Below are 288,358 nucleotides of genomic sequence, written 5' to 3'. Positions count from 1 at the left end.
AAATATTCTCAATTGAGACCTATCACATCACTCAACTTTAAGATAACTGTTAAAACTTTAAGGTATTGCTTCCTTTTGGCAAACTGTGACTGAACAGACATGCCTATTTAATTTTTTCACAAAAGTTTACTAAGATAAAAAAAATTGATCTTAAAATAATTCAGGCAGGTATTAGGACAAAGGAAAGGGAAATAATGTTAATAAAACTCCCAAAGAAAAACTGAAAACTGTTTTAAGAAACTCAGAAAACTGAATTTTATGTCAGCTCAGAATTGCCAAAATCTCAGGAACTTAGAAGCATCTTGATGACTTTGGAAATAAAAGTTCACTATATATTGGTACAAAGAACATTTAAAAATCTTACACTACCAGATATCCTTCCTTCCTCCATAAGACATGTGAAACAGCTAAGTGAACCAGTAGAAGTTCAACGGTATATTCTCTCGTGAGAGTAACAATAAGAACTGATTGACATGGGGCACCTGGAACAGCTGAGGCCAGGAGAGGGTCATAGTTCTAAACACAGGAACGTTACCTAAAAATGTATATGATAAATGTTGCATCCTCCAGCCCTCTTCCCCAATAGATAACCAAAAATGGGTATCTGACATCTGTAGGGATTCCAAAGAGACTGAGATGAAAAACCCACAACAATCAAGCCATCCCTTCCATTTGAACCTTGCAAAGCCCACCATTGGACTTTTCATGAACAGATCTTGGGGACCTATCATAAAATATGAACAAACAGCAAGAATGATCAGATACCTGAGGGAATTTGCTTTTATCAAGGAGAAGGATCAAAACCTACCAGTAGAAAAAAGAAAAGATTTGAAAAGAAATCATTCAGAGAAATAAAATCTTAATAATCACAAAATTACTATTATGGTCCTTTAAACTATAGCATTATAGTATCTTTAGTAAGAAAAGGGAAGATATTGTGTCTGTGAAGTGAAAACAGGAAGTTGTTTTTACAAATATTATAAAAAAAAGCAGGGAAATTGGGAGTGGAAATATATCTCACTGGCAGAGAGCCTAGCATGTACAAGGCCCTCAGTTATATTCCTAGCATTTCAAACAATGGAGGAAAAAAAATAAAAAGAAAAGGGAAATTTCAGTGGGAATGCAAAACAATATGGCCTATTTGGGAGACAGTGTTGAAGTTTCTTAAAAAACTAAACACTCCCTTACAACATCATCTTGTAATCACACTCCTTGATATGTTCTCAAAGAAGCTAAAAATGTATGTCCAGGTCTGCTATAAACCTGCACATGCATGTTTATTGCAGCTTTATTCATAATTGCCCAAACATGGAAAAAACCAAGATGTCCTTCAGTAGGTGAATGGATAAAATCAAAACACTCTTTGGTATAACCAGACAATCAGGATAAATGCATATTACTAAGTAAAAGTAGCCAATCTGAAATGGTTATATTCTGCATGACTCCATTTATATAACATTTTGGAAAAGGCAAAATTATAGAGAGAAAATGTGAAAAATTGCCTAAGATTAGTAAGGAGCAAATGATGAATAAGTACAACACAGAGGTGTTTTAAGGCAGTGAAAATATTCTGAATATTACTATACATGCCAATATACATTGGCCCAAACCCTTAGAATGCACACCACCAAATGTGCATGCTAATGTAAACTATGGACTTTCCATGACTGTAACAAGTATCCTGCTCTGGTCAATGTGGATAATGGGATTATGCATGTGTAGGGTAGGGTCACAGGGGAAATTTCTGTACCTTATTCTCTATTCTGACATTAACCTAAAACTTCTCTTTAAAAACAAAGCCTTGAAAAAAAGTCAAGAAAGAGTTCTTGTGAGTTAAAATTAAGATATGTGTAAAATTCAGTAAACATGTTGGATGATCAAAGTAAGGAAATTCAGTGAACATCACAGACAATAAGATTAGGAAATTTTCCAAATATAAAAAAATAAAGTCAAATACATGGTAAGAAAAATAAAGGGTCCATTTAGGAGATCTAATACTTGAAAACAATTTCAGAAAGAGCAAAAATATTGAGAGTAGAAAAATCATTATTTTAAGTTTTTAAGGAAGTGTCTCAAAATTGAAGGACACAAATTTCAAATTCAAAAGATGGATAAAGCACTCAGCACAGTATATTTTTTTAAAAACATCAGATCAAGCCTAAGATTGTAAAATATCACAGTTCTGGGAACAACTATATCTGAAGCTTTCAGAGAAAAAAATTCAGGTACAAAAGATGAAGAATAAAAATGTCTTCGTATTTCACGGTAGCAAAACTGAAAGCTGCCAACAATAAAGAAAAACTTTTAAAGTTCTGAAAAAAAATGTATTCTAACCTTAAACCTAGAAAAATTATGTGTTACATATGAGGGTTGAAAAAAAAAATCGTGCTTCCCTTCTACATTTTCTCAGGAAGCTACCTGAAGGAGCTGTAACAAAATAAGAGGGTAACTCAACAAAGAGGTCCAAGCATCCAGGACACAGGGGATCCCAACCAGGAAAGAGCCATAGGACATCCTGGAGAAAGTACTGAGGGTACAAGATGGCTGCTGGGAGGCCCACTGAACACCAAAGCAGGCCTGAAGTCTCTCGAGGAACTTTCTTTAAGAATGTGAAACAGATGTGTTTTAGTGAGATTTAGACATTTGTGGGACAGTGGGGCCAAGTGCTGACAATTTTCACAGGAAACCAAGTAAGCAAATGAAAACAAGGCAATTGACTTTGGGGATAACAATACATGCAAAAAATGAAAAAGAATGAATAAGTAAATCTATGCTAGGCTATTGCATTTACATAAGGCAATAATGTAAATAATAAATCTTGATTTGAACATAATTGTATGGAGCAGATTGGAGATAAGGAAATGGGGTGTGTGAGAGTGTGAGGGTGTGCGTGTGCACATGAGTACTGACAAACAGGAGACAGTTAAAATCTCTTCCCATACATAAGGTCAAACACAGAGAAGTTGAGAAGTGGCAATATAAGCATACTATATACAGAGGTAACAAAAATAAAAACCAAAAGAAACACTTAATATGTCAAATCCTCTGTGGAATAGGATATTGGGGAAGTGTTCACAGTATTTTTTTAATAATAAACTTTGTACACGTATTTTAAACTATTTAGGTGCATAATATCGATGCAATAAAACTAAAAAAGAAATGGAGACTTCTAATATCTAGCAATTCATCTTAGAAAATGTGCCTATTCAAGGTCATGTGACTCTGGAAGAAAAGGTGAGGCTGTTTTTTCAGGGTGCTGTGCACCTGGAGCCTAGGTAAGTGCCCCGAAGGTTTTTCTTTATTTTCACATCATGTCAAACTCTTAACTCCTGGAAGGAAACAGGAATTGGTTGTTGCAACAGACTGATTCCTCACCCCATAATGATAATCACCATTCTTCCAAGCTCCTGCATTTCTTTAGAGACATCATCTCATTCACTCTTATCATAATTTATTAAGGGATATTTTAAGCTGCATAATCATATATCACATGGAATAGTGGAGAGTGTTCTCAACTAGAGATCAGCACAGCATTGCCTTCTAAAATGGCTTACATCATTGGTTAGAATGGGTTATGCTCTTATAATAAACTATCCCAATATCAGTGACTTTAGCACATAAACATTTATTTTCTCTTAAATTCTATGCTAAGGAAGCAGAGAAACTGAAGAATCATCAAAGATTTTGCACTACTTTAGTACAAAATTGCCTTATTTGCAAAATTGGATAATTAATATGCTCTCTACTTTGCAAAAACCTTCAGTCCTTTTTCATCAACCTCTTTTCCCTCTGTACACTCTGGGACATCTCAGAAATGATGATTTTGATGGTGTTGATTAACACATTGCCAATGCATATAGTAACCCCTATAACAATTTATTTAACTATTACTGTATGTCAGATCCTGTCATGTACCTTTCATGTATTTAATCATGAGAACAATATGTTGAGCTAAACACTGGTAAGAAGTAAAGAAATGAAATCTCTGATCCTTTTCTCAAAACCTGCTATAAATAAGTCCTCCTCATTTCAGAAAATGACTACTCTAATTTTCTAGTTATTCAACTCAAAACCCTATTTTCTTTTTCACATATCTCACAGCTAATCCAACAGAAAACTCCATCGCCTCTACATCAAGACACACAAGTTATCCAGCTACTATGATGACCTCATTTGCTACCCCCCAAACTGAACTACCCTCATCTTTTACCTGGGTGGCTTCCACAGTCAGACTAGTCCACCAATGTCTGCCCTCACTACTATACAGGCCATTCTCCACACAGCAATCAATGTTATAATGGAAAAAACCAACATCACATCTGACCTCATCTCTGCTCGAAAGCTCTAGGTTGATGATGACCTTTAGGGCCCTAATTTATTTGGCCTTAAGTGGTTCTGCTTCTCCTTCTTACCTCTTGGGCCTCACTTCCTGCTCCTTTCTCTCCAGGCTTCTTGGGGCAGCTGAAGTACATAGTCTTTCTCACACATACAGACTTTTCCTTTATTGAATGTGCTTTATCCAGATATTTGGCAGTCGATTTCTGTTGCAGACTGAGTGTTTGTGTTCCCCAAAATTTATATGTTAAAGCCTTTGCCCAAGATAGAACTAATATAGTGTGGGATTAGTGCTCTTGTAAAAGGTGAAAGATGTCTGTGCCCTTGGCCCCCTGCCACATCCATATTGAGGAAAGACCTTGTGAACACACAGCAAGCCATGAAGAGTGCCCTTACTAAGAGCTATCTTGCCTAGCACCATGATCTTGGACCCCAAATTCCAGAATGAGAAGAAATAAATATCTGTTATTTAAGCCACCTTATTTTGTTATAGTAGCCTGAGTTGACAAAAAATTGTTTAACCCCTCTAGTATTTGCGTACATATCATCTTTTCAATAAGGCCCATTCTTACTTCTCCATTTAATATTGCATTCTGACTTATATCAATACCCAGAGCTTCTCTTTCCTTTCTTCTCACTCTTACACTTAGCACATAGCACCTTCTTTGGGTAGAGACAGTACTTATGCTCTCATACTCAAATGCAAGCTCCAGATGGCACAAATATGTTTGTTCACTATGATTTATGAAACTCCTAGAACAGAGCCTAGCACTTAATAAGTGCTCAGTCATAGCACCAGTATCTTGGTTCCTCTTTTTAGGGATGCTGGGGATTGAACCTGGGGTCATATGCAAACTCAACACATGCTCTACCACTACTGAGTTATATATCAGCCTTATATCTTGGTTCTTAATACTGTTCTCCAGCAGAAGGAACCAGGGCTCCTCAGAAAGTATGTAATTACAAGTCTAGGACAGCAAAAATACAAGACATACTTTAAAGACCTTGTAGTTCCAGAAAATAAGGAAGTGCTCAAAACACTATGGCAGCACATTTAAGGATAGAGGAGTCAACTTGAAAGAGCTCCCAATGACCAAAGGTGAGAGAATATGATGACAAAAGTGAATAATTATACATGTTGTAGGATCACACCAGTCATGCAAGTCATATATGTACATGAGGTAATAATGTCTGTTTTACTCTACTAACCTTCCTAACCTCACACCCCTTCCTCTCCCTTCACTTCCCTCTACCTAATATAAAGTAACTCTGTTCTTACCTAGTGCCCTCCCCTTATTGTGAATTAGCATCTGCATATCAGAGAAAAAATTCCACCTTTGGTTTTCTGGGATTGGATTATTTCACTTAGTATGATATTCTCCAACTCCATTCATTTACCAGCAAATGCCATAATTTCAACTAATTAGAACAAATTTAAAAAATTAAAAAGGGAAAAAAAGAAAGTTAATAATAATAGTAGGCCTATACACATACACACATACACATTTCAGTTAATACTGATAAGTGTAAATGATTGAATAAGAAAATAGAGATAGCTTTTCCTTACAGGAGAATTCCAGTTAGTATATATGGAAGGAGTGAAAAAAATACAAAATTACCACTAAGCAAACACAACAGTGGGATTATTATAGGTGAGATGCACTAATACATGTCAAAACCAGTGGAATAAAGAAACTAGATATTTGCATAGTGTCACTATCTCTCCGAAAGTATTGATTAATTATAAAGGGGAAAACAGTTACACTATAGTGGAGAAACTCATCAAATACTACATCAACCCAGTGAACAAGATGTAGTAAGACATGATGTATTCCTTGATATGATATACTAAAAAGTTCACAGCACTTTTGTCATTGCCATGAAAAATCAAAATAAAAAGCAAAAGAAAAACAGAAAAGAAAAACAGGGTGACATTAATCTAACCAAAAGAAAGCATCAGATAAGCCCAAATTGTGACCATTTATGAAAGACAAGGAAAGACGGAAGAACTGTCTTAGAAAAGACCAGTAAGATATGATAACCAAATGCAATGTGAGACCCTAGATCAGAAAAGGATATTATGCAAAAACTGGTAAAATACTACTGGTGCAATTTTCTAGTTTGATGAATTTACCATGATCATGTGTGATGTCATTTGGGGAAGATAAGTGAAGAGTAAACAGGAACTTTATATACTGTCATCCTAACTCTCTGTAAGTTTAAAATTATTTCAAATTAAAAGGTTTCAAAAGGAAATGCAAAGTACTTGTTAAGTGAATTAATTTTATCTACAAAGTTTAACTGAATTTAACTGAATTTCTGATCTGCCAATTTTAAAATAAATCCATGAAACAGATGTGAAAACTTTTAATCTTTTATTTTTAAAAATGGAGGAGAATCAACCTGGGGCAAATCTCTTAGCACTGTCAGTCCAAAACAGTCAGTAATTGACAGTTGATCAAAATAATTTTATATAGTAGACAGCATTTCTGATTGATTAGACTGAGATAAATAGATACTTTGACACTAATTAGATAAATAAATTGAATGAATTTTTGGTAAAATGTATGTATGGGTAAAGAAAGAACATACATTATGAATAGGAGAACCTTTTGAAAATAATACCATCACCTCACTAGAAGAGTTTTTCCCTGAAAATTTGATGACTCTGGAAATATCTGTGTTGGATTTTTAATGTTGTAAAAGTCACACAAGGTTTTCACTTATGAAGTGGGAAGTTGGTCTAGGTCTGATTAAAAAGAGGAGAGAGAGAGCGCACTCCTCTTGCAAAGTTTCAGTGATTTAAATTTGAGGAATGGAAGAGTTCTTTCTACCTACACGTCCCATTGACAGAAAAAGTTGTCCTTGGGGGAAGGCATGAAGTATATTCATTTGGTCTTGACAAACTTCAACTGTTTTCAAATACCTCAGGTCACCAGTAACACATCTGCTAAATTTTCACTTCTTTTGGGGGACAGTGTTGAACATACCATTGAGTTAAAAATGTTTCTTTTTTAACCTTAAAATATTAAAACCTTCAAAATTCCCAATTCTATCTGACTTTTTCTCAGAATGTTTGATAATTTAAATTTCTATAAAACTTCAGCCCTCTTATCATTATAAGTAGGCCTTCTGTTTAATACCTACTTTTGTTAGATTTACAACCTAGTACACATAAATTCAAAAACATATGGAGAAATTTGCTCTGAGAGATCAAGTGATAATTCTAAGATGTCCCAGAAAGAATTCTCCATGGGCACACACTGTCAATCTGGATTCTCAAGTTCTTCTGTATTCTTTATTCATAGTGCTTAATTTAAAAATGACTTTCCTCATTCAATTGACTACACTTGATAAAGAAGAAAAATCATTTTGGAATTTTACCTTTTGTGCCATATAATTTTGAAACAGGTAATTTTAACCTGTATAACAATCTTTCACAATAGAAAACTAAATGTAACCTGTTACTTTTCTTTCACTATACAAATACAGATGTTTTCACTGTGACATAATGGCCACATGATATTAATAATTATAAGACATATTAGTCTACTTCTTATGTACCCCAAGTTAGGTATTCTGTGTCCATCATCATATTTATCTTCATAACATTGTTCAGATAAAGAAACAGGTTATAAATTTTCAGTGCCCTACTCGTGATAGCACAGTGCCTGTGTTGCAAACTCAGATCCAAACTGATTCTATAGTCAGAGTTGTTATAAACACTTTAACATTGCCCAAACTGTCACACAAATATAGACTTAAAAACAGAGAATGAAAATGGAAAACAATGGGATAATTATACAACACACACACACACACACACACACACACACACTGTTATGGTTTGGATGTCAGGTATCCCCCAAAAGCTCACTTGTGAGACAATGCAGAAAGGTTGTAAGTGTATTAACCCAATCAGTGAATTAATCCCTGATGGGATTAATTGAAGTGATAGGGTGTGGCTGGAGGAGGTGGGAATTGGGGCTGGCCTTTGAGGGTATATATTTGTATCTGGAGAGTGGAGACTCTCTATTTCCAGATGATACAAGCTGCTTCCTTCTGCCACCTTCTTCCACCATGATGTTCTGCCTCACCTTGAGCCCAAAGGAAGGAAGCCAGCCTACTATGGACTAAGGCCTCTGAAACCGTGAGCCCTCAAACTTTTCCTCCGCTATAGTTGTACCAGTCAGGTCATTTAGTCATAGCAGTGAAAAGGCTGACTAAAACATGTACATACATACATAGAGATTATATGTACATATATACATGTATATGTATGTATTCTCTAAACTCAATATGGACATGCATATTTCTCATGTTTTTCTGGTTTATTTTTACCTAGTGACAGATGATAGGTAAATATGAGCTCAAATCATTAATTAGAAAAACAATGCCAAACTATACATATTTATATCAGAAATTCTGACTTGACACAGGTTCTGTCCTAACAGGCAATATAGAATAGTCACTGTGATTCTCAATGAAGAGATGTATATTTCTTTGATTTTACTGATTAAATGTGCCAAGATTTCCAACAAGCAGAAAAAGCATGAAAGAAAAGTGATACCATATGTAAGTTGTTTCAGGAATCTTAGCCAACCAATGGAGAAACTAACAAAAACAGAATGGGTAAGTCTGAGAAGAGTGAGCAGGGAGGGCACCTCTTAGTACCATGTATACTAATACCATGTACAACTAATAACTGTATTCCACATTACACAGCATTTGTAACCCCTTATTTCATTACGCCCCACATGAAATTTGTGAAATTTGCATGCTTTAGTAGTAAGTGAGATTATATAGCTAGTGAGTAGAGAAACTGAGTAGGGACTAATTCCTGATTACTTTTCCTAATGCCAGACAGCCTCACTGACACCATTCATTACTAAATCTAAATGAAAAAGTAAAGAAACAAATCTTCTAACTTTTCCTTCTGCTACATCTCTCTGACTCTAAGCCAGAGAAGATTCTCTGCTTTTAAGGGCTCATATGATAAGATGGGTCCATCCAGATAGTGCAGAATTGTCTCCATTATCTTAAGATTCCCTATTGCCTTTGTGGTGTAGCATAACATATTCCCAGGGGACAGGTTTTATGTCATGGATAGCTTGGAGAGCTCATTCTTTTAATCACATCATCATTCTTTTACTTTCTTATTATTCTGTAACGTTTGTGGCACTGTTTTGAGTAATTAATTATGAAAAAATTCCTAGGATAATTAAAACTAAAAAATATTTCAAGATAGAGGAAAAAATCAAATCACTGAGATCCCTTAACATATCTCAGATTTATTAATGGCCCAATGGTCCTTTATGTTAATTACAAAATAGAATCTATTTTACTTTATTAAAAATACACATTGTTCTTTGGGAGGAAAATCTCTAAAAAATAATAAGAGTTTGGTAAAGTATAAGTCTCATAAATATTTTGAGCTTCTTAAAAGACAAAAAGTAGGTCAAATGGAAACTTATGATTTTATGATCTTAATGATTTTTAGTGTTTCCATCTTTGGTTAAAATAATCATCTCTTTGAAAGTGACATCATTCTTGTTAAAACATGTCCACACACTTTGTGAAGTGATGAAATAATTGATTCTCTCCATTCAATTTACCTATCCATTCACGTTATTTTATAGTTTTATAGTTAGAATGAACAAGACTATGCAATTTATTGAATGCATAAGTATTGCCATAGAGTAAAGCACTTAACTTTATAAAATATGGTATAATAGCAGTAATAATTGCTCACATTTACTGAGTTCTTTCATGGCTTTAACAATTTATGAGGCACATGACACGCATCTTATCACTTGAAGCTTTCACATCAAGTTCAAGGTAGGTAGTAATGGTATGCCTATTTTTATGAGAAATGTTAAATTCAGTGAGGTCAGGTATCTTGGATGGGCCATAAACTTAACCTATGCCTAACTCTTTTTACTCTTAAGATTGACCCTGTAGCATATAATGTCAAGGTGTTATGGTTTACATATGAGGTGTCCCCCAAAACCTCATGTGTGAGGCAATGTGAGAAAGTTTAGAGGTCAATGAGATTCTGAAAACCTTTTAACTAATCAGTGCATTAATCCACTTGAAATGGATTCACTGGGTGGTAACTGTAGGCAGGTAGGGTGTGACTGGAGAAGGTAGGTCACTGAGGGTGTTCCTTTGGGGTATACGTTTTGTCCCTGATGAGCAGATCTCTCTCTGTCTCTTGGTTGCCACGTTCTGAACTGCTTTCCTCCTCCACCACCTTCTATCTTCTACCCTATTTTGGGCATAGATCAACAGAGTTGGCCATCAGTGGCCTGAGACCTCTGAAATCATCAGTGCCAAATAAACTTTTCCTCCTCTAAAATTGTTCTCATCAGTTCTTTCGGTTATAGCAGTGGAAAAAACTGACTAAAGCAGAAGGATGGGGCACAGTCTACCCTAGTTTTCATATTTCTGCCTCTATTACAAGGAAGAAGGAACTTCTTCTACCCAAGTTATCTCCATAATGGGAGAGGGAGAAAACAATCCCAGCTTTTCTCACCCTTTACAAGAACATCACATGCAAAGGGAGAAGTTAATTTGTTCGGTTGGAACTTCCAATCACTGGGTCAAGTGCCATGTATGATGAGTCATGCCAAGTCCATCATCATGTGTTGAAGTTCAATGCTCAAGGTAGGCAGTATTGGTATAAGTATTATTATTATTATTATTATTATTATTATTATTATTATTTTGAGAAATGTGAAATTCAGTGAGGTCAGGTGTCTTGGATGGACCATAAACTTAATGTTTGCCTGACTCTTTTCCCTGGTAACATTGACTTCAGAGTACAATGTCAAGGTGCTATGTCCTCTTGCCCTGCCTTCCATTGTTGAAATGAATGCTTGACGATGCTAGAAGCAGATGTTGGGGGAAACAAGTCAGTTATTTCTCTCTCTTTCCACATTGTAGCCAGGCACAGGCTTGGGCATAGAGCATAGGATCTAGGCTAGCTTAATGTTAAGCAAGAGAGAAACCCTTTCTTCCTTGCTAGGTACCTGCTACTCCTTCTTTAATACTTGTGGTTGTATTTCAGATTAGTCTTTCCTTAGATCACAGTGATTATGATCTTACAAGGGAAGTGCTTAAAGTGGTGGGCACAAAACAATTAGAGAAGGAAGCAAGAGATCTACATATAAATCATAGCTGGATATTCAACTTTCACCAGAGAATATCAAATTACAATATCAGGCCTTTGCCAAATTTTTAACAAGATTAGTTCCAGGTTCCCATCTGCTTCTTTCATTTTCTATACATCAAGTTCTTCAGCAAAGAAGCAAGTGAAATGAGAGGTAAGTCATGCACTTGAACAAATTTTTCTCTTTGAAGACATACAATGCCCTACTACATTGGTTTCCATTGTACACACATCAACCCCTGTTATATAAAAAGGTAGCATTCATTTTCATATGAAATTAGAGGCAAATACTAACCCAGTCCAAGACTCATTAAAATTTCTAAGAATTTTGTCCATACCTGATCTTGCATGTTCCCATCCTGTTTATGCTAGTGCTTCCTAATACGTACCATATCTAATGGATGTTGATAGGTGTCATTCATGTGAAAGAAATGTTTACTGTCAAATAAACCTGAACTGTGAAGTAATGAGAAATAGAGTGGATGGATATGCCAATTCTCTCCTCCCTGCTCAGATTTTCATCTTTGAAAATTAATCTTTTCCCCAATCCTTAGAAACCCCAGGTGTCCCCTACCTCCCAGGATAGACAGTTGACCTATGCTGGGCTTATACTTTCTCTGGAATATTTGGAATTAGGACAGTGAGAGGCTGAGTCAGGTAAACTCAAATGTGAATTGAAACCAAAGGCAGCATATCCTAGGACAGAGTAGTTGCTTTTCCAAACTCATGTGAAGGAGGGATGAGCAGAGTTAAAAGGAAAAGTTCTCTATGCAGAGAAACAGGAAAATAGCAGATTTACATGGAGGAAAAGACACCTCCACTAGAGGTGGAGGAAATAGCTTCAGTTTTTTACATTTCAGTGCTAATCTCATGTGGCAAATTTGGACTTTATGTACTATTCCTGGTCTTCTGTGATATTGCCTTTTTTTATCTTCTCAATTCCTTTTTATTTTTATCAACTTAAGTGACAGCCAAAGCGTTGTGCCAAACATAGAGAATCCAAGAAACCTGCTTGCTACAGAGTTTCTCAGTGCCTTTATATGATAATGTGCTTGGCTTATCTCCAGTGGTGGGGGCACAGGATTGTAGACTTCTGTGATCTAATTTTGCCAGACATGGGACTCAATGTGAGAAAAACCAACCTAATTAGTTAATTCATCTTCCGTCTATGTATGTGTGCTTCTACATTGTGCTTCATGAATTACTGCAAGCATTGGCATTGGGATTCCAATTTCGTCTTCTACTAGACTAAAATGTCCCTGATCACAAGCTCTCCTAGCTTAACAATATCCCTGTGACTATTCAGAAACACAAGTAAACTTACTAAAATATTGAAAAAAATAAGACTGACAACATAATGCCACAATTTTCGAGAATCTTACACTCGGACTAGAGAGGTCAATGAAAAAAAGATAAAGTGCACCAGTTTTGCTAAGTTGCTGTCTGAAAGGTCAGTTGAAAGTATTTATAACCTCTTAGGCTGGGCTCAGTGGTACATACCTGTAATCACAGTGGCTGGGGAGGCTGAGGCAGGAGGATTGAAAGTTCAAGGCCAGCCTTAGCAACTTAGCAAGGCCCTTAAGTAACTTAGTGAGACCCTAGCTCAAAATAAAAATAAATAAATAAATAATTTTTTTAAAAAAGACCAGAAATATGGCTCAGTGGTTAAGCGCCTCTGGGTCCAAACCCCAGTACCAAAAAGTATTCTCTTGGATATCCTACTCAAAACTCAAAAACTCAACTCATAAACTCATAAAACTAAGAAATATAATTCCTCATAAATCTAAAAATGTAAAAAATACTAATAGTCCATTTAAGCACTAAATTTCGCCAGAGAAGTATACTCATCCTTCTACCTTTAGTATTCAAGGGTGGGAAGAGGTAAAGGGGCATTATATCTTAGAAAACATAATCTTCACAAATTAAATTTCTGTGGGTAAGGTGAAGCCAGCAAGCATGCCAAAAGCAGTATATTGTATAACTTCTATTCAAATATCTAAGAGCCACACAATGAAAGAGCTGTAGTAAAAGAAAGTTTGCTAAAACTGGGAATCAGGCTAGATATTGCCTAATTTGTCTGACTCCTGGTAAATTTAAAGGGGACTTGACCAGTATAGAAGTAGATAAAAATACACTTAAGATAATCCAAAAATTCCAGTTAGCAAACACTGAGATTAGGGTTTAACAGGAAGAACCAAGGAAAGAGGCCAAGAAACTCAAAGAGAGGACATTTATATTACTGCTTTTTTTTTTAATTTCTTGCCCTTCTTTTTGACCCTTTCCTTGAGTTTCCTTCACTATCTATATTATTCATCTGTTCTTTTAGTGTCTGTTTTTTTATTAGAAACTTTACTATATTAATTGATGTTATTTGCAATCTCTGCCTAATTTTAACATTTGTGTTATATCTGAGTCTAGTTCTGATATTACTTTGACTCTTCAGACTTTTTTTTGTCTCAAATTTTAGTATGCCTTGTGATTTTTTTCTGCTTTTTAGGCACCTGGATATGTCATATCAGGTACTAGAAAGTGAGGTAAATTGGCTCTTGGTGTGAGTACTTATGTTAACCTGGTGAGGAGTTGGTCTGCCCTGATGTTTGGAGCTTTAGGTCACATTTTCCCAAGGGTCTCTGTTTCTGTCTCTCCTCCTGACTTTGAACTTCCCTAAGAACTTCTCAGAAAGAGTCTGTTTTCTGGAATTTTTAAAGCTATAATCACCAATATTATACCAGAGATGTCTGGTGTGGTGGTAAGGTATAGGGATTGTGGAGGGAGAGCATCTATAAGCTTACCATGAAATTGCAGTCTATTCAATCTGCATCTCTGGGCTGCATTTCCCTAGTCCTATATTTCCCTCCCCTCCCTTACTTCCTTTCCTGGCTGTGATACTCCTCATCTATATCCTTGACGTCACTCCACTCTTCCCTGCCCCGACCCCATAGGTGAAATAGGAAGCTGGAGTGAGAGGAATCCCTTCCCTCAACTGAGGCAAGGCTTGTGATATCATGTGCCCTGGAGAGCAGGTGGAGGTATCTGCTACGGAAAAAGATTCGAGCATATGCCCCAATGGCTATTCTTCCAGATCCCCTGCCAGAATCATGAGGGGATTTTTCTCAGATCTCCACATGAGAACCTGGAAGGATTTCTACGATGGTTCCCCTAACACTGTAACCTCAAGAGATTTCTCAGTTTTCTACTACTTTAAACCTAGCCTTCATGAATTAATTAAAACCACCATTTAAGTGTCCATACCAGTTTATCACTCCAGCAGCTTCTGCTGAAGGTAAGCAAATCATGGCTATGAATCTCTGTATTCACCTGTCTCTCTGGATTTTGGAATTGTGCTCTGATCTGTGACCTCAGTTTTCTGATATGTCTAGGAAATGTTACTCACTTTCAGTTTGTTGGGTTTTTTTTTTTTTTTTTTTTTTTTTCTTCTTCTTGCAAGGAGGTGAATGGCAACTTCTGAGCATTTTACATGAAACCAAAAATCCTGTATGCTCTACTTTCAGAATATCTGCCTGGGAATAAAAGATTAGGGCTCTATTCCTACTTATACCAACATAAGATTCTGAACAATTAAAGGTATAAGAATAGATAAAGAAGAACTCAAACTCACTATTTGCTGATGACATGATTTTGTATTTAGAAGATCCAAAAAATTCCACCCAAAACCTTCTAGAACTAATAAATGAATTCAGTAATGTAGCAGGATATAAAATCAATACCCATAAATCAAATGCATTCCTATACATTGGTAATGAATCCACCAAAAGAAAAATAAAGAAAACTACCCCATTCACAGCAGCCTTAAAAAAATAAAATTCTTGGGAATCAATCTAACCAAAGAGGTGAAAGACCTCTACAGTGAAAACTACAGCACACTAAAGAAAGAAATTGAAGAAGACCTTAGAAGATGGAAAGACCTGCCATGCTCCTGGATAGGCAGAATTAATATCATCAAAATGGCCATATTGCCAAAAGCATTATACAAATTTAATGCAATTCCTATTAAAATCCCAAATGACATTCTTCATAGAACTAGAAAAAGCAATTGTGAAATTCATTTGGAAAAATAAGAAACCCAGAATAGCCAAAGCAATCCTTAGCAAGAAAAGTGAAGCAGGAGGCATCACAATACCAGACCTCAAACTATACTACAAAACTATGTAATAAAACCATCATGATATTGGCACCAAAACAGACACGTGGATCAATGGTACAGAATAGAAGACACAGAGACAAACCCACATACAGTTATTTCATACTAGACAAAGGTGGCAAAAACATTCACTGGAGAAAAGATAGCCTCTTCAACAAATGGTGCTGGAAAAAAATGGAAAGTCACATATAACAAAATGAAATTAAACCTTTATCTCTCACCCTGCATGAAACTCAACTCCCAGAGGATCAAAGACTCACACACCAGAACAGAGACTCTGTGCCTAACAAAAGAAAAAGTAGGCCCAAATCTTCATTATATTGGCCTAGGAGCTGATTTCCTTAACAAGACCCCTAAAGCACAAGAAGTTAGATTAAGAATCAATAAATGGAATGGATTCAAATGAAAAAGTTTTTCCTCAGCAAAAGAAACAATCAATAATGTGAAAAGAGAACCTACAGAATGGGAGGAAATCTTTATCACACGTACCTCAGATAAAGCACTAATCTCCAGGATATATAAAGAACTCAAAAAACTTAACACCAAAAGGAACTGAGCAGACACTTCACAGAAGATATACCATTGATCAAAATATAGGAAAAAATGTTAAACTTCTCTAGAATTAGAGAAATGCAAACTAAAACGACTTTCAGATTTCATCTCACTGCTCCAAGTCCTTGATCAGACATTGTTCTTTTTTCCATATTGCAGTCTCACCAGCCACGTATGAGTATACATTTTTTCCCACATCCTCGCTAGCATTTATTATTACTTGTATTCTCTATTATTGTCATAGAATGGTTAATTCAAAAAAGGCACACTCATACATTGCTGGTGGGAATGCAAATTGTGCAACCATGATGGAAAGCAGTATGGAGAGTCCTCAGATAACTTGGAATGAAACCACCATTTGACCCAGTTATCCCACTCCTCAGTTTATACCCAAAGGACTTAAAATCAGCATACTACAGTGACACAGCCATATTAATGTTTATAGCAGCTCAATTCACAATAGTTCAACTATGGAGCCAACGGAGGTGTCCTTCAATAGATAAAAGGATAAAGAAAATGTGCTGTATATGCAATGGAATATTACTAGCTTTAAAGAATAATGAAATTATGGCGTTTGCTGGTAAATGAATGGATTTGGAGAATATCATGCTAAGTGGAATAAGCCAAACCCAAAAAACCAAAGGCCAAATGTTTTCTCTGATATGCAGATGATAATTTACAATAAGGGAGAGGAATAGGAAGAACAGAATTACTTTATACGAGGTAGAGGGGAGTGAATGGAGGGGAATGGGTGTGGGGGTAGGAAGGTTAATAGAGTGAAACAGACATTATTACCTCATGTACATATATGACTGCATGACAGATGTTATCCTACTATATGTATAATCAGAAATTACACTTCATTTATGAATGATCTATTAAAATGTATAAATGCATTCTACTGTCATGTACAACAAATTAGAAAGAATTTTAAAAATTTAAAATAAAACATCGAATTACACCATAAAAAAAAGATTCTGGACAAATAAAATTGAATAGATTTTCTTTGGCAGGACAAAGCTCATGAAGCAGAAATATGAAGGCAAGTGAATCTAACCATGCTTACTAATCAATGCATGTAAAGATCACATTTTAAAAAGTGGGTGATTATTTACATTAGAGAAGGTTAAAATCATTATCTGACTAAAACGAAGATTTCTTTTCAAATGGACATTCTTATATTGTATTAAGGAGATATAATCCTACCAGAAAACATTAACATTTTGTTTGTTAAATTGTAGATGGAATACAAAGGAAGATGAATTACTACTTGAAGCACTTCAAGCAAGTGGAAGAGCAGGATATAGGATGACCAAATCCTAAGGAGTCATAGAAATGAAACATTTCATAATTAATAATAAAACTGGGACTATGTTCCACAAGAAGATTGGAAAGTGTTCCTTTATGAATTTTAATTGAATCTCAATTTTTGCAATTATTGCTTTGTTAGTATTTATTCTTTTTTCTAGTGTTGGGGAGATGAGAACTGTGAGTGGACATTTAGTAAACTGTTTTGATGTACCTCACATTGGATTTTCTCAAGAATGAAAACAAAGAATGGAAATTATCAGGAACACAAGGAACAGGGGCTGGGGTTGGAGCTCAGTGGTAGAGCACTTGCCTAGCATGTGTGAAGACCGGGGTTCAATCCTCAGCACCACATACAAATAAATAAATTTAAATACAGATATTATGTCCAACTACAACTTTAAAAAAAAGTTGTTCTTAAAAAGAAAAGTAGCAATAAATGTTGGCAAGGATGTGGGGAAAAGGGTACACTCATCATATATTGCTGGTGGGATTGCAAATTGGTGCAGTCACTCTGGAAAGCAGTATGGAGATTCCTCAGAAAACTTGGAATGGAACAACCATTTGACCCAGTTATCACACTCCTTGATCTATTCCCAAAGGACTTAAAATCAGCATACTACAGTGATGCAGCCACATCAGTGTTTATAGCAGCTCAGTTCACAATAGCTAAGTTGTGAAACCAACCAAGGTGCCCTTCAGCAGATGAATGGATAAAAAAAATGTGCTATATATGCACAATGGAATATTACTCAGTCATAAGGAAGAATGAAATTATGGCATTTGCCAGTAAATGGATGGAACTGGAGACTATTATGCTAAGTGAAATAAGCCAATCACCCAAACCAACGGCTAAATACTCTCTCTGATATGTGTATGCTAACACACAATAAGTTGCAGGGGAGAAAAGAAGTTCATTGTATTGGACAGGGGGAGTAAGAGGAAGGAGGGATGGGAGTGAAAAAGACAGTGGAATGAATCGGACATGGCTTTCCTATGTTCATATATGAATGCACTACCAGTAAAACTCCACATTGTGTATAATCACACAAGTTGGTTTCTGATTGGAATAAGTTATACTCCATGTCTGTATAATTTATCAAAATACACTGTACTGTCATGTATATCTAAAAATTTTAAATTAAATTTAAAAATAAAAAAATAATTAAAACACCCACAATTCAATTTCTCTGGAAAACTATTTGATTTGAAATCCAGGGAGTTTGATAATATTTTAACTTCAAGTTATTTTGTGAAAAACTTACCTAACTGGACATGGTGCTTGTAGTTACTTGGAAAAAGTAACTCAGAATATATGAAGCACTTAGGACCAGGTAGATAAGAACGAAAATGTTAGTTTTGTTAAAACCACTTTCTAAATGATGCATCATTACAATTTGTGCTCTTAATTGTTTGCATAAATTAATGAAACACAGGACCTTGCACATGCTAGGAAAGTACTCTATCACAGATCTACATCCTCAGCCCCCATATTTTCATATTATTACAAGTTTTTTATTCAGAAAGGGAAATCACTGAGCTTTATTACAAACAATCACTATGAAAGAAAAGGGACATGGGTTGGACTTGGGTAATCTTATTTTCCTTCCTTTTATAAAATTCGAATTTCTAAATTATCCTAAAGAATTTTTTTAAATGGGTGGGGAGCTAAATAAAGTCATCTTTGAATGCAACATAATTAAAGCACTTCTAATTCAATAAAATTAAAATACTGAATGATGAAAACCAAGGATTCCTTCTTGCGACCTTTCATGATATTTAGGCATCTGGCTTTTTAGATCAAGCAATCAACATGCTAATTAAAATTACATTTTTTGCGAATGTCAAAACTGTCATCTGCATTTTCAATGTTATAATTGTGTAAGATTAAAAGAAAAAGAGAGATTGCACATCAATGAGTTCAGCAATATAAAATTAACTCAGGACTATTGGGTAAAGAAAAAGGCCCTGCAGTCGAGGGTGTGTGGGTAAACTCAAGTGTGGTTCTAATTTGCAGATACAGAATTTGGCCTATGGGACCCAAAGCACATGGGTAATCAACACAACATGAGTGACTTAACCAGACTCAAGGGCACTACTGTAGAACCAGTGCTCCTCAAAGATTCACCCAATAGCTTTAAGCCCATTTCTAGAGGGTCCCACTCAGTAGATACAGAGGGAACACTCGAGTTTGCATCAACAGGCCCCAGATCATGTTTGTTGGAGGTAATGTTCCACAGTGTTTCTACAAGTCTTGTAGCAAACTTCCTCCTCCTGGGCTATTATTTTTTATTGACGTTTTGTGGCAAATAGGCCTGGAAGTTAGACAGTGCCTCCCTCCAGAATAGAGGGCATATTTGGTTCTTGCTGAAAATTATAAAGATGAAATATGTTTCCTTGTTCTTTAGGACAGGTGTCCTTAGCTCAGAATTGCTCAGATGTGACACAGACCCACTGGCCATGCTGCATCTCCCTGGACTGCCCTCAATTACCCCTCTATACGTAGGAAACTATGCATAGACCCTTTACTATGAACTTCATTTTAAAATCATGCTGCTTGGAGGTGAAGGTGTTATAACCATGAGCTGAACAATGTTATGAATATCCAGATTATATTTAGTCCTTTAACTGTAAAGACTAATTTTCAGAGGTATCCATTTAGATAATAAACATCAGATAACAGAGTCATTTCTGTATCATCTTAGCAATACATAATAATGCAAACCAGGATTCTTCTTTGTCTCGTGGAGACTGCCTTAGGACTCTCTCTGAGCTCCCATAATCTCTAACTTTCTAATTACACAGGAACAAATTAGTAATCAGGACATTCATCACCTTTTACCCATCAACAACATGTAACTCAATCCAGACCCACAGTCTCTCAACTGTGCAACTTAGTATGTGACTTGGGCACAGTGGCTGCCAGTTTCCCATATGTCACATGGAGCTAATAATGGTACTCTTCTATAATGCTTATAAGGATTTTTGAAAAGAGTAAAATAATAAGAAAGCATCCTGCACAGCATCCAGCTCATAGAAGAATCTCCAAATGGTCATTTTCAAAATTGCTGTTTGACCTCTTTGCAACTAAATCAGAAACTACACCTGAAGTTGAATAGTGACTCATCAGTACATTGGAAAAGGAGAATAAAGCAGAAGTCAATGGGATGCAGTTTTCATCTGCTCTGGGATCTGATTTGTTGCTTGTAAAACAATGGCAAAGCAAAGGAAGCCAAAAACACTCTTGATATTTGCTTTTTTGGATCTTCTCACACTGGTGTGATTATCAGGAAAGAAATGAGTCTCCTTGGGCCAGCTTCTACATCAGCCACTTTGTAAAGATATCCCTCTGATCTTCTGAAACTGGGAGACTGAGAAAAACTTCCTGGGCTGTTCATCTTTTATTCTCTCACGGTAAAGTTTTCCCATGGAGACATTAAGCTCCATATTACCTTGAACAGAAATCTTTATTTAGTGCATGTTGTTCTCCAAGTGATGGTACATTTATCCCATCTCTTTCCTAGAGGGTTGGTGGTCAAAGAACTGGGGGAGCATCTTGCCGGCTCCTTTATATGGACCGATATCCACACCAAATGAGGTCAGCATCTGTGTGAGAAGCTGCTGTCTGGCTGCTTATGCCCCTCCACTGCCACTCTAAGCAGTAATTTTCCGATTGGCCTCCCACGATTCATCCTCATTACTCCAATCAGTCTGGGTACAGAGGAATCTTTCAGAAATGTCCTCCATTTCAATAATTACCTATGACCCAGTAAACTCATTTTGTGCACCCCCATAAATGAAATCAGCCTTGTCTGCTTATGCCTCATGAAACCAACCGAGTGCTGGGCTAAGTCCATGATTGGTATAGATGGACTGGAAATCACTGTTGGGACTCTGTGATTTTCCAAGAGCAGCAATACTGTTGAAAGTTAACTTATGGAAAATGTAAAAAAATAGTATATATTTTTTGTACTGGGAAGTGAACTCAGCAGCACTTAACCACTAAACCACATCACCAGTCCTTTTTTATATTTTATTTTGATACAGGGTCTAAGTTGCTGAGCTCCTTGCTAAGTTGCTGAGGCTAGCAACTGAAATCCTGATCCTCCTGCCTCAGTCTCCTGAGCTGCCTGGATTACAGGCCCTATGATTACACCACTATGCCTGATGAACATGCAAAAATTTTAAATCATATTTCTGAGAAAAATTCCTATTTAGAAATATTTATATAGTAGACACATCAGAGGCAAGAGAGGGGGACAGCATACCTCCCATCTGGAAGGCTCCTGTGGTAGTATCTCTACCTGATGCACCTCCAGGACCAGGAGACTGGGCATGGAAACCAACCCAGGCCTTTCAGAGCATGGTGTGGATTGCACTCAAACCCTACCCCAGACAATTAAGCACTAGGAAGGGGTCACAACAGAGCAGTTGGGGCACCCTTGTTCAGCCAATAAGGCGAGTCCTATGTGATTCAGGGGACCCAGAGAATCTTCTGTTTTATATTGTTAAGAAACTCCTCTTTGGTCTGGGCATGGTGGTGCAAGAGAGTTGGGAGGCTGAGATAGGGAAGATCTCAAGTTCAAGGCTAGCCTCAACAATTTGGCAAGACCTGTCCCAAATAAAAAGGAACAGGGATGAAGCTCAATGGTAAATCTCCCCTGGGTTCAATTCGCAGTACAAAAAAAAAAAAAAAAAAAAAAAAAGAAGAAGAAGACGAATCCCCTTATTTGTTTGTTATTCTCCTTTCCCTGCATTCTTCATTTATTTTCATGTGTGCATACCAAAATCTGGAAGGCTTCAACTTCCTACTTATCTTAGTTTTGTAGAACTTGTGGCATCTTGGTGGTTCACCATCCAACCTTCAATACAATAGGAAGGGTTGCTGCAAAAATATTGCCCAGGTATGAGTGTTTTGTCTCCTCAAAATTCACCTGCTCCAACCTTGCCCCCCGACCCAAGGTGTTGGTGTTAGGAGGTGAGGGTTTGAGGAGGTGATTAGATCATGAGGGTGGATCCCTCATAAATGGGAGTGGAGGTGCTCTAGTAACAGAGGTTCAAGGAAGTCCCCTCACCCCTTTCACCCAGACATCTTTGAGGTAGGTAGCTATCAATGAACTAAATGGAATCAGACACTAAATAAAAAGCCACCTGTTAATGGGATTCTGGTATAGCAACCCAAACAGACTAAGGCAAGCATCATAACAATAAGGTTACTGCTTACCAAGGCTGCAGTATTGCCATTTACAGAGGCCACATAGGAGCCTCCAGAAGAGGTCACCTCTGAGATAGTATCTGTTGGTTTTACTCCTCTACTGACTGGCCCATCTTTGAAGATGAATGCCAACTAGAGCTGATGCTCTTCACAGATGGCCACGAATTCTGCTTACTTGCCACCTTTATAGTAGCTGCCTGAAGTATTGTTGAAAGACTGTAGTGAGGCACGTTGTGGGTGGGCAATGACCCCTCACAGCCTTCCATTCTCCAAGGAGCTGCCCCTTTCCAAACAAGAGTCACATCTTCCATGACCCAGACCAGGGACTAATGAGGGTGCAGGAGCTAGCTCCTTCTCCAGAGGGGTCCTGTGCATGACTCCCAGTGGGTTGTGGCAGAAGCAGTTCTGAACTGAGATCTGTTACCGGCCTTCACCTGAGTACATCCCCAATAAATTATTGGAGGCTGAGTTCCTGCTCAGGCCCTTTCTCTGGAGCTGTCAGCACAAAAACAAGGCAAAGATTATCTTTAAAGTCTCCTATCATCATCATCATCATCATCATCATCATCATCATCATCATCTGGATATGCTATGAGATTTTGTTTCATTTTAATTTGGGGCTATTCTTTAATTCATGTCTATTAAATCTGAATTTTATACAAGTAGAAAACAGGCCTTGTTTTTCAGCAGAACTGTGGTTGTTTCAAAATTGTATTCCTGATTTTTAATATCACTGACAAACAGAGGCTAATACACATTCTTGTTAACACAGAGCTGTTGTATTCTTTATGCTTGAAGAAAATCATCTAATCTAGATAATCATTTGTAAGATGAATTAAAATAGAATCCTTGCTTCTTATAATCACACAACAAAAAATTTGAAACATTTCAAGGAAGGAAAAAAACTCTGCCTCTTACTACTTGTTGTCAGAAAAATCAGGTGTCATGGTTTTGACCTTTATATTCTAGTTTCATTTCTGTCAATGTTAATATTTGTTCTGAGGAGGTGCATTAGGTAATTATCCCTTATCCAATCCCCAAAGCAGGGAGAATAGCCTGACACCTGTCAGTCACAAAGTAATGAGGTTGCAGAGCCATCCATGGATCCGGGACACAGCAATATGTGCACATCTTCCACCCACTTCTGTGTTTGTGGAAGTAAATGGAGAAAAGACATAGAAGGGTAAGGAAAAGAGGGACAATATCCTCATGCAACCTAGGACGGCATGTGATGCACAGACTCCACACAGTGCCATCTGCCTTGTCACCTTCTCTACTCTCCAGGGGGGCTTTTCTCTAGCCTTTTGTTCAAAGCCACTTTAGAAAAATGACTTGCTTTTACAAAAAGAAATCCTCGATGGAAAGTTCAGATGAAGAAAAAGGATTTCAAGCAGGCCGTGTACGGGTTCAGGGAAAATGACCTCACAATTTTCTTACTACTACTCAATGGTGCTCCAACCCCCAGCATCATATCTGGATAATGTCTCTGTGCCTCACTAACTATTTACCTCTCTACACAAACTTATTCTCTAATCATTTTCACCAAACACAAAAAAGTTAAAGCAAATATTCCATTTATTAATCATGGGAAATGCGAAAAAAATACCTAAGGTACTTAATATGATGATCCGAGGACACCTAGGAAACAGTTTTTATTAGTGACTTATTTATAGATCATACAAAATCAGAATGGAATCACTGGTTCAAGTAGAAGGAAGTCATTTTGTTACAAGCAGGAAATTGAATTAAGAAAAAACAGCTAATTTTTTTTCAACCTGGCAGTGGAATTAGCAGATACTTGAAAACAACCATAAATAAAAACAATTACGTTGTCTAATGAGATAAAGTATGTAAATATCTAATACTGGAATCCCTTATTATCCTTTTCTGGGGTTGCTCAGATGACAACTAAAGTAGTAATGCATCTGCTTTGCTCCTGGAATAAATATTGTACTGCACAGCAATTCTAACAAAGGCTCATGGGGTGCAACAAGAATGCAGTTGACCTGCTGGCAGTATCAAATACCCGGAATAGTAAATTATACAGATACAATTACATTGTTTCAATTTGTTTGACATCAAAGTATGAAAGCCGAAACCCCTGATATTCTCAGGATTCGCAAACTGTTACATTAACATGGGCCTTCCCCTGCTTCTGTGATCTATCCTGTGGGACAAGGAAGACCACACTACTCTGAAACCTCACATAGGAATAAAGGGCTGATCTTTTCTCTAGAGGGCACACTGCAGCGCCTCGCGATGTCCGTCCTTCTCTCAGTTTTCCAAAAGTGCATGGTCTGATTTGCCTCAAGGCCAACCTCAAGGACCATTTCCTCCTCCATTATTCCTTTGATTGAGCGGGGCTGATGTAGGCATTTTCTCCTGTTCTCCACTGACTCTTTCCATAAGAGATGTTTCTTTCTATGCAGTCATTGTTTCATGTCTGACTCCCCCTGGGAGATTTTTGAATTCCTGAAATCAGAAAATATATATTTTCACTCCATGTGCCCAGTGGCACGTCTGTTCTATGAGGCACCAGATATTCATTGGAGGAATAAGTAACCAACCTCAAGCAGAACAAAGATTTCTTGGCAAGGTCCTCCTGGATGTCTTCCACAGAGTAGGAATGGTGTTATTTTGACTCTTCATGCTTCTGCTGGACTAGAGTAAACAAAGATCTTGTTCATTCCAATAAATTACTTAATTAAGAAGAGTTGTTGAAATGTCAATAAATATTCAAAAGAGAGGCTTTCTGGAGATCATTTGAAATTCAAATTATCTGGCTGTGATAAATGAGAGCTGATGGTAGACAGATTATTACTCGTTCATCTGAATGTGCTTATTAGTCCCATGGCAGTACTTAGTCCCAAGAAAGGAAAGGACAGATAGTAAAGCTCGTAAGAGGCTCACCCAGCCAACATGCAAGACAGGAAGGAAATCTGAGTTCTATTTTTTGTTGCTGTTGTTTGTTTGTTTGTTTTTTGTACTGGGGATTGAACCCAGGGGAACTTTGTCACTGAACTACATCCATAGCCATTTTACTTTTTATGTTTGAGATAGTGTCTAAGTTGCTTAGGGTCTCCATAAGTTGTTGAGGCTGGCCTTATACTTAAAACTCTTAGTCTCCTGAGTTCTTCATATTACAGGTATGAGCTACTGCTCCTCACCTGGCTTCTATACTTCTAACCCAGACTTCCAGTAACCAATGGAAGATGTGTATGACCTCAGGACTGGGACAAAAAGATATGATATAAAAACATCTTGTGTTGGGTAGTGCCAACACTCTAGGACCCATGCCAGATGAAAGCCATGTCAGATATGCATCATCAACTGTTGTCCTCAAACAAATTGTAAACCAAATATCAGTTTGGGAACAATTAATGGAAAAATAATATCTATGGTCTGCATGATAATTTTCTACTCTCACATGACTTATATTCTACTAATAATACTGGTTTTCATTTACATTTTATTTTTTGGTGCTGGAGATTGAAAGGAAAGCTTTGCATATGTTAAACATTCACTCCCAGTGAGCTGTGCCCTGCCCCATCTACTAATGATCTTGATGCATTTCCAAAAAGGAGGAAGGAGGAAGGGTGGGGTGGGGAATACCTAGTACCAAATATATTTCAGGCACTTGAGTGATTTCTACTCCATCTGAGGAGGGGATTATCATCTGTACTGGAGTCAACAGAAGCTCTAAAAGGCTTATCAACTTACCCAATAGATGTGATATTAAACCCAGGACCCTCTGGGTTCATTGAAGTTTCTTAAATATAGTTCCAGTAACAGCTTTCTTTTTGATCTTTTTTTTTTTGGTGGTGGGGGGTTCTTTTTTTTTTTCAACTGGTGGGTCAAACCCGGGTCTTTGCGAATGTGAGGCAGACACTTTGCCACTGAGCTACATCCCAGCCCTCCAGTGACATCTTTCTAAAGCTAAAGAAACATTAGGGATCTTTGGTTCTTGTTTTTACATACATACATTACTTGTCTTCTTTTCCCATATACTTGCAAATAAGTTGTACCCATAGATGAGTTCCTTCAGATTCCAAGAACATTATTATAAATCACCATTTATAATGTATGATTATTTAAATTATGATATTTATATTTAAATTTATAAGAGTGAGGATACAAATTTATTCTTCTATTAGTTTAGTATGAACTTAAAATCAATGAAAAAATGAAATTGCCACATTAAATTTCAAAATGTCTTCTGGCTATTAAATGGTTCCTCATGGATTGTTCCCATTGGTGTAGACCAGCAGTTCAAGATAAATAACTCTGACTGCCAAAGTTTTGTGACACATCACCCATTGTGTTAATATGCAAAATCAGGCAAAAATTAGGATATATGCTAACTGCACTCATATCTGATGCTTTTAGCTTTTGTGGTCTAATAATAAAATCTATTTTATTCCCAAATTGTATTGCTCATGACAACTTTCTTTAGTATACATTTTTATTTCATGATAGCAGAGACAAGATCTAAAATGAAGTAGATATTTCTGGAACTTATAATGGATCTGAATAAGCTTATCTTTGCTTGGTTTTTTAATGTTCACCCTCCAGCACCTTAATTGCCTTTGTTTTGTGGAGAAGTCAAACCTAATTATTTTCCTATTATCTCAGTGCTGCCTGAAACAGGGTGCTTTCTTGAAGCTTAAGGTTGGGTCTTTGTAGTTTATAAAATTTTTATTTTCAATAATTGATTTTAATAAATACATGCCAGAATCCTTGATACAGAATTTTTAACTATAATTTCTGTTTTTTTTTTTTTTTTTTTTTTTTTTTTTTTTTTTTTTTTTTTATTGTAAACAAATGGGATACATGTTGTTTCTCTGTTTGTACATGGCGTAAAGGCATACCATTTGTGTAATCATAAATTTACATAGAGCAATGTTGTTTGATTCATTCTGTTATTTTTTTCCCTTCCCCCCACCCCTCCCACCCCTCTTTACCCTCTATACAGTAGTTCCTTCCTCCATACTTGCCCCCCTCCCTAACCCTAACTCTAACCCTTCCCTCCCCCCCATTATGTGTCAACCTCCACTTATTAGCGATATCATTCGTCCTTTGGCTTTTTGAGATTGGCTTATCTCACTTAGCATGATATTCTCCAATTTCATCCATTTGCCTGCAAATGTCATAATTTTATCATTCTTTATGGCTGGGTAATATTCCATAGTATATATATACCACAGTTTCTTTATCCACTCATCAATTGAAGGGCATCTAGGTTGGTTCCACAGTCTGGCTATTGTGAATTGAGCAGCTATGAACATTGATGTGGCTGTATTTCTGTAGTATGCAGATTTTAAGTCCTTTGGGTATAGGCCAAGGAGTGGGATAGCTGGGTCAAATGGTGGTTCCATTCCAAGTTTTCTAAGGAATCTCCACACTGCTTTCCATAGCGGCTGCACTAATTTGCAGCCCCACCAGCAGTGTATGAGTGTACCTTTCTCCCCACATCCTCGCCAACACCTGTTGTTGCTCGTATTCTTGATAATCGCCATTCTAATTGGGGTGAGATGGAACCTTAGGGTGGTTTTGATTTGCATTTCTCTTATTACTAGAGATGTTGAACATTTTTCCATATGTTTGTTGATTGCTTGTAGATCTTCTTCTGTGAAGTGTCTATTCATTTCCTTAGCCCATTTGTTGACTGGACTGTTTGAATTCTTGGAGTAGAGTTTTTTGAGTTCTTTATAGATTCTGGAGATTAGTGCTCTATCTGAAGTATGATTGGCAAAGATATTCTCCCACTCTGTAGGCTCTTTCTTCGCGTTGCTGATAGTTTCCTTTGCTGAGAGAAAGCTTTTTAGTTTGAATCTATCCCAGTGGTTGATTCTAGTTTTTATTTCTTGTGCTATGGGAGTCCTGTTAAGGAAGTCTGGTCCTAGACCAACAAGATGAAGATTTGGACCTACTTTTTCTTCTATAATCTGCAGGGTCTCTGGTCTGATTCCGAGGTCCTTAATCCATTTTGAGTTTAGTTTCGTGCATGGTGAGAGATATGGGTTTAGTTTCATTCTGTTGCATATGGATTTCCAATTCTCCCAGCACCATTTGTTGAAGAGGCTATCTTTTCTCCATTGCATATTTTTGGCCCCTTTGTCTAGTATGAGAAAATTGTATTTATTTGGGTTTGTGTCCGTGTCCTCTATTCTGTACCATTGATCTACCTTTCTATTTTGGTACCAATACCATGCCGTTTTTGTTACTATTGCTTTGTAGTAGAGTTGAAGATCTGGTATTGCAATACCCCCTGTTTCACTCTTCCTGCTAAGGATTGCTTTAGCTATTCTGGGTTTCTTATTCTTCCAGATGAATTTCATAATTGCCTGCTCTATTTCTGTAAGGTACGTCATTGGGATTTTAATTGGAATTGCATTGAATTTGTATAGCACTTTAGGTAGTATGGCCATTTTGACAATATTAATTCTTCCTATCCAAGAACATGGAAGATCTTTCCATCTTCTAAGGTGTTCTTTAATTTCTTTCTTTAGTGTTGTATAGTTCTCATTGTAGAGGTCTTTCACCTCTTTTGTGAGATTGATTCCCAAGTATTTTATTTTTTTCGAGGCTATTGTGAATGGGGTAGTTTTCCTAATTTCTCTTTCTGAAGATTCATCACTTATGTATAAAAATGCGTTGGATTTATGGGCATTGATCTTGTAACCTGCTACTTTACTGAAATCACTTATGAGTTCTAAGAGTTTTCTGGTGGAATTTCCAGGTTCCTCTAAATATATAATCATGTCATCAGCGAACAGGGATAGTTTGAGTTCTTCTTTTCCAATTCGTATCCCTTTAATTTCTTTGGTTTGTCTAATTGCTCTGGCCAGAGTCTCAAGAACGATGTTGAATAGAAGTGGTGAGAGAGGGCATCCCTGCCTTGTTCCAGTTTTTAGGGGGAATGCTTTCAGTTTTTCACCATTTAGAATGATATTAGCCATGGGCTTAGCATAAATGGCCTTTACAATATTAAGGAATGTTCCCACTATCCCTATTTTTTCTAGTGTTTTGAGCATGAAGGGGTGCTGTATTTTATCAAATGCTTTTTCTGCGTCTATTGAAATAATCATGTGATTCTTGACTTTAAGTCTATTAATATGGTGAATTACGTTTATTGATTTCCTGATGTTGAACCAACCTTGCATCCCTGGGATGAAACCCACTTGATCATGGTGCACTATCTTTTTAATATGTTTTTGTATGCGATTTGCTAAAATTTTGTTGAGAATTTTTGCGTCGATGTTCATTAAGGATATTGGTCTGAAATTTTCTTTCCTTGATGAGTCTCTGTCTGGTTTAGGTATCAGTGTGATATTGGCTTCATAGAATGAGTTTGGGAGGGTTCCCTCCTCTTCTATTTTATGGAATACTTTGAGAAGTATTGGAATGAGCTCTTCCTTAAAGGTTTTGTAGAACTCGGCTGAGAACCCATCTGGTCCCGGACTTTTCTTTGTTGGTAGGCTTTTGATGACTTCTTCTATTTCAGTACTTGAAATTGGTCTATTTAAATTGTTTATGTCCTCCTCATTCAGTTTAGGCAATTCATATGTCTCTAGAAACCTGTTGATGTCTTCGAAATTTTCTATTTTGTTGGAGTATAGATTTTCAAAATAGCTTCTAATTATGTTTTGTATTTCCATCCTGTCTGTAGTGATATTTCCTTGTTCATTCCGAATTTTAGTGATTTGGGTTTTCTCTCGTCTTCTCTTTGTTAGTGTGGCTAAAGGTTTATCAATTTTGTTTATTTTTTCGAAGAACCAACTATTTATTTTGTCAATTTTTTGTATTGTTTCTTTTGTTTCAATTTCATTGATTTCAGCTCTGAGTTTAACAATTTCCTGTCTTCTACTACTTTTGGTGCTGTTCTGTTCTTCTTTTTCTAAGGCTTTGAGCTGCAGTGTTAGGTTGTTTATTTGTTGAGTTTTACTTCTTTTATTAAATGCGCTCCATGAAATAAATTTCCCTCTAAGTACTGCTTTCATAGTGTCCCAGAGGTTTTGATATGATGTTTCTTTGTTCTCATTTACCTCTAAGAATTTTTTAATTTCCTTCCTAATATCTTCTGTTATCCATTCATCATATAATAGCATATTGTTTAATCTCCAGATGTTGGAATAGTTTCTGTGTTTTACTCTTTCATTTATTTCTAACTTCAATCCATTATGATCTGATAGAATACATGCTAGTGTCTCTATCTTCTTGTATTTGCTAACATTAGCTTTGTGGCATAATATATGGTCTATTTTAGAGAAGGATCCATGTGCTGCTGAGAAGAAAGTGTATTCACTCTTGGTTGGATGGAATATTCTATAAATGTCCGTTAAGTCTAAATTATTGATTGTGTTGTTGAGATCTATGGTTTCTTTGCTCAATTTTTGTCTGGAAGATCTGTCCAGTGGTGAGAGCGGCGTGTTAAAATCACCTAGTATTATTGTGTTGTGGTCTATTTGGTTTCTGAAATTGAGAAGGATTTGTTTGACATACATAGATGAGCCACTGTTTGGGGCATAGATGTTTATGATTGTTATATCTTGCTGATTTATGCTTCCCTTAAGCAGTATGAAATGACCTTCTTTATCCCTTCTGACTAACTTTGGCTTGAAGTCCACATTATCGGAAATGAGGATGGATACTCCAGCTTTTTTGCTGAGTCCATGTGCATGGTATGTTTTTCCCCATCCTTTCACCTTTAATCTATGGGTATCTTTTTCTATGAGGTGAGTCTCTTGCAGGCAACATATTGTTGGATCTTTCTTTTTAATCCAGTCTGCCAGTCTATGTCTTTTGATTGATGAATTCAGGCCATTAACGTTCAGGGTTATTATAGAGAAATGATTTGGTCTCCCGGTCATTTGGTTCATTTTTAAAATTTTGTTTATTTATTTGTTTGACACAACTTGTTTCCTCCTTTATTTGACAATTCCTTTAGGATAGTTCCTCCCTTTGCTGATTTGCTTCTTTGTTTTTCATCTCTTCCTCATGGAATATTTTGTTGAGAATGTTCTGTAATGCTGGCTTTCTTTTTGTAAATTCTTTTAGCTTTTGTTTATCATGGAAGGATTTTATTTCATCGTCAAATTTGAAGGTAAGTTTTGCTGGGTATAAGATTCTTGGTTGGCATCCATTTTCTTTCAGGGCTTGAAAAATGTTGTTCCAGGACCTTCTAGCTTTTAGGGTCTGGATTGAAAAATCTGCTGATATGCGTATTGGTTTCCCCCTGAATGTAATTTGGTTCTTTTCTCTCACAGCCTTTAAAATTCTGTCTTTATTTTGTATGTTAGGTATTTTCATTATAATGTGCCTTGGTGTGGGTCTGTTGTAATTTTGTGTATTTGGAGTTCTGTAAGCCTCTTGAACTTGATTTTCCATTTCATTCTTCAGATTTGGGAAATTTTCTGATATTATTTCATTGAATAGGTTGTTCATTCCTTTGGCTTGTTTCTCTAGGCCTTCCTCAATCCCAATAATTCTTAAATTTGGCCTTTTCATGATATCCCATAGTTCTTGTAGATTCTGCTCATGATTTCTTACCATCTTCTCTGTTTGTTCAGCTTTGTTTTCAAGGTTAAATATTTTGTCTTCAATGTCTGAGGTTCTGTCTTCCAGGTGTTCTATCCTATTGGATATGCTTTCTATGGAGTTCTTAATTTGGTTTATTGTTTCCTTCATGTCAAGGATTTCTGTTTGGTTTTTTTTCAATATCTCTAACTCTTTATTGAAATGATCTTTTGCTTCCTGTATTTGCTCTTTTAACTGTCGATTGGTGCGATCAATCAATGCTTGCATTTGCTCTTTCATCTCATCATTCAATGCTTGCATTTGCTCTTTCATCTCCTCGTTTGCTTCTCTGATCATTTTAATTATGTACATTCTGAACTCCTTTTCTGTCATTTCTTCTGCCATGCTGTCATTGGGTTTTATTGATGTAACATCTAGATTTGTTTGCAGCATTTTCTTTCCTTGTTTTCTCATGTTGTTCAGATATCAGTGGACCGCTGAGATATTGCAGATTTCCTCTGTTGATTTACAATGACCCTGAAGATTTCTATATATATATCCCCTCTTAGCCTTCAGTAGGCTGAAGTCTTGGAGGAGGTTGATAATGCGGTGCTCCACAAGGAAGCTGCCTCTCTAGGAGTGGTGGCCTTCAGGTGGGGTATATTCCCTGCTAGTGGGCAGAGGTGCCTCCACTTGTTGACCTATGGTCATCCAAAGGGGACCTAGGCTGTGAGCTGAGGCAAGGCCTGTTTGGGCCTGAGCCTCTGGTTTTACCGTCCTTGTGGGAAACCTCACCCAGCAGGGAAGACTCACCCGGTGGGGAGGTCTCGCTGGTCAGTTTCCTCCTAGAGGTTCCCCTCAATTTACAGCTACTGCCTGGGCTGGGCTGCCTTCCTCTGCAAAGTTTCCAGGGGCCCGGCCCTACCTCCTGGGCCTGGGAGCCTCACCCTTCGCAGATGAATCTCCTTAGGCTGCCCCTCCTCAGAGAATTTGCCCATAGGCCTGGAACCTTCGCTCCGCCCTAAGCCTGTCTCTGTGCGGCTCTTCCACCCAGAAGCCTCCTAGATCCTGGGACCCTGTTCTGCACCTAATCGCCTGGCTGCGTGGCCCCTCCTCTGAGCAGCCACCTGTGGCCCCGAACAATCGCTCTGAGTCCCAGAGACCCGCCACAGGCCTCTTCCTCCAGACAGCCGCCCAGTATGCCGGTGCGGTCACTAGGAGTCCAAGAAACTCACTTCGTGCCTCCTCCTCCCACCAACCACCCGTAGCCCGGGGCAATCAATCACTCCGAGTCGAAGTGACCCTGCCCGTTCCTCCTCCTTCTCCAGATAACCCCCCGGGTGTTCAGGAGCAGTCCCTCTGAGTGGCTCTGAATCCACGTGACCCGCTGCACGGGTCCTCTGGGCAACCGCCCGGAGCTCTGGTGTGGTCCCTCAAGACCAAGCGTCCCACCACGCTTCTCCTCCAGGCAGCCCCCCTGTGTTCAGGAGCTGTCACTTTAAGACCAAATAACTCACCACTCGCCTTCTCCTCTGAGCAGCCGCCTGGAGCGCTAATGCAGTCACTGCGAGTCCAAAGGACCCGCCGCGCTCCTTCTCCTCCTTCTCCTACTCCTCCGGGCAGGCCCCGGGGTTCAGAAGTGGTCAGGGTCCAAACAGCTCGCCACGCAGCCCCTTCTCTGGCAACCGCCTGTAGTTCCCGTATAGTCACCCGAATCCAAGCGGCTGCTCCTCTTCCTCCTTGTCCTCAGGGCAGGCCCCGGGGTTCAGAAGCGTCGTTCTGATTCCAAACAGCTCGCCGCGCGGCTTCTCCTCTGGCAACCGCCTGCAGCTCTGGCGCAGTCTCTCGGAATCCAAGTGGCCACGCTCCTCTCCTCCTCCTCAGGGCAGGCCCCGGTGTCCTGAGTCCACACAGTTCTCCCCGCCACTCCTCCCCCGGGCAGCCGCCGGAGCCCCAGTGGCTGCTCCGAGTCCCAGCGCTGTGCCGAGCTGCCTCCTCTATGGCGCTCCAGCAGGGGGAGGGGCGTCTCGCCGGCAGTTCTACTTCACAAAGTTTCCTGCGTTCCGGGACCCCCGTCCCATCCGGGATGCCCCCCCAGGGGGTGAGAGTCACCCGGCTACTTTGAGTTGGTCCCAAGCGTCTCAATATCTCCTCTCTTGAATCCTGAGTTCTGGAGCAACACGTAATGCAGCCACCCTCTAGGCCGCCATCTTGAAAACCCTGTATTTTTAATTTAATATTTTTCTCTCTCTTCTACTTCGCCTTCAGTAAGAAAGTCATTTTTGATTTTCATAGAAATTGCATTCTTTATGGCCACCCTAATCAGTTACTTTGTTAATGTGGCAGAAACTGCTGATGTCCACTCAGAACTGAAATTCCTTTGATAACAAAATTCCTGGAATAAAGATTACATGTACCATCTTTACTTTCACATAAATATGACCATGTGATTAAATTACAGCTAGTGATCGTATATGTAATTCTGGAATGTGTCATCAAAAGAGGAGTAACTTTATCGATTTTCCTCTTCTTCCATGTTGATTAAAAGTCAGATTTATGACGGGCACCCCAATCCATTTGGACTATGAGGTAATCTTGAGAACAGTAAAATGAAGGAAGACTAGGTCCCTGAAACTTTAGACTGCCCTATTTGCTCTCACCAGACTACCTCCTAGAGTATTTGAATATGAAAAAAAAAAGGTCTAATCAAAATCACTGTTATTTTAATTTTTTTACTCCAATCTATTTTAAATAGCTTATTGAGATATAAAGTAATATGGCATACAATTCACCTATTTAGAGTGTACAATTCCATTTTTTTTTAATTACATTCAAAGTCACATGGTACCATAACCACAATCATCAGTAAGGGGCTTTGATCTACTTTTTCTGTAGAGAGTTCCCAGTTCTAGATTTTCATATGCATGAAATCATATAGTATGTGGTCTTTTCTCATGACTTTCACTCACCATAGTGTTCTCAGGGTTTGTGCACATTGAAGCTTGCATCAGTAATTCATTCTTTTTTTATGGTCAAATAATATCTAATTGTATTTTATTCATCCATTCATACCTTGATGGACATATGGGTTATTTCTACCTTTGGGCTGATATGATGACTAATACTGCTATAAATATTCATGTATGAGTTTCTGCGTGGCAAGTTTTTATTTCTCTTGGGCATAAACCTATGGGTAGGATTGCTGTATCATATGTTAATTACCTGTTCAGTCACTTGAGAAACTGCCAGACTATTGTGCAAAGGGGCTGCATCATCTTATATTCCCACTAGTAATGTAGGGAGGTTTTAATTTCTCCACATCTTCATCAGTGTTTACCTTTTTGCTTCTAGTCATTCTAGGGAGTCTGAAGTGGTATGCCCAGTGATTTTAGTTTGTATTTCCCTGACAATTAATTATATTGAACATCTTTTCAAGTGTTCATTTATTATTTTTATTTCTTCCTTGGAAAAATGTCTACTCAGATCCTTTGCTCATTTTTAAATAGGGTGATTTATATTTTTAATTATTGAGTTGTAAGAGTTCTTTACATATTCTAGATAGTAGTCTTTTAGATAAATGATTTACAATGTCTTATCCCATTCTTTGGTTTGTCTATTATTTCCTTGATGGTGTTCCTAGGGTTATAGAAAGTTTTAATTTTTTTTATTTAATTATTATTTTTATTTTTTACAGACTGCATTTTGATTCATTGTACACAAATGGGGAACATCATTTCATTTCTATGCTTGTACGTGATGTAGATTCATACCATTCATGTAATCATACATGTACATAGGGTAATGATGTCTGTATATTATTTAGCCATAAAGAAGAATAATGTGGCATTTGTAAATAAGTGGATGAAATTGGAGAATATCATGCTAAGTGAAATAAACCAATTCCAAAAAGCAAAGGTGGAATGTTTTGCCTGATAAGTGTAGGATGATATATGATGGGGGTGGAGGGGTGGGGGGTGAGAGAAAAATGGAGGAACTTTAGATTATGTAGAAGTTTTAATTTTGATAAGGTTCAATTTATATATTTTCATTGTAATTTGGCTTTTGGCTTCGTATCTAAAAATTTCTTGCCAATTACAAGGTTAAGAAAATGTGTTCCTATGAAGTTTTACAATTTTATTTTCTGCATTTAGAATTTTGATCCATTGTAGGCCCAAATCTTCATCATGTTGGTTTAGGATTAGACTTCCTTAACAAGACTCCCAAAGCACAAGAAATCAAAGCAAGACTCAATAAATAGGATGAATACAAACTAAAAAGGTTTTCTCAGCAAAGGATACAATCAATAATGTGAAAAGAGAGCCTACGGAATGGGAAAAAATCTTTTCCATATGCGCTTCAGACAGAGCACTAATCTCCACAATTTACAAAGAACTTAAAAAACTTTACACCAAAAATGCAAAAACCCAATCAATAAATGGGCCAAGGAACTGGACAGACACTTTACAGAAGAAGACATACAGATGATTAATAAATATATGAAAAAGTGTTCAAAATCTCTAGGAATTAGAGAAATGCAAATTAAAACAACTCTAAGATTTCATCTTACTCCAGTAAGATTATCAAGAACACAAACATTTTGAGTAAATTTTGACATATGGTGTGAAAGGTCCATCTCCCTTTTTTAAATTTGACTATTCAACTGTCTTCATACCATTTATTAAAAACACTGGGAAGGAAGGAGGATGGGAAAAGGAAAGACAGAGAAATGAATCTGATATAACTTTCCTTTGTACCTATATGAATATACCACAGAGAATCTCACCATCATGTACATACACAGAAATTAATTTTTAGAAATATGGGTAAATGTTTGTTTATCTTAAGAAATTTACCCATTTTTATCCAAATTATCTAACTTTTTGATGTGCAATCATTGATGGCTTTTCTTTATAATCCTATTTACTTCTATAAGGACAGTATAGCATTTTCCATTTCACTTCTGATTTTAGGAATTTCACTAATCTCTCCTTTTCCTTGGTAAATTTACTTAAAGTTCTGTCAATTTTGTTGCTCTTTTTCAAAGAATTAGTTTTTAGTTACATTGAATTTTTGCATTCGTTTAATTCTTACTATTAGAAAAAATTCGGCTTTGTTTAAATTATTTAGGATGCCTAGAGACATATTCCAAGTAATGCCTTGTGATAACTTAGAGAGACATATTCAGTCTATGCTTGTGAAATATCCCCACAAATGATGTATTTTTTTAAATGTGGGTATTGGAAGCTGCACATCGTTCATCAAAGACTCAAGGCTTTGAAGCTTCCCTTTAGTTTATGTTATTTAATATTTGGAGAAATAATACTATTTTCTATGAATGTAATATATATAAAACTTGTAGGTAATAAATCATTCCAAAAATAGTTTTCTTTCTTTCCATGAGAGTTGTATTCTTCTGAAAGAGCGTCCAGCAGTAATTAATGTTCATTTAGGTCAGAAAGACAATTTTAATTCTGAAGCAGTAATACTAAATAACTTTTTACTTGATTTATTTAAAATATAGAATTTGAATTTCTATTTTTAAGTCATACTGCTGAACTTTTTTTGGCTGCTCAAAAATAAAAAAACAAAAAGGAATAAATTTGCTATAAGTGAGGTAGTAGCCAGAAAGATCTTAGTAAATCAAGGCAGTGCACTGGAAAATGTTATTGTCTTCAGTTCATAATAGTGAAGATAAAAATAATTATTTGAGGAAAAAAGCTTTTGGGGACCTAACACTGGAATGTGATTCTAATTAAAAAGCTAGGCGATTAACTATTTGCTTCTGATTCCAGGTTCGTGTAAAGCAGCAATATATAAAGGTTTGACTGCAGAGGCCATAAAGTAAATAGTTTAGGTTTTAAAGGCGATCTCTGTCACAAGTGCTCAATTTTGCCATAATAGCATGAAAGCAGCTAGAGACAATATGCAAATAAGTACAACTTTTTTCCAATAAAACTTCATTGTTAAAAACTGACAGTGTTTCAAAGGTTGACTCACTGGCTGTAGTTTTACAAACTCTCTTTTGGAGGAACATTAACCAAGGTCAATATACAAATAACACTCTGATTTTATCTCAGGTGTTATCTTTCCAACTTTTCTAAAACTATAGCAATAATAATCCCAAATAAATTATATTAAAAAAAAAATGAAGAGTTCTCTGCTTTATCTTGAACTATATTTTTAAAGCTGCTAAATCAATTTGACAGACTCAGCAAAAGTGTTTCATGATACCCTATTAATGTAAGATTATGAAAAAGAATTAAACATCATAATAAAGTTAACCATAAATGCCCAACTGACATCAGCCAAACTCTTCAAGAAGAAAAATGGATAGTAGCCTACTGATGACTAACATGACTACAAGAAAACACTCCCACTGCACAAAACAGAGCATTGTGGTCAAGAAGGGGAAGCTCTCAGTCCAAGTATGAACATAAAGGATGTTATCAGAATAAGGCACCCAGAGAATGGTCGAGGTTACCATCAGCTCCACCAACTCTCCACACTCGCCACCATTCTCCCTTCTCCCCTCCAACACCAGGCACCGTGTACTTGATCACCAGGATAAAAAAAAGCAAGCAAATAAATAAGCAGAAACAACTGTCCATCTTTAATAAAGAAATTGAAAAGCAATTACTTATGAAGAGCTAGCCTTCTAGGACTAAGTAGCCTAGAAAGTAATGACTTATTCTTTCTTACATTGGGGTTACCATATGTAAGTCAGCTTTGTATTTACTCACCCTGGGGTTTTCTGCTAAAACCCCAGAAACATATCATGATCTCTTATTTAGTAAATATTTTTAGGAAAAACCCATCTGTAAAAGAATCACGTGAGGTATATGCTAACAACAACAAAAGAATGTAGGAAACTACATCGAATCTAAGCAAATCTCCTGGTTTAAAATATGAATAAGAAAGATCATCATTCTTAGAAAGAGTACCACCCATCTGAAATTTAAAAAAGAAACAGTAAAAAATTTCCCCCAAATTAAAATTAAATGTAAATAATTTGTGGAACTCAGAAAACCTTTACTACCAAGATCCAAGATGGCGGACTAGAGGGTGACTGCATCTCCCGTTGCTCCAGAACTCAGGATTCAAGAAGGGGAGGTATTGAGAGACTCGACCAACATACAGCCAGCGGGGTGAGTCTCTCTCACCGGGTGAAGCTCAGCCTTGGGTGGCAGGCCCAAACAGTGGGCAGCTTCTCGGAGCAGGGCAGCGAGAGTCTTCCCCAAGCAGCCCTGCTCCCTCCCACGGCAGGCCCGGTCCACAGCCAGGATCTCAGACCAGGCCCGCCCAATGAGAGCTTTTCCACACAGAGCCAACTGCAAGACCCGGCCCCAGCAGCAGGCCCAGGTCTGCAGGAGGCTTCTGGGACCAGGGCAGGACAGCTAGAGGCATTCCCAAACAGCCCAGCTCCCTCTGGTGGCAGCAGGCCCTGTCTACAGCCAGCTTCTTGGAGCAGGACCGCCCAGTGAGAGGATTTCCACACAGAACCAGCCCCCAGCCCTGGACCCAGTAGCAGGCTAAGGGCAGCTTTCTTCGGAAGCACTGCATTATCAACTTACTCCAAGACTTCAGGCTACTGAAGGCTGGGAGGTGATATACTGGAAATCTGCAGGGACACTATAAGCAAATAGAGGAAATCTGCAATATCTCAGAGTCCCACTGATATCTGACCAATATGAGAAAACAAGGAAACAAAATGTCCCAAACATATAGTATATAGATACTATATCAATAAAACCCAATGACAGCACAGCAGAAGAAATGTCAGAAAGGGAGTTCAGAATGTACATAATTAAAACAATCAGGGAAGCAAATGAGGAGATGAAAGAGCAAATGCAGGCATTGAAGGAGGAGATGAAAGAGCAAATGCAGGCATTAAATGATCACATCAATCAACAGTTAAAAGAGCAAATACGGGAAGCAGAAGATCATTTCAATAAAGAGTTAGAGATACTGAAAAAAAAAAAATCCTTGAAATGAAGGAAACAATAAACCAAGTTAAAAACGCCATAGAAAGCATAAACAATAGGATAGAACACCTAGAAGACAAAACCTCAGAAATTGAAGACAAAATATTTAATCTTGAAAACAAAATTGACCAAACAGAGAAGATGGTAAGAAATCATGAACAGAATCTACAAGAATTATGGGATATCATGAAAAGGCCAAATTTAAAAATTATTGGGATTGAGGAAGGCTTAGAGAAACAAACGAAAGGAATGAACAATCTATTCAATGAAATAATATCAGAAAATTTCCCAAATCTGAAGAATGAAATGGAAAACCAAGTACAAGAGGCTTAGAGGACTCCAAATATACAAAATTACAACAGACCCACACCAAGGCACATTATTATGAAAATACCTAACATTCAAAATAAAGACAGAATTTTAAAGGCCGCGAGAGAAAAGAATCAGATTACATTCAGGAGAAAACCAATAAGAATATCAGCAGATTTTTCAGTCCAGACCCTAAAAGCTAGAAGAGCCTGGAACAACATTTACCAAGCCCTGAAAGAAAATGGATGCCAACCAAGAATTTTATACCCAGCAAAACTTACTTTCAGATTTGACAATGAGATAAAATCCTTCCATGATAAACAAAAGCTAAAGGAATTTACTAAAATAAAGCCGGCATTACAGAACATTCTCAGCAAAATATTCCATGAGGAAGAGATGAAAAACAACAATGTAAATCAGCAACGGGAGGAACTAGCCTAAAGGAATAGCCAAATAAAGGAGAAACCAAATCATGTCAAAAAACAAAAGTGAGTCCAATGAATAGGAATACAAATCATATCACAATAATAACGGTGAATGTTAATGGTCTGAACTCATCAATCAAAAGGCATAGACTGGCAGATTGGATTAAAAAGAAAAATCCAACAATATGCTGCCTGCAAGAGACCCATCTCATAGAAAGAGATACCCATAGACTGAAGGTGAAAGGATGGGAAAAAACATACCATGCACACGGACACAGCAAAAAAGCTGGAGAATCCATCCTCATTTCAGATAATGTGGACTTTAAGCCAAAACTAGTCAGAAGGGATAAAGAAGGACATTACATACTGCTTAAGGGAAGCATAAATCAGCAAGACATAACAATCATAAATATCTATGCCCCAAACATTGGCTCATCCATGTACGTCAAGCAAATCCTTCTCAATTCCAGAAATCAAATAGACCACAACACAATAATACTAGGCAATTTTAACACACCTCTCTCACCACTGGACAGATCTTCCAAACAAAAATTGAATAAAGATACCATAGATCTCAATAACACAATCAACCATTTAGACTTAACAGACATGTATAGAATATACCATCCAATAAAGTGTGAATACATTTTCTTCTCAGCAGCACATGGATCCTTCTCTAAAATAGTCCATATTTTATGCCACAAAGCTACTGTTAGCAAATACAACAAGACGGAGGTACTCCCCTGTATTCTATCAGATCATAATGGATTGAAATTAGAAATAAATGACAGAATATAAAATAGAAACTTCTCCAACACCTGGAGATTAAATAATACAGTATTATTTGATGAACGGATAACAGAAGACATCAGGAGGGAAGTAAAAAAATTCTTAGAAGTAAACGAGAACAAAGACACATCATATCAAAATCTCTGGGACACTATGAAAGCAATACTTAGAGGAAAATTTTTTTCATGGAGCGCATTCAACAAAAGAAGAAAATATCAACAAATAAACAACTTAACACTACAGCTCAAAGCCCTAGAAAAAGAAGAGCAGAGATACACCAAAAGTAGAAGAAGACAGGAAATGGTTAAAATCAGAGCCGAAATCAATGAAATTGAAACAAAAGAAACAACCAAAAAAATTAACAAAATAAAGAGTTGGTTCTTTGAAAATATAAACAAAATTGATAAACCCTTAGCCACACTAACAAAGAGAGAGAAAACTCAAATTTCTAAAATTCGGAATGAACAAGGAAATATCACTACAGACACGAGTAAAATACAAAACATAATTAGAAGCTATTTTGAAAATCTATATTCCAATAAAACAGAAAACCTCGAAGACATCAACAAGTTTCTGGAGACATATGAATTACCTAAACTGAACGAGGAGGACATACACAACTTAAATAAATCAATTTCAAGCAATGAAATAGAAGAGGTCATCAAAAGCCTACCAACAAAGAAAAGTCCAGGACCAGATGGGTTCTCAGCCAAGTTCTACAAAACCATTAAAGAAGAGCTCATTTCAATACTCCTCAAAGTATTCCACGAAATAGAAGAGGACGGAACCCTCCCAAACTCATTCTATGAAGCCAATATCACCCTGATACCTAAACCAGACAGAGACACATTGAGGAAAGAAAATTTCAGACCAATACCCTTAATGAACATCGACACAAAACTTCTTAACAAAAATATAGCAAATCGCATACAAAAATATATTAAAAGGATAGTGCATGACAATCAAGTGGGTTTTATCCCAGGGATGCAAGGTTGGTTCAACATCCGGAAATCCTTCACCATATCAACAGACTTAAAGTTAAGAATCACATGATTATTTCGATAGATGCAGAAAAAGCATTTGATAAAATACAGCATCCCTTCATGTTCAAAACACTAGAAAAAATAGGGATAGAGGGAACATTCCTTAACATTTTAAAGGCCATCTACGCTAAGCTCATGGCCAATATCATTCTAAATGTTGAAAAGCTGAAAGCCTTCCCCATAAAAACTGGAACAAGGCAGGGATGCCCTCTTTCACCACTTCTATTCAACATCGACCTTGAAACTCTAGCCAGAGTAATTAGACAGACCAAAGAAATTAAAGGGATATGAATAGGAAAAGAAGAACTCAAACTATCCCTATTTCCGGATGACAAGATTATATACTTAGAGGAACCCAGAAATTCCACCAGAAAACTTTTAGAACTCATAAGTGAATTCAATAAAATAGCAGGTTACAATATCAATGCTCATAAATCCAATGCATTTTTATACATAAGTGATGAATCTTCACAAAGAGAAGTTAGGAAAACTAGCCCATTCACAATAGCATCAAAAAAATAAATACTTGGGAATCAATCTCACAAAAGAGGTGAAAGACCTCTACAATGAGAACTACAGAACATTAAAGAAAGAAATTAAAGAAAACCTTAGAAGATGGAAAGATCTCCCATGTTTTTGGATAGGCAGAATTAATATTGTCAAAATGGCCATACTACCAAAAGTGCTATACAGATTCAATGCAATTCCAATTAAAATCCCAATGATGTACCTTACAGAAATAGAGCAATTCATCTGGAAGCATAAGAAATCCAGAATAGCTAAAGCAATCCTTAGCAGAAAGAGCGGAGCAGTGGGTATCGCAATTCCAGAACTTCAACTTTACTACAAAACAATAGTATCAAAAATGGCATGGTATTGGTACCAAAATAGACAGGTAGATCAATGGTACAGAATAGTGGACACGGACACAAACCCAAATAAATACAAATTTTCTCATACTAGATAAAGGGGCCAAAAATATGCAATGGAGAAAAGATAGCCTCTTCAACAAATGGTGCTTGGAAAACTGGAAATCCATATGCAATAGAATGAAATTAAACCCCTATCTCTCGCCCTGCACAAAACTCAAATCATAATGGACCAAGGACCTTGGAATCAGACCAGGGACCCTGCGTCTTATAGAAGAAAAAGTAGGTCCAAATCTTCAACATGTTGGCTTAGGATCAGACTTCCTTAACAGGACTCCCATAGCACAAGAAATAAAAGCAAGAATCAACAACTTGGATAGATTCAAACTAAAAAGCTTTTTCTCAGCAAAGGAAACTATCAGCAATGTGAAGAGATATCCTACAGAGTGGGAGAAAATTTTTGCCTCTCATACTTCAGATAGAGCACTAATCTCCAGAATATATAAAGAGCTCAAAAAACTCTACACCAAGAATACAAATAATCCAATCAACAAATGGGCTAAGGAAATGAATAGACACTTCACAGAAGAAGATCTACAAGAAATCAACAGATATATGAAAAAATGTTCAACATCTCTAGTAATAAGAGAAATGCAAATCAAAACTACACTAAGATTCCATCTCACCCCAATTAGATTGGCGATTATCAAGAACGGAAGCAACAATAGTTGTTGGCGAGGATGTGGGGAATAAGGTACACTCATACATTGCTGGTGGGGTTGCAAATTAGTGCAGCCACTCTGGAAAGCAGTATGGAGATTCCTCAGAAAGCTTGGAATGAACCCACCATTTGACCCAGCTATCCCACTCCTTAGCCTATACCCAAAGGACTTAAAATCAGCATTCTACAGAGATACAGCCACATCAATGTTCCTAACTGCTCAATTCACAATAGCCAGATTGTGGAACCAACCTAGATGCCCTTCAGTTGATGAATGGATAAAGAAACTGTGGCATATATATACAATGGAATATTACTCCACCATGAAGAATGATAAAATTATGGCATTTGCAGGCAAATGGATGAAATTGGAGGATATCATGCTAAGTGAGATAAGTCAATCTCAAAAAACTAAAGGACAAATGATCTTGCTGATAAGCAGATGAGCACATATAATGGGGGGTAGGAGGGGTTAGGGTTAGGGTTAGGGATAGGGATAAGGAGGGTGGTAAGAATGGAGGAAGGAAGGACTGTATAGAGGGAAAAGACCGGTGGGAGGGGTGGGAGGGGTGGGGGGAGGGAAAAAATAACAGAATGAATCAAACAACATTGCCCTATGTAAATTTATGATTTTTTATTAAAAAAAAATTCACAATAGCCATATTGTTGAACCAACCTAGATGTCCTTCATTGATGAATGGATAAAGAAACTGTGGTGTATATATATATATATATACTGTGGTGTATATATATATATATATATATATATATATATATATATATAAAATGGAATATTACTGTGCCATAAAGAATGATAAAATTATGGCATTTGCAGGAAATGGATGAAATTGGAGAATATCATGCTAAGTGAGATAAGCCAATCTCAAAAAACCAAAGGACAAATGATTTCACTGAAAATGAGATGATGACACATAATGGGGGGTGGGAGGGGGGCAGGAATTGAGGAAGGAAGGACCACTGAAAATGAGATGATGACACATAATGGGGGGTGGGAGGGGGCAGGAATTGAGGAAGGAAGGACTGTATAGAGGGAAAAGAGGGGTGGGAGGGGTGGGGGAAGGGAAAAAAATAACAGAATGAATCAAACAACATTACCCTATGTAAATTTATGATTACACAAATGGTATGCCTTTACTCCGTGTTCAAACAGAGAAAGAACATATATCCCATTTGTTTGCAATAATAAAAAAACTTTTACTATTCTTTCAGTAATTTAAGAAAATGTAGAATATGCAATTCAAGTACAGAATGATGTAACAAAGGTATAATAAGAAAAAATAATGAAAATTGGTAGACACAAACCTAATATCCACATATTGACTTTAAATGTAAATGATCTATGTATCCAAATTAAAAGACATAGATTGTTATATTGGATCTTAAAAAGCAATTTACATACCTACAAGTTTAAATTGTATGTGCCTCTAAAATAAAGACACACATAGGTTAAAAGTAAATAGAAAAATAAATATTGTGCTAACACTAAAAGAGGAGCAGGAGTTGGCAAGTCATTGTAACATTCAGAGCAAAGAAACATTTCAAAATTCAGAACAAAGAAAATTATTAGCAAAGATCCAAAGACTGTTTCATAATATTAAACAAGTGATTGATTAAGATGTTGTAATAATCTTAAATGTTTATGCACCTAATAATAGAGTTTCACATTACATGAAGCAAATGCTAATAGAAACACATGCCAAATCCACATTTCTAGGCAGCTGTCTTAATATGACAAAGACAAGTTGACAGAAAATCAGTAAGGATATAGAAGATTTGAAAAATACATCTCCTAACATGACCTAATTGACATTTATAGAACGTGCTATTCAACAACAGAATACACATTCTTCTCAAGTGTTCATGAAACATTGACCAAGACAGAACATATTCTGGGTCATAAAATAAATCTTGATAGATTTGAAAGGTTCAAAGTCATATTAACATATGACCTTAGACCACTGTGGAATTATAGTTAAGAAATAGATCCATAAGTGCATAAGTAGTTGTCTAATATATAAAGCAAATTCTTAATAACTCAGATTAAAAAAGGATACTGAAAAGTAAATTGGACAATATTTTGAGGTAAACAAAAATTAAAATATAGTACACAAGAAGTATGAGATGCTACTCAGGTGGTATTTAGGAGAAATTTCGTAACTCCAAATATCTATATTCAAAGGAAAGAGAAGTTTCATCTCTGTCCTTGACTTCTTCTTTAAGGAACTAGGGGTTGGGGGATGCAAATAAGTGCAAAGATAAAAGAAAGAAATAATAGAGATTAAAGAGGAAGCTAATGGAATAGAAAAGTAAAAATTAATAGAAAATTAATAAAACCACAAGTCATTTTTTAGAAAAATCAAAAAAGTGATGAATCTCTATCCAGACTGATCAGAATAGAAAAATCATAGATCCTAACATCAGAAATGGGAGATGTAGAGTGGAGATATTCGACACGCAAGCGGCTTCTGGGACTAGGGCTGGGAAGCCAGAGACCTCTCCAGGCAGCATTGTCCCCCTCCAGCTGCAGGCTTTTTCCACAGGGCGATCCAAGATGGCGGACTAGAGGGTGACTGCATCTCCAGTCGCCCCAGAACTCAGGATTCAAGAAGGGGAGGCACTGAGAGACTCGGACTAAGATAGAACCACGGGGTGAGTCTCCCCGACCCAGCGAAGCTCAGCTGGGTGGCAGGCCCGGATTCGAGTGGCTTAGTAGAGTGGGACAGGGCAGATAACGTCTCCCCCAGGCAGCTCGGTGCAGTCTGGCAGTGGGCTCCGCCCACAGGGACAGATTCTCCAGCCTCTCGGAACAGGCCCCCCAGTGAGAGCCCTTCTGCACAGAAGAAGCGCGGCCAGCTCTGGCCCGCCCCAGCCAGCTCCAGCCCGCCCCACTGCCAGCTACAGCCCGCCCACAGGTTGCTTCAGTGACCAGCACAGGGCGCCAGGGACTTCCCCAAGCAGCCCAGCCCCCCTCCAGCTGGAAGCGCCTCTCTAGGCTAGTTTCTCGGGGCAAATCACCCAGTGAGAGCCTGTCTACACAGAGCCAGCCACAAGTCCCCAAGCCAGTGGAGACCTCCGACCTACAACCAGCCTCTGGAACCAGGGCTGTGCAACAAGAGACCTCTCCAGGTCTCTCTCCCTGGAACCGGTAGCGGACTAGGGGCAGCATTCTTCGGAAGCACTGCATTATCAAATTAATCCAAGACTTCTGGCTACTGAAGGCTGGTAGGTGATACACTGGAAATCTACAGGGTCACTATAAGCCAATAGAGGAAATCTACAATATCACAGAGTCCCACTGACATCTGACCAATATGAGAAAACAAGGGAAGAAAATGTCCGAAACAAACCTAGATACTATATCAATAAAACCCAATGACAGCACAGCAGAAGAAATGTCAGAAAGGGAGTTCAGAATGAACATAATTAAAACAATCAGGGAAGCAAACGAGGAGATGAAAGAACAAGGGCAGGCATTAAATGAACACACTAATCAACAGTTAAAAGAGCAAATAACAGAAGCAAAAGAACATTTCAATAAAGAGTTAGAGATACTGAAAAAAAACCAAACGGAAATCCTTGAAATGAAGGAAACAATAAACCAAGTTAAAAACGCCATAGAAAGCATAAACAATAGGATAGATCACCTGGAAGACAGAACTTCAGATATTGAAGACAAAATATTTAATCTTGAAAACAAGGTTGACCAAACAGAGAAGATGGTAAGAAATCATGAACAGAATCTACAAGAATTATGGGATATCATGAAGAGGCCAAATTTAAGAATAATTGGGATTAAGGAAGGCTTAGAGAAATAAACCAAAGGAATGAACAACCTATTCAATGAAATAATATCAGAAAATTTCCCAAATCTCAAGAATGAAATGGAAAACCAAGTACAAGAGGCTTATAGGACTCCAAATATGCAAAATTACAACAGACCTACACCAAGGCACATTATTATGAAAATACCTAACATTCAAAATAAAGACAGAATTTTAAAGGCCGCGAGAGAAAAGAATCAGATTACATTCAGGAGAAAACCAATAAGAATATCAGCAGATTTTTCAGTCCAGACCCTAAAAGCTAGAAGAGCCTGGAACAACATTTACCAAGCCCTGAAAGAAAATGGATGCCAACCAAGAATTTTATACCCAGCAAAACTTACTTTCAGATTTGACAATGAGATAAAATCCTTCCATGATAAACAAAAGCTAAAGGAATTTACTAAAATAAAGCCGGCATTACAGAACATTCTCAGCAAAATATTCCATGAGGAAGAGATGAAAAACAACAATGTAAATCAGCAACGGGAGGAACTAGCCTAAAGGAATAGCCAAATAAAGGAGAAACCAAATCATGTCAAAAAACAAAAGTGAGTCCAATGAATAGGAATACAAATCATATCACAATAATAACGGTGAATGTTAATGGTCTGAACTCATCAATCAAAAGGCATAGACTGGCAGATTGGATTAAAAAGAAAAATCCAACAATATGCTGCCTGCAAGAGACCCATCTCATAGAAAGAGATACCCATAGACTGAAGGTGAAAGGATGGGAAAAAACATACCATGCACACGGACACAGCAAAAAAGCTGGAGAATCCATCCTCATTTCAGATAATGTGGACTTTAAGCCAAAACTAGTCAGAAGGGATAAAGAAGGACATTACATACTGCTTAAGGGAAGCATAAATCAGCAAGACATAACAATCATAAATATCTATGCCCCAAACATTGGCTCATCCATGTACGTCAAACAAATCCTTCTCAAATCCAGAAATCAAATAGACCACAACACAATAATACTAGGCGATTTTAACACACCTCTCTCACCGCTGGATAGATCGTCCAAACAAAAATTGAATAAAGAAACCATAGATCTCAATAACACAATCAACAATTTAGACTTAACCGACTTATATAGAATATACCATCCAACAAAGAACGAATACACTTTCTTCTCAGCAGCACATGGATCCTTCTCTAAAATAGACCATGTTTTATGCCACAAAGCTACTGTTAGCAAATACAAGAAGATAGAGATACTACCTTGTACTCTATCAGATCATAATGGACTGAAATTAGAAATAAATGACAGAATAAAAAACAGAAACTTCTCCAATACTTGGAGATTAAATAATACACTATTATACGATGAATGGATAACAGAAGACATCAGGAGGGAAATTAAAAAATTCTTAGAAGTAAATGAGAACAAAGACACATCATATCAAAATCTCTGGGACACTATGAAAGCAGTACTGAGAGGAAGATTTATTTCATGGGGCGCATTCAACAAAAGAAGTAGAAATCAACAAATAAACGACTTAACACTACAGCTCAAAGCCCTAGAAAAAGAAGAGCAGATCAACACCAAAAGTAGTCGAAGACAGGAAATAGTTAAAATCAGAGCTGAAATCAATGAAATTGAAACAAAAGAAACAATCGGAAAAATTAACAAAATAAATAGTTGGTTCTTTGAAAAAATAAATAAAATTGATAAACCCTTAGCCATGCTAACAAAGAGAAAAAGGGAGAAAACTCAAATTACTAAAATTCGGAATGAACAATTAAATATCACAACAGATACGAGTGAAATACAAAACATAATTAGAAGCTATTTTGAAAATCTATACTCCAACAAAACAGAAAACCTCGAAGACATCAACAAGTTTCTAGAGACATATGAATTGCCTAAACTGAACAAGGAAGATACACACAACTTAAATAAATCAATTTCAAGCAATGAAATAGAAGAGGTCATCAAAAGCCTACCAACAAAGAAAAGTCCGGGACCAGATAGGTTCTCAGCCGAGTTCTACAAAACCTTTAAAGAAGAGCTCATTCCAATACTTCTCAAAGTATTCCATAAAATAGAAGACAGGGAACCCTCCCAAACTCATTCTATGAAGCCAATATCACCCTGATACCTAAACGAGACAGAGATACATCGAGGAAAGAAAATTTCAGACCAATATCCTTAATGAACATCGACACAAAAATTCTCAACAAAATTTTAGCAAATCACATACAAAAATATATTAAAAAGATAGTGCATCACGATCAAGTGGGTTTTATCCCAGGGATGCAAGGTTGGTTCAACATCCGGAAATCAATAAATGTCATTCACCATATCAACAGACTAAAAGTTAAGAATCACATGATTATTTCAATAGATGCAGAAAAAGCATTCGAAAAAATACAGCATCCCTTCATGCTCAAAACACTAGAAAAAATTGGGGTAGTGGGATCATTCCTTAACATTGTGAAGGCCATCTATGCTAAGCCCATGGCCAATATCATTCTAAATGGTGAAAAACTGAAAGCATTCCCCCTAAAAACTGGAACAAGGCAGGGATGCCCTCTTTCACCACTTCTATTCAACATTGTTCTTGAGACTCTAGCCAGAGCAATTAGACAAACCAAAGAAATTAAAGGGATACGAATTGGAAAAGAGGAACTCAAACTATCCCTGTTCGCTGATGACATGATTATATATTTAGAGGAACCTGGAAATTCCACCAGAAAACTCTTAGAACTCATAAATGAATTCAGTAAAGTGGCAGGTTACAAGATCAATGTTCATAAATCCAATGCATTTTTATACATAAGTGATGAATCTTCAGAAAGAGAAATTAGGAAAACTACCCCATTCACAATAGCATCAAAAAAAATAAAATACTTGGGAATCAATCTCACAAAAGAGGTGAAAGACCTCTACAATGAGAACTACAGAACACTAAAGAAAGAAATTAAAGAAAACCTTAGAAGATGGAAAGGTCTCCCATGTTCATGGATAGGAAGAATTAATATTGTCAAAATGGCCATACTACCAAAAGTGCTACATAGATTCATTGCAATTCCAATTAAAATCCCAATGACGTACCTTACAGAAATAGAGCAAGCAATTATGAAATTCATCTGGAAGAATAAGAAACCCAGAAGAGCTAAAGCTATCCTCAGTAGAAAGCGCGAAGCATGTGGTATCGCAATACCAGATCTTCAACTCTATTACAAAGCAATAGTAACAAAAACGGCATGGTATTGGTACCAAAATAGACAGGTAGATCAATGGTACAGAATAGAGGACACGGACACAAACCCAAATAAATACAATTTTCTCATACTAGACAAAGGGGCTAAATATATGCAATGGAGAAAAGATAGCCTCTTCAACAAATGGTGCTGGGAAAACTGGAAAACCATATGCAACAGAATGAAATTAAACCCTTATCTCTCACCCTGCACAAAACTCAACTCACAATGGATCAAGGAACTCGGAATCAGACCAGAGACCCTGCATCTTATAGAAGAAATAGTAGGCCCAAACCTTCAACTTGTTGGCTTAGGATCAGACTTCCTTAACAGGACTCCCGTAGCCCAAGAAATAAAAGCAAGAATCAACAACTGGGATAGATTCAAACTAAAAAGCTTTCTCTCAGCAAAGGAAACAATCAGTACTGTGAAGAGAGAGCCTACAGAGTGGGAGAATATCTTTGCCAATCATACTTCAGATAGAGCGCTAATATCCCGAATCTATAAAGAACTCAAAAAACTCTACACCAAGAATACAAATAATCCAATCAACAAATGGGCTAAGGAAATGAATAGACACTTCACAGAAGAAGATGTACAAGCAATCAACAGATATATGAAAAAATGTTCAACATCTCTAGTAATAAGAGAAATGCAAATCAAAACTACCCTAAGATTTCATCTCACCCCAATTAGAATGGCGATTATCAAGAACATAAGCAACAATAGGTGTTGGCAAGGATGTGGGGAAAAAGGTACACTCATACATTGCTGGTGGGGTTGCAAATTAGTGCAGCCACTCTGGAAAGCAGTATGGAGATTCCTCAGAAAGCTTGGAATGGACCCACCATTTGACCCAGCTATCCCACTCCTTAGCCTATACCCAAAGGACTTAAAATCAGCATACTACAGAGATACAGCCCCATCAATGTTCATAGCTGCTCAATTCACTATAGCCAGATTGTGGAACCAACCCAGATGCCCTTCAGTTGATGAATGGATAAAGAAACTGTAGCATATATATACAATGGAATATTACTCCGCCATGAGGAATGACAAAATTATGGCATTCGCAGGCAAATGGATGAAATTTTAGGGTATCATGCTAAGTGAGATAAGCCAATCTCAAAAAACTAAAGGACAAATGATCTCGCTGATAAGCGGATGAGGACATACGGGGGTGGGGGGTAGGAGGGGTTAGTGTTAGGGTTAGGGTTAGGTTTAGGGTTAGGGATAAGGAGGGTGGTAAGAATGAGGAAGAAAGGAATGTATAGAGGGAAAAGAGGGGTGGGAGGGGAGGGGGGAAGGGGAAAAAATAACAAAATGAATCAAACAACTTTGCCCTATGTAAATTTATGATTTTTAATTAAAATTAAAAATTAAAAAAAAAAGAAATGGGAGATGTAATATCATTAGACAGTCCACATATATTAAAATGATAATCAAGGGATTTTTTTTTGAAATTCACACCAAAATACTCAGCAACGTATTAAACAGAAAGATTCCCTGAGAATTGCAGACTATCAGATCTCACTCCAGAGGAAGTAGGTCACTTAACTAGTGCTGTAGTTAGGAAAGAACTTTAGTCATAGTTCAAAAACTTCCCCCACTACACACACACACACACACACACACACACACACATATATACACAATTCAAGAGATGAGATGGCTTTTACCTACCACATATTAAGGAAAACAAATTGAACAGGAAAGAATAATTTCAACAGATTTTCTGAGGTCACTATCAGCCTATTGCTGGAGCCAGAAAAAAAATTATAAGAAAAGAAATTACAGACATATATGAATTATGGGCATAGATGATTACTTCTTTAATTTTAGGAAGTCCAATCCAAAGATATGGAAAAAGGATAATATATCATAAACAAGTAGGGTATAACCTAATAATGTAAGAATGGCTAAATATTCCAAATTCAATCAATATAATTCATCATATGTAAAAATAACCATACCATCATCCTACTGAGAGAAGTAAGCATTTGACAAAATCTAATATCCATTCTTGATGAAAAATTTAACACACTAAGAATAGAAGGGAACTTTATCAATCTGATAAAAGACATCTACGAAAAACCTATTTCAACATAATGATGAAAAACTCAGCACTTCTCTGTGGAGATCAAGAACTAGGCAAGCACGACTTATCATTTCTATTCAACATTATACTAGAGGCTCCTGCTTGTGCAATAGCAGAAGAAATAAAAATAAAAGGCATCCAGATTACAGCAAGAAGTAAAATTCTCTTGGTTTAGAGACACTATAGAGAAACTGATGGAATCTATTTTTAAAAGCCACTAGTACAAATCATTGAGTTTAGTGTTAGGATAAAAAAGTCAACAAAGAAAAACCAATTGCATTTCTCCATACTAGCAGCAATTGGAAATTTAATTTAAAAAAGTAACATTTATGTTATCATCCAAAATTATAAAATGATGGGATAAAAATGGTGGAATGAGCCAGACATCATTACCCTATGTACATGTATGATTACATGAATGGTATGAATCTACACTGTGTACAACCATAGAAATGAAATTATGTACCCCATTTGTGTACAATGGATCAAAATGCAGTTTGTAAAAAATTAAAAACTAAATAAAAATAATAATAATTTTAAAAATCTGACAAAATATGTGCAAGGCCTCTACATTTAAACCAAAAGTCTATTGCTTGGAAAAATTTTGAAAGACTTAAAACAGCTTTTTTTCAAACAATTTCCTACCCCAAGGGATATTTGGCAATGTTTGGGAACACTTTTAGTTGCCGCAAGCCAGAGCGAGTGTGGGAGAAAAGCAGGTTATGCTACTGGGATCAAGTGAGTAGAGGGCAAGCATGCCACTAAACATTCTGCATCCAAAAAGCTCCCCAAAACCAAGAATTTAGTGTCCAAAGTATCAATGTGCCAAGGATGGGAAACCCTGGCATGATAGAGACACATATTTCTCATGAGTCAGAAGACTCATCATGGGTAGAATGTCTGTTCTTCACATATTGATCTAAAACATACACTGTAGCCCCAATCGGGTTCCCAAATACTTTCATTTATTTTATATTTATGTTAAACAGCCAATTCTAAAATTGATATGAAAAGGGAAAAGTTGTAAAATAGCCAAAGTAACTCTGGAAAAAAAAAAAGAAGTTAGATAAACTAACACTGCATGATTTTGTCTCATTATATAAAACTACAGTGCTCAAGTTGTGTGGTATTGACCTCAACACAGACAAGTGGAACAGAAGAGATAGTATAGATATAGACAATTTGTTTTCAGCAAGTATGTGAATGCAATTCAATGGCGATAGTTTTTCTTTCAACAAATGGTGGCAGAGCAAACGGATATTCTTACAAAGAAAATGAATTTCAAGTATACCCCACACAATACCCAATTATTAACTCAATATGAATCATGGGTCTAAGTAATATCTAAAGTATAAAACTTCTAGAAGAAAACAAAGGGGAAAATCTTTTTAACATTTTTAGGCAAATGTTTTTTAGATACAATAGCAAATGTGTGTCCCACAAAAGAAAAAACTAGACAAATTGAACTATGTTAAATTTAAAAACTTAATGCTCTCTGGAAAATTGCCAATAAAATAAAAAGACAAGCCATGGACTAGGAAAAGAGTCACAGTGTGTATTTATGATATATATTTACAATGCATAGTTATGATACAGATTTGTATCCAAGATATGTAAAGAACTCTAAAAATACAATAAAAAGCAAACCAATTTAAAAAATTGATGAAAGATTTAAACAAGCCCTTTATTAATGAAGACAAACAAATGACAAATAAACACAAGGAAAGATGCTCAACATCAGTAGTTAATAAGAAAGTGCTCATTTAAAAACAAAAGGAAATAACACTTAGAATGGACAAAATTATAAAGACAGACCATACCAAATGTTGGAGAGTATGTGGAAGAACTGAAATTTTTGTACACAAATGGTGAAATGTACAATGATGAAATCACTTTAGGAAACCAATTGGTTGTTTCATAAACATTGAGACATACACCATCATAGTATCTACTCTTAGGTAAGAAACACTACCCAAGAAAAATTAAATATATGTTCATGTAAAGACTTTTACATGGATGTTCATAGTAGCGATAGGTGTAAGAGTAAAAAAGCAGAAACAATCCAAATATTTACCAACAGATGAGTGGATCAACAAATAGTGGCACATCCACACAAAAGATCAGTACTAAGCATTTTCTATTGATCTGCACAATAAAATGAACAGATTTCAAAATATTTATGCTGTGACAAGAGAAAAAATTATATAGTGTTTGATTCCATTTATATAAGATTTTAGAGAAATTAATCTAGTGTACTACTTGTTACAGGCACAGTATTCTCTGTTTTGGACAGGAATGAAGTGGGGTGTAGATATTAGAAAGGAGCACAAGTAAACGTTTTGAGTTTAGATGAATATGTTCACAATTTTTATTGTGATAATAATTTTACATGACAAATTTTATTCAATTATATGCTTTAAATATGTGAAATTTTTATGTAATTTATAACTCAAAATGAAAATTTGGTGAGTGAAATAGAATGGTTAAAAGACAAATTTCCCAGAACCCACAGCTAAAAGAAAAACAAAATAAAACAAATCCTAGAATAGAACTGAAAGACCACCTGCTATGAATTGATAGATTGAGATATTTTGTCTCCACCAAAACTTACATTGAGGCCTAGCTCCTCAATGTGGCAGTGTTGAAGTGTAGGGCCAATACTGAAAGTGTTTGAGTCATGGGGTGAAAGTCTCGTGAAGGGATTAATGCTTTTCTCCATGGACTGGATTATCTATTATCTATTTTGACCCCCTTTCCTCTCTTTCATGTGTGTCTACTTTTCCTTCCATTCTGTCATGAGTTGAAGTATCATGTAGCCCTCACAAGATGCTACTACTTCTGTTTTCCAGCCTCCAGAACAGTGATGCAAAATAAACTTCTTTTCTTTATCACCTACTCAGCCTTGGGTATTCTGTTACAGCAATAGAAAACAGATTAAGACAAGGATTAAACTATTAAGTACAAAATCTGACTAGGAGCTCATGAAAAAAGATAAAAATTTCTTAAAAATAATAGAAAAATGTTTAGAGCTAAGAGATAGTTCTTTAGATTGAGGTTCACTCAAGATCCAACACTATAAAGAAAAGATTCACTTTATGAAACACCAGAAATATATCATCAGATATCCCTTTAGCCATGAACAGTGGTGGGGGAATAGGGAAGTGAGGAGCTGGGGTGACTCAACTATGTGTAACAAAGATAGTCTGACATTAAATTTATTATCAGTATCACTGCGTGCTGAAATACAATGATACAATGATTTCAAATTTCAAGGGAAATTACCGTCACCCACAAGTCAATAACTAGCTAACTCTCAGTTAAACCTATAGGACAAAAGAAAGAATTTAGATAGGCATAAAACCTCACAAACCTTCCTTCACATACAACCTTATTGGAATATTAACTGACAATGAACTGAGGTGATGTAAGAGATAAAATAAGAAAAGGGAAAGACATCGGCTAGTTGAAAAAAAATCATGGAAGTAGTCCAGAAGTCCAATGGAAGGGAAGTGAGTCAACACCAAGAAGAATATCTTTGTGAAGGAAATTAGAAAAGATTCCCAAAAATAAATTTAATGACTGAAGTGGTATACAATATTATGTACATAGTTAAGAAAAAATATCATTCTTTTCTCACTTAAAAAAAAGAATGGAAATTAGAAACACCAGAATGTGTATTGGTGGGTGATTGAGAGGAATTAAACCTAGGAAATTCTTGATACAAACATAAGTGCTATGTGGCTTGGATAGGATGTAGGATGTACGAAAAAGTAATTCATGTGACTTGGACCTTAGGAATAGTCTTCAAATAGCTCAAGATTGAGATATTGGACTTCTAAAACTGGAAAAGGAAACAAAGCAAATTGTCTACCCCTGCTTTGAATAATTTTAATATAATTTTGATGACAAAAGTTGTGAATTGGTTTTCAACTTTTAGAATTAACCTCTACATAAACTCCTCCAGGCTGCAGTATGGTTAGATTGTGAAATGTAAACACCATCAGCATCATCCATGCAGTAATAGCTGACTGGACAACCTTGTCTCACAGGCCATCAACTGATCCCACCTTCTGACCAGAGAAACTACATTATCTGGGAGTTTTCTCCATTTTTCTAATGATTATCTTTACATATTTAAACAAAATACTAAACTTGGAACTGTACTTGCAAAGCATAGCTCAAATGCTGGAAGCATCACTATACCTGATTTCTAAATATACTACAGTTAAAAACCAGCATGGCATTTGCATAAAAAAAGACCCATAGACCAGTGGAATAGAACAGAGGACTCAGAAATAAACCCAAACATCTATAGCCATTTGATGTTCAACTAAGGGGCCAAAACATATGTTGGAGACAAAATAGCCCTTCAACAAAAGATGTTGAGAAAACTGAATAATGGCATGAAGAAGATTAAAACTAGATTGCTACCTCTCATCCTGTATAAAAATCAACTTAAAATGGATCAAACACCTTAATTTAAGACCTGAAACTTTGAAACTTCTGCTAGAGTAAAACAGGAGAAATTTTGCAAGATATTGGCACAAGCAGTGATTTCTCAAATAAGACTCCATTAGTTTGGGAAATAAAAGCAATGTGTGATAAATGGGATTACATCAAATTAAAAAGTTCTGCAGAGCAAAGGAAACAATCAACAGAATGAAGAGACAACCTACAGAATGTGAGAAAATCTTTGCCAGCTATTCATCTGATGGAGAATTAAAATCCAGAATATATAAAGAACTCAAAAAAGTTAAAAGAACAAATAATTCAATTAATAAGTGGGTAAATGATCTGAACAAACACTTCTAAAAAAGAAGTACAAGTGGCCATCAAATATATGAAAAATTGCTCAATGCCTTTAGCCATCAGGGAAATGCAAATCAAAACTTTATTGAGATTCCATCTCACCCCAGTCAGAATAGCTATTATAAAAAAATTTAAAAACCCAAATACAGGAGACAATTTGGAGGCAAAGAAACCTTTATACATCACTGGTATGAATATAATTTAGCACAGTCACTATGCAAAACAATACAGAGATTCCTGGAAAATCTAAAAATATGTCTGCCATTGAATTCATTCTATATCATACCTGGGCATATAAATGAAGGAAATGAATTCATCATAAAAAGACCCCTGCATGCCCATGTTTATGCTGCAGCACTATTCACAATAACCAAGATATGGAATAAGTCTAGGCACCCTGTCACAGATGAACGGATTAAAAATATATGGTATTTATACACTATAGAATTTTATCCAGATATAAAGAAGAATGAGATCAAGTCATTTGCAAGAAAATGGATGGAACTGGAGAGCATCATGTTAAGGGAAAATAGTCAGACCCAGAAACATAAGTGTTACGTGTTTTCTCTCATACATAAAAATTAAACAATAATAATAATGATAAAAAGACTGGAAAGTGGAAGACAGGATATTAAGGCAAAAGAAAGGAACTGAGGGGAGAGAGGGGAAAGAAAGAGGGCAAGATAAGTTACTATGGAGAGTGGATACAATCAAAACACAAGAGATACCTGTACGGAAATGCCATAGTGAAACCCATTAATTTGTACAGCTAATATGTGAATAATTATAATTAAAATAAAACAATAAAGTACATTTAAAAAATGTGGGTTGTTCATTAGTTTTCAACTTTCAATCTGTAAACATACTATTAAATGCAGACACATAGTTATATGATTACAGGCAGAGTATAAATATTTTCAAACTGGACATTGGAAAAATATAGCTGTAGCTATAATGGAAAAGGAGAAAGAGAAATACAGGAAAGGATGGGGTGTTAGTTTTTGTATATAAAAATAGAATGACATGTTGATTGCAGCACTTTTCACAATAACCACCATATAGAATCAACCTAGATGCCCATCAGTGTCTGAATGAACAAAGAAAATGTGGCATATTATTAAGCCATAAAAAGAATGAATTTTGTGGCAAAATGGATGGAACTGGAGGACATTCTATGCAGTGAGATATACCAGACATGGAAAAACCAAGACCTTATGTTCTCCCTCATATGTGGAACTTAAAAATGGTGGTCTCAAAGTAGAAGAGAGTAGAGTATTGATTATTAGAAGCTAGGATGGGTAGCGGGGAATGGGTATAGACGGAGACTGGATAGCAGTTACCAAAATATAGTTAGATTAAAGGAGTAAATTCTGATGTTCTATAGCATAGTAGGGTGACTATGAAAAACTGAAAGAGAGAAGTTCAAAGGCTCCAAACATGAAGAAATAATAAGGGAATTAAAATGCTAGCTGCCCTTATTTTGTTGGTACAGATTTCATACATGTACTGAAATAGCACACTCTATCTCACAGATATGTGCTATTACTATGTTGTAAATTAAAAAGAAAAATAAATAAAAATGGATAGTCAAGAGAAAGTATGTAAGCCTAGAAAAAATAAGAAATGGAGATTTAAGTTGTAAAGACATTGTCTTATCATCAGCTGGCTATCAGGGTCACTACCTAACTCCCTTTTTGTTTTAAGACACACACACTGACACTCACCATGTTGTGGTCTCCCATTTCAGTGAATTTATAATTATTATTATTATTATTCCCCAAGATTGAATGCAGGGTCTTGTGCATGCACTGGACCCACTACTGAGCCACACTCCAACCTCTCAGTTCATAGCATTTTACCTAATTGTATCCTCTACATTTTTTCCCTGTTGATTCTAACTGGAACCTGTTCATCTCAGAAGCAACGGAAATGGGGCATGTGTCCCTCTAACACTTGCGGTTCCTCAATCCATCACTGCTGCTGGTTTAGTCCTTCATGAGGCTAAATGGTTCTATCTCAAGAATACATCATATGTTTCAGAGAGTCAATCTTTTCTGAAGAACATATTCCCATTCCAAGGAGAATTGACAGTCTCTACCCATTAGAAGCAAGTAAAAAGGAAGTTAGAGCAAGAATTGTAAAACAGCCAAAGGTGAATGTGGGCCGTGTCAGCCATGGGCCAGGGAAGTGAGCAATCTGGATGGCAGTTCTCTAGGTAAAACTGGACCTTACATTCAGGAAGGCCTCCTCCAGAGGGCAAAAGAAGGATGCTTTTTAGAAGTTTGATGAAATTCAGTCAGAATTTGAAAATCCTTTCTTCTGCAGTTATTGGTCACTTAAACTCGTCATCTGGGATGGACGAGTTTTAGCCCAGTGAAGTGGGTGAAAAGTTTCTCTGTGGTTATGTTCTAGTGGTAGACAAAGGAATAGTCTGAGATATGTTCAAGTCAGGGTCCCAAAGTAGATCATGAATGCAAAAGGCTTGTTCACACAATTGAAAACAAAAACAAGTACTTGAAGTACATAAATTTGAAGGTAAACCTGGTATTAAACTCCAATTGACTGAGTGCATGTTGTAAGACTTTAAACCTCTTTGGGGAGATTTCTCCTTGAAATGTTTGAAGATGAGTCAACAATTTGGGAGCCTTCTTAACAGAAGTTTGTCTAGTCTGAGGTGTCCAAAAATCTGAATTAATACCTTTCTTTCTTTTTCTTTCTTTCTTTCTTTTTTTTTTTATTGTAAACAAATGCATTCATTCATCCAAAACATTGCTTTTTGCTTTCTTACTGGAAAATAACTGAAGGAAATGGTCTTACAATAGTAAAAAACTAAAGATAACAATCAATACCACCTTGGCCAGAGGTTATTGATAGACTTGTTCCCTGACCTTTAATTTAAAAATATTTTTCTCAAAACATTCACTTGAAGAAAGGGACAGGTTAGATATTTCTGTGTCTGTGTCTATCTGTTTATTTGTCCTTTGAAGTTCAAAATGAAACACAACCTTCTTTTTTTTTTTTTTTTTTTGAGTTGTAGTTCAATTGGTCTCTCATGCAGTCAATTTTAGTCTCATTTCCTTTTACTTTCAGCATAACCCCATCGTGTATGCACAACTGAGGATGACCAGGATTAAATAGTCATACCACTTCAACAGGAGATAGCCAAGGAAGAAAAGAAAAATCAGTCTTCACATTTAAGTCAGTTAGTCCTTTTTTAATAAATTTGAATTCATTCATCAACAAGTTTCATATTGTATCTATCACTCAATTTTGCTGTTTTTTTCATGTCAAATAATACCAAAAATTACATCAATGTGCTTAAGCAAAAACCGGTTTTAAATTTATCTTTACAATGAAATGAAATCAACATGGGAATTGATCATGACAGCAATCGTCTATTCCTACTAGAATAATCCTGTACTTACCTTGAACACACTCACTGACTTCTGAAGTAGAAAAATGAGACACGAATGACAAAACGTGTTCATGGGGCTGTCCCCAGGGAGAGACGTGGTACCTGAGCCACTCTCTGGGAGGCCGCTGTTTTACCCAGGTGTTGGGAATTTAGTACTTCAGGAAAACATGGCACCTTTCAATGCAGTAGAAGAGGTAATCAATCCAAGGCACACTAGCTAGTGTCCTGGGAAAATTTATTCCACCTGGGCAGCTCTTTGCCCCAAATTCAATGTTACTCACGTGGAAGGCTCACACTAAGATGAAAGCCAGCCTAGATTCAAGAGTAACAAAGTATTTCACCAATTTTTAAATTTGGCTTTCATAAAATGGCCAGAAGTAGGAATTGGTTTCAGGTGGAGAGTTAAATTAAGAATGATGGAATGGTTTATACTTTCAAGTCACGAGACTTAAAGTTGGAAACATCTCTTTTTGGAACATACCCTGATGGGACAAACAACAATGGATTACTACTAGATGCGAAACATGAACACCTACCACTGCTATGTGCCTGTCCCCTTAAAGTCTGTGCCAAACTTGTTTGGCATCCCCTCGAGATGATCTCCTTGGTGGAAATGTCAGTTCCATGTTTGGACAGGAGAGAAGTGCCTTTGATAGGAGTGACAGAGATGTCAAAGTTCCAGTGCTGGCATTAGAAACACACGATACTGCAGATGGACATGTCCCTTTAAAACCTGATGGGAATATTATCATGACATACTTTCTAGTTCATTTGAGATTCAGGGGGAAATGAGTGTGTCATGGTATAGACAGTGAAACCCCTCGACAGTCCTGGGGTTGGTGAACAGGAATGACACTTGTTCTGAAGATGACTCAAGTCTGATCAGTCTTTCTCTGTAGGGATTTATGTAGGAGGGCTCTTGAATTGTCTCTAGTACATCTGAATATGGGAAATAGGGAACTGTCACCATAAAATTCCTCTGTACATTTCGAGCCCCCTGTGAAGCATTTTGGAGACAGGACTACTGAGAAAATTAACAGTTTATTCCTTTCAGTTGTGGAGAAAGAAATCTCATTTGTTCCCAAATTAAACTTTTCTCTCCTTACTCAAGAGGTCTGGGTGTGGGGTAACAGCCACCTCACTTTAATGTCAGAGGTCCGGGTTCAGAACTCCTTAACACTGTCACTCGCTGGCTCCAATACCTACTGTGGAGTAATGAGAGGTCATTTTTAACAGAACAGAGAATCAGATTCAACTCTTTTCTGTTAACACAAACAGAGTTCTCTTCTCAATATTTCTCACAACTTTTAAATATGGAGAAGCTATAAAATAATTTCATTAGAAGAAAAGTAATTTCCTTCTGAAATGGAGTAAAGCAAACACATACCCAAGTGTCTTAAAAAGTTGGATTTTTTTGTTTTTGTTTTTCTTACAGAATATATGTATGTATGTGTGTGTATGCGTGTGTAGTTACAAACACTATTTATAGTATAGCTATTATGTTAACTTCATCGCAGTGTCTACAAAGTTGTGGATCCCAGTCTTGGTGCCAAATGCATATAAAAAGCTCAAAAGCTATTATGACTATACCATGCAAATTTAAATCCAGAAAACCTCAGGAAGTAGACTGCTGCTCTTCTGAGCCCCATGGGGTCTCTGCCTTTGATATTTGGGTACCTCAACTATGCATCAAAAAAAGTTTGAATATCTTTTCTCCCAGAAAGAATCAATGTCACAGTTCTGAATAGTATAAATTATACACTTAAATCAACCATCAACTGTTTTTGTCCAGGTTCCTTTGCAACTTGGGGTCCCTTTTCCTCATGTATAGCTCACACCTTTAATTACTGGATACAGAAAAAGATACCTGAAGTATTGAAAGGGATAAGGTCTTTGCAAATTTTTTTCTTTAACATGTTAATAATGATAAGGCCACTTACAAGGTTTTCCCCCATCTGTTGAACTTTTAGGATTCCCCCATTGTAACCCATGAAAAAAATTGCCAGAGAGAAGCCAAAGATCAAGAAATCACTGGCTTATCTCCAAACAAAAATAAAACCAGAGAGCAGCAGTTGGGAGAAGACGCTGAAGAAAGGAATGAAGGGGGGGAAGCAGGTATAAAAATTGGTAATTGCCTCTAGCATGAGATTTTGTGGATCATGTTTTCTCTGATGGTGGGTTTGGAACTGTCACGGACTCCCACAAAATAAAGATTGCTATGGCCACCAAAGATAAATCAAGTCATGGTCAGCTCATGGTGACAGTTCACACCACACCCATCCTCAGGGAGGGTGGTGCCTCTACCTATTTGGAAAAAGCTGGCACCAGCCATTTGAGCTCTGGACCAGACTCTGGTCATTCACTTTGGACAGAACAGAGAGGGTGAGGAGTATGTGGCATTTTGGGATAAAGTATTAATTTAGCAGTTCTTTCCTGCATGTTTTGCTTTTTGTTTTGTCCTCCAAATGCTGTACTTCACTGTGACACCTGTTTGCACAACTGTAGTCATTTCAGTTTGTGGATGCCTGTGATAGAAATATTGTTTACAAAAAATATATCATCTTTTTTTTCTTTAGAAAGATCTCATCTAAATAGTAAGTTAAGGTTGCGTCTATGAAACCGGTGCACCTTGTCTTGTTTCTACGAGCTTTAAAAAGTCCAAATACTGATGAGGCTGTGGATCAGAAGGAACCAAAAGTGACTGTGTTTGTTGTCAGGTTGCCCTCTTTTGCCTCAGAGAACGGTCATGGGTTATTGGGTGATGCGTATGTATACTGGTAGTGTTCCTGCAGAATCCTAGTCAGTCTAGGAGTAGTTGGATGTGCTTATGAGGACATGTCAGATACAGAAATAAAGGCATGAAGATGTTTCTTAGTTTCTGAAAGCGAACAGTAGAAGTGTTTTAGCTTCAGTCTTAATTTCTAGTTAACAGAAAGAAGTTACATCACATAATGAAAAATATGACATTGCATGCTGCCATGATAGCAAGCATAAGAAACAAAACCTTGGTAAATATACATATGTATGCATATTATGCAAATATATTTTATATTAACATACAATGTTATAAGAATGATTGATAATGTAACTGCAAGGGGGAAAATCATCCTAGATGGTTTTACCTTAGAGTAACAAAGAACCTGAGACGTCTATGCTTTCTGTTAGATATCAGGCCTAGAAATCCGTAGGAGATGTAGAGCACATTTTCGGTGATAGAATGTCATTGCCAAAACGTGCCACCGTGTTCCCACATGACAGTTAAGCTGGATCCACTCCGAGTGAACAACAACAACAATGAAAAACCCACACATGCTGGATATCAGAGTACTTACAATGAGATGCACTTACTTCCAATGGGTTTCAAAAGATGGATGTTCAGACATCAACATGGGACTTATCTACGTTTAAGACAACAGGTAAGCGCGCTGCCAGCGACTCACCTCATCCACTAAACCATGACAGAGAAAGTACACCCACTGAAAACAAACCCCATCACTAGAAAAGCCAACAGGCTTCACTCAGTAAACTGAGAGAGAGGATATGAAGTGTGTGACTCGTTTTAAACTAGAGATACCACTGTATGAGTTTCTGAAGATTAACTAAGGATTTCTTTCTGATTTTTAAACTAAAACATCTAACTTATGATAATAAAAGACACACTCTGGGATGATATTGTGTTTCACGCCCTCATTCTCAAGGCAAAATATTTAGATGATACTTGTCCATTTCAATTAAAAAAGGAAAAAACTATGACTTTCTTTAATATGCATCCTGTGTTAAATTGTCCATAGCTGCAAAATGTATATATGTATGTGTATTTGTTTGATATACACGTGGGTGCTCACACCTGTGTGTATAAACATATACACATACATCCTCATATACACGTGTATTTTATATATATGCTGAGAAAGTTCACATATATATACAATTGCGTATGTATATATGTGTGTGTCTGCATGTGTGTGTTTGTGTGTGTACAGGTATAAAAACTTGACAGGCAGGGTAATATCTCACTCAGTGTTAAAGGAAGTCTTTGAAAAATCAAGTACAGTCACTCAGTTAACATAGTACAGCCAGTAAACTAAGTTGAAAAGAGAAAAAGTGAATGGAAACACGATCCTGGACCATCTGTCTATGGCATTCACATCGGTTAGATCAGGGATCTTAATTTTAAGCTGCGAAGACCTCCTCCGTAGGTGGGTCTTCTTGTGCGGGATGCTTCTGTCTCCCATGTACCGCCCATGCCCTTCCCGGGCCATGCTCTGTTTCCTGAACTGGACTCCTGAGTTGTCAAAGGTCATTGGTGAATTCCTGGTATCACTGCCCGGAACCTCATTCATTTCATTGTGAACCTCCAGAGTTGATAACAGAATGTTTCCGTGAGCATCCACCTAATTGGAAGAAAATGCACACAGTGAGGCAGTTGACATGCCCACATATCTAATTTCCATATGCAAACCCAGGAGAGAATGTCACCTAATCATGTTGTATATCCAAGAAAAATTGTATATCTGTCAAAATCAGGAAAATGTCATTTTGGAGATTTAAATGCAGCATATATATTTTATTTCCTTAGCTTAAAAATTTCTCATAGCCAGGCCCCAGAGTGCATGCCTGCAATCCCAGTGGCTTGGGAGGCTGAGGTAGAAGCATCACGACTTCAAAACCAGCCTCAGCAACTTACCAAGGCCCTAAGCAAATTAGGGAGACCCTATCTCAAAATAAAACATAAAAAGAGCTGGGGATGTTGCTTAGTGGTTAAGCACTCCTGGTTCAAACCCTGGTAACAACAATAAGGAAGGAAGGAAGGAAGGAAGGAAGGAAGGAAGGAAGGAAGGAAGGAAGGAAGGAAGGAAGGAAGGAAGGAAGGAAGGAAGGAAGGAAAGAAGGAAGGAAGGATGGATGAAAAGGAAAGAAAAATGTTCACAAAGAAGATTAGAGAAAGTAAGGGGAGAGGATGTTTTCAAATTGCAATGCACATTATAGATATGAGTGCTACTGAAGAGAAAATTAAAGCACTAATGCTTTTCAAGATCAATACCTGACAGATGTTATAACCATTCATACTTAAGCATACACTGGGTAGAAACTAAAATGCCCCACAATCCCCCCCAACTTCAGTTCAGTGAGCATTCTTATGACTCAATAGTCCTTCTGAAGTTGTGGTCAGAAGGTCAACTGTAGCCTAATGTTACATCACGATGTCATCAACTTTACTTCACCTCATCATGCAGGCACTGTGTCATCTCACATCACCACTAGAAGAAGGAGGGTGCGTACAGGACAATAAGATATATTGAGACCACATTCAACTTACTTTGAGTATATCATTTTGTTTTACTGTTACTTTTTGTGAGTCTCTTACTGCACCTGATCTATATATTATGCTTCATCATAGTTATATATGTATTGTAAACACATAGTATGTACAGACTTTGGTGCTATCCATGGTTTCAAGCATTCACTAGGGCTCTTGATCCTCCATGTATAAAAGTGACTATTGTATACCCATCTATTCTTCTTTGGAAATCAACTTTCCCCCTTTTCTTCTTTAGGGTAGTGGGAATAGAACCCTGGGCCTGTGGATGCTAAGCATGCCCTTCACTTTAACAGGGAGCTATACTCCCTGCCTGCTTGTCCCTCTTCTGATAATATCAAATTGCCAAATTACTCTGGAAAAGCAAGCAAATCGTACTGTGATCAAAGGGCTCTCCTAGTGACTTTGGTGGAATAGATAGGGTAGTCTCCTTGCCTGAACCTGGTCCTGGCAGGAAGCCTCTTGTTATAGGGTATATTTAAAGCAGATTAAAGTCTCTTTCTACCGTGGAGCCAAACTTTAAAATGACATTTTATTCTGCGCTAAATATAGTTGCATACTTCTCATGACAATGCCAATGGTCTGTCTGTTCACTGGTCTGCCATGGAATTTGCAGTGAAACATCCCAAAGCTGGGGTCTTTGGTGGAGTCCTTGCTGAGATGAGACTGCAGCTTCTTTATCTGAACTGTGCTACACCATGACCTTTCAGTCTTTGCCACTGTTCCTTGGGCACTCACTCCAGCATGCTCTGTCCATTCTCACATGCCTTCCATTCCTTTACCTAGAGGGCCATCTTCCTTGCCCTTTCTTTGTCTGTGGAATGCCTACCCTTTCTTCTAGTACTGGAATAAACATCTATGGCTTCTTCCATACATTCCTAGTTATTTTGTGGAGGAATAATTTATTACTACATTTATTTGAGTCTTCCCACCTTCTATTAGCCCTTAATCTCAATAAAGGCATTGGCCTGAATGAGCAGGTGTTGAAGTGAGTAGAGAGGATTCATGCATTACTCCTGTACTGGGGAGAGATAGGGGTCTGTGTGAAGCTTGGAGCAGGGCTAGGACCCCATGTGGGATGACTCCAGAAACTATGGTGGCTGGGGCTCAGGAAGTGCTGAAAACACCTGGGGGCCACTCAGGTTTTGGCACAAGGGCACCAAAGAAGACGCTGAGTGAATTACAATGTGTTTGAGAATATCATTAAAGGTCACTTAAATATGCTTAGGAAAGGTGAGGTGTGGGCATCAGGACAATGTGGCCCTCAGCAAGGTCACACTTAACTCATCAGAAACTGTGAATAGGTTACAAAAGAACTTTTCAGGTGCAGTTAAGGGTACAGACCTTAAGGTAGTGAAATTATTCTGGTGACCTGAACCTGCTTTGGATACAAGAGGGAAGACACTGAAAAGGGACATGGACATACGAGATGGCCTTTGTACAAGCACAGGTGAATCAAATAAAAGATTCTGTAGGAGAGAACCTGTTTCCCTAGTCTTTATTTCCCTCCAGCATCTTCCATCTTGCTCTGTGCCACAAAGAAGTGAATTGGATGGTGAGGGAATGAATTTGTTGACTCACACTGAGCTTCTTGTCTTGGATAAGGGGTTGGAACGGAAAGTCAATCAGTTATCTGGATTCTGTTTAATTCAGTTTACTCCTTTACTTCAGTTTAATGCAATGAATATGGGTGACATTCCACAAAATATCTGATTTTGGTTACTGTTTAATGAAAATGAATAAGTTGAGCTCATTTACTAAACAAACTCAATTTGATTTTATTTAAGTCTCCAACATTTTAAACACATCTCCTTAAATGATAAGCTGATATGCTTAAAACTAGTATGTATCTGAGGTTGAATCAGACGATAACTCCAAATAGAAGATGAATATTTAATTTTAAGGTACAAACATTGAACTTAATTCTTTTCAATAATAACAATATTATTCATTGGAATCTCAGAAAACGTAAATTGTTTTCTTCAAGGGAGAGACAGAAAAAAAAAAAAAACAGAAAACATTATTTAGATCTAGAAAACTGTTTTCTTTTTCCTATTTTATGTTTCAAAGAACAAAACTATGAGATGAAAGCTCCAGGGTTCACTTCAGGAGGTCACTTCACTGGACACATGCACATGAAAATCCTGGGCTTTTCCAGAATAATTCATGCAAAACATGCACACTGCACACTGCTACATGTCATCACCACGGACTAGGTTTAGGACCACAAAGATGAATATGAGAAGGTTCTCACCCTTAAGGAGTCAAGCAGGTGAGAACTTTGAACAATAAACAAATACATTTTTTTAAAAGACTGCATCTCGCCCTTTACATACATTTTTATAAATGCCACCTTCATCTCAGAAATACCATATGAAAACCTTCTTTGAACAAAATCTAAGGTATCCAAATTAACAATTTTGTGCAACAAAATACCAAGGAAGGAAATATCTTTTCTTAAAGGTATGATGTACTTTCATGATCCTCATGATTCAGTTTCACCTGGCTTTAAAAACATGACATTTAGCCTGGCACAGTAGCAAATACTTGTAATCCCAGTGCCTGGGGAGGCCAAGACAGGAGGATTGTAAGTTCAAAATCAGCTTCAGCAATTTAGCAAGGCCCTAGGCAACTTAGTGAGACTCTGTCTTTAAAAAGTAAAAATAAAAAGGGCTGGGAATGTGGCTCAGAGATGAAGCACCCCAATGTTCAATTCCCAGTATAAAAAAAAAAGTAACTTAAAAAAGTAACTTAAAAAACCCAAAATCATGACATTTATGAGTTTTCCTATCTCTTCGCACTAGGAAAGTGAAAACAAAAACAAAAACAAAAAAAAACCAAAACAAAACACCACCAGTCAGGTGGAACCAGGTGTCACTCATTCATGGATGCATGTTACATGAGCATTTGCCACATGGGAATTACACCGCTCTATGACCTTGACAGGTACAAATCTTAATATCCAGGAATTAGATGTTTCCAAATCTGGAAGGCTTGGTGGGCACAAAGGGATATAAGTGATTTGCATTTCACAGGCACGGAGAATGTGTCTTGGAAGTTGGGAGAACAGGAACAAAGTCAGTGTTTGGATTGGGAAGTGACAGGCAGGATTCAGATAAGTGGTAGGGGGAAAAATCAAGGAAAATGCCATGAAGGAGAATATCTGCCTTAGGTCTTGAAGGAGAGGAAGACAAAAAGAAAGATGTTCTGGGTAGAGAGAATGGGACAACAGCTGGCAAAGAGATAATAATGTACACGATGATCTCAGACACTATAAAGGGAGAGCAGAGAACACATAAAAATGAGGCCAGTTGAATATTGGGTTGAGTTTTCAAGATTCAATGATAAATCTGTGTGGACCAATGTCCCAGGACCTTATGCCTGTGGGGTGTAATTGGGAAATAACCTCATGGAGGCAGAAATCTGTCTTTGCCTTTGAACTCTAGTGAAGGAAGCCTAGCCTGAGGGAAGCCACACCCACTTCCCTATGAATATCACTAATTATTGCAAAACTAAAATGCTCTTGGATGCTTTGAACATTTATGACTACTTTGTAGCTGTCTCATATGCCGTAACTGTCTCATATGCTATAACACTCAAGAACCATTGCAATTTTATATTATTCTTATTTCAGAGTAGGTGGATATTTGGAAACAATAGTGCAGGAAATCCTTTTTCTAGTGTGCAAAAAAATGTAAATGTATACTAAACTCACAAGATCTTAGTGAAAAACAGTTTGGCTCCTTATACTTTTACACTCACATGATTTCATTAAAAAGTGAACCAATGTATAGAAAATCCACACCAAAATTATCTGCAAAATTGTTTTTCTAAAAGGATTAAAGGGTTATCAAAATGTGTTAAATATTAGAAAATAATCATTTTAAACAAACATTTCCAAAGGAGATGCTAATCATTTTCTATCATCTAGAATGTAAGTCTTAAAATAGAAATAAGTGACTGTGGTGAATTATGAGTCTGTAATTCCCTGTATAGAATGACAAATGACTTGCAATTTAAAACATTTCATGAATAGTTGTTACTTTCAAGGGTCCATCTCATATCTATTATAATTAGAATCATTGATTTCAATGAAGTTTTTCTTCCTGCTCCATGACCTTGACAGGTACAAATCTTAAACAACTAATATCTTATCCAGAATATCCAGAATACACAGAGGGGTCTTTGACATTTTCCTGAAACATGTCACTAGACTGCCATATAATGGCTCTCTCAGTCTCTACTTACCTTCCAGTTTCAGTGAAGACTCTAGTTTTAGAAGAATAAGACAGGATTTGACATGTAAAGAATGAGATCTTGCTGTTTAGTAGGAATGGTACTGAGTCTGTGGCTCTGATTCCTTGACAGGAATTTTGACTTTCTGCCATCTCATGAAATTTAAACACCAATTGGACAACTTGCAAAATACCACAAGGCTTGTAACTATAATGTGTGCATCGTAACCAAAGACTAATTTTTGGATACAGAAACAACTCGGGAAAAAATACACAGAAAGAACAAATCAATTAAAGTTGGGGCTTATGTTAGACCACTGGACTGAGGAGGAATTACATGAATATGCAAACATTTCAAACATTTATGAATCAATTATTGAGTTAAAATGTGACATAACCATTAGGTATAAGAAAAATTTACTCATGGTCTCTCAGGAGGGTCAATTAATTTACAGTTCTAGAGGCAGTTACTGGTGGTACAGTTTCCTTATTGGAGCCTTCAGTGCCCTAAGGCCACTTCCTCCCCCTGACATGCCTCAGTGGTCTCAGGAAAGACAGAGATAAGCCAAGTCCCTGCTGTAGAGCTAGTAGCTGTCAGGGGAAAGCTGCAGGCTAGAGTTGGCCACACTGATAAAAACCCCAAGTGTCAGAGCAAAAATTAATGACTCGATATTTGCAAAAGACTGTTGAAGTTATTTTCCTGTATATATAGTGATATTTTTGTTTTGTATAAAGTCTCTGATACTTATCTCACTTTTCTTGAATTCATCCTATGACTTGATATAAATTTTTGGGTGATTAATTTCTACTTTAAAAATTACCACAAATTTTTAGGTGAGTCAGGGATAATTTTTAATCCTTATTGTTAAGAGCACTAAATATGCATCTGAAATTAGGATACATACATTTTCACATTGACTTCACATCTTAGGAACTGATTAACAATTACCAATTTTGAAAAATATGAACATGTAAAGGGTTTATCAAAACCTCTGAGAAAATAAGAGAAACAAAATTTTTGAAAAAAAAAACAACAAAAATGGATTCATGAGTCAATCAAAAATTTCCTTTGGGTTGGGGTTGTGGCTCAGTGGCACAGTGCTTGCCTAGCATGTGTGAGGCACTGGGTTCGATTCTCAGCACCACATAGAAACAAAATAAAGGTCCATTGACAATTAAAAAATATATTTAAAAAATTTCCTTTGCATCTGATTTATAATATATTCTGTCTACATTCTGCTAATTTTCTCAGTGGATGTTAGAGGTTATTTTTTTTTTCTTTTTGTTTAAAACTTTGTGTTTCACACTTAAAAAGGTATTTCTGCAGCACAACAATTGGACCATTCTAAACAATTTCAGTTTGGAAGAAAGGAAACAAATTCGTAATTTGTTTAAATAAAGAGGGAATTTGGATAAACAGCATTGTATTTGTATGTGTGTGTATGTGTGCCTCTGTCATGGAAACAATAATGATGTGATGAATTCTAGTTTCCTTGGAAACAGCACGGCCAAAGCAAATTGTGTATTCATAGTAGGATGCAGACCTCTTTAGAAACATAGCAGTATGGCACTGAGTATATTTTCCAGTAAGAAATTCAAGATAATTTTGCCTGTAGAAAGCCTAGTTTTATTCACAGATCCTGGGTTTTTCGGACCAACTCTATTTATGTTTTGCTGAAAGGAAAGGAGCCATTTACATTCATTTAACATGCCTCCATTCATTCATGAACATTTGGGGACTATTCTAGGCCACTGCAGGCACAGGCAATACTCCAAGAAAGCTGCTCACTCCCCTGTGAGGGGCGGACCCATCATGGCATGGGAAAGTGCAGGGAAATCTCCACAGTCTTGAGACATAGAAGGTTTAACAAGGGGAATTTTAAAAACCAAAAGAAATCAAGGAACAAGGCCAATCTGTATAAACAGGTTGAAATATATTTTTGAGGATTTGAGGGGATGAAAGAGGTGCAATGATCAATTAGAAAGATTATCTAGAATCTACAATGTGGTTTCACTAAGATATTAATTACAATTATAATAAACTTTGGCTTTTATTGAAAATAAATGGAAGAGACTTCTAATGACAAAAGTCACTTTGTGATCAGAAGGATGAGCTGGGCAGAGGAGGTGTGCCAGACCTGTGCTCTGACGCTCTGTTAGAGTGTGTAGCCCAGGGCTTCCCAAGGCAGTGCGTCCTCCTCCACCTCCTTGGCTACTGCTCTTGAAGTACAACCAGTTCTAACATTTTGCAGAACACACCCAGCTCCTCCCCAAAGCCACCTGGACTCTGCCCCCCCGACTCATTTTGCACTTTGAATTTTCTCCAGGCAACTGTGGCCAGAGGAAGGGTGACAAGCGAGATGTGTGCCTACTCCACTGCCCAAAATCATAGAAGGCTAGAGTACAAATTGGTAATTGTACAACTAAAAGAATACTGCATCATTCTGGAAAGATGCTTCCCTAAGTTTGGGCCCCATGCCTCAGAGTTTCATTCATTCCAGGACCCACCCATTCTGTCCTTTTTATAGGAAATTGGGAAGATGCTAGCTTCTCCAGCATCTGTACTAACACTGGTTTGATGTGAACTCCGTGCCTTGCACAAAAATGTATTTCAGATTATGATTGACAGGCCCACACAACTATCACTCAGAGATCATGCACATAAATTCAGTAACTGATGTGCTGCAGGGGTGGGGGTAGATGTCCAGAAGGTAGAGGGCCTACCCGGTTGCTATCCATCTTTGAACGGTCATTCTTTGCCTTGGCAGTCTTTTCTGCAAGCTTCTTCTGCCTCTGAGGACCTCTTCCAAAGAAAATGTAGTTGACAAAGGCGTACTCCAGAAGGGCCAGGAACACAAAGACAAAGCAGCCCATCAGGTACATGTCAATGGCTTTGACGTAGGGAATTTTGGGCAAAGTTTCCCGAAGGTGTGTGTTGATGGTTGTCATTGTCAGCACAGTTGTGATCCCTAGGAAATAAACAGAGTTGTGAGTGGGTGTGGTTTTGCTGCACTGGTCTTCCCTTTTAACTTCCGTTTTATAGTTTCTCAAATAGCTGAAAGCACTTGGAGAACATGACTGAATGCTACTGGGCAACTGGAACCAATAGAGCTTGCAGTTGTGTCACATGGGCAGCATGTCACACTTCCTAACAGCAGGGTGACATCTCTACTCTTGGCAAATGAGACCGTGTGGGGGTATCACCTCCAACACACCTTACCAAAAAAGAGAATTGGTGTTTGAGAGTGAAAAGATAGATATGTAAGGCAGCTGTGAAGAACATACTCCTTATGAATGTTCAAAGAAATGAAAATCATCCAGAATTTAACATAAAGCAGTAAATGTCTGGATAAGAAAGCTCTAGGAAGAAGAATAGGAGGTGGTCAATGGCTGGAAGAATGAGGAAAGGAATTATTATTATTTTCTTTGTCATTAAGGAGGAGGTCCAGTTCTCAGCTCAAAGATAAGGAAGCAGTCAGGCAAAGTTCCTGAGGACCAAGCATCTCATAGTTATTAATTTCCCTCTTTAACCAAGAGTTTGCACTACACATAACCTGCTCAGAAAATGCTTGCTTAAATCAAGGGGTATTGGTGTTATTCCTATTACAGAATCTTGTCATACTTTGTGACAACTGATCAACTCCTTTAATATTTTTTTTTCTCATTTTGCTGAATTCCTTGTATAGTATTGTGTGAATGATCTCATTGTTTCCCTAATGGAACTTGGTTTAGTTTTTAAACCTAAGAGCCATATTTTGCTATTCTCCCTCACATGGCAATAGATTTTTTTATCCCCTCTAACTTAAAAATTAACTGTTGTAACTGAGGTGAGAGGCAGTGCAAGCCCAATAGGTCAGCGCTCAGGTCACTCTACACACAGCCCACTTCCCAGTGGAGGGTTCAGATTTGTTGTTTCTTCATCTTAGTTTGAAGCCCTGTGGATTCCTATCCCATCTTCAGAGGCTTGTATTCTCAGCCTCTGTGTCCCATGTGAGGACCTTGAGACTGCAGAGCTCGGTTCGCCTGTAAAGAGCTGAAGAGCAGGGAAGACAGCCAAATCCTTATCGCCAACATTCTCTCTCTCCACTGAGCTCTGAACTGCTACTAAACAGCAGAGAAGAGAACTGAAGAATGGGGAAGCTATTTTTGTGTGTAACTGCAAGCCACGATTGCTTATGGAATGTATGGAAATCTAAGATGTTAGAATATTTTAAGAGTTTCCTTTAACATCACATTCATGTGCACCTGGGGACTTTTTAAAATTTGAATATGGCAATGGGATAATTACAGTTTACAAATAAATGAAAAAAACACCATGCAAATGCTACAAAATTAAGCGTTCTTGACATTATTCAAAATTTTTGTAATGTTGCTGCTACTACTGTTTTTTCCCCCTTCCAAATGGATTTGGGAAGCCTGAATGCTTTGCTTTAATTGGTACTCTGCCTCTCCAGCTGACAATTTTGAATGGGAATGTGTACACAGGCCTCAGTGGATGTCACTAGGGAATGGGCTGAAAACCTATGTGAGGACAAGTCAGCACATCTCACAGGCTCTCAGCCAGGTCAGTGAGACCCTGAGGAACATGGGTTGGGGCCCAGCCCTAGGCTTGTCAGCACAGTCTAAAAGTATCTTAATAATGAGATTCTGTACTGAATGGTTGCTATAGTTTGGGTATGGCTTGATTGTACACACATACCCCCAAAGTTTCATGTGTTGAAAGCTTGGTCCCCAGCATGGCACTGTTGAGAAATGGTGGACCCTTTAAGGGGTGGGGCCTTATGGGAGTTTGTTAGGTGGTTGGGGCACTGACTTCAGAAGGGGTTAAGTAGTTCTCAAGTTGGTTCTTGAGAGAGTGGGTCATTATAAAAGGGCAGAACTGACCTCTCCCTGCTCTCCAGCTTCCCATCTGTCCATGTGATCTTTTCCTCTCATGTACCACCACCATGATGCCATCGACCATGTGAGGTTGTCAAGGTAACCTTCATCAGGGCCGAGCAGGTGATGCCATGCTCTAAACATTTACTAAATACTGAACCAAATAAATATCTTTTCTTTATATATTACCCAGCCTCACATATTTTGGTATAGCAATGGAAGACTAATATAGTGCTCCTGACTTTCCACTTTGGGCTCATGTGAATGCTTAGTTTGCATTTACAAATTTCTTCTGTGTTTTACCTATCTAAGATACTGTGGAGAGTAAAATATTATAGTGGTTCACAGCTTGGAGAGCACAGTGACATGGCTCAAACCCCAAGTCCAACTAACTCCAATTCAATTATCAGTTGTTTTTGGGAAGTCTAAAGACAATGTCTAAAAAGTATTGGCTATGTCCTAATAAATGGTAATGGGCATAATACCAACAACATTTCAGAAAAACAATTCTTTGGTGGCTTTTAGGTTTCCTAACCTTAATTTGAACTACTTTCTAAGCAGACATATCTGTCTGGAGCACTGGCTGGGTAGTGGTGACTTTCATGTTCTTTGTACATTCATCAGGCTATTATGATTTTTCTCCCCTAATTGTTAGCCTCAATTTATTTCTCATTTACATTGTGCTAATGAAATACTGTATTTCAAAAAAACTTCATTTACAAAGATAACTATGAATAAAAGTAGCATTTATGAGCATCATATAATCAAAACACTTTATTTCTTTTTCTTCTGATCCAAATAATGTGGCCTAAATTATACTACTATACATTTCCACTCTTTAAACACTGATACTGTTATTTGCCAATTACTGGTCTTCAGAGTTTTGAGGGAGACCCTTTAATGACAATGTTCCACAGTGTGGTGGTTGCTAACACTATCAGTTCAATGTCTCTAGGGATCAGACCCTGGACAACAGAAGCATAAAGTCCTGAAGTGTATAGAGCAGCTGAGCACAGCTGGAAACATTAGAACAGACCTCCAGTCTGCCCCTCACCCCCACCTATCAGTCCTATGTCCTGCAGTGCCTGGAGTCCAAGGGAAGACATTCCATAGAGATCTTTGCTAAGCACCCCTGCCTGTGCAGACGCTGCACTGTCATGATCTCATTTGGAAATGAGACGTATTTACCATAGTGCAGCCTCTGGGATGAGTGCAAACAGCACTCCAAGTATTTCAATGAGTATGATACAAGACAAGATGATCAGGGAGGAGATGGGAGAATGGAAATTTCTCCAACCCTAACCCTCCTAACCAGAGCCATATCCTCTTAAAAAAAAAAAAAAAAATTTTTTTTAGTTGTCAATGGATCTTTTCTTTTATTTACTTGTATGTGGCGCTGAGTATGGAACCCAGGGCCTCACATGCCAAGCAAGCACTCTACCACTGAGCCACAACTCTAGCCCGGATGGCCATATCCTCTTATGGAGGGATACCTCAATAACAATAATAATGCTTGATTAGCTTTAGTTTTCCTTCAAAAAAATCCACAGTGTTTGTGATGCAGTAGACCAAATAACTTTTCCATGCTGTGTCTATTGGCACGTTAGGAATTATGGTAGTACCCCTCATCCACAAAGGATATACTCTGAGACCCACCCGCAGTGGAAGCATGAAGTCATGGATAGTGCTGACCTCTATGTTTTTCCTGTATATATACACTGATGGCAGTGTGTATATAGTTTATAAATTAGGCACACTAAGAGATTACCAATAATAGTTAATAATAAAAGAGAACCATTATAGCAATATGTTATAATAAAAGTTATTTAAAATATGAATTGTTATTTCTGGAATTTTTAATTTAATATTCTCAGATCATAGTTGATGTGGCTAACTCAAACTGCAGAAAGGGAAACAAAGATAAGGGGGGGACAAGGGCACATGCAGTGGTTAAGCCCTAGATTTAGAATAACTGGACTGACATCTCTCTTCTGACTCTTGGTAATTTTATGACTTCATACCAGAGGTTTAGTTTCTCCGTACTTCATATTCCTGTTCTGTAAAATGGGAGCAATTATACTGCCTCTGTTACAATGTATGTTCTGTAGAATAGGTGACTATACTAACAGCCTTAGCAGAGAATGCAACACAGATGCATTTGGTAAGTTTCTGTCTTCTCTTTGCTGCTGTTGTTTTGATGATGATGATGATGATGTTGTTGTTGTTATTCCATGTTCATGACCTTATGACATAATTTTCCTTAGCCAGTTGAGTTAACTAATACCTGCAAATAGATTTAAGACAGGTCTTATGCTGGTGGGAGGGACAGAGGGGATAAGTGTGCTGTCCAAGGCTGAGAGCAGGACCCTGGATCTGCTGGGCTCTTACCTGGACAGATTCTGCAGCCCTGAGACCATGGCTGTTGTTGTGACCTCTGGGCCTCAGGTCAATGACTCATAAATACCTACTCACTGTTGCATTTTAGCCTGCCTCCTTGATCTCTAGCTTGGAATAACCTGATAGTACTCTAGGGGAGAAACCTTAGAAACTCTATCCAGAACATTTCTTCACCCCCACAAAGCCACAGGCACATGACTTAGGCCTAAAATAATAATGCTATGTCAAGAAAAAGTAGAATTTATTGTCATAATGAGGTTGGGTTTATTACAATCCATTTTCCATAGATTACCTGTTTTATATGTTTCATATTGTCTAAGATGATATTTTATAAGTTAGAAGGTACAGAATTTGTAGTAGCTGGGAACTTAGAGATTGACACTTTCAGTACACCTCACCCAGATGATGCCAGATAATTATGGCTCTTTGGTGCTCATATTTCTCTAATGTCTGTAGTTAATGACAAATTCCCTGCAGAGATTCACACTGAAGCTAGGGAAGTTTCAGCGCCAGCTCTCCACTTGCTAAGGCCTCTTGCTCCCCTCTGGGGAGGGTCCCAGCAATCTTGCATTTTTATGTTTTGTATTGTTTTTCTTAAAAGGACCAACCTAAGATTGTATAAACAAAAAGTTCCACAAAATTTGGATCTGCTCCTAGTAATTCATTGTATCTCTGACTTTTACAAATGAGAAAAAATGAAAATAGTTTAATAGAGTACTCTAGAAATATTAAAATGAAAAACAAGTAATACCTACGTAAGACTGAGGCTACAGGGCAATCTCTTCAGGCTGTAGAGAAATACCTGAGAGTTTTTAAAGAGAATTTTGCTTGCCATATTCATTAGAAATACATGACAATTCATAAAAGGTTCTTCTTAGTTTTTTGATACTTTATTGTTAAACTACTTTTTTTTTTTTTTTTTTTAATTCCTAAACACCTTCAGGAAAAGCTACCTGAGTTTTCTCTTAAACTATACTTATATGCTATTTCCTGGGGACAAAGTCTAATTTTCAAGACAACTGTGCAAGTCACATAGCTGTGGGTCTAGGACAGTCATACACACACATACAGTCACACACACACACACACACACACACACACACACACATGCACACATATTCTCTTAGAAAAAAATGATAATCAGTGTAAGGTCCTGGGGAATGTTGACAAACAGGAAAATGAATGCAAGATGGAAAAATATGAACCCTGAATTTTTATGCTTTTCTGTTAACTTCTTTACCAGCAAGAATGTTGATAATTCTTTCCCATCAATTTTCAAAAGTACTGCTGTTAATTTCACTTTCAGGAATTAAATTCAACCCCACCCAAAGGATGAACAGACAGAAGACTGTTCATCAGTTCTATACTTACCTAAAATGTATTCAAATATTTATTTTGTTCAAGACATTTCATAATAATTAGCTGAATAGAGAATGCTTCTGAAAATGTAAGCCTTCCCTTAAAAATATATATTAAAAATAATATTGGAACCTATAAGATATATTGTACATCAGCTAATCATTCAGTTTCCAAAAACCAAGGATCAGAAAAGGTCACTAAGATTTTTGGGAACCACTCAGAATCTAATTGCCTATTCTAATGTTCATTAAATTGTGTAATTCCAATTATATGCTGTAGTATTTGACTATTTTTCTGACTTAAAAAAGAATACACAATTAATCAAGTCTGCTTTCTGGGCCATGGAATAATTTTGAGCAGGATATGTTAATCCTAGCTTTAAAAATTAGTGTCAAAAATAGTTGTATTATGCAAATATTCTGCAAGCATATTTTCCCTTTCACGGGCATGAAAATTCACATTTGAGCCTTATAATTAAATTAACACATCAAGGGAATCGTGCATGAAATTAGTGTTTCAAGATAAAAAAGTAACTATATGGGCAAGACTGGTGTCAGGATGTCAAAAAGTCATTGCTGCACTATAGCCTTTAAACCCCCTTGATATAGTAATGACATGGTCACTTCGCAGTTTAGATACTGGGTAAAAGCAGCACATACCGAGGGCAACTCTAGCTGCAGATGCATCGTAGTTGATCCAGAAAGACACCCAGGAGAGGATCGTGATCAGTATAGAGGGCATGTAAGTCTGAAGAATGAAGTATCCAATGTTTCTCTTCAGCCGAAAACTCAGTGAGAGTCGAGGATAGGCACCTGTAGTAAACAGACAAGGATACCACACTGAACAGATACGGGTTTTCTTTGACTCCAACGGATCAGCAGCATGCATCAAGAAAGCCCAAGGACTGAGTGTCAATCCACACCCCTGGGGTTTGATTCTGTCTGCCTAAAGGTATTTATGGAAGTGAGAGGGGAGTGTATTTCAGTCTATTTTTAAAGATAATATTAAGGATATTCTTCTAAGGCTAAATGCTCAGCTGGGAACTGACCCTGGGAAAACTTTGGGGAAGTTTTTAACTTAGAATACAGAATAGTGCCAAATATCTTATGTTTTCATGGATGACTATCCCCTTCTCATCTATTGTTGACAAGGGAGATAAAACTTAAGGCTTAATGGGCAAAACAACTTTTATCAGTCATCCAGAGGACTCTGAGCATAGGTACTAGAAGCACTGACCCTAGTCCTACTGAGGTAGTTCAAGGACACTCTGAGGACTGGAGGAGCAGAGTTCAGTTCCATAGAAAGCAACAGGGTACACTGAGATGCTCTGCTCTGACTGCAGAAAAGGCACTAAAGAGATCCTCAGAGAAATACTTGTCCATTTTCTTTTTCTTTTCTCTTTCTTTTGGGGGGTTCTGGGAATTAAAGTCAGGGCCTTGTACACACTGGGCAAGCACTCTACCACTGAACTACATCCCCAGCCTCTGTCCATTTTCTTATTTGCAGAATCCAGCAATATACCTCAGATGTTTACATTCCATAGGCACATCTTGGAATCCTACCACTACCACCATTATGGAGTGAGAACAATGACCACTGGGATGCCAATTTAATGTTATATTTGTCTCTTATCTCCTGGATTCTAACAAAACTGCCATGAGTTTCCATGAAAACTCAGTGGGTTTCTCCAATTATCAACTTCCTTAACCCCCCTATCTCCTTCACTGATGAATGGTCCACTCTTCCTGAGAGTGCCCCTATTCTAAGCTTCAGGAGACCTTGCCTTTTTATTCCTTCTTCTGTACAACTGACAGGTTCCTATTCTCCTCCTGTCCCCAATGCATGCATTTTCCAGATGTTATTTCATGTCCCTGTCTGTGATTGTCCCTGCGTTCTTTTCATTAGCAGTCTGATTCACTTATATAACTATTATCTTTATGTAGAAGATGAATGGTTTTATACCCTGGCTTCCTATTTTTTTTTTTTTAATCAACCACACTTTCAGCAAGAATTACTTAAAAGAGAAAAGAAATCACCTAATAAACTCAAAACAAAGTTTAATGATTGGAGGAATTTCTTTCAGTCTTTGTGTGTGTGTGTGTGTGTGTGTGTGTAGTTTCTTCTGCAAGGCTCTGATCAAATGCATATATCACATTGTCATCATCACATAAATATTTTCATGGTTGTCACAAACTGTGTGTAAACACAATTTCAAATTTTCCATCAAATATATGCAGATGAAATCTATAGTTTATAAATATCAATCCCTCAATGCTAACGATTTAGGTGATTTCCATTTTTACAAAACTATAAATACCTTTAAGCAGAGCTCTTTTGATACATTTAGACTTCTTTTCTTAGGATGAATATGCCAAAAGATGACTTGCTAAGCACTGCAGTGTTCAAGGCTCTCACACATTCTAAAGAATTTCTTTGTAAAGAATCATTATGTACACAGTCACTATCAGCACTTTATAAAAGCCCCTATCTTGCCTTATAAACATGACAACAATGTACATCTCTTAAATTTTGCTAATTCTCATGAGAAACAAATGTGTCCCTTCAATTAATTTCTTTAAATATTTTGCTTGTCCTCTGTATTTAGTCTTTCACATACTAATCGTTGTTTGTATCATCTGCAAGTATTTTCCCAGTTGTTCATTTTAAATCTTGTAACAGCTTTGAGTGGAGGCTGTATAGATTGCTTAAATTTTTGCATGTCACTGCATCTATCCATCTCACTATTTTCCTTATGATTTTTAAAACTTGTTTTAAGGTTTACATTAATTTACAATTAATTAATTAATTAATTTACAACAGGGATCTAGCCACAAACCTGTTTTGAGGGTTGGCAGTTATGAGTTTGACATGAGGTAAAAGTATAGAATTATTTTATGTTCCATAAATGACTGATTTTTCAAACACCATTAATGGAATAAAGCTTCCCTCTGCATGGATTTAGTACAGCTCTATTGTTCTATTGTTCTACAGTTCTATTGTTCACATGTTCTATCCCATGTGAACATGGAACATTGGCATGATGTTCTATTTGAGGACTCTTGCCAACTCTAGGCCCCTGACTCTGCCCTGCCCACACGTTTCAGAAGCACAGCATTGACACTCACTGTCTTCCCAGACTCTTGCCTCTACTGATTCAAACCCATTGTTCTTAAAATAATGTCTTCTCTTACCCATATTTCAAGGCCTTCGTCAAATGCTACACCTTCCAAGATCCCTTTCCTCTTCCTCCCTCCAAATGTCAATGATTACTTTGTTGAATTATTTTCTTTCTTATTAAAAGTATAATTATTAGTATAAATGATGGTAAAAATCTTCCTTAGTAAGCTGTATAGTTCTGAGGGCTGAATTTGTGAAAAAATGTATTTTTTTTCACATACTGCAATGCTGAGGTAAATGCCTAAGCCATGATGGGTTATGAACTAATATACCCATATACTTAAAGAATGAAAACAGAAGTAGTTTATTTATGTGACTCTTTAGTTGAGTTAATACATTCAAAATATTCAGTATATTTATTGCATCTTAGTGCTACACAGATTTCCTGTTACATTCCATTGGCCAGAGCAAGTCTTATTGTCGATCCTTATATTATCAGTGATGTTTAATGCTCTCCCAGGGAAAAGCAACAAATGTTTATGAATGAAACTGACTGTATTTCTCAACTTTCCATTTTCCAAGTCATGTTTCTTAGCACTTTTCAAAGTACATATTCAGTGACACTGTTCCAATTAAAGCCAAACTTGACACCCATGAAGTACCACTGACTCTCTATTGGGAAACTTGCCCCTGGAACATGGGAGATAAAGGCAGACATAGCCAAACATGTGTAAGTGGTTAAAGACCTTTAAGAAGAGAACATTCATGCGAATTCAAAAACATGTGACTCTGGAAATTTGCCAACATACTCATGGCACAGAACTTAGAATTAAGAAAATGTGCCACTTTCTTCTGTGATTGGCAGACACATTCCATTGGTTAAAAGTAAAATGCCACTTCAAATTGGTTAAATTTTTAGGCATTGATCATGTGCCCATAGATCTTATTCTGAGGTGGGAAGAGTTAGTAGAGTGAGTATAGCAAGCAACATGGAGGAATGAGAGAGTAATCAGTGCTCTCAACTAGCTCATATACCACCCCGGTAAAGCTGAATATATATGTGCTATATGGGGAATACAATTATATTCTAGGGCACGTGAATGAATGGGTAGGAAAGGTTTCACCTTTATGGACTGAGATGCTCATGGTGGAATAGGATTTCTTCAGGCAAAGAAGAAGAAGAATGTCCAATGTTAAGGACTCAGAAAAGCCATGAGAGAGAGAGAGAGAGGGAGAGAGAGAGAGAGAACTCAGAATGTGAATAAAGACCAGAAGTGTCAGAGAAATAGATTCTTCTATGCAAAGGCTTTTCATTACTTGCTAAGCATCTTAAAGAGTACATAGAAGTCTTTTTGTAGTTCTGTTAAAGAACATCCTAGTGCTGGCAAGATGCAATACCCTGACATATGCTATATCTATAAGGAAAAAACTCCCAAAAAACTATAGTTAGTGTCTAATATTTTAAATCTGAGAAGTGATGAGTCAGCTATACATAGACATAACCTTCAAGACAGAAACTCTAAAATTACTGTAGACTGCACAGAAATCCTAATGCCTGTGTGGCAATGCAGATGTAGCCAGAACCCCAGTAGATGCTGAGCCAACAGGCAGAGGCACAGACCCTGAACACAAGAGTATCGTTCCAAGTCAGGACTTCCTTGGCAAAACTATCTAGTGAGGATGCTGATCTCAACCTTTTCTCCCCAGATGCATTGAAAGTTATGCCAAAAACCAGGCTCTGGATCTCTAATTCAGCCTAAATTTATATCACTCTCTAGGCATTAATATTTTTGAAGACTTATTAAAAATGTGCACAATGAGCATCATGCCAGCTTTGCAGAGTGATAAGAGTCACTCCAGTGTATCCTTAAAGTAACAAGCTGACATTTTAGCAATTGCTGCAGAGCTGACCTATGCACACACAACCCTTTCCCATCAAGGCAGCAGCTGTGGGGCTCTCTCCCATTGCCTAGGAAGCTCTCAGTGACACTCTTGGGGTTCTTTATCATGCTGTTGTATTCATTAATAATGTACTCTATACCTTATAATGCAGCCTAAAATTAATAAATAGTGCTAATGATTTTCTCACTGCCATTACTAGATACTTCATTATATGTTGAAAAAAAATCTGTGAAGGAAAAGAAACATATAAAATAGATGAGAGAGAGAGAGAGAGAGAGAGAGAGAGAGAGAGAGAGAGAGAGAGAGAGCGCTCTGCACACAGAATTAGAGCTAAAACACATCTCAAGCAGGCAAGGTATCTCCTTTTGATCTTCCACAGTAAAGACCAGAATGATGAACTACGTGACATTGCAACAAAGAAAAGAGTGTTTGAACAATCCAGCCTCATGCTCTATTTGGGATATTCCTGTTTGGACCATCCTCTTACACCCTGTGTTTCCTTGTATATAAAATGCTGAGCCAAAGGGCAGAGGCACAGCCCCTGACCACAAGTCTTACCAAGTCAGGGCTTCCTCTTAGTCCCTTTGTTTACTTGTGTGTAAATTCAGGGCAAGAATTCAAAGAGTGACAAAATAGCCTCAAAAAAATACTTGGGAATCAATCTAACAAAAGAGGTGAAAGACCTCTACAGTGAGAACTACAGAACACTAAAGAAAGAAATTAAAGAAAACCTTAGAGGTTGGAAAGATCTCCCATGTTCTTGTACAGGCAGAATTAATATTGTCAAAATGGCCATACTACCAAAAGTGCTATACAGATTCAATGCAATTCCAATTAAAATCCCAATGATGTACCTTACAGAAATAGAGCAAGCAATCATGAAATTCATCAGGAAGAATAAGAGACCCAGAATAGCTAAAGCAATCTTTAGCAGGAAAAGTGAAGCAGGGGGTATCACAATACCAGAACTTCAACTCTATTACAAAGCAATGGTAACAAAAACAGCATGGTATTGGCACCAAACTAGACAGGTAGGTCAATGGTACAGAATAGAGAACACAGACACAAAACCAAATAAATACAATTTTCTCATCCTAGACAAAGGTGCCAAAAATATGCAATGGAGAAAAGATAGCTTCTTCAACAAATGGTGCTGGGAAAACTGGAAATCCATATGCAGCAAAATGAAACTAAACCCCTATCTTTCACCCTACACAAAACTCAAATCAAAATGGATCAAGGACCTTGGAATCAGACCGGAGACCCGGCACCTTATAGAAGAAAAAGTACGTACAAATCTTCATCATGTCAGTCATGGTCCTAAACCAGACTTCCTCAACACGACTCCCAAAGCACAAGAAATAAAAGCAGGAATCAAAAATTGGGATGAACTCAAACTAAAAAGCTTTTTTTCAGCAAAGGAAACTACCAGCAATGTGAAGAGAGAGCGTACAGAGTGGGAGAAAAATCTTTGCCACTCATACTTCAGATAGAGCACTAATCTCTAGAATCTATAAAGACCTCAAAAAACTTTACACCAAGAATACAAATAACCCAATCAACAAATGGGCTAAGGAAATGAGCAGACACTTCACAGAAGAAGTTCTACAAGTAATCAACAGATATATGAAAAATGTTCAACATCTCTAGTAATAAGAGAAATGCAAATCAAAACTACCCTAAGATTTCATCTCACCCCAATTAGAATGGCTATTATCAAGAATACAAGCAGCAATAGGTGTTGACGAGGATGTGAGGAAAAAGGTACTCTCATACATTGCTGGTGGGGTTGCAAATTAGTGCGGCCACTCTGGAAAGCAATGTGGAGATTCCTTAGAAAATGTGGAATGGAACCACCATTTGACCCAGCTATCTCACTCCTTGGCCTATACCCAGAGGACTTAAAATCAGCATACTACAGAGATACAGCCACATCAATGTTCATAGCTGCTCAATTCACAATAGCTAGATTGTGGAACCAATGTAGATGCTCTTCAATTGATGAATGGATGAAGAAACTGTGGTATATATACATAATGGAATATTACTCAGTCAAAAGAAGAATAAAATTATGGCATTTGCAGGAAAATGGGTGAAGTTGGAGAATATCATGCTAAGTGAGATAAGTCAATTCCAAAAAACCAAAGGACGAATGATCTTTCTGATAAGCGGATGATGATACATAACGGGGTGGGAGAGGAGCAAGAATGGAGGAAGGATGGATTGTATAGAGGAAAATGAGGGGTGGGAGAGGTGGGGGGAAGGAAAAATAACAGAATGAGACAAACATCATTACCCTATGTACATGTATGATTACACAAATGGTGCAACTCTATTTCATGTACAACCAGAGAAACAACAGTTGTACCCCATTTGTGTATAATGAATCGAAATAAATAATTTTTTAAAAAGACTTCAAAGAGTGATAAAAGAAAGAAATAGATAAGTTACAATTTATCAAAATTAAATACTATTATGTTGCAAAGGATACCATTAAGAAAGAAAAACAACTCACAGAAAGAAAATATTTGCAAATATTTACAAATCATATATCTGATGAAAAACCTGCATGTAGAATACATAAAAAATGCTTACAATAAAAAGAAATTAAAAAATGGAAAAAGGCTTTGAATGGATACTTCTCCAAAGAAGATAGACAGATGACCAATAAGCACATGAAAAGAAGCCCAATATTATTATTCATTAGGGAAATGCAAATTAAAACCACAATAATATGTACCCCATGATACCCTTTAGGATAGCTACAATGAAAAAGACAGATAAGTGTTGGTGCCTATGTGAAGAAATGAGATCTCTCAGATGCTGCTGTTGGGAATATAAAAGGGCGCCATGCCATCAGATAAGTTCCCCCAAAAGTTGGAGTGTCATAATATCCAGCAATTGCATGACAAAGCACAAGTTCATTTCCTGAGAGAAATTCCTGCCAGTTTAAAAAAAAATGGAAACAACCCAAACGTTCACCAACTGATAAACAAAAATGTGGTGTATTCATACAAAACATTTATATTTGTATTTGTATTGGATAAACAAAATGTGTATTCATAGAATGGACTATTATTCAGCCATAGAAAAGAATGAAGGGCTAGTATTTACCACGCCATGGATGGACTTTGAAAAAATCATGCTAAGCAAAAGAAGCCAGTCACAAAGGACTAAGTAATAGGATTCCATTGATACAAAATATGTAGAACAGGCCAGCCCACAGAAACAAAGTAGATTAATGGTTCTCTACCACGGAGAAGGAAGGTTGAGGGACATGCCTGCTGAAGGGTACATGATTTCCTTCAGGGTGATAAAAATATTCTAAGATTGATTGTGGTCATGGTTGCAAAGCTGTAAATACACTAAATAGTATTCAACTGTATAATTTTAAATGGGTAAATTATTTAGTATGTAAATTATATCTCATTAAATCTTTTACAAAGAAAAATGCCTACTACATATATACTACTGGCAATCATTAGACATAATTCATATCAAATACAAAATATATTATCTAGTCAAAAAATGAAAACATGCTTAAAAATGCACCTTTCTTCTTTCTTTCCTTTTTCTCCTTCTTTGGTACCTTCTGTACTCAGAATTCTATAATCAGTGTATTCTCATCATGGAACATATTTTTAAAACATGCAGGTCTTAAAGGTAACTCCAAATTTTAAGGTAGATAAGAATTATTTTTGTGAAGATATAGGGCAATAAATTTTCTTTCAACTCTGTCCTCTGTAGTGAGACCTGTGTCGGGAACTCTTACAGTGATTTCACAGCAACAAATTGAGATAGTTAAGCTCTTTTATAGGCAGCATGATCTAGGTCTGCCATTTTGAATAAAGGGATTAGAGCAGTATCTGGCTAAGAGGTATGGGTGAAGGGTCTCTAAGAATCGTCCAACAAAACAAAATAGGGAAAAATAGGAGAAAAGAATGGATTTTACCCAAGGGCATGGCAGTGCATGCCTGTAATCCTACCAGCTCTAGAGGCTGTGGCAGGAGGATAGCAAGTTCAAGGCCAGCCTCAGCAAAAGCGAGGCACTAAGCCCTCAGTGAGACCCTATCTTTAAATAAAATACAAAAAATGGCTGGGGATGTGGCTCAGTGGTGGAGTGCCCCTGAGTTCAATCCCTGGTTCCCACACTTTCCCTCAAAAAAGAATGGATTTCTCTCTAGAATTTGAGGTTAAAATAAATTATAAATAAGATGCAAATGGTTGTTGTTTTACCATTTAATATCTTATTCATGCCTATAATGTCTTTCTTTATAGGACCAGTGGGCAACAATTTATCACAATACTTTAGTATTCATGAATGGTCTATTAAAGAGAAATTTAAGTTCATGAATTAATGGTGGGATAGATGAACTCTAAAAAATGCATAATTTTCCATATTCACTAGTAAATAAGCAAAAATGGCATTTGAAAGTTGATTTTCAAATACTAGAAAATTCATATCTCTTAACTGAAATGTTTCATCATCAGTCATGTTGGACTCTTTTCTTGGCCTTTCTTCTAATCTTGGCCAAAAGTATTTTGAAACAAAATATATTATTATCCAAATGTACAACAGAAAAAAAAAAAGAAAGAGAAATAGAAATAGTACATAATTAAATAAACATATTAAATGATCAGGTCTCTGTATCTCTTGTAAAAGCCTCAATCTTTTTTTTTTTTATTGTAAACAAATGGGATACATGTTGTTTCTCTGTTTGTACATGGCGTAAAGGCATACCATTTGTGTAATCATAAATTTACATAGAGCAATGTTGTTTGATTCATTCTGTTATTTTTTCCCTTCCCCCCACCCCTCCCACCCCTCTTTACCCTCTATACAGTAGTTCCTTCCTCCATACTTGCCCCCCTCCCTAACCCTAACTCTAACCCTTCCCTCCCCCCCATTATGTGTCATCCTCCACTTATCAGCGATATCATTCGTCCTTTGGCTTTTTGAGATCGGCCTATCTCACTTAGCATGATATTCTCCAATTTCATCCATTTGCCTGCAATCTTTTGACTCAAAGAAAGATAAAAAGTTAGGAGTCAACTTTGGATTTGGCACAAACTGTACATCACAGACTTTGCTGGTCTGTAGGTCGCACATTCAGAGTCAGTACAAAACCCACATTCCAATCTGGTGTTCCACATGTCCACAGTGATATTTAACAGTTTCATCAATTGTTATATATTTGTTTATATTTGTTGAAATAAATTTAATTCAGTACTTCTTTTAATTTGATCCCTTTACCTGTCTTCTATTCCAGTGCTTTGCACACATTTTCACAGCTGGTTACCATTACAACCAAAGACTCAGATCTCCTGATAATGAATTTTAAAGTACTTTCCTTAAAAGCACACTGTTCTGGAAAAAAGCTTCCTCTTTGTAACATTGTCAGAAAAATACAGAATTAAATGATTCATATTTCCTGAAATGTGAATATAAGAAATGCTTCCTAAATTTTCTTCTTCTTTTTTTTTTTACTTTCATTTGTTAATAACCCAACTAAATAAGAATTAGCTATTGAAATAACTATAAACTTCTGGAAAAATAAAGATGGTGAAAAATCAAAGCATACTGTTTAGGTGTTGTGAAATGGATAACTCACATACAGCCAGTCCTCCATGTCTTTGGGGGTCTTGTTCCTGAACCCTCGCAGAAATGAAAATCCGTGTATGCTCAAGTCCTTTACACAACATGGTGTAGTGCTTACACAGAACCTACACACATCTTTGAGTATACTTTAGATATTCTCTTGATTATTCCTGATGTCCAATGCTGTATTGTTAAGGGAATAATGACAAAAAAATGTATTTACATGTCCAGTACAATGCTGTTTTTCCTGAATACTTTTGATCCTTGGTTGGTTAAATTCACAGATATGGAACCCACAAATATGAAGATCTGACTGTGCTGGAAATGACTGGGAAATGTGGGCAAATTTAAAAATACATCTCCTTGAAGTCATGGGGCAGAAAACAAACCAGTAAAAAAATCTGTACCAAAATCTGGGAGAGAAAGGAAACTGAGAGGGGATACCAGAAGCATTAGAAGAGGAAGATGAGAAGCTCAGCAGAATATTTGATAGACTCCAGCAAAACTGGAGGCAGAGGTCATGAAGAAGGGGAGCCACATTAAACCCCTCATACTTTGGATTAGTTACACTTGTACACAGAGTTCTGCTCAAAATGTAAAGATAAAGCAAAAGAACTCAGATACATACAAAGGCTGAATTTGAATTATTTTGAGTCCCAGAAAGGGGTGAAGAAGCTTATGCTGGATACCTCTCTCAGAAAGATGTCAGCAAGAAATTCCCAGGGTGAAGGATGAGAAAATAAAATGCAAAATACAGAAAGGAAGACATATAGATGATAGAGTAGATTTAACGTGTGTGTAATTGGAATTAAAGAAGAAGAGGAGAGAATGAAGCAAATGCAGTATTTGAAATAATGTTGACTAAAGGTGACCCCAAACTGCTGAGAAACCTCCAGTCAAAGATTCAAGATCCATAAACCCTAAGAAGAATAATTATAGGGAAAACTGTGATTTGGACATTATAATAATGCCAATGAAAACCAAAGAGGAAAAAAATATGAAGACATCTAGAAAGGGAATAAAAATAGATTATTTTCAAAGTAGCACCAATTAGACCTACAAGTATTTTCTCAATGGAAATGATGGACTCGAGGAACAAAGAAACAATATCTTCAAATGGGGAAACAAACAAACAGAACATGCCAACATAAATTTCTATCATCAACAAGCAAATCCTACATGAGAAAATTATAGTAGGTCAAACCTATACAGGACTAAAAAAGAAAAAACAAACAAACAAAATAAACAACAAACAAACTAAGAAATTTGAGAAACTTGTTACCAATAGATTCATATTAATAAAAGTAGTCTTGAAATGTCCTTCCTTAGAAGGAACACATTCAGAGTGAATTGGAGAAAAAGGAAAGAATAAATAACAAAGAATCACACGATTATGTCTAAATGAACATTTACTACATTTAACAATAATATTGTGTGGGCTCTGAAATGTACTTAAATTATAATAGAGAATGACAACAGCAAATGGAATTAGAATGAGGAAATATGGATGGAAAGTACACTCTGGTCCTTACATTGTTTGGGACGGGTAAAAGTTTCATGCTGAAGAAATTATTAGAAGTAAAAAGTACATTTGAAAGACCATTCAATACAAAATCACTGTTTTCTTATAAATATGTAAAACTAAGAAATTATGTTTAAGATATTTCACCACATATAGCAAATATCTGGGACAATTTCACAAGAATGTGTAAGATTTCTGAACAGACAACTATAAGATGGTGTTGAGACAAATTAAAGACCTAAATAAATGGAGAAAGAAAATATGAACAAATTGGAGGAATTATAATGATGTCACTTTTCACTAAATTAACCTAATATGATGCCAAATCATTTTTACATAAAAATTAATGACCCGATTATGAAATGTTTAGGGAAATGAAAAAGACTGAGAATAAAGAAGCCTCAAATAAACATAATAAATAAAAAGAGAAGGAAGGATCTGCTCTACTTAAAGAAGATAATGCAGTGAGCACCATAACGTACAAAGATGATAAACTAGCAGCTCAGAACAGAAAGTTCAAATGCATACGTACACATAAAATTATGAAAAAGGTGTTGCCTACAGAGCAATGATGTTTGAGGAAAAAAAATGAAAACTGACCCATACTACACAATATTCACAAAAAAATAAATTTCAGAGGGATAATAGTTCCAAATGTAAGGTTACACTCCATTTATGTATGATTTAACAAAATGTATAAATGCAGTCTACTGTCATGTACAGCAAACTAGAACAAATAAAAAAATTTTGAAGTATATTTTGGTAACATACATAACCTATAATAAAGTTCCATATGTAATGTATAGATAATTCCAATAAGTTATTAAGAAAATGACAGACAGTTCACAAAGAGGCTTGCACAGGCAATTCACAAAAAAGTATCTCCAAACAGGCTGTCAGGAAAAGTACTCAATCTTATTAGTAATTACAGAAGTAGAAGTTAAAACCACAAGATAGCACCCAACCCCCCACAGATGACCCCCACATCAAGCGTTAGCAAGGAAGAGAGGTAAAGGGAACTCTCATGAATTACTGCTCTGAGTGTCACTTGGTACAGTCACTTTGGAAAATGGTTTGGCATATAGGATTAAATTTGAAGAGTCACAATTTCACTTTTAGGTATATATTTAACATTTATATATGTATATGTTTACAAGAAGATAGGTATAAGAATATTCATCTTACCATGATTCATTCATGTGCATAAGTAGCAGAATGGATAAACTGTGACTTATTTAAATAGCAGTAGAACCAGGAAAATAAACAAACCACAGAGACACAGATGGGTTCCAAAAACTAAGACTGAGTTAAAGAAGGCAGTCACAACATAATCCAAACTGTTAAATAAGGCTCAGAACCAGGAAGCTTAGCTAGAGGGTAATAAGATTGTGGATGCTTTTGGAAAGGAGTCGGGAGAAAATTGGGAGGAACTGTAGTGGGGACTCCTTGAAAACCAAGGTGTTCTACTTCTTGCCTTGATAGTAGTTACATTATTATTAACTTCCTGATCATTCACTAGCTGTACATTTGTATTTTTAACATTTTTCCATATGTGCACATACAGAAAAGTTATAAAGATATAAAGTTATAAATACCTCCTTTTACAAGTCTGTGTATAAAATATTAAAGCATGAGAAAAATTTTAATCCATCCTAGGATTGTCTTGCTTAATTAGAGACTATTAGAAGGTTCATCAAGTAAGGTTTTAGATTTGACAATTTACTTAAGATTCTTACTTTTTAAAATAAATTGGAATCAGTTTGCTTTAGAGACATCACTTTTTTTTTGCACATTCCAAATACTTTAGTAATGTGTACATTTATGTTTAATTAAACAGAAATCACACAAAAGAATAAAAAATTTTCCTCTATTGAAATTACTGTTTGAAACATTGGTTTAAATTCCATTCATGATAAAATAGTAATATAATATTTGCTTTATTAAATATTTTTCTGAGAGAAATGTTCAGATCATAATTTTAACTAATTATATTTAAAAGTTAAAATCAGTAAGCAAGATTCTTACAATATTCCCAAAGTTCATTTAAAAAATCAATACTTCTTTAGGTTTTAATAAAAAGAATTTCAAAGATGTAGGTTAATCTAAATTTGCACTTACTTTAAAAATGTTTTCTCTATTTCCTGAAAACTTACCCACAAATCCCTAAGAGCTTACAGAAGTGGATCACATTACATTGACATCTACTGACTAGAGTTGTTATGGTTTAGATATAAGGTGCCTCCACTCTGCGCCTCAAAACTCCTGCTAGACAATGCAGGAATGTGAAAAGATTAGATTATGAGAGCTGTAACCTGTCAGTGAATTAATCCATTTGATGCATTAACAATTTACTGAGCAGTAACTGTAGGCAGGTGGAGTGTGACTGGAGGAAGATCACCGGGGTTGTGCCCTTGGGATTATATTTTGTCTTTGGCTCTTTCTGCTTTCTCTGCTTCCCAGTTGAGCAGTTTTCCTCTGTTTCTGGTCTGCCATGATGTTCTGTCTCATCTCAGGCTCAGTGCAATGGAGCCAGCTGACCATGGATTGAACTTGTAAAACCATAAGCCAAAATAAACTTGTCTGCCTCTAAGTTTTTCTTGTCAGGAATTTGTTCACAGTGATGAAGAGGTAACTAACACAATGATGAATATATTCTTTATTTAAATGATTAAAGCAAAATGAAATATCATGTAGTCTCAAGGATAGGTACTGGTCAGCTATAGAAAAGAAAGAATCTATTCTTTCCTTGTTTTTCTTTTTCCTATGAATCCCTTTCAATCCATCCTTGTTTTATCTTGGAAACTCTAACCCACATATAGGTTTGGATCAATCCTATAGGATGTAGGTACCAAAGAATCATCTAACTACTCACTGTATAAGCACTTCCATTAAAAAATATAGTTCTGGGTCAAGAATGAATATTGGTAAGAATCCAGGATTTCCCAAACAACCCAGTAGATTTAAATAGTGAATGATATAAAATGGGCCTAATTAAAAATAATCCATTACCTTTTTTCTAATTCTGATTTAACTTGCAAGGAGAACCTGTGTTTGGTGTGGCTATTTTGTGGGACTTCTGAGCACATGGTTATGAACAAATATATTTACTCAAATAATATTTATTGAATATCTGATATATGTTAAGTATGAGAATATAGGTAACAAAGAAATGATACCCTATAAGTTTCAAAGCTTCATACAGCAAAAAGATAACTGGCAGAGAAGCTCTTTTATTATTTACAGTTATTTATTTATCAGGCCAGGGATGGAACCCAGAGCTTCACATGTACCAGGAAGCACTCTACCACTGCGCTACATCGCCAGGTCCTCATTTTCTCATACTTCAAAAAATTTAAGATGATTTAAGATGATGTATTTGCAAACATTAATGTCCCAGGGGGTAAGCAAAGGGGTTGGCATTTGAACCATTCACTGATGAATGGACTGGGTTTGAATAGGAAAAAAAGAGAGAGAAAATATATCAAATGGGGGCTGGGACAGAAAGAAAAATTTGGGGACAGAATGCAGGAGTGAATGATTGGAGGAGAGAAGAAGAATTAAATGCAGCAACTACAATAAAGGTTTTATGAACTAAACTGAAGAGGAGATAATGCAGTTAAACAGGGACCCATACTGCAGGCAAAGGGCAGTAGTCAAAGGTTTGCAGCTGGGTAACGGTTTAAGACATGTGGTAGTGTGGTTCCTAATAGCTGCAGGATGGAGGATGGGTCAGAGGCAGAAGGTTTCTTGTCCCAGTGACTCTTTGGTGTTGGATTAAGAAATTCCAGGACCCTGAGTTAGCATTTGGGGGCCTCCAATCCCAATGTGTCAGGTTTTAGAAATCTGCACGATAGCACAGCTCATCCAGATTATGTGACTCATTAACACAGACTGCAAAGGAGGGAGGGATCTGGGTACTGTACAGGGAACCACAGACAGTGTTTGCCATCTCAGCATTAATTTTTTTTACACTTTTTCCTAAAATATTTACATATTTACTTTTTTTGTAAAAACTCTTCTAATGTGAGTATGTAGAAGTGTGCAAAATTATCACTGAAAGCATAGAGAGACTAGTTTTTGAACTCTTTGTAAAAAAAAAAAAACGTAGCAGGGGTTCCTATGCATCAGGAACCTTGAAAAATAATGTCTTCTAGCTTTGTTATGTAAATGTGGTCAAATCATCATCACTTCCATTTTCCCTTCCTTTCTTTTTTCTTTCTCACACAAGCTAGGCAAGTACTATCACACTGCCCTATATCCTCAGCCTCTCATTTTCTTATACTTTAAGCTAATGCATTTTTCAACTACCAGCCTCTTAAGGATATTAGGAAACAAGCATTTAAAATAAGGTGCTATAAAATTATAATATACCATGCCATTATTTTGGTTAGAAATTAGGAGTAATGCAGTCTTGTTTCATTTTCTTTGGAATTCTAAATGAGTGGAAACACTTTTTCCAAACTTACTTAATGAATCATGGTAGGACCAGAATAATTTCCTTTTATATTAATTAACTCAACTAGTTCATTCACATCTTTGAAACACAATTATAGACTGCAGCTCCCTCTTCCTGAGTAAAGGTGTACTTAATTTCCACTCAGGGTAGCTTTATGCAACTTTTTCTTTCATGTATAATATTTGAATATGTTAAATGTTTGTGTTCATAATGTCATTTAATTATATATTATCTCTTTTGCAGAAATTGTTTGATTGAATACATACCTAGTAATAATGGTTAGATTTCTACTCTTGATTCAGTGGCTATTCATTTCATTTACCAAGCTATTTATTGAGTGAACTAGGTAACAGGATAAATATTAAGGATACAAATGTGAACTCCAAACAGTTTCTGATTTTTTTTTTCCCCAGAGATGGAGATGCAGCTTCATCGTGGAAAAGCTGAGTTGGCAGAAGTTTGAAACAACAGAACAGTTGAGCACAACTACTTAAGACAGAGGGGCTGGGGCTTCCTATACACATCCTACCGTCCTTCCTCAGCCTCAGATGGGCCTTCAACAACTCTTGGGTCTGCCATTGGTCACCAAACATTGTAATATCCCATCACGTAATCTAGGCACTATCTCCTAATCTCTTAGGCTCCCTCCCCAGTTAGAGAGCCTTTGGAGGGATTGGTAGGTACAGTGCAGGAGGCTTCAGCAGGTGGTGAGGGGCACCTGGACATTGATTCAGGTGGGGGCAATTTTCTTCTAGGAGATTGCCCTGATAGAGTCCCCACCAGTTATCTTTCTGGTGGCTGTTTCCAGCTGCACCGCAGGTACCAGGGGTCACCTGAAACTAGGGAGGAGGGGTGCTTGAGGTATAGCAGACACATAGCCAAGAGATGCACTGAAGACAAGGTCCCAGGGTTCCACCTGGGGAATGTGGTAACTGAGGAGACCATGACCTCTGGCTTTCTGGATGACTTGGGTCAACCTCCCGTGCTTCTTCCCACAGACACCTGTATGTGAAGCACTGAAGATGATACCTGCATGGGTGCAGAGGAACTGCTTCAAGAGCTTTACATTCCTAAAACCCACATGCAACTCATGATCCCAGCAGAGGGAGCAAGGATCCCCAGCATCTTTATTCTTAATGAAGACCCTTCTTTTGAGTCCACTGTGGGGGTACATGCCCCTGCTTGCAGCAGGGACAGGGTGAGAATCCCAGGGTTTCTGGTATTCTTCTGAGTCCAGGAATTTCCAGAGCTCCTTCTGATAAGGGGAAATGGAAACCTGGGGGCAATGAACCTTTTTCAGAGGGCAGGAACAGGGGGCTTTGGTGCAGAGTCTGGAGGGGAACTTGAACTCTAAAGGTGGCGAGATTGGGAAGGTGGCCAGATTGGGAAGCTGCCTCACTAGCTGTGTGTCCAGTAAGGCTGGTGTCATCTTGACCCCATTTTTATCTCCCACAAGCAATCAGATGTCAGTCACTTGATGTCCATTAATCCCAGAGAATAATGTCATAATTTCCTAATATGCAAAGCTCTAATAAACTCCTAGGGTCATCTGTTCTCAGACTCCTCATAATGTGTCTCATTTACGGTCCTGCACATTTAAAATGATACTAGTTCTTAGTGCTTAGTATGGGCAAGACACTGTTCTAGACTCTGTATTTATACTAACTCACATAACCCTCTCAAAAATCCTATCCAATAGACACTACTGATATCCCTGTTTACAGACAAATGGCATAAACCAGCTGTGGATCACACTGCTAATAGGTTCCAGATTTAGAACTTATACTCTGGCAGTCTGGCCTCATGGTCTAAGTTTTTAAAGTCTACGTATTGTCTCTTGAACATATTTTGGCAAGTTATCCCACTGTGACTTACTTCCTGCCAACTAGCTATTTACGTAAGAGAGGACAAGAAGCCATCTTCTGAACCCAGGAAGGGCCAGAGAGAAACACCATGGGACATGACACTCTTGTTCCCCTCTTTGTTCCTAAGGCCTGAACCCTAGTTCATGCCAGTTGCTGAGTGAATATTCATGGCTCACCTATATGTGTGTTCTCTGCCTTATAGCCTGTGACCCCATGTTACCCAAAAGGTAGATCAGAGGTGCTGCTCACAGTAAATCAGCAAGTGGCCCCTACTAAGTCCTCAAAGGAATAACACATGGGTGAAGTGCATGAGGCATCAAATCTTCCTTAAATAACTCTGAGAAGAAGCATCCCCTGAAATTTTGCAAGCCCATTGCCTCCCTTGCCTCTCTCAGCCTTGCCAACCTCTGCCAACCATCATGTGGAATTTGGGTGTAGTAGCTGTATATTTACACCACGAGGAAAACAGAAAGGGATGGAATCAGGTAAAATCTTCACTGTCCACCCTTCCTGGTCCCAATAAACTTCCAGAGCTTTTGTTTTCTCCTAATTTTTTATGACAGTTCTTTCCCAGGCTAGCAAATCCTTCAATTCCATATGCTGATCTAAATCTCATTAATTCAGAGCAATCATGGAAAGAAAAATTAACTCACATAACACTTAATTTTAAAATAGTTTAAGACGACAAGGCTTATGCCATTTCTTCATGTATGGGAAAATTAGAATAATTTTAAAGCATTAGCTTTTAGAAGATTAGGTTTCAAAAATGATTGATACAGAACTCTGTGCTACATATGGCAAACATAGGACTTCAGAACATGTTGGTTACATTCTGATCACCTCCTGGGTCTACAGATAGTTTAAAAATTCTCCCTCATATGTAGTGTATATTTTCTCTAGACATGTTTAGGATATGTGCTACATATGCTTAAACAGAAGGCAGAGGCCAAGCCTACAAAAGAGAGGCTCCAAGTAGTAGCTCGTGGATTCAAGAAGGCCATTCTAAGGGACTGCAGTGTCCTGTGGAAGCAGGTATTCTGATAAGGCTGCATGAAAATGCAGTAAGTGATCATCAGTGGTAGCACCCTCGTGGCCACAACTACAATTTCCTAGACAAAAGCATGGTCAGGATTATTCCTCTTTCATAATACTAACCCTCTGTTCTGAGCAGAACTTTTGCTCATAATTCTGGGAGCACAGAACAGCTTAAATTCCAGTTTTAGAAAGAAATAATTTTGTTCAATATTTCAATAGAGCTATTTCTTTGCTGTGAACACAGTTCCTTAATGCTAAGCCTGAGTTTCCTACTGGTTCTCACCATCCACCTGAGGTGAGCAACTCAGTGTGACCCCTACAGAGGCTGCAGGGATATTTGCAAGAGCTTTTTTGACAGAGGATAAAGCAACACTTGATGAGAAACAGACATGACTGATGTCTTAAAAATCCAAGCTTTTCTCTCCACTTAGCATGTCTATTGGCTCTAAGAGGCAGGGATGTGGATGATGACCTTGACCACTGTTTGCTAACTCAATGTCTATTGCTATAATGTCCAGCATTAAACAAGTTGAGAGCAAGAAGGAAGTAAACCATAACCAAGACAGGTTCCTCCTGGAGAGATGTACCCTTGCAGTCACAGGCATAGTGAACTGTGCACAGAGGTTAATGGGGCTGGTGCTGCACTGTGGAGATACAGAGCAACACCTAACCCAAACTGGAGAACTCTTGGAGCTGGAAAAAATCAAAAAGACTTACTCCCAAAAGGGGCATCAAGATGAGATGAATCAGACCTGGGTAGGCAGAGGGGCAGTAAGTGGCTATGGGTTAGGAACATTCAAATTACAGGCAATGGGCCATAGACCACCTGGTTTCATAAGTACCATCACAGAGCCAGGGCTAATTTCTACCCACTCATTATTGTTCAATACATGGACAGCTCTGTCTTTACTTAGTATTTTCAGCCCAGAGTTTGTGGACCTGGAAATACCTTATAGTTTGCAAGGCACTTTCATCTATTATCTCAATTACCATGCACAGCATTCAGTAAGAATATAAATCCACCAAAGAAGTACTGCCCATTGTAAAAGATACATGGTTATAATTTAATAAAACATTAGCAAGAATAGACAGAAGAGCAAAAGGTAATGTCTCCATCTTTGGATAGTTGAAATAAAAACAACAATGAATTCCCAAGTTAGGACAACCTTAACCAGATAATATCAGGCTAAGAAGATCATGTATAAAGAGGCAAGGCTAACTGTACCTGGCTCTAGTTCCTAGACCATCAAGGCTAATGGCTACCCTGGGTCAGAAAAAGGTGGCTAATTTCTAGGAGGAGAGTTAGCCATCTCTCTGGTCTTTCTTTTTACCCTTCCATCAATGCTCTTATCTACCTAAGCATGAGCACTTCTCATCAAACCTTGGCTGGTTACATTCACCCTCACTTTAACTGTTCAACAGTAAGCCCCAGAGAATATCTCACTCATAGTTGATCCTTTCTACCCATCAAAGCTTATCAATTCTCTTTAGATATCCATCAAAGGAGTTGTGACGGTAAATTGCTGATGATAGTGCTATTAGTCAGCAGTCACATGTTTCATAAGAAGACTAACACAGCAACTCAGTCAGTGTCCAGAAGAGACTGTGAGTAGACACAGGGCTCACCTGTGGCGAAGACAACATTCCTGGAGACCAGACGATGCTCCACAATGGAGAACTGTGGAAGCTCAATCCTTTCCACTCCAGTGACAGCCTTGTCCCCGCCGCGCCAGTAAAATTCAATGTCATCCGTGGTGTAGCCATCTACCAGGAGAGAAATGAAAGGACACGGTGCATATGAGATATCATTTTGTATGAGTGCACAGCTAAAGAAGCTTGAATACAATGGAAGTAATGGCCTTGCCATATTTGAATATTTGTTTTAATGTGCTTGTCTCTAAGAAGTGTCACTAAAGAACTAACTTTCAACTAATCTTGTGTTACCCCTGCTATTTGATTTGTACCAGGTTGTTTGAGGACTCTAAACAATGTTGTGTTGGCAAAGTCTAACTTTAGAACCGGTGTGGGCATCATATGGAAGTGAATTTAAAACCCTTCTTAACAGCAGCAGATAAGATGGTAGTAAAAGATGAGAACTCAAGTCTGAAGAATCCTGGAGAGACACTTCCTCTCCAATACTACTAGAAGGTTGAAAGGCGATGGCAAATTTGACTAATCTGTGGTGGATTAGATGAATTCTCAAAGCAAAAGCAGTGTTCTCTGTGGCATGTTTGGATAATTTTGTGGTCTCTTTCTGACCATGATATTTGCCAATCTTAGAAATGCCATTTGTTGGGATCTACACAGGTGTTCTCATCAGAAAGAGTACTGATCATTTGCTGTTCTTAGCCCAGAGCTTACATTCATTTGGTAATTAATCAATGCTTTTGAGAATGAGTAAATAAATAAATGAAGTCCAAATGTTATTTTTTAACACTTAGTTGTCTCATAGAAGATTAGGTCAGCTCATTAAAATAAGTTCAATTAAAATACAAATCTGAAGAAAACTATTTCTATATAACAGATTTTTGGATTTGAACATATACCAAAGAAGATAAACATTCGATATTTGCTATTAAATGAAAGGACCAAGGCCATGAGATGACCATGTCCATAGCTAATGCCATCTCCCTTGCATATGCTGTCCTTGCTCTGCAAATTCCTTTCCTCTGGAATCATTCTCACCTGGAAGCCTTGACAATTTTTAATAAAACACACAGTTCACCACATCACTCCTATGGTTAAATCCCTTGAACATTTCCCAGTGCAATTGGCAAAACAAGTCTAAGTTCCTTATGAGGCCCTCATGAGTCTGTGAGACTGACTCCTGGGATCCTCTCCCTTCTTCACCCAGCCTCACAGACTTTCTTTTGCTGCTGTACCCAGGGCTTCAGTGCCTGCTGCAGGAACCTACTCCCAGACCTTCACATGACTCATTCTTCCCATGTTTGCATCTTAACTTCAAGCCTTCTTGTAGAAGCCCTTCCTGAGATTCTACTTCCCCAGCAAACTCACAACCACTCACAACCTTTTTTTTAAAAGCATCTGCCATGTTTTGTTTTGTATCTAATCATTTCTGTCTTTTCTGGAACATAAGTTCCAAGAAGACAGGCATTTTGACTATCTTCTTTATATATCCCCATGCTTACAATAATGACTGCATAGGGACTGTAGATATAGCTCAGTGGGAGGCACATGGTTAATTAGCATGCACGAGCTCCTGGGTTCAATCCCCAGTACCTAAATAAATAAATAAATAAAACAAAAATTTTAAAAAACAGTTCTTGTGAAGAGTTAGGTACTCTAAGGATTCACTGAATAAATTCATGGGTCAATGAATTTGCCTTGATGTTAGGAAAAAAAGGCACAACTATGTTTTTTTCCTTCCATTCCCAACACAGAGACATGCATAGTGAGTCACCAGAAAATCGGAAGAATCCCCTCTTCCACTCAAGTGCTTTAACCATGAATTCTCTGCAAGGGAGCGTCCTCACACACTGAGGGAATCATTTTATAGCAGATCTTCCTGCTTACTGTTCCCCACAGCCACACATTGTACTGTGAAGCCAACTCTCAGAAGTCACTCACTGTGTGTTCAGGCAATTGGAATAGAAACTGCTTCCTAACTTGGACCCCAAATTTGCTTTCCTGAAACTTCCACTGTCTTATTGGAGTCATGCCCTCTGGCCACAGAGAATTCATTTAACTTCCTAGACTCATTCTTCAACTGTTGGGAAATCATCATCCTTCCCCTGAGCCTGCTGTTCTCTATGGTAAATGTCCCCAGATAATTCAATTATGCATCACTTGACATGATTTTATGTCTTTCATCTTCTCTGAAAGCACAGCTCTCAAAAACCATGACAATGATGGAGTGTGGAAGTAAGGGGACTCAGTGTGGCTGGCCCTACCCAGAACCTGGACATTAACCTCCCCTACACAATTTCTCCATCCGTTTGTGCAGGGACATTTCCTTTGCATCACAATTGCATCAAGCGACACACAAAGTCAAAGTCACTTAATCACCAAAATTCAGTATGAGCATTGACAAGCCTCAATCCAATTGAGACTAAAAATAAACCAGTCTGTGATAGGCCAAGATCAAAGCCAAAACATCCTGATATGCCAGGAGGTATGGTTCAGGTAGCAGGGGGGACATCTGCTTGTTAGATGTTACAGATGCGGCACTCATCCCTGACATAGAAGTACTCAACACTGAATTACCAATAAAGCATCTGAATACTCCTCAAATTGAAGAAAATTGCCAAGATGCAGAAATGCCTGCTTGTAAAGCTCAGATCCTGATGGGAAATGAGTTTTACTCTGACTGCCCAGGGTTGCAGCAGTATAGCCACTCATGCATGATGAAACATATTTTAAGAAAATTGCATCTCAGTGTTTGCTCTCTTCTCTCTGAATGGACCGAGATGAGGAACATTTGTTTTTTTTTTTTTTTTTTTTTTTTTTTTTTTAATATATATATTTCAGCACAGCAAACAGACTCTCCTAATCAGATTAGAATGAAGAACTCTTTTTATACTAAGCACCCCCACCCCCATCTTCCTCCCTCTCTGTCTCTTTCTGTTTCTATCTTGCTGTATTTCTTTGGCCTTTTCCTCTCTAATTCTCATCTCTCTCTCTCTCTCTCTCTCTCTCTCTCTCTCTCTCTCTCTCTCTCTCTCTCTCTCTCTGTTATGACTGTGAAATTTGCAGAATGGAGAGTTAAATCTCTAATTTTTAAGATAGTTAAAAATTATGCCCAGAACATTATCAATGCCTTGGAAAAGATACTAAACAATGACAAAAAGATGTAAAACACAAACTGGAAGAAAAAGAGACACAGATACAGATACACACAGCTTTCTATTTCCAAAGTGCAGTTCTGCTCATCCAGTGGGTATCTTCTGAGATCCATCATGCACGCTGCTGTTGTGGTGATTCTGAAATACACAGAGCAAGGAGAGATATTAAAGATGGCCTGAGTAATGTAACAGGAAAACTGCTTCTAGATGACCATGAGTTACTCCCATTTATGACCCCCTTCCCCAGAGTACACCTGACTAAACACCTTTCACTATATACAAATGTGAATCAAAACAAACTCTTGAATATACTATAGATAAGTTTATCAAGAAAAACAAAAACTACCATTTTATTTTCTTTTAATATTTTAAATTAACAAATAAAAATTCATTAATAGTTGTATTAACACATTATGTTTTAAAATATGTATACATTGTGAAATGTTTAAATTGAGGTATTTATATACTTATTTTTTTGTGTGGTGAGGATACTCAAAATCTATTCTCAGCAATGTTCACATATACATTATTAGCTATAGACATGATATTGTAATAAAAACCTAAAATCCTACTGAAATTAGTCATTGAATCTTTCTGACTTTTGATAATCAATGGTTTTCAAGGAAGTTCTTACCTTTAATTTTTGTTTTGTCTCCTTGTCTATCAGTTCTCTAACCCCTTCAATACTGAGAGAACTTATGTGAGGGACAAACTGATTAAGATTTAATTCTTTGATTTTCCACATGGAGTATTAAAGTAGTTACATGTCCATAGATGATACTTTGGAACTTTGAACAAAGCTGCTTTTTCTTGTTTCATTATAGTTGTGTGTTGGAAGGGATTATAATATCTAGTAGACTTTCTCACCATGTTATCATCTACCTTGTCATTTATTTGCTTTCTCTGTTATTGATTATGAATCAAAATTCAGTGGGTTAACTTTCCTGAGGACTGTTAAAGCCAAAGAAAGAATTTACACCACGGCCCCAAGATTGTGAATCCTCCACTGGGCAATGGTTAAACCAACCACACAATGGGAAACAATACAGCTAGAAATAAGTACATTCTCTGTTTTATAATGCTATATTTCTTCAGAACCTCAATACTTCCTCACCACTGATTGAACTGAGTGAGACCTGAACCAAAGATAGCTAACCAATGGCCTCAGCTGAAAGGCAGAACAGAGCTAAAGGAATCTCTTTCATGGAAATAAATTAACCTGCAAAGGTAAGAGTGGAAGTGAACCTAAAAGCCAGGATTTAGAGGCTTATGAGCAAAGTATGCAAAAGCATAATAGTAGTACAGAAATTACACAGTACATAGTTGAGGAGACAGCAGTAGCCATAACCCAGTACTCCACATCTTCAGGAAGAAGCATTTTTAAAGTTTATGCAGCAATTGAGCAACTAGCAGTTCTGGTTGTGCCCAATCAGTAGGAGGTCATAAGAAGGAAGAAGTACTAATGCCTTTTCCTGAGACATCAAGAGTCATCTTGGATCCCCAGATGCCCTCCAGGTTCTACCTTTCTTGAACCCCAGTATTCACCTTTCTCTGGCCAGCTATCATTGTGAATTTTCACAACAAAACTGAAAATACCTAGGGCAACATGAGCAAGCTTTGGTTCTATCTACACACCCTAACCTAAACACCTGTCAAACAACAAGCATGTGCCAGTTCTGAAGGACTTTATCATTTAACCTAAAGGCAGGTCCTAAGGGCATAATGGAGAAATGTATGCTCTTCTACTAGCATCTGATTTAGCAGCAGGTTTAGGAAGGTTTTACTTTTCAATTGCTAAGAGGAGCAATGAGGAAGAACACCAACATACTTGACAAGCAGCTCAATGTAAACTTTTTTCTGTACAAATAGAATGTATGTGCCATATGGAAATATAACATATAACCTATACCAATGGGAAAATTGAGGGTTTTTTTCCCCCTCCAAATGTCATGACACTTCAATTGACTTAGAACAAAGAAGTGCACTGCATTCTATAATGCAAAAAAAAAAAAAAAACCACATAGCTCTTTGGTATATTTTTCTACAGCATCTGATTTCCCAGTCAACTGATATTCCAGCCTAGCACGTTTAAATTCTGGCATGTTTTATGGCAGCCTGACAACCAGCTTCTACACAAGATGTCTACAAAGGTAAAATCTGAACAAAATTCTGCTAAAGTTGTAAATTTTTATAAAGAGAAAATGACCTTACCTACAATGTTCAAAATTTTCTACATGTTTTGGGACTTTTCATTTGAACAGTAAATAATTGAGATTACTATTTCTTATTATTTGCTATTTTTTATTATTAATTTTTTCTTATTTTTCATTCTTCCTCAAACTATCCCTAAAACACACACACCACCACCACATAAACACGCCGAAATAGTTTGAAGGTACTTGATGCAGCAATCTCAATTTATTGGTATATTGTGTAGAGTGTTTCATAGAAATTGTTGAAAGGAAATTAGGAAGCTAGAATAATTGGTTAGATTATTCCTTTCTTCTCACCAACTACTGTTATTTCTCACAATACAGGACTTGTGCACATTTCTTTATTTTAGTATACTAATGCCATAAATTGGAACACTTTCTATTTACTTCAGGAATAATGTATAGACATGCTTTTACTACTCTTTTTCCTTTGCATGAAATACTTAGAAAATCCTGTCACTGTGGAGAGTATGATATAAAAGCCTGCACATGCTACAAAAACTAAGTACACAGGTGACAAATGGAAGAAAGAATGGGGTCTGCTGGGCCACTGGGACAGAAAGACATGAAAAGGAGAGTATGTGGGAGCAAAAAGAGAGACCCAGAAAACTCTGCAGCATGCCAGAACCCTGACTGAGCCACAAAGCCCTCATCCAGAGTGGAAGGCTTGGGTAACTGGAAATGACATGCCATAGATAAACCACAGAGATGTCTGGGTTCCATGTGTGGAAACTTCAACATTCACACACACACATTTTGATATGTTTGCCTGATAATTTTTTGTGGGTCCCAAGAGGAAACTATAACCAACGCCTAGCTCCACTTCCATAGTCCTCTGTAATCTGAGAACTCCACTAATATTTCTAAGGAATAGTGATGAAACTAACAACTGGAATCAAAATATGATAGATGAGGATCTCTGCAGTATTATTTTTCAGTAGTTCAGTAGATCTTTCATTGATGTATGTTGTTTTTGGATTGAGAGACAGCAGTGTTCAGAGACTACAAGGTGTGTTTCTGATAGAAAAGCAGAGAAAGTTGTGGCCAAATGGTGGCGAAGACATCTATATTCTATATGAATTTCTTGCAAATAAGCACATTTTGAGGATGCTGAGTGTGTAACATAAAACTAAGCCGACAGAGAGAGAGAGAGAGAGAGAGAGAGAGAAACAATGAGTAGAAGGTTGGATAGAGTTGTGGAGATGGGTGCTGATTCATCCTCTTGCTGTCCAGGATAGCAGCCAGCCATATCTGTACCTTATATAATATGAGCTCAGTGTTTGCTCAGTGCCTAGATCTGTACCAAGCACATTAACACACATACATTTAATCTCACAACAACCACCTAGAAGTATTATTATTATTATTGTTGTTGTTATTATTATTATTCCTATTTTGCAGTTAAGTAAAAAAGACTTAGAGTAAGGGGGTTGGGCACATTCACAATGCCACTGGAAGGCAGGTGTCGCTTTCAGAACCCAGCAGTTTGAACTCTACACCCTACCATGTCTTTGACACCTCTCTTACCCTAAAAGAACAAAATATATTCAACTCACCAAGGTCTACTCAGGCACAAGAGGTTCTTCTTTTACATGTAAAGCAATAAGGTAGAAAAATTTTGATAGATAGCGAGATAGAGATAAAAATACAGATACACATGGATCATATGTATGAGGATATTAGGGTCATATATGTGTTATATTTATATAGTAATATTCTCATTAAATATGACAAGCATGACATATAAGTATAGAAAAAAATACCTATTTTACATATTACTCCTGCAGTAAATGTAATAAATTTAATCCAGCTTCCTATCCATTATGGAACAGTTAATTAGATTATCCCACCTTTATAAAAAGTACGTGCCTAAAGATATGCTTAAAAGAAGTATGGAAATGGAAGGACTTAACATGAAAGTTCTAAGGAGAACACATCCAGCAAGTTTGAAATCACATTATTAGATACAGATCCTCAGACACTGTCTATGCACTATACTTAGTGTCCTTTCCCTGCACAGCTGAGTGAGGAAGCCTGAGCCAAGGAAGTTAAGACTGTATCTGTCAGCGTGTTGAAGGATTTTCATTGTCTTAAATGTATTAAGTTTGTGAAATACACTTTGGTTTCAGCACTTGGATTTTTAAATACACATCAATTTAAAAATCATAATAAGGGAAGATGCAAATTTTTCATCTAGTTGCACAAATACAAATCTTTCTACAGACCAGCCCATAGGCTGTTGTGGAAATGCCTGTCAGGAACATGTTTACTCCAAGGAACATATGTCTGAAATATCTACTTGTTAGCCCAGGTACTAAAGTCCTCCTTGTTGGTGTGGCTGAGAAAGGCTGAATAGGGGTGAAGTCTGGGATTACACTTACAGTGAATAGAGCAAAGCACACAATTTCTTTTACCATTTGTATAAATCTTTTAGATACATCAAATCTTTTGGATTTACCGTAAATACTGGAGAGGACAGATTAAGATGTGAAATGCGAAGGTCCATTCTAATGTCCCTGATTTTGTGATCCTTGGTCAGCTCTCTTAGAGGTCTACAGAAATAAAGAACCTTATCTTCAGTTACCTCTCCTACCTTATCTTCAGTTACCTCTCCTCACCTTGCCCCATTTAATGCTTTCATTTTGTAGCCCCAGCTACAAATGGAAGCATCCAATTATTTGTTGACTAGACCCCTTGCCTACCCCCATGTGAACTCATGGTGTAAGGCTTTGCCTTTCCTGTCCACAGCCATTTCCTCAATGCCTAGAACACTACCAAGGGCTTTATTTATAGCAAGTACCCTATAAATATTCACTGAAAAATAACTTTGGAGATCCAAGGACTGATTAACCATAGGCAGAAAGTGTGGCTCAAGCAAAATGTGGCAAGAGGAAGAGGTAGCTTGCTCCTTCTTGTCTTTAAGGTTCCAAATATTAAAGTCAGCAGGGCCACCTTTCCTCTGTCAAGCTTTCCCAATAGGACCTCTGGCCTTTCTTGATTACTGACTCTCTGAAAGCCTCTGTGGGCTGTCAAGACACTTAAACAACACTTAAATATGAGACTTCCCTGTTTTAATGGCCACGTGGTCTCTGATGTCTTATGCTGCAGAATTGAATCCTACACGATTCAGTCCTGAAGAATGAATCTGAAGAATTAAATCCTTCAGCATCAAATACAGTGTCAAGGCCATGAATTTTATAGCTTTAGCTGCAATGAAGACTACAGTGAAATGCACCATTTATGGAAGCTCTGGCTCTCTGATCACAATCTCGTTAAATTAATAGGAACTGGGAGCAGTTTAGTGGCACCTTCAGTGCAACCTCTGGGTTGCACTTGGATTCCCAAGTGTTCAACATTTCTGGGAAATAGTTCTATCTGTGACCAAAGCATGACACTGCAGGCAGGCTACCGACTTATATGTAACCCTCAGCTCTTCACAATCTCTCTGTGGCAACTCACACTCATCTTCATTCCTAGTTTCCCAGAGACCAAGTGCATTGGGTGGCAGAGGCAGCTATCATTTTTTTCAAGCATAGGATACTAGCATTAAGTATCTAAATCAAAAATTCAGACCAAGCATTTTCTTAAGCAAGATATTTTGGAAAAATGCGGAGAAGTGACAGGGTATGGGCCAATGTTTCAGCGTCCCAAATTTCTGTTGTTATATATTTGTTATATATTTCTGAAATATATAAGAAATCACATTTATAGAGTAGTCTACAAGGTCTTTGCTATGGAGACTACTTAAGGATGTTGCTTGGAAAATGATTATGAAAAGTTGAGTATGTTAAGAGCCCATGCCTTTCCCTTCCCAGGACTCACTGTCTTTGCCACATCATTTACAATTATTTTCACTACAGAGGTGCTATCTGTTTTCCCACCCCCAACTGGGCTGACTTTGTGACTTGCTTTATCCTTCTGAATGGACAGAAGTGGCAGTGTGGCAGTCCCAAGCTTAGGTCCCAAGAAACATTCTGTTTTGGTATTTTCTCTTCTCCCTCTGCTGTGAGAAAGCCATGCACGGGTCAATCTGCTGGTCTTAGCAGGAGAACGGACACAGGGGCAGACTGAGGTGAGTACTCATCATCTCAGAGATCACCCTGATGAGCTGATAGATTACTCACACCCAGTCTTTGAGTGAGCCAGCCGGAGTCAGCAGAGATGCTCATTAATCACCCAAACATATGAGCAATGAGCACTTATTATATGCACTGAAGCTTCCAGCTGTTTGTTACACAGCACTGCTGAAATGACAGATAACTAGTACAATAATCAACATGAGTAACTATATACACAGAACATAAATCATCATAAAATATATAGAAATCAACCTGATACTTCCAAGCTAATGTCATATATAGCAAAACCCTTAATAGATAGCATTTTCCTAAAATAGGAACATCTGTTTCTATTGAAGAATTAGGAATAGCCATCTTTGTAAAATGAGCAGTCATATTAGGCAAATGAGACAGGCCCAACATACCCTCTCTCATTATGCAAGCAATATGATGATAGAGTTACACAAAGGCTCAAACTGGCAACAGTGCTAAAAACTCAAACGAAAACAAATAGTTTAGAATCCAAGAGCACCTGCCAGAGAAAGAATTGTCTGAATGGATGGATTTCAGAAGTTCTTAAGGAAAACACCACAGGTTCAGCCCTCTGAAGAAGAAAACAATTTGAAGAATCAGGAAAGTACTTTGAGTCATCCCAACTATCTGGATCTAATTATGGCAGTTGAGGACTTTACCTTCTAGAACTGTATTACCCAAAATGACAGTCACTTAGCCATACATGACTGTATATGTTTACATTTTAAAATAATTGAAATTAAATAAAATTAAAAATGCAGCTCCTCTGATGTACTAGCCACAGTTCAAATTCTCAATAGCTCCAAGACCAAATATTACTGTATGGTGCAAATTATAGACTACCTCCATTACCACACAATGTGCCTTTGGATGGGGCTAGAGCAATAGTTTACTTGCTCTTGCTCTCTCTCTTTCCTCCCCTTCTCTTCTTTCTCTTTCCTCCTCCTCCTCCTCCTCCTCCTTCTTCTTCTCTCTCTCTCTCTCTCTCTCTCTCTCTCTCTCTCTCTCTCTCTCTCTCTCTCTCTCTCTCTCTGTTTCTCTAACCTTAGGGAATACAAATCTCTGGACCAAAGTGGCTTGGTAGATATACTCTAACACATGCAACACAGAGTCTTAAAGAAGTCCTCACAGTTAGAGGAAGCCCTGCACACTGGAATGGAAAATGTCACTCAGGATTCTACTCAAAATACCACACACCGTGTCTGACTTCCTGACCTAGCAGTCAGAGAGAAAGACATACCCTAAGTGAATAGCAGCTAAGCATAACAAATGGAGCACATTAACCTGATCTTCTGATTCGTACCCTAGAGACTGAAATCTCGAATGTGAACATTTGACTGAAAGGGCTAAGATCATCATATCCATATTGTCACTAGAAGATCACTTTGTCCAATTGGAACTATCTCACCTATGGATAAACACTATGAGACTAAAACCAAGAAAGATCCCATGAAACCATAAGGAAGCACAGAAAATAAAAGTTGAACAATGTGGAAGATATGTCTGGTTACCAAACTATCTGAATGGCTATAGCCTCTTCAAAGCCAGAACAGGGGAATGTACTGAAAGAACAGCCTGAAATGAAGGCATAGAAAGATGGAAGAAGCTATAACAGAGAGAATACAAGTAACTGCAGCCACAAGTGTTGAACGGAAACGTGTCTGAAGACAAAGACAGAACTGACAGTGCTGGAAATTATTTAACGATATGGAAGACTTTTTAATGTTAATGGACACACAAGTCACTGAGGGATCTTGTTAAAATTCAGAATCTGATTCACAATGTGTGGGGTGGGTCAATACTTCTGAGTTTCCCAGATAATGTTCCCAGGCGATGTTGCTGTAGTCCTGGGGAACATACTTTGAGTAGAAAGGATATGGAAAAATTTAAAATAGCCTCCACAAAAGCAAGAAAGAAAACAAAGCTTTGAAAACAGAAAATTACTGATACAAAGGATATGAAATGGGTATGTAACTGAGTTTTATTTGGGCAAAGCCAAAAAGCATAAATAAAATATAAAACAATAAGCAAATTTTAATTGGAATAATATATATAACATAACATGTATTGTTTTAACTATTTTTAATTGTACAACTCAGTGGCATTAAGTACATTCACACTGTTATGCAACCATCACCAAGTATCCAAATGGAAACTGAACCCATTAAATAATAACATTAATTACCCATTTCTTCCAGGCCATGGTAATCTTTTGTCTACTTTCTCTTGCTATGAATTAACCTATTCTAGATACTTTATATAAATGGAATCATGCAGTATTTGTTCTTTTTTTTTTTTTGGCCTGGCTAATTAACTTACTGTGTTGTTTTCAATGCTCATTCATATTTTAGCATGTATCCATCCCTTTTCAAGACTGAATAATGTTCCATTTTTTACCCATCCATCCCTTGACAGACATTTGGGTTGTTTTTAACTTTTGACTATTTTGAGTAATGCCACAATGAACATTAATATCCAGGTATCTCTTTCAGGCATTTTTGTTTATTTCAGCATATACTTACAAGTGAAATTGCTGAATCATCTGCTAACTATCTGTAAATTTTAAGGAACCATCATACCACATCAACAGTGACTGAACCATATTAAATTCTCACCAGTAATCTCTAAGGATTCTAATTTCTCCATAAATTTGTCAACATTTGTTCTTTACCAATTTTTTAAAATAATAGTCATGCTAATGTCTGTTTAATGATATCTTATTGTGGTTTTGATTTTCATTCCTTAAAGGCTAACAAGGTTGAGCATATTTTCATGTGCTAATTGGCCACTTCTATATCTTCCTGGAAAAATGCATATTCAAGTACCTTGCCAATATTGGAACTGTGGTTTTTATTGTTGACTTCCAGAAGATCGTTATATACTTTCTATTAATTCCTAACTAAATAATAAGACTTCCTAATACATTTGCTCATTTTATAGGTTAATCAATCATTCTGTTGGTTGTGTTCTTTGATGCACAGCTGTCTTTGGTCTTGATACAGTCTATGTCATGTATTTTTTTTTTTCTTTTCTTGCTATGCTTTTGGTGGCATATCTAAAACTCATTGCTAATTCCAATGTTACACAGATTATCTACTATTTCTCCTCTAAGAGTTTCATGTTCTAGCTCTTAGGATTGGGTCTTTGGTCCATTTTGAGTTAATTTTTTGATATGTTAAAAGACATAGGTCTAATTTCATTCTTTTACATGTGGATTTTCAGTATTCCCCAGCAACATTTGTTGCAAAGACTGTCCATTATCCACAGAATACTTTGGCATCACGTCAAAAATCATTTGATTATATATGACAAATTTGTTTATGAGGTCTCTGTGCTATCCCACTGTATGATATGTCTATTCTTTTGCTAAGACCAGTTTGTGTGGATTACCATAGCTTTGTAGTAAGTTTTAAAATCAGGGAATGTGAAACCTCCAAATTTCTTCTTTTACAAAACCCTTCTGAATATTTGAGGTCCCTTAAGATTCTACCTGGATTTTAAGGCGGGTTTTTCCTATCCAATAAAAAAATGTGCTATTGGGATTTTGGTAGGGATTGCACTGAATCTGTAGATTGCTTTGGACAACATCATTCTTTTTTTTTTTTTAAAGGTAGCAAGGATTGAACCCAGGTGCACTTAACCACCAAGCCACATCCCCAACTTTTTTTTAATATTTTATTTTGAGACAGGGTCTTGCTAAGTTGCAGAGGCTGGCTTTGAACTTACAATCCTCCTGACTCAGCCTTCCAAGTCACTGGGAAAGCTGTTTACCATAGCACCTGGCCATGTCGTCATTTTAAAAATATCAAATCTTCCAATCTATAAACACAGGATGTCTTTCCACTTAATGGCCTTTTCAAATTGTTTCTTGGTACAGTGTTTTATATTTTTTATTGTTCAAGACTTTTGATTCCATTACTAAATTTATCCCTAACGTTCTTTTCCTTTTAGATGCTACTACAAATGGACTTGCATTTGGAATTTCTGTTTTAGATTGTTCATTATTATTATATAGAAGTCCAACTGAATTATCTGTGTTGATTTTGTAAGCTACAATTTTGCCAAATATATTTTTTTAAGTATCATAGACTCTGTGTGTGTGTGTGTGTATAACTTTAGGTTTTCTATATAGACTTGTGCCATCTGTGAGCAGGTAATTTTACTCCTTCCTTTCCAATTTTGATAGAAGTTGCAAAAATAAGCATCCTTGTCTTGTTCTTGATCTGAGGGGAAAAGACTTCAGCCTGTCACCATTGAATAAGATATTAGTTATAGGTTTTTCACATACAATTCTATCATGTTTAGGAAGTTTTCTTCTATTCTTGGCATACTGTGTTTTTATCCAGAAAGTGTATTGTATTTTATCAACTGTTTGGTCTACATCACTTGATACAAACATGTATGGTTTTTTCTTCTTAATTTTTTTACTCTGGTATATGCATTAATTGTCTTTCACATGTTAAATCATCCTTACATTCCACACATAACTACTGCTTGGTTAAGGTGATGTTGCTGAATTCAAATTGCTAATGTTTTGCTGAAAATTCATGTATTATTATTCATTAAAAATTAATGGTTTGTTATTTTTGTAGTATTTTTGTCTGACATTGGTATGAGGATAATGTTGGCCTCATAGAACAGTGAAGGAAGCTTTCTCTTCATTTTTATGGAAAAGTTTGAGTTTTAATAAACTGGTATTAATTCTTTTTTAACTGCCTGGTAGAAGTCAACAGAGAAGTCATATGGTCTAGAACATTTTTTGCTGAAATGCATATTTTCTGTTTTCTTCATCATTCAGTTTTGGTAAGTTGTGTGTTTATAGGAATTTGTAGATTTCATCTGGATTATCTAATTTGGTAGTAATACCTCTGTTTTCATTTCTGATTTTTGTTATTTGTGTCTTTTCTGTTTTTCTTAGTCAATCTAGTCAAATTCTTTAAAAAAAAAAAAAAGGAAGGAACACTTCCAAACACTTTCTATGAAACCCTGATACCAAAGCCAGATGAGGACATTTGGGAGAAAAGAAAATTAAAGGCAATTATCCTTAATGAACACAGATGTAAAAATCCTTAACAAAAACAACACAGTAAAGGAATCATTCACCATGATCAAGTAGGATGTATCCCTGGGGTGCAAGGATAGTTCAATATATGCAAATCAGTAAATGTGATACAAAACATTAACATAACAGAATAAAGGGGAAATATGAGCATTTTATTAAATGTAGAAAAGCATTTGACAAAATTCAACCTCCTTAAATGATAAAAACTCTCACCAAATTAGGTATAGAAAGAATGTGCCTCAATAAGCCCATATTTGAGAAGCCTATAGCTATATTATACTCAAAGGTGAAAAGCTGAAATCCTTTCCTCTAAGACCTGAACATGGAAGCATTCAGACTCTTCTCACTTCTATTCAACATAGTACTGGCAAGGAATTAGGCAAGAGGGGGGGGGTATTTAAACAGGAAAGGAAGAAATGAAGTTATCACTCTTTGCGATGGATGACATATTATATATAGAAATTCCCATGAACTGTGCCAAAACATTGCTAGAACTAAAAATCAAACACAGCGAAACTGCAGGGTAAAAAATCAACAGAAAAAGATGAGGAGCATTTCTTTGCACTAACAATGGAATTTACAAAAAAAAAAAAAAAAAAAAAAAAAAACCAGAAGAGCAATCCCATTTACAATAGCTAAAAAAGGGGAAAGAAAACTTAGAAGTAAATTTAACTAGGGTAGCGAAAGACTGAAACCTATAAAATGTGGATGAAACAATTGAAGAAGACACAAATGAATGGGAAACATCTTATGTTCATGGATTAGAAAGATTAGTACTTTTTAAATGTCCATACTGTCTTTTTTAGTCAGCTTTTCCATCACTATGACTCAAAGACCTGACTAGAACACTGTAGAGCAGGAAAAGTTTATTTGAGGTTCATGGTCTCAGAGGCTTCAGTCCACAGATAGCTAATTCCATTGCTCTGGGCCCAAGTGAGGCAAAACATCATGGAGAAGAGTGTGGAGGAGAAAAGCTGCTCAGGACATGGCCACAAGAAGGCAGGGAGAGAGTTCCACTCACCAGGGGAAAAATACACACCCCAAGGGTACACCCCAAGTGATCTCTCTTTTCCAGCCACACTCTACCTGCCTATAGTTTCCACTCAGTTAATCTCTATCAGAGGATTAATGTGCTGATTAGGGTTAGACTCTCATAACTCTATCACTTCACCTCTGAACTTTCTCGCACATGAGCTTTTGGAAGACACCTCACATTTAAATAATAATGCTGCACAAAAAAAGTCTACAGATTCAATATAATCATAATCAAAATTCCAATGTTCTTTTTCAAAGGAATAGAAAAAGAAATCCTAAATTCATATGGAAGTCAAAAAACTCCAAATAACCAAGGAAAATTCTTTGTAGTACATGATAATAAAAAGCTATAATAACTAAAACAGCATGCTGTTGAAAAAAAAAAAAGGTACATCAACCAATGGAAAAAAAATATCCAGAAAAGAACCTGTATATGTAAAAACAACTGATTTTCAGCAAAGGCACCAAGTATAAAAAAACAGCAAAAGGTTAGTCTTTTCAATATAGGTGTTGGGAAAACTGGATATCCACATGGACAAGAATGAAATAAGATTCTATTTCACACCATATATAAAAACCAACTCAAAACAGATTAAAGATTTAAAGATAAGACTAGAAAAGTACTAAAAGAAAACATTGATATTTGATATTGGTTTGGGCAATAATTTTTTGAATTTGACTCAAAAAATACAGGCCACAAAAGTCAGACAAATGGGTTACATCAAACTAAAAACCTCTGCACAGCATAGTAAACAATGACAATACAGAGAGACAACCTACATGACGAAAATCTTTGCAAGCATACATTCAATAAGGGGTTAATATCCAAAATACATGAAGAGCTCAAACAATTCAACAGCAAGAAAAAAACACTATCAAAAACAGGCAAAGATCCCCAACAAACACTTTTCAAAAGAAGACATACAAATGGCTAACAGATATATGAAAAATGTGGACATCACTAATCACCAGGGGAAATACAAATTAAAACCACAATAGCAGACCATCTCACACATGTCAGAATGTCTCACATCAAAAAGAGGAAAGGTAAATATTAGCAAGAAAGAGGAGAAAAGATAACCACATATACTGTTGATGGGAATGTAAAATAGAACTATCATCACAGAAAATTGTACGGATGTTCCCCCCAAAAAATCCCAAAAGTAAAATTTCCAAATGATCCATAATCCCACTTCCAAATATTTACCTAAAAGATTGGAAATCAGTTTGTCAAAATGATGTCTACATTCCCATGTTCACTGTAGCACTATTCACAATAGTCAAGTTATAGTGTCAAATAAATGTCCAACAGCAGACGAATAAAGAAAGTGAGCTATATAAATACATAAATTAATAACATTTAGCTTTTTAAAAAAAGAACATTCTATCATCTGTGACAATATGGATGGACCTGGAGAACATTAAGCTACATGAAATAAGTTTGCACAGAAAGATAAGTACTGTGTGTTCTGACTTATTAGGGTGTACTCTAAAACAACTGAACTCATAGAAACAGAAAGCAGAACAGTGGTTAGCAGAGGCTGAGCAGCAGGGCAATGAGAATATGATAGTCCAAGAGTACAACATCTCAGACAGGAGGAATTCATTTTTGAGATCTATTGTGAGAATAGTTAATAATAGAGTATTGTGATTTTCAAAAATTGCTAAGAGAAGAGAATTCAGATATCCTACCACAAAATTATAAAGCATTTGAGGTGAAGGATATGTTATCTAGCTTGATTTAGTTATTCTACATTGTATTCCTAAAACATAACATTGCTTTATACTTCACAAATATGTATAATTATAAATTTTATTATAATTATAAATTTTCAACTTATAATGAAAATTCAAAAATTAAAAGAGAATTAGTGAAAGTAGAAATTAATATATCACAATTATCATTAAGTCAAATATGGAAAATGATCCTATAAATACAGATTGAAGTGAGGAACTCTAATTCTAATATTTTTAAAATAATCTAAAATAAGCTAGGGTCAGTCATATCATTTATAGTTAGTTAATGAATATAAATGCCATAAATTGGTGATATGTTTTATTCACCATTATATCTCAATCAATGACAACATTTCCACAAACCAATTTACTCTTCACACACACACACACACACACACATAATTAAAGAATAGGTATCGCTACAGTAAACTAAAAGCACAAGTCCTTCTTTATGGTGGAACACAAAAAGCACATCTACTTATGATGAAGAGTGAGATAATACTGACACTGTTCTCTATTATTTATCAGTGATCTAGGGGTTGAAGTCAAAGCAATGAAACAGGAAACAAGTGACAAAAACTATTAAAAGGAGGGATAAAAAATCATCACTATAAACAATGATTGTAAAAGTAAAATCCTTAGGAGGATTAACTAAACTGTTGGAAAGAGAAGTATATTAGCCTGGGTAAATATGATTTTGGATAGATTTATACATAAAAATAATCATAAACAAATCAATGACCTTCTCACATGCCAGAGAAAGCTAACTAGAAAAACAGAGGGATATGATCCTATTCTTAATGGTACCACACTTTAAAAAAATAGGATGAAACTTATCAAGAAATAAAAGGGTGGTCAGATGAGAAAATGACAAAACTTCACTACAAGTCATAAACAAAGACAAGAATGAATTTAGACAGGCAATGTTCATGTAGGAAAAGATGAACACAGTTTTTGATCTTCCAAAATTAATGTTTAATGAGCATAATTCCAACAAATATCACAAGCTATATTATAAGGAATTTGATAAAACATGAGATGGTTTTAAAGTTCATATGAAGAATAAACTGGTATTAGAACAAAGAACTAGCCATGTGAGGAAAACATGAGATAGTTACCTCACATTCTGCACCAAGATAAAGTCCTAGAAAGTAAAACTCTAAATAGAAAATATAAAAATACAAGAATTACAGAAAAAATTGGAATTCTAATTTGACCCTTATGGGATACTCCTTTTTAAACATCAAGCAGTGCTTCATACTCTAGATTGATCGATCGATTGATTGAATGAATGATTCATTGATTTGGTACTGGGGATTGAACCCAGGGGCGTTTAACTACTGAGCAACATCCCCAGTCCTTTTTTGGATTTTATTTAGAGAAAGGATCTCACTGAGTTTCTTAGGGCCTCACTAAGTTGCAGAAGCTGGCTTTGAACTTGTGATTCTCCTGCATCATCCTCTGGAGTTGCTGGGATTACAGGCGTGCACCACATGACCAGTAGTACTCTAGATTTTGATGAGACAGCAATAAATAAGATGGAAACAGCTGTCTTAGAGAGTTTATATTTTCATATGGCTCGCCATCATCATGGATGAGAACATGTGATAAATTGACAAGATAATGTTGAATTTGGATAAATCCTATAATAAAATCTTACAATGTGATGTGATAGAAAGTGAGCAGATGATTAGAGAAGTGTTCTCCTTATGAGAGTGAGACCTGAACTGTCATCAACTACACAATTACATTATAATGATGTCAAACATGAACATCTAGAGACAGAGTATTCTACATCCAGCCAAGAGCATGTGCAAAGGCACTGAGAAAGAAACATCCTTGATGTTTCTGAGGAGTGGAAAGAAAGTTCACATACTGGAAGTGTGATGAGGGGAGAATCATTGTAACAAGGGAAAGGTTAGAATCGGAAGTCTTGAGTAGGGAGAGGATGCCAAGAAGGGAAGTTGACCCTTGAACTGCTGAACGACTCATTTCCATTTTGAGAGGAGGTAAAGAGTGAGAAATAAGCACACGAGATGGACTTACTGTAAGGGGAAGATGAAGAAATTACTGTGTTTTCAATTAAAGTATGAGATAACACATTGAATGGGAGTAAAGGAAGAAGTATGAAGAAAAAGTGCAAAAATTCTCATAAAGAAGGAAAGAAGGAACATGCTGGGAGTTGGGGGGAGAAATGTACAAATCTGAATTTAAAGTGAGAAAAGGGATTTTCTCTAGTCTTGAGAGATGAGGAAAAGGGATAGATTATTTACATTCATCTAAATGATCATAAATCCCAATTCAAGTGTCACAATCCTAACACTAATATATTGCTTGTTTGCTATTGGGAACATAAATTTGCATAATCCCTCTGAAAAGCAATTTGTCAGTATGTTACTTAATTACATAAAAGTACTTGTAAAAAAAAAAAAGGAAAAAAAAAAAAAAAAGTACTTGTGAGCAACCAAGCAGGTATTTCAGGAGTCGAGCACCCCTGCACTCAGTCAGGTGTGCCCAAATGCCCTGTGAGCTTACATCTTTTCTGCCATAAAAATGTAGTTGACAAGAAAGATTGTATAAAATACAGTTTTGGAATAAGGCACTACTTGAACCCATTAGATGACTTAATTTGAATCTTTTGAAGTAAGTTCTAGTTTCAATTTAATGTTGCATTCAACGTTTTAAGTTTAGGAATGGCAACTTCAACAATTTTAAGCAATTTTCAACATCAAGCAGGAACATTATAATATATTTTCCAACAGCTTTTGCAATAAATTTCTCAGACAAAATAAGAATTACTTTGTTTTGATGAAGATCACTTAACCTGAGGCTCCCCAGTGTTTTCTGGAGCAAATCAAATTATATTTGTGACCCTCTTGCCAACTCGCTAGCATCAGAGAAATGAATGAAGACAGACGAAAAAAATACCACATTATAAAACATACTTAATGGCACAAAGTGAGATATTCAATGACATTGGAGGATCAGGAACTAAAAAAGGAGGTCAGGAAAATGATAAAGGACTGATACCCAATCCCCTTCTCACAGAGAGAACGAAACTGACATGCAGGAGGAAACAGAGCAGCTATGGTGTGGAAAGGGGTGAGGCCCATGAGTCCCTTAGTCAACCACGAACTTCCTGGTCCCTGAAAGGGTTTTCCTGCCCAAGAACCTTCAGAGAACTTATATTCTGCGTTAAGAAGGTGCGCGGGTTCTATGCAGAGCATCCTCTGGCCTCCCATTGTGAGTTGGGCCTCTGCCAGAGACTTGGTTCATCATCATGATCAACGGAGTTCAAGTGGTAAGCACAAGCTAGTATTGGCCCAAGTTTCAAGCTTAAAGGGATAGAAGAGTCAGGGGAAAAAAACAGTTCATGATTTACAATGACCTTTTATCTCTATAAGAACACGATCACTCTCAAGCATCTGCGTGAACAGTCCGGGACTACTTTGCAGTCCTCAGAGTTAAGGATCAATGATTTCCCAGAATAAGGCCGAGCTGACGTATGAACCTACGTCATGGATGGCTCATCCACAGCCAAAGATCTTCATCTGTCCTAGATAAAGCAAAAGCCCTCATTGATCCTGGTACTGTGAAGGCTGGGCATGTATAGGAAGCAGAGACCAAAGAAACTAAATGGAACCTGACTTAGCAGCTCAGACTACTACAGAAAGACAGGGTGAGGTCAAGCACAGTATGCAGTGGTGAAAAAAATCCAACCTTAAGGTCTCAGAAATTCAGGTAATCCAACTCAAGCCCATGACTAGCCAGAAACCAATCTCTGTTCAGTAGAACTTTCTTCCTTAGGAGTCTCTTATAAGGAAAACAGCAGTAGCAACCCCAGTGCCTACAATCCTTGCAGAATGGAGAGTCTAACTTCAGTGTTCTCAGCTGTACCCAATCTCCTCCAGGACCAGGCCACAGTGGATATGATCCTGACTGATGGCTTTACCATGGTGCAAAAGCTGTATGCGTTTACTTCAAATTTTGCATCATGATCCTTTTCCAGGCTAGCAGTGTGCAGTCTGAGTCTGTGGTAATGCTGGGCCATGGCAGTGAGCCATAGCTCCCAGTCAGTCTGTGCGAAGGGGAAACCACTGACACTCTTTGCAATAGGACTGTGTTGCAAAGCTCAGAAGTTTTGGAGGTTAGGCATATTTGATGCATTTTTTACTTACGATTTTTTAATTTATGGAATGTTTTTGGTAACACAACCCTATTGCCAATTGAGGAATGTCTGTACTTATTTACCAAAAGGATACAAAATGATGTTGAGTTACCTACATTGGCCCAGCCCTGGTTTGCCAGGTCACCAGCATAATTCAGCAAGTAAACAAACAAAAACAGAAGTTGGCTCTGGGGCCAAAGATAGGACAGAGTGTGGCCCATCAATGTGAGCAATCACACCTAATTTTTTATCAAAAACCATGATGTGTGTGTGTGTGTTATGTGTGTATTAACATAAAATTTGTATTATACATAAATATCACTAAAGTTCACACAAAACAGCATAGAATGAATGTGTTTATATGAATTTTTAAAAATTCTCAGTATTTTGAATTATCGATGTGCTTTTTTGTCCAGAAGTTCAAATTAATCTGTATAATATATAGTTTTTCTTAGATATTAAGCCAGATATTTCTTTGTTAGCCAATTTCTAAGAAGTCAGATGACAGTATGGAGGCTGAGCATCTGCAGAATATGGTGAAGAGTTTCTTTGTGACAGTTTGTCCAGTTTCCCAGAAACCTGAAGAAGTATTTCAGAAATATGAGGCTCAAAATAAAGATCTAAGGCATATATTAAGATTACATTTAAATAAAAATAACTACATATTTAGAGATCCCATTTTCTGATTTAAGAGGTTATTTGAGAGGCATAATGGATGTAAACTTGACTAGAATGATTATTTGTTGGGTCACTGTACAAAGTCTATTGCTAAAAGTTTCCCATAGCTTACTACTCCATTATGATTTAACTTTCACATGTAAACTTACGAGCCAAGTGTTAGAGATAAAATTTTTCATACCTGTTTTGTGGTGTTAAATCCAACACTTTCAAATGAAATTTGGGAATTTATTACAGCACTTTCATGCATATTATAAAACTTTATCCAAAAAGAGTTCAAGCTCTTTGCTTTTAACAAAGGCATACTGACATACTCTTCTTCTGATATGAAAATGAAGAATGCAGAAATAAAAATGGAGCAAACTCAAATAGTAAGTTTTGCTTTAAAGGTCAAAAATGAAGATTAATTTTTGACATTTGCTTCTTACCCCCCCCCCCCACACACATACATGAACAATACACATTCACACACACACACATACGGTTTATTCTGCTTAAATATTTTTGGGGAACTATGGGGCAGGTAAATGACTCCTTATTTCATGTTCACAAGACTTGTGTAATATTTTGTACAACTGATATACTTGTCAGAACTTCCATAATTTCACATCTCTCATTTTGGGGCAAAAATATAAAATGCTGAAGACCTTTCAGAGTAACTTCATGCTAGACTCTTTATTTGTATGTGTGTGGTACTAGGGATTGAACCCAGGGGTGCTATAGCACCGAGCTACATCCCCAGTCTTTTTTATTTTGTATTTTGAGACATGGTCTAGCTAAGTTGCTGATGCTTCCCTCGGACTCACAATCTTCCTGCTTCAGCCTCCTGAGAAGCTGAATTATAGGCATGTGCCACCTCATCCAGCTGCTAGACATTTTTTTTAAAGTAATACCATGGCTTGGTTGACATGTGTCGCTTTTTCTCTTAAAGTTAAAAAAGTCTGATTTGGCAGAAACCCAACATCCACTGTAGTAGTATGGTTTTGAGAAAGTCATTCAACATTTCCTATTCAAGGTAATCTTAAGTAATTCACTTTACTTATCTTGAGGCACTAAAAGTCACAGTGGTGTGAATTTCAGTACTTATTTTTATGATGTCATATTGAGCTTCTGGAGTCTACTTAAAAAGCTCTGGACTCCAAGTTTTCCAGGTGTTCCACTCAGAACTGTGAACCACTAGAGGAACTTTTAGATGAGGAGACTGAAACACACACACACACACAGACACACACACACACACACACACACACACACTCTATTACTACTACTACTACTACTACTTCTACTACTACTACTACTACTGCTATTGCTACTACTCTAAAATAAAACAAAAATCAGTGCAAAATCAATGCAAGAAACCAAACGTTTGTAAGAGCACCATTTAGTAAAGTGATATTCAAAAGAATTAACCCCCAGCAATAATGGAACACCCTGGGAAGATCTCCTGGTTTCCAGGGCAAAAAGGGAAGCCCAGGACCGGCTCCTCCATGTTCAGAAAGGCAGCCTGCTTTCCTGATTTGAGTGATTGCATTATAAGACCTAGAGATAGAGATTTCTCATCAGGAAGCTTCTCAGTTAGTCATTCCCATAAATATTCGTGGCACCACCTCAATAAAACTCCTTGGAGAATATACCTTATAATCTGCACAGCAGACATTTTTGCAACTGTGCAAATAGCTTTGAAAAAAACTTTTATTAAAGCCTCTGCAATGTCAGGGCAATATTAATTATGGGCCTTTGTGGCTGTGATATGGGAAATCCATCCTAAGGGAATCTGTGCTCTTAGATATGGCAACCCAATTATATACAATCCACTCAAGGAGGCCGCTTTGCAATTGTTTGATGACTATTTATAGTAACAGTAATGCCCAGAATATTGGGGTGATGAGATTTTTTTTTTTCCTGCAAAGTTCAAAGAGTTTCATGGATGTTTCCTAATTAATATGAGGACACAGCCTCACTTACTATAATCATCTCAAGTGAGAAATTCAATGCCATTGCACCATGGAACTGCAAAACTGTCCCTGAAGAGGCAGACAGACCTGAGCCCATACAGCACCGTCCCATCCGGGTGAAGGCGGATCATGCGATTTTTCACTGTCACTCCATGTACAAATGACTTTTTGTCATTTAAGAAATATGTGTCAGGCACCCATAGCTGGTCAGCCACTCGATTGTCAAGTGTGAGGTTGAGAGGGATCCCAGAATAGGCGAGCCTTTTATCTCTCCAATATTGTTGAAAATACATGGTCAAGGTATAATCCTGGGGAGAAGAAAAAGAAAAGAAAGAAGATTAGTTTGTGCCCATCCATAGGTGTAATTCCTCCATGATTGGCCAAATTTAGGTTGAAATCTAAGTTCTATAATGAATATCCAGGAGGAATGGGTATTATTTTAGACAGGGTGGGAAGCAGTGGTTGTTTTCTTGTGAATGCAAATACCAGGTATAATGGGTACAGTATTGGAACAGATGTGTGTCATGCATATAAATGGCTTGTTTTACTTAGTTAGGAAGGAGATTAGACAAATTGCCTTTTAAGAGATAGCCACAGAGAAATAAAGGAAAACAGAAAAGACCATAAAATCAGGTTGCTGGCAGGGGATCTGATCATTCCCCTAAGTGCACTATCTCTCACTAGGCAGACAGGTGCTTTAACCACCCACGACAGATGAGCTCTTTCTACAAACTCTCTCTCTCTCTCTCTCTCTCTCTCTCTCTCTCTCTCTTTGTGTGTGTGTGTGTGTGTGTGTACAATTGAAGCCAGTTTTCTCTTGCTCTGCCTTCTGTGAAGGCTATAAATACAAATCTTCCATAAACGTGCACTGGAGACAAAATGGTCCATTAGAGGTCTCTATGCCTGTCTATCATATTTTCTTTTTATTTCAAATCTCCATGACCATTTCTACATTAACCTGGAGATGATGACATATTAGGGTGGGGAACATAGGAACCTGAAGCCAGGGCAGAACGTGGGACGTGGTAGATGGGCAAGGTGCTTCTTCACACATTGACCAATAGTACAAGCAAATACACACTCAGATGACCTGACATTTGTTTTCATTTGATTGTTTATTTTGTTTTGTTTCATTTTTTGGCATGACAGGTGGCTCTGTGAAAAGAAAGTGGGAAAAGGGCAAATAAGATGTTGTAAGATGCTGAGCAAAGAAAAAAATTTTATTTTCCCTTTCTTCTCTTTTCTGTTGCCAATCACTATTCAATTCTAGATAATCAAGTCTGGAAAATCTGTTGATAGTCACAGGACATTCTGAACCCCACTATGGAAAGATCCAAGCTGAAAAAGGAAAGGCAAGCATGTAAATTCTCTAGTCAGAGAAGGAAAATTCTCCTCTGTTCCAAGTAAGGAGTTTTCTGAATTCACATACTATCAGATCATAGCTGCAAATGCCCTCACTTTATGGATGGTGAGAGGTGCATGGAAAATCAGTTCAACAGTCCATTCTGAACTTCCTCCCACAGCCCATTCAACACTCTTTTCAGTGTCTTACCATGCAACTCTAGGTGTGGCTATTCGAAGAACATAGTTTATTACTGCTCTCAACAGTGGGTACAGAGGGTTAGAGAATGACAAGGATTAGATGTCAACCTTGTCTAAAGTTGTGCACAGCAAGAGGAAGTAAGACAACCCATACATGCTAAACAATATGTTTTAAAATTATAAAGCCCAAAATATCAGGAGAGAGGGAGGCAAGAAAATCCACATGAGCTGGAGTTTTAAGAGAGGTTTTATCTGGGGACTGGCAGTAAGCTCACTGGTAGAGTACTTGCCTAGCATGTGCAAGGCCCAGGATCCAATCCGCAGGACCATGAAAAATAAAAATAAAAAGTAAATGAAGGTTTTTATCTGCACCTTGAAGGGGAGGTATCATTTGAGTAGATGAGAAGAGCGGGGAAGTTTTTTTTCAGGCGCTTCATGGGCAGAGCTCTGTGCCTGCTAAACCTGTGTGAATGCTCACCGCCTCCCCGACCGTCAATTAAAGTTTTTAACAGAGCAGGTGGCACTAAACATAGGCCTCCGTTAGCTAGAGAGTAGTCAGGGGATCTTGAATTTATATACCAATGGACTCTGAAGAGTGCCGTTTTGCTGGAATATAGGATTTGTGGAGTGGTAGACAGAACTGCACTCCAAGTCAGTGACCAGAAAGTGGACTCAAATGCCAATTTAACAACCAGTAAAAGCCAATGACAATTTCTGCATAGCAAAGTGATCCTGCCCAGTACATCAATCATGTGTCTTTTTTTACTGCATTCTGCTATTTTAACATCTGGGGCCTTGTTGACCCTAGAGGTACTAGCTAAGACAATATTCACTACCCTACAGGACCCAGATATGCAGACCAAAGAACTAACAATAGTCTCTATGCCCCAGAACCCTGCAACTACCAATCCTGAGCCCACTTACCCCATCTCACTTGTTCCTTCCCACAGAAGCCACAGTAAGTCCTTTCCCCTTTCCTGTGCCTCCTGATCCACCCTATGCTGTGTGTGGTTCTACAGGGTGCAGTGTCTCCCCTCCTCTGAGGAACAGTGAGGAGTCAGCTATCCTCTCAATGGCAGTTGGCCCCTGATCTGTGGGCCTCACCATATCTCAGAGGTAAAGTCTATCTCTTAAAACACAAAGCAGGGAGAAGAAAGGTCCTTTTTGCCATGGCAGTTTCAATGGGTAAAAGGGACAATGGTAAGAAGGCCTGAGTGAAGCAAAAAGTGCTTGTCTGTAGAGGAGAGGGGAGAACAGGAGGGAGGAGGGTTCCTAGCTAGCCATGTTCTGAAACGTTCACAGACAGAAGGTTCATGTAGAACATCTGACCAACAGTGAACCTTCACAGTGCAGTCACACCCAGCCATCACCCACTTGACTTACAGTGGGCAATGCCCTTCAACTAAAACATATGAAGTCATGGTGGCATGAAAAAGATGAGAACAAATTAGCAGTGACAACCAGAGGATTTCCTCTTTGAATATAACCCTCCAACCTATTTTCTTAATGGAACAGAAGAGTTTCACTTGTTTCTTTCTTTAGTTCCCAGCCCCACCTCCTGGCACCTGAGTCATAAAGTCTAGCACTCTTGGCAGAGCCCGCTTCAGACAGGCCCTCACATGTCTTTCCATGAGAAAGAAGAATATATCAGTGTGCACTGGGAACCCAGCTGTCATTCGCAGTTCCAAAGCTTGGGGTTTTATTTTGGATGGTTTTACTCTCCACACCATCAGCGGCACCTCTCAGTTTGGGTCTTCTCCATTTGCTGAAGTGACTTGGGTGGGTTGAGGGGAAGAGCATAGGGAACAGAGAGAAGAAAGAAAAATAGTATTCAAATAGAAACCGACTGCATCTCTGCTCTGCCTTGACAGGAAGCAACAATTACATCCATGGGGATGCTCATCAGAAACCCACTTCCTTCCCCTTCAGACACTGATGGGCAAAGGGAAGGGGACAGTAGAAATGTCCACATCTCCACTCATTGCTCTGTGCAGTTGCCAGGCAGTGAATGGAAGATTTTACTGTCAAGGAGCCATGCTGCTGCCTCTTGTGATATGCACTGATAAGCGAGACAGTCAGGGACCACCATGGGAACAAAGAACAAATGTACCACCAAGCTTTAACTCATGAGTGTTTACCCATCCAAAGCATGGCACGTGTTTTTCCCTACCCCCTCACCCTGCCAAAAAATCTGATTGATGAATGGAGATTGGGTGCATCATAAAAACCAGGAAGGCTTTGCTGTAATGTCTCCAAGGATAGACTAGATGAGAGAGTGAAACTGTGGGGGATCACCACAAAATGGCAGAAAGGACACAAACTCCTGGGCTCTTAACCTCTTACTATTTAAAAGCCTCAGGTGTTCCTCTTCCATATACACCCATGAGCTCCCTCAGCAGCTCCAGCAGCCTGATATTATCATGAGGCCAAGATGCTTGTGCAAGGTGGTGGCACCAAAAAGGGAAGTTTCTGGGATAAACTAACCATTCATTCCCATGACCAGTGGAAAAATCCCCATCCCTGCAATCCACACACATGAATCAAAGCTTGCCCACTTCTTTTGTTTGTGGGCCAGTCTGACTTTCCCCTCAATCTGTGCTGTTTTCCTTCTCATCAAGGTGAAGACCCCCACCTATAGCCTTGCCTATACATTGGTGTTCATTTGCCTCAGTTTGTTTCTCCCATCACTAGGTCAGAAATTCCTGTCTCCAGAGTCATAAGCACTGAGCTTAGGAGGCAGCCACACATGTGTTTTGATCTTGTCTAATACTACATCAGGCCTCATACTACCTACCATCTTATTAAATATAAAGCAGGTCTTATTCTTTATTACTATTATTAACCCATATGGTTGAGGAAATAAAAAATTAGAGAATTGATTTGTCATTCCTCTGCTTATCCCTCAACCCTTTAAATATGAGTTACTGGAGAAAATGAGATTTGAAGTTGGAGCTGCCTCCCTCAAGGGCTATAACTCTAAGGGATGGGGAGAAAAGCAGTTCTGCATAATAAAGTGGAATGACCTTAGTGGGGTGATGCTTGCAATGGTCTTGGAGTGTGGAGGATCAAGTCGCTGGAGGTGTTCTTCAAGTTAAACAAGAAGCATGACATCCTCAATGTCTCCCATCCCCACAAGCATTAGCACAGCTACTGTACACGCATATCTTTTAGAAGTATTTTTCCAAGGGATCTCAGAAAGCTGCCAATTTTCACATATGGAGTGATGTGGCCTGGATCGAAAGAAGGAGCACAGCCACAAGAAGAGGCCATTCTATTCCCAGCAACAAAAGACACCTTGACACTATAAAAGCTCCAGGAATTAACAACAATCTTGGCTGTAAAGGATGAAGGAAAGGTCATTGGACTCCTTGCAGAAGACAAGATGAAGAAGGAGAATTAAGCTTTTATTCTTTAACCTAAAAGCTCAAGGTAGAATCAGGAGACACCTGGGTATGCAGATAGGAAATGGTTGGTAAAGGTGAGGCCACTCAAAGAACAGTCAGGCAAACCACCCTGGTAAGGCATGAGACCCCTGCTGCCAGGGTGCCTGCTGGTGGCTGAGAAGGGGTTTGGGGAGGTACCAGTAGACACCAAATGAGGCAGACACACAACACTGTTCATAGAATCAGCCCATAACCTCCACCAACTTTGTTGATAAAGCCCTCTCTTTTGTCAGTCCCTCAGGCTGCACTAGGATATGTCTGTTTATTCAGATATTTATTCAGTCATTCAATAAATACTTGTTGAGTGCCTACCATCTGGGAAGTAAAGAAGAACTAGATGCAATTTGGGCTCCAAGGAGTTAGCCATCTCGAAGAGGAAATGACTGCAGGTATCAGCAATTCAAAAGCAATCTGGATTAAGTACTTTAATAAACACAAAGTGATATAGAAGTCACGAAACACCATTATTTCTGGGTAGGACAACCAAGGCCAGTTTCCTGGTAAAAAGAATTTTTTTTTCCTCTTTGAGGAAGAGGTAATGAGTCTGGACATTCGATAAGATGGATCCCGATAGTCACTAACATCACAGCTATCTTCACAAAGCCCGCTGCCAGAGGACAAGTCATAGAAAGAGGCGGCTTCACAGTTTTGTCTGAGCAACTCTCCTTCTCCCTGGGATGGTCACTCCAAAAACCAGGAGCCAAGGAAGCCCCTAGAGGGAAAGAAGGGAACACACCAGAGGCCCTGAAAAGACAATCCCCAAAGGAAGAGGTTTCTGAGGCTCTCAGGGTTCTGGAAATCAGAACTGATTGTACCGGTGAATTGTCTGGTGGTGATGCCACAGGGGTGGTTCCATGCACTTGCAATGGGTGATTCACAAGGTGGAATCTTCACGTACCTGAGGGTACTGAACTCCCTGAGGCACCAAGAGCCTCTCCCAGGATTGTGGAAGTTCTAAATGTAGCTTCCTTTCCCACTTCTGCCCTGAAAAGGGGAGGCCTAAGCACCTGGTGTCCTACATCACAGAAAAATAGATTGGGAGCAGTGGGCCTCAGGGAGGAGTTGAGTATGGGGTTGGGCAGGGCCTAAGGTGGAGAGTGCGGGAAAGGATATGGCACTGGGAGTAGGCATCAGGAAGGAGCTGAGTGTGGGGGCAAATGGGGTGTGTGGAAGGGAGGGACACCAGGAGAAGCAGGAGGGGAGGAGAGGGTAGTAGTAAAAGTCAGGAGTACAGGGCATGGGCAGGGGGCTTAGGGAAGAGGCAGCCCAGGGGAGGAGTGGGCTTCTGAGCATCAAGCGCCCCCCTGTGCGGTGGGGGCAGGTTCCTGGAACCTCACACTGGGAGGGCAGGCCTAATTAGATTAGCCGGCTCTAGCATGAGACAGGCTGTCTCCTGGCCCTGATTCCTGGCTGGGGCACAACCAGCCATATCAGCACATCTAGACAATGTGTTGGCAGAAGGAGGAGGAGGTACTGGCCTAAAGGTCAGAGCTCACAGAAGTAGTGGCTGCCGATGGGGCTGCAGAGCCCAGGACCTGTGTGCAGAAGACTCAGAGTCCTCCTCTGCTGTGGGGGGAAACCCTACAGATTAAAGAGGACTAATGCTCTACTCCTGACAACACCAGAAATTCTTCAGCTCTGGCTTGAATTCTAGCCTCACAGAATTTATTTTGATTATGATTTGATATAACCTGATTATGGAAGGTTCGAGGGAGGTTTGAGATTTATAGCCATTCGAGCATTTATAAAACGTCCCACCTATAAATTAATTGACACATTAAGAGCAATGTGCATGAATACTGACTCACCCGTTTTGCCAGCAGCCTTCTCAAAGTCCTGCGCACCTTAAGAATATTTGGCTTCAGGTGAAGGTGCAAGCCAGCACTGAAATGGGGCAGACACCAGATAACTGGAAGTATTCAGTAAAGTCACAAGTCTCCTGGCACCTGAACCTCTCTATCCCAAGATTTCTCTGTTCACTTAGTGGTCCAAACCCAGATCCTCACCCAGGGGAATGCTGCCAGGGAAGCCTACATACCATAATCCTCCCTGATTGCTTGGAATCCCTGGCCAGGTTTCCAATGGTGTAGACTGTCCCATTTCAGTCTTATTGACCCCTGAAAGTGGTGTGAGAATCCTGAACCAGGATACCTGCTGACACTCCTCTGGGACATTGCTCTCCAAGGCCCATCTGATGTCTAAGAGTTGTCCCTACCAGAAAACCTCCTGGTTTCTCTGGTGTACACCTGGGTGGATTCCTGTGAACACTGTAGCCATGAGATTGAAATCCCAGTGCAAGAGCTCAGGCACCACGGAAGAAAACCCTAGTGACCACATCTAGCATTCTCCGTCCAATGAGAAGTGGAAATCTCTGGATTATACTGTATAACTACTAGTTATTTCAGATAATTATGATTGGTTTAAGCTATGGTACATCATCAAAAATCATTAGATAAGAGTCTTGTCAATTACCTCTCAGTTTTATAAAGCTTTCTGAAGAATTTAGGATTAGCAGGAAAAAGAAAGATTCAAGTAATGCAAAATCCAAACAAACAAGGGTTCTTTCTCAAAAAGAACCTTACAAAATCATTTTGAATCCATGATCATTCGTTTCTCTGGGCTTCTTTTAGAAACCCTATAGCCCTTTGGTAATGTAAAGAAACCACAGGTCTTCTTTCTCTCTGTCTTTTGTTTGCATATCAAATCAGTCAACAGGAAACACTGTCTTTCAAAGGACACACCTTTTCACTTGCTTCCCACTTATCTTCACAGAGTGGTACCAATACCAAGGAGGAGATTTCCACAAATTGGTAAATCATTTGCCTTTGTGCAGTTTTTTTCTTTCCTCATTCAAGGAAATATGACAAAAGAATTATTAGGGTTCACCCCAGATTACAAAATTCTATTTTCTGTAAAAGTTAGATCTAGTTCCTGAATGTGACACCAGGCCTAATCCAGGTTCTGTGGTTAGGAACAAGGATTTTTCTCTTGGAGTAGGTGACCTAGGAAAGGGCAGGGTTGATGGGAGATCCAACGTGGGGAGTTGAGAAAAGTATTGCCAAGCTCTCCTAGCTGGAGGAGCCCTGCTGGCTGCGGATGGTGAGTAAATATTCTTGAATATGAGCCACCCACGAATCAGGCATTTATACACAAGTAACTGTCAAAATCTCCCAAGAATATACAAGTTGCAATAACAATAGCAAAAGAGAAAAATAAAAACTCCATTCATCTTTAGGTATATAATTCAAGCAGCACAGATAAACTGGAATATGATACATAAACCACAAAGTTTCTTCCTTCTTGTACAAATCTCTTGGCATTGATGATATAAAAATGACAAGAAGACATATTTGGAAGTGGAAATATTGTTCATTATTCTGCAATTAAGTAATTGACTCAATTCCTCAGCACAGGAAATGAAGAAAAATTTTACTATTCCTGAGAAAGAAATGCAATCTCTAAACCAAATTTGAATATTTCACTGCAGCTGTGAAAACCACAGGACACCTGCATTTGCATCTGATTCTTCAAGTTTATGACATCAAACCTTGCAGGTAAGTTATTCTTTGGTCAGGGGAGATGGGAAATTGTTCAGAGCAGCTTATATAAGCATTAGGTGGTGGGGACTTCCTTTATAGGCATTCCTGAGACTAAGTTTAGGCTAGGAAAATTATTCCATTTCTATTAACAAACTGTGTTTTGAAAATTCCAATCTATTCTATTTTAAAATGAATATTTAATATTCCAATCGTACATTTCTTTCCCTCTATTCCTCCTCCCTTTTTGTTCCAAGGATTCATAGACCAACAGACCTACTGGAGGCTCAGTGCCCAAAGATAAGGAAGACAAGATAGGTAGTTCACAATCTGAGGTGCGGGGGAGACACAAAATTGAACCAAAGAAAATGAGAGTAATTAAGAGTAAGAGATTTAGTATCAAATTAGCCTCCTATTGTCCTGGAAAACAAGGGGGGCTACCTGTTGGGGCTCAGAAAAGGATACCCCAAAGTAAGGACCTCAGAAGTCACATCTCTCTTTGGCCTTCTTCTGCTCTCCCATCTCCCCGCTTCATTCTCCTTGGAGGTGAACCTTGGAAACTAGAATTCCTCTTCCCCAAAGTGAGTCATAGAAACCAGAACCACTGTTCTCCGAGAGTCATAAAACTTAAAAATATTACTCTAATTTCCCCCCACTTTTCTGTGTAAGAGTTAGCCATAAAAACTTCTTTGACCTCCTTTCTTTAATTGTAGGTCTGAAAAGCCCTATTTCAGAAAAAGTTCTACCCCATAACCAGAAAGAAGGAATGCTGCAAAGAGAGGCCAAGAAGAACCTTGCTAGGCTCAGATTCTAGGCTGGATTCTAGGCCTTGATGGTTTCCCTTCTTCTGTTAATTCACTCTCTTTTCATCCAATCATATTTCTGCACAACCATCCATACCTTATCAAAGCTAAGCATAAAAAAGGACAGTTCACCTTGGGTCTTTGGGTCTTCAATCTGAAGACTCCAGTGGAATGTAAATCTATAGTCCAATAAATTTGTTATGTTTTTCTTTTGCTAACCTATCTTTTGCTATAGGAGTATCAGCCATGACCCTTACCATAGGCAGGAAATGGATCACCTCCTTTTCCACCCTTACACACTTCATTCCTGAGTCTAGTCACTGTTAACTGGTAAAAGTGCCTGCTACATATTCTGAAGTGTTTAGCCTCAGAGAGGCCACAATATGATGAGGCAATAAGTGTGCAATAATGCAAAAGAAATGTATAGTTAAGGGGCATTTAACTAAGCCCTGACCGACCTCCAGGTGATCAGGTTTTTGTTACTATGACAAAATACCCGAGAATATAAACTTTTAAGAACAGATTTATTTTGATTCACAGTTTTGAAGGTATCATTTAAGTGCTCTAAATATATTCTTCTGCATATTGGCAAGGGGGAGGGTGTGAAAATGGGGAAAAAGGTCACTGAGATTTTCAATCTTCCTGTATCCTTTATACCCGCCAAAATTGTCATAGTCTATCTCTTATTTATCCATCTAAATACTAAATAAATTCATAGGATGAACTAGTTATTGCTGTATGAAATCTATAAGGGCTGGTGAAAATAAATGTCTCCCAGTCCCCTACAGTCAATCTGCATAGGATAGGAATTATTTCAAAAATGTCCTTTTACAAGTATGAAAAGGTTCTGCAGAGATTTTTCTAGATTTAAATGAGTTTGAAAACCAAAATGTACTGACCTACATTCAAAGGATGAATTGTACTATCAGAAGAAGTTAGGAGAATTCAACCTAAGGAATCAGGAAGATGTAAAAGAGATACCCTTGGCTAAATAAACCCTCCAGTAGAAACAGGTGCTGGTTCACCAGCTTTGCAGGGTGTGGTAGAACAGGATGTGACAGACTCACTGGGTTGGCAGAGTTGGCATCCTTGCCATGCGCCTTCCTTGGGAAAGTTACCTAATCACTCAGAGACTCAGCAACCTCTTGCATAAAGATGAGATGAAAATGCTCATTTTACAAAAGTGCTCTAGCCATTAATTGAGCTAACAATGCTCCCCACCATGCTAGACTCGGAATAGGCATTTGGAAAATTCTACTCTCCCTTCCTTTATCCTAGAGTAGAGACAGTCACCCCTGAGAGATGCCCCTCCAATACCCACAGTAAAAGCACCCAAGTACATTGTCCCACACCAAGTACACACCAAATTACAAAGGAAAAGATGTGGCTAAAGAAAACTCAGCCTCACACCTTAGAATTCTTCATACCATCTGAATGAGGTTCCATCCCTTGCTCTCAAGTACCAAGTTCATCTCTACTCAATATCCAAATGCAGCCTGGGTACAATCTTGTTTTCACAGACCTATCAGGTCACTAGATCTTTCAAAAGCTTTTTTTGCTATGAAATTATTTTTTTCTTTTATCCAAATCTTTTTTATTTTTACAGACTGCATTTTGATTCATCTCTACTCAATATCCAAATGCAGCCTGGGTACAATCTTGTTTTCACAGACCTATCAGGTCACTAGATCTTTCAAAAGCTTTTTTTGCTATGAAATTATTTTTTTCTTTTATCCAAATCTTTTTTATTTTTACAGACTGCATTTTGATTCATTGTACACAAATGGGGTACAACTTTTGATTTCTATGGTTTACACAATGTAGATTCACACCATTCATGTAATCATACCTATACATAGGGTAATACTGTCTGTTTCATTCTACTATCTTTCTATCCCACCCCATTTTCCTCTACACCATCCAAAGTGAAATTACTTTGAAATTATAACTCAAAATTAAGCAGAAATTACAATCGCTACAACATTAATAAAAATGAAAATACCTCCAGCCATCCTTCTCGGTCCTAATGGTTATGGCTGACCTTAACCTGGGCCACCCTTCCAGTGCTCCAAGACTTACCTCCCCACTAAATCTTAAGAAAAGACAATTTTATAGTCAAGTGACCCCTCCATTTAGGAAACATTTTTCACTAGATGTTACTTTTGCAGCCTCCTTTAATTATAAGTTGGAATTCTATTGTAGACTTTTAAAGGAGGTTACTTATTCTCCTAAACCAGAAATGAAGGAGCTGGGCGAAAGGAAATACCCCCTTTTGTATTCCCGAACACCTTCCAGGGATGTGTTAGTCAGAGTTTGGTTAATGTGACAAAATACCTGAGAAAAATCAGCTTTAGAGAGGAAAAGTTTTCTGTTTTTTGTTTTTTTGGTTTTTGCTCGCAGTTTTGGAGATTTCGTTTTGTAGTCAGTTGGCCTGCTTTTGGGCCTGTGGTGAAGCAGTATATTATGGTGGGTGCATGAGATGAAAAAATGCTGCTCACCTTCTGGTTGCCAGGAAGCAAAAGAAAGAGAAGGAGCTAGGAACCTATTAAGGTCTGGACCAGGAATGTCACCCAAAGGCTCATGTGATGAAGGCTTGGTCCCCAGTGCAGTAAGGTTCAGGGGTAGGGATTTGGGAAATGATTAAATCATAAGGGTTCTGATCTCATAAATGGATTGATACATTGAGGTATTCATAGCTTAATGGACTGTGAGAAGTGACAGGAACTATAGAAGGTGGAACCTAGTTGGAAAGAGTGGGTCCTTGGGGGTATGCCCTTGGGGACTATGTCTTGCTCCTGGCTCTTCCTCCCTCTCTCCCACCCTCCCTCCATCTTCTTTTCTCTCTCTTCCTCCTCCTCCTCCTCCTCCTTCTTCTTCTTCTTTATTCTTCTTCCGTTTTTTTTCTCTCTCTTTCTCTCCTCTCTAAATGTTTTCCAGCTGCTAAAGTGAGTAGCTTTGCTCCACCACATCCATATCCTATCTACCACAATGACATATCTCACCTCAGGTCCACAGAAATAAGAGTCAGATTACCATGAACTGAAATCTCTGAAACCGTGAGTCAAAATAAATCATTCCTCTTTTTAAGTTGTGTTTCTCATGTATATTGCATTTAGTCACAGTAATCAGAAGATGACTAATATAGGTCCCGATACACCCTTCAAGAGCACATGCCTAATAATCAAACTTCCTCCCACGAGGCCCCACCTCCTAAAAGTTCCACCACCTTCCAGTAGCACTGCAGGATAGCAACCAGATTTTTACTATGGGGGCCTTTGAGGACACTTATTCAAACCACAGCAAGAGCTTTGTTCTTTTATCAGTGTCACTGGTTCATTCTACTTTCCTGAGAGTTTCATGAATAGATACAGATGTTCCCTGAATCATTTTGTCCAGAGCACCCTAAGTTCAGTGTGTTCAAAATCAACTCATTACCTTTCTATCCCAAAATGTTCTCCATTATGTACCTATCCACCCCCTCACTCAACCAAACAAAAAACAGAAGCAGTACACAGGTCTTTTCCTTCTTTCTCATCCTAACTTTCAACATTAATTCAGTTGCTATGCTCTGTTGATATAACTTCTCGAAAGTCTTCTATATCTAGAATCAGATCAGAAGGTCAGCAGTAGCAGCAGCAAGGGTTAGAGTGTTTCTGTTGATGTCATCATGATAAGAGATTAGGAGTTCATGAACTCCCAAATTGCATACTAGAGGAATACTTAGCCATGGTGTTTAGAGCACACCAGATCTAACACCAGACCTCAGATACATGATGGGATAAACAAGACAATATACCAGATAATCAGATGTCTCATGCTCTATATGGAAGCATATATTCTAATGCCACACAAACACTGAATGAATGAACTTTTGGAATGTGCTAGTAAACCAGGGAGTCATTGCATATTATCCTTTATTTTAAATGAGTGTTTATGTGAACAATGATCACTATATAATGTGTACATGTATGTGTGTCTAATCAGATACACTTTTATTTTCCAACAAATATCTTCAATTAGTAGGCTTTCAAAAGGAAATGCAGTGGTTTCCAAATTATATTGTTTATCCCAAGGTGCTCTGGGAGTTGACTATGAAAAACAGCATAATGCTTAGACAAGGGGAATTCAATTCCTATAAAGATACTTGAGTAACTGGGAGAACATTACAACTGGAGACTGGTGAGTGACTTGCCCACATTATGATTGTGTGGGATCTATCAACATAGACAATCCATGCCTCTGTGCTAATCCTTTGCTTAAGCATAATACCTGCAGTTGATCATGAGTTTAAGAATTCTGCATTTTAAAATAGTGAATGCTATCTCTTAGTTTACATGGTTTACAGATTTTGCATTGCTAGATTTGCTGAACTGAGTATCACTTCGAATTATTCTCTTTGCATCCCTAAAAAGAGCAGGAAAGGCAAAACCAAAACAAAACATAAAAACACTTATACAGAAAGAAAAGCCTTTATTTATCATAAAATAGTGAATACTTTTGCTTTAAAATAAAACCCCTCTTCTCCACTTACACTTTAGAAATTCAACTGCCCTGGTACTATGTACCTTTATATCAGAATTTTTCAGTGAATTTCCTCACCTCAAAGATAAATCATGTGGATTAGTGATGCCACACGTTTTAAAGGATTTTCAATATCTAAGAAGATGTGCTATTTTTAGACAGCAAGCCCATTAATTTTTGAGATCATGTCTATTTCTGGTTACAGTCCAAAACTTGTTAGGATATTGCTGTTAAGTTATAATTTTAAGAATAGTACCTTTCATAAAACTAAAAAGTATTAGTTTAACAGTTATTCTTTCTGAATTATTTTTATCTTCAGCAGAAATAGTTGAATTGGCATCTCAGCATGGAATTGCATTAAGTAGTCCTATCCTCTGGGATATTGTAATCAAACCTGGATAGTCAGAAAGAAACTGGGATGCAGGTTTTTGTAAACCTAATTGAGTGCAATGCTGAAAGAGTGAGAAACACAAATGTTAACCCTTTGATCAGAGAGCAATGGCATTTCATTCCTGTTTTTTGAAAAGAAAAATCACCCCATACTCTCATTTTTGTACCAGGCCCTACAAATTATTTAGCTATGTCTGGTGTGAGTAGTGAACTGTCCTTTCACTCTGACCCATGAGATCTTCTTCCACCATTCATGAAACCATGGCAAGCTAGCATGTTATATTGTAAGTAGGGCAAAATATAAGACTGACACTCTTGACAAAGACTCTCCTGCTTTTCGTCTGATCTAACTGGCCTATCTTCTTTTCTGCTCCTTTCAATTGCTCTTTTTCTTCTTAATGTTAGAGGAAACAACCCAATCACTCGATCAAATCCAACCTGTTCTGTACCTGCACTTACTCCTTCAATGATTGCTTCTGGCTTCATGGCTTTGAAGTCCATCTATGTTTAAAATTCCCACGTTTGATATTCAACCAAATACTTAAATTCAACTCCATAATCACATCTCAATCAAACCGTTGATCTTATCCTCAAAACAGATGCAGTGCAGTCTTTCCAATTCACATGATAGAATTCCGTCCTTGAAGCTATTCAAACCAAAATCCACAGCATCATTTTCCCACTCATCTCTTCTCTCACCTTCTCTCCAATAATTAATCTGAGGTTCCATCCACTCCACATTGAAAATAATCCCTCAATCCATCTCTTCCCATCACTATTATTATTGATCTAGCCCACCTTTCTTTCCTGCTCCCTACTCTACCTAGCCTCCTATTGATTCCTTACATCCCTTTTTCCAGAGTCTTGTTATCAATAGAGCAGCCTGAGAGATTTATTGACAATCACATCATTTACTCTTCTCTTCAAAACCATATAGTGACTCTCTTATTCATGGATAGTAAAGCCCAAGTTGACATGTCAGGCCCACCATGTCTCTGACCTCATCTTCTGCTTCCGTTGTCTTTGCTAACTTAGTTCTAGCAGCATACACTTTATGTTGTTCCTCTAATGACCCAAACATCCTCCTCTCTTAGAGTCTTTATATTAATTGTTTCTTCTGGCTGACTTCCTTACCTGTCAGTCTTTGCTCAAATTCTCCTTTTCAAAAAGCCTTTCCTGGACATATAAAACTTCACCCTCTGCACCCTCATCCTTTAAACCCCAATCACATTCTAAATAATATATCTACTTATTGCACATATTTATTATGCTTCTTTCCTTTCTCCCCTTGAAAGCATTAGCTGCATGCCTGCAGGAGGTCCTCTCTTCCATCTCTTCAGTTCACAAGTATCTTTAGCACCACGGACAGTGCCTACTTAGCACAGTGCAGGAGTTGCATAAATGTAGAGGTTCTGGATAAGCTAGGTAACTGGTTTGTCTCTTTAGAAAATGTCTTAATATGCTTTCACTAAGTGTTCCAGACTGGTTGTTAATCTTGGGTAAGTTTCAGTGAAAATTTTTCTGCGATATAAAATAAAACCTCAAATCCAGATTAGAACAGGTGTGTGATATAAATTCTCACAGAGGATGCTTGTCTACCCGAAGCCCAGAGGAGGCACATATTTCCTTGTTATCATCTTTGATGAGTGAGGACTTCTGTTGTATGATACCCTTTCCTGTGGAGTCCTATGAGTGCACCCACTTCATGATGCCTTGATTGAACCCTCTGCCTTGTGGAGTTCCCCAGTTCTCCAGTCTTCTTTTTATGACTGGCAATTCAAATCCACAAGGGTAGATGACTCCAGGCCTTCTACTTTACAAGTGTACACTACAACATTTTCATTTTCAGCATTCTCTCTGAATTTCTATCCTTTCTGTGTGGCTCCTAGGATTTTTAAAAATTTTTCTCATGAATAGAGTGATATATTTAAATAATGTATAAATAGTTTATTCACCATTTCCAAAGGCTTTCTACAGAAAGTTCTTTAGAATTTCTAGCCAGCTACATTATCTGGACACAGAAGTCCGCATCACTCATTAGGCTGCCAAGCAGTTAGTTCTGTCTCCAGCCTAGTCCCAGCATGGTCACCCAAATATCTCAAATATCTCCAGAGGACACTCCTCTATCCTCATCTCAATCGGTATCTGGGCAAGTGCCACAGTAACAAAAGCACATTCCCTTTATTTTCTGCTTTGCCTCTGAGACACCCACTGTTCTTGCCTTTGTACTGTACTTACTGTTCTGCTTGGAGGTCCTGGGGTGTGCAGGACTCCTATCTATGTCTAAATGTTAGATTGCCCTCAGGCTTGATCCTTGCTCCTTTTCTCCTCCTTCTTCACTTCCAAGGTGATCCCATCCATTCCTAAGATGTTAAACAAAATCTACATTCTGACAATTCCCATTTCCAACTGAAAACTAGAGACCTCCTTGAGCACTAATATCTTATCCAACTGATCTCCTGACAGCTCTATTTTTCAGTCTCTGTGTAATATTTGCTCTTTGTCTCATTTTATTCCCTAATCCAGTCATAGGACCCACCCCAGCTGCACTGGGTCAGAATCACAGGAAGCGAAGCCCAGAGCTGGTGTTTTTTAAAAGTTGCATCTGTGATGCTTAATTTTGCTTGTCATTGGTATAATATCATTTGTACATATTCACATTACTATTTTGATTTAAGCCTTTCAGCTTCACAAAAATCAGAAAACTCTATTTCCTATAATCAACCATCTATTTTTAGAAAACATGCATATGTGTACTGAAATGTGGGCAGAAGAACAGTTCCCACCATGCTCTGCTACAATCTGAGGAAGAGTCTGTTCTGAGTGAGGTGCAAGAACACAGTCTTCCACTTGCTTCTGGGACTCTAGTGGATGCCAACATGGTGTTGCCTAAACTGCTTCAAGTGGGTCTCAACAGAAACTGTTCACTCCATTGCAACATCTGCTATGACAGTAGGAAGACACAGGACTCAGCTCTAGCAACACAGGTTCTCAGCTCACTACCACACAGGTGTTGGAGTTCAGTATCAGAACAGCAACCTGCCTTGTTCCTCATTCCAGCGCCAGTTAATATAAATAACCATGACCACCAACACAATATTTACTGTTAACTTCCCACTGAGTAGCTGTTTCAGTAAAACACAGAATAAAAATGAAAATTTCAGAATACTACATGATAACTTGCTTATTCATATCATGTCATAAAGGATTTTTATATCCAACAGTATATTCACATAGTGCTATATTCATATAGAAATCCATTATTTTCATGATATTTAGATATTCTTGTATGTTTAATTTTTTAGGCTGATGAGCGGTGGTTATGCCTATTTTGATTTCTCTAATATGTGTTTTGGTAAATGTAATCAGATGTTTCTAATATTCCCTTTCCATGCTGAAGCAGACATGACACCTACACAGGTAGAAGATTTAGTGCATGAAGATGAGGTGAAATATCTATGGTGTTAACAGAAATCAGGAATGGATGATTTCAACTATTGTAGTGCCCATATTTTGGTTAGAAAACTGGTAAATAAACAAGGACTATTAAATTAGTCAAAAAGTGGAGCATAATTTTAATAAACCAAGAGAACTCCCCAGCTGGGAGCTGTGGAATTGTTAAACTTAAATGTAATATCTGATGCTATTCATATTCAAATGAGTTCAAAGGGGTTATGACGCAGAGTCCTAGACCAACCAAGACAACTCCACTGGAGACCCTTGAAAGCACACTTTTATGTAGCATCCAGATGGTGATTTAAAGTAGCAAAAGGTCCCTATTCACCAAAGCATTGGTTAGAGCATCAACTATCAAGCTAATTGTACATTTTCCTGATTTTGTGAGTAATGTTGAATATTAAAATACAGGTTTTCCATATGAGTTGCCTCAAGTTGGATAGGAGTTAGACTATTTTTAGTGTAAGAACAATAATTCAAAGTGTCCTTTATGTTTCCCATCCCTTTGCAGGCTAGGCAGGAGCCATGCAGCTAGGATTCAGCCACTGTTTGAATGATTATGCAGCTTTTAGGCACATTTCCTTCTTCCCCTTTGGAAAGTGCATACCAGATTCAGTTGTAACATAACCAAATATGTCAATTAATTAGCTGTTGTGTTAATCAGAATTAGAGTTTATGATTTAGAACTAGAAATATAATTAATAGTGGTAATTGAATCAGTCATGATTCACTTGGTTTTCATTCACCTTTAAAAATGTCATCACATAAAATGTATAGGGTGTGATGTCACAAAAGCTACAGTCCTTTGAGTTGTCTATTGGTATGTTCTGACTCAAAATCCAACATCATCTCCTAATGAGATTTGGTCAAGGTTAAACACAACAGTACTGAGAGACAGACATCTATAAAGATCCATTGATGCCATTCTTAGTCTTTGTAGCCCTTGACCAAACTCACCTGCAGTGATCTGATTGTTTTCCATTGCAGGACATGAACTAGAGAAACAATGTCTAGAATTTGACCACTTTATGCTAGGACTTTCCAGAGCTGAAGCAAATGCTTGGAGACTTCCTGGGAGTTTGACAGCTCCAGCCAACAAGCTTCTCCACCTACTTCCCAGGGATGCCTTCCCTCTAGATAGATCCAAGGACAGCATGCTTACACATACATGGGTAGGAGAAGAAGACAGAAAGAGAGAGAAGAGGAAAGGGAATGAACTGTTATACCTAAGATTCAAACATTATGCCTAAAGCCAAGGACACTGAAATACAGGGTGGGCATTCTTGTGGAATAAAAACTCCTGGTTAGAATTGGTTGGAATTAAGGATTCCAGCATTACACTTTTGTCCCTGAACTGCTTGTGACTAAAGCTGCTGAACTTGACAGGAAGACTACATCTGTCTCTGGTCAGTTTCATCAGCACTACCTTGAACCACTTAAGGTGCTGATACAGTTTACCAATTCATAGTTGGGCGAGGGCCAGGGCCACTAGGCTGTGAATACATAGCTGCAGTGTCCTGCAGTGATGAAGTGGCAGCAGAATAAAGAAGAGTGGGAACATGTATGCAAAATACAGATGCATAAATGTGCATATACAATTGTAGTATAGAGTGCATATCATTGCCCTTCCATATCCAAAAGGGGTTTGTTCCAGGACCCTTGAAAATTCCAAGATCTGTGAATGCAAAATGCATAGCACAGTACTTGCATATAACCTACATTCTTCCTCCTGTATTCTTTAAATCATCTCTGGATTACATAGGTAATGCCTAGTATAAAGTAAATGTTATGGGAATAGTTGTTGTACTGTATTATTTAGGGAATAACAAGGAAAAAAGTCTGTATATATTCAGTACAGATGCAATGTTTTTCCAAATATGTTCAACCCATGATTAGTTGAATCTGCAGATATGGAAGGTTGATTATATGTATAAACAAATTACATATAGACAGATATTTAAATATATAAATATTTACATATTTATATACTTAAATGCATATTTGTATACACACAAATATGTATACACACAAACATATCCAATTCCAAATTCATAGAAAGGAAAACATGTATGATAAGCTCTGTGCCTAAGTCCTAGCTTTGTAGTTCTTGCACAGCCTGTAAAAGAATAGGAAACATAAAGAGCACTTTGAATTATTGTTCAATAGTTCAACTGCTATTCTATATCTATATCCATCTAAGTATCTATTTGCCTGTGTATAGTCACACACATATGTGTATGTTTATGCATATGCCTCACAGCCATCACAGATGCACTGATAAATAATTTTTAAGTATTTTGGGTTATTTGTCAGAACAATGAGCGGTCAATGGTCGAGCATTTATTAAACAAAATCATTTATTCATGAACTCAAATCATTCAATCATGTTTGTTCCTTTATCATTTTCTATTCATTTTTTAATTACCAAGTATATACAGACTTGGTATATCTTAGAAACAAATATATGCTATGGGGTCAGTCCACAAGGTATTTGAAATTGTATACAGACACTCTCTTCAAACCCTACCTTCTTTCTCATCAAAATCTTTTAAAGGTATAACTTTTCCTTTGCTTTTTTTACCCTCATTACCTCACACTCTGGCAGTGCAAAAGACAATGGGCCCCCCTTCCCAGGCCACCTTATTAAGATCATCTCTAGTCCTTGCTAATCAACACTACTTCACTCTGGGTTCATATCTGAAGTATAGCAAAGAGTATGTCCACAGTCCAGCCACAGATTGTCCTCCCCTGGTGTCCCCAATGTGCCTGGAGACTTCCTGGAACCCTTCACTCAGTGCTTCCCATGCTCTGAAAAGAGGATCCTGCTTTAGTGACCTGTCCTACACCTGTAAATTACTTCATAGAGTACAGAGCTGGAAACCTATTCTTCTCATGCCCATCATGTGAACTATAAAGTCAGACCCCCACACTAGCTTTGAGGTTGGTTTCTCTAATGCATGAATACAGTCTGTCTGAGTGCCTCTGGGTTTCTCTGCTCATCTGCATGCTTTTTTCTTGTTTACCCATCAGACCTTACACCACAAATGACAACCTGACCATCAATCTTCCAATGTGGACTTGATCAACTCCTCACCTAAAACAGAAAGGCTACTCTTAATGATTGGCAAGACTCCTCAACCATAAGATCTTATCATTCTCTAAAACAGCACAAGCCCTATATAACACTTTAACAAGTAAAAAGTACCAAGTTCTCTACTTGTCTCAGATAGAGATGGAAAACATGTTGAAACAGAGCCTCAGGATTGTGAGAGGGTATAAAAGAGAAGAGCAAATAATGCAAAGCACCAAGGAGCTATCAAAGGGGGAGTGGTCTATTTTGAATATATCCAATAGGCAACCTCAAATCCTCAAGGACACAATCAATTATTAGAGCAAACTCTGCAAATAGCAGTAGTGGGCATCAGTCAAAGTGTAGTCTTCAACCGTGGGCAGGAGTAATTTTTACACTGTGGTGTCTTCAGACTCCCTTACAGTAGATAGAGGGCGATGCCACTATATCACCATTCCCTCTTAACAGAGAAGGATGTGATAAAATAAATATGCAACCCAACACACATTCTATTGGATTAATGACAGTGTGTGTGTGTGTTTATTGTGGAGAATCACCCCATTGATTCTTACATGGGATTAGCAGTATGGGTGACCTCAGTCTAAACTCCAAGGTACAAACATCCCCTATCACTTTTTCATTTATTTATCTAACATCACTGATGACCTATGGTAGGTGAAAAAGAACCTTTTCTTACCACTACTTGAAATTTCAACAATTCGAGTCTGTAAAACGAATTGACAATAGATATATTAACAAGAGAAGCGGCACACAAATGTATTAACATGTAAGTACGTGGGAGTCACACAAAGTATGAAAACTCAAAGTGGTACCATATGGTTGAAGCTTCAATAGCATTCTGAGCTACAGAAAGAAGTAGGAACTAGAGGCTTGTGAAGGACGGTGATGACAGGATGGAACAGGAGCCTGGGGTTCTCAAGGGAGTTACGGGTCATGGGAAGTGAGAATAGGAAACACATTGTGGACAGAGTCTGTCATGCTATCCCAATTAAGTCCTTCAAATAATAGTCCTTAAGGAAACAGGTGGTTGCAAGCAGTGAAGCTTCTCTGGACAGGGTATCAGATTTTTTTGTCTCCTTTTTCCATAAGTTAATCCTCTCTGTTTAATGAGATATCAGGGAGGTGGTCCAAGATCATTGCTCTCCTGGGGAATTCCCTTAGTCATATAATGGAACATTGGAATAATCCCTTTACCCATGCTTTGGGACAGAAAGAGGGTGAGATATGAGGGAAGGGAAGGGAGAAGGTCAGAGATATCTTGAGCTTCCATCTTCAGTTGAAAGTACTCAACAAGCCACGTGCAATTTTGGGGTTATCATTTTCTTGAGCCCTGACATCTACTGCATGCTGTCGTTAATATGTGGGAGAGTGGATTTAGACTCAAAGAGAAATAAGAAAATAAGATATTTTGGGGGACTGGACACGGAGGTGCATGCCTGTAATCCCAGTGGCTCCTGAGGTTGAGGCAGGAGGATCTCAAGTTCAAAGCCAGCTTCAGCAATGGTGAGGTGCTAAGCAACTTAGTGAGACCCAGTCTCTAAACAAATACAAAAAAGGGCTGGGAATATGGCTTAGTGGTTGAGTGCCCCTGAGTTTAATCTTTGGTACCTCCCCCCAAAAAGATATTTGGGGGGTCTTGTTCATGTTCTAACAAAAGAAAAAAAAAAGCATGCAGAGATGTAAACTGCAAATCCTCCATTCACTCAACAAGTATTTATTTAGCATTTTCTAGCTTGCAGGCAATGGACAGTGGGGGTTTGTGAAATCCAGTGGAAGAGTCAGACATTGACAAATATCCATAAGAACATCACACTATGAGACATGGGATGAGGAATCAGCCAACTTCTGGAACAGGGATAACCGAAGACATCCAAGGCAAGATGTGAGGGAAGCGAACACAAGCTGGGGAGTGAATGTTCAGACCAGAAAAGGACAGCAGGATTGTTACTTCAGAATTATACATTCTAAGAGGAATTTTTTTGTGTGTATGAAAAGCAGAAGGAAGCTATACCATACGTTGAAACTGCACCAAAAATGTCTTACTGCTACATGGAAAATGGAGGCAACCCCCTATTATAGGTTCAACTGTGTTCCTTATAAACTCATATGTAGAAGTCCTAACCCTGTATACCTGAGAAATTATGACTTGTTTTAGGGATACATTCATTTCAGATGTGATTAAGTTAGTGTGAAGTCATAAGGGTGGGCCCTCATCCAGTATGACTGGTGTCCTTATACAAAGGGGAAATTTGGAGGCAGACACACACCCAAGGAGAACACCCTATGAAAAAAGAGGCAGAGATCCAGCTGAGGCTTCTATGAGCCAAGGAATGCTGAAGATTGCCAGTGATTTCCAGGAGTTCTGGGAGAGGCCTGCAAGAATTTCTCCCTCAGGGTCCTCAGATGAAACCAGTCCTGCCAAAACCTCGATCTTAGATTTCTAGCCTCCAGAGTATAAGAAAATAATCTTCTATTATTTAAGCTACCTTGTCTATCAGCCCTAGCAGACTAAGATATTGTCACAGTTCTGGAGGGTGGTCTTGGCAAGAGTGAAATGTGAATGTGTTTGAGAGAAATTTTATCATGCATAAAATACCAGTGGGGTTTTCATGGTTCCAGTACATGAAAACATGTGCACACACACACACACACACACACACACACACACACACACACACACAGTACCTGTATCTGCTCTCTTATAGGCACATGGGCTGAGGGTTAGAAGCATTTAGCAGAAGGTTGGTCAATAATGGGAGCAATTCTATCTCAGGGACACAAGAATCTCAAAGAATATTTTAATCTATACATTGGTAGCAAAACTTTTAAAATGAGCTGAAAGGATACAATGAAAAAATGTCTACTATTTCCAGTCAAAAGTCTTTTGTGTGACTCTGTGTGTGTGTGTGTGTGTGTGTGTGTGTGCATCCCAAGATAATGACTTGTCAACAGAAACTGAACATTCTCAACATGCCTGGTATTTTAATTAGGAATATATTTAAAATTTCTTTCCACTTTACAATCATATCCAACCAAATAATGAGATCTATTTTTTAACTGTGTTAGTGAGGTATAATTTACATATAATTTTTTTTTACTTATTTTAAAAGGGCAATTAGATACTTTTAAAAGTAAATTTACAAAATAGAACATTCTTCAGCACTGTCTAATTTTAGAAAACATCTATCATCCCCCCCCCCAAAAAAAAACACATATCTTCATTTTCAGGAACTCTCTGTTCACACCTCATCATCCTAAGTAAACACTATCCATTTTCTGTCACCATAGATTTGTCTCTTCCAGGCATTTTGGATAACTGGAATCATAAAATATGTGATATTTTGTGCCTGGCTTCTTTTCACATGGCATAATATTTTGGGGGCACATTTATATTTAGCATGAATCAGTGCCTCATTTATTTTTTTATTGTCAAAGATCACTACATTATATGGATAAACTAGTTTATTCCTGCATTTACCAGTTAGTGAACATTTAATTTTTTACTTTTGGGATATTCTGAATAGTTTCTGACATAAACATTCATGTACAAGTCTTGCTGTGGACAATGTTTTTCTTTCTTTTCTTTCTAGGAGTAGAATGGCTAGGTCTGATGGTAAATAACAAGAAACCAACAACTGTTTTCAAAGTAGCTTCATCATTTTACATTTAACCCTGTGTTTTATTCAGCTTTTTCACTGCTCTTACTAAAAAGACCTGACAAGAACAATTTCAGAGGAGGAGATATTTATTTGAGGGCTCATCATTTCAGAGGTCTCAGTTCATAGACATCTGGGTCCACTCCTCTGGGCTTGAGGTGAGGCAGAACATAATGGTGGAAAGAGTGTGGCAGATGGATGCAGCTCAGGATGTCACATCATGAAGCAGAGAGAGTTCTGCTCAACAAGGACAAAATATATACCCCAAATACACACTCCAGGGACCCACCTTCTTCAGTCACAACCTATCTGCCTACAGTTATCACTCAGTTAATTCCTATAAGGGGATTAATTCATTGACTAAGTTAAGGCTTTCTCATAACCCAAACATTTCACCTCTAAACCTTCTTGCATTGTCTCACACATGAGCTTTTGAGGACACACATGTAAACCATAACACCCAGCAAAGTATAAGCTTTGCAATTTCTCCACATCCTTGCCCACACTTACTATTTTCTGTTTATTGTGTTTTTGTTTTGTTTTGTTTATTAGTGTGCATGTGTGTCTGTTTATTATGGACATTCAGTGGGTATGAAATAACACTTGATTATAGTTTTTAATTTGCATTGTCCTAATGACTACTGGTATTGCTTTGCTTATTGACCATTCATGTAACTTCTATGGAGAAAAGTGTATTCACATCCTATGCCAATATTTTTTATGATTTGTTTTTCTGCTTATTATTAAGTTGTAAGAGTTATTTATGGAGTCTGAATACAATTCCCTTGTCAGTTATATGCATTGCAAATACTTTTCTCCTTGGCTGTGGACTGTTTTCAGTCTCTTAGTATTTCAAAGAGTTGAAGTTTTAAATTTTGATGAAGTCCAAATTATCAGTGTTTCCTTTTATCGCTTGGGCTTTTGATGTCATATCTAAGAAACAGTGCTGAGCCCACGTTCAGCAAGATTTAGTCCTAGGTTGCTTTTTCTAAATGTTTTACATTTACATTTCAGCACTTACACTGAGGTCTAGGGTCTAGTTTGTCTCTATGTAAAAATCATGTTTCTGTAAATCTGCTTGTCAAAGAAAGAAGACAAGACATTGGTTCCCAGTACAGAGAAGTGCATATGGCAATGCCAGGAAGTCTGGAGGAGTGGGCATAATTTTGGATTTTTTTTTGTTGTTTATCTGTTTTCAATTTATAAGAAGGTAATCTGAAGTACAGAATGTAGGGGAAAGTGAAGAGGCAGTCATCCTCAAAAGATGAAACCAACTCTTGCAGAGGTTGTAGGGAAAGGCTGGATCCCAGAGCAGTATGGTTGGGTCAGCACTGCGGACAAGTACGCAGTTCCCCCATGCTGCAAGTTGGGCAGGTCAAACCTGGCAAGGGTGTCCTCAAAATTGTGACCACTCCCAGCTACACTAGTCAGGTAAAAAGAAAAAAAAATCTGACTTTTTTATTTCCATTTGTGGTTAAATACACACTACAAGATTTACCAGCTTAACCATCTTCAAGTGTAGAGATCGGGGCATTAAGTACATTTGCACTGTTGTTCAACCATCTCCACCTTCCATCTCCAGAACCCCTTCATCATCCCAAACTGAAACTTCTCATTAAACAGCAACTCTCCAGTTCTCCACCCTTAGCCGTGGAAACCATCATTCTACTTTTGTGTCTATGACATTCCACTACTCTAGTAGGTAAAATTACACAATATTTGCCCTTTTGTATCTGGTTTCATTCACCTAGTATAGTCCTCAAAGTTCATCTGTATTGTAGAATGTGTCAGAACTTCCTTCTTTCATAAGGTTGAATAACATTACATTGTCAGAATCTTCTGCTGTATACACAATTTGGAGGTGTCTGTGGGGCAGGGCAGTGAGAAGCAGTTACTATATATGTAGAAGCAAAGATCTAAAGTTTTAAATTAAAATAAGTGGGGGATTTGAAGTGGATGAAACAACCATGGAGAAGGTATGGAAGGAGAGCCTTTTGATCCCTAAGGGAAGAGCAGAGGAGAATTCATCAATAAAAAAAATACTGAGCAGGCACACAGAGAAAGCAGCAGGAGAACAAGGCAGTGGGGAATCACAGAAAGTCATGAGCTTACGTGACAGGTAATGTGAGATCAGACTGTCTGGAAAGTTCTCTTTGGTTTGGGAAGCTAGTGGGTCACAGGAAAGTTTAGCAAGAAAAGTATCTGCAGAACCATTAAGCAGATGCCCAAGGAAGCACTTTTGGGGAAGGACAGAAAATTGTGAATGTGGAGACCACAGTTTCTCTGGTAGGGAAGGGAAGGACAGACAGTGGCTGGAATTTTGAGCAACAGTTGGGTGGAAAGAAAGGAGAATATTTAGCATGAGTGGTGGGATACCAGAGAGAAATTGGAGCTAGTGGTGCTGAAGAGGAGGTAGTGGGAGGAACTGAATCTCAGAAAAGGAAAATAGAGAAGGAGAAACTATTCAGAGTGAAACAGCTAAGTTCTGAGAGAAGACACAGAAGTTCTGGGTAGACAGGGAAGTAGTTAGTAACATCTGCTTCTTTCCCTGCAAATTCTTCAGGGAACAAGAAGGTGAATCTTTGGTAAGTGGGGCATTGCTATGGTTTGAATGTATGTATCCTTTCAAAATTTACATGTTGAAGCCTAACAATTTCCAGGTTCAATGGTGCATACCTGTCATCCCAACATCTCAAGAGGCTGAAGCAGGAAGATCACAAGTTCAAAGTCATCCTCAGCAACTTAGTAAGGCCCTAGCAACAACTCTCAAAATTAAAAATTAAAAAGATGGGGGGGGGGTGTTGCTTGAGATGTGGTTCAGTGGTTAGCTCCCCTGGGTTATCTGCTATCCTTGGTAGCAGAGAAAGAAAAAGAAAGAAAAGAAACCTAATCATCAATGTGATGGTAAAGCGAGATAGAGCCTCATAAATGGAATGAATGCTCTCATAAAAGCACAGGTGGGAACCACCTAGGTCCTTTTGCCTTTCCATCTCTTCTGCACGTGAAGACACAGCAGTCATCTCTCTTTTCCTCACCACTAATGGACACAGCAACATGAGGCCATCTTGAAAGCAAAGAGCCAAACAGCACAATCTTCTGGCACCTTGATCTTGGACTTTCCAACCTCCCAAACATTGAAAAAAACAATTCTTTTATTTATAAATTACCCAGTGTTTGATCATTTGTTTATCAGTAGGAATGGACAAAACAGGCATGAATTGTGGCAGCTTAAAGGGCCATGTCAGTTGTAGAACAGCTACCACAGGGAAAAAGAAGAGGGAAATTTTGCTGAGTTCATAGAAGAAAGCAAAATAGCTATATGGATGTGAGTACACATGAAATTAGAGATAGATGGTAGACAGATAGAGATAAATACATGTGTAGATAGATGATAGATATGGAAAAATACATTAAAATGTGGAAACATGGGAGCACAATTATCTCTGGGGGATGGGATTATGGGTTTTTAACTTTAGTGTTTAATAGTGTTTTATAATTTCCAAATTTTCACAAAATGTGGTGATATAAAACTGCCCAATTCAATGTTTAGAAATAATGGGACACAAAACCAAAACAAAATGTTGAGCAGTTTTGAGAATCTGATAGAGACTGAAACTGTACCTTTGTAGTAGAGCCAGTCAGCAAGTTTATGTGGCTTTCTTTCAGTTATCTTCAGCAGCCTGACAACACCTAGCTTAGACTAATCAGGATGTCAGGACTCTACATATCAGAGACAGTTCATGGCCAGAACCATGCTGCATGCTTGGCATACATTATCTCTTTTCAGGGCTCACATTTTGATCACACCCAGTAAAGAAAACTGAGACATGAGTCACTGAACTTGCTTAAGATTCCACAGCAGTTGTAAGGTGGAGTTGAGTGAGTCTACCTCAAGCTGCATGCACTTAGCTCTATCTGGACAGGTGAGAGATTCTGAGATCTGGGAAACTGGGCTGAGACAGTGACACTGAGAGAAGAACTGAACTGAGGAGGAGGACAAGGTTACCCAAGAGGGTTGAAAAAGAGAGAAGGTGAAAGGGAGGCCATAGTCAGAGAGGCTGGAATCTCCCATTCAAGACTTCAGAGCAGAGCCCTGATTTTCTGCCATTTTGATTTTTCTTATGGCCAAACTAAAGTAGGAAACCTCTTTCAATACTTTAAGCCTAAATAATATATTCATGTTTAGTTTTCTTAAAATACTATCTTTATTAAATAACGTCCTAAGATCACCCCTATTGTTGATAATGTTCAAATGCTTTTATTTATTTATTTATTTATTTATTTATTTTATTTTTTTTTTTGCTTTAAGACACAGGTTTTATTTGGATTTCTTCCAACTATAAGAGCTTGTCTACACTGGTTTAAACAATAAGGAAAATTATCTCCTTGGTAGACTGTGTTATTGCTTGCAATTTTTATCCCTCATTGCTTTCACATCCTTTGTCCCATGACTACAGATTTCCACCAGGGGTGCTCATCTGCCAGTTGATGCAAGGTCTGGCCAGAGATCTCGCTTTCTCTGGGTATTAGAAGACATCATGCAGGCAAAGACTTGCACTGTACTTACAAGGCTGGGCTTGCCCTCTTGCACTTCTGGCTTCACAAGCCCTAGCAAGCCCACTAGACCAGAGGAAGAAATACACATAGAGCAAAACTGGACCCAATTTGTAATGGGGAGTCACATCTTCCAGGGTTCAGTCTAAATCAATCAACCCCAGTTAGCTTGCAGACCAGTGAAGCTGAAAATACTGTATTTTAGGAAGAATGTTATTCCGCATATTGGTGGCAATTGCTACTTGATATATCTCCGGCCATTAGTCTTGAAGTAGGACTACTTCAGCATTGTTTCAGTAAGGGTCATAAGCACCTGGGATCACTATTTCTTTTTTCTTTCCAAGAAGAAGTTGTCTCTTCCTCAGACTAGGATCCAATCAGCTGTAACATGGCCCTGCTGGGCAGCAACACATCCCATCACACATAACATGCCACAATTTCACCGTCAGTGTCATGTATTCCTCACGATTTATGTTAAAAGGATAGATGTCCCAGAAGACCCATCAGACTGCTCTCATTTCTGGCCACAACTGGATTACATGCTATGGTAGGGTGTAGTTTGAATGTCTCCCAGGGGTCCACTGTGGTTGAAAACTCAATCAGCAGGGTGGCACTATTGGGAGGTAGTGAAATCTTTGGGATTTGGGGGGTATGGGGAGGCTCTTGGTAACTGGGGATATTCTTAAGTCACTTCTGTAGTTCTCAGGAGGGCTGCTAAAACAGGAACAAATCTAATCCCACTCATTCTCTTTCTCTCTGTTCCTGCTCAAACTGCAGTCACTTGTTCATGTGTGAGCTCCTACCATAATGTGCCACCATCCACCACCCTCACTGAAAGCCAATCTGATGGTGCTGCCAGATCTTAGACTATGAACCTTGAACTGTGAGTTAAATAAACCTCTTCTTCATAAGTAGCCCATATCGGGTATTTTCTTATAGTAAAAAAAAAAAAAAAAAAAAAAAAAAAAAAAGTGCCTAATATACCATCTCAGCAAAGCACTGCCAAGGACAATAGAGTGTCATGACTATTCAGAATTTAATCCTGAGGTAAGGTGATTGTTTCCTCATCTAGGGGTAATAAATGAACCAAAGTGGGGGTGGGAGGAAAGAATGAAAGAACTTTGGATTGTGTAGAGGGGAGTGAGGGGAGGGATGGGACAGTAGGAATGGGAAGGATGGTAGAACGAGACAGACATTATTACCCTACATACATGTATGATTACATGACTGCTGTGACTCTGCACCATGTACAACCACGAGGAATGAGAAGTTATGCTCTATTTGTGAACAGTGTATCAGAATGTGTTCTATTGTCATGCATAACTAATCAGAACAAGTTAAAAAATAAAAAAGAGAAAAAATTGGGATTTGATGATGAAATTATAAAGGGAAAGGGGATGATGTTGGCTAAAAGCTAACACTGATCACTTAGTTCTTCAGATGGATGTTGTTGAGGAGAATGCATACAAATCACTAAGAGAAGTGTCTTGTATGAAATATGCTCATACCATGAGCCCTTTTTATTCCATTGATTTAATAGTAAAAATGAGAAAGAAAGGATGAATAACACCTAGACAAATAATAAAAGTAGCTATGAGGGGCAGGAGAGCTTGTGAGATCATTGAATCATACTGACTGCCTGGTGACAAGCTGCTTGACATTTCTAAACTGTACTTCAAAGTATGACATACAGCCACAAAATAAGAGGGGATCTACACTTTAGAAAGCTATCTTGTGGCTCTACATCATACTTAGCTGAATGTACACCTATGTGTGAGTGTGTGTGTGTGTGTGTGTGTGTGTGTGTGTGTGTGCATGTGTTTGTGGGAACACACATTCAATTTAAAACAAAAGACTTTTACAGGTTAGAAGGTTTCTTAATTTCACAGTTAAAATAATTAAAGAGGTTAATTGATGTTTAATTCTGCTATTTGCTGATAGTCCTCAATGTTCTAAACATGAAGTCAGTATGATTAGCTGCTCGTTTATTTGTCTTACGGGTGAAGAAGTAAAGCCCCAGGGCAAGGGGAAAAAAAAAGCCTCTTATATGAGCAGCTATTCCTATAATCTTAATTCCGCACTTGTGTAGAAATTGTCTCCTCATTCACCATCTCCCTTATCTGCAGTGAAGACAAATCCCCTTCACACAGGGAAAGTCAGCCACCAACCTCCAGAGCACAGAGTGCATCAGCATGCAAGATGCTAAGAAGGGTCCAATTAGTGAAACAAGTTTAATTAATTGAGCAGTCTGGCCTCCTTTGGGTCTGTGTGTCCCCTGGCTCTTTCTGAAGTCATAGGGGAAGAACCCATACAGTTCCACCCAGAGTAACCACAGGACTTGGAGAAGTTTCCCCTGCAAAGCACAAAATGTCAATAGGCAAGAGGGGCCAGGGCTGGAAAGGGGTGTGCAGAAAGGTTAGTGAAAGAGGTCCAGAAAGCAAGAAAGAGGGAAAAGGAAGAACATTATGGGAAGGGCAGAATGCTGCTCTGGGTAGAGGGAACGTCTGGCTGCAAGGTCATCAGGAAAAATACTGAGGCTGCAAACAGAAAGGAGGGTGAGGCCCTCTCCAGCCCACCCCTTCCCAGGACACTCAAGCTGGCAGAAGGCCAGGGGGCAATGAGCTGACCCAAGCTGAATGTGCCTGACATTGTAAGGCATCAGCAGTCCCTGATTCTGTACATAAGGAAAATGAAAATAAGTTCAGAGGGCCACTGTCCCAGGTGTGATGAAGCACAGGCTGTGTGTGGGGTTATCCTCAAAGGTGCAGTCCACTGAGGCTTTTTCACTGTTGCTGTTGTTCTGTTGATGAAAGCAGGAGCGAGAGCAGCATCCTTCACTTTATGATGTAGGCAAAGGTTTTTGTTTCTCAATCTAGTGCGTTGACCAACTAGCTTCTGAAACTTGATAATTCCACTTCTTATTCCAGCCTCCTCTGTTTTCCCTTGCAGAAACCCTGAGCTTCACACAGCCAAATCCAGAGGAGGCACATCTCTGCTGGTCCTCTCAGATGAGCTTTTCTGCTGAACACAGCTCCATGGAATTGACTCTTTTTTCAGGCTCTATAACCGTGCTTTTGGCTCCATCTCAGCCCCTTCTTGGGATGCACTTAAAGATGGATAGACTAGCTGCAATCCCTGTTCTGTTCACTCCATTGCTACATATACTTCTGTTGTTGTTTTTCTTTTTAGGTAGACATAACAATAGAATGTATTTTGACATATTATACATACATGTAGTGTTCTTCTGGGTGTACATGATGTGGAATTACATTGGTGATGAATGAACATAGGAAAGTAATGTCCAATTCATTCTACTATTTTCCTATTCCCTTCCCCCACTTCCCTTCATTCCCCTTTGTGTAATCAAAAGTACTTCTATTCTTCCTTACCCCTGCCCTTTATTGTGCACCTCCAGGATGTATAAAGAACTCAAAAAACTAACACACACACACACACACACAAACAAATAACCCATTCAATAAATGGGCAAAGGAACTGAACATGCACTTCACAGAAGAAGAAATAAGATTGGTCAACAAATATATGAAAAAATGTTCAACATCCTAGCAATTAGAGAAATGCAAATTAAAACTACACTGAGCTTTCATTTCACTTGAGTCAGAATAGGAATTATCAAGAATACAAGTCACAATAAATGTTGGTGAGGATGTGGGGAAAAAGATACACTCACACATTGCATGTGAGACTGAAAATTGGTGCAACCACTGTGGAAAGCAGAATGGTGATTCCTTAGAACACTTGGCATGGAGCCACCATTACCAGTTATTCTACCCCTCAGAGTATGTATACCCAAAGGACTTAAAATCAGCATACTATAGTGATGCTGCTCCATCAATGCTTATAGCAGACCAATTCACAATAGCTAAGCTATAGAACCAACCAAGGTGCCCTTCAACAGATGACTGGATAAAGAAAAAGTTGTATATATACAGAATGGAATATTACTCAGCCAAAATGAGAAATAAAATTATAGTAATTCCTGGTAATTGGATGGAACTGGAGAATATCATGCCAAGTGAACTAAGCCAATCTGTTGCTAATCTTGACCCATGATGCTAAGACACAGTGTATAAACAGACACCTGTAATAAGTCCATGCTGATCTTTCCCAGTGCTCAGCTCCTATTTGAACAGACTCCAGCAAATATAATTTGGTCACCTGAGCTACAGTTAAAACACAATCCACCCACAAATGAAGCCAATGTCCTCCCTAAGCCTAGCCCTCCTGAGTTCGTCATGTTAATCAGTAGCATCTTTCTAATCATATAAGCTGAAAACTCACTCGCTTCAAACACAATTTCAAACAACTGCCTTTGTTTTCTCCAATTACTTCCTTCCTCTCTCTAATTCCTCAGTTTAGGTCCCTTGCATTTCTACCTAGACTTTTCCCATCCCAGAACATCTCACTTCACTGCCAGGAACATACATCTATCTCCATGCCATGTCATTGTCTGCACTCCTGGGCAAAATTTGAACAGGATTTGCTTTGCTTAGAATCTTTCCATAGGTCTTCATGGTTGAGTTTTAGTAGTTTTCAAGGAATAACAAGGTCACTTATCAATTCTCTTTCCTTCTTTTCCTCTTCCTCCTCCTTCTCTTCAGCCTCTTCTATTTTTTCCTGTGCTGGGAATAGAACATAAGGCATGTGCTCCCATGCTAGGCAAGTGCTCTACCACTGAGCTAACTCTCCAACGTCTTTATTATCTTTTCAATAGCTGCAAGATCTGTTTTGATATTTCCTGCTTTATATATGATATTAAATGGTTTGTGCCTTCTTTCCTTATTTGTCACTTTCTAAATAATTATGAATTTAATTGATTATTTTCAAAGAAGCAACTTTTTATTGCTCATTTTCTTTTTCCCCTTCTTTATTTCATTGAGGTTTTTTTTTTTTTCAGATTTTTATTATTGCCCTATTTTGTTTGACTTGGGTCTATTTTTTCTGTTTCCTTTGTTTAGTTTCCTGAACTAGGAACTTATTTTTTTATTTGAGACACTTCCTCTTTGCTAATGTTAATTGTTTTTAGGGCTATAAACTTGCCATTTTGTACTGTCTTAGATGCATCTCACAAATTTGATATGGCACACTTAGATTTTTAATCAGCTTTATGCATTTTAAAATATTCTTCAAGAATTCCTTTTTGGCTCAAGGGTTATTTAGAGGTATATTTATAAATGTATAAGTATTTGTTGATTTTCTCTTTTCATTTTCATCCTGCTATTGATTTCTAGTTTTATTAAACTATGGTCAAAGAACATACTCTGTATAATTTCCATACTTTTATATTTGCTGAGGTTTAATTCAGGGACCAGGATATGGTCTATTTTGAGGAACATTTTGTGGGCACTTGAGAAAAGTGTGTATACAATTTGAAGTCTTAGTACTGTGATATCTCCAGCATGGGGATTTTTTGTTTTGTTTTGTTTTTTGTTTGTTTGTTTGAATTGCTTTTGCTGTTGGGTATTTTGGGTATTTATTCTTCCAAACAAATTTCAGGACTGCTTTTTTCATTGTTATTTTGATGAGGATTGCATTGAATTTGTAGATTACTTTTGGTAATAAAGCTCTTTTAATAATATTAATTCTGCCTATCCATGTACATGGGAGTCTTTTCCTTCTTCTAGGGTCTTCTTCAATTTCTTTCCTCATTGTTCTATAATTTTCATTGTAGAGGTATTTACCTCCTTGGTTAGATTTATTCTTAGGGTTTGTTTGTGCATTTGATGCTATTGTGAGTGGAACTGTTTTGCTTTTTTTCAGTGGATTCATTATTGGTATATTGAGTACTATTAATTTTTGTATGTTGATTGTGTATCCTGCTATTTTGCTGAATTTGTTTATCAGTTCTAGAAAAGAAGTCTTCTGGTGGAACATTCTGGATCTCCTAACTGTAAGATCATACCATCTGCAAACAGTGAAGATTTGACTTCTTGCTTTCCTATTCACATCCCTTTTATTTCTTTCTCTAACCTAATTGCTCTGGTTAAAATTTCTAGTGCTATGTTAAATAAGTGTGGTGAGAATGTACATTCTTATTGTGCTCTAATTTTAGAGGAAATGTTTTCAACTTTTCCTCATTCACTATGATACTGACTTTGGAATTCTCATATGGGTTCTTTATGATTGAGGTAAATTCCTTCTATCCCTCACATTGAAAGGAAGCAATGACATGGTAGAGCTTATGTTGTTCATTTTATTATTTATTTTCTGTTTCCCATGATTCTATCATCTACTTGTTTGTTTAATTTCCAGTGAACTGTTTGAAACTTCTAGGATTCTATACTGATTTATCTGTATTTATTTGTATTGATTGGTTAGTAGTTGTTCTAGATATTGCAATATACAAATATAACCAACCACAGTCACTGGTATCAACATTTTACCATCTCAGGTGGAATGTAAAAGTCTTACATTCATTTAAAAGTCTCTATTCTCCTACTTTTGAGAAGAATTTTTAAAAGCATTTCCCCTACATATATTGAGTATCTTACCAAATAGGTTAGAGTTTTTGCTTCAACCCTTTAGTATGAATCAAGGTAGTATTAGAAATAAAAAAAACCTATTATATTTCTCTCTATTTTAATGTATTCTAACGATCTTTTCCTTCTGAGTGTACAAGACCTCTGTTATCATTTCCTTTTTATTTAGAAATTTTCCTTTCATCATACTGGAAGGGTATGTTTGCTAGCAACAAATTTTCTTAGTTTTCCTTTGTGTGAGATTGTATTTATTCCTCCAAATTTTCACTGGGTATAGAACTCACCATTGATAAATTCATTCCTTTCAGTACTTGAAAACAATTGAATTACTTTCTACTGGCCTACATGGTTTCACATGAAAGTTTTTCTGTCATTGGAATAAGTGTTTCCCTTGAATATATATCATATTTGGATGCTTTCAAGATTTATTCTTTATTTCAAGTTTTCAGAAGTTTATGATATTTCTTGGCATAGATTTCTTTGAAATTGTCCTATTTGGGGTTGACTTGGTTTCTTTAAGTCTTCATGTTTATCCCTTTCACTAAATTTAGGAAGTATCAGCCATCACATCTCCAAATACTTTTCAGTCTCACTCTGTTCTCTTCTTTGGAAGCTCCTATAATATTGATGTTAGCTCCTTTGTCCTTGTAACATAGGTCCCTAAGACACTGTTGATTTTTCCCAGTATACTTGCTCCTTATTGCTCAGACTGGGTAAATATTGTTGCATTGTCCTCAAGTTCACTGATTCTATTTTTGTCTTCCCCACTCTACAATTGAGTCACTTCAGCAAGAATGTGTGTGTGATTTTATTTCGGTTATTATATTTTTCTGTTCTACAATTTTGCTTTTTAAAAAAATCTGTTTCTTTGATTAGATCCTCTATTTCCTCATTTGTTTCAAGAATGCCTGTAATTGTGCATTGACGCACTTTTACAACAGCTGCCTTAAAATCCTTGTATAATTATACCATCCAATTCATCTTGGTATTGGTATCTGTTAGTTGTATTTTTTCATCCATGTTGTGATTTTCCTGGTTCTTGGTATTACGAGAAACTTTTTGATTATCTGCTGCTAGTTTAGGGAATTTTTGTGGTAAGACTCCCATTTAATCTTCTTTCCTAACACACAGTCCCCATGTTGCAGTATAGCTGGAGGGCCAGGTAGGTGTGAATGTTCAGTTTCCCAAAGGCTCCCACATACATTAACCTCATAAAAGTGGGGCTTTCAGGGATATTGCCTCATTGAGGATGGATTGGGGTGGAAGTTTCAGCTGTTTCCTTGGTACCATTGAAACCTTCTTGGGGAAAAGGGGGTATGGATGATCCCAATGCTTCTGAGTTAGGATATAAGATGAAAATCCTGATGATCTCTGTTACAGTCAGCTTTTCTTCTGTGGTGACCAAAAGGGTCTGACCAGCACAATTATAGAAGAGAAAAAGTTTATTTGAGAGCTCACAGTTTCAGAGGTCCTAGTCCATAGAAGGTCTGCTCCATTCCTCAGGGCTTGAGGTGAGGCTGAACATCATGGCAGAAAAGTGTGGCAGAGGGAAGCAGCTCACATCATCAGGAAGCAGAGAGAGAGAGAGTCTCCACTCTCCAAATACAAAATATATACCCCAAAGCCATGGCCCAATTCCCACCTCCTCCAGCCACACCCTACCACTTCAGTTACCACTCAATCCCTATCAGGGGATTAACTCACTGATGGGGATAAAATTCTCACAACCCAATCATTTCTCCTTCAAACCTTCTTGCATTGTCTCATTTGTGAGTTTTGGGGGGACACAACAATGCAAAATACATTTAGTCCATTCCCAAGAGTCCCCATATTCTCAACAGTTCCAAGATTTCTCAAAATTCAAGTCCAAAGTCTTCCCTGAGGCTCAAGGCATTCTCACATTGTGAACTCCTATAAAATTAAAAGAAATTTACAAATATCCAACATATGAAGGTACTGAGTAAACATTCCCATTTACAAAAAGAGGGAAATAAAAAGAAGGGATAGAACCAAAGACTGAAATCCAGCTGGGGAAACAGGTCCTGCAGCTCCATGTCTGGCACCTGGGGTACATGGCATCCTGATCTTCTCTCCAAAGGGCTTGTGTAGCTCTGCGCCTGTGGCCTTATTGCTTGCAGCCCAAGTGGACTTGCTATTGGTTTGTCTCTACTCAATTCCTGCAACTTTCCAAGGAAGATGTCCCACATTACTGGCATTTCTTAATCTTAGGGGTTTCCACTGCAGCTTTGACTTCCTCCTCAAATCTCCACACTTTGCCTTCCCAGAGTTGCCCACAGGGACACCAACTCTGCTGCACATTGCCTGGCCTCCAAGACCGTCTTTTGAAATCTTGGTGGAAGCCTCCATGACCCCTTAACTTTAGCATCCTGCACTCCTGCAGAATCAGGACCACGTGGTTGATGCCAAGGCCTGCTGTCATCTCGAGCAGTAGCCAAGCCTCCAGAGATCCTTGCTGCAGTAGCCTTTGAGTGTCTGGGTGGCTGAGCATGTTGAAAAACTTTCCTAGGCCCCTTATGCTAGAAGGGTGTTCCACAGGTCTCTTCTCAAGAGAATTTTCACCTTTATTCCCTTGAGCTTGAGATAGATGTGGTCTTGCCAGTTCCTGAGATATCCTCAAGCCATCTTTCTTATTGTCTCTTGGCAAAGTCTTTAGCATTACTGAGTGGCAGTAATGTCTTTAAAAACTGCAACTTCCTTAGCCCTAGTTTTATTCCAGCCTTTCAAGTTCACTTTTTCCAAAACTTTCTGCTCTTCTTCGGATTATCACAATATACTTGGCTAAAAGCTGTCAGCAATATCCATGCCACTGCCTGAATGCTATGCTGCCTAGACACTTCTTCCACCAGATTTAGAAGTCCATTGCTTCTAAAATCAGCCTCACAGAAAGTCTCAGGACACAGGCAAAATTCAGACAACTTCTCAGCCATAACACAAATGGCCTCTACTCCAAATTCCAGTAGAGTCCTCCTCTTCTGAAACCCCTTGAGCCAGGTCTTCACTGATCATGGTCCTTTCGCCATTCTGATCTTCTAAGCTCCCACCAGAATCAGTCATTAATTTCCTCTTACAACAATCTCAGGCATTTCCAGATTGCACTGCTATGCATTTCAAAATTCCTCACACCAATTCCAAAAAGCTCCAAAATCTTCTGAAACACATGGTCAGCTTAGTCATAGCAACTACCCCACTTCTCTAGGTAGCAATTTCTGTCTTAGTTTTTTCACTGCTGTGACTAAATGACCCAACCAGCACAACTGTAGAGGAGGAAGAGTTGTTTGAAGGCTCATGGTTTCATAGGTCTTTAGTCCATAGAAGGCCAGTTCCATTCCTCAGGGCTGGAGGTGAGGCTGAATATCATGGCAGAAGAGTGTGACAGAGGGAAGCAGCTCACATCATCAGGAAGCAGAGAAAAAGAGAGAGAGAGAGATAAAGAAAGAGAGAAAGAGGAAGAGAGAGAGCAAGAGAGAAGAGAGAGAGAGAGAGAAACACGCTCCACTCTCTAGATACAAAATATTCACCCCAAAGCCACACCCTGATTCCTACCTCCTCCAGCCACACTCTACCACTTCTGTTACCACTCAGTTAATACCTTATCAGGGGATTAACTCACTGATTGGGTTAAGACTCTCACAACCCAATCATTTCTCCTTCAAACCTTCTTGCATTGTCTCATCTATGAGTTTTTGGGGGACATCACATCTAAACCATAACAATCTCCAATGACATTAGGTAGGTAAAGGGCAAAAGGTTACTGTCTTTGCCTATTTTGTGTTGCTATAACAGAAAGCCACAGAATGAGCTATAAAGAAGAGAAATTTATTTCTTACAGTTCTTCAGACTATGAAGTCCAATGTCAAGTTGCTGGCAACTGACAAGGACTTTCTTGCTGTCATCCCATTACAAAAAGTAAGACAGCATGCACAAGAGAGAGCAAGAAGGCCAAACTTGATTTATAACAAATCCACACTCATGCAAACTAAGCCACTCCAGCAATAATAGCCTTAATCCAGCCTGAAGACCTAATCACCTCTTAAAGGTTCCACCCCGATGGCATTAGGTATTAGGTGCCCAACACACAAACTGTGGGGACACCTTCGAACCATAGCAGCAACTCATACTGATTTATTGCTCTTGGTAGGAGTGGGAATCCAGCTCCCTGGTGGACCCCACTGACAGTTTTGGGGAATGAGGAGAAGCAGAGTGGCAACTAGTCTTTGCCACCACTACCTTGCTCATGATCCCCAGACAGCACTACTTCTTTCTTCTCTCTTTCAAAGCTTTCCTACTTATGTTCTTTGTACTATATCCAGGAATTTTTAGTTGTGAGAGATGAGAACCTGGGAGGAACAAGTTCTCCATCCCAGCCAGAACCAGAAGCCCTATAATAACTGTTTAAATGTACTCAATTATTAATCCTAACATTTTTTTTCAATCCTGAAGAAATTCTGATTTTTTTTTTCTTTTTTTCTGGTTCAATTTTAAGGTTTTTGTGTATGGCTGGAAAATTCTAATTAAATTCCCAATATTATAAATTTTACATTGCTAGGTGCTATATAGTTTTGTTAATATTTGATCTTTTTCTGGGACACATTTTATTTATTTTGGAAATATTCTTTTGGATCCTATTTTTAAGACCTATTAGATTAAAGCTAAAAATTAGAAAATATTTTTTTTTTTTTTTGGTCAGGCACAATATCTTATGACTACAATCACAGCAAATTGGGAAAATTGGGAGGATCACAAGTTCAAGACCAGCCTCAGCAACTTAGCAAGACCCTGTCTCAAAATAAAAAGGGCTGGGGATGTAGCTCAATGGAAAGTACCCCTGGGTTCAGTCCTCAGTACCCATAAAAGTGTTTTTTAAAGAGATTTATTAGATGAGACCAGAGTGTGGCGCAATCTATGATCCATTATTCTCCATCTTCTCTACTGAATGATACTCCTCCCCATGCCCCATATGTCAAGAAGCTGCCAGTCTGGCAGGCAGGCTAGGCAGCCCCTAATGCTGTGTGAGCTGGCAGGCCCTTTTAGGGTTGTTCTACCCCTGGCCTCTGTAAGTTTCCTCAACACTGGCACTGATTTGACTATTCTGTTGATTATTAGAAGAGGACACACTGCAAATCTCTGGGGTTCTCTGAGCGCCCTCTCCCCTCAGGTCATCTTTCTTGTGAATTCTAGCTGTCTTAGTCTCCCCAGACACTCGGCTTTGTCTTTTCCACATGTGGAGAGCAACAGGCCCTCCATGGGTTCCCACTCCTGTACCATATCCCAAAAATGCCAAAGGCAGGGAACTGGGGACTTATTAGAGTCTCATTTGCTTATTTTTTATCTCTGAGGATCACAATAATTTGTTATCTGATACCCAGTGTTTTGAACACTATTGTTTCATATATTTTATATTTTGTTTTTTAGGGTTAAAAAAAGAAAACACTCAGGAAAATTGGTTCTTTCGGGTACAAAAGCAAATCTCATTCTTGTTAGTTCATCTCATCCATTATCAGAATCATTATAATTTATGTTCTTAGTATTTATAGCAATTCTGTGTTTCTTCAAAAACTTCTTTATTTTCCATCTGATCTGATTCTCACTCTTAGCCTGAGAAGTTGATTAGGAGAATATGTGTCAGATGAATCCTGGACACACTTAGGAGAAGTGTCTTGCCCCGGATCCAGTCATAGGGATTAGCCTCCAGGTTTCTGCACAGACTACGGTCCCCATCAGTGCTGTCTCTGTGCTGTCTGATCCTGTGCCTAAAGTAGAAGTAACAGAGTGTTTTATACTTTTCCTCTATCCTGTGACTGCTTCTCAGTATTTCCAAGTTTCCCATAAGATGGTTTTGCATTAATTTTCTTGCCAGGCATATGTGACTTTTTTTTTTTTTTTTTTTTTTTTTGCATTGGCACAGAAATCTCACAGAAAACTATTTTAAGAGTTAGGCATAGGTTTCTTCACAAGGATGGTGAACCTTGCCAATACCCAGGCAGCAAGAGCATCATGTGATATCAGGTGGCCTGGACTCTAGGATGATCATCAGCAGAACCTCAGGTACACAGGGATATAAGAAGCAGAGTGTGCAGACCGGCTTCTCTTCTTTGCTCTATATCTCCTTGGAAGGGTGGAGTAGGCATCCCACTGAGTACCTGTCACCTGCCCCTCTCTGGTATATCATGAAATATGAAAACTTCCTGCCTGAGCCTTCATTACACAGCTATTGCCAGGTACAAAACACTTCATTTGTGTAACTGCAGCAGTCTTCTCATGAAAAATCATTTCTATTCAGCCTGGGTTCCACTAAGCTTATAGCTCCCTGTGGGTTCCTGGTGTGAAGCTTTCTAGGACACAGGCCATCATAGCTCCAGATGTCTTCAGAACAGCGCAAAGCCCCAGGGTGAAACATTTTGTGGGGAAGAGGACAAATTATGAATTAACAAACACAGTTTTCAGATTCAGCGTCTGTAAAAGTATAATATCCTTTTTCCTTTTTAACACAAAAAAATAATTTCACCTCTCTCTGTATTTGAAGTAAAAAAAAAAAAAAGCAGGAAGAAAACTGAGTCCTCACATAGACACACAGAGGGACTTTCATATAGTCTCTTTCATCTATTTATTTTAAACCAAAATATTTTTATAGGTATTTTTACATTCTTGATGAGACTAAGAAGTATTGCAATGTTTCCAAAGACTCAAGGTCATTGTTTTTAGTCTAAAATAGATGCTCAGTTATTACTACGAGGAAACTCAGAGGCACTGCTAATGTATTAAAAATGCTGGATTCATTCATTTTCTTCCAGTTTATTGAGTATAATTGATAGATTAAAAATGTACGTATTCAAGGGGTATAGTGTGAGGTTTTGATATACATTGTGAACTTACCACAATCAAGCTAATAAACATATCAGTCATCTCTCAGTTATCCTTTTGTATGTGTAGTACAAAAATTTCACATATACTGTAATCACATTTAATGTATATGATACATTATTATTAACTGCTGTCACCATGTGGTACATTCCAGAACTTATTCATCTCTGATAAATGAAAGTCTGTTATCCTTTGATCAATTGTCTAACATTTTCTCACCCCAGAACCTCTGGAAAATACCCTTCTACTCTGTTTCCTTGAATTCAACTAAAAATATTGAATTTAAAACAGGGGCAGAAAGAACAAAGCAACTATCTATGATATAGACACAATCTATACAATCCCTTCAAAATAGAAACAAGGACACACCCATTTTTCTAAAGCACATTCTTGTTATACTGAGGTCCCAAATAGAACCTTTCTTCCTCTGTGTAGCAGTGGAACAGTCCCGAAGAGCTCTGAGGTGTTATTGAGACTGTACGAATTGCAGGGGACAACTCTGATTTCTTATGGAATACCATAGTATTCAATTACTTAACTGAAGAGAAACATAGAGACCTTTACCTCCTCAAATGTATGTCCCTGTGTCTCTCTTAAAACAGAACAGTACTACTTCTTAGAAACTCATTTTAAAGACAAAAGTTTCCTTTTTCACTATGAATATCATGGATAATAAACACACATACTGATATATAGAAACTAACATGTCCTAGGTTTCTAGCACAGTTGATTACTTTTTAATCACTTAATCTGGCACTGCTGTGGATTCTTTAAAGTATATTTAATAATGAAGGTATCTGGTTTTGGAAGTTGCTTACTGCTCTTTCTAGAACAATAGACAAAACCCCATGAATAAAGTGATCTTTGAAGGCATTTTTTAACACATCTATGTTGAGAGAAGTCCTCTACTAAAATCCATCCATTAGTTCAGAAGTTTGTAGAACATTGTGATCAGTAACTAAAGAAGGGAGCAATTCATTATTTTATAAAGTAATACATTTAGAAGAGTCAGAAAAAGACAAAAACAATGCAGATATGGGAAGCTCAGAATGCTCCAGAGAGGAGGCAGAAATTGAGCTGGATTTTGAAACAAATAACACGTTAGTGGTTCCATCATCAACTGGGTTTTATGTGAAGGACACAAAAAATTATACAACACAGCAGGAAAGAAAACTGCTCTGAAAGAGACACAGGCTTAAGGATGATCAGAGCAAAGAAACTGAGGCTCCTAGGTGGAGGCATCAGGGAACCTTCCAAAGGTGGCATTTAGGCTGAGCTTTGAAGGACAGTGAGCATTCTGACATACAGCAGATGAAGATGAAACTGAAAATCTAGGAGATATCAGGTAATCTGCAAGTCATCCACTTTGATGTTTAGTATTAAAATGTAAATGAGGTATAGGAACCGACCAAAAGAGAGGAAGCAGAGATAGTCAAACCACTCCTCCAGTCTCTTGCCCCTCTCTTTGTGGCTGTGAGTCTCTCTCTCTCTCTCTTTTTTTCTTTTTTTTTTTTTTTTTTTTTGCTGGATGCTTTCCTCTGCTTATAAACATGCTCAAATTCATCCTTGCAAAAATAAGTCCCACAGTCTTCCTTGGTCACGTTTCATGGTACAACCATCCACTCTTCTGGCTCTTGTCTAGGCCAATAAATGCCATCAATGTGTGACCAGTGACTTTGCTGGGAGGAAAAATCCAGTATGTTCCTCCTGGCTACATCCCAAGAGACAATAAAAGATCTGCTAAGTTTCCTGGCTCATCTAACATGACTTGGTGATGCATGTTCAGAAGATGAACTTTATATTTTGTACAGTGTATGTGGAAGAAACATATTGGTGTTTGAATAAGAAACTGACAGAACAGATTTTAATTCAAGCAGCTAAAAAGAGCAGACAAACTTTTTTTTCCCAGTCACACATATCACAGTGTGTATGTAAAATAGCATGTACATATACATTGTGTGCAATATATAATGCATATAAATAGATTACATGTGTGCATGTATATACTATATATGACAATTTAATGAAAGAAAAGAAAACCTTAATATTTTCATTTACAATTTCAGTGAAAAATAAAAAGTTCTATGTTATGAGTGTTATTTTCAAACCCTGACATTTTTCATGACATCATGTAATTTAAAAAAAAAAGTTGTATAACTACTTATGGTTTCATGAGCCTCAGAATAAAGGACTGCACTTAAAAATTAATAAAATTTCTTCAGTTGAATATTATTCCATCTTAAAGGGACCTTATTCTTCTGCCATCAGAATCCACAAATGCCAGCCCTGCCATATAAGATAATTGGTAGAGCCACAGGAGACCAAACACACTGAGGAACATCATCCTGACCCATCAGGTTTGATAAAAAAGGCTGTGGGATCCCTCAATGGAATACAACAAATATTTTGTATTCTCCTCCACATAAAGTATTTTGTGTCCATGATACCATTGCCATTCTTTGGAAAGTACCCAGTCCAGACTAAATTAGAGCCAAGAATGGCTTTTTCATCAAGGTGGGATAGAGCAATATGTCTATATCTCAATATAGAAGGCCTGTATTACATTTATAATTCCTTATTTCTGTCCTTAAAAAATAGATTTTACTCTGACTCTATACTATAAAATCATCTTTACTTTTAGTAAAATCTGAGGAATCTAGTTCAACCACAGGTGAGCTATCTACCCCATGTTTCCTCCTCATTTTTTTCTTGAATAAAGAGTTGCAAAGGCTCCTAGTTCCAGGTCCCTGAACCTGTTAACTAGTGATTTGGTGGACTACATGCCCGTGTGCTGTCCTGGATGTTTTTTGTTTCATTTCCTTTATTATCTCCAATGCTGGAGCTCAAACCCAGGGTCTTATGTATGCTAGGCAAGCACACTACTATTGAGCTATATCCCTAGCCCTATCGTTGGTAAAAATGCAATACTCATGTTCTGGCCTAAAGCCATTAGAAGAGAATTTCTAAAACCCTATCAGGACCCACATAGGTCCCTAAGCAAACCAGCCACATCCACCCACATAGGATCTGCTGAATTGCTCAGGCCTCAGAAGCAGCTAGGCTCCTCCATTAATTTCAATCACATTCTACTAAATGCTGCAAGAGTAGTGATCCTTTTCTTCTGTATTCTACTCTGTTCTGTTGAACTAAGAGCTCCTATTTATTATTTCTATTATAATTTTATTTATTTTTATTTATTTATTTTTAATTGTTCTTTTTAAATATACATGACAATAGAGTATATCTTGACATATCATACATACATGGAGTGTAACTTCCCATTTTTGTGGTTGAACATGATGTGGAGTTACACTGGTCATGTATTCGTATGTGAACATAGGAAAGTTATGTCCCATTCACTCTACTGTCTTTCTTATTCCCATCCCCCCCCATCCTTTCATTTCCCTTTGTCTAATCCAATGAACTTCTATTCTCCCTATCGCCTTCTTGTGTGTTAGCATACACATATCAGAGAGAATATTTGGCCTTTGTTTTTTGGGAATTGGCTTATTTCACATTAAAAGCTCCTTGAGGGACAACAAAAGTCAATCAAAAGCCCCTTTGATTCCTCAGCTTCCAGACCAAGTTGGCCCGTTTCCTGGTGAGTTAAGAATGTGTACTGCCAAGGAGTTAACATGGAGATAAACCTGAACAATTCTACAATAGAGTAGGAATCTTGATGAAGGCATTTGCAGACATACCTGGAAGCTCCAGAGGGGAGCTACTAACATGAACAGAATACAAGTGGATAACTGAGGCTTGGTCCTGCATCAATGAAGAAAACACAGAAAAGTGCTCTGGAGCTTGGCAGCAGCAGAGCTATGAATAGGGAGGCACTCCAACAGGACAGAGTGGATTTTAAAGAAATAGTGACCACTGGAGCAAATGAATGCCTATAAGTCACTTGGCCAACCTTTCAGAGAGCCCGTGATTCAGGGAAAAGACAACGGAATAGCAGAAAGGGAAGTAGTTACATCTAGGAGAACCAGACAGAAATGAGCTGAGAAGATGGTGTAAGCATCACTTTTAAGAAAAGTCATGACACATAATGTAGAGGAAACCCATCATACTTCATTTAACCACTGGCTGTTGAGATGCCCTGTAGGACAGGCACAGCTACACAAATAGACTGAGCACAATGAAGACCCTCTTCCAGTTGTACAGCCAAGTTAAAAACAAAGAACTAAAGAATGTGTCACTAGCTTTAAAGAAAAATGCAAAGAATCAGGAGTAACAATGCAGAAGAATGCTATTTTTGATGGAATGGGCAAATGCAACAGTTAAGCACAAATGAGAATCACATGATGCTGGAAAGGGATATTCCAGGCCAGGGAAAGAGTATAGGGAAAGGTGCTGAGACAAGAGTACACTTAGCAGTTTCAGTGAATCCAAAGACAAGAGTCAATGGGACTGACAGGAGAGTAAAAGGGTAGGATATGCAATAGAACAGGACCAGATCATGTGAGGCTGAGGGGACTGTGTGAGAATTCTGGATTTCAACCTGAATGAGATAAGAATCCTAAAGGAACAAAGGGAGGGGCCAGAGGGGCACTAGGACACCCAGGCCTGAGAGGAGAAGTTGACAGATCTGGATTTGAGTTCTTGACATATAAGCATGACCTCAAGATGGAATTTCTACATGAGGAAGGAAAGCAGCTGGGAGGACACTGAAGACCGAACAGAGGCAAGGCCCCATGACATGAAGCCAGCAGTAGCTCTGCCCAGGATGCCACCAGTATGTTAAGGTTTGCACATTTTTCCCATGGAGCTCTGCCACCTCTCTGGACACAGGAAAGGCAGATTTACCTACCATAGGGCATCCATGGAACACCTTTGGTATTCATAAACAACCTCCTTGCTATGGTTTCAACATCCCTGCCCCTCCCACAACAAAATCATGATGAAATATAATTGCCATTGTGACAGTACTAAGAAGTATGACTATTAGGAGGTAATTAGCTTGGAAGGTTCAATGCTCACGAATGGGATTAATGCCATTATTGTGGAAATGAGTTCGTTATAAGGGGGCAAGTTCAGAGTGCATGGTATCTCATCATCCCCACACCACTCTCTGCCCTCCTGCTATGAGATGACAAAAAAAAAAAAAAAAAAAAAAAAAAAAAAAGGCCCTCACCAGATGCTGACCCCTCAATCTTGGACTATCCTCCAAACTGTGAGCCAATAAATTTCTGTTCATTATGAATTACCGAGTCTATGGTATTCTGCGTATAGCAGTACAAGCCGAATAAAACACTCCTCCTTGAAGGAAATCAAGGCCCAGTGAAAAGGTTAACGGCTGATGTCAAAGCCCTAGTCTCCTTCTCAGAACACTGTTTAAATGTATGCCCCTTGACTCCTCTGGCAGCCTGTCCTGATTTGTGTGCAGCCCTGCCATTCACCCCAGACCTGAGACCTAAACATGTGAAACACCTTGGCTTCTTTGGATTCCTCCAGAATCAGCAGGGGAATAATAGGTTCTCTTCTCCTATAACCTCTTGGCCAGCCCAGTCCACTTTTGGCCAGGTGGTGCAAGTTCCCTCTCACACCCACAACTCTCAAATATGCTACGTTCAAGCACTAATTGATCATGTCATTTTCCTTAAGTGATGAAAAGGTCCTGGCTGAGGGGACCAAGTATTTTTTAAATATGCTAGTATTGTCATAATGACAATATTTTATAATGCTTTCTTACAACAAATCATACCAAACAGGGCTAATGAATCATTTTATCCCTGTCTTTATTATTCCTAAGGGATAATAATTTGATTAACTTCAACAATGGGAAGCAGCACTACACCTTTTCAAAGTTTTATTCAACTGAGCAACTGTTTAATCATTAAGCATTTTATATTTAACAGAGATGAAGACCTTCAGAACAAAAAGAACCTTTGCTTCAGCAATTTATAGAAAAATTACTGAGTTGCTCAAAATCCTTTGAGAATCACAGTTTCAAAGAAGAACTATATTCAGTGTGCTCAATTAGAACACACAGGTAAAAAGCAAATAATTATTATTCCATTTAAGAACTAACGTTCTTCAGGTACATTGAGCAGAATTGCTCTTAAACACGTTGACATATCTTTCTCCAACACTGGCTCCTAAAACAGGAAGCTAAAAAAGAGAAAATTCAATTAAAAAAAAAAAAAAAGAGCACAAGAACCATTTTCCTGTGTTCTGCAGTGAATGCCAGTATTTTTCAAACTCTTCATGCAAAACAAAAACCAAAAAAGGTCAGAATACTTGAAATGATTTGATTATTTCCCACTGAAAGCACTTATACCATTAAAACTACCACTGGTCTTAGTGTCTTGTTCAACACTTTCATTTTGTAGGCTGGGGAAACTGAGGCCCAAGGACCACCTTCTGTGAGGACTCCAGTTCTGGTCACAGAAATTGGATATGATCAAATAATGCTCAAGCAAGAATCTACAAAGTTTGAGTGGCTGGGGTTGCTGCTCAGTAGTAGAGCGCTTTCCTAGCACATGTGAGGCACTGCGTTCAACCTCAGCACCACATAAAAATATACAACAAAATAAAAGTATTGTATCCATCAGCAACTAAAATAAATTTCTAAAAAATTTTACAGTGTTTCTGAGTTGGTGCTGCTAGAGGGAGATGTCACCTTCCCCAAAGCCATCCTGCACTGAGCCAGGACCACGTGGCAGTGGAAGCCTCTTCGGGTGATCCTCATAAGCCCACAGGAATCTGTCAGGAAAGCCTGGCAAACCTGCTTACAACTCGCAACCCAGGAAAGGAGCTTCAGAATCCCAGAGCAGAGCTGGAGGGCTTGAGTCAAGCCAGATATCTGTCTGATAAATCAGATCCAAGTGTGAGCACTGTCACTTGTTCCTTATACGTAATTCTCCCTATAGCCACTTTTATGCTCTTTTTCATCGCCTCATCATTTTCATCCTAGAGCAATCTGTTACTCTGAACATTTCTGACAAGTGCTCTCCCACTACCCTTCTTCCAAAGGCTCAGGGTTTGCCGACCTAAGTGAGCCCACCTGCAGGAGCTGAAGGTGCCACCCTGCCTTAGCAGTTACCCTCAGGCTTAGCCTTTTGCAGATCATGTACACAAGCCATACGGGCATCAGTCCCAGGTTCCCATGCTAAGGGACTGCAGATCTCTCACTTCCTCCCCTTGTATTTTCCTCCTTCCAATTCCTAACCCCGAAGATCTTCCTAAATCCTGCATGCAAACTCCAATGCAAATATTGCAAATATTTGTGAATGTGTGTGTGTGTGTGTGTGTTTTCTCTCTCCCAGCTAATCTGCATTTTAAAGGACTGCAACAGTGCACATCTTTTACCACAATGGAGTGAATTTCCATAGAGTGCTACATTAAGTAATTAATCTCCATAGGGCTATCAACTCTATCTCCCACATGTCAGTCCTGCCTGGAGGTGGGTGTCAATTTTTAGGACTCTGTAGAGGAAGCAGCAACCACAGAAAACAAATTAAGGTATGGATTTGGGACTTTGAGACCATCAACTACTCTGTAGAACACTGCACCTGCATCACCCTCCAACCCATGAATTCACTTAGCATATTTTCCATCATCAGTGCATTTAATTAGAAATGTACATTGAAAATAGGACTCTGCACTCCATCTAATTTTACTAATATTTGTATAATGCTATCATAAGCCTAGATGTTAGGAAAAGAGAAGCAAATTTTCAGAAGACCCCTATTTTCAGAAGTGAACAGAAACGGTCCCTTGAATATCAGTGTCAGTATTGTTCCAATGCATTCAGTTCCTTGCTAATAAAAATCAGAAGGTGTACTTATAACACAGAATTAAAAGTTGCTTTTACTAAAAGCAATGACTCTTCACTTGATTCTGCCCAAGGATAACTAAAAGAGGATAAAGCTTGGCATCTCTGACTTTCCTTTGTATCTATCTCCTTTATTACCTTAAACTTTGGGTCAGACTCCTGCTCAACTCTGCACAGAGACATGTTAACCATTTAAGAAGTGATCATCTGAAGCTGATAATCCTCCTGCTTCAAGGCTGAAGACACAAAGATAAGAATAACTAAGGTATCTGTAAGCCCTGCAGGGATATTCAACTGCCAGCCTTTACAATCTGATGAAGTGGCTCCTAGAAGTATCCAGTCACTGCCCTAAACCTCTTAAGAACAGTGGCGCCTTGCAGGCAGATCACCCATGATGAGACTGACCCCCTCTGCCAGAATAATCACCTCATGAGATATGAACTGCCTCCTTCCAGGATCATAGTTCTGAGAAATAAACACCCTACAAAGCAAAGAGAAACTGTTCCCTCAAGTGGAAGTGTTAGCTAGCTAGTCAGCCACGAGCAAGTGATTCGGATAAGGGTGGCAACTTAGAAGGAAGACGTCAGACATATACATTAAAGACAGTGCATAGGTCACATGCTGTAGCTTGCATATGGTTGGAGTGACTCCCAAGGTTTTTGCTGATTTGCAAACCCCATTATGAGGTACGAAGAGGATAGAAACGTAATCCCACTATAGATTTTAGAAGAGGGATCTTTGGGAGGTGACTATTGAATCTTGGTGGCTTTATAAGAAAATGGAGAGAGACCAGACACATGTATGCTCCTTGTTTCTTTGCCTGGAGATTCTTCCAGCAGGAAATTCATTACCAGACTTGGGCATTTGACATAGGACCCAGAATCATGAGCCAAAATACACTTCTTTGCTTTATATATAATCCTGCCTAGGGCATTGCAGTATGGTAGTGAAAAATGGACTAATGGGCACATAAAGTCCTTAGTACCTCAAATAAACATTGGAAAACTGAGAAGGAATGAATTCTAGTATGTATATTTAGATTGTTCCTCTTTTCAAGGCTCCTGGAAAATTTGGAAGCAGCTTGGAAAAGTACTTAAACAGATTATTTTTGGTATGAATAAGTTGCCGGAATATTAAAACAATAAATCCTAAATTCAAAGAACACCAAATAATAACATCATTATGAAATATGAGGCAGCTATTTCATGTGATCTACAAAAGATGAATCTTGAACACAGGGGATTTGCTGATATCAAATCTTTAAATTTATAGCAAATCAAGGTACTCTAAAAATGTGTTTAATTTAAATTTAACTTTGCAAATTATTTTTAAATGAGTGCATTCCTTTTTCTAATTATACAAATAATTCCAGTTTATTGTGTAAAGTTTGAAAAAGTAAACAAATATCCCACTATCTTGAGATAAATATTGGTTAGTACTCTGGTGAATTGCTTCACATTTTTATGTTATATGTGTGAAACAATTTAATATTTTAGGGATCACCCTTATGCTGAACACTTTGTGCTTCATATAACATAAAATTCTTTAAAGATCTTTAGTATGCATAATATCTTACATGAACATAATGAAATGTATGTAAATCACTCCCTTTTGGACTGTTGTAAATAATGTAGTGATCAATACCTTCATAAAGATATTCATTTATTACTCTGCAGAATGCATACTGGAAATGAACTTATATTTTATCACTGAAATCACTTGGAGTCTGTTCTAGGTATCTGTCTGGACCCAGGACAAAGTCTGGCTTCACCCCCCCAGGCATCTGCATATTTTGTCTACTTATTCCACAAAAAGGAAAGCTCATTATTGTTTTCATTTGCATTTTCTTATTACTATCCACAGGTAAATAGCACATTTTCTTCCTCTTCCACCAGTAGAGGAACTGCTCCCTTTACCTAGATTTCCCTTGAGAGTTGTGGTTATTCTTACCATAGTACTCTTTGTATATTATGGTGATTGAACCAACCTCTAACTAACATATTTTGGTAAGTCAGTTTTTCATTTGTCTTATCTTTATTCTTTCTCTTTGTGACTTTTGACATGCATGTTTTAACAGTCATCAAATTTAACAGCCTGTTCTAGCATCCTGGCAGAGGTGACATCCCTGAGCTGAGATTAAAGTGCTGCCAGTCCTAAGTGACTCACCTGCTTGGGCCTCAGTTTCCTCATCTGTAAAAGAAGGGAGAAAGTTGTTCATCCCTTATAGCTGCTCCCCACCTTCTCTGAAAGTATAAATTGTGTACTGATTTCAGTACAAGAAGAAAACTCAGCTCAACCTTCCTAAACTTCACAAATAGCAAATTCTGTCAATAAGAATGAAATGACACTTAGAAAATCAGATCTCTCACAAAACCAGAGGGGCAAGATTTGTTTGATATAAACTTAGGATTTTCCTTTAAACACCTTGAACTTGATTAATCTTTGCTAATTTTACTCTGAGTATTGTGGAGCACAGGATTTTACAAAAAAGGATTATCTTCTTATCTTCTGGGTTTTCACGTCCTTGTTGGTCTAGTTCCCAGCAAATGGTGTTTCAAATAAAGATCAAAACTCTATAATAGTGCTCTTACCTAGTAGCTCTGATCTGTCTCACAGTAGAAAGTGACACCCTCCCCTTTTGTATTTAGGAAGAAGAGAAACATAATCCACCATTTAGGGATTTATAGTCTTTGAATTTATTTGGCCTTTTCACTGTGGTTTCAGGTGGAAATAAAATGATTTCTTCCTTCATCTTAATTTATACTAGAAGTAGGAATTTGTTGTGGGCAGGGGTGGGCTTAAGACCACCCTCTTGTACTTCATTTGTGGTTGACCTTTTGTTTCCTGTGGCAACATACATCTTATTTAGTGCTTAATTTAACCAAACAGTCATCCCCCTTGAGCTGTTAGTATCCAATGGTGAGTTGCCTCTCCTCTTTTTTTTTTTTCAAAAGTTCACAGAGAAAACTGGTAGTCCATGGTTTTTAATTATATGACTTGAAACCCAAGAGTTGAGTGAAATCCAAAGTGATTTTGACAATGAAACCCTAACACTTCAGTCACTAGTCCTGGTTTGGTAATACAGACTTATAGAGGAAAATCTAGGGAATGAAGGTTAGGTGACAAGCTAGCCACCCAGTATATACACATGCAAATAAAATCCCAGAAAATAAACACAATGAGCTGAAGACCAGGAAGAGAGTATGTCTAGACATTGTCTTAGGTACTTAATGTGGATAACCTCATTCAATTCTGACAGCAAGGAGGGGTTAGCGTTAGGGTTAGGGTTAGGTTTAGGGTTAGGGATAAGGAGGGTGGTAAGAATGGAGGAAGGAAGGACTGTATAGAGGGGAAAGTGGGGTGGGAGGGGTGAGGAGAAGGGAAAAAATAATAGAATGAATCAAACAACATTGCCCTATGTAAATTTATGATTTTTAATTAAAAAAATTCTGACAGCAGACTTAACAAAGAACAGGGGATATCATCCCCAATTCATAGGTATCTTAACTTAAAAGCATTTTCTTAAATTATAGATGCTTGAAGTAGTAAATATCTATCTGGTTTCATAGCCCATGACCCTCACATGCTGTGACACTGCATGTACAACATCTGCAGGCTTTGTATAAATACTGCCACATCTGTGACTTAAGACTAAGAATTCCTCTGCCCATACATTGTAGACTGGCATGTGAATGGGAACTGGCCATTTTAATCTCAAACATCCCCAGAACTACTGTGTTACTGACTGAACCAGAGCACTCAAAACTAAAATTTGATAACAGAGGAAGTCATAAGACACCAGTTTGGACAATAGATTACAGGTGAGAAAACAGTGTACTAATATAAATTGATGAAATTGGTCCTGCAAGCAACTTCGTTTCAGTGCCTCGAATTTATTTCCATTTTCTCTTTAGGTCACATCAATACAGAGCTTCTGTGCACTCTATATTTGCTCTTCTGACATGGGAGTGATTACTTGTGAGGTGGAACTTGGAGGCTGCTGGATGAAGCAAGGGGCCCATGTTATATGTTTCACACCTCGGGCTGTTCCTTAGTTCAATGTTCAGTTTTTTATATAACTTATTTTAAAACAATTTAAGTATCATGATAATGGCAAAGTAAAAAGTGAACAATCTTTTGACTTTATTTTTTACAAATCTGATTCAAGTATCACATCTTCCAAACATGCTCACTTGGTAATTTTAATAGAGAGGGTGGAAAGAGAGTTGGAAAAGAGGAAGAAATGTATCCCCTTTGTTGGGAGAAAAGTTAATCAGCATGACTCTAGTATTCCCAAAGTGGTCACCAGCTTGCACCAGGGCCATCCCCTGGAAAGGATGCACACAGTAGGTCACAGAAAGCCCACTATAAAAGCACCTTCGTGGGGAAGGGATGTAACTCAGTGGTACAGTGCATGCCTAGCATGTATGGGGATTCCATTCCAAGTACCTCCAAAAAAAAAAAAGAAAATTTGCTGTCAGCGCTGTTAGGGAAGATTAAAGAATCCCTTTAAAATGTCTACTTCAGGGAGCTTTACCCTCAAAAGGGAAAAGGCACATATGGACACTAGGACCCTCCAAAAATCTAGTTGATTACAAGAACTCCAAGTATTTCCATAGCAACTGAATTTGTATAACACACAGCTTTGCCTTATTGTGGCTCAAGTCCCCCAATCTCAGATGGGCAGGGAATTGTGAAACCTCAAGTCAATTTCCAGGCTTCTTTCTGAACTTCTATATAAAGTAAATATATCCCAGTAATATTTGCCTAATTTAGAAAGAAAATTGGCAACTGACCAAAATGTTTTGACAGTAAAAACTATTCCCCAAATCTGGCAAAAGTTCAGACCTGTTTATCTGGGGGAAAATAATCACCTAGAAATCACAATGTATGGGATATTTTTAAGGAAAGTACCCAGGATGCAAATGATTCTGGTTTTAGATTCCCCTTCCTTAGCCAGAATCCTGAAACTCAGTTTCCTAACATGCAAAGTAAAACAGGGCTTGTTAGACCACCACACACATATCTGATGTTAAGATCAAATGCCGGAGTAATGATCAGACTTAGTAAATGATAGAGTTATAAAGGCACTCAAAAGAATATTCCCTCACTAATGATTAGTATAGGAGCAAACAGGGAAATTCAAGAGTTTGAGATAATCACAATGAAGAAAACTCAAGTTTCCTGATTACCAGTTCAATCCTCAGCAATGATATGTTCAGAAGAAAACCATAACACACATGCACACACCAACACACACAATACACTCACACACCTGCATGCACATCTGCACGCAAAACACATATGCACACACAAATACACATTGACACAGGTGCACACAAACACACACATATACGATTGTTTGCCTTCCCCTGATTATTTGTACATTCTTTAAAAGTGAGGTACAGAGTTAAATGGTACCTAAGGTCCAAGCCAAATCAAAGTTTCCTTTAGATTCTGAGCACCTATAATGCAAGACTCCTAAATGTCCACAGGGAACACCTCTAATCATTCTATTCCCTGTCACTCAGCAAGTGCATGCTGAGCACTTATTCTGGGTAAGGTACACTGCCAGGCACTTGGGCAACAGAGACAAAAGCAGCCCCTCTGTGCTCTCAGAGTAGGCACAATTCATGGGAATCTTATACACACAAGAGCAATAAGGGACTTCAGTTGTGAGGAGGGAAATGCATACAGGAGGCAGCAAAGATGAGCCTGGGGCCACTCAGTGAAGAGATGGCATGAGAGGGGATATGCAGGCAGTTATTCATCAGATCAGATGGAGGGCAGGGTTAGCAGAGGGAAAGGACACCAAGATGTGAAACTGTACCAGCTTGGAGCAGCCAGAAAACATGTGCTTCCCAACCTTATGCCAATGTATTAACTGGGAAAGTATTTGATTACTTTGTTGTTAAGTCTTAACATAGTTGTTAAACCTAATGTGTGGTCCTACCTGCTACAAACCACATGAAAAATGTCCTATTACACAATAGATATTGAGCATTCAAATAAATTCAGCCAAGATAGTCAAATTAACTAATATACATCTTACAATCATGATGTTTCTTTTATGACAAGACTGATTTAAAATATGACCTCTGTAATGACTAATCTTCATTGTGTTTAATTAGATGTCATCTTTAAAAATTATTGGGCGGGGAGAGTAATTCTATGGTAAAGCTCTTGCCCAGCACACAGAAGGCCCTGGGTTAGATTCCCAGCACCTCCCTTTCCCCCCCACACACAAATCAAAACATAATCCATTTGAATGAAAAGAAGCTTTAGAACTTATGGAACACATAAAAAGTTGTATGTTTGCCAGAAATGTATCTCCCCGGTTGATTTACTTATGCCCTTTAATCTTTATCCACATTTTTGCAAAGAAAATGGGCATTTCTATACCACAGATAAGCAGGCGTGCTATGATTTTCAAACGTTCTATGCTTTCAAAGATAGTTCTAAAAGAGAGCCAAGCAGATATAAATGGTTGACTTTCTATTTGGTTGGACACAGAAGAATTTTGGTCCAAGTGGGGATGTTCAGCCATAGTCACTTCCATGAATAGATGCATCCAACCACATGTTTTCAGCACTGGGTTATGCTGCCCCTTTCACAGCCAGGAGCACTTCCACAGCTGCTACACCTGCATCAGGGAACAAATGGACCTATTTTTAGCTTCTGGTGCTTTGAGTAAAACCTCACAACAATTAGGCCTAATTACTGTGTACAGCTCTATTGCCATGGTACCTCTCTATAGATGATCGAGGACAGCCTCAGAAGCCAGGTGCCCCTGGCCCCGAACCCCCCTTGTGCAGCTTTGCCTTTGCAGTCACAGAGAAGATCCTTCACTTATAAACCACAGAACAGATGAGTACATTTCAGGGCAGTGTCATTACAACCTCAACCCAAGTCAGGTCAAGAAAGAGGAATGTATTCCCATGATGACAGTTGAAGTACTACTGAAAACACAGATGCATCTCCAGCAACCCCCCCGGCATCCTGTGGTGCTGGCATTTATCCTTTGTTTATTTATTTTTGTTTTTTGTTTATTGTTTCATTTATATGAAATGCCACAAATAGGCAAATCCATAGAGATAGCAAGTAGTAGATTGGTGGTTACTTGGGGCTGGAGGTTCGAGAGGAAAAGGGTATGTAGTCTCCCAGGTGTGATTAAGATGTTCCAAAACCAATGGCAAAGATGGTCACACAGTCCTGTGAATTCACTGAAAATATTCTTTTGTTTGTTTGTTTGTTCTATTTAGTTATACATGACAGCAGAATGCATTTTGATTCATTGTACACAAATGGGGTACAACTTTTCATTTCTCTGGTTGTACACGATATAGAGTCACATTATGTGATTATCATTCATGTAATCACACATGAACATTTGTCTCCTTCCACCATGTTTCCTTCCCCCTCCCCCCTTCCCTTCCCTCATTTCCCTCTGCACAATCCAATGTTCCTCCATTCTTCCTTTACCCCCCCCCCCATTATGTATCAGCATCCACTTACTGTGTTTGTTTTAAAGTTATTCTGAAATAGTTACAGATTTAAAGGAAGTTGCAAAAGGAAAAAAAAGAGCCCCAAATATCCTATTTCCAATTTTCCCAATGATACCATCTTGCATTCTTCTAGTCAAATATCAAAAGCATGAAACTGACCTTGTTACAATCCACAGAACTTACGAGATTTCGCCAGTCTTACATGCAGTTGTGTGTATGTATGTTTCTGTGCAGTTTTATCATGTGTAGATTTGTGATTTATCTACCACCCCAATCAGAAAAAGAACTGCTGTATAGCCTCAAGTCTCCCTCATGACCCCTTTAAACCCACACCAGCCTCCCCTACCACTATTCCTAACCTCTAACAATGACTAATGTGTTCTCCAACTTCTGAATTTTGTTACTTTTAGAGATGTGATATGACTTTCTGCCTAACAGCTCTACAGACTGCTAAAAGTAAGATAATTACTACAATCTGTAGTAAGCTCTGCAGATTGCTAAAAGTCTGTAATTACAGGCTTGTCCATTTCTCCTTTCAGTTCTGTTAGTTTTGGTTTCATGAACTACATGTTCTTTGGTGAAAACACATTTGGTATTGCTATGTCATCTTAGTAAACTGATCTTTTAATTGTCATGTAATATCCCTCTATTTATTGCTCTTTAACTTATCTGATATAAACATAGTCATGCCTGCTTTTAATTTTCTTTCTTTTTCTCTTTTGGTACTGAGTATTGAACCAAGGGCACTTAACCACTATGCTACATCCCCAGTCCTTTTTATTTTTTTTATTTTAAGACAGGTTCTTGTTAAATTGCTTAGGGCCTTGCTAAGTTGCTGAGTCTAGCCTTAAATTTGTAATCCTCCTGACTTAGTCTTCCAAATTGCTGGGATTATAGGCATGTACCACCTCGCCTGGCTCATGCCTGCCTTTTAAAAGTAAATCTTGAATGATATATCTTTTTCTATCATTTTACTTTCAAACTACCTATGCTGTTATGTTTGAAGTTTGTTAGAAAGCATGCACTGTATTTACACCATGTTTTTTTTTTTTTTTTTTTTTTTTTATCTACTGTGACAATCCTCTGTTTAGATCTTGTATATTTAAAACAAATATTAACAGGTTTGGATTAAAGCTTGCCAATTGATTTCATTTTCTGTATGTTTATCTTGCTTTTCATCCCTCCCTTTCCTTTTACTTGACTTTTTATAGGTTACATAAATATTTTTTTAGAAACCTGTTTTGATTTATTAATACTGCTTTTGATGATGTCTCTGTATATTTTTCAGTGATATGTTTTGACAATTAAGTTTTAATGTACATATGAATAACATATCAAGATCCTACTGGCATCAGCACTTTAGCATTTTGAGCAAAATGAAAAACCTTACTTCTATTATTTAAGTATGTTTACTCTCCCTAGTTTTAAAATAGAAATTAATGAATTTCCTCTAAATTCATTGAGTACCATATCAAATTATAGCCTTCATTTTTTATTAACCTTCAAAGATAGTGTCCAAAAACTCACAAGGGAAGAGTAGACTATTGCATTTATCCCTCATGCTCTCATTTCATTCTTCTATCTTCTTCTATTAGCATTTCCCTTCTGTTCAAAGAACTACTTAAAGGAAACATTCTAAAGAACAAGGTAAGTCTTCTGGGGACAAATTATTTTATTTTCCCTCATCTTAAAATACCTTTAGTTCCCCTTCCTTCCTAAAGGATGGTTTTGCTGGACCAGGATCACAGGGGGCATTTCTTTTCTTCACCACTTGAAAAATGTGTCTTAACATGAGGCTATCCATGGTTTTGAATAAGAAATTCACTGTCATTCATATGGTGGGTCCCCCATTTCCCTCGGGCTGCTTTCCCAATTTATATTTTTTTCTTTTCAGAAATTTGATTTTGATAATATTTGATGTGAATATTTTTGTGTGTTTATCCTGTTCAAGATATATACAGCTTCTTCAATCTGTAGATTTATGTCTTTTGCCAAATTTGAGAAATTTTCCAGCTCTTGTTAATTTTTTTTCAGCCCCCAGCTGTTGTTAATTTTTTTACAGCCCCATACATCTTTCTTCTGGATCTCTATTAATGTAGATAACGGATCTTTTGTGATTACTTTTCTTGTTGCAAAGTCAGGGCACACTTTAGATTCCTACTGAACTTTACTGACATTACCCTAGTAAGGGAATAAGAGAAAAAGGCATTATCTCCACGGAGCCCATCAACATCACCCTGACAGGGAACTAGGAACATAATAGTCTGCCCAGTCAGGTGAGAGATGGAAGATCAGCTCCCTGATCAGTTCATCAACACCGCCTGGTGGAGGAATTTAAGTGTTACTGCCTGTTTTTGCTGCACTGGGCGCACACTGATGATTACCCCCTAGTTCAGCTCCAGTGACTAAGCATGGAAGTGGAAAAGACAGGTGGGCACGACCAAAAATATTTTCTGTTTCTTTAGGCCACCTTTTCCTGGCCCTCTGCCCAGGGACCCTTGCTTTAGTTGGAGCTCTTTCTTTATTGACACATCTGTGTTGCAGTCTTTCCAGCACTGCATCTGTGATATAGAACAGACAACCAAAAATCAATGCTGTTCATGCAATGCTGTTCCTAGGTCTGAGGTCTGAGGCAGACTGCCTTTCTGCCCACCTTCAGAGTCCTCCTGTGCTTCATGCTGTTATTTCGGGGAGCTTTAGTTATAAGAGAGAGGACAGGAAGCCACCCCTTTGTGGAACTGGAAGCCTACTCTCCATGTATTAATTCACTCTCTCTTAGTAGTACAGCTCTCTCAGTTTGGGAAGAAATTTTAAAGACCAAAGAATTGAATCCTCTTCTCTCATAAATGCAAAACAGAATCATACTGACAAATTACAAAATATGTATACATGTTCAAAGTACTACTGAAAACCTGAAAATAATATACAACTGGGATTAAATAATAATAAGGAACTGGGATTAAAAAGAAAAAAACTAAAAGTATTCTTTTAGTTTCAGTAGTAGTAGTTGTTGTAATAGTAATAATAAGTGAATTTTTTTTTAGATTTACCCTCTCTTAGTACAGAGGGTAACCTTCTGTTTTACATATATGACAAGGGGGAAAAGTGGGGAATAAAATAAAAGAGGGTAGTGACAGATAAAAGAGGACCCCCAAATGCTCACACCAACACCCACATGAATCTTTTGGGAACTTCTGAAAAGTCATTTCCTATTTCTGGGCCACAGTGTCCTAATGTTCAAAATGGAGATAATAAAGTCTTATCAGATAACCACACAAGACTGATTAGATGTTCTTTTTTTTCTTCATGAAAGTGCTAATGAAATACTTTATAAGATAGAATTAGGAAAAACTGTATAGTTGTCTTCACAAAACATAAACATAACTCTTCTCAATGAATGAGAATAAAAGGCATGCATTTGTGTAACAGTGGCTTATATGGTAAGCCACTGAGACAGGTGCAGGTTACGAATAGAAAACCCTTCTCCATCTCAGATAATTTTAAGTGGAAACCTTCTGACCTTAGACTGTAATCCTTTGTAGCACACACACGCACACACATGCACGTAGTTGCTTTTCAGCCTGAAGCCATTGCCTGGAAGAAAGCATGCTTACATAAGTACAATAGCACTGAAAAATGGCCTCTGTGAAGCTCCTCCATAATCTATCCAAGTGTGATGCTATTTTTAGGTTTCAGGGAAAATGAATTGTTCAGATGAAAGCATTACTCCTCCATTCTACCCAAGTACCATATTACTTATGGTCAAACAATTTTTAAGGCACCAACTGAGTAGTGTATTTCTATTACATGGCAGATGGGAAGTGAGAACTGAATATTTTTATTGCAACTCTTTCTGAAAAGTAATTTGTTAGAGGTAATGTATTTTCCATTCACCAGAAGCATACTGGGCCTCTTGTACATGCAGAGCTGAAGTCACTCAGGATAGAAAAATAGGGGGAGGCCGAGGGCTACAGTGACCCTGCCAGCTTGTCATGGGCCATTTGCTGTTGTACACCAGGCACTTCAGAAGCAACAGGCTAATAGGGAAGGATGTGAAATGGTCTGCAAGTCACCAAGAGCCTGACAGTTGTTACTTATATCATTAATCATTGGTACATGTCAAATGTAGTGCCAGGGAACAGGCACTAGGGAGGCAATTTAGTGCCTCCTCAGGGATTTCTCTGACACTAACAAGACTAGGTCAGCTAGAGGACTTGGGGCAGATGTGGATTCAAAGTTTAGGGAACCCCCTCACCTGAAGGAAGAAGGGTTTGTGCAGAGTAAGCATTCCCTCAAAGGGAAAATCAGGAAGAAGAAACCCAGAGACAGTCACTTTTCAGCCCAGAAAGCACCAATCAGGAGGATCAAGACCCACTATTCCCATTAGAGCCACCTCTAGGCCAGAACACTCATCTCTTCCCTCTCCCAAGGAGGCCAAAGGGCCATTTATCTCCTTTGAAAATGACCTCAGCCAGGTCTAGAGTTCATGTCGATTCCCCCTCCCCAGTGCATAACTTTGCTTTCAATGTGAAAATAATAGGACAGTTTTTGACCTGAAGCACAGTGCTCTATGATTCATGAACATTATCCCACTTCAGTCTCCTAAAGTAATAAGTATTATGGTTCACATTTTATAATGGTGGAAAACAGAGGTCAGTGTTGCAGTGTTCACAGCTGGGTTAGACCAGAAGCAGGATTCCAAGCCAAAGCCTACAATACAAGAGTCCCAAGCAGTATATAAGCAGTACAACCCCTTAGGACTTCAGAAGACTGTGGATGTTGGCCATGAATATTTCCTGTTTCTAGGAGAATCTAGGGCATGAAACACTCCAGGACATTTTTACCTGCTTCCTTTTACCATAACTTTTCTGACTAACAAAGCTGCAACTGGATAGAATGCAGAGTCCACCATGTTGGACCTGTCCAAATGGTAATCTCCTGCAGCATGACACAGTTGCCTCAGGAATGTGTAGACTTCATAGACACAGTGTTGGCACTGGTGATTTAAAACTGCATCAGTCTTCTACAGAAGGTATTATTCTATCAGATTTATTTTAGATTCTGAAATTCACTATATATTCTCTTTGGTATTAAGAATGTGACCACCACTCTCATTTAGTTGAAAGAGTTTTATTTTAATTTGTGTGGCCATGGTCTAAAACAATAATTCTTAGATGATATCTCCAGACCAACAGCATCAGCATCACTTGGGAAACTGTTAGAAATGCACATTTTCAGGTCTCACTGCAAATGTTATATTTAGGAACTGTAGGGGAGGGACTCAGCAACAGTGTTTGAACAAGCCCTCCAAAGCACTCTGATGCATGCTAAAGTTTGGGAATTGTTGGTCTGGAGAATCCAGTATGACACATGAAGTCCAGGTGCAGGCCTAGCATAGGGCAGGCCAGCTGTCACCTGTGTGTAACAAGGTAGGAAGCAAAAACAGTGCAAAAGCAAAGCAGTTATCCTGGCTAGGAATACACTGAAAAGCAGTAGACCAAGCCCTTGTACTAGATGTATGATGGAATGAGATTTGAGAAAGATAATTCTAGAAAAAAGAAACAAGGTATCCTGTTTTACAGTGGTCTGAAGATTGTAGTCTCTATAATCTCCCTAAGGTGAGAGTCTGGAGACTCTCAGCTTTACTACTGTCTTGCCATGTGGACCTTCCTCCATGAGCCTCAATCTCCATAACTGTGAAGTGTAAATGCTTCCAGGTTCTCCTTGTGTGCAAGTGAACAAGGAAGTAAGGAAAACACCTACTCAAAATAAATCAAATTTACTTAACTTAGCAAAGTAAATTGAAATCAAAATGTTTTAATGTATCAGGGAAAATATGAAAATAGCACTTGATGTTATGATCAGTAGAAAATAAATATTCTGTTACTATAATTTGTATAAGATCTTACTATATGACTTTTTATGGGTTTTTCATTTGTGTTCATTTCTAAAGGCAAGGTTTTCATTTTGATCTCACAAAATACTATCACATGCAGATGAGCATTTACTGTGAGCTACAGTAAACTTATTATTGCCTTACATTCTTTGCAATAAGAGTTATGTCTTCTACTTCCAATAATGGAATTCCATTTCATGGGAGCATTTAACTATGTTGATTCTAAGAGAAGAGTTTTGGTAAGCAGTCTTCTTCCAAGCAATCCCTGGAACCCAAGGGTGCATCTGAACTCCAGACCTTGAAAGTACACTAAAAAACAGATTTAAAAATTATAGAGGGAAGGCAGAAGCCATAGGTGAGAAAGAGACAGGATTTCAACTAGCAGAGAGACATTTAGGAACAGATCAAAAAGTCCTTTAAGGACTGACACAGTCAGCAGCAGAGGCTGACTCAGTCCCACCAAGACTCACCAGTTTCTATTGGCTCTTTGAGAACCCGCATCTTCATATATATGGTTTTCCTGATAGAATGGATGCCATTTCTATGTGTTTTATCTATGAGTTGGATATTGGTGATGGCTAAGAGCATATGATCCATAAATCTCTCCCCCATCAATTCTCTTCTTGAGATAGTTCTTTGATCAATGCTTTGAAGGACTAATGTTTATTCAATAAAATAATACACAGCTAGGATTTAAAAATATATAAATAAGGGGATAGGATATAGCTCAATGACAGAGTAATTGCCTGGCATGCATGAGGCCCTCTGTTCAATCCCCAGAAACCCCATCTCAAACCAAACAAAAAAAGTAGAATTCATTAGTCAAAAATGGTGAATTCTATGATGGTTCATCTGAGAAATAAAATCTCACCCTGCAAAAACTATACACACAGGTACTTAAAATATCAAACTCCATAGTCCCCAAGGTTCTACAGGAGTATAAATTAACAAATGTAAACAAAGTTTAGCCAAATGCATGGATGATTGATTCATAAACGAGCACATTCCCTTCAGAATGTCCTTGAGTGAAAAGCAAGACTAGATCTTGATTAAACCATGATGCACAGGATACGGATGGGTGTGAATCCAGGCAGTGACTGCCCCTGCCTCCTCACTTAAGTGATGGTGATGGCAGGTCTAGAGTACTGGGATCCAACTGTCAGATTCCCCACAGCAAGGACCATTGCTAGTCCATTAGCAGGTCGTTTGGTCTGTCTCTGTCTGTTCCCCTTGCCTTGCTCTCCCTCTGTTCTTTGGTTTCTTTATCTCCTCTTCACCTCCCAATGCTCTTTACTTGTTCTAATATATCCGCTCTATGTCTATATGGAATCTTGCCCTTTACTCAACATAAAACTTTTCTCAAAATTCCATGATGTTCTTACTACTTAGTTAAAGTGTCATAAACACTTAGACAGCTGGGCTTCAAATCCTGGCTGTAAGTGTGCTAAGCATGTGGCATTCCCAAGCTTCAATTTCCTTATTTGTTTACTGGAGATCATCATTGCAGGGTCCTTGTTGATATTCTGGCTTCCTTGGTTCTGAGGCTTTTGGACTGAACCATGCTACAGTCTTCTCTAGTTTTCCCACTAGCAGACAGGTTGTCATGGGATTTTCAAGCTTCCATAATCACAGAAGTCAATTCCCCTAACAAATCCCCTCTCATATATCTGTATCAGTATCTGTATCTATATATATCTACACATCCTGCTGATTCTATCTCTCTGGAGAAACCTGAAATACAAAGACAAAACAGGTTTTGCAATACAAAATGTTATTAGAGTTTTTATGTTATATTTGGCAGCAAGGCCAAATAAACTTTACACTTTCCTAAACTGTATTACAATAACCCACAGCTCCCTTTATTCCAGAGAAGCCGCAGGCGAGATGCACATAAGCTTGAAGTACTTCTAAACACTATCTAAATTGACTCTATTTAAGTGAACTTCTTCACGTTTCTCATAAAACTTGGTTTTAAAACTTTCATCCTAATATAACCCTATTCCTAAATGCTTCATCTTCCTGAAAAGATTTCATTTGGGACTGAATGATTAAATTTATGTTGATTTTCCACACACAGATTTGAGATAGTATTACCTATCAATCCAACTTTCTAGGTTTTCTGTGAGAACTTGTCATGTAGTCTAGGAAAAATAAAGTAAGTTAATTATATAAACAAAAATATAGATTATATAAGCAATACTCAAGCAATTGCAATTTGCCAATCCTGTAACCTTGAATGTAGGTTTGAAGCCTATACTGATAATAACAGATATTAAACAAAACTCATATGAATCTTTTCTTTATGTTTTGGCAGCAAATGAAGATGATCTGGGCTGTTTCTAATTCCTCTGAGTAGGAATTGATCTTCTCTTTCCTTTGCCTTGTTGAATATTACTTAGCATGCACTATACACATGGCTAAAGCTAAATAAATATGGGCAACACTTGAATGAGCAAATATTTGAAAAACGTCTGATTTAAGATTGCTCACATTTGCCTTTTTTTTTTAATAACTAAGAGACTATTTTAAGATGAAAATGTTAATTACCCAGATTTGATCACCATGCATTGTATACCTTTATCAAATTATCACACTATATCCCATAAATATGTACAATTACTTTGTGTCAATAAAAAGAAAGAGAAAGAGACTATTTGACTTTATTCATTCACTTGGTTGCCTAGCCACAGCAGAGTGCTCTGGCTTAAAGAAGCAGACTCCCATTGAACCAAATCTGGGGAAAAGTATGAGTGCTCAGTTCAGGTGGAGCAGCACCTGGCCAGGTAAGCATGGAGATTCTACTCTGCACAAAATGTAGGGCAGCAGCCCAGCTGGAATTAGAGTGGAATAGGACAGCGGTGTAGACACAACAGGAAGCAGCCAAGGCAGAGGTGTCCAGGAGAGGGGCAGACTCTCAAGGCGAAAGTGGAAGGGAAGAAAGGGTTGGCAGAAGAAAGAAGGCAGCAGCCCCTGGGACAGAGCCTGGGGCAGTAGGGGCAGGTTGAATTAAAGAGATTGGACCCTGTCTGGGGCATCTTGCCACACACTGAGTCAAGCTGCCTCTGGGCAGCTGGCAGAAGTGCCAGATGAGCCCCAGGAGGGTGCAGGTGCAAGTCTGATGTCAGCAGGCCCATCTTGGCTGTGCACAAAGAGGCGGGGATGGTGAGCATGGAGGCAGTCAAGAAGGCACAGCTTGGCAGGCTGCCTCAGGAAGTCAGAAAGAATGAGAAGAGCAGAAGGCCATGCACAAGGCAGTACCATAGGACTGCAAGACAGACCAGCTCCCCAAACCACAATGCAGTAACAAGAGCTGACTCTGTGGCTATGATTACTAGACCCCCAGTCTGCCACTGTTCCAATAACTGTCACCATCAGAAAATTAAAATACAGGATTTAGCAGGATAATACTATTGAGACTGAAAAACCTGTAAGAGTGACCACACTGGGAGAAACTTGATGAAACCGACATAACCACACTCAAGGCACAGTCATGGAATTTTGAAAATTTCTTTTATACTGGATTTTCTTATGTTGCCTTCCTTTCTCTTTTAAGCTCTTGCCTTTCCCTCCAAAGGCCTTTCATTACTGTTGGGACTTAAGAAAGGAACCTCAAGGTCAAGGCCTCTGAAGCAGTCTCCCTCCTATCTGTCTCCTGCCTCTTGTTCCTCATAACTCCCACAAGGCAAATTACTGGAACTGGAAGTCGCTCTGCTATGACCCAAGGCAAGTCGTAGAAACTGAAATCTTTTTCTTCTAAATCCAGCCATAAAATCAAAAAATGTTACTTTAATCTCTCCCCACTTTTTTGTATAACACCTAAAAATAAAGAAATAAAGACCCTTATTCTGGAGGGGTCCTGCTGCATATTCAGGATGAAACAAGGATGCAGCTGAGGGTCCAAGAAGGATCAGGACAAAGAGAGACCATGCTGGGTTTCCCCACTCAGTCTGTTTCCATTAGTGTGCACCCTGTTTATCCAATCTTTATACATGGCTGTTCCTGCTTCACTAAAACCAAGCATAGAATCAGATAACTTCCCTTTTATCTTTGCATCTTTATTCTGAAGGCTTCCCTGTCACACAAAACTGTGATTAAATAAATTTGCTGTGCCTTTTTCTTGGTAACTTGGCCTTTTATAGGAGTGTCTTCCATGACCCTTATGCTGGATGAGGAAAAGTTTTACCCTTTTCTGCCCCTATATTACCAAGTCCCTATCAGGTTATGAGATACCTGACTGCTGAGTGATAAGACCAAAGTCACATAATAAAGTAAGAAATGCCGCACTGTATGAATACAAGAAAATATAAATTCTCCCAATAACATACCCATCAAGAAGAGGTTAAAAAAAGGGGGGGGGGGAGGGGGCCTTTATTTCTAGAAACATCCCCAGAACAGTCTAAATAATTGATCATTCTCCTTTCAGGTACATGGTATATTTTAAATTTTTTTCCATAATAAAATAAATTAGAAGAAATTTCCGTTGCTAAGTTGTCTGAAATAAACAGAATTCATTCTGTTTTTCAGGCATCTTACAAATTCACATCAAAACCCAAATTCATTCTTTCAAATACATCTGAGAAAAAGTGCTGTATCACAGTGCTTCCAGGGGCTTCTCTCTGTGATACCAGGAAGGGCAGGAAGACCCACTAAGGTTGAATCAGGGGCACATTCTTCCCACTTCTCTGATTAAACCAATACTGCTGAAAAAGAATCTAAGAAGTCTGCACTTTTTCTTTGCTATTTTGAGAGTTTTTTAAACATCCATCAAGAGACCAACAGAAATTGTAATAGAGCTGTGTGCTTTATAAATGCTGGGAAAGCTCTATGGATGAGTCATATTAAAGAATTATAAATTCCTTATTTGATTAATTTGGGTTGGTTTTACTGCTAGAATCTCGGAATGACTTTGTTGTGTTTCATCAATTTTATGGTTGACATGTTTTCAATTTACTTTTTACTATTAAAAAACTGAAATGAGTTTTGGAAAGTAGATGCTCCGTTCTCTTGTCTCCTCCCTAATGCCACAGGGACACAGGGTAGTGAGGGTTCTAAGCACTGTGCAGATTGTACACCAGAAATTCTCTCTTCTTTCCCAGTCACACTGCCTGCAAGAGTTTGATCTTATTTGATCCAAGGTGGCGGGGGGGGGGGGGGGGGGGGTGTTATTTTTCATTTTCACATCTATAAATTTGCAAATTCACTTTGATACATATCAACAAATGGTTTCACTGTAGAATGAGGGATCACACCAATAAAAAAAATCTGGAATCATTACCTTGTATCAAGATTGTTTTTCATTTAAGTTTTTAAATTTTATTTTCCCTCATTCCCAGACCTACAGCTCAATTCCAGGGCCTTGAGCATGCTACAAAAGAGTTCTGCAACAGAGCTTCCTCCCTTGTCTCATTTACTTCTTTTCTTTGGACACTTAGGATTTTTTAGACTACTGAAGGAATCCAGAATGTGCCCCATGACATAAGTGTTACTCACAAATAAATGAAAACATTTGAAAATCAACGAATACAGGACGCTTTCTCTACACTTCCCTAACAGATCCCCCTAAAACAGCTCAACTGTAAGGCCCCTCTCCAAGAGTTTCATCAACCAGAGAACAGTCAGGGAGGGGTGCATTGGGCACCATATCTGGACAGGCATTGTCACAAACAACCTGTGTCCCCTCTTTTTCCTAAGGACCCATGCATTTTTCCTTATCCTTCTGTCTCTCCTCTATTAAAGTGAGATATAAGGTCTCAAAACTTGCCTCTCCTTTGAGTATTCACTTCTAGTCATGCCTCTGTGCACATAAAATTCAAAACAATGAATTTGGGTGCTGTTTTTTTCTGTTTATCTATGTGTGGTCAGTTTAATTCACAGTTCCCTTTCCCCCACCAACCCTCCAGCCACTAAGCTGAAGAGGACACCAGGAAAGATTTTCCTCCCCTATACGATCCAATGCCATTTAATTTTTTTCTGGGCAAGCCTTCCCACTTTACACACAGAAATTAAAAGTCTTCATAAAGGGGAAAATTCTCAAAAAGTGTGATTTGAGTGGAGACATGACGTTTATGAAGATAGATGAACAATATTTGATGGGGAAGAATGATAAAATGGCATTAAAGAGAAAATAATACTAAGAAAGAACAATAAAAAAATAGTTCTTCATAGGATTCAATAATGATGTCATACAGACTTAAATTCTATGCCAAAAATTATAAGGTTTGTCATGTTTGCATATCTAAAGTTAGTACACAAAATGGAGGAATTTACAATTCAAGCAAAAATAATAAGGATGTGTTAGAACAGTCCTACAAATTGACATTCAGTGTTTTCTTGGGGTTATTCTTGTTGAGACTAATTCCATCTCATTTTGAAAAAAAAAAAAACTGGACACCAAACAAACATGGGCATTTTTTTAAAATTCAAGAGTCTTCTGAAATTCGACATCCATTAATACTGCTAGGAAAAAAAAAAAATCAAAAGTGTGACTCTTTGTTTTTCTTTCTTTCCTTCTTTCTTTTTGTGTCGATGAAAGTAAATTGATGACAAAGGTTCTTTCAACACATTATTTTAAACCATAGGAGTGAACAGCTGAATCCAGACCTTCAGTGTATTTATTCTCTTCACATTCTCTCTCAGGAAAGTGAATTCTTGTGGCTACCACATTTATCTCTATTAGTGACAGGACATGCCAGCACTCTCACCTGTTTACCTAATTCTGATTTATCCCTTAAGGCACTTGAATTAATGGCAGGTAACAGTAATCCCAAACCCAGACTCCGACTGAATGGTGTCATTGGCCACATGATACCCCTTGAGAAAAGAATTACTCTTCAATTCTCAGAACTCAGCAGCAACACAAGGATGCCCCTGCAAGCCATAACCATGAAGGCTACCAGAACAAAACAGACAGCTATGTGTATCACACGAAGACTCCAGGTGACAGGCAGGAGGGAAGGTCAGGCCCACATAGTCATCCCATAGCAGATGCCCAGTGCATACAAATGCATCTAAAAAGACACCAGAGTGCTGAAAAATCTGTCCAAAGCTTTTATTTTTTGGAATGAAATATAGTTAGAAAGTGACAAGTTAATTAATGATCCATTATAGGGAAATCTCCACATTAAAGCAGATTTCTTTATCTCTCTTTCACCTAAGCAGTAGTTTTACGTAAGTCCCCTCTTAAAGACATATATTCATGACTCTTAATCTTTAAAGCATGTTATCTGGCAGCAAATGCCAAATCAAGTTCCAGGAGTGGGTACACTAATACCCATTAACATATTAATGCACTCAGTCATTCATTCATCCTTTTGTTTGTTAGTATTTCCTAAAATCTTGTTTTAGACACTGGGCATGGCAAAGAGGAACATTAAACTCTCCTCTGTAGCACTGAGTTTCTAGAAAGAGATGATGAACAAATGAATGCATGTGTTTATAATGTAATGATGGAGACTGATGGGTGATGTGAAGAAAAACAGAAGAGTGGGAAGGGATAAAGAATAATATCAAAAGGTCTCTCTAGAGAGATACCTTTTAGCAGAGACCTGGGGACAGGTGCTCAAACACAAACCCAAAATGATGAAATTAGAACCAGGGAGCAGCTGTAAAATTATGATCAAAGATGTCAACAGGAGATCACGGCTTCAAAAAGGGCAAAGCTTACAAGACCAAAATTGCATTCCTGCACAAAGTTCTCTCTTAAAGACATAATACATAACGTATGTAATTGATGATTCAATTTTAGATCATGCCATGTTTGCTCTGTGCACAGTAATACATCAAGTGAAACCAAGTTGCCATAAAGTGTTAACCTTGTGTAATCTAAGCATCTGCCTTCCTTCTCCCTGAGAAGGTAGGATCAAAATGATCAAGCTAGCGGGCCTTCCTGTGAAATAATTACTTGTGGTTTCTAAAGTCTCAGGAGTCCTTGGGTCTCTTAATGAGGCACTGAATATTAAATTACACTCAAGAGCCCTGGGTCCAGTTGAAATTGTGGAGTTGATTTCTCTTGGTACTGCTGTTTCTTTTTCCCAATTTTCTGAACACAACGACAACAACAAAAAAGGTTAAAGATCTTTTGCAACTTATAAAACCAAAGCTTTTGTTTTAGTTCAGTATCCCACTCTACTTGAGAGTGGACTACAGGAGAGAGCTACAGCACAACCTCTGCATTTCAATCCCATCCTCTGGCCCCCTCCAAAAGAAAGCAACTCAAGCAGGAACCAGCTGAAAGATGAAAAGACTGAACACCCTTTCTCAACCCTGTGTGTGTGTGTGTGTATGTGTGCGTGTGTACACATTTGTGTGTGTGTTAAAGTAAACAACCCATGGTAACTCATTAAGGCACATTAAGGCTGAATTTCTTAAAAGCCTTCACCATAGGTGCAGGGACCCCAGGGTTTTGCAGGAAAAGAGAAAGATGTCAGGTTCAACTCTTAATCCAACAAGGAAAAGTGAAAATGTATAGCATGGTGCAGAGTGGGGGAAGTCAGTGAATGGAAAAATTGCTAAGAGAAAATATCTGCAGTATAATAATTCTTGTTAAGCTGACATAACAGTACTCTTGTTGAAGACAGGTCAGGGTGATCAAATCTCAAGGAGATATCGTGGGTGGGGAGTTCTGGTTAAACTGACTTAGCAAGCCAAGGTTCTTGCTTAAATTGAATATGCAGAGATGGCACTGATGCCCAAAAGTGCAGGCCTAATTGAAAAGATTTGGAAGAGCCTGATTAGAGTTTGGTCACAGAGAGAATCTGTCTCAGCACAGATAATATGGAAAACATTTTTTAAAAAGAATTGAAATAATTAATTACACCACTTAAAAAAAGTCACTGTGAGATTCTCTACATTTGCTTCCATAGCATAGAAGGCATCTTGTAAAGCTACAAAGTCTTGAGTCCCTGTTTCCAACTATTTGTTTCAACAGTTCTTCACTTTTCTTTGTGACTAGTACTAGATTGAGTTACATAAACACCAATTTCTAAAAACATGTTTATGTTTAAAATATTCTCTCTTCATTTCTGATCTTGTCTATCCAAGCCTGTGTTGATGGACAGCTGTGGCTCTCAGCCATCATCTGTCTATCTGCTAAGATGAGACTGGTCCCACACAGAGTGGATGGTTTCTTGCCTAGATTTGACACAGGACACCCTGCCGCCAAACACAGTCCAGTGGAACTAAAACTACTATGTGGATAGATGAAAGAGACTCAAGGCACTGTGCTTGTGTGGGCTCAGGTGTATTCACAAGTACATGCATGTACATACGTACTGACATGCACATATGCATACATGTATAACTGTCCCTCATTAATAAGGTTTAAATTCCTGGCCAGCAATGGGTTTTAAGCTCAAGCTACTAAGCTCAGAAGAAGGAATTAAGCTTTGTGTGTTTTTCCATTTTGGCATTTTAACTTTCAAATTCTTAGGCATTCTCACCTAAATTCTCCATGCTTGGACAGCCCCAACAGGCTTAAAATAAATAAATCTTGTTAATACCATCATTTACATTATACTTTTATGTTCTCATGATAGATTTACACTTGAGTTGTATTAAGCAAATAATCATTTCAAGACAAAATAAATGATTATGACTTCCACAAAACCCCAGTTATTGTATTTAAATATCTTTTCAATTAATGTTATTTTTACCTCTTACATGTCTTTTTTTTTTTTTTTTTTTCTTTTGGAAGTGGGCATTGAACCCAGGGGCACTTAACCACTTAGCCTTATCCTCAATTTTATTTTATTTTATTTTTTTGGCACAGGGTCTCACTAAGTTGTTTAAGGTATCACTAAGGTGCTGAGGCTGACTCTGAACTTGCTATCCTCCTGAGCTGCTGAGTTTGCAAGCATGAGTCACAGTGCTGGGCTACATCTTACATTTTTAAAACTATATATGGTTACTTTGGTTTGAAGACACATTTAGTAAATAATATGAAATAGAGAACTGGCTCATGCCCATTAGCTTGAGGCTTAATCCCAGTTGCCTCTTTTGATATCTATATTACTCTATGGATGTGTTTGTGTATCTCTCTCTCTCTCTCTCTCTCTCTCTCTCTCTCTCTCTCTCTCTGTGTGTGTGTGTGTGTGTGTGTGTGTGTGTGTGTGTGTGTGTGTGTTGCTGGGAATGGAACCCAGGGCCTCATGCATGCTTTTACTCTCTCACTTTGCTACATCCCAGCCCTATATTACATTTTTCTTCAGGTTCATCTTTAAAAGTCCTTTAATTCAAATGGCCAGGACTGAAAAAAAAATGGTGATTTTTAGAGAGAGAAAATCTGTTCTGCCCCCAAATATGTCCCATATCTGGCGGAAAGATGCCCTACTTCTCCACTTAGAGCATCACTCTCTTGGTTCATTTCAAGAACATGAATTGTTTAAATGCAAATATCAATAGAAAGGATAAGATGAATACTCTTCATTTACTTTCATTTACTCTATAAGTCTTCTCAGTCACTTATATCTCAGACAGTGGAGTTATTAGATCCTTTTTAAAAGGCCTAAAGACAGGAGGCCAAGGGTTCTGACCTCTTCTTGTCCCTTCTTCAACCCTGGATCTCCACTCAGGCACTTCCTGAATTCCAAGGCTCAAAACTGAATTTGATTCAAACCACCAAATTTCTAGAGATCCAAAACAAGGAGAAAAAGTGGAACAGTTTTCCTTACATCTTCCAAGTGGGGAAAGAAGGCAATTTTCAGTATAAAGTAAACCAAAATTGCAATAGTACATTAATACAGAGAATCATATTTTTGAACTCTCTCTTTGCTCTAAATTCTTGCTTATTTACTTTGAAGTTGACTCTTGAAACAGCTTTAATAATTAATAGCTTGTGTTCCTTTCTTGTCAGTCTTTGAGGGATATAATGAAGTTCCCATAAGAATTTGGTAGATCAGGGAAACAAAATTGTCCTCCTAATTTCACCCTGATATAAGCACATATGAGGGCAATGAGGGGCTCCAAAAAAGCATCTACCAGCCTAAACTACTGTGTGAAAAGGGAATAGTCAAGAACTTTTCCAATTAAGCACCAAGGAGAGCATGATGCAGAACTGGGCTGGGTGGTGAAGCATGTTGGCAACCTGAGTAGTGCTAGTGACATATCCCCAAACAAACAAACAAACAAGCAACAACAACAAAAAAGACATGGCAGCACAGAAAACCCAAAACAATAGTGAGAGCACAATTATGCAGGGACTAGAATGAAACTCTCCCTCAAGCTCCCTTCAGATTTCTCTATAAGACCCACTGGATCCCTTCTGATTTTCATCTTCACTCACCAAAGCAAAGTTCTCATTATGATCTGCTTCTCAGGGAGAGAATGAGCTGGCTGTGTAGACTGCTATGCTTATTCTGCTGACAATTTCTTGCTTTAAATTAATCAGTTCACATCCTGGTACCTCCTTCAGGCTCCTGGGAATGATGTTTTCCCAGCGTTAAACAATCACAGTGTGGGTAATAAACCTGACTGCTGAGTGGAGGAAGGAAGATTCTGGCAACACCCTGCCCAGGTCCCAGCCCTTCCCTGCTTCCTGGAACCTATTTTTGAGAGAGAGGGAGAGCATGAGCAAGAGAGACAAAGACAGATAGACAGAGAAGACAGGAAGAAAGAGGTAGGAGAGTGTTAAGAGAGGAGAAGAAAGAGAAAACTAGGAGGGAGGGAGTGGGGGGGGTGGAGAGAGAAGGAAAGAGAGAGAGCGAGACCTAGAGGGAGAGACATGGGTGGGGTTGGAAGAGAGAGACAGAGAGACAGAGTCAGAGAGATGGAGTCATGGAGCAAAAGACAAAGAAAGAAATAGTCTAAAAGAATTACTTGTGAACCAACCCTGATGTGATCCAAGCCCTCAAACTACCCTAAAGGCAGAATCAGAAGAACAGCCAAGATGCAGGTTTGGGGAAACTACTTTACCAGAGTCCTTGTCACTGGAGGCACAGAGGTAGTCGGGCAACACTGCTCCCCTGTCTCATATGAGACTGTGCCTCACTAAGTTCACGTTCAGTTAAAGAACCACAGGAGCCCAGTATGTGGAAATCCATGAAATGTTAGTGTATGTTTCTGTGAAGGATAAGACCACCTCAGCTAGGAAGGTGAGTGGCACAGCTGGATGGAGGCTGCTTTCTGCAGATACTCACAGGGCAGATTATCCCCAGGCACTGGTTCCATGGGTCTGTAGGGAACATGAGGCCAAGAATTGGCCCCAAGACTTCCAGTATCCATCTACACCCAGTGTTAATACTGTCTGTATCATTGGCAACCAACACTTCACCTTAAATATTTTAAATAATAAAAATATAAACTCTTTCCCATGGGAAAGTTCTCCCATGAATTGCTTCTAAACCCCTCACTCAATGTGGCTACACTGTCCACCTTTTCTTCTGACCTCATTAGGAGACTACCGACTGACGTCTGTGTTTCTAAAATATCCTCCCAAGCTGTCAGAATAAAACAGTGAGAATCGCACTTACCTGCTCCTGAGAATTCACACATACATATTAAAGTTTTGCTCTGATCTGGTTAAGGTATTGCCTTATGATACAGTGTCAATTGTATTATCATCCTGTCTGTCTCCATCTCACTCCTCTTCCTCCTCACTTTTAAGTTCAGGTTTGACCTAATTATATTTGCATTTTTGGTATACTTAAGTTTGTTTTGGAAAGGAAGACATACTTGAATTGTTGATAATCACAAAATCTAAAGGTAAACATGTACTTAGGTAGAATTAGACCTAGGACCATCCCAGATCCAGGAAGAGTTCCCTCCACCAAAACCCAAAGTTGATCTCACTAGTTCTAGGAAGCTTCCAGAGATGTGGAAAGCAAACCATCCCATGATCAGGCCTTCTTGCTCTTCCCTATGTCAAATAAGGACCTACCCACTGGAGCTGGCACTAGTTGGGCCAGGTTCCTCACTATGAAACCCATAGCATGAATCTACTCCTCACTCCCTAAGGTACCCTTAAAACATACATCAAGAAAATTAGCCTGGATCCAAGGCCAGGTAGAGTTTACTCCACAGATCAACTTTCTTAGCCTTTTCATTTCATTTCATTCTTTTAAAAATACACTATGATAGTTTATTTCACATGTCAACATGGCTAGGTGATGGCCTCCAGATGTTTGTTCAAACACCAATCTAGATGCTGCTTTGAAGATAGTTTTTGGATGGGACTAGCAGCTAAACCAATAGACTTAGAGTAAAACAGACTATCTTCCATAATGAGTGCAGGTCTTGTATAATCAGTTGAAGATCTTAAAAGACAGAAATGCCCCAAAGAGGAAGGAATTCTCTCTCCAGACTATCTCTGGATCTTAGCTGCAGCATCATTTCTTCCCTGGGTCTCCAACCCACCTTTTTGAATTCAGACTTGCCAACTTCCACAATTGCATGAGCCAATCCCTTAAAACAAATCTCCCTATATACATGTAAGCATCCTACTGGAGACTGCTGATGCATGGTTCCCCGAATATTCACCACCTCTTCTCCCTATCTAACAGTACAACGGAACTGAGTCTTTCCACAGGAAGAACTGTCCACTTGACCCTGCATTGTATGCCGCAACTGCCTTATAGCCTGGTCATACAATTGACCCTTCCTGATTCAAGTATCTAATTCTATTGTAGACTAAAAGAACGCATGCATTTATTGGTGAACATGTCTTCTGGCATAGGGGACATTTGATTTCAAGTAAAATGTTCCAAATTTGTTCTTTCTCACATCCATGGCCTGGTACATAACAGCCAGGGTTTGATGGTCAGATGGACAGGAGGCCAAATCATTGACTACCCACTACTCACCCCACATGGCTCATTTGTCCTAGAACTGGGCAGGGAAAATGCTCAATAAGTGGGCATGGTTATTCACATCACTAATACCACCAGGAAGAGGATTCAACACTGTATGTGGTGATGGCACAGAGAATGTCCTCAACCCAGCACACTGTCCTCATTTCTGAGGTCCCATAGTTTTCCTCAGGCCCAAGTCCAAGAAACCCACATTCTCATCAAATAACTTCCCTGTCTCCTCCTTTATGTTTCTTGTTAGAAAGAATAGAGCCAAACTTGTGTCCTTCCTCTTGCAGTTGAAGCATCCATTAATGCATGCATTTTTTAAGATTAACCTTCCCCAGGGCTTCATATCACTTATCTTTTCCTTGTTTTCCTTTTGGCCTGATTTTAAATCTCTTCCTTATAAAAAATCCTACTGCTCATTATGTATTTTTGTAAGCTGCCTTAAATCTTCTGGACACAATGTGAAATAAACAAACCAACCAACCATTGGCATGTCTAATATTAGCAGTTCTGGATCTAATCATCCTGGATTCATTCTTCATTTGGTTCAGAACTTAGTCTCAAAATGAATTAAGATGAAAGCATGATATATTTACCCTCCATTTCCTTACTCAGGGAGAAAAATCAATGTAAGATTATAAATGCCTATTATTTCTCCCTCCAAATTAGATTACTGAAAACATAAATAATATCTAAGCTGGGGATATTCTGCCTCCCTATATGGGAAAGATGAACACATTGTCAGATTCAAGTTGCTACAACTGACCGTATGTGTGATTCCTATTTGTGTGGTATCTATGCAAAGTCAGAATATTTGAGAAAGTTTTTTTGTCTCAATTCTTATCACAGAGGATGGATCCTTGTTTGTTTTTCAGAGTATGAATATACATAATTCTCCACATTACACAACAGAAATCATACATCTGTGTTGGTTCTAAGAGAGCCCGACGTCCTCAAGACTTGTAAACTTAGAAACATATTTCTGGTGACGTAAAAGAGAATTTTTAATATAAAATTATCACAGAATTTGGAAAATAACCTCAAGATGACATGCTACCTTGCTTCTGTTTTTCCTGAACACTTTCCAAGTCCTTGCATTTTTCTTAAGGAAGCTTTTTATTGTTGATTTCAAATGTTTTACCCTTGGGTTTGTCCTTTTAATGTCTGATGCTAATATCTGATCTTTGGTTTCTTGTATTTCAGTAATATCTTGCTGGGGCAGCAATGACTCATCTGTAGTACATGAAAGCTGACTTTCACCTTCATATTCACAATGCCCTCAATAAAATTCATATGCAATTCTAGACCTAGTGTTTCAATACTTTCCTCTCCTTTCCCTCTCCTAGTGTAACTGGCCCTTTTTACTGTTATTTTGGAGAGAGATATTGAGCAGGTTTCCATAAGCTTCCCCATTAGTTTCTGACAGAAAGCACACTAAATCTTACCATAGAACAAGATGAAATACTGGCACATTCCATGAAAAGATTAGAACTGGCATCACCTAACACATGACCTACTGATGCTGAGTCGCTCTTCAGACAACTCCTAACTCTTCCCTAAATGAAGGAGCATAAACTCAATGTGATAGAGAACTCTCTCTTCTTCTGACAGGAGCCTGATGCTGGGAGGGAATCATGACTTCTGGGTCCCAGCTTTGGCCCTAACTGGCAGGGTAACTTAGGGCAGGTTGTTTCCTTATACCTTAATGCATTTGATGTGATTGATTTTTATCAAATCAGAGATCACATTCCCTCATCCCTGGAGGGTTAGTATTTTCAGACCATGAGGTGGAAGGATGTGCAGTACTCAAAGGATAGTCCCTTGCCCTTGATTTATAGGAGTGGCTGTCCTTCAGTTCAGGCCCATCACGACAGTATACAGACATTCCTGTCAGTCTTCCATGGGACCCTGGTGACACAAGGACTTGATAGGCCAGCCCGCAGCTCATCTCACAGGACCAAAACACCTGCCAATGTGACCTTTGATCTGGCCTTTACAGGGTTCAGTCAGACACCAAAGAGCACAGCCTTCCCCCACTGCCCCAGACGGTGGACTCAATGGGTCCTGGGTATCAGGACTAGACTTAGGCCATTGATTCAAAAGATGTTCCCAACATGGTGAAAGCTGCTACAAAATAGAGCATTGGGTCAACGAGGCCACCGGGTGCCAACACTGGATGTGTTTTGCATGTCATGGTTTCTAATACCTCTTCTGTCAAGAATATCCTTCTATCATGAAATAATGAAAACATTAAATGCATACATGAGCTAGGACTTCCTCCAGGTAACTGAGGGTTGGATTTAATTCAAGATGAAATTCCCACCTGGTGTTTCAGAGCTCCCACATCAACAAAGGTCCTGGTAGAAAACATTTCATTGCTGCATGATAAATGGTTGTGAGAAGCATATGCAAACTCAATCCGTCCCTTTCTCGTCGCCAGCTCCTTGCCCAATTACTGACGTATTCTGAATGCTTTAAAGTGTGAGCAAATGAGTACATGGACAAGATTGCCAACTTTGTGCCAACCTCTAGATGCCAAACTGCCATAGGAATAATGACCCAAGAAAACCTAATTGATGTGTGAAGACATTCTTCCACCCTTGTTTCCTGGGGTCTCAGGAAAGGAGGAAGCCAGAATGGAGCACGTACTTAAGAGTTGGGGGAAAAAAAAACTTTATGGTTTTCCCCACCAAACACCCCATATTTAGGAAAAAAAGTAAGCCATGATAAAATCATATAAATTTATACACTTATGAGTACTGAGTTGGCTTATGAGAAAGAAAATAATGGTAGGCAAAATGCTGTCTGTCTTCCTAGAGACTTGTGGATGAAAGAACTCTCTAGGAAGGCACAAAGAGTGCTATGGTATTTTCATACCAGGACTAGAAGGAGGAGGGTATAAGTCCACCTCCAACTTTTCACATGCAACTAAATTATTATGTGGGCAGAAATGCCCAACAAGAACAAATAACCAGAGCAGAACTTTTAAGAGTGAGATTAAGAAAAAGACACAGTAGGTAAAACTATAGGATATGTATTTTTTTTTTTTTTTGGTGCAGATTAAGTGATGTATTTTATTTATTTTATTTTTTAATTTTTTTTTGTTTTTACAGACTGCATTTTGATTCATTGTACACAAATGGAGTACATCTTTTCATTTCTATGGTTGTGCACAATGTAGATTCATACTATTTGGGTAATCATACATATAAGTAGAGTAATGATGTCTATCCCATTCCATCATTTTTCATACCCCCTCTCTCTCATTTCCCTCTACATAATCTAAAGTTCCTCCATTCTTATCTCACCCCCCACCCACCCACCCCCATTATATATCATCATCCACTTATCAGGGAAAACATTCAGCCTCTGGTTTTTTGGGATTTACTTATTTCACTTAGCATGATATTCTCTAGTTCCATCCATTTATCTGCAAGTGTCATAATATTATTCTTCTTTATAGTTGAATAATATTCCACTGTGTATATGTACCATAGTTTCTTTATCCATTCATCTGTTGAAGGGAATCTAGGTTGGTTCCACAATCTAGCTATTGTGAATTGAGCTGCTATAAACATTGGTGTGGCTGTGTTACTGTAGTATGTTGATTTTAAGTCCTTCGGGTATAAACCAAGGAGTCAGATAACTGGGTCAAAAGGTGGGTCCATTCTAAGATTTCTGAGGATTCTCCACACTGCTTTCCAGAGTGGCTGCACCAATTTGCAACTCCATCAGCAACGTAAAAGTGTGCCTTTTTCCCCACATCCACGCCAACATCTATTATTGTTTGTGTTCTTGATAATAGCCATTATAATGGAATAAGATGAAATCTTAGATTAAATTAAAAGAACTCTAAGATTTCATCTTACTCTGATTAGAATGGGTATGTATGTTTAAGTAAATAGAGTTACTTACATGGATGTCCTCAAACTCTCATTTTGCAACCCAAGAAAGGGAATGAGAAATAATCTCAGGAGGTCTCATAAAGACCCTACTCATGAGGATGGAAACTGACACTGAATGACCAATATGAGTACCCTACATTGCCTCCACATCTTCTGGGTGAAAGTCTGGTGTACACATGGTAGGAACAGATAAATGCAGTTAAAGGCAGGCCAGGTAAAGAGAATAAAATGGGGTGTAAGATGAATCATCATATATGGGAAGACAAAATAAATATACCAGGGATTCGGTATCCTAAGTCTTCTTGGTGTCATTGTCTTCAGTCTCTCTCATCACTGGCCCGACTAGTTCTTATAAGTTTGCACATGAAATAGTTCTCAATTTCTTTCCTTTTCTTTTCCACCATGGGACATAAATGTCAGCTCTCGTCATATCCTTTCTGTATGACTGAGTGAGCTTCCTGATTTGATCCATCCTCCCAATGCACTGCATTTTTATCTAGGTCACATGTCACTTTTCCATACCAAAAAACCTTTAATGGTCCCACATTTCCTACAGAAAATTATAAACACATCTTCATATATATATTAGGTATTAGTTGGTGTGTTTCAGGGGAATAAAACCAACAGGATGAAGATATTGACACATAAACATATTTATTACAAGAAAATGGCTCACAAGATTATGGAATTGAGAGATTCCCAAATCCATAGTTGACTGTATAGCTTCTGTCTGAGCCTAAAGGTCTGAGAAACTGGAGATCTAGTACTATGAGTTCCACTCTGAAAGATACAGTCTCCAGACACAAGGAGAACCAATGTCTAAGTTCAAGTCTAAAGAAAGGAGAAGAAGTCTCAACTCAAGTCAACAGGCAGGAGCTTCCTTTTACTCACAGGAGGGCCAGAATTGTTGTTCCAGACAGGTCTTCAAATGATTAAATGAGAGTCATTCAAACCAGGGAGGACAATGTGCTTTACTTACTTTTATCTATTCAAATGTTAATATCATCCCAAAACATCTTTATGGACCCAGTCAGAAAATTATTTGACCAATATCTGGGCACCCCATGACCCAGTCAAGTTAACACATACAATTAACAACACAGAAGGTTTATAAGACTTCTTATTATCTGTCCCACACTTAACTCTCTTCTGAAGAACCAGATATACAATTTACGAGAGGCCAGTAAAAATTAAAATGCAAGATCTCTCATTCAAACATTATTAAGAGTTTCAAGACGCTAAAAGCAGAGCTTTAAATCAAATGTTGGAGTCCTTCCAAATACAGGTCACACATACTTGAAGTTGGCATTTTTCTTTAGTTTTCCAAATTTGCTGCTCCAGATATGACTAAAGCTTTGTTGGCTTTAACCATCCTTTCCTCACTTCCTTATTTGTTCTGCAGTATTCTCAGCTGAATATGCCTTTCCTCAGTCCTACCAGGCTCACTGGTTGACTTTCTCTGGGAAGTTGTGAAAACCTCCCTCTTGTCAGCCCCAGGTCTCCATGAGGAATGGATTCCTCACTCAGACAGAATGTCACACTTCCTTGGTCCTCAGGGTCACCACATTGTCTCTTCATATGCTTACTTCTCCACTAAATTGTAAGTTTAGTGGGCATAGGGACCACATGTTATTCATCTGGGCAGCCTAGATCTAATGAAGTGCTAGTCTATAGTGGCATTCGATCAATATGTACTGCTCTCCTAACAGCTCACATACCATGGTGATCAAATCATGATAACTGGAAGATATTGAGAGTTTTGCCATGTGCCAGGTCCTATTTACTCAAAGCATCTACCACATAATGATGCTCTTATTCCTCAGAGCAACCCTTCCATGATTACCAGTGTCTCATGTGTAGTGTTCACCTTCTCATCTCTCCTGTGGTAGGATGCTCAGGCATGAACTTCATACTTTTTCCCACCATTTCCCATGGGATTAGGCTCCAGTCAGTAGTAAGTGGATTAATAATGAGGACTTTTTGGCTGCCTTCCCTGCCAGTATCACTGCCCCACTTCTCTGCCTGCATTCAAAGCCATCACCACAAAAAAGCATTTACTCTCAGATCCCTCTGTCAGGGTCTGCTTCTGGAAGGGGCCAAACTAAGAAAATGAATATTAGAGTTAAGGAAACTTGCAACACCAAGAGTTAGTAATGAAGGAACAAATATATGGATGATTAATGAATAGCATGGCAGAAGATATAAAGATATGATCCAAGTCTGAAAAATAAATATTCAAAAGAGAAAAGTGAATCTTGGTGTATTTCCCATATTTGTGAAAATACGTGTCTGTGTTACCCTGTAAATGAGCTTAAAAGACATGATTTACAAAAACTGATATGCAATATTAGATAACAAAAAAATGAGATTATCTCAAGAGGTATTTCTGAATAATGAAATACAGTCCTTTCTTCAAATCCATGTGTTCTACATCCAAGTATCTGACCAACCAAGGATTCAACCAACCAAGAATCGTGTACTACGTAGTTAGACCTATAATGGTTGCACCACCCGTGTTAAACATGTTCTGACTCTTTTTCTTGTCATTATTCCTCAAGAAATACAGTATAACAACTATGTATGCAGTGCTACCAATGCTTTAGGTACTATAAGTAATCTAGAGATGATTTAAAGTATACAGAGGATATGCATGGGTTATAGGCAAAGACTACACCACTTTGTATTTGGAATTTAATCTTCTACAGAAATCCAAGGGGTAACTGTAACTGGGTTCAACATTAGTCTCAATACATGTATGAGAAAGATTATGCAAAATAAGCTATTAGAGAAGGTTAGCAATAGTAGGAGTAGACCTCTGACTTGTCAAAATTATTGCTATGAATGACTCACAAATGTACTGCCAATGGGCAAGATCACAGAAGTTTGGGGCATAGTTTCACTTTTTTGCTGTTGTTGAGAATAATCTAGCACCCTCAGCAAAACTGTGTACACTGATAAATACCAAAGCATGAAATTCATTATTATACTGAAATCTCTAAAAGTCATACAACTTCTATCAGAAGGCAAAAATGGACTATGGCAGCTCCAGAACACACAGATAATCATACTTTGGCTTAAATGATGTGTGCACACACACGCACGCACACACATGCATGCTGAGAATTGAACTTAGGGCTTTAGCACTGTGCACTCTATCACTGAGCTATATCCCTGCACCCTAATAACTAATTTGGTAACAACTTTATAACTCACAAAACTATACCTCAATCAAAAGATTTTCATAAGGTTATATAGTATGTCAGTGGTGCTACTTCATATTGCAACTGTCAGTGCTCCAGGAACAGTGTGGAAATGCATGATCATTAACATGCTAACACATCGGTGCCACTGGACCACAGGACAGCTTGGCCTCGGATCCCACCTAGGACTTGCTGTGGACCAACTTGCAAAAACCTTCATGGGAAAGAATATGTTTAATAAAAGCTCTCTATGGAGTATCACCCTTCACTAGTAAGTGGAAGTTCTTTTATCAATAGTAATGCATCTGGGAAAGCACTGATGTGGAACAACTACCTCAGCAAAAGAGGCACAGACTTGATGACTGCACAGTCCTCTGCCAACTCTTGGGCACCGCACGACTCTGCCCTGAGAAGCACGCTGGGGCCATGAGCTGGCTCTCAGGCTTGAGGGAATTCCCTTCGCCACACTGCAAGGCTGTGTGATGAGATGGATCTCTGTGGGTGTCCCAGGGGAGGTTCATCCTGACCCTGTCACCGCTCTTATCTTCCTCCTCCCTCCCACTGTCACATGACTCCACTCTGCCCTCAGATGCCTCCAGACTGAATACTAACATACTTAGCCTTCTCCTTCAGATTAACTTTCAAAATTCCTTTTGAAGCTACTTCACGTGAAATGCATCAATGCCACCTTTTGAGAGAATATGATTACCTACGTGTGTGTATGTGGGATTTGGAATTTGGTGAGGATGTTAAAATTTCAAAGGACTGTATTAAATCATGGATTCGTTCATACGAATAATAGCTTGTAGTCCCTATTTACAAAAGGAGGAAAAGGCTAACGGGAAAAGTTTAAGTGCAATGCCCCACAAGAGAGTGAGCTGACCTATCCCAGCATCGCTTTTCATTTTTAATGTTTTCTTTTATTCTCTTCTCATCCTCCCTGTCTTGCATTCTCTCACTGTCTCTCTTTCCTTCTTCCTTCCTCCCTCCCCCCACACCTATCTTTCACAAGTATTTCTCAGAAAAACAAAAAATGATACCATGTAAAATATTTACAACCACTGCATCCTATTTTTGCTTTTCGTTTAACTAATAAAAGTCTGCCTGACAAGAGTAAAATGTTAACAGGTCTTGCCTTTTTCATACAAAATTGCTTCTGCTACCTTGCAGGAGGTCTGGTCCTGTTTGTTTAAACCTGCTGGCTGAGACTTTTAATAAGTATTTCTCTGATGACTATTCTTTTACATGACTAGAAAATGTGTATTTAAAAGAAGCTCTGCTTCAAACCAAATAGTCACCTAGAATAAACACATATTATTTTAAATATTAAAGTTTCATCTTTTCAGAACATTATTTCTATGTCCAATGAACAATCTATCACTGAAGAAGACTCCCTGACTTAATGACATATCATCTATAGTCAAAAAAATTCAAAAGGAAAAAAATTGGAAAAGCAGTTTTCTCTCTTACCTAAAGACCACAAGACTAGTGAGATAAGTAGAAAGCTCAAACTAAGTACTTATTATAAACTAAAATAAAATATGGTATCACTTGAATGCAAAGGTAATTAAAGGTACCCAATAAAACCTACCCTCCAAATCCTGATTATTAGACAAACTGTTGGGCTAGACATGGTGCAAACATTAGCCTGAAATACAAGCCATAGTTAACTAGACAGGTGGAGTAAATGCCTCTCACATGCACTATATGAATCAGGGCTACATTCCACACCAATGCCAGAACTCACCAGCTCTTCAAAGCCATGCCCTTCCCTCTCCAAGTCTCAATGGGCACACCTATCTGATATGAGATGCTGATCTAGTACCTTGTGGGAACCTTTTCATGGACAAGCTTCTGTGGCTCTATGACCATGCTGGTTTATCATTGTTTTTGTTTCATATGTCTTTGGTCAAGGAGCATGAAGAAAGTAAAGAAGAAAACTCTTTTACCATGTCTCAAAGGAATCAATAAATGGTGAGTGTGATAGGTGTGTGCCACTGATGTCATTTGTTCAGTTTCTAAGATCTGTCTCCCAAGTTATTGCTCATTTCTATCCAGGTTTAACCATACCATTTAAAGACATTCACTGCTTCAGCTCGCTGGGCTGAGAATTACACCCATACTTACTATGAGTAGTTGAGAAATTCCCATGATTTATAAAATGAGGCACTAATGGTTGGCTATTGATGTAGAACATCTCAATTTAACCCAAAGAACCTAAAATGGTCTAGGTAGACCATTTAATCTGTCTGGCTACTGCATTCCTTGGGGTCTGGTTAAGCTGTTGGTAAGATGGCAAAGGACAGCTTGTCAGAAAACTTCAGCTTCCTCTTGGTCATCAGGTTTATTTAAGTCTCATTTTTTTAAGCAAGTTATAAAGCAAGAATCATGCTCAAAGAATTATCTTTCTTTAAAAATTTTGATAGGAATTACAGCTCATTCTGTGCACACCACATGCCTATGGAATGAGGATGGAGTCATTGAATCCTGAGGCCTCTTGACATAGTGAGTTCAGTGGTTTGTAACTAATGTGATTGGCCCAGGACAGTTTGTCAGAACCAAGCTCTCCCAAACCCCAGCACGGGGCAGTCCAGGTCTCCTCCACTGCCCTTCCTATGACCTCCATCCCAGGCTACTACTGATACCTCAAATGCTTCTATAAACACCCAAAGGAAAACTGGAAAGCATATCTGCTCCATCTCACCATCCTGCACAATTAACCTAAAACTAGCAGTTCTCAGTGATGTCTAAAAAAGGATCAGCTATAGCCCATTAGATGCAGCTCTCATTTTTGCTAATCTGGAAAATGCGAGAGTAAACTGAAATTCGTGTGCATAAGTGGTTACAAAGACTTGGGGACAAACAAATTGGAAGAAAAATGAATCGTTTCACTCTAGGCAAACAAGAAAGAAATGATTTCCTTAGTGTCAAGAAGATGAAGTCTTGAGCCAAGTACAAATCACCTTTCAGCCCTGGCATGTTGGTATCAGCACAAACACTGGGATAAAATGTTAATGAAATGCAAACTTTCAAGGGAGTCAAGTGAAGTGAATAGCTGAACAAAGCGAGAACTATAATCTCTGATGTGTGGGATGATATAAAACCCATCATCAAAAGACACATGATCACACTGGTGGGAACCCACTAGTTCTGGCCAGTCTTGCTTGTTCTCAAGGTTCTCCTCTCAGCCTTCAGCACCATCCAGGTCTCACTCTCCCTCCTCCCTTCTTCTCTTTCTGAAGGTATCTTTCCCTGCCCACTCTTTATCCCTTTCCCTCCCATTCTTCTCTCTTCAGAGTTGTGTTAGCACTGGTTAGCCATCAACCTTCTCCAAGACGTCAGACTTCAGCCTTTTCTTGCCACTCTCTCTTTTACATCTTCTCACACATCCCTCGTGTTCCTCTTAGATTCATGTCTTTTCCCCTATTTTCTTTTCTTTAAAAAAAAATTTTTTTTTGCTTGTTTTCTTCGCAGGAGTATCAAATCCAGGGCCTTGTGCGTGCTAGACAAGTACTTTGAGTTATACTCCCAGCCCTTATTTTTATCTGTGGATGTCACTTATTAGTACATATTTGTAGAGTACAGTATAATTTTATACATGTCTACATTGTATAATGATCATATTAGTATATTAGCATTTTCATTTCATCAAACACTTGTCATTTCTTTGTGTTGTACACCTTTGAACACTTCTACTTATTTTGAAATACATAACAAAATGTTGTAGACTGTAATTACTGAGCACTATTAGTCAGTTTTTCATCACTATAATAAATACCCAAGATAAATCAACTTATAAAGAATAAAGGTTTATTTTTATTTCACAGTTTGGGAAGTTTTAGTCCATAATTGATTGGCCCCATTGCTTTCAGTCCCTGGTTAAGGTAACACATCATGGTGGAAGCACATGGCAGAACAAAACTACTCATCTCATGGTCCAAGAAGTGAAACAGGGAAAGAGGATGAAACTGGGGTCTCCCAATCCCCTGCAAGGACATAATCCCAAAGACCTCAAGACCTCACCTCTTGGGGGTCATTTAAGATCCAAACTATAGCAGGACCATTAGAACTAACTCCTCCTCTCAAACTGTATTCTGATATCATTATCCATTGTTTCTTTAGTACCTTCATTCTAGTCTTTATCCTTTAGTAATCTCTTCTCTACTCTCTATTTCTATGAGATCAACTCTTCATTTTATATGAATTTTGTGACAACACAGAACAAAGAGAGAATTTAGTTATATATGTTCCTAATATGGGAAAGAAAGAACAATGAAGAAGGCAAAGAAGGAAGGAAAAGGAAGAAAGAAGTCAGAACAACAGACAGTGAAAAGGATTAGGGAGCTCCACATGGTTGAATTTTAAAAAGCCACCCCAGGGAACCTGCAGTCCTACCAGGTATCACTTCCATTCACTACATCCTCTCTGCACACAGGCAGCTCTTCCTGCTCAACTGGCAGCCTCACAGAATGGAGCAGATAGATCAGAAGTAAATGACCCATGGCGAAGGGATTTTCCAGCCAGGTTCTTCAGGGAAGGGGATGAAGAAAGAAGAAACTAATCACAGTTTGTGTAATGACCTCATCTCTATGAAAAAGGAATTAAGAGGGAACAAGGTTACTTATCTGTTATTCCTTTGGGTTTTAGCTCCTCTACTTAATTAATTTCTGACTGAATGATATCAGGACACAATTTTTAGGAGAAAGTTGTTTCCAAATTCTCAATAAGGTGAAAAACAGAAACAAACAAAAGCCTTGCTAATGACACAAGAATATGCTCACACAACCCACTCCTTACTGTATACTGTGATCCATCAATGAAGGGAAGAGAATCCTATAAATATATGGTGTATCTTCCAGTTTTATGAATAATAATAAAACTATACTATTTACATCACATCTATTATATGTAATTTGTTCATTGAAGCCTTATACCCAAGGTCAGTGGCTACTTTAGAACTTACTGATTCTTCCTAGTAGTTCACTATAAATTAGTTCATAGGGAATTAGATTAAAGAGAATTACAAAAAGAAATCAGAGTTGGAAATTACCCAAATGAACAATCCATTCCAACCTCTAATTTCTGCTTGAATTTCTGCCTCACTGTTCTACTCAATATTAACCAGCTTTAAGCCCCAAATATCTTTTATGCTTTCCAACATGAATAAATCTAATAGAGGTGTTCTTTCTCTTCTCAGAGATGATTCCTTCCATGGTTAATTAAAGTCTGGGTTAAAGAGTATCCAACTGAAGTGTATTTCAACATTAACTAAAAATAAGAGGTTATGGTTTGGATATGAGAGGTCTCCCCAAAGTTTCTGTGTTAATTCAGGAATATTCAGATTTGGAATAATTAGATTATGAGAGCTGTAACATAAGCAGTCAATCATAGTTCAAACAGACTGACTGAGTAGTAACTGTAGGCAGGTGGGGTGTGGCAGGACAGGATGATCACAAGGGGAGTGCCTTGGAAGAGTTCACCTTCCCTGCTTCCCCACCTCCTTTCTCTCTGCTTCCTGGCCAACAATGAATGAAGTAACTTTCCCCTACTACACCCTTCTGCCACGATGTTCTGTCTCAACTTAGGGCTATAGTAAACAAGTTAATCTTCATTTTTCTTGTCATTATTTTCTAAATAATACTGTATAACAACTATTTACATAGTGGTAGATATTAAAATAATCCAGAGATGATTTAATGTAACATAACAACTACACAGTAGGTTATATACAAACTACATCATTTTACATATGGGACTTGAGCATCCATGGATTTTAGTATCTATTCGGGGGGGGTTCTAGAAACCAATCCTCAGTAGATACTGAGGGACAATTTATGTATGCATAAATGAGAGTCCAGCCACACCAGAACTGCACAGGAAGGTATTGTTTGAAAGGCACAGATAGAAGATTGCCTTCAAAATGATGAGCAGTTTATGTCATGATAGCTCCACCTTGCCAAAATAAACTAGTGCAGAGAAATCCATGGCCAGGGATTTCACATTGTGAAGAACATTTGGGTATTGTTTACTCTGACTCTCATCACAATCAGAGGAAGAACAAAAGTACCCATAACTGTCTTCTGAGATAAGTTAACCCAAAATACAGAGATTACTGAGTTCACTGAGTCTACTGTGACAGAGCTCAATGGTGGCCCAAATCTCCTAGCACAGTTTCCAAACTTCTACAGGAAAATGAAACAGGAACAGAATACAAAAAAAGGCAATAGAAGCAATTTTTTCCTCTGAGATAATACTAAAGGCACAGGTAATTCAGGTACCCATGTTGGTCCATGAAAGGTAGGTCTACCAGAGCAGTATTCCTATCATATGAGAGGTCTCTTTCACTCCCCTGGAGAAAAATCTACCACCCACAGAGGGTTTCTGCTTTCCACTCCAACCTGTAAAGAGCTTAAAAGTCAACACGGTCCTCACAAGAAAAACATGCATAAACTGAAAACCAACAATTCTTATTAGATTCATCCAAGAAGTAAGGCCATGGACAAACCACTGGCCTGAAAACTGGATAGAGAGACAGATGAATACTGAGGATTACAGCTCACTGGGAGCAGAAACTGCCACTGTAGTCTGCACCTACTGAGAAAACTAAAATGGTGTAGACTTATTGCTAGAGATCAATCATGGTCTACCTTGAAAGTTAAAATCTACTGGAGGTCTAACCTAGAAAAGCCCCAACACCCACACCTGCTGAGTTTACATCATAATCAGGTTTTCAAGTTCTCATGGTTAAGATTACAGAAAAATCTCCTTGGTTTCCAGCAGGGTGAGGAGGTGGGGAACTATATTGAAATACACCATTGGGACAATCTTCTACTTAACAAAGTCCAAACATCAAGGACAACTACTTTACCAGACTCTAACAAATATGAAGGAAGGGAAACTCCCAACTGCAGACCCTTCTAATCTTCCTGTCTCATTTATGGGGAGAAAAAAATCTGAGCACTGGTGAGGGTCATAACATACAAGCAACAGGCTCACTAAAAAATTGAAACCTAATCATAGGATTACAGAACTCTTCTCCTCCCCTAACACCATACCATCACCCTAATGGGGTTCTTGTGCAATAACAGTGGATTGCAATGGAAAGGCACAGACTCTAAGGAGTGATCAGTTGGGTGAGGTGGCACACACCTGCAGTCCCAGCTACTCAGGAAGCTGAGTCAGAAAGATAAGACGAGCCCAGGATTTCAAGGTCAGCAGCCTGAACAACACAGCAAGACCCATCTTTAAAAAAAAAAAAAAAAAGGCAAAAAAAGAGAAGGAGTGATTAGGGAAATCCCAAGAAAACAGGGGAGAGAAAAACAAGAACACTAGATAAAATTTTGGCCTCTGACATCTACAGCTACAGCAGAGTAAATACAGCTGAACTCATAGCCAGATATATATAGAATCTTACACTAAAGGCTGATTTAGCTCAGTTTTCTTTACCCAATACATCATGTCTGGCTCTTAACCTAAAATTATAAGATATGGTAAAAGATATAAAGCAGAGTATGAAGAGACAAAGCTAGAAGCAGGATCAGACTCTGACATAGCAGAAATATTGGAATTATCAGACAGGCAATTTAAAATGACTATGCTTAATATGCTGAGGCAGTAATGGGAAAAGTGGATAACACTCCAGAACAGATGGATAATGTAAGCATAGAGATGGAAACTCTAAATAAGAATTAAAATTCTAGAAACCAAAAACATTGTAACAGAAATGAAGAATGCCTTTGATGGGCTCATAGACATAGCCGAGGAATCGAAGAGCAAGCTTAAATATATGTCAATAGAGAGTTCTCAAAATGAAAATCAAAGAAAAAAGAGAATGAAGGAAACAGAACAGAATATCCAAGAACCACAGGACAATTATAAAGGGTTTACTGTACGTGTAATGGTAATATCATTACACAAATATTACATCAGACTTCTCTTTAAAAATCATAAAAATAAGAGAATGGAATTAAATGCTTAAATTATTAAAAGAAGGAGAACCAATAATCTCGAATTCTAAGGAGAAACACACTTTTTTTTTTTTAAACAAATTGAGGGAGTTTATTGACAGTAGACCTGTTTCATAAGAAATGTTAAAAGAAGTTCTTCAGAGAGAAAATTGATACAAATCAGAAACTCTGATCTACATAAAGAAAGTAAGAGCATTACAAAAGAAATAAGTGATGGTAACATAAAAGTTCCTATTTTCTTACTTTCAATTGATTTAACACATAACTGTTCACAATAATAAGAGCAACAATGGATTTAGCTATTACAGCTTACAGATAAGTGAATTGGTCATGCATCCCAGATGTTCTTCCTGCATCCTGGAAACTTCACAGACAGCAGAGATTCCTTTATTTTTGGACATTGATACAATAAATCCAAGGGTCTCATCTTCAGGACCTGAAAGGAAATATTGTCTTTTCTCCATGCTTATGAACACTCCTAACAAAGTAGTAAGTAAATTCTACACAAGAAACCACCACACAAAATAGATACTGAAACAAAAGCAATGGTGTTATGAAATTTCAGTTATTCTTCCCTAAGGTGAGAATGTGACACTATTTGAGGTCTCCTCCCATAATGAACTCTTAGGAGGCTCAGTTATGGATGTCCTCTCTTCCTCCCTCCTTCCTCTAATTCCTTTCTATAGGCACATATATTGATAAAATAAATGGTGTACACTCTGGCACTCTGCTATGGGTATGCAAGAATCAATTTGTATACATATTTTCTATTTTATTAATAGTCAAGACTTCCTCATGCTTCTGCTAAGCATTTTATATACATTTTCCCACATAAACATCACAAGCTCCTTTAAGGTGGTATCAGTACTGCAATTATTATTGTCATCTGAATGATGAGTAAATGGAGGCTCAAACGTGTAGAGCTAGAAAGTTGTAGGATTCCACCCCACTTTCTGGGACATGAAATCTTATGTCCCATGTAAGAATAATGCATCTCCTCTGAGGAATGGAAATGTCTCATGCCTCGTAAAAGCTTATGTGGACAGTCAGAATGGATATGCAAGGTAGCACACCTGTACACACTCTCACCTTGACCCTAGATAAACAGTGACCTGAATCCACATAGGCCTATCTTGGCACAGCTCGAGGCAATCTTACTTCTATCCTCCTAGCAACCAGCAGCCACACTTCCTTGTGCATGGATGGCCCCTTCACCATACTCAATGTGAACCCGAATTACACTGAGAGTGGAAGATTCAAGTGTCCAGATGCTTCCAAGAAAAAAACTGAAGTCTGCCGAGCACTCAAATACTACAGTATTGCACCCTAGAAAATGGCCAAAATGCAGTGAATTTCAGGGAATGTCAACAGAAGTGATAAAATTGAATTTGGGAGATTAAAAAGAGAGAGAAAGATGATACAACAAACCTTGTACTTAAAACACATTTATATCCAAACCCACTCACAATGTTCAAAATTCTTGTGATACATAAGGCCTTTGGGATACTTCCACCTACTGATAGCCTTGCAGTTCTCAGATCGTCAGAGATTCTTTAGAGTACTAAATCCATGGGAAGTATAATTCTAATATTTCCTTCTATTTTTAAGCAGAAGATTGGTAAAAATGTTTCTAGAGAAATATATTATCCTACTTAAATAATGGTCTATTCTTGATGCATAAGCTTTCCCTTATTATTAAAATAATGTTATTTTCACTTGAATTCCTTGGAAATAAGTATTACATGTGCTTCTGTTGTTGTTGTTTTGGTTTTTTTATTTGTTTGTTTGTTTGTATGTTTTGTTTTTTTTTTTGTAAGTCCCACTACTGGATTTCTACTTGAGAATAAATGTGTATAGGAAGTAGCAAAGTTTATACAGTACAATCTGTTCAGTCACCAACTAAGTTCTCAAACCTAGGTACCAAGAGTAAACCTCCCTCCTTTGTTGGGAGAGGTCGTTCTCTCTCTCTCCATCCTATTACACTCTTCCAGGCACTTCTCAAAATGCTGCAGGAAGTAGGATGTAGGTGATAAGGAGCACATACCCCAACTTACACCCACTTTCACCTGGACAATTCCCTTCCCCGCCAGTTCAGAGCTTCAACAAGCATATTCAGAAAATCCAGTCTGTTCCCTTGAGTTCAAAAAAAGAGATTAAAATATCTCTCCTCATCTCCAGTACAAACATCTTTCAAGCCACTGACCTATAAACCCTAGTGGAAGAAATTAGTCGTAAATATAAGCTCCTTGAAGACCAGTCAACAATTCTCTGCTTGCATTTACAACTCCATACCCACTGCTTCTCCCAGAGCGGCTCAGGGCATTGATTAAGGTAGGTGTCATAAACTGTTTCTATTTTTCTATTGAATTACAAATGTAAGAAAGAATTTAGAAGTCATCTGGCACTGCAATTCACCTCACCTCCTTCATTACCTTACAGCTAATGAAGGAGTCCAAGCTCAGCTAAGCAAGCCTCCATGAAAGACACCCAGCCAAGGGTAACCTCCATGCAATACGCAGAGAAGACAGATGCAAAGGAAGTTGCCAGGTTAGCCTCCCCAACTGCCAAAGAAATGTCAACTGATTATACCCCAAGAGGAAAAGGGGACAGATGGATTGACGTGACTAATGTCATTAGCTTGTTTGCCTCTAGGAATTAGAAACACAGAGAAAAATAAAAAAATATGCACCCATAGATTTTACTGAGGTTAGAATGGGGTAATATTTGGGCTTGTTTCTTGCTAAAAGATATATTTATTCATTATTTATTACATATTCTTCCTTTCTTTTGTAGAGTACAGGTGAATGCCAGAGTGAAATCTATTAGAATTCAATTAAGTGTTGTGTGCCCATGCTCAGGGAATCACAATTATTACACACTTATATGGTACTGCTCTCTGAATATAAGCAACTTACTGACAAGGGACACACAAGAAGAAAAAGGAGAAGAGAGACTTAAACTGTCTAAAGGATAAAAATAGTAAAAGAATTTTTTAAAAAGTGATGGAAACAAAAATACATCCAAGAAAGAAGAGATGATGAAATGGAATGAAGAGGGAGGGGAGGAGAGATGTTAGAAGAGCGTCTGATGAGATATGAGAGATATTTATGGGGCTAATTCTCCCTCTTTCAAGCTCATTATTGCCGTTCCCCCATAGATCCCCAAAGACTCCCGCCTAGCTTGTGTTAACAGATGTGTGTTTATTCTCCTGCATTCAGCTGTCAGAAACTTCATCTGTTAAAATGTTAGTTTTTGAGGACTGAGGGGAAAAAAAGCTGATATTGTAAATTGATTCAACAACCACAACAAAAATGACAAAAACACAGCATTTATTTTTGAATGAGCTCTGTTGAACCTCTAGTAATTGTGGCATAATTGTCAAATTTAGATTAAATAATTAGAATTTCAATAAAGCTAAGAAAAAAAGGAATGTCATTTTTCATACAGTGTGATAAAGTTCATATGAAGCTAATATTTTAAAACAATGGAAAAAAGCATAAGTAGATGCAAAAGTCAATTAAGAAGCAGAAATACAAATGTTACAGGAATATTTGTCACAGTTTGAAAAGAAACTCCCAGAGATAGGAACAGAGGATGTCCCCACTAGAACAGGATTCATAGACTTGGGGCACAGAACACAGGTCTTACCTCAGAAACAAGGAAGAACTAAACCTGGACAGAGCAACATTCCAGTCCTGGCTAACGGATATGAGCAGGACTCAAAATGATAAAACTGCTTCCAAGTAACTAAACTGTGTCCCAGAACAAAGCACAAGGATATTTATAAGAAGATAAAAATATCTAGCACTTAGCAAGTTAAAATTGCAATGTCTGGCATCCAAACAGAGATTCCTAGGCATACAAAGAAAAATAAAAATACAACCCATAATAAAGTATATCAATGAATCAAAATGGAACACGCAGAATTTAAAAAGTGTTAGGAATTAGCACACATGGACTTTTAAAAAGTTATTATAACCCTCTTCTATATACTTGAAGTTACCTAGACACATGAAATACATTTAAAAAATATTTAGAAATGGAAATTATAATATCCGTATTTAAAAAATACACAGAGCAGGGGATGTAGCTCACTGGCAGAGCACTTGCCTAGCACACAAGAAGAAGCCCTAGCTTCCATCCCCAACAAAAAAGAAAAAGAAAGAAAGAAAAATACAGGAAAGGGAATAGCTATGGACTAGATATTGCAGGAGATAAGTAAATTTGGGGACCTAGCAATCAAAACTACACAAAACATAAAACAGAGAAATTCAAAGAAAAATACAGAGTTAGTGAGCTTTTTGAACAGAATGAAAGTAGAAATACACCATAACAAAACTGTTAGCTGCTACTAAGGAAGAACTCAAGAGAATTTATAACCAATAATATCTATTTTTAGAAAAGAAGATTTCAAATCAATGTTCTTAGCTTCCACCTTATGAAACTGGAAAAATATGACAAATTCAATCCAAAGAAAAGAGTAGAAAGAAAATAATGATGATCAGGCTAGAAATCAACAAAATAAAAAACAAAAATAATATAGGAAAACTCGATGAAACTAAAAGTTTGTTCTTTAAAAAGATCAATAAACCTTTATCAGATAGATAAGGGGGGAAAAAAAGAGAGAAAGCCCAAATTACCAACACCAGAAATGAGAGCTGTAACATCACATCAGAGTTTATATATGTCAAAAGAGGAAAAAAAGGGAATATTATGAAGAACTTTATGCTGACACACTCTGAAATTCAGATGCAATGAACAAATTCATCAACTACAAAAAAATAAAGGTCAACATCCAGTACTCATTTTCAAACCTCAACAAACCAGGAATAGAAAAGAATGTTTGCAACCTAATGAAGAGCATATATGAAACAACTACATTGAACAGAACAAACAGTGAAAAGATTGACTTCTTAGAAAAGCAGGAACAAGACAAAGATACTCTTCTTGCTGCTTCAGTTCAACACTGAACAGGAGATTCCAACCAGTGTAATAAGGGGAGGAGGGAGGGAGCAGAAATAGACGCCATTCAAATAGGGAAGAATTCGGTAACACTTTAATTCACAAATAACATGAAAATCCAAGGAATCTATAGAAAAGCTACCGGAAATAATAAACATGTTTAACAAGATTGTAGGATCAATATAAAAAAAAATTTTATTGCTGTATACAAGCAACAATGGGAAAATCCAATGGGAACTACAAAAAAGAAAACTACTAGAACCAATAAATATATTTAACAAGACTGTAGGATACAAGATCAATACACACAATATTATTTCTATACACTAACAGTAAACAACTGAAAACTGCCATGAAGAATCTTCCATATATGACAGCATATAAGTTAGAAGTGGACATGAATGTGACAAAAGATGTGAAAGACTTATATAGTGGAAAGTACCAAACATTTCTGAGAGAAATTTTTAAAGATATAAACAAACAGATTATAGCATGCACACAGATTAGAAAACTCAATATTGCTAAATGTCAATTCCACCCAAAGTGACCTAGGTATTCAAAGCAATTTCAATCAAAATCTCAACAGACTTTTGTTTTAAATTGACAAATATATTCTAAAATTCATATGGAAATGCAAAGGACCCAATAGAGCCAAACGACTTTTCAAAAAGCAAAATTCATAAAAATAACATTACCTTATTCCAGGAATTATTTTAAAACTACAATAATTATTACACTATGGTATTAGCATAAACAGAGACAAACACAATCATCAAAATAGAATCAGGTCCAGAAATGGACCCAAATGTATATGAAACACTGATTTTGACAAAGCTAATTCATTGGAAAATTTTTTTCAACAAATAGTGCTGTAATATCTGTATATCTATATGATAAAAGAATTTCAATCCATACCTTGTATTTTATACAAAAATTGAGTGAAAAGAGATTATAGACTTAAATGTAAAACCTAAACTACAAATTTCTGTAAGTAAAAACAGGAGAAAAGCATTATGACCTTAGGTCAGGCAAAGATTGATTGAACAGCAAAACACAAGTCTTAAAAGAAAAAAACTGACAAACAAGATTTTGCTATAATGAAAAATACTGGTCTTTTGAAACATACTATTAGACTGTTAAGAGGATGGAAGAAAATATTAGCAAGGCATTAACCTAATAAAAAAAAACTTAGCCAAATACATAAAGAACTCTTTAAACAACCCCAGAAGATTGTCTGCTGGAATTTGAAAAGACACCTCATTCAAAAGGACTGGTGATATAGCTTAATGGTAAAGCAACTGTTCAGCACGCACTAGGCCCTGGTTTTGATCTCCAGCATCAAAAGAAGAAAAAGAAAATATATACATTCAACAAATAATCATATCATTTGTCATTAGGAACCTGCAACTTAGAACCATGCACATTTCTGAGAATAGCTATCATAGAAGTTCAGTGGATTAGACAAAGGAGAATGAAGGGAAGGGAGTGGGGATAGGAAAAGGAAAGACTGTGGAATGAATCTCACATAACTTCCCTATGTACATATATGAATACAACACAGTGAATCTCACCATTGTGTATATCCATAAGACTGGGGCCCTAATTAGAATAAGATATATTCCATGCTTATATAATTATATCAAAATGGATAATACTGTCACATATAACTAAGTAAAACTAATGAAAAAAACCTGATGATATGTGTTTCCAAGGTTAAAGAGGAACTGGAACACTCACAGAGTACTGATGGGAACATAAAACAGTAACCATAGAGAACATTTGGGTTGTTTCAGAAAAATTTAAATTCTTACCATATGATCCAGCCAATGTACTCCTGGTTTTCCCCACAAGAAGTGAAATGCACAAGTCTTTCTATACAAGGGTTTGTGCATTAATGTTTACAGCAGTCTTTTTTTAATAATTAAAGCTAGAAACAGTCTATCTTAGTACATTCAGGCTGCTATAACAAAATACAATAAACTCAATGTCTCATAAATACCAGAGATTTATTCCTCACAGTTGTAGATGCTAAAAAGCATTAACAGATTTCATGTTCGATGAGGGCAACTTTCTGATTCATAAAGGACCAACTTTTTGCAAAAACATACCATTATGGAGGGGGCAAGATATCTCGCTTGTATAAGGGTGCTAATCCAATTTACAAGGTCAGAACCTTCCAAAAATCTACCTCCTAAAATTTTGTTGAGAATTTTTGCGTCGATGTTCATTAAGGATATTGGCCTGCAATTTTCTTTCCTCGATGTGTCTATGTCTGGTTTAGGTATCAGGGTGATATTGGCTTCTAGAATGAGTTTGGGAGGATTCCCTCCTCTTCAGCAAATAGTATACAAAAACATATTAAAAAGATAGTGCATCATGATCAAGTGGGTTTCATCCCAGGGATGCAAGGTTGGTTCAACATTCGGAAATCAATAAATGTAATTCACCATATCAATAGACTTAAAGTCAAGAATCACATGATTATTTCAACAGATGCAGAAAAAGCATTAAACAAAATACAGCACACCTTCATGCTCAAAACACTAGAAAAAATAGGGATAGTGGCAACATTCCTTAACATTATGAAGGCCATCTATGCTAAGCCCATGGCTAATATCATTCTAAATGGTGAAAAACTGAAAGCATTCCCCCTAAAACTTGATACAAGACAGGGTTGCCCCCTTTCACCACTTCTATTCAACATCGTACTTGAAATGCTAGCCAGAGGAATTAGACAGACCAAAGAAATTAAAGGAATATGAATAGGAAAAGAAGAACTCAAACTATCCCTATTTGCTGATGATATGATTATATACTTAGAGGAACCAGGAAATTCCACCAGAAAACTTTTAGAACTCATAAGTGAATTCAGTAAAGTAGCAGGTTACAAGATCAATGCTCATAAATCCAATGCATTTTTATACATAAGTGATGAATCCTTAGAAAGACAAATTATGAAAACTACCCCCTTCATAATAGCATCGAAAAAAATAAAATATTTGGGAATCAATCTCACAAAAGAGGTGAAAGACCTCTACATTTGGAACTACAGAACACTAAAGAAAGAAATTAAAGAAAACCTTAGAAGATGGAAAGATCTCCCATGTTCTTGGATAGGAAGAATTAATATTGTCAAAATGGCCATACTACCTAAAGTGCTATACAGATTCAATGCAATTCCAATTAAAATCCCAATGACATATCTTACAGAAATAGAGCAAGCAATTATAAAATTCATCTGGAAGAATAAGAAACCCAGAATAGCTAAAGCAATCCTTAGCAGGAAGAGTGAAACAGGGGGTATCGCAATACCAGATCTTCAACTCTACTACAAAGCAATAGTAACAAAAACGGCATGGTATTGGTACCAAAATAGAAAGGTAGATCAATGGTACAGAATAGAGTACATGGACACAAACCCAAATAAATACAATTTTCTCATACTAGACAAAGGGGCCAAAAATATGCAATGGAGAAAAGATAGCCTCTTCAACAAATGGTGCTGGGAGAATTGGAAATCCATATGCAACAGAATGAAACTAAACCCATATCTCTCACCATGCACGAAACTAAACTCAAAATGGATTAAGGACCTCGGAATCAGACCAGAGACCCTGCAGATTATAGAAGAAAAAGTAGGTCCAAATCTTCATCTTGTTGGTCTAGGACCAGACTTCCTTAACAGGACTCCCATAGCACAAGAAATAAAAGCTAGAATCAACCACTGGGATAGATTCAAACTAAAAAGCTTTCTCTCAGCAAAGGAAACTATCAGCAATGCGAAGAAAGAGCCTACAGAGTGGGAGAATATCTTTGCCAATCATACTTCAGATAGAGCACTAATCTCCAGAATCTATAAAGAACTCAAAAAACTCTACTCCAAGAATTCAAACAGTCCAGTCAACAAATGGGCTAAAGAAATGAATAGACACTTCACAGAAGAAGATCTACAAGCAATCAACAAACATATGGAAAAATGTTCAACATCTCTAGTAATAAGAGAAATGCAAATCAAAACCACCCTAAGGTTCCATCTCACCCCAATTAGAATGGCGATTATCAAGAATACGAGCAACAACAGGTGTTGGCGAGGATGTGGGGAGAAAGGTACACTCATACTCTGCTGGTGGGGCTGCAAATTAGTGCAGCCGCTATGGAAAGCAGTGTGGAGATTCCTTAGAAAACTTGGAATGGAACCACCATTTGACCCAGCTATCCCACTCCTTGGCCTATACCCAAAGGACTTAAAATCTGCATACTACAGAAATACAGCCACATCAATGTTCATAGCTGCTCAATTCACAATAGCCAGACTGTGGAACCAACCTAGATGCCCTTCAATTGATGAGTGGATAAAGAAACTGTGGTATATATATACTATGGAATATTACTCAGCCATAAAGAATGATAAAATTATGACATTTGCAGGCAAATGGATGAAATTGGAGAATATCATGCTAAGTGAGATAAGCCAATCTCAAAAAGCCAAAGGACGAATGATATCGCTAATAAGTGGAGGTTGACACATAATGGGGGGGAGGGAAGGGTTAGAGTTAGGGTTAGGGAGGGGGGCAAGTATAGAGGAAGGAACTACTGTATAGAGGGTAAAGAGGGGTGGGAGGGGTGGGGGGAAGGGAAAAAAATAACAGAATGAATCAAACAACATTGCTCTATGTAAATTTATGATTACACAAATGGTATGCCTTTACGCCATGTACAAACAGAGAAACAACATGTATCCCATTAGTTTACAATAAAAAAAAAAAAAAAAAAAAAAAAAAAAGAAACTGTGGTATATATATACAATGGAATATTACTCTGCCATAAAGAATGATAAAATTATGACATTTGCAGGCAAATGGATGAAATTGGAGAATATCATGCTAAGTGAGCTAAGCCAATCTCAAAAAAACCAAAGGACGAATGATCTCACTGATAAGTGGATGAGGACACATAATGGGGGGAGGGAGGGCTTAGTGTTAGGGTTAGAGTTAAGGTTAGGGAGGGGGGCAAGAATGGAGGAAGGAAGGACTGTATAGAGGGAAAAGAGGGGTGGGAGGGGTTGGGGGAAGGGAAAAAATAACAGAATGAATCAAACAACATTACCCTATGTAAATTTATGATTACACAAATGGTATGCCTTTATGCCATGTACAAACAGAGTAACAACATGTATCCCATTTGTTTACAATTTAAAAAAAAAGCCTACCTCCTAATACCATCACATCAGGGGGTTAGGATCTCAATCAATTTGGAGGAGTCACATAATTCAGTCTAAATGTCCTTCAACAGGTTAATGGATAAACTCTGGTACATCCATACAATGAAATATTATTAATCAACAAAACAGAATGGATAATTGATACATACTCAAACATGGATAAATCTCCAAAACTATACTGAGGAAAAAAAACCCAAAACCAAAAACACAGAAAAACAACAGATTTTAAACATGACTTCATATATACAACATATAGGAAGCTCCAATCAGTGCAGGTGATAGGGAGGACACTGTAGACAGGTAGGAGAGGAAAGGAGAGCAGAAGGCAAATCTTGGGGTGATGGGTATGTTTATTTCCTTGAATGTGGTGATGACTCCGCAGGTGTATGCTTATGTCAAAATTCATCAGATGGTGTCATTTAAACACACAATCTATGTATGTCAATTATGTCTCAAGTTCTTGGAAACACAAAACAAAATACTTGGTTTCCGCACAAGAAAGATGTTAAAGCAAAACAAAAAATGTCACTTTCTACTCAATACCAGTGAATTTCAATCAAAAGATGCTTCAGTTTATCCATCTTGGAAACTAATAGGTTCTCAGCACAAAAATTGAGTCAGAAACCATTGTTAAGGCAATATCCTTCATGTGGACAGAAGCAACTCAGATATGAGGAATATACATACTTGTCAAATTGTCACATTACAAGAACCTAGAAAACTTTCCTTTGAAACTCATATTGGGATGTCCTTTCCAAAAATCTAGGCAATATCCATATAGGGCTTTAAACTGATTTTTTTTCCCCTGTTCCTATTTGTTTTACGGCATGGTATGCTTTGTTAATATGTTACATTCCTTTGCCAAACATTCATTTCGCACCTAATGTACACAAAGAAATGTGCTAATTATAATGAGGAAGAAAAACTGTTTGCTCCCTTTTCTGGTGACACAATGTTTTGAAATAAAGTTAAAGCAACAAGAAAATAAGAGTAAATCCATGAATAAACATAAATATCAAACACAAAGAACCTCAAAGCAAGAGAGAAGTGGAGTCATCAACAGAGTATTCTGGGAGAAAGAATGTCATGTTCATTTATTCATTTTGCCATCTGTTCATTCATTCATTCCACAAAGATTTTTTTAAGCTAGTATGCATTGTGTCTGTGTCCAGAGATACTCTGCATGAAAACAAAAGGGATTCTAGGCTTCTATCAATTTTCCTTTACCTATAGTGAGTCTGTGAGGAGATGCAGTGGAGGTGGAAGTTTGGATGGTGTTACCTTTCCATGACAATAAACAATATCTGTGATAATCAACTTGTAAGAAAAATAATTGATTTAGCTCAGTTTCAGAAGTTTCACTCCATGACTGGTTGGCCCAATTTAGGCCTGTGCTATAGCAGCACATCATGGCAGAATTGTATGGAAGAGCACAGCCACTTACCTCATAGCCAGGAAGCAAAGACAGCAAGGGGAACAAGAAGTGAAATACACAATTATACACATATGATAAATGTTTTAACCAAAACGTGCCAGATATTTTGGGATCACAGAAGAGAAAGTATCTGTGAAAGCCAGAGAAGCTTTGTGGGGAATTAGGCATCTGTACTGAAAAATTATGGATAAGGCTCCCTAGTACAGGATAAACAAGTGTGTTCCTAAAATTTTTGTAATCTAATGTTTTAGTTATTTTCTATTGCTATAACAAAAATACCAAGTAATTTATAAACAATAGAAATTTAGTTAGTTCACAGTTCTGGAGGCTAGGAAGTACAAGAGCATGGCATGGCATCTGGTGAGAACCTTCTTTCTTCATCATAACATGGCAGAGGGCATCACAAGATAAGACAGAGCAAGCATCCTGCCTCAGGTTTCTTTTTCTTTCCTTATAAAGCCAATAATGACATCAGAGAGGCCACACACTCATGGCCTCCTCTAATCATAATTTCTCCCAAAGGTTCCACCTTCAAGAACCAACACCAGATGACTTTTAGGATTATGTTTCCAATACATGAATTTTGGAGGGACACATTCAATCACAGTAGAAAGTTATGAGATAAGATTAGTGTTAACAGGAGATCATATTGTCAGCATGGAAGATGGATAGGGAAACCAGAGACAGGGAAACTAACTGGAAAATTAATACAACAGTCCAGATAAGAAATGGCAAGCTGCTGAGTTAAAATAGTGGTATTTATGATAGAAAAGAGGATAGAGACTTCAGAAGCATCTAGGATACTGAGTCACTCAGAGTGAATGTCTAATTATAGGTACAGGCTGAAGGAAAAGCAAGAGGTCAAGGATGAGCCTGAGTTTCTGTTTTAGGGGACTTTCCATGACCTAAGGTGAACACAGAGTTTGAGGAAGAAAAGACTGCATTTATGATGGAATGAGGTGCATTTGAGATTTTAAGACAAACAGAGCAACCCATATTTCTCAGCTGCAGATGTAATTAGGGTTCACAGTGATGGACTAAGATGTCAAGTGCTGCAAGGAGCTCCAGTCGTACACAGTTTGAATATGTACTTAGATTTGCAAGTATGTGGTTTGGGACAATTTCAGCCAAAAAAGTTTCCATTTAATAATGAGGGCAGAAGTTACACTGACCGGAAGAACTACAGAAGAGGGGAAGAGAAGAATGTCCCTGGGAAAATAACAGAATATGTGACCATATTGGAACTTCCAAAAAATCCTTTGAATATTAGTTTTCCTAAAGATGTTCTATGAAAAATGAAATGTTCATGTTCTTCTAGAGTTTAATCTAAAGAGCATGATGGATTGTTCTATATGACAGTTTCCTTCAAGAAGCATGTGTTATGTATCATGCCCCAGTTGGCTTCTTCAGAGAGGATAATGCAAAAGGAGAGTCGAGATCCATCGATGACACTAACCACCTATAATTAAGCTCACTTGTTCACTAACTCCTGCTAAGCACAGGTGTAGATCAGACAAGTGCCAGGAAAAAGGCACCTACTAGGTGCCAGGCACGATGCTAGGCAGTGAGGCAGAGTAAGGAATAAGACAGGCTGGCAATTAAGCCTTTTAGCCCATGAAGCTTTGGGGGACATTAAAGATTCAAACCATAACATGGTTTAAAAAGACAGTATGTACCTAGTAGGTGTTAGTTGCTGTTATTGTTATTATCATTGTGTATTTTGAAATTTTGCACTATTTTTCTAAGTAAAATTAAAATACTGATACTTGCTAAAAGCACATATGGATATTTTTACTTTTATAAAAGAATTTATGTTGTTTTACATATAAAACAACCACCCATTCTAAGAATAATTTTAATAATGTTTTGTAAACATACAGTAAGGCAACAATCCTCCCACAAGCTAGTTTTATGAAATTTCTGTCATCACAAAAAGTTGCCTTATGCATATATGCAGGTTTTCTTCACTTTCACCCCCAGCCCCAGGCAAGCCCTGATCTGATAATTCTCTATATAGATTCACTTTTTCTATATCAATGGAATCATATAATATATAATCTGTGTGTAGCTTCTTTAACTTATCATGTTCCCAAGGTTCATCGATATTGCATGTACATTCCCTTTATTGCCAAATAGTATTTCATTTTACAGATAAGACATTTTGTTTATTTATTCACCAGTTGAAGGATATTTGGGTTATTTCCAGTTTGGGGCTGTTATGAATAACACTGTAAAGAACTCTTACATAGAAGTCTTTGTGTGGGCATATATTTTCATTTCTCCTGGGAAGAAACTTAGAAGTGGAATTGCTAGGTCATATGGTGACTCTGTGCTTAAGCTCTTAAGAAACTGTCAAACTGTCTCAAAATTATTCACCATTTTACATTCCCACCAGTTTGTACACATGCTTGCCAACCTTGAATACTGCCAAACTATTGGGGAAACACCAACACAAATAATTTGCCCATTTTTGAACTAGGTTGTGTTGGAAGTTATTGAGGTATAAGTGTTCTTTCTGGACACAAATTCTTTATCAGATACATGGCTTTAAAAATACTTTCTCCCAGTAAATGGGTTGAATTTTCATTTTTATAATGGATGTGTTAATCAAGTTTCTGTCACTATTACAAAATACCTGAGATAATCAAACTAAAGGAGAAAAGATTTATTTTGGTCCACAGTACCAGAAATTTCAGTCCATGGTTGTTTGGCCCCACCACTCAGGCATGTGGTGAGGCAGAATAGCAAGGATGTAATATGTGGTGAAGCAAAGCTGCTCACCTCACAGTGGCTCAGAAGCAGAAAGCAAGGAAGAGAGGACAGGTCTCAATATATCTTCCAAAGGCACACTCTCAGTGACCTAATTTCTTCACACGAAGCCCTGCCTCCTTAAAGTTGCACAACTTCCCAAAAGCATGACAGGCTGGCAAACAACACATCAGATTTTGGGGATATTTAATATCCCAACCATAATAATAGATAGCATTTTTCATTTTTTCTTGCATCTCTCAGTTCTCTTGGGAGACTGTATTTGTCATCTTATTTAATCCAAGTACGCATTATATCTCATGACCTCTGGTTGTTGTCTGCCAATATCTTATAATTCTTTGATATATTCTATTAAGTTTAAGAAAATGTATTCCAAGACAACTCTAGATCATTATAAAGCCAATTCCTCTAGCAAATGGATTCTATCAAGCATCCTTTTGGGATGATGCCACTAGTCAATGTTAATGAGGAAGGGCCAAGAAAACGTAAAGGTTTAATTTAAAGATGTTTTGAGTACATTGTTCATATGGGGGGGAAAAAAAAACCACCTTGTCTATAAGGATATTCACTGCTTGTGGGATCAGCAATGACCATACATTTCCTGACTATTAGGTTTCATTTCCCTAAAGACACTGTCATATAGCAGTGCTTCCCATTTTATGCTGGCTCTCTGACACCTTAGAAAGTATTAAGTTTATCACACACACTACAGCTTCATGACAGTTGTGGCATGTTCACTAGCTATACTTCTCAACCATATTTCATTTGCTTCATATTCCTTATTATAAATGTATTCTACTGTGTTTTGCAGAAGGGCAATTTTGACTGACTCTTGTCTAAATTTGCCAACACTACTCCCACATCCCATCCCCCGCCTGCCCCACATTCTTCTGAGTCATAGGGCACAAAATCCATGAATACAGCAAGGCTGGTCAGTCTGAGCTGCAAAGTGTGGGAAGAAACTCTGAGTTCCTCCCTGGAATTCTCTGAGCTCCATTTAGTATAGAGAAAGCCTTTCCTTTCTCATGGTAGCAATGACCACATAAACTACCTCTCGTGGTAAATCATATTGTAATGGGAGAAAGAATACAAAGAAAAAAAGATTAAATAATGCAATCTTGTCCCTTGTCAATCTGAGAAAATTCCTGCAGAGTAAGGTAAGAGAGTTACTGGATGAAGGAAAAGCTGGGTTAGATACAGGAAGGGTTCTTTGAGGAAGAGTCATTCGAACATAGATTTGAGCACTTGGTACATATCAGGGGTGAAGCATGCTGGGAAGACAGAAGCACAAGTTCAAAAACCCTGGCGTGGACACAAATGTCATGCATTTGTGAAACAGTAGAAAGGCCAACAGGTTGTCTTGCCATGGCGGGGCTGATGTGACTACACTGAGAGGAGCTCTGATCCAGAAGGAAACTCCAACTCCTGCTAGCAACATGAAAAAAGATCAAGAGAATTCAAACCCATGGAAAACTTGGTAAAAGAGGATGTGCAGAATATCTACATGTATGAGCTTCAATAATTTGCCTAGCTCCTTCAACCTCTGCCTAGCTCCTTCAACCTTAGCATGGCATGTAAAAAAGAGTTTCAGAATAGTCCCAACTTTAGTGCCATCATGAGGGCGGAGTGAGATGACGTGTGCAACCTGCTAGGTACAGTGTCTGAAGTAGAATAATTCCCCAATAACTATCTAGTATTATTGGGTTTTTTTTATTAGTATCATCATCATTGTCATTATCATCATCACTGTTAGTTAGCAATCACTAAAAATTTGTTGAAAATCCCCCAGGACTATCCTTGGTTCACAGAAAATATTTGACAGACACAACCTGGATACAAATCTGAAGTCCATGTAGAATACTAAGTTCTTAGAGGACACAGCAGGAACACAGGAAAGAAACCATGACCTGACTCAGAGTGATAATACATATCCAAAAAGAGCAGCATGTGAAAAATCACAAAGTCACATAGCAGTTAAGGGCAATAAACAAGGTGTCAGTTATATTACACACACACACACACACACACACACACACACACACACACTAACAGACCCTTCTGCAGACAAGAGAGCAGGAGTAGTCAGTGGAGGATGGGTGGGAAGTTCCCTGAAAACTGAGCCTGGAGGATGTGCTCCTGTGAGCTGGGGAGAGAGCACTATTCTCCAAGATCAGCAAACTTTCACAACTGTCCCTTCATTGGACAAAGGCAGGAGGAAAAGTGGAAGATGAGATAATTTTAAAAGACATCAGAAAAGTCTGAGAAAAGGCAGAAAAATGCCAATTGTTTGAAGCCACCATTTCTGGGTTGCAAAGTCAACATTGAGTCTGGAAGGTTCTCAGAAGCCTCTCCAAGAACCAAGCAGGGAGGAGAGCAACAGATACCATGTTTGAGAATTTTTCTTCCCTGCAGCTGTGTGTGGGATGTGCTACATCCCAGAAGACAGAGGCAAGAAAACCCACACAATGTAATAAGACTTGCACAAAGATGCCAAATTATGACAATAAGTCTTTTTGTGCCAAGTCAGGAACTAGAAAAATATGACTTAGCACTTGGTAATTATGTTGAACAAATTATGAAATAAGAATGATTTAAAAACTTTATTCTCTTACCAGACCTAAACATATAGAAAGTGATCTTGAGATGAAAATATAAATAGTAAGATGCTACATATGTTATTAATGTGCATGAAGCTCATTGTGTTGGTCCTGTGATAATATGTAATACCCTAACAGCATGAACATGGCATGATTTCTCTGTTGCCTCATGAAAAATTGGTTCCTTTGTTAGTAAACTATTAATAATATGTCTGATTTGGCACACAGCATTCTGTATTGCAGCTCATTTACAATATATAGAATGTGACCTCAACATTCCATAGATTGCTCTAAAATTTGCAGACTGGCTACATCTTTCTGACACAAAAAGAAAATTGCATGGGGAACAAGCCCTGGTAAGAACACAAGGTCTGGTGAAAGCAGAGGCTGGTTTTCAATTAGAATGGAAAGCTGCACTGGGCAGGAATTCCCCACACCTCCTAGGCAAATACATTCAACTCAAGTTACATATCAGTTGATCAATATTTCCACTCATGAGAAGGTAACAGAAAAGTCTCATCTTCAAAATGTTAAGACTGTGATTGATTTTCCTCCTAAAGATCCAGAGGGTACAAACTGCAAAAATAGGTTTCAGCAACCCAATACAATATGCTCATAATCTTCAGACTGAATGTGGCACTATGTGTGAGGGGGTATACACTAAGGCTGGAGGTGAAAATCCATGCTGAGCATTAAAGAAAGTGAATCCATCAAAGTAGGTACAATAATGATCTCTATGCAGCAGAGGAAGGTGTGCTCCAGTTTGTATTTACAGAGAGAGCCACAAGCCCCTAGAAACCCAAACTCAGTCCTCTCCTCCTGTACATGGTATATACATACCCGAGTCACTCAGAACCAACCCTCATTGCTCTCCTTTACCATCCAAAACCCAGCACAGTCATGCACCAGAGAATGTTTCAAACAGTGATGGACTGCATGTACAATGGTGGTCTCATAAGATCATATGGTCTAGAGAGATGCAGCAGTCCTATAATATTCCCATGATAACAAAATCACCTAATGACACATTTCCCAGAACTTATCCTTGTCATTAAATGGCACGTGACTATAATTCATCCTCACAACTGCCATGCAGAATTTATGCTCAGGGAATTTGGGTAAATTGTCCAAGGTCCCAAGCGTACAAGACTAAACCACACTTCTGAAGCTCCAGCTTTGAAACCTATTGACTATCTTACTATCTTCCTGCAGCCCATCTCACATCAACTTGCAAATCCAATTTCCCCTGGATGCCCACACATTGGTTTTCACTGCCACCATGAATTCCTAAAGGCCCATCCAACTATCTGGATCACCAGCCAATTCTTTCTCTCAGTCCATTCTGCTCACAGACACCACATGAACCTTTCGTCTCTGATAATGTGCCTCTGATGACTGGCCAATGCTGAAGATATCACCCCCAAGCTTCAAAATTCCCAGAGACTTGGTAGAAGTGGGTCATGTGTAGAGCAACACCATACATCCCTGCACTGTGGTTACTCACTCATCACAGCACCACTACCATGCTGAGGATTTGAGCAGAAGATGCTGTCATTGTTTTCTGCTCCCATAACAATACCACAGCCTGGGTCCTTTATTAAAAAAAAAAAAATAGAAGCTTGTTTAGCTTCTGGTATGGAGACTGGGAGATCCAACAGCACAGAAGTGGCATCTACTCAGCATCTGGTAGGGACCTTCCTGATGCATCTTGACGTGGCACAGGGCATCACATGGTGAGGCGGAGTGTGCTAGCTTGCCTCTCTTCCTCTTCTTATAAAGCCACTAATGCATTGTGGAGAGCCTACCCTCATGACCTCATCTAATCGTACTTATCTCCCAAGAGCCCCATCTCCAATATAAACTTAGGAATTTATAAACATTGAACTTTTGGGGGATACACCCAACTAACAGAAGATTCCACCCTGAATTCTCTCCTTGTCTAAATCATGTCTATCAGACAAGACCCATCCAGGACTAGAACTCTACTTTGTGTGTGTGTGTGTGTGTGTGTGAGAGAGAGAGAGAGAGAAAGAGAGAGAGAGAGAGAGAAAGAGAGAGATACTGAACCCAGAGGCATTTTAACACTGAGCTAATCCCCAGGCCCCCTTATTTTTTTTTTTTTTTTTTTCTTTGAACCAGGATCTCACTAAGTTGCCCAGGTTGGCCTTGAACTTGCAATCCTCCTGCTTCAGTCTACCAAGTCCGGTGGCTGGGATTACAGGTAAGTACCACCCTGTCTAGCTCCACTATTTTTATCTAGCTCCATTAACTGGCTCCAATATTTTTTAGGTTGGCTTTTTAAATGTGCTAATTGGATATCTATACCCCCAGCCTTGGTATATGTAATGCTTCATGCTTCACCCTGTTTATTTATTTTGTTTTCCCTAATCCTACAGCTTTCTTCTCTTTAAGTAGAATAGATTCATCTTACAAGCAAGACTAGATCTTACTCTTGCCAGTCTAGCATTTGGCCTCTACCAACAAGAACATAAGCAGACATTTATTGGATAGGTACAATCAAACCAAAGCCCTTTGCATCTTAGCCCAAAGGAAGAAATATCTCAGTCCCTCTAAATGATGTTACTCCTCTAATCATCTTGAATGAAGGGGAGTTCTTAATTATTCAAGGCCTTCATATGTTTACAATCAGTTTTCTCTAGTTTTGTCTCATTCTTTCACTTTTGCCTATTTTGTCTTATAATAACCTATCTATAGCTGCATCATGTTTGGTGATCTTTCCTCAAAGCTACACATACCTAAAAACTAACAGGAAATTCCTGTAATGACCGAGTCCAAGGTAAAAATGAGTGAAGGACCACTTGTGACAATTTCATAGCATATTTCTCTTAAAGCTTATAAGAACCCATGCTAACACTGCAAAACATTTCATCTACAAATGAAGGTTTAATGTGATGCTTGATGTGTTTTTGTTTTTATTTTCTTATTAGTAATCTTGTCTATAGATATTACCCAGCTGGCATAGATAATCTGCTTTTCTTCCTTGGCAACAGTCTTTGGATGTTTGTAGCTATCTCAAATATTCAGAACACCACCCACCATCTGTCATCCTCCATGAGGTAGCCAGAATGATTTTTCAAAAATGCCAACTTAATCCCGTTACTCCTGAAGCTGCACACCTCAGTGCTTCCTGACTGCTGAAGTGTGGCATCCTGAGCACAGCTTGTAAGCCCCATGTGAAGGGAGCTGACCCACCTCATTAGTCTGCCTCTCCCCACACTGCCCTGCAACCCCTGCAGTAAGGCTGCCCACCTTACATCCCAGTGACAAGCTCTTTCCTCTGGCTGAGGTGCCCTCTCCATTCCCCTTCACCAGGCCCCTGGGTCCAGCTCCTCATGGTGCCTGCCTCTGAGGCATGGTGAGTGCATTTTCTTATGCACTGCCCACATGGCACCATGCTGAGTTCTGGACAGACACACATACACCAGTCCTGATTGTAATGTTTCCTGCTGAATCCACAGCAGCACTGTTAGCTCCCTGGTCACTATTCTGCATGCAGAGCATGCAGCATGCAGCAAGGCTCCTGGTAGGACTCTGTGAGTGTTTGCTGAACAGGTAAAGGACCAAATGAAGACCAGAGGAATGACTCTACTCAGGGTTTTTCCAGGAAGCCACATGCACTGACAGGTATGCCTTTCTTTCTAGAAACTTAGGTTGACAAACCTACAAACAGAATGTGCTTGGTTTCAATTTCACACTTCAAATCAGGCATAAAATCATTATATGAAAAATCCATAGAATGATGATTCAAACAATTGTTGGACATTATTAAGAGAGTTAATATCCTAATTTTATTCACACTTTAATATGCTCAATTTTGCAACATTCCTGTGTAAAAGCTAAGTTTTCAATATTCAGCTTTGAATGACTGACAGTGAAAGTTAACAGACACTTATTATCATTCAAACACAGTGTTTTAAACTGCCTCAAGGTGTGCACACATTGATCCCTGTATTGTGTCTTATTGCCCCATACTGACAGCTGTTTGTCACAAAATGTGACAGATTGTCAGTCTGGGTGCAGCTACTCTCAGAATGGTTATCCCTGATTATGGAATTCAAAAATCAGTTCAAGGAATCACAGACAGTCAGAAAGGAAAGGAAAAGGGTTAAATTGAAGAATCAACCCCATAGTTGATACCATAACCAAAACTTGTTATTCCCAATCCTGATTGATCATCAAAAACTTTATTATTTCTCACCTGTATCAGCTGCTACTGGTCATTACTTTTCTCCTGGCTATCTGATCACTACATCAATCACATAGCATGGTAGACTCTGGAGTCTGAAAGAGCAGTATGAAGATTCAAATGTGTTGTCACTTAGGAAGAGGAGACAGGTACAAGTGGGAACCATTCAGAATATGGAAACACCCAGAGTAACAGTTTTAAAAATTGGCACTGTTGAATCTCTTCTCCACTTCCCACAAAGACATCAGTTTTTACTTAAACCACAAATATTTTCTCTTAGGAATACTGAGTATTCTCTGATTTTTGGCTTGTTATTTTACTTCTTCTTAAGACTTCTGTGTACACATACCAAGAGCCAAGTACCCAATCCCAAAAGACCTTCCAGTTACTTCAAAAGAAAAAAAGATTCCTCAAAATGGAAAGTGGAATAGAAGAAGTTAGAGGAAGAATTGGGTGATACAATGCAAGTGCTGCAACATAGAAACTATAAATTCAGTGAACTGTGACATGCTGATATTCCAACAATTCTTTGTTTCATTAAAATATTAAAAGTCAATTTTCATCATTGAGTTAAAAAAAAAATCAAAAGCAGATACAAATGACAAGATCCTGCTGAGGAGGAAAATATCCCAACATTGCAAATGTTGAGTAAACTCTACATTTTTTGAAGCTTTCTCCTTCCTTCCACTGAGAGGTAAGCCCCCCACCCCAACCCCAGCTCTCCTTCAGGGCATCTAGAAGTGCGGGGCAGCAAAGCTGTCAGTGTGGAATACTGCTGGACTCAGAAGGTAGGACCAGAGAGGCTGAGCCTCCTGTAGAAGCCCAAAATACACCTCTGTAGCATAAGGATGATTTGGAGCTGGTTATTTTGAGCAACTGCAGGCACATACATGAGAAGTTCTGGAAACCAAGAAGTAGCCCTTTCCTACGAGAGTTCACAAATATAAAGGAAATCTCCATTCGTAAGGGTGTCTCCCTCTCTGCACCAGAAGAGGGTTCCAAAACCCTAGAGAAGAGGCTGTAGGGAGGGCACCAGTTTCATTCTGCCTTTACTTATTGCTTTTCCTGATCATATCCACAAAGCTGCCTCCCCACAACACACCCTTCTTTGTTTTTAGTTGAAGATTTAAACCTGAATTCTGAGATACCTCTCCAACACTTATTTATTTCTCTGAGTATCTCCCTGGGATACAAGTGGTATACACCTTATAATTTTCTGTTTTCTTTTTGTTTATCTGTCTGTTGTAAGGGTCTGTTCCAACTAAGAGCCATGAAGAAAGACAGAGAGGATTTTTTTTTTTTCCTCCCTGCATTCCTGACATGGGCGAAAGAGCTCGCATCCCAAAAACAAACACAACACAGCCATCTCCAAAGTCCACAGGACTCCCTAAAGGACACCATCAATCTGATTACACAAAGGCTCCATGAGGAGCCAGCCCAAACCCCAAGAAAGAGCCCAGACTGGTAGTTTTCAGTTATACTGTCCTTGCCTGGAGGACTAAGTAGAATCATCTATGAACACCAAAAAAAAAAAAAAAAAAAAAAAAATGGTGGAGGGCCAGTAGAGTGGTTTACTTAATGCTTCATGCTTTAAGATGGAGTCATAGGTTATTTTCCTAGGTACAGCTTCACACAGGCTCAGTTTTTCATCTATTCAATAGCACTAGGAAGAGTTTTGCATTCCGATGCAAAGCGATCTATTTTTTTTAATGAGCTCCACATCTATGCAGGCCCCATTCAAAGAATCCAACATTATCTTACTCACTTAATGTCACTCATTCTCATGACTCAGATAGTTTGCTCCAACTAGGACAGTAGTCTTAAACACAGGCAGCTCAGTAAGATAATCTGGAGAGTTTTAAAAAGGCTGAAGGCTACTTATTTGGTCTGGGAGCACCCTGACCTACTGGAATCCCTTCTAAAAAGATTTGGGAACTGCAAAACTCTCCAAAAGAATGGAGACTTCAGCACCATGTCATCTGGATGTCTGGGTCGCTGTTTGGATTGCTTCTTCATGTCAAGGAAAATAATTAAATGGAGTAGCATTGTTCTAGGGCAGTTTAAAAAAAAGTCAGGAGGCTACCGTTAATCAGATCTCAGCTATGTCCTCAGATGAATCTTTGAATTGTGCTCAGATACCCCCTCCTCCACTGAAAGTTCACCACTGAAACACTGACTTTGTGCTGACTTTCCCTACAACATATGCAATGCAGTCCTTCCCTTCAACTGCCCAGACAGGGACACTTTTCACCCATTCCCTTCTTATAAGACACCTTAACTTTTGCCAACACCAACTGCAATTCATGACTAACAAATGATGTAATTTTCAACCCTCCTGGGGTTTAAAGCTATAAATATAGCTGCCATTTTGTAAACCTCAGAGTACATTTTCAAGATTGTTTGAATCTGTTTTCCCAGACTGCAATCCTAATTAGCCCCAAATAAATGCAATTTTCTTTGTTCTTGACTACTTTGATTTTATTTTCAACATTTATAAGAGACAAAATTTGAGAATCAGAATGAAAAGCTTTCAAGGACACCAAGAACTTCAGCTTGGTTCTTATTCAGGGTCAGTTAGGGTCTTGGTAAAATATACAAGGTGGTAGGATATAAACCATATGACACAGTATGAAAATCAAAACTGGCCTTATCTCTTTTCTTATTCATGATTGGAATGGAAATGGGGAATTATAAGGCAATTTATTTGCTAACTTTATATTAATTTTCAGGCCTTGAAATTGGACAGAAATTCAAGGTTGACAGCTTCGAAAACTCTACATATCTTCTTGTCAAGACATTTGGTTTGTAAGTGGGGAAACCAAGGCAAAGTAATTCATTTAGGAGTACTATGGGTACGTGGGCAGAGAAAAAGTCATAGGAATCTGGGTTTTCTGACTCCTTCTATAATTCACCTTCTGTGCTTTCAAATATGATTCACTGAACCCAAGGTTTTCACCTTTTATGTTCTGTGTGCCAGTTAGTCTCACCTATCCTTTGGGTCTCTCTGTTCAGCAATAATTGTTATTTTCTTTCACTACTCATTGTTTTGCCTCAGGCACCCATCAGCTTCACACTGTTAGATTATATCATTTATTTCCCCAGAGAATAACTTCATTTTCCTAATAATACAAAAGCTTTCAACCTTAAGACATTTACAGTCACTTCCAAAATGTTACTCAAAAGGGCCTCTGTACTTCAATTAAGAAGATTCCCAGTTCTGTGCTCCTGATAAGCACATAAATCAGGTGGTGAGAGGAAGAGGTCTTGAAGTTTACAGAAATCAGAGAACACTCATAGGAAAGTTGTACTCCAGTTGCAAAAGAAATCTGTCAAACTCATTTTATCTTTAATGTCTTCACAAGACTACAATATAAAATTATGTGTACAGTTAACAACCTTATACACATCGCTTAGCCTGTCATATGATAAAAATAACTTGAGCCTTCTCCATGGTGTGCTCTGCTTTGCTGTGGGCATTCCTTCTCCTCATACATTCTGATAATTATGGATTGTCTTAGAATATAATCCCCACCTAGGGCAACTCTTTTTACACTAAGAAATATCACATTTTGGCATTCATCTGGCCATAATTTTACAACCAATGTGCTACAGGTTTAATTTAAATGAATAATTCCCTCCACACACAGAGACAGAATGCAGCTCTGCCTACAGATGCAGCACTGAACAGTCATGGGTAGGAAGTGGACTGTGCAAATGTGGACAAACACCTGGCCTCACAGCCATCGTCATTGTTCCCATGAATTCTCCTCAGTGTTCCAGTTCACTGACCAAAGCATTCTGAAATGTCAGTCGGAAACCTTTAAGATTTGCTTGGAAAATGATGTAGGTCACCAGGAGTGTGAGGAACACACTGCTAAACAGAAATGTCTGTCTAGGGAAGGAGGACATCACCAATCCTCTCCACCCTTCCAGGCCTGTGGTTTCTAATGCTCCATGGATTTTTTTTTTCAGATTTAAGAAATAGATTCAATGACAGATATAAAATAATTGTACCATTGTTCCCTGAATTTCTTTTCAATAAGAAAGAATGTTAGAAACAAGAATAATAACTTGATAAATCCACCCCCCTCAAATGAGCAAATTTCTCAGCAGGGCATTTACCATCTAAAAATGAGCCCCGCCCCACAATATTTCATCTGCTGTTACAGTCAACATGCACAGCCCTCAGCTCTCATAGATATTCCTGAACAGGCCAAGTTCTTGTATTTGTTTTTCTTTACTCATGGAAAGCTCTTCACCCACAACACACGTCTGCCCTGGGATATGTTTCCTGTCTTCCTGAAATGCCACTTATTCTGAAACTCATCTTCTCTCCATACAAATGAATCTAACAATATAAATGGTTCTTCTCTGTCTAAGTTGTCACAGGCCATTCTGTACACAACTACTTAGTGCACACGACACACTATGTTGAATCTGGTTACACCTGCCAATGCAATCAGTACAGCACAACCCTCTAGAGGACAGATGCATTTCCTATTCATCCCTGTCCCTTAGGATGCCTCTCTCTGAAGGGGCCTTCAACAGACATCTGAAGAATTAATTGGTTCTTAGGGAAAGGTGCCTTCTTCCCCAGGTACATGCAATTATGTGTGAATTTTCAAAGGCTTGTGAGGGGTTTCAACTGATGAAACACTTTCCCAGAAAACTTTATAGCAGTTATAACTTCAGCTCTCTTTCTAGGCACTAGGCAAAGTATCTGGGTAAGTTTATGACTCTAAAATAAAGAGCTCAATTTTCAGCTTAAAGCAAGTGATTGGCAATAATGATGACATATGAACTATTTCAAATTTTCTTTTTTTTAATTTTTCATTTTGACACAATTTCAAGCTTACAAAAACACTGCAAAAGTAGTGCAATGATTTCCTTGTACAATTGGTCTAGCTTCTTCAAATGTTAGCATTTTACAGACCAATAAAATGATCAAAATCAGGAAATCAACAATAGCAACTACAGGATATTATTAATTAATTTAGAGATTTTATTCAAATTTCATCTATCAATCCATATTAGTTCCTTTCTGGACCAGAATCCAAACTAAGATCACACATTGCATTTATTTATCAGTCTCCTTGATCTTGGGCACTTCCTTACTCTTTTTGTTTCATGATCTTGACACTTTTGAGGATGACAGGCAAGAAATCGTGTAGAATGTCCACAATTTGGGTGAGTCTGAAAATATTAAATGGAAAATGCCAAAAATAGACAATTCATAAGTTCTTAAATAATTTTTCTTAATATTGCCATCACTGTTTTATTATTAATTATTGTTATTACTCTCTTACTGTGCCTAATACATAAACTAAACTTTATCATAGTTATGCCCGTATGGGAAAAAAAACATAGTAGATAGGCTTGAGTACTCTGTAATTTTCAGCATCCACTGGGGTACCAGACCTGCAAACAAGTATGTAATATGGCATGTTCAAACTGCTCTGCTCCTAGAGGCCACTGAGCATAAGTCCCTCTACTTGGCCTTCCCTGATCACTGCTGATCCTGCAATCCATACCTACTCCACAGCACAGTGTGTTAGCTTCTAGTACACTAGGTCTTTACTTCCATGTGAGTTTGTTGTCTGTCTCTCCAGAGTGTCAGCTCCAGCATGGCAAGGATTTTAGTCCATATCTTGGTGTAACTTCAGTACCTAGAACAATTTCTGACACATGAGGTGCTCATTAAGTAGTGTAAAATGGATGCTGGATACATAAGTGGCCTGGCCATATCAGGCAAAAGGTGTATTGACTTTAAACAGTAGTCTTCCTTTACCCACAGTTTTACATTCAGCAGTTTCAGTTACCTATGATCAACAAGTCTGAAAACACTAAATGGAGAATTTCAGAAATTAACAATCTGTAAGATTTAAATAGCTCGGTATTCTGAGTAGCCTGATGAAATCTGACACTTTTCAGTCACTCACTAGCTGTCACAGTTATTACAATGACTGTCATGGCATCTCAGTGCTTCTGTTCAAGTAATCTTTATTTTACTTAATTATCTTCTAAACACATGAGTATTGGTGCTGGTAATTCAGATAAGCCAAAGAGAAGTCATAAAATGGTTCCTTTAACTGAAAAAAGTGAAAGTTAATCATAGGTATCTATGCATAGGAAAAACATAGTATATAGAGGGTTTGGTACTGTCTTTGGTTTTAAACATCCACCAGGAATCTTGGAAAGTATTCCATGCAGATAAGGGTGTGCCACTATATTCAGGTAAGGAACACCAAAGTACACAAAAGGAATTTAGAATAGGTCTGGCTTTCAAATATTGAATTCCTCAGGCGGTCAGCAAATATTTTCTTTGACAATCCAAGCTGAGAAAATATATTATTCTTCCATTAGTTGTATCCCATCTCCTGGAATTTTGAGATCCAGATTCAGTAGTCAAGAAGACCTGAGACAACAAGACTTACTAAATAAAAACTACAGTTTCCCAGTACATGCGCACAGCATCCCACAGGCCTGTGGGTACACACAGTTACATCTACCTATGGAGGGAAAGAAACTGAGTTGCAGAGACCATGGATGTATAAATGACAAGCGGGGGCTGAGTCCTCCTGACATTGCTCTTCCCTTACATTTTAAGGTCATTTTACTTCTCTGAAATTTCTCCCTGCAGTTTTTACAAGTATTAATGAATGACCTAATAAGTAGTATGATATATGAGGTGAGAACCAAAATTGGAGGCAGATGTCCAACTTTAAATCATTTACTGTTTGCTGGCCATACAATAATGAACAAATTACTTAACTCAATTATACTTCTTCACCTATAAAGCTGCATTAATATTAAAATAATTTCCACACAGGACCATAAGTAGTCATGAATAAAACTCAGACTCAACATTTAGCCTTATAGGTAGTTCTTTTTATCTGCTACTGCAAAGTTCCTTTACTTTCAGCAACTCCAATATGAGTGGCACAATTCTTCTCTCTCTGTCTCTCTCTCTCTGTCTCTCTCTGAACAAAATTGATGACACTATTTTCATTCAAAGGTTATGTTTGTAATTGACATTGAATCATTGATCTACCTGTTTAAAAGATGAGATCATTTGTTGGACATATGCAACCTTTTAAATAAAATAATGAAAAGAGATCACCAAACATTAATACAATAAAAAATAAACATCAAGAAGCAAACAAACCAGTAGGCACATACAAACAAACATTACTTGCTTACAACGAGCATTTCAATTGAAAAATTTCAACTGGGATTTCCAGAAGACTTCTTCCCACTAGTGAGAAAATTACTTTTCATTATATTCGCAAGAATAATATCCCTGCTGAAATCTCAAGTAGAATAAAACCCTTTGGGGGCCTCACTGGCTCCCTGTACTTCACTTGGGAATATATGCAAAAAGGTTCAGCTTCATGGGTTCCTGCTGGCAACACATGGGATGCAGGGTGGACACAGATGCACACAGGTATGCTAAACTGGGCATGGGGACCAACAGTGGCCTCTTTTTCAACCTCTTAGGAAACTCAGCTACACCAGGACAGAAATCTCATAAGATAATGGCCTCTCTCCACATTTCAATTCCCGTAGTCTACACTTTATTTCTGCATGTAACATCACACACCATGATACTAATTGCAAAGAGTTTATGTCAAAATTCATCAAACAGGGATGAGATGTCCTGGGGAGTTGCAAACAGGAAAAAGTAAACACTGAATACCACTTACTGTTTTAAAAAAACAAACTTGTTAAAAAATAAGGTGGATAAAATGGAAAATTAATGGTATTTTCATATTGATTACATTTATTTCCTGGTAAAAAGGTCAATATGAAAATTTAATAAATTATCAGATGAAATCAAGTTCTGATTGATCAATCAATTGATAGGTAAAAAGATGAATGGATGAGGAGGGGATGAGTAGCCAGAGAGACATAAATTCATACATATTTGCACATATATTACACCCATAAGCTATGTTTCTTTTCATAATTTAGTTTCTAGAATAATGAGTCATTAGCACAAAGATGTCAATCATTTTTGAAGAGTTTTAAAAATAGAAGCAACTTAATAAAGGTCATATATGAAAAATCCACAACAAATATCACACTCACTGGTGAAAGACTGAAAGCTTTTCATCTAAGATTTTGGACAAGGCAAGGATGCCAGATGTTGCCACTATGTTCCATTCAACATAGTACTAGAAGTTCTAGCCAGAAAAATACAGCAAGAAGTAGAAATAAAAGTCATCCAGATTTCAAAGGAAGAAATATAATTATCACAGTTTGCAGATATATGATCTTATATGTAGAAATCATATGTAGAAAACTCTTAACAAGTCCACCAAAAGAAGAAAAAGAAAGAGAAAGAAAGAAACCTGCTAGAATTAATAAACAAATTCAACAAATAGCAAGATACAAAGTCAACACATAAGTCAATTTAATTTCTATATGCTAATGATGAATACTCAGAAAAATAAATTACAAAATAATTTCAATTACAATAGCATAAAAAAAGAAATACATAGGAAATATTCAAGGAGGTTAAAAACTTTGCATAATATAAACTATAATGCATTACCGGATATGGTGGCACAGATCTGTAATTCCAGCTAATCAGGAGGCTGAGGCAGATGGATACCAAATTTGAGGTCAGCCTTGCAACTCAGAGAGAGACCCTGTCTCAAAAAGGGCAGGGGGTTTGGAATATAGCTTAGTGGTAAGGCAAAGCACCATGGGTTCCATAATCAGTAATACACACACACACACACACACACACACATACACACACACACACACACAAACTATGACATACCGGTGAGAGAATATAATAAAGACATAAATATAGAAATATCTCATATTCATGAATTATAATACTATTATTATGATGTCACTTCTACCCAAAATGACCTACAAATTCAGTAGAATCCCTATCCAAGTCCCAATGACATTTTTTGCAGAAATAGAAACACCCATCCTAAAATCCACATTGCTTCTCAAGGGACCTCAAATAATCAAAACAATCTTGAAAGAGAACAAAGGTGGAAGACCCACAGTTCCTGATTTCAAGACCAAGAGTTATCTAACAAGTGTGATCCTATCATGAAGACAGGCATACAGACTAATAAAATAGAGCAGCCCAGAAATAAACCCTGGCATATTCAGTTAAGTGATTTTTGACAAGGTTGTGAAAAGGACAGTATTTTCAACAAATGGTCCTGAGGAAACTGAATATCTACATGTAAAAGAATAAACTTAGGTCCTCATAAACACTATATACAAAACTAAATTCAAAATAGATCAATGACCTATATGTTAAGACCTGTATTATAACACTCTTGGAACAAAACAGGAAGTATAGAGGTATTTTTATGCCCATGTTCATAGCATCATTATTCATAAGAGCTAAAATGGTGAAGCAACCCAGGTGACCATCAACAGTTGAACAGAAAAACAAAATGTGATCTAGACATACAATGTAATAATTATTCACATCTTAAAAAAAGTAAATCCTGATATGCTCTATACTACAACATGGATGAACCTTGGGGACCTTGTACTAAGTAAAAGAAGACAGTCTTTATATGAGGTACCTAGAGGTCAAAATCAGAAACAGAAAGTAGAATGGTGGTTACTAGGGGAAAAGGGGGAATGGGAAGTTATTGTTTAATGGGTACAGAGTTTCAGTTTCATAAGATGAAAAGGTAAGTTTTACCTTTTTTAACCAAACACAACAATAAATTATTTTTTCGAAAATAGAAACAGTATCTTTGGCAGAATCACATACTAATTCTCCCATTGGTATAAGGGAGATAAGAAATGTACCTTTTAATAAAACAATAAAATTTTAAGTCCTACCTTATGCTGTTTCAACCTGAAGTAGAGGAAATTTTCTTTACCCAACAGCTTACAGGGAAGAAAATAATAAAACATGACAGAAATTGCTGTCTTGAGGACTACACTTTCTGAAATTTTAGCTAAATGTTCAGATCAGGCACCTTTCATCTGGAGTTTGATGAAAGCATATTGCCAATGACACTCTATGGGCCACCCCTCTGCATGGAGAAGCCCTGGGCTTCAGGGAGGAAGGCCAATTCTTCTATGGGAAGGCCAATAGTTGAGCTGTCATGGGATGAGGCACCACAGAGTTGTGGCTCAGGAGCACAAGGCAGCTTTGTGACCTAAAGCAAAGTAGTCACAGTCCTGAGTCACTTAATGTTACACAAACTGAGCTATCACATCACTAAGCAATAAAATCTTGCAGAAGCACCTGCTTCTTACTCTCTGTCTGTCATCAGCCCAAACATTCTTCACAGCATATGGCTAGCATGTGTTGCCATTTCAGCCTCACACAGTGGGGATTCTGGTGAGGATCAGCAGACAGCAAGCGCTCAGTGAATGCCGAGTGAATGAACTGATAACAACAAGGAGCTTTGACTGAGAAGGAAGAGAATGGGTTTGAAGAGGTTAGGTGGATAAGGAATATCCTTAAAAGAAAAACAATCTGTCAGTGCTATATTAGGTCTGGAAATACGTATTTTCCAATAAAGATGACAACTGGCAATGCACAGCCTTTTCCCTCCGGGTTTAACCTTCTCAATTTTCTCTTAGCCTCTGTGTCACCACCTGGCCTCCAGGGACAACAGTGCCCTCTCTAAAGTGCTGTCTCATTCCCAGAGGAGAAGGGAAACCTGGAACACCTTTTCCTGTGAATGCAGCTAAGGCCACCAGACCCCTCCTGACTGGTTTGTGACACATTTGACTGCAAAAGCAATCCATTTCTGTGATTCTGTTGTAGGTTTCAAAAGGCTGGGGCCTCCAGTGCAGTGATGACTTGATCACTCTGGAAAAAACTCTGTGCAACAGGACTGAACATGGAACATAAGAGGATTACAAAATTAGTCACTGAAATGATTTGAAATTAAATGAGTTTTGTTTCTTTGGCTATGTGAATGAAAATATTGTCATCAAGATAAAAACTGAAAATTAAAATGAACTTTGCAGGCTAGGGAGAAAAGATTCTGCTGGTCAGTTCTCATGCATCTGCAAAGGTGTGTGTGATTAATGAGTAGATGTTGGACAGGAAAGAGAAAAAATAGATTTCACAAGATTAAAAAAACAAGAAGTATACAGAATAAAAGAATTTCCTGCAATCTATCCAGACAAAAATGTCCATATTTTGGCATGCAGCTAGTTCTCTCTCTCTCTCCCCCTCTATCTGTATATATATACACACACACACATACTATATAAATACACACATATACACATATATGTATACACATACACGTAAGATATATATACCCTAATATTGGAGGATCATTCTGTTCATAAAATGTTCATACACTCTACTGTCATGTTCATCTACAAAGAACAAATTAAAAATAATAAAAATAAAAACAAAATTTTGTGAAAAAAAAGAAAAAAATGTTCATACAATTTTATATTTTACTCTTTTTACTTAACTATATTTGAGCATTCTCCCATCAAGAAATAGTTTTGAAGACATTAGTTTTTATCACTGTATAGGTGTCTATCATTTCTACCTGCACATTACTCATTGACCATTTAGTTTGTTTCTGCTTTGTTGCTGAAAGAAAAGTCACTAAAAAAATGATTCCATCTTTTTTAAGGTCTTCAACTTATTGATCAATTGTATGGATTTGTCATTCACTAAGTACTACTGAGAAAGCTCTGTCCTTGGCCCTTTTCTTTGGTGAGAATTATAATTCCTTTTGGGTTAAAAATTGTTAAAAAGACATCAATAAAAAATACAAAATATTTGCATGGAGTAAGTATTAAACAATGCTCTTGCACATGGAGTTCACAGAGAGGATTGAATCTCTGACAGCAACCAATGCCCCTTAGCATTCCCTCTACCGTATTTGTTTTCACTCTGTGACCCTGCTTGTTGTTACCACCTTCTGCCCCTATCTTGGAATTCCCCACTTATAAACAAGGTGGAACTTTGCAGCTGCCATCAAGAGAAGCTGAACCTCAGTCTTTGGGAAGAACCAATGCTCTCTCTCCATCCAGGTTTCCTAACTACCAGAGCTATGATGTCCTGAGAGTTAGATGTGTTCACCTGGGAAAGATTAAGCTACAACTTCATAAAACACAGCAGACTGCATAACAGAGAAAGAGAAGTTGGGTTTTTCACAGTTGAAAAGGTAAATGAAAAAGAAGAGGAAGAAGAATCTAGGATGTATTCAGCACATGCAATATTCACTTTTAGTGATATGTCTTATTTAGTTTTTGTTTGTTTGTTTAGGACGGAGGCTTGCAATATTGCCTCAGCTGGCCTTGAACACCTGTGCTCAAGTAATACCCCTGCCTCAGCCTCCTGGGGAGGTGGAGCCCCAAGCAAATGTCACCTTGCTTGGCCCTACTTAGTTGATTTTTAACAACAATCCTGATACCCTGATAGGTAACTATCAAAGCTAGGAGTTGAGATTTGGGCTTAGGGAATTAATCCCAAGGTAGCCCAGCTCATCAGTGTCCAGTGCTGGTGCTCTCCATGGTGCTAGCACAGCTGATTCAGAGAGGCAGACAGGGAACTTCCATTCAGTTTCACCTGATCCAGCACTGTCCTGCTCCACTGGAGCCATATTACCATTTTATGTTATGTGAGCTCAGAACAGCATCTATAGAAATCCACATAGGCTTGTTCTCAAACAGCAACAACAACAGTGCTTGAGCACATAATCACAGCTTTAAGAATGATATACTTGTGTCTGCTTGTGTGAAAAGTGAGAACTATAAAGAATGATTTTTTTTTTTAAATCAAGGTAAAGACTGGTGTGTGACTCAGTGGTAGAGAACTTCCCTAACATTCACAAGTCTCTGGGCTTAATCCCTAGCACTGCAATAGAAAAAAAAATCAACATAGCTTTATCCTTCTTGACAGAAAGCATTAATTTTTTCTCAGAATTTGGTTGATCCAAAATTGGTACTCAGAAATAGAAATCTATTATGGAGTCAGTAGGTATTCAATAAATAGTAGTTGAATGAGCTAATGCATTAATTAATTCCCTTTTCTATCCAAGTAGGTGGTCAAGTTGCAATGAGTGGGTGAAGCAGCTGATGGGATGGAGTGTTCCTTTTCTCATAGACCAGGCATTTCTAAATAGTAATTACTTGGTGTGCTTAGACCATAAATTTGGAAAAGTGAAATACAGAAATTTTAGGAAAAGACTAAAAGGAATTTATAAAATAGTGTAGAAATGGAGTTAAAATAAAACCTACTCTTATCCTTAGAAAATAAAAGGAGATACATGTAAAAGTAGTCCTCCAACCAATACTTTAACTCAGATTGTGTGACCTCTTGTCCCATACCTGCACAGGATGCTCACTTATCTCTTCCTCCAACACTCCCCCAGTGTTTAATCACTCCCCCAGTGTTTAATCATTTTGCCAACAAAATCATCTTCCTTTAAGCCAGTTTTGGTTTCTTCAATTCTTGCTCAAATACTTGGAGACTCCCAGGGCTAAGTAAATGACTCATGTCCCCACCTTCACCATTTTCGCTGTGTTCTGGTCCCAGGCTCAGCTGAAGGACCAGGGAGGCTACCTGAGGTGTCCATCCTGCAGTAGCAGGCAGTTCAGCAGTGGACACACTCCTGAGACAACACTCCTCAGAAATTGTGGAAGTGCAACTGAGGTAAATGCGGGGTTCCGGGGCCAACAGGATAGAAGAAAATCAGTCACCATAAATAGGGAAGGCAGGTTGGTTCTTCAAGGATCAAAGGACATCCCCAAATAGATAACAGGTTCTGTGCACTGGAGGCCTGATTTCCTGGAAGAGAAATGTCATTAGGTAAAGGCAAAGGAGCACCCTGCATTTGACACCCACAACAGCCAGGACAGCCTCCAAGTATGAGGTCTCCTTCTAAGGCCATCTCTCGCTTCTACTGTGCAGCATCAAACTTCCAGAAAGACCATGCTGTACCCTCTGGGCATTTAACAAAGGCTTTCTTCCTTCCATTCCTGGGCCCCCACACTCCCTCTTTTGAATCCTCACAGGATGTTTTCAAGTCTGCCTTTGTGAAATGCATTGGCTATCTGACAAGTGAATACACACCTGCTTTAACGATAGTTGTTTATAGTCCCACTTCATCTAAACAAGCCTGGGCTCTTCCTACTTGCCCCTGCTAGGCACTAATAATGCCCTCTTTTACTCTCAAAAGTCTCTTGGTCTAAATAATAAGCAATAATGAATCTTCCCAGGTTCCACAACACACACAATGCACACATGCCTTCTTGGACATGCACAGAAAGTACAGATAGCAGAAACCCAGTAGAATCCACTCCAGATTCCAGGTGGAGCAACAAAAAACTAAGAGTGCCTGCAGTTTCTTCACCATAAAAGATGCTACTACTGATGATAATAGTGCTAACCTCAAAGGGCTGAGAGAGGAATGAGTGAGCAGATGTGGGTGGGCGTGTGTGTGCTAGGCACATGCCTGTACCTGCTATGATTCCCCTGTTCTGATTCCAAACTGTTTTTTAAATACCTCATAAACAAAGTTCAGAATCAAAATTTTTCTCCCAAATTTTATTATTTTCACCCATTTATTCTGCCAAGTAAACTTCATTAATTTATCAAGTCCCTGCCAAAACTTAGGATTTCAGTTGAGAATACTCATTAGTTACATATTAATTGGGGAATGATGAAGAGCTATACAATATCAAGCCTTCCCATCCCATCATTACCTTGTCATTGGACTTAATTTTCTTCATGAAACTGGTACACGTGAAATGGATGATACTCTTTTTCCTTTTGCCTCCTATCTCTACTCAGCCCACATCCCTAACCCACAGCTCTCACTCAATTCCACAGTGGCAAGGTTTCAGGTTGGGTTTGAAACCTGGTTCCATGCAAACCATGTGGCTTGGAGGAACTTATACAATCTCTTTGAGTTTCCTACTGTGATAGATAATGGGATATTTAACTATATGGTCTTTTACCTGATATATATTGTAGGTGCTTGGTTATTGATATGTATCGTTAATGTTTTTCAATTCAGAGTGACACCAGAGTATAAATAGGTATTCCCATAAAGGTTTCATTAGATCAATGAACATTCTATTCCAGAGCAAAGAAAACCCAAAATTATAAGGAAAGTGAACATCCCATTAGTTTTTGCCTCTTTTGTTACTGAGCAAAATGCAGTATGACAGTCTTAATAAGAAAAGGACATTTTTGGCATCACAATGATTCTCCCCTCCATTTGCCAATTCACTCCTCCTGATGAACATTTACCTTGTACCATTTCCATTTCTACTATCCAAACAGCAACTGACTCAAAGTTGTGATTGGGTTGATCACCAGACATAATGAATATGCAAACAAATATCAACAGTAATTTGTATGCTTTGAGCATTCATCTCTGAGAAGTATATTTCAGGATTCTTTGGGGAAAAAAATCCTTTTTCACTCTCCCCACTAATTAGAAAAGAGAATGCATTTACAGATGGGAAAGCTAAGGGAGAAAATAGAGCCAATCACAAAAAGAAAAAAAAGTTCTATGTACTTAATTCCCCTCCCAGTGTGATCAAGACTATGCCTCCCATCAAAATACCAGCCAAGCTCAATATAATCTAAAGAGAACCAGTTTTACAACAGGGTGAGATTTTTCTGAATGGGGCACATAAAAATAGAACCATCTACTGAACTTATCCATGCAATTTGGTACAGATAAGGGTCTAGCATTTGAGTAATTGCACTTGATACTAAGATCAAGCATAAAAAATATCAGGTAATTCAGAAAATTAGATAGGAGTAACAAAAATAGTTAAATGCCCACATAGCCTATGTTTTCTTACAATTTTTTGAAATTTAAATAGTGCTATCAACTACAGAGAAAATTATTTTCAACTTAACACATCAACAATAACAAAAGCTTTCATGAAAATAATTAGTATCAAACTCATAACACTGAAATTAGTTTCAAATTATATTTTCCAGGTAAATTTCATTTACTGATATTTATTTATATATGTATACTTATGTGTTTGTATGTGTGTAGTTTGCATGTGTGTTTGGGTCTTCAGATTATTTTTTATTTTAAAATAAAAGTAGATGCACAAGAAGTGGGAATTTCTATGTACCCTTCACCCATATTTCTCTGATCTCATATAACCTTAATATAATATGAAAACAAGGAAATTGACATCAGTAAATGTGTTAGTCAGATTTCTGTCACTGTGACAAAATAGCTGAGATAATCAACTTATAAGGAGGAAAGGTTTATTCTGGTGCATGGTTTCAATTTCTTAGTGGCCTGTTTGAAGGCAGTACATCATGTCAGGGATTGCATGATAAAGGAAAACTGCTCACCTTGTGCTACCTAGGAAGCAGAGAAAAAGGAAGAGGCCAGGCTCCCAATAATCCCTTCAAGGCACAACCCTCCCTCTGTGACCTAACTTCCTTCCATTAAGATTTTCTTGCTAAGATTCCATCACTTCCCAATACATCACAGGCTGACAACCAAGCCTTTAACACATAAGCCACTGGGGGATATTTAGGATCAAACTAAAGCAGTACAATCCACTACCTTATTCAGATTTCACCAATTTTGCATGCATATATTTGTCTTTGTGGTGGGTAGTCATAGGCCCATGTACTTTTATTATATGTGGAGATTACTGTAACTAGAATTAGCTACAGATATGTTCTAACAGCACAAGGCTCTCTCCTGCTACCTCTTCATACCCAAACCCACCACCACCTGCTCCCTCCTGCTACCTATTCATACCAAACCCACCACCACCTGTTACCCCACCATCTCAAACCACTGGCAACCACTAATGTACTCTCTTTCTCTCTGTTGTTACCATTTAATAATTATTATGTAACTAAAATCTAGTATATAACCTTTGGATGTTATCATTTTTAAATTAGCATGATTTTTGAAATCTATCCAAGTTATTGTTGCATTAATAGTTCTTGCCTTTTTTTTTTTTTTTTTTTTTTGGCTGAGTAGTATTCCATGGTATGAATGTACCATATTTGGTTAAAAAATAAATAAACAAAATAAAATAAAAAATAAAAATCCTCCAGATGCAAGATGTATGATTTGTTTTCAATTTGGGCTGTTAAAAATAAAGATGCTTATGAACATTTTTTTATAGGTTTGCATGTGACCATAGGTTTTCATGTCTCTGGTACAAATACCAGAAAGCATAATTGCTGGGTTGTAAAGAAATCACCTATCTAATTTTATAAGGAATTGTCAACTTATTTTACAAAGTGGCTGTGCCATTTTACAATTCCTCCTGCCATTTACAAGTGATAAAGTTTCTTCACATTCTAGCCAGCATTGAATGTTGTCATTTTTTAAAATTATAATTATCCTGATACCTGCTTAGAAATATCTCATTGTGGGTTGATTTGCATTTTCCTAGTAGTTAATGGTGTTGAACATCTTTTCATGTGCTTATCTGCCACAGGTATTTGCTCTTTTGTGAAATGTCAGCTCCTATCTTTAGCCTGTTTTTTTCTTGGTGCTGGGGATGAAACCCGGGGTCATATGAGAGCTAAGTAAGCATTCTGTCACTAAGCTATATCCCCAACCCTCTTTCACCCATTTTTTAATTGAATTATTTGTTACTGCTAAATTTGGAGACTTGTTTATATATCCCAGATCCAAATCCTGTTTCAAATTCATGAGTTACAGATATGATCTCTGAGTACACAGTTCATTGTTCCATCTTCACAATCTTTTGAAAAGCAAAGGTTTTAATTTTGATGAGGTCTAATCCTATCAATTTTCCTTTTATGATACATGCTTAGAGTAGTAAGTCTAAGAATTCCTCCTTTAGCCCTTCGTTGTAAAACTGTTCTTCTCTATTTTCTTCTGCAATATACTTTTTACACTTAAGTACATTTTGGGTGAATTTGTGTTCAAGTCTGGGGTTTTGGTCAAAGTTTCTTTACTTCATCACCATTGTTGAAAAGACTATTAGTTTTCCTCTACTGAAATGCTTTTGAACCTTTTAAAAAATTTGTTGGACTTACTTGTGTGGATCTATTTCTGGACTCACTGTTCTGTTCCACAGATCTACATCTACCCCTCCACCAATACTACACCCTCTAGATTACTCTAGTTCTACAGTAAGTGAAGTCATTGCATAGTGTTCCCTTCCCCAAAAAGAAAATGCTTTTTGGAGATTATTTTAACTACACTTGAAATCTATGATTTTCCACACAAATACTAGAATGTTTGCCTGTGGTCTACAAAAAAAAAAAATTTCTGCAATTTTCATAGGGATTGCATAAAACTGAGAGTGATGGGCAGAACTGGTGTCTTACTACAGCAAGTGTTCCAATTCATGAAAACAGGTGATTTCTCCTTTGGTTAGGTTTTTCTTCATGTCTTTCACCAGCATTTTGTAATTTTCAGTATATAAGATCTGTACATGTTTATTAAGTTTATACATAAGTATTTCATTTTCCTGGAGTGACTGTGAAATGTTATGTTTTTACTATACCCTTGGTTTCCACCTGTTTATTGTTAGTATGTAGATATGACTGATTTTTGTGATTATATTGGATCCTTTGACCTTGTCAAATTTCATGAAATAAGTTCCAAACATTTTCATGTAACCCTTGGAATTTTCTGTGGAGATTACCATCCCTGAAATCTGCATACAAGGGAAAGTTTTATTTCTTCCTTTTCAATCTGTATGTCTTTTAATTCAGTTTCTTGCTTTACAATAGTGCCTAGTATAAGAAAGTTAAGAGTGGCAATCCTTGACTTGTTCATAATTTTGCGGGGAAAGCATCTGGTCATTCACCAATAAGCTATAAGTGTTTTGCAGATTCTCTTTACAAATTCAAGAAATTCTGTTAGTTTGCTGAGAATTTTTACCATGAATAGGTACTGTATTTTTCAAATGTCTTTTCTGTGTATATGATTTTCCTTCTTAAGCCTACTGAAATGGTAGGTACATTGTTTGATTTTTCATTTATTGAACAAGCCTTGCATACCTGAAATAAATCATATTTAGTCAGTGTATAATTCCACTGATATGTTGCAGGATGTGATTTGAAAATATTATTGTGTTCCAGATTTTTGTGCTAACATTCTTGAGAGATCTTTGTTCTCTAATAGTTTCCTTTTGTGCACTGTCTTCGTCTGGTGGTGTTATCAGTGTAATGCTAGCTTCCTAAAATGAGTTGGGAGTGATTCCCTCCTCTTTTATTTTCTAGAGAGGATTGTATATAACTAGTGTTAATTCTTTAAATGTACTTTAGAATTCTCTGGTAAAATTATCTGTGCCCAGAGATTTCTTTTTTGGGAACTTCTAATTACAAATTCAATTTCTTTAGTCATTAATGGACTATTCTGATTATCTATTTCATTTTGGGAGTGTTTTAGTAATTTGTGCTTTTTAAGGAATGGATCTATTTTTTCCTAAATTGCTGACTTTCTTTGAGTAAAGTTGTTTACAGTATTCCCTTATATTCCTTAAACACATGCAGGATGCATAGTGGTACTTCCTGCTCATTTTTGTAGTTGGTGGGTAATATCTTTCATCTTTCCAATTTTGTCCAAATTTTATCAAGTTAAATGAGTTGTTTGAAATTGCAAATTTTTATTTGGTTGCTGCTCTCTACTTTCTTTTTGCTCCTTTTGTTTACAATTTCTTTCTTTGTATTGGTGCCAGGCATTGAACCTGGCATCACACAGCTACCACTGAGCTACAGCTACAACCCCTCAATCACAATTATTCTTGCTCTTAACATCTACTTATTTGGGGTTTATTTTGATCTCCCTTTTCTACTGTTTGAGAACTTAAATTTGGGAGCTTTCTTTTTTTAAAAAATAAGATTTATTACTGTAACTTTCTGTATGAGCACTGTTTTGTGTTCTCCAAATTTTCATATGCTGGTTTATCATTTTTCATGAAATACTGCAGATCTCTTTATTTTCTCTGAGACCTCCTCTTTGACCCATGAGTCATTTGAAAGTTTACTGTCTGATTTCCAAGCTTTCAGAGATTTTCCTATTGTCTTTCTGTCATTCATTTCTTGGTTGGGTCCATTAAGCTTGGAAAGCAAACTATATGATGTGAATTTTTTTAGATGTATCAAGGTTTGCTTTATGACTCAGAATATGGTTTCTGCTGGGAAATGCTCTACTGGGTGGTGAGTGGAAGATCAACTCCCAAAATAGCCCTGCCCAACCACCGGAAGGAAGTATGTGTATTTTTTTTTATTGGTGTTTGGCTTGAGTAGGAGAGGGATAATCAAAAAGATTTCTATTCTTTGAGGCCATTGGTTCCTTGATTTTGGCTGGACTTTTTCTGAGTTTTGTATTTGTGTTCTCTCTTTGTCAGCAGTTCCAGGTTGCCAACTTCCCAGTGCAAAGTCTGGGACACATGAAAGATAAAAAGAAAACTCAAAGAACTCAATAGAACCTCCCTCCTCAAGTTCTGAGGTCACAGGGCAGTATGCCCTTTCTGACCTTCAGATTCTATCTAGGTTTACTTTCTGTGCTATGCCCATCATTTTTGTTGTTGCCATTGTTTTAAGAAGGATATGGGAGGAAGCACACTTCTCCATTTTGGCAGAATTTTGAAATCTGTTTAGATTTTTTTTTAAGTTTCTATTAATTCTTCTTTTCCATCTCATTTTACCCTCTGCCTTTATAACTTCGGATTGTATTCTGATTTATTAGCATCTCTACCAGAAAGAAGGCAGGGAAACAGAAGAAGCTAGAATTCAAATGGGTCCATTTTGTTACTCAATGTCAACTCTGGAAGAGATTCAGTGAAGAAAGAAGTGTATGCTACCTACTAAAATGAGGTTTTCAATAATCTGTGGGTGTTCATTATCCATTCAACCCAAGTCCTTGATTAGCAATTGGGGAACATGAAGGCTTAGACCTCATTCATAGAAATAGCAACTGTTTTTTGTTATGAAACAATATATTGTGTTTTTAATTTTTCCATGCTTTGTGCTAAGCAAAGGAGCCAGCTGGCATGGTACCTATCTTTAAGGCATGCTCAATTAAATAAAGAAGAATCAGGCAGAACAGGGAGAGACAAATGAATTGAGATTAACTAAAATATGTGTTTACATTAGATTTAAAGAATATACAGTTGATTAAGTTAAAACAAAAATTTGCTTTATAGTAAAATACCTCTATCCAGTAGAAAACGTAGTTTTTGATGGAATTCATTTCATGAAATACTTAACTCATAAATGTAGAAAATGGTCACAAATGTGACAACCTTGTAATGCAGACCAGAAAAGAGGTCAAAGTAATGCTGTGATATTGAGTGATTTTTAAAAGTACCTTATTTTTTTTTTTTTGCTGAGAACTTATTAGAATTCAGAAATATCAGAAATTAATAGAAATTTTTTGAAGTTTATTTATTTTAAATATTTCATTAGGATTTAACTATATATTTTTTCCAAGTTCCTCAAATAATAATGCAGCATTTGACCCTTTTCACCTCTAAGATTTTGGATTATAAAATATAATTAGCATCTATAACAATGAAATCTCTAGATTTTCAGAAACTTTCTAGATTATGAAAGATTCAAGGACCATTACTGTTGAAATGTATATAATGCATGTTTTCAAGGATTCTCCCAAATCTAAGCTTCTGTATACTTCATTTTTAGAATCTTGGGTGGGATAACGGTTTTTGATGGCAATGCTATCATGGGATTCCTTTCTTTAACAGAGCACATTTAACAATTCATGTTACTCAAATATTTAAAATAAAATAATAACCTTTTAAACATCCACTGGCAACAATTTCATTGTGGAAATTCAAACCAGAAATGCACAGGAATGTGTCCAGAATAACTGCAGATGGAGAACTGCATTGTTCCAAAGTCTGTGGTCTCCAAATCTTGGAACAAGGCCCAACCATAATAACAGAGTACTGATCAGATTTTCTTCCCTTAAAAAAAAAAAAAAAAAAAAAACTCTCTCTATACACGTAGAAGGATGCAAGGTCATAATGTTAAGGATCTTAAACTAACCCCTTCCACCTCCAGTTTCTGATTCAAAATTTGGTACTTGGTTCCTAATTTTTATCATATCCCAATATCTTCAAAGCAACTTGTGGAAAATACCCATGACATATATAACTCATTGCCACTTTTCCTGGGTGCCTTGTGCCACTGTTGAGTCAGCCCCCCAGGAAATGAATTTTGGTCAGAGTACAAATCTTGTCCTTACTTCTCTAGGTTTCATATTGCTAAGTCTGTTCCTTCTCTAGCTAATTTCAGATTTTCATTTTTCAGGAACAAAAGCAATAGTCTTGCATCACAATCACACTCAGTCAACTGCATCATCCTGTTTTTCAGATATACTAAATAATGTTACTTTTAATGGGTGTTTGACAAGGAGGAGGTGTACATAATAAATAGCCATTAGCTAAGATGACATCCCAGGACCCCAGTAAGTAAACATTTTTAAACACTCAACAACTTAGTGTCAGTTAGCAAGCAGACCAGGAGACTATTTTCTGATACTAAGTTCTCTACCTCTTTTGTCTAGTTCCTTTTAACAGTGCAGTTACCTAGTGTGAGAGAGTGATGAATAAACAGACAGGGATCTGCAGATGCCCTTTCTGTCAACTGGCACAATTATAAAATCACTTCTAAACCATTCACTGTTTGCTTGCTTCAGTAAGTAAAGGTCTTCAAAAAATGATGTATTTTTTAATTGACAAAAATTTAACATAAAGCCATCCCTCAGTAACTGTGGGGATTAGTACTAAGACAATCCCTCCAGATTCTGAAATTTGCATGAAGAGATATTTGTATATAACCTACATACATTCCACTATATACTTCAAGAAATTTCTAAATTACTCATAATACTTAATATAAGGCAAATGTTATGTAAATAGATTTTAAATTAAATTTTAATTTGTATTTTTAAATTTTTGAACTGCTATTTATTTTGTATTGAACCTAAGATCTCAAGCATGAGCTCTCTACCACTGAGTTACATCCCCATTCCTTTTCTGTATTTCTTATATTTGAGACATGATCTGATTAAATTGCCCACTCTGACCTCAAACTTGCAATCCTCCTGCTTCTGCCTCCCAAGAAGCTTGGGAGTGCAGGCATATGCCACCATGCCCAGTTTCAAATATTTTTGATCCACAGTTGTTCCAATCCAAGAATGCAAAAACCATAGATAAACCATAGACTTTGTTTATGGTGTACAACATGATATTTTGATATATATACACATTATAGAGGGATTAAATCAAGCTAACTCACATATCTAACACCTCACATTCTTATCATTTTCCAGGGATTTCTAAACTAGAAACAATAGGAAGAACAGAGTAGAATTATTGTGAAAGGGAAACCAGAACACAGGGGAATCACAGAATAAAGATATGTCATAAATTATTGCACTTGAGGGCTCCAAATTAGGTCCATGGGGAAAAAAGGATGGATCTTCATATTTTACCAAAATCATCAGAAAAAACTGGATAAATAATTATATTTTGGAGAAAAGGAAAAGGATGAAAGTCATTCTTAGGATAACAAGATGAGGCACAATTTAGGGAGCCTAGCCACTAGGAAGGGCAAAGGCAAGGGCTGTGGGTTGAGAGTGGTCTCAAAAATAGCTGAGAAAGGGGGCTGTAACACAAGAATTCAACAGTTAGGGGCCACATGGTCAAGTGAAGGGCTTGGTATGTCTCTTGAGTACACACTTTCTACTTCTCATATGAGTGTTAAATGAAAGGGCTAGGGATGTGGCTCTGTAGTAGAATACCTGCCTAGCATGCATGAGACACTGGATTGAATCCCCAGGACTGCAAAAAGAAAAGACTAAATGGAGAGACCTAATGGAGAAGAAGACACCATGTTAAAAAGGAGACAAAAAAGTCAAAGTATGGAGCATAGATAGAAAGATGCATTCCAGATAGGAAGAAAAGGAGATTTTTATCTGGGAAACAAGTAGGTGCTGGGGTGTGGTGGGTTACAGGGCAGAGAACTAAACCAATCTCTTCATCTTCTAAGGGAAACAAAATTTGAGCTTAACAACTATCGGGAAAGATGAGAAATCACAGTAATGGTCTTAAAGACAGAGAGTGTTCTGAGTGATGAGGACAATGAAAATTAAATAACATACCCATTTTCTGAAGACATTTTGTAGTCAGGGACCATTTTCTTTCAGTGGGTGGGTTTGCTTATGGTGCACACATTGACATCTTTATGAAGGTTGGACAGAACTGCATATGCCCGTGATTTTAAGGGGATAGAAGTCCTTGAAATGAATTTCTTTGTGGTCTAGGTTGGGAGGCAGAGTCAGGAGTTTAAGGACAAGTCAAACTAAAGCTTCCAACACAGCAGAAGTAACAGTAAAGGTGGGAGAGAGGGAAAGTGACCAGACTAGGAAAAAAAAAATGTTTTCTAAAAGCAAAATAAATAACACCTTGGGTCAAATATGTGATCTCAGTGTTAAAAAAGTGGGGGAAATGAGGTGATGCTGTTTTTGAGCATAATATAAGGACTAAGATTCAGGGTAGTAAAGAAAAATGGTTACCCTTTCATCTCATATTCAATGTGGAAAAATCCAACTTCATCCAAATTCCCTTTCTAATTAGATGTTAATGGGCACTTAACATTTTTTTCTCTGCATCAGTGGACCAAACTTTGGATCATATTAAAGGATGTCTGACTTTTTATTTTCTCATTAACTATATGGAAAATTGTCCCTTAAAATGTTACTCATGTAGACAAAGTAAACTCATGGTTCGTTAAACACCACTTCCCATCAATCATCACGCTCACTTGAAACCACCTTTACCACTTTGTCTTCCTGACAAAGACCATGACACTGACACCCACCAGGACCTCTTTCTCCCCTAGAGGTACATTTAGTAGTGATGACCCTTCATGCGGACTGAGTCCTCAGTTTCTCCATATCTTCTTTATCAGCTGTCCCACCTACTCCAATATCCAAAGGATCAAGTCTAAACTCAGTTATTGAGATTAAATATGGGATAAAATTGAGATTAAAAAGTCTTGGCAGAATCTGGTACTCTAGAATAAAAATGGTCAATTGTGACATCAGAGCCCCTAACAATAATTTTTCCAACTTTTTAGGCCTTATTTCCAAGGAAATTCTTACTTTCTTGTGTGAAATATATTTCAGGAATTTGCATTAATTCTACCTCATTCAGAACATTGACTTTGTGTACTCTTTTCCTTACACCTAGCAAAATACCAAATATAAAATTAAGATAAAGACAATTTTAGTAAAAACCAAATTATTTGTTTTTTTTTTTTATTGTTAGTGAAGTTGTGTTCTAATAATGGTAAAATTAAGAAAGGTTTGGAGATGCCATTCAGTTTTAGGCTTTAAATCTTAACAGTTTGTGGGCTACAGTTCTTTCCATTTATCAACAGAATTTGATAACTCTAGAATTATAGATATAGTCTGTTTTTAGGCAATTCAACAGAAACCCAAATAGAGAGATCTTGTCTTGAAAGTTTCTTGGTTACATGTATCAAAAACCTTTAAGATTTCATACCATTTGATTTAGTATTTTGAATAATGAAATATATCTCAGGGATATAATATATAAAACAATAATCATTGCATCATCCAAACATTACTTCAGTCTAGCAAATCAGAGCGAATAACTTAAATAACCAATAGTAGGAAAAAAATCAAGTAATATATATTCTTCAACCATGTAATAATACTATACAGGGCCATTCATGGTGGCACATGCCTATAATCCTACCAACACAGGAGGCTGAGGCAGGAGGATCACAAGTTCAAGGCCAGCCTAGCATTTTAGCAAGACTCTAAGCAATTTGGTGACACCCTGTCTCAAAATAAAAAATAAAAAGAACTGGGGATGTAGCTCAGTGGTTAAAGCACCCCCCAGGTTTAATTCATAGTACAGAGAGAGAGAGAGGGAGAGAGAATACTATACAGCTTTTAAAATATTTGTAAAATGGATTCAATAGACTGGGAGTATCTATAATATAAAATCATATTAAAAAGTATTAACAATAGTAACTTGTGCCTACAGTATATTAATATTATTACATGCATACTTCATGTGCTTGAAAAACTTAAAGAAATACATCCTGTACTAAAATACCCAGGTGTTTTTTTTCAGAGCTGCAAAACTTACATGATGCTTTGGTACCTGCTTGGTTCAGATATGGTGGGAAGGAGGAAAGCAGGAAGGAGAATAGCTAAGTAAAAATGAAGGCAGAAATTCTCTCTATATAGTCTCTATATATCCTCAAATTTCCTTGGTGGGAAAATAACATATTCAGTCTTGGAAAATAATAAATACAATTTTGTAAAAGTAGTGAAGTTGTAGCAAGTACCAAAGTTCATCATAAATGGTCACCTTATCAACTCCAGTCAGGTGGGTCTTATTTCACAACTTAAATGCAAAAACATTCTTTACAGGGGAAAAGTTCTGACACTTCATTCAAGGTCAAATATGGGAATCTGTTGTAAAGTCACATGTGTGCATACTGTAAAAACCTATGGGAATGCTGATCAGCATTCAGAAAGTTCAAAGCCAGGTAAGGATTTCTGCCTTTGTTTTTACTTAGCCATCTTCTTTTTTGCTTTCCTCCCTCCCAACACAACTGAAACAAACATGTACCAAAGCATCATGTAACTTTCACAACTCTGAAAACAACTGGGCATTTCAGTATAGGTTCCCTGCAGACTGTAACACTAGTAGAGACTACCAGAGGTGCTTGCCAGCAGGAACACAACGGGTTCTGTCTCAGGGAGTTCAACACTCTCAGAAGTTCCACTTTTATCAAGGTAAACATAAGAAGTGAATAACTACACAGAATTTAATGATTTGCAAAGTACAAACTAATATATAATCAGCCCTCTGTGTTCACAGTTGAATACATAGATTCAATCAACTACAGATAGTAAATACTCAGGGAGGAAAAAAATTGCATCTGTAACCAAACACACAGATATTTTGCTTGTCGTTATTCTTCAAGCAATATACTGTAACAACTATTTACAAATTCTTTGCATTATAATTAGTATTATGAGTAATCTGGACACAATTTAAGTATACAGGAGGATTATGTGTAGGCTATATGTAAATACTACACCATTTTGTATAAAGGACTTGAGCATCCGTAATTTTGGTATCTGTAGGCTTCTAGAACTATTCCCCCCATAGACACTGAAGTGACAACTGTATATCTATTTTCTAAATAAACATGGTAATGTATTCCAGTATTCCAAATATGTAAGGAAATAAAATCCTTGTTGGTTATAATAATTGTATCATTTTTCCTAATTTTATCCCATCCCATCCATAGTGCCCTTAAGTCTTTTCCATTCCTTCTAGTTCTCTGGTCTGAATGATTGTGTGCCTGGCCCTCCCAAATTCATTTTCAGGTATTGAGAGGTAAGGTCTCAAAAGGTATTGGGAAGTGGGGTCTTTGGAAGATGTCTAGATCATGATGGGATCCGTCATAAATGGGATGAGTGTCCCTTTAAGACAGGAATCAAGAGCTGTCTGGTGCCTTTTGCCATGTAAAAAAACAGGAGGCTCTGTCCACGAATGAGGAAACCTCACCAGACATGGACACTATCAACACCTTGATCTTGGACTTCCCAACCTTCAGACGTATGTGAAGTGAATTCCTGTTGTTGAAAAGCCACCCAGTTTATGATCTTTTGTTATAGGAGCCCAAATGAACTAAGATCCTTATCTGTTTTTCTCCCAAGGTGCTTTGCAGAAATGACTGAATGTATATCTCTCCTCTCTCCATGCCCAACGATCAGTTCCTCCCCACTTTTTCATTCCTACCATCACTGCAACCATGGCCTGATATTATTCATTCCTCATTCATTCCTCAGTTGACTCACTGGTCACTCACTCATTCCTGGGCTAACATCAAGCATCCTCTTCATGTGTTTCTTCAATGTGCTTCTTCATGTGTTTCTTCAATGATTCCTTGTGTCCATGAGAACTCATCAGTGTGGCAAGTCTGCAGTGACCTAGGCAAAGTCTGTACAGGTGCACTTAATCAGAGAAACATGGAAAATCCCAAGCTATCATCATTTGAATTTATGATTCAAGACCTCACACCTGGTTATAAGAGCAGTTATATATTACTTAAGCCACTTCTTAAATCTACAGGTTTAGGATGAAGGAGAGAAGCAGCACAAGAACACATTTGTCATCATAGAGCAGTTACCCTAAAAAGTCAAGTCAAAAAAGGAGAATATAAGAGCTAATTACTAAGTGATACCAGTTATTTTGAAAATTATAAAAGGAAAAGTGCTTTACCTCCCTCTAGCTAATGCCAGTGTGAACTTACAAAATACAAGGTGCTGGAATTTCTTAAATCCATGTATACAGCTTGTTTCAGACCAATCTGTTAGAATAAGAGTGAATTACTAACAGTACTTCACTCTGAAGCATCAAAAATAGTGTCTTTTCATACATATTTCCCAAACCAGTCTCTTCTGTCCCCTTTCTCTACCATTCCAAAAGCCTCAACAGGTATAGTGAAATTCTATCAAGTTTTGTTTTGTATTTTGGAGTTTTGTGGTGACTGTTGTTGCTTCCACAATTTTCATTATAATGCAGGTAACCACACCCAAAAAATCACCATGGAAGTGTGATCTAGAAATACTCTCACTTATCAATAATAACACATAAATTAGTTCAGTGACATGAAAGACTGATTTCTGAGTCCTTCCACTGGTTAACTGGAGGATTCTACTAACACTGTAGCATGATCGAATTTCGAGCTGTGTGTATATCTTTGCATAATCAAGTCCAGTCTTGGGACAAAGTGGATATACCAGAAGATTAGATGTCAATTAACAAATGCATGCTCTCCTGTCAGCCTTTGTTTAACAAATTCCATCTGCTTTCTTCTGAGAAAAGAAATTTTTCCTTAATTCTTTTAGAAACTGAGAGAGAGAATAAAAGGAGAAAAAAAATGTTGAAACAAATTGCCTCTGAAGATACCCAACTAGGAGAGAAAACAGAGGTAGGCATGCAGGATAGCCTCTGTGCCTCAATATTCAGCACATCTAGAAATTCTTTTCTACACTATTTGTCAAGGACCCAAACATCATGAGTTAAGGTTCCTCTGTCAGAGACCTCCTCAGACCACCCCTGGTGACAAAAGTAGCAGGCAAAATCATCATTGCTTATTTCTTAATGAAAGATAAAAGTCATTCAGGTAGGGAGCTGAGAAACCACACAGGGCATCTGCCCCTTTAATTGACCTTTTTCCCTTTATCTCTGTAAACCAGCCAATGCCTGTGATCTGCACCCACCCACAGATTCTCAGAGTTGGCTCTACCCTAGGTGTCCTAATTCAGTTACCCTTAGGAAAAGATGCCTACTTCTTTTAATGTCTGAACTTTATAAGAACCAATCATACTCCTCCTGCTTCTGGAGAGAGAAACCTTGAATAACATGTATGTGGGTACATAAGGGGGGACTATGCAGACAAATTATTTCAAAGTGTCATGTTAGGAAATTACTTATTTACTTTCTTTAGATTGTGCTAAATATTCCTCTATCAAGATATTACATCCACTATTAGTAGTATTTCATCTAAAAGCAAAAAGAACAATAAGACCTAAACATTTTGAAATTATTATCATTATCATTATTATTTGGACAAGGTCACTGACTACTTCCAAGTTTGGATCACACTATTCATTTTAATCTACATAATCTTAAATAGGTAGCTTCCTAATTGTGTAAGAATTTGTATATACACATTTTCTTCTTAGCAAATAAAATTAAACACTTTTTCTTATCTCTTTGCATATATTTAGTACAGGCTAGCCAAAATGTTCATCCCTACACCCACAATGGTAACTGTTTCCATTTTGTGTATATGGAATTCTCTTTTACTGAGACAAAAATAATTATGACATAGTAAAACTTTATTTTGTGCCGAGATGCTGTAATATGCAAAGTCTACCTTTGAAGTCTAAGCTGTTAGCGTCTTTAAATGCAGAGTAGTCATTCTGGTCAAAACTGACAGTGTAGATGACAACAACCATCTTTTTGTTTGGGACTGATTTATGAACTCAGTGTTAAAATGATGAAGTTTTATGATAATAGTGATACACCACAGAAAAAAATGGTACATGAATTAAATTTATGTAGAACTTTTTAAAATCTGAATATGGACAATTTGGCACTCAACAGCATTGACTCAGACATCTCTGGATTTTGGGTGGTTCTCAAGTGATAACAGAAAGGTTATGCTTTGGATACAAAAGAAGCATTATAATCGTCCACTTCAGGTTTCACTCATGAATTCATAATTCTCAATTCAGACCAAAACATAATTAACACTAGTTTGTTTGAGACCTGAAAATTAATGAGCCTGGATGCATATTTTAAGTCCTAGCTGTTTATGTACAAAATGTCTGAGGCTCCTAGCACACAGCATAGATTGACTAAAAAATGGCTCTCAGGTTCCACACTGGCCATCCTTCGAGAACAAATTTGTAAACTGCCAGATTAGAGTAGCTCAGTACCACTTACCAACACTTGAACAACTGATTAAAATACAGGAAGTATCAAATGACAAAAAATAGCTGTATGTAGAAGGCAAACAGAAAGTTCCCTTATGTTTCAAACTGCTCACCAACTCTAAGAAACAAAAACAAAATCCAAACTGGAAGGTAACTTAGAAAATATACATTCCAGAATCTTATTAAAGCAGATGATCAAATTGAGAGGCCCAGAGTATGAATGCCTTGTCAAAGTTCATGCAAATCCTTCCCCGGTATCTAAGTACATTGAAAACTTTTTCTACTGCAAAGGGCAATCTTGCAAGTTAAACTCCCTAAGGTTTCTAAAGGCAAAATACCCTCAAGTGTGGAGGAAATTCCCTAGATAATTAAAACTCTGAACAGTTAATGATGATAAAGTAAAATCTCAAGCATGAAGAGTCATTTTTCAATCATAAAATAAAGATAAGTTTTGCAGCAATATAATATAATGCTAACAAAGGCATGTGGCCATAGGAGGAAAGGAAAGATGATAGAGATAGTGATAAATACATAGATAGAAACTCATAGAGAGATACACAGGCAGATGAACACTATAATTTCCATAATAAAAACTCTCCTTTTTTCTTTCTGTTTTTCTACTAGTGCTGGTGACTCAATCCGGGTTCTCAAGCATGCTAAGCAAGCACTACGCTACTGAGCCACAACACCCAGGCCCTAGCCCGCATTTTTAAAACCAGTTTTCTGTATTTCTAAATGTGAAAAATAAATACACAAACAAAACAATTGCAAGCAATTAAGATTTTTAAATTTATTTACATTTTTTTGATCTACTTCAATTTACTTGCCCTTTATCATCAGGTGTGAACAATCCTGAACCCTGTACAGGTCCACAGTGGATCGAGGGACCAGCATCTAGCAGGGGCCTTCGTGCTGTGTCATCACATGGAGAGAGAAGGAGAGGAGAGAAAAGAAGAGGAGAGGAGAAGGAAGGAGTATAGAGGGGAAAGAAGAAGAGGCTGAACTCATCCTTTATCAGGAACACATTCCTGCTATAAAATAATTAATCCTAATCACCTTTTTAAGGTTCCACCTTTCACACAATTGTCTTAAAGATTAAGCTTCCAACATATGAATTCCAGGGGACACTTCAAACCATAGCTTATAATACACAACCTCATAAATATCGTACAATCTGTACATGAAATACAATATATTCGAAGATAGAAAGAGACTTTACCTAGTGGAATACAACATCAGAACACTGCCAGCTCCCCCTGCTCAGTCCCAAGAAGTAATTTCCAGGTTTCTAATACTTCTGTCTAGAAAATACTGACCAAGCCCAACAGCATCAAGGAGCTGTATTTTGTTACCAAAATTAATCTGGCTGGGAACGCAGTTCACTTGCCTAGTATGCATAAGGACCTGTTTCAATCCCTGGCATCTCAGAAAGAAAAAGAAAGGAGGGAGGGAGGGGGGAATAAAAAGAAGGAGGAAGGGGAAATCTCAATAAGGTCCCCTCCCTCCAGTCAAATATATCTGGAAAGTGTTGAACTCTTCATCTTTATAAAGAAGATTTACAAAATCTTTAGCATATTAAAGGTCCTGACAATTCCTGAAGCAAAGAAAAACATTTATCTATTTAACATGATTTTCAATATTATTAGAGCAGAAACACTTTGATTAAGGAGAACACACTAACCTTCTATAGAACAGTTCTCTAAAGCAACCATTATTTTAACTTGTACCATAAGAAATGGCATTCTCACAAGGAACTTTTGTGCCCAAGGCCAAAACAAAGAAAGGACTCAGAAATGAAAACTCAATCAAAGGCATATTCAAATATGCCCTCATACCAGTGAGTTTTCTGTACGATATTTAAAAGCATATAAAGGAATTAGTACAATCAATTCGCTCTTCCAACATTTATTTCCAGCCTTTTTCTAGTAAGTGTACTGTTTTGAAAAGGCAAAGCATTTTGCAGACCCTACACCTTCAGAATACACCAATGGTGAGAAATTGTGCTCTGAGAGAACATAGCCCTGGGATCCTTGCAAAAACTCCAATCCCTCACCAGGACTCTTGGTCCATCATTTTGGAAACAATGATCTAAACAACCCTGTTTTCCATAATTTAGATGCTTTCTCTGTGATAAATTGACAGAGTTTCTCATGTTTAAAGTTATGATTAATTTTATAGGCTAAACACACCCAAATAAGAAAATCTCTGCAATACAACACAAGGATTGATTGTTTCAAAAATTCATTTAACATATATTTACAAAGAAAATCCTATGTGCCTGGTACTGAGTTTGATGTCCATTCTAGTGTACTTTTGACTGACATAGGGGCTTGTATCTCAGATGGACATTTAGAATCAATATGCCTGGAAAACAACTAATAATATTACAAGAAATTACCCAAATTGTTTCTTCTACAATGTTTGGTCTGCACAGATTCATATTCACACACACACACAAAACAAAATAGCGGGTGACCTAGAAAACGTGTTTCTTCTACCCATTAAAATTAACAATCATAAAGTCTTATTTAAAATTAAATTTTAAAAGAACATTGTTGTGATACTCAAATAATTAACAAATATTTTGATTGTGTCAAACACAATCAGAGCTATATAACTTTAAACCAGTCTACTTTCATCCTTTACAATTAATATGAAATAAAAGAAGGCAAAAAGCTTTTATATCATGAATCAAAGCATGTAGATTTTGCAAAGAATTTATATAAAAGGAATTATCTTATTGTACAACTGGGATAAAATATGATGATGTAATTAATAGAATCTGTATCCTCTTCCAAATTCAATAAAGCACAAATTAGGGCATTTAAAGAGATGTGATGTTTTCATGTCTTAATTTTATTTTCACTCACCTGAATAAGAATATTAGCATCATGTATGCTCAAATTTTAATTGTTTTAAATGCTGCCATGTGATACTTAAATTCATTGGAAAGTACAAAGAGGAAAGTCTAGGTATGTAGCTCAATCATAAAGTGCTTGCCTGTCACACATGAGGTTCAGTCCCCAGTACCAAAAAAAAAAAAAAAAAAGAAAATGGTATTTAATGCTTACAATGAATTGTATTTAATATTGTCTCCTGACAACCAAGATATAAGGGAAAGTTCTGTCCCCAAGACACATAAATCAGAGGCTAACTCTGTCTTGAACGATGACACAGAGCAAATCACCAAAAGATAAGACCTATCATATCCCTATTTTTCCAAATTTTGCAGCTAGAGAATCTTATTAATGTCTGGTATAAATGGCCCAGAAACATAAGCCTGTAAAACTAGCAAACAATTGAAAACTACCACAGCTCCACTGTGCTGCTAATGGGTCAATGGAAAGGGAACACAGAGCTCAGTGACTTCCAATGAAAAGAATGCTCAGAACTCCCTATATAATACAGAAAGGCTCAATCCACATATGTTTTTCAAGTAGACACAAAATTCTGAATTAAAAAAAGCACGAATGGTTGGTGTTTAGAATATCCACACTAACCCTTACATCAGCTGAATTTTATAGGACCAATGCAATCTTTTATTCTTCTTCCTGCTTTGAAATCAGAATAAATAAACCTCGCCAGTGAAGGGGGAAACAGCTACTGAATATTATAGAGTTGATGGTATTATAGTGGGTTCAATTACACAAATTTTGCTTGAATTAAGTCTCCTGAAGTAAAAACTGTATGCATCATATTCAGCCTAAAGGACTCTTCTCAATCATTAGTTCAAATTCTTAATTGTGAAAATATTTCACTGTAAATTTATATATCCATGCATTTGTCTTTATTCATTCATTTCCTCTTCATTCATATTCTTTCTTGACAAACATCTAATAGGTACCTATCAATATACCTATGCAAGTACTGCTCATAGATACAGTCCTTTCTCTTAGATTGTTTGAGAAATGGAAAGGTTTAGCAAATACATCCACCCAAATAATATTTACAACTGTGATAAATGTTATAAGAAAAGAACGAGGTTCATGGGGAAGTCAAAAAGAGGGACCTAAGTTAGGCAGAATGAAGGTCATAGAATAAGATAAAATCCCCTAAAGCCCTGAGAGAACATCTCTGTTACCCGCTAGCAAAATGATGTGATGAAAATATCACCTCTCTGCAACTTAGTGACAGTGAGAATATCGGTGCTATTTCTGAGTCTCTTTTCTCATCTGAGAAATGGAGATGTGGTTAACACCTATATTGCCTACTTAACCAGCTTGATCATCAGGCTTGATAATCAAATATGACATAATGCCTTCAACAGGTCAAAAACTTCAAGACAGTGTGTAAAACTTTCAGTTATCAACTCAACAAGTTATACTTCAATGTGTATTTTAAAATAATGTAAAAGATTTAAAATGTTTGGTAGGTTTCATTTATTTATTCAAAGTGTTTGGTACCCTTCGAAATGCAAAAATCGGTATGCTTTGTAAGATACAGAGCCACATTTTTAATAAAAGTGTTCCCTTACCTATGGAAGGACTGCTATAGCACAGATATCAGACAATGGAAAATCAAGTTTTGAATCCATCTGGCTGTTACTTGTGAAAATCATGAGATCTGCAGTCCCAAATTTGAGACTTACATTCCAAGAGAGACAAGGAGTATTCTACACTTGCACTCTAGCCTCTGCATTTATTTAGCTTCTGTACACATTTAATGGAAAGAACACAACTCTCTTTATTAACATCTATGCCACTTTTAAACAAGTACCAAATTTATAAGCTGCCTTCATTTGTCAAATAGCTCAAGAAGCACAGTTATTTCTCTAACTCCTTTTATGTACCATCATCTAAGGAAATTCAATATATTTTTGTCTTTGGAAAGACCAAACGGAGTTGAAAGCAGAAGTTGGTCCTAATTTGTCAAATGAAACTGAATTTCCTACCAGATTTAATTGTTCTTTAACTCCACGTAAATAAGCAGATTTGCACCATCGCTTCAAACTAAATACTTACTGAGTATCTTCTATGTGCAACACACATGAGAATCCTGAGCCCCACACAGGCTCAAGAAAGAGAACATTCACAACAGGGCAAAAAAATGTAAGATCCATTTTTTTAAGAGATGTAACAATATAAGCTTTACAGCCTCCCTTAGGGGAAAGACAAAAAGCATTCGCTTTGGGCTCTCTATACCATTTGTTCTAATATTAAACACAAACCTCTCTTCATAAAGAGCATATTATGTAAGGTATTGTTGTCATCCATCTCTGAAGTTCATTATACGCTTTCTTATCAGTGCCTCGGCATTGATGTATGATCATAACTTATGCATGAAACATACTGCCAGTGAAAAGTAATGTCCTCAATAAACAACCTTACCTCCCAAACGCAGCAATGTGGAACCAAACACCACACACTCTATGGACCTTACCCCAGGAGTACCTTCCATGTAAGCAGTTTTCCAACCCCCAACTGGGTCAGCAAAACATTCTTCCTTTCTGCTGAGTCATCCCCCAGCTTGCTTTGTAATAAGAGCATAAGCACATTCATTTCCCTCTTTTAAATTGCTAATAACAATTCATATGCAAACTGAAAATGGTCCATCCCTCTACGGAAGAAATCAGTGAAGGAAGACTTTCTAAGGTGAGATCCTGCTGCTTCTTTACTGATTTTCTCTGTAGAGCTAAACCCTATGTGGTAGGGCTTTGACATCTATCTGCACATACCACAGGAGCGACTGGGAGTTTGCAGTGGAATTACTGATGATTAAGTTACCTACCTAAGGCTAAATGTTGCCATAGACTTGGAAATAGAACCCATAGCTTCAGTCCTAGACTATTTTCAAGTATACCACCTGGTGCTTGGATTCAGCATCTCTTGCCTAAGAACCTGGATAGCTGCTGGACAGGCTGGGCACGCATTCAGCATTTACTAATGGGAAAGCAACCTCTAGATTCTGAACTGGGAGAGGAGAGGTTGATTTGTGTAAATTTGGTCAAAAAAAAAAAATGCCTAAAAGATGAATTTTTCAAACCTCTCATCCTAGCTTACTGTAATCAAGAATATGAGCTTTCCTCCTTCAGAAAAGGACAAAGATATAAAATGACAGCACAAATATATGTGTGTGCTTTCATACACATACCCATGTGAACGTGATTTTGTACCAGTAGATTGTATCCATTCAATAATGACGTGCTCCAAAGCTACTTTTTAAAATATGCTAAAACTAGGTTCTTATATACTACACTAATTTCACACCTAAACAAAAATACAGATTTTATGAGAAGAAAATGCAACAAGTGAGAAATGAATACAATAGAACTACCAAAAAGGATGAATATAGCTCATAACAACTAAGGATATACATCAAATGTTGCTTAAAGGAATGCTAATTTTTAAAAATGGATGATAATTTATAATTTATATGCATGAAATCAGGAAAAATAATCCTGTAGTTACATTTTCATTAGAATTGAGTTAATTTTAATGGAGTAATTAAATATAAGTAATAACAAACTGCTAGTTAAATCATAGAAATTAGAATTAATATTACCAGAGTTTAAATCTACTTTTATGTCCTCAATGTTTTAGTTAATGAAGCAAAAAGTAAGTACATGTAGTTTCTGCTCTGAATTAACAAATCAATGACTCATTCTAATAACAAAGAACTCATTTTAAAATATCATGTTTAAGTTGTTCTGTTTTGTTTTTCAATATTTCCTGATGTATCTTATATTTTCAATAATTTTCATACATTTGTTCATCTTTCCATCTGTCTATTCAACATGTTTCTTATAGACTAGGACCACTGCTAAGCACCAAAATAACAACAGGAATGTACAACAATTCTCAGGAAACAATATTCTTTGCACATACATAATTTCTCTTAAAATCAATGGACTAAATCTCAATAATTATGTAACCATGCATAATTTTAAAAGATTATAGGAAATTTTCAAACAGGGGTTAAGAGAAACAAGATAGGTTATGTAAAACAAAATGGTTTTGGATCACTATGAGGTCAGCTAACTAAAAAGAAGAACGTGAAAAGGAGAACTGGAAATTTTAGGGGAAAAAAAGTGAAAATGTGAAATATGTCCACTATCTATGAAGCAAGCTATAGCAAAACCAATGCTGTATACTAAAATGTTCAAATCCATTCTTAAATTATTTTTACAAAACACCAAGATGAATGATGAGATATGCATGTATATATAATTTACCTCTCTTTTTGTTATTTAAGATACAACGCATCATCTAGAGACACTACCAGTAAAGACTGCACATTATAGTTACTTAAAGAAGAAAGCAGCACTATTACTATTGTGCAATATTTGTTATCCTTCTTTGCAATCACCCCAAAAATCTCAAGACAAGCTTATACATATCTCTCCTATCTTGAGATATACATGCTTTTCAATATCTTTATTTGAAACCTATGAATTTTTAAAACTTTCATTACATAGGATTCTCAAAAATAAATTTATGGGATTTGGAGATGTAGCTCAATGGTAAAGCACTTGCCTAGAAGGCAGGAAGCCCTCAATTTGATCCCTAGTTCCACTTCCATGATCATTTATCCCTATTTTAATTTTGCCATCATTACTCCTCTGTCTAAATTTACAAGTTGACCAAAATATTCAACTTAAAGCACATCTCAAATTTTGTAAATCACTGCTTAAAAACATTTACTTCTTATTGTCCAAAAATTATTGTCTGAAATCTTTGGCATTATGGAGAAAGGTTCAGGTGTACATACGTTTGTCCTATTTTGCCCATTACTTCTCTTAACTATCTCATTCACACTCTCTGATCCTGCTCATTCATCCATTTACTCATTACCATTTTCTTTCCTAACTTAGAATATCCTCCTCCTATGCCAGTCAGAATTCTATTCCTCTCCCTCATTGAATTTAAATATACTTCATTTCTTGAAGATTTCCACATCAAAATAATTTTCTCCCAAGACTTCTTTTCTCCTCCCAGCTCCCACCTTCTCCCTCCCTTGTGCTGCTTTCATCTGTTCTTCTAATGAAATGGGATTCTCCATATCCTACTTTTTGTTACAACACCCTTAAAGGAAAATCATATCTTATTTAGTAACCATTTCTTTATTTGTAACTTATAACAGTTTTTTTGTAATTACAGAAGCTAATAAAACAATTTGTTGTCAAACAACATGAGTGGCAGTTCTAATCTTACAATCAAATATTCTGTTTTTGTCCCTATAAAAATGTGACTCTCCAAAGTGATACTCAACAATTGCTACCTTTGAGGTTCCTTTAATATCAGGTCAGATAACACCTATTATCATACACAAATATATTAAGGAAAATCAGAATTTTCTAGAGCCTGATATTGATTAATCTGCTTCTGGGAGGAAGAAGACATTTCAAATGGCTGTCGGTCACATCTTTCTAAGAGCCTTCAGTATCCAATCCCATTAAGCCCCAATTTTTGTTTACAATAAATGTATGTTTAGAGAGCTAGAAAAAAAATACTACTATGAGAAGGCAAAAGAAAAACTGAATACAAGGATACATATACGCTATCCATTGTGATTGCTATAGGGTATACACTTAAAGACTATTCAATATCATGGCCTGTATGTTCAATTTGTCTTTCAATTATTGAGCCCACAGAAAACTGGGACACCTCAAATCATGGTTTATAAATTAAGGCACATATTAGTAAAGTTTTGAAATGTACCAACTCTCAGTACAATGCCAGAACAATTGGATAACTAAGTTTAAAAGTAACTCAAAATGTACAATGACCTGCAATAATACATCCCATCCCACATTCTCCTGGTTGTTTTATTGTATATGGTTCTTAAAAAGTCACTAAATATATTTTCTTTTCCATTTTACATCCAATATAATAATTTTGACCAAAAAATCCACTAAATATCCATTAACTATTGTATTAAATTTTTTTCTCTAGAGAATTTGATATCCCCAACTAAGAAAACCAATTTAGAAAGACTGAATCGTGAATATATAAATTTGTTCCCTTAAAATCATAAAACATATCTTTTGAACAGAATTAATTTCATAAATTATCAATGAATGAAATATACATAATGTTAATTTTTAATGAAAGTTAGCAACTTTATTTCCATGTTTCTTGCTAATACTTATACTATTACACTGTCTTCATATATAAATGTCCTAAGAAGTATAATTTACAAAACAAACTTTTTTTTCCTTTTTTGCAGTGCTGGGGATCAAACTCAGGGCCTTGTTCATGCCAGGCAAGTGCTCTGCCACTGAGCTACATCCCAAGCCCCTCACACTGTAATTTTTAAAATTTAGGTTAAGAGTGAAAATGTGAAGAAAATATTTTGATGTAGTCAAGGATTTCACCCTGTAAAATACTCAGTTGTATAAATTTTAAAATATATCTCATTAAAGTCTATGTAAAATAACAGCTTTAGTTTATTTGAATGCATTCATTCAATACATTGCATTGCAATATTTCTCAAAATACTGTGCACAAAATACCAGCTTCAAAATAATCTGAAGCACCAGTTTTAAATGCCAGGACCTGAAGACTCCAGCCCAGCTATGTCATAATCCTTTAGAGTGAAGAACCAGAGACACGCATTTGAGACAAGTTTGTCCCCATGTGATTTTGATGTACACCCGAGTTGAGAAACCCATGGGTCTGAAACCATGCCTCATGATATTCTCAATGTTGTATTTTCAAAAGAAAAGTTGCCAATGATTTCTTCCAAAAATTTTTTTCTCCAAACGCTTATTCTTGAAATTTTTAAAGTTCCACTGAGCACAAAAATCAAACCTGTTTCCAAATCCCATTTCAGCTCAAGTAACAAATGAAAGGTGTCATTTATCTCTATTCCCTGGTGCCCTAAAGTTTTGTGAGCAAAAGTCTGTGACACACTCTCTGTACCTTGGGATACTGACCTCTGCTTTCCACAGCTCAGAATATTGAATCCTGCCAGCATTCACATAAGCCCTAACTGATACACAGAACACTAGCTTTGAACTCTCCAGGCAGAACTGCCCCTTCCTAAAGACAGCCTGCTGCGCGGGCCCTCTCCTTCTCTGGGCAGTCAGGCCTCCGTCAGCACCCTGGACAGCGACCGGCGGAGCTGGAGGCCGGTTCTCAGGATTCAGAAGACTGCCTAACTTAGGAAAGAAGCTGAGACCCAGGAACTGACCTGAGTCACACCTAGTATACACAAGCCACTGCTCTCCCCCCCATCCTCTCAAGCATTTCTTTCCAAATGACAACAAAGGAAACCTTAAGTACCTCTTACCTAGAATATATGAGCCACCCCCACATCTCGCCTCACTCCCTGGTTCCCCAGCGCCTGTTGCTAAGGAGGCTAGACGGCACTTGGTAAGCCTTGAGACCAGGTGACAACCCGTTAGAGGAGCTACCAGCACGAGGGCGGCTGTGAGAGCGGAGCTCTAGGCTAGCCCGGGACCCCCTTCCGCAGGCAGGGTGCGCCCTCCGCACGGCTCTAACGCCTGCGACGCCCCCCATACACACACTGCATGTGGAGGGAGCCGGGTTAGCAAGAGGCCCAAGGCTCCCTCCGCGGGCCCAGAAAACTCCGCCGGGTTCCGGAGGCCTCTGGCCCAGCACTGTGGACGCTAGCGGGCCCAGACAGAGGAGTAGGGGCTCAGAGACAGCCTTGGGAAGGGCAGGCACTCACCATGTTGACTTCAGAAACCATGTCGATGCTGGCGATGTCGATGTTCATCCCCACGCAGACTGGGGGACCTGCGGGAAGCGCACCACACGGTGATCAGCCAGGCTCCGGCAAGGGGTGCTGGTGGCTCTAAGAATGGGGGACTATCCCGGGAGGGGGCGCAGGTGAAATACAACCCACCCCCCCACACACACTCCGCTGCAGCTTAGCGGATGCGGCCCCCGCCTCTCTCCTCTACCCAGGCCGCCAACGCGGTGGGTTGCGCTTCCCGCAGCGGCAGCGCGCATCCCACTTACCCCCAAAGTCGGGTCTTAGGCGAATGTCGTAGCCTTTCAACAGCTTGTCCACCGTCTCCTTCACAAAGGACATGTTTCCAGGATCGTTCACGCTGGAAGAAGAAGGAGGGAGGCACAGAAAGCAGGGTCAGGCGGTGGCTCACCCGCCAGCGCCCGGCGCGCACACGGTGCGCCCTGCCCGTCGCCCGGCCCGCTTCCCGTCAACCCACCAGCGACCCTACCTCTGGGCGCAGCAAACCACCGCCACCAGCACCGGGGCCGAGAAGATGCCGAAAAGCCTTCCTCCCGCAAAGCCCCACATCCCTCCGCCGCGCCCAGGCACGGGGGAGGGGGCGCCCCGCCGCCGTCGCGACCCGCAGCCGGGGCTGCTCCTGCTGCTGCCGCCGCCGCCGCCGCCGCGCTGGCCGGGAGCGGAGGAGGGCGGAGGGGGAGGGGGAGGAGAGGAGGGGGAGGAGCGGGCGCGGGGAGGGGAGGAGCAGCGGGCGCGGGAGCGGAGGGAGGGGGAGGAGGCAGGACGAGTCGGAGGCGGAGCTGGCCGCGCCGAGCACCGGCCCTCCCCCGCGCTCACTGCTGCCCCTCGGCCCGGGCCCTAGGCGCCCTCTCCCACCTAAGCAGCCGCCACGCAGGACCCGAGCGCAGAAACTATAAGGTGTAGCGGCAGGCCGGGGCGGGACACTGCGGGCGGAAGCCGCTCTACGCGGCCCCTGGCGGGGCCGGGAATCGGCCACCGAGCCAGCTCTTCTGGGCTCCTTGCGGCAGGGCGAGGGAGGGGACCGGAGCTACCGCCGCGCGGGCGACCGCAGCTAGGGAAATGCTACCCGCATCCCTCAAACCCCATTCCTATCCCTTCACCCCCGACCCCCAACCAGTGGCAGTACAGCCCGAGAGCCATTGGGTGCCATACTGCGCCTCTGCCTGCGGATCTATGCGCTCCTGCGTGCGGAGGGAGGCTGCGGAACCCCGGGGAAGCCCCCGCCTCACCTGCGGGGCTCAGAGCCTTGGGTCCCCATGGTCCAGGAAAGCCAAATTTGCAGCAGGAGGGCCAGGAGCCCAGAGCACATGGCGCTGCTCCTGTGGCCTAACCTGGGTGGGATCCACTCTTCCCTACAGTCACCCAGCATTCAAACGACGACGTGGGGATCCCCGCCCCTACCCCCACCCCCGGGCTTTCCCGCCTGACCCATCTTCCAGCCCCTTGCATGGCGGCCCAATTATTTATTTATAAAATATAACCATGCTTTAAAAATCGGTTCCTTAAACTGTCCTTTCACCCTCACTCTTAAACAGTTCACAAGATCCCTGAGTTCTTCCTGCTCAAATAAATACAATGAAAATGAATGGTAGAGAGCTGAATAGTCATATTTTGATATCAGTAAACTGGAATCCAAATCACTCTTCAAGACTCTGGAGTGTTAGGAATGGGAAGATAAGGTGCTTTTTCGGCAGCGACCGGAGCTGTCCATGGTTCTTAATATAAGACCAGAGTCCTCGTTTTCCCTATGACAGGCTTCCATCCTTCAGCTCTTATTAAAAAACCTCTGGCATAGTGGCCAAGAAACAGACTAGTGCACACTAGTTTACAACCTGACCTGTGTATCACCACTGTGTGCCGAAGGGGTGCCTTCTCACCCATGGCCGCAGGTTGTTTATTTTTCTTTTTCTTTAGTTAATGATTCTCAATACAGTTTCTCTGTACCTGAGACTGCTAATACTGAGGAAGACGGTTACTCATTCCAACTGTGGTCAGCCAACAAAAGCCACAGATCAAGCTCAATGTTGGTCTCTATAGACTTCTTCAGGCAATTCCAGGACTTAATGAACAGTTAATAATACATAACTACTTCCCAGTATAGACAAATGTTTTCTATATTTTTTTTTCTTTTCTATCATGGTGACTTTATATAGGTAAATATCCAAATCTAGACCTTCATTCTCAAGTTGGCATGTTTCTATGCATTAATTTTAAATATCTTTGCCTTTTCTAAAAATCAGCAATTTTATTTTTGGAATGGCAAATGTGACTGCAGTACCTGAAAGAGTCAGAGATAAATATAGCTCCATAATTATTTTCTGGAAAAGTCTATTCACAACTGCTTTGTATTCTGTGTCCTTTTAATGTACAATGAAATTATCTGCAAAATGATATCGCTGTTATCTCTCTCTCTCTCTCTCTCTCTCTCTCTCTCTCTCTCTCTCTTTCTCTCTCTCACACACACACACACACCTATATTCATGATTTCATCTATTTCTTCTGTTTGCACGTGCTTCTTTTATAGGAACCCCTGCTGGAGATCATAACTGTCAAAGGTAAACAATGAGAATAAGGTGTTTGAATAAAGCCCAATAACATAACAAGAATTGTCCCCCTCATTGCTATTTTATATGCTCTAAGACTTGGAAGAACACATTACAAGTGTTATTATCCAGCTGTGCACTACCTTGGATCTTATTGGCTTGGGTCTCCCTCCTCACTTCCCTCTCATTCTTGTCTTTACATTTCACACCAGTTGCTTCCTCAGCACCCAGTTCTGCAGAAGCTCTGATAAGTTTTACATGGGAACAAGCCCTCATGGCTCATCTCATGTCCATATTGCTTGCCTCTACCCTCTTAACTTATATAGAGATCTAAGGTGGCACAGGACCTGCTCAGTACCTATGTATGTATAATCTAAAATTCCAAGCAAGTTAGAACCCCATGTGGTGGATCTTTGTCTAATGAAAGATGGGAGTCAGTGGATAAAAGCTTCTCCCTAAGTACTTGCTCTTAAGAAGTGTCCTGAGAGACAGTAGCTGTTAGTCTCTTAAAGATGATCTTGTGAGATAGCTCCATCAGGTGTGCTTCATCCTCAGCACTGGCCTGTCTGCTAACACATTTTCCACTGTTCCCTCTTTCCATTCCTCCATCCCTTTTTTCTTCACTCCTTGTTTATTAGTATTGCACACCACTTACATTTTGTCTTTAGCTATGTCTTCTGGGTAACCCAGGCTAAGTTAAGAATCAACTGGCAAGTCATTAAAATATGACTTAGAAAGCATTTTTTTTTTTTTAAATAGGAAAGTAAAAGAAAAAAAGAACTTGTTAGTGTCCAGATGAATGGGGCTCTAAGGCCCTCACATAGTGGTATACTCCTCATTACACTCACTGCCTAAGTTGTGCATGGACCCACAATAAAGGCTAGACACGCAACTCCTCAGCACCCACTCCTGTGTCAGCTCCCTGCCACATAGGCTGTCATCTGCGAGGGTTGCTGAGCACTGCACACCAAGCACCCACATCCTTCCCCTCTCTTACCAGGGTTACTGAAACCAAAAATATTTCCATACTTTAATGAGATGGTGATTATGTATTTGTCAATTCAGCAGGAAACTTAATTCAGTTCTTATTCATTTTTCAACTGAAAGAAAAAAAGACTCTAGGTGTCCACAATGAGTAAATATTCATAGTAGAAGAAAAGAGAAGTGAATATCATTTTGTTTGCCATAAAATTGTATTAAACCAGCTAGAAGAATTTTTCTGCACTTCTATGCCTTTGATGTAGTTTGCTCCCCAAAGGGTTCCTGAGTTATCTTGGTCCTCATTGTGGCAGAGTTGGAGGTAGTAGAACCTTTAAGAGTTAGGGACAAATGGGACGTATTTAGGTTATTAATGCATCAATCTCATCAGGAATTAATATAGTTCTCATGGGACATGGTTTGTTCTCTGGAAAGAGTTGTTACTAAAGAGTAGCCTAGGCGCTGGTGGTATAGCTCAGTGGTAGAGTACTTGACCAGCATGTACATGCAACACCCTGGGTTTGACCCCAGCACCAACATCTTCCCACCGCAGCCAAGAAAAAAGGAAAGAGAGAAAAGAGGAAAGAGAAGAGAAAGAAAAAAGTGATCCTGCCACCTCCCCTCATTCTGGCTCCCTACTTCTCAATATGATTTCTTCCTCTCACATGTGCTCCTACCATTGCAATGTTATCCACCACAAGGCCTTCATAAGATGTGAGCAAGTAATAGGCCATGTCCTTGAAACTCCAGAATTGTGAACTAAATAAGCCTCTTTTCTTTATAATTTTTAAATTTCATTTGTTCTAATTAGTTGTACATGAAAGTAGAATTCATTTATACATTTTGATAGATCATACATTAGAATGTAATCTCTCATTTTTCTGATTATACATATTGCAGTATCATAGGGGTCATGCAGTCACACATGCACATGAGGTAATAATATCTGTTTCACACTACTATCATTCCTACTCCCATACCCCTTCCCCTCCCTTCACTCCCCTCTACTTAATATAATGTAACTCTATTCTTCCCTATCCACCCCCTTATTTTGAATTAGCTTCTGCATAGGAGATAAAACATTCGGCCTCTTTTCTTTATAAAATACTCATCCTTAGGGGTTTTGTTATAGTAACAAAACAAATTAGCATGTCAGCTCTTAAGATAGGAAGGAAGAAAGAAGCACATAACTAGGAGTTAGCACATAATCAACTTTACCTAGCCTATGCTTGTGCATTTTGGGATGACCCAAATGCCTTGAACCAAACTGATTTTGTTCAGTCACATTGCCCCTCAATTATATAGTGAACTGGTTTTTATCAACACTATTAAAGTTTCTAACTATATAGTTTAAAACTCTTTAAAAAAATTATTCAAGTTAGGAATGGTCACAGGCCAATACCTCAGCTACATCCAAGGTTGAGGTAGGAGAATCTCAAGTTTGAGACCAACCTGGCAACTTAGTGAGATTCTGTCTCAAAATGAAATAAAAAGGATTGGAGTGGAGGAGCTCAATCGAAGAGCATGAGTGAGGCCATAGGCTTAATTCCCAGTGCTGAAAAAAAGTTCTCTCAACTTGAGGTATAGCATATGTGAAAAATATTACACAAATGCATAAAGTGGTGAACATTGTTATCTTTCCCAAAGTTCTTGTGTGACTTTTAACCTGCAAGCCACCTCAAGTTCTATATAAGCACTCTCATTTTAGATTTTAATTCTCTCCTTGGACTAAGAATTCTATATAAGTAGAATTATGAAATATTTGCAACATTATGTCTGATTTCTTTCATTATGTTTCTAAGGTCTACCTATATTGTTACACCTCCATAGTTTGTTCTTTTTTATTGCTGAATAGTATTCCACGTATGACTATTCTACAACTTATTTATTGGTGCATCTGTTGATGGAAATTTCAAGTCTTAATGATTATTAATAGAGTCATATAACAGGTCTTTATATAGGCATACAGTTTTCTTTCTCTTGGATCAACACCTAGGAGTGGAGTAACTGAATCACAGAGCAAGTGCATGTTTAGCATTATAAGGAACTGCCAAAATATTTCAAAGTATTGGAAGGATTTTACATTTCACCAACAATGCACTAAGAATTGCCTGAATCACACCTTCTCTATCCCCCTACTGAGTGGTAGGCCATTGTGGGTAAACCATATCTTTTACTGATGGCAAGTAAGTACCTAACAATGCACATTTCATTTGCATATTGGTCATATCTTCTCTTTAAAAATTTTTGTTTGCATATTTTAATTGTATTCTCCATCTTTTTCATAGAGATAGAAGAATTCTTAGTATATCCTGAATACAAGTCCTTTGTCATATGTAATATGAATATTTTCTCTCTGTGACCTCCCTGCTTCGTTTTTAAGTAATGTATTTCAAAGAAAATAAAAATTTAATTTAGATGTTCAATTCATTCTTCATTTTATTTTATGCTTTAGAAATTGTTATTATTCTACATCTTAAAATTCTGCCTAATCAAAAGTTAAGATATTCTTTTTTAAAAAGTGAAGATTTTCTTTTTATTTTCTTTTAAAAGCCAGCATTTATATTTAGATCTGTGGTGTGTTGTAGGGAATTTTTTTTAATGATATGACAATAGTCAAGGTTCTTTTCTTCCATGTGGGTGTCCAGTTGCTTCAATATAATTTGATGAAAACATTATATTTTCCCCTGTGTTAGTCAGCTTTTTCATCACTGTCACTGAAATACCTGAAAAGAACAACTTAGAGAATAGAAAGTTTATTTTGGCTTATGGAATTTAGTCCATGGTTGCTAACTCCATTGCTCTGAGCTCATGGCAAGTCAGGACTTGGTGACAAAGGGCATGGAGGAGGAAATCTACCCAGCTAATGGAGGCCAAGAAGCAGAAAAAGTCAAGGGAAAGTGCCACAGGAAAGATGAACTCTTCCAGGGCATGCCCCCATGAGCTATCTCTTCCAGCCATGCCCCACCTGCCTGTAGTTAGCAACCTAGGGTTCAAGGTTACAACTCTTACAATTCAATCATTTCACATTCAAGCATTCCTGCATTAACACAGGAATTTTGGGAAAACATCTCATATCCAAACCCTAATCCCCACACTGAATTACCCTTATATTTTTGTTAAATTCATTGATCTCATATATGCAAGGTGAATTTTTACTCTTTTATTTATACGGTTTTATTGATTTATATGTATATTCTTACACCCATCCATACAGTTTTCATTAATGTGAACATCCAGAGGTGAAATGATTAGATTATGAGAAGTATAATCTAATTAGTGGGTTAATTCACTGATATGAATAAACTGTGGGGTGACTTTAGGCAGATAGGGTGTGACTGGAGGAGGTAGGTCACTGGGTATGTGCCTTTGGGGTTTATATTTGGTCCTGATGGACTCAGCTCTCTCTGCTTCCTGGTGGCTATGTCCTGAGTTGCTTTCCTATGCCACACCCTTCTGTCATAATGTTCTGCCTCACTCTGGGCACAGAGCTATGGTGTTGGCTAATGATAGACTGAACCTCTGAAACCATGAGTCAAAATATACTATTCCTCCTCTATGTTGTCCTTGTCAGATTTTCGTTTGTTTGTTTGTTTGTTTGGTCACAGTGATAAAAAAGATGACTAAAACAGAAGTTGGTAACAGGAGTGGAGCTGTTGTTGTAACTAACCCGACCATGAGTTTCAGAAGCATTTGAAGCTGGTTTTCAGGGAGAGGAATTTTTAAAAGTTTAGAGTTGCAGGCTGGAAAAATGTTAGAATGTTGTAAGTGGAGCTTAGTGGATAATTTCAAGGGGATGTCAGAAGACCAGATTGCCATTAGGATTGTGAAAAGCAAAGACTGGACTTGTGAAGTTTTGGAGGATTAAAAAGGAACTCTACTGGAAATTGATCTAGAGGCCATTTATGTCACATTCTACATATGTCTACATATGTCTACATTTCACCTGTGTCCTGAGACTTTCCATGAGACTGAATGTAAAGCTAATGTACTAATTAACCTGGTGGAGGAAATTTCAAGGCAGCACAGCATTCAGGTGGTAGTGGGTTTTAGCCAAATTTGCTGTGATAATCAGAAACATAAAGAAGAGTAGAAAGATTTGAAAAACTTGAATTTTGGCCAGAAAAATATGAGTAAAACTGGGGCTAAGAAAGGTGTGGGTATTAATGAGACTACATCTACTAAAGAGATGCTAAGTGCTTTATTCAGAAATAATAGGAAAGATGACTTGAAGGCATCTCAAGAATTTGCAAGACCACACCTATCTCAAGCTCAGGGTATAAAAGTGAAAATTTCATTGAGAAGAGACCATGGGAGCACTCTGCTTGCACAAGGGGTGGGACCTGGAAAGTTGTTTAAATGTGCTCAGACATCCAGCCACTCAGAGGCTGATGCAGCCATGATCCCAAGAAACTTGATTATTATTCAAGATGGTGGCAGAACTTGACATAAATTATGTGGTGTTTTTTCATCCAGAATGCAGGATGCTGGAGTTAGGGAGTTGTGAAGGCTTCCACTAATATTTCAAAGGAAGACCTGGAAGGTTAGGCAAAGTGCAGCAGGGTCAGAGTCCTGGTGGGTGTCCCCTTGAAGAGTGATGCATGAAGATCCAAAAAGGAAGCTGAAACTGCTGTTGAGACCCATGAAATTAAGTGATGCTAGTAACATGGAACTGACCATCAAGGAAACCTGCAGGAATTGAGCAGAGACAAGCCAAGAGAGAGACCACGTGGACTGAAACCAACAAGGCCATAAGGGTGAAGTTATGCAAGCACTTTGGAGAGAACACCAGGATGCCATGTGCCCCAGATGCTACACATAGGACTTGTTTGCCCAGTTGGATTTCAGTCTTGCTTTGATT

The 288,358-nt window shown here is 37.9% G+C and overlaps 1 protein-coding gene and 1 pseudogene across 2 annotated transcripts; both read right to left on the bottom strand.

The window, feature by feature from the left end:
- Positions 1–61,454: 61,454 nt before the first annotated feature.
- Positions 61,455–280,625, bottom strand: GABRB3 (gamma-aminobutyric acid type A receptor subunit beta3). The gene is made up of 9 exons (XM_079128442.1): positions 280,446–280,625; positions 280,225–280,316; positions 279,932–279,999; positions 125,291–125,511; positions 104,320–104,402; positions 101,089–101,226; positions 80,626–80,778; positions 74,057–74,301; positions 61,455–66,171 (listed from the first exon to the last, which is right to left on the bottom strand). Exons 1-9 carry the CDS (start codon positions 280,523–280,525, stop codon positions 65,836–65,838), a joined length of 1,416 nt encoding a protein of 471 aa, XP_078984568.1. The 5' UTR covers positions 280,526–280,625; the 3' UTR covers positions 61,455–65,835.
- LOC306653708 (small ribosomal subunit protein mS40-like) lies at positions 97,346–100,910 on the bottom strand (annotated as a pseudogene). Its single transcript has 2 exons — positions 100,907–100,910; positions 97,346–97,853 (listed from the first exon to the last, which is right to left on the bottom strand). The product of its transcript is annotated as a small ribosomal subunit protein mS40-like (transcript).
- Positions 280,626–288,358: the final 7,733 nt, after the last annotated feature.

The sequence above is a fragment of the Sciurus vulgaris genome (assembly GCF_902686455.1).
Source record: "Sciurus vulgaris genome assembly, chromosome: 2".
Taxonomy (NCBI): domain Eukaryota; kingdom Metazoa; phylum Chordata; class Mammalia; order Rodentia; family Sciuridae; genus Sciurus; species Sciurus vulgaris.
Note: the sequence above shows the minus strand (reverse complement) of the source record. Positions and strands in the feature narration are given on the sequence as shown.

Coding starts and splice junctions, on each gene's coding strand:
- GABRB3 (XM_079128442.1), bottom strand. CDS start 280,525: ATGTGGGGCTTTGCGGGAGGAAGGCTTTTCGGCATCTTCTCGGCCCCG. Junction 280,317..280,445: donor GTGGTTTGCTGCGCCCAGAG/GTAGGGTCGCTG, acceptor TTCTTCTTCCAG/CGTGAACGATCCTGGAAACA. Junction 104,403..125,290: donor ACGGTGCTGTATGGGCTCAG/GTCTGTCTGCCT, acceptor TGTGTATTTCAG/AATCACCACAACAGCAGCGT.